This window comes from Pongo pygmaeus, chromosome 12 (assembly GCF_028885625.2).
Source record: "Pongo pygmaeus isolate AG05252 chromosome 12, NHGRI_mPonPyg2-v2.0_pri, whole genome shotgun sequence".
Lineage (NCBI taxonomy): Eukaryota > Metazoa > Chordata > Mammalia > Primates > Hominidae > Pongo > Pongo pygmaeus.
Window position 1 is genome coordinate 111,295,010 of NC_072385.2, and position 288,358 is coordinate 111,583,367.

The following is a 288,358-nucleotide window of genomic DNA, read 5'->3' on the forward strand; positions in this document are numbered from 1 at the left end:
GACTCTCATTCACAACTGAATACTTCATTTCCTTCGACCTTGAGAATCAATTTTCTGCAGCCTCAAAATCCTTTTTCCCTCGGTCTTTGGCCTCTACAAAATTCAGCTCTTCAACTCAAGTGCCCACCATCTGGAAAAAAAAATCCTGCTTACATTTCTCCACCTCATCAGCTCTCCATATGGCTTCAAAACTCAGTTAAAAACACATCTCCTTCTTCTGTGCTAAAGATCTCTTGATTTTCACCTCTCCTTGAGTTATAATTTATTTTTATCTCAACGTCTGCTAACCTTGAAGACCGTCTTTTAAAAAGAATTTAACTCTTGGTTGGTAGTATAGGCTTTGAGATTGATCCTAAGGAATAAAATGCTAATCATGTTGAAGAAAGACAAACTCTGTCCTTTGCAGGTTAACTGCATCTGTGCAGACCTGTTTGTCTTCATCTTTTACCCAAAACATCACATCTTTATATCCTTGGTCAGTATAAGATCTTCTAGAATCATCCTGGTATACACACTGGCTTTATGATGATGACATACAATTTTTTTTTCCTTGCCTTCTTTTCATGGGAGACTTTTCCAGAAAAGGATCTCTACTCAGTGTCCTAAGAAGGGTGAGGCATAGTGTAATTGTAAAGAAAATTGAAATATATTGCAAATTTTGTATGAAATGTGAAGGCCATGAAATATTTCAGCAAAAAAAAAAAGATTTGAGGCCTAGAAGGCAAAAAATATGAGAAAAAGATGTAGGCAGCAATGATGCATGAAATGTTTGAAACCACAGAGGAAGTGCCTGACAAGATAGGTAGGAACAAGGTGAACAACATATCAAAGACTGGGAAGGAACAGCTGTTGAGAAAAGACAAGAGATGAAGAGAAGGAGTTTGAGAAGGTGTTTAATTTACTCATCTGGGTAACACCCTAAGGGAAAAGATCACAAAATTTATTTGAAAATACACTGTCTTTATGGGCTAATACTACCATCATGGAAATAAGTTGGTGGAATTACTTATAGAATTTTCTTCTCTCTGAGTGTTAAGTTTTTTTTCACCATGATATTGATCAGGAACCCCTAAGAAATTGAACTAAAGCCAATGGTATCATAATCATTTTGGGAGTGCATATTCTCTGGACCATTGCTATTGAAATATTTTACTGGAGATTTCCATTCTTAAGGGCTCAGAGGGAAAGAAAATGCTACCAGCATAGACCCCGGTGGTGTTCTTTCTGAACCAGGTGGAAGGGGGATGGTGAGTTCTGAGGTAACTCGCATTTATAGTGAAATCCTATTGTGCCAGGCTGCCGGAAGCCCTTCATTTTAGAGAATCTTTGTGTTCTGCCTATTCTAGCTTCTGTTGCTGCTGCTTCCAAATTTCTCTTAACCTGCTTTCTGGTGTTTTCCCTAACAGATGCAGGTTTGTGGTGGGAGGTGGAGCTGCGTCATCCACAGAGGTAGATGCCTGATTGACTCTAACACACTGTGGAGCTCTCCTATTCCCACCACTTAGCCTTCCAGCCTCATGTGGGAAGACTCTCCTCACTCTGTGGAGTCTTCTGTCAAGAATTAAATTGTCTCACCTTCTTTACAAGGAAAGAACGAGGAGAGGCAGTACTGATTCTAGCCAGGGCCAGAGCCTTAGCAGCCAGCATGAGAGGGGATCTTGAGGCCCAGCTTAAGCCCCTGCTGTGTCAACTGGTTCCTATAGCACCTACATTTATTCTCCAGGGGGACTGACTGCCTCAAAAATCCATAGTAGTGTTCTGATTTTGAATGCTAAAATCCTTTGACCTGTGGCTCTGTTTAATTTTTTTTTCTATTTCATTTAAATCAAAACTGACAGGAAAAAGAGCAGACTAAAAGAGTTATTTCCCTTTGCTGCTTAATGGGATATGAAGCCTCAGCTTATGACTGAAAATAAAACTTTCCACTTGGGTAAACATAATTCTCTCTCTCTCTCTTTTATTATTTCTTTCCCAGAAATAATCCCATTCATTTACAAGGATAGAGTAATTTAGTATAAAATAATTCCCCTTCAACATCTTTTGTTGTAATTACTTGGCTATCTCCTTAGTTCTCTTCTTTTGTGAGTTGTGGACCATCCAGAGTCTGAGCTGGCAATACAGACTGTCCTGGAGACCAGAGGCCAAAGGGATGAGCACAGATCCTTGTAATGCCCCATGAGGCCACAGACCATTAATTGAGAGTCTATAATGATTGAGACCCTTGCTCAATCATTCCTTACAGTTGGCATCAGACCCAAAGATGGAGAGACTCTTGGACAGTTCCTTCCAAGCCAGGGGAATTCATGCTTTTTTGTTGGGGAAGGTTAGCAGTGCATCTCTGATGTTCAGTGACAGTGATGTACATATCCAAGTGGATCTATTGGCTGGTCCAGTGAGGAGCAAATACAATCAATGCTGCTGTAAGGGAACTTCCCATGCAGATAACTTTTTGGAAATTTTTATCTCAAGCTCACTGCTTCCCCACTCTCACTCCCATCATGTGCACCAGCTTTTCCTTAAGTACTAAGGAGAGGAGGCAGAGAATTTATCATTTAAATTTATCTTCAGATCCCTCATGGGGTTCAATTAGTCTTGTTCTTTGTCATTCTTAACACTCACTAAGCCACAGTTTTTCTTTTGAGAGCTTATTTTGCATATATTAATGTGCATTAAAATGTAACAAATAGGAATGGAACTGAAAAACACTGTGTATTTATAGGTATATCAAGATTTCATTTCTTTTTTGTAGAAGAAACTCAAGTTTTCTACAGCTTGTTTAATACTGAAACGTAATGACTCTACCTAGTACTATTACTGGGAAAGTAATGGTAGGCTCTGCCAAGGAAGAAGCTGGACCCCAGGGCATTGGAAAGAGAACAGCTAACCAGACTTTAATATAGAAAAATAGATAAATAGGGTGATAATTCAATCAGAAGGCAATGTACCTATCATGCAATAGGGGAAAGCACAGCTGGAGGATTTGAAAGTGATTTGGAAGAGAAAACTTCTTATTAAATTAGAGACAAAGAATCAAGTTAGGTGTTGGTAGTGGAGTAAAACTTGGTTGTGAGGTCCTGGAAAAAGAGCTGCCAGCTCTTTTGCTGTAAATCAGAATATTTCAGAGAGCCCAGTTTTTCTCACAAGTTTGCTTTAGGTAAAATCCAAGTCAGCACCCTTCTGAATCACAAGGAGATGTGTAGTTCCTGATTTACTTGGTAACCATATCTCTGGGAATTGGCTCTGAGGCTGTCACTGCAATCAAGTGAAATTCATTAGCCGATGTTGGATTTTAGTATAACCTGACAGGCATGTGATATCACCAAACAACCAGCTTAGGAAAGCAACTTTGGAAATAGACATAGTTTGCATTAAGTTTATACCAGCATAGGCTAAGAAAATTAGGGGATAAATGTTAGTGAGATACTTCAATCTTTGTCTGGAGGCCAAGTTAGGGTCTGTGACAGAAATCCTAAACATTGTATTATGTGCGTGGTACCAACTGATTTCTTGGCCTTTCATTTTAGGTCAAATAAGCATTTATTCTGTGCTCATGTTTTAGGAGGATCCAAAAGTGAGCTGGGCCCAGATTTTTTCTTCAGAGAGCTTACAGAGTAGATATGGGGAAAGAGCCCATTGTAAAAGTACAAACTTTAATTCAGGGAGACAAGGATCTGTATCATTGACAGGCAGACACAAAATGCTATGAGAATTTAGAAGAGTGAGATGTCACCTTTTTAGTGCTGAGAAAAGGTCAGACTCTTCAGCGGCATTGTGTGTGTTCCATACTCTTTGTAGATATGAAAGTATAGATTTTCCAGGAGTTGTTTTTTAAAGAGTTTAAAGGAGAGTTTTCTATTTTGTTAACATTTGTCCTATTTTTCTAGCGTCTTCAAAAGCACTGGGTTCACCTTTTTCTGCCTCTAGAGCACCCTATTCATCTTCCATTGCTGATCACTGGAGGGCTGTCTGTGTGGCAATGGGTAGCCCTTGTCCCTACGGAGATGAAGAAAAATGGAATCAGGCTCTTGGATTCCCAATCCTTAGTCCGTCAGTGGCTGGTAAAGCAGAACCTGGCTCAGTTTTCATTATCCCAAGATTTATGCTCCATGTAGGAGAGCTTTGGCAATAGTGGAAAGAGATTCATTTGCTGGCCTATGTTTAATAAGAAATATGGTGGCCGGCCGGGCACGGTGGCTCACGCCTGTAATCCCAGCACTTTGGGAGGCCAAGGCGGGCGATCACGAGGTCAAGAGATTGAGACCATCCTGGCTAACACAGTGAAACCCCGTCTCTACTAAAAATACAAAAAAATTAGCCGGGCAAGGTGGCGGGAGCCTGTGGTCCCAGCTACTTGAGAGGCTGAGGCAGGAGAATGGTGTGAACCCGGGAGGCGGAGGTTGCAGTGAGCTGAGATTGCAGCACTGCACTCCAGCCTGGGCAACAGAGCGAGACTCCATCTTAAAAAAAGAAATAAAAAGAAATGTGGTGGCCTTGGAAATCAATTCACAGCTGCGTCCTTTACCCATAATAGTGAAACTAGACTCCATTAGGTTTCTCTAAATAGTTACCGCACTGTTTCTGGCACTCACATTTCTATTTTTATGGCCCTTCTTGATTTAGACTTTTTGCACACACATTACATTTTCTGATAGCATGATGTATGTCCAAATTATTAGTTTCTTTCATAATTTCAGGATCCAAGAAGGGGCTCAATTATGTTTTGGAAGAGAGAGGTAGAAAATGAATGAATATAGACTTTTATTCATGGGTATTTCTAGATCCATAATACCTTGAATCTTTGTTCAAAACCATTTTGGCAATTGAGGCCACATCTATTCAATTCTTTGAGACTCAATTTTCTCCTCCACAAAGCAGATAATGATTGAGACTTTAGACTTAAAGATGTTCTCCAAATGCCCAGAACTGACATTTTAAGATTTTTAAAGTCTCTCTGAATGTTTAAGTGACTGTTGAAATATAGATCATTTTCCCACATACTGGAAAAGGATTGTATAAGGTGGCTATCTTCCAACTGGTATGAGTGTTTACTTGGACATATATAAAAACTGTCCAGGACTGTGAGAGTATATACATCTTTAAGAAAATCAATTTTCAGATTCAAATGTCCTCTTTCCTAAAATCAATTCTTGAAAAAGTTCTTTTGCACTGCCATTCTTCTTTCCCACCTCCTTTTCACAAATTTCTGCCTTCTAGTTAATAAAGAAAGATCAATTTCTCACCTATCATGACTCCCACTGTGGTTCATTGCCTTGGGAGGTAAACACTTCTGAGGCACCAAACAAAAGGCCAAAGGAAAATGTCTTGCTTCAGAGAGAAGTCCCGTAGAAGCAAAGTGAGAATATTTGGCCCTGTTTCATCTAGGTGACATATTCTTGACAGTGCTCTGTGTTTTTTCTACCTGTCAATCTATATTTGGATTAGAATTTGGGAGAGAGATACTTGTCATGAAGTCATTTATTAACAAGTTTATTTGAACTGAAAAATTGAAGTAGGCATTTTCTGACAAAAAATAATAATAATTCTTATTTGACGGATTGAGTAGATGCCAAAATTGGTTTGCGAATTAACTTATATAGAAGATTGTGTGTACAAATTGAGTGAGATAATTCTTCAGCTCCAAAGTTTTGAGAAGTAGCACATATTTAAAGCACAGTCAGAATATATACTAGACAGAAATTATATTCTTTGCAACTATGCATTCTTACGATGAAAAAATTTGGATGTCCACTTAAAACTGTGGAAAATAGTGTATATGTTTTCTAAAACTCTAGTAGAGTATACAGAAACAAAAGTCTGAAAATCACTGAATGAACGTAAGTTCATTAACATTAATTCTGTTTCCCTTTTGTAGGTAATCAGAAGCATGTGGCCAACGCATGGTCCATATGTATTTCCCTAGTCACCCCTTATTACAGCAAACTTCAGAATAAATCCTCTGAGAATTAGATTATACCATCAGCCACTGATGGTTACACTGGCAGCTGAACACTTCTGCCATTCGCATGTTACAAACCACTGTTAGCATCACAATCACCTTACATTTAATGTGCCTTACTTATCATGTAATGGCCCTGTGTTCTATACATTGTCATCTGTAATCTTAACCGCAGCTTCTTGAGGCATATAGGATATTCTTTTATTGGCACATGAATTGGGGACCATTAAGTACACATTTTCTTCTACTTTATACACCTCTCACATGGCAGACACAGAATTTTAATGCAAGAGATTTCAACATAAAGCTTAACCTTTTAGACTATGCATCCTGCAAAAATGAGCTACACTTACCCTAAATGTTTTAAAATGGTTTTTAAAAGTCAAAATTTTGTAGGATCTTCACAAAATTGATCATATTTTAATGTAATTTTATCTGAAAATTACAGTCATTTTTGAGGGATACTATAGTGAGATTTTAATAACAAAATCAAAACATGATATTTCATGTTACCTAAAATAAGAAGGAAAATATTTATGTTCTGTTAGATAGTAACTAAACAATTTAATGTTTTAGGGTAAAATTAATGCTGATTTTCCTTCAGAAATTCTTATAAATAAAAATGTCACAGTCAACTAGGAAATTACAAAGAAAATTTCTACACTGAGTACATGGTATGATTTCTTAATCTTGAGGTCACTTTTCTAATTTTGTGGAAAATAAATATTCTGTGAATAAATTGTCCAAAAACAATTCTTATACTTTCATGATGATGAGATAATACAATGATAAATATTTCATTATTTATTGAGCAATTACTATGTGCCAATCACTCTGTTGGTTGTTATATATATATATTATTTAATTTGAAACTCATGAGCTATCAGTGAGATAGGTATTATCTGCTTCTTACAGATGATGAAAATTAAACTTGTAAAGGTTAAATAACTTACAAATCACACAGTAGATGATGAAGTTTAGTAACAACATAGGCTGTTTAACTGTAAAAGGCTCTGTATTAAAATATTGTTGGAGATTAAAAAATTTTCTTTCATTGAATCACATTTATTCTTTTTTATTTTTTTAGATGGAGTCTTGCTCTGTTGCCCAGGCTGGAGTGCAATGGCTTGATCTCTGCTCACTGCAACTGCTGCCTTCCAGGTTCAAGAAATTCTTCTGCCTCAGCCTCCGAGTAGCTGGGATTACAGGTGCATGCCACCATGCCCTGCTAATTTTTTTACTTTTAGTAGAGATGGGGTTTCACCCTGTTGGCCAGGTTGGTCTCAAACTCCTGACCTCAGGTGATCTGCCTGCCTCGGCCTCCCAAAGTGGTGAGATTACAGGTGTGAGCCACCATGCTCGGCCACATTTGTTCTTTTATATTATTCTATCTGGGCTAGTAAGGTTATATGGACATGAAAACTTAGAAAGTATAACAGAATCAGAATACAGTCCAGAATTGAGCAACCTGAAAGGAGTAACTTAGTTCAGTTATGCAGTAACAATGGATTGTTTTATAAGGCATTTATTTTTCTGTATTAATTTATGTTTTCACAATCATAGTGGCGATGTGACAGTGTGATCAGAGGTTTGGGGCCAAGGAGGATGCTGGTGAGGAAAGCTTAGGGCTCACATGTGAGGTCCTTCCATGTTAAGAAGCTAATGAATACATTGCATCACTGCATATCTCCTTATTCTAATTCTTTTTTTTTTTTTTTTTTTTGAGACAGAGTCTCACTCTGTCACCTGGCTGGAGTGCAATGGCGTGATCTCAGCTCTCTGCAACCTTCGCCTCCCGGGTTCAAGCAATTCTCCCTGCCTCAGCCTCCCAAGTAGCTGGGATTACAGGTGCCTGCCACCACACCCAGCTAATTTTTGCATTTTGTAGTAGAGACCAGGTTTCACCATTTTGGCCAGGCTGGTCTTGAACTCCTGACCTCAGGTGATCCACCCATCTTGGCCTCCCAAAGTGCTGGAATTACAGGTGTGAGCCACTGCACCCAGGCTCCTTATTCTAATTCTACCATTTCTTAGCTAGACATGATTTTGGCAAATAATTTCTTGCAGCATCTGTTTCCTCATCTGCAAAGTGAGGATGATATCTCCTTATATGGGTACTCTTATGACCATGAAGATAATTCGAAGTGTTTAGCATAACCTCTAGCATCTGGTAGGTTGCACAACACATGTTAACTACTGTCATTATCATTGTTATTTTCATCATTGTTCTCATTTGACTTGAAGTGCTCTCTGTGTAATAGATGCCACAGACACAACTTAGAAATCTATGACTATTTTGTAAAATTTTCAAATAATCTGGAGATCCTACCTCTTCCCTGGGGACTTGATCGTATTTTGCAGTTAGCTGTGCTGTGTGATCTACCTTTTGTTATCTTCACAGGCGCTGCTTTGTTAAAGGAAGGCATTGAAAGCATGGATGACTTCATGGAGCAGATTGTTAAATACTCTCTGGAATGGTTATTTAAATATCTCATTTCTTTGCACATTTCTTCCTGAAAATGTTTCTTGAAAGAGACTCAAGGCAGGAGTTAGGATTTTTATAAGAATTTCTGATATAAGTGGACAATAGTAACTGAGAGTGTGAGAAATAGCAGTGACTCTCTAATGGGTCTTATTTCTGATCTTTGCTTTATAGCTAGCAGGGAAGACAGGAGTTTGAGAATCATGAGAAAAGGAGAACTAGTGGGGGCAGTGTCATTCATACAATAGGGCACAGGGCAGACAAGCAAGCAAAACATCTTTCCATTCATGCTGTGGAAGTGGCTAATTTTTGCTTTTTTTTTTTTTTTTTTTGGAGACGGAGTCTTACTCTGTCGCCCAGGCTGGAGTGCAATGGTATCATCTCCACTCCCTGCAACTTCCTCCTCCCAGGCTCAAGTGGTTCTCCTGCCTCAGCCTCCCAAGTAGCTGGGACTACAGGCGCCCACCACCATGCCTGGCTAATTTTTGTATTTTTAGTAGAGACGGGGTTTCACTATGTTGACCAGGGCTGGTCTTGAACTCCTGACCTCGTGATCTGCCCGCCTTGGCCTCCCAAAGTGCTGGGATTACAGGCGTGAGCCATCGTGCCTGGCTGGAAGTGGCTACTTTTTCAGAACAAAAAGTTAGCGTGTGGGGAGCCAAGTACTGTAAGGAAGCATTGCTCTCTAAAGTGAAGAGCTGTGAGCCGCCTGGAGAAAGCTGTAGTCTCTTCAGATCCTCAAAGAAGGTGGGAGTGTGTGTGGGAAGGGTTGGGGGGATTCGATTTAGGCCACAGACACTGATAACTTTATTAAATATTGATTTTTGAAAAAATATATATATTCACTAAACCATGAGCCAGAGAAGATCAGAGTTAGTGATAAAAATAATTATTAGTAGTATTTCAGTTTTATTGCAAACAAAATAAGTTGGTATAATCTATGTGTAGAACCATCTATAAAAATAACTATCATCTCCATTCCACTTGGAAAGTGGGAGCCACTCTTTCTTTCATGACAACCAGGAGGTCCACTTCAAAGTGGTAATATTTGTTTCTTTTGTGGCTTCAGGAGCCAGCAAAGCCAGGATTTCTGGTCATCTCACAGACTTTCAAAGACTATTAACCCAGGCTCAAAAACAGGGCTGCAGAATTTGTGGCAAGCAGGGCCTGGGAAAATATTCTGTGCGGTGAACAAGGGGAGGAGAGGGCCACTTGAACAAAGCCCAAGGGTAAGCAGTGTCCTTGCTAATTCTGCATAGCGTTTATTTGATATCAGTGGTGTTTCTAACTCCAGGGAGCCTGAGAGCCTTCAGCATCAGTCACCTCTGTTTTTAGAGTAATAACTACTGATTCATTTAATAAGTGTCTCCTAAACTAAAGGATGCAAATGTAGGGAAGGTCTGCTTCTACTTAGAGGACATCAACTTTGGAAGTAGGTATCTTGAGAATTATAAACTTCTTGTCACCACAAGTATTCAGGCAGGGACTAGACAAGCATTTATCAGAGCATACGCTGTGGGTGGGGCATTGAATGTAGTCAGGCACCCCCAAAGCATTCAGCATTCTATGATTCTTCCACAGGCCCAAGTCTCTGATACTCTGTCCTTCTAAGAAGGTAATGATAGCAATACTCTTGTTGATTATGATAATGACTTGTGTTGATTATTCATTGTTTCTCATTTCAATGAATGACAGATCTGATGAGATGCATTCAAGATAATGAGTAAATGGTGCCTTTTACTGAAATGGAAAGTAGACTAGGAACTGTGAGAAATGTTCTTCAATCCAAGCACATAACCCTTTCCACAACTCTAAGAGATTGATGTTATCTCCATTTTACAGATAAGAAAACCAAGCCTCAGAATTAAGACTTGGTTTCTGCCCTTGAATATTTCAGAGTGAGAAAAGAAGCCATATACACAGTTACTGAAAAATGTAAGTAGAGCCTGCTGACACATGGCAATGTGGGAGCTGTTATAAGACATTCCATATCATGAGCACGCCAAGTGTGCATGAGCCCGAGACCTGGCTGGGCGCTGAGAAGGTCTATGGTAGAGGCCGGAACACATTACTTAAGAGGATGGTCTATTTGGTCAAATAAGTGGAAGGTTTATACTTACTTTAAAATAAAATCTTTTAAAAAATGAATGTGCTGGCTGGAATTTTACTGTGGCGTCAATAACTTTCCATGCAAGAGCTATCAAATTGGCTGTGTACTCTGGTTAAATATCCTTCCCATTTTATTTGGCTTTAAACCTGAGTTACAGGAGAAACAAATCACTGTAAGTAGGAATACCCAAATTAAATGGGAGTTCAGTTTTGAGTCTACCTGCTTCAGTGTTCTTAAGCCACATGTTTTAAAATTCCCTTAGATTATGTTGGTGGGATTGTAAGTAAATCCACATAAAGAAAATAGATAATTCTCCTACCTTTCTGGACTCCTTGCTAAACTGTTCTGTGAGAAATTAGATACTGACTAAACTTTGCAATCAATTGAAACTTGTCTAGGCACACACATCTATAGATGTGTATAGAGACAGGCTTGTTTTGGCTTTTGAAGAGAGAATGTGAATTATGAGTTGGAAGATGTGAATTTTGGTGGGAGCTTTGTCACCGTGACCTTCTGCTTACCCTCAATGCTCTCATCTGTGAAATGAGGCCTTTATACAAGACATTATGACTGACTCACCCTAACAAGGATTCTTTAATGTTGTGTTTTTCAAGATAGAAAAGGAGTAGAGGAAACTGAACATCAACCCTGAGTACAATCCATCCTCTCTCACCACTTTATGGAACAATTTTGGAGGTCATGTCAAGTATTCGTTTAAAGAAGGAATGATTATATTGCAAATTAAACCAAATAAACAGTCACTGGCATCTTCAAGGAGAAGGAAGTTTAGATAACCTCAATTAAAAACAAATCACTATGAATTACTTTTTCTGCTTCTTGCACTTCATATAAATGCATCCTATTCTATGTGGTTTTTTTTTTTTTTTTTTTGGCCTGGCTTCTTTTGCTCAACTAAATGTCTTTGAGGTTTATCCATATTGTTGCATGTATCTGCAATTAAAATTTTGCACTTTGCTATACCTTAATTTAAAAAATGGAATAAAAACATTACTTAAAAAGGAATAAACAAATCAATATTATCTTTAAAATCATCACCTCCTGGGGTCTTGGTGCGGGCTGAAATTAGAAAAAATGTATATTACGGGATAGGAGAAATTGGCTGGGAAAACATTTTTTCTATATCAGCAGATCACCATTCTCTATGTTGGACCCCTCCTTTCACATAATCAGAAGTGAAGTAAAAGCTATTTTGGTTTTATAATATATTAGTTTTCCCCATTGGATCCCACTTAGTACGATGTTAAATACCCAGGACTTATGCAATGTAAATTTGGCACTTCTAACCAGCAATAGCCAGGCAAGAGTGTGGATGTGCTTTTTCTAGCATGGGCAGGGGAATGTGGCTGGCCACAAGGCTGAGGTCCAAACTCCAGGCCTGGCATTTCAAGCTGTTTAGAGTCAGTCCTTGATTCGGACTAATGCGCTCTCATTCCTTTCTGATTCTTTCTGATTCTGGGTGGCTTGCAAAGAAGCCGGACAGCTTGTCATCACAGCACCCCAGAGCTAAATCTAAAGTGTAGGTTTTCCAGAGTGGTAATTCATTCAAGTCAGCTAACATTTATATAGTGGCTATTGCCTACCTATCTGTTTTCAAGTGTGATATTTTTAAAATCTTTATTCTTTGCTCTCCTATTCCCTATCATCACCGCTGATATGAGCATCACTTAATATATCATAGACTTGGAGATATAGCAGTCTTCTTTGTGAAAAGTGACAGTATCTTTCAACTTTCACCTTATACCTGACAGTCTCTTTTCCTGGGATATCTTCACTCATTCATTCACTCACTTATTCACTCAAACAAATCTTCTCTTCTTGGGGATGAGGATACATCAAGAAATAAAAGTACAAAATTCCCTGCCCTCTTTCCATGTTGCTACCCGTTGTTCAAGACTTGGCTTAACTCCCGCCTCCTTCAGGAATGCTTCCCCCTTCTAAGCTTCTGCAAGCCTGACTTTCTGCACTGTCCTCAGATACTGCTTGCTTACATCTGCTTTATGACTCTTCCTATAAGAGCTTCAAGTATTAGCTAATTCTTTGTAAGGTGATATTTCAGTTTCTCAGCGGCATCATCAACTCTAAAGGATCATACATTATATATTGGTGGACTCCTAAGTGTACCCGTCACAGTACCTTGTGTGGAGTAGGTGTCAAGTGGACAAGGGAATGAACATTTTCTCTCCAGCGATTGTAGGAAGTAATGGACTCTAATGTGCAGATGTACCCTGGATTTCAGGCCGAGCTCCAACATCTCTTAAAATGTAAGGATTATTATAATGTAATTCCCTTTATAGCAGTCCATCAATTTGAACCTGAAGATGCCTCAGCATGTACCTCAGGGCTTGGCATATTTCTAGCACTCAAAAAATATTATTTTACTTTAACATAAAGGTGCCATGGGTGTTTCATATGTAAAGAACCGAGAGTGTGCTGAAGGACCTCTGAAGTGCTGATAGGCTCTGGTGTGCAGGGGTGGGGAAGGATGAGGAGGTGGTAGGGCTTCCTTAGTGGAGTGGGAGCACTCAAACTGACAATAGAGTATGTTGGGGTGCCTAAGATTGTTCCGTCTGGAGAAATGGCACAAGCATGAACTATCCTTGATCTTATTCCTGGTCTCAGTGCTTTTTTCCCCTAAATGCAACCCCCAAAGGAAGACTACACTTTGACAACAATACCATGTACACCTGCTCTCTGGGTAGTATGTTTAGCATCAGAGCATTGAGAAGTGCTCATGAAATGTAGAAATGGCCTTGGCTCCCGAGTTCTACCCAATCTTCCCTCAGTCAACAAGCCCTGAATGAATTGCATGCCCTCATCTTTCTACTTAGAGGAGGTCAACTTTGGAAGGGGCTCCTTCAGGAGTGTGAGCTTCTACTGAGAGCAAATCGGCCAGCAGAGGCTATACAAGCACCTCTCAGGGGGCGCGCTATGGGTGGGGAACTGAGTTAGGTCAGACACCTTTCATTCTGTGATTCTTCAATGTGCATGCATTTTCTCTGGATGTTGTGTGAGAAGAACTCTATTGCCAGGGGGAAGGAAGGCAAGAAGGAAGGGGCTGCAGGTGGTCTTCTCAAACCCCATCAATGCACAGTGGGAAGCCTGGGCTGAGCCCTCCGAGGATAACAAGTGCACCCAAGTGCAACACCAACGTGCAGCCTTGAGTATTTCTACTTAACGCTTTCATCTCCATTTTTGTTTCTCACAAAGTGAATTCAAGCTGCCTGCCACCTACATATCCCACAGGCTTCTGTGAGGTTGAATGTGTTAATGGTTGTAAAGTGCTTTGACCTTCTCTCATGAAAAGTACTTTGAGAGTACAGAATATTATTATCATTTCATGGACATCTTGCAGTTCCCAGTGGTTAGTTTCATTCTTCCTTTTAATCTTGAATGCATTAAAATGGCTAAATAAAAAGTATTTTGAGTAAATAAAGATACCCATGATTTTTAAAAGTTCTTTATTATATATTTTGATATGCATCATCACCTTCTTCTGACTTTCCACAAAAACTGCTATGGCTAAACAGCTCTGTAATGATATTGCTACTTGGCTATAATTTAGAATGCTATAAAGATTATTTAGCACAAATAAGTATTTCCAGTTAAAATTTAGCAACTCCTTTCAAATAGATTTACATTAAATCTTAGACTGAATTTTAGAAACATTGAGCGAAGCAAAAATAAAATGTAGCTCATGTTCTCATAAAATATCTGTTCCTCCACTGGCTCTTTACCCTCTGTTTTTCTTTATGGCAGATTGCCTCTACAGTTAGAAGCAACCTACCTTCCCTTTGCTTTCCTTTCCTTTCATTTGTTTCCAACTCTTACCTCCCTCCTTACATCTCTTCTTTCTTTCCTTCAAAAAAAAAAAGATACGCTGAAGAAAGCACTTCCCTGGTGTCTGGTATATTGTTAATTTTGGATAAAGATTTAATGTTCCTGTTGTTGTTGCTGTTGTCATATACCAGGCATTGTTTAAGCTCTTGAAAGGACAAAAGGCAGTGAGTTCCTACACTTAAGTATTACATAAGATAGATAAATAGAAACACAGACATATAAGTATATAAATAACAGCATAATGTTTTAGTACTGACATAGAGAATATTTAAAAAGGTTGTGGGACCTACTAATTTCTTAACAAACCATAACAATTAACTGTCACCCACCTGGAATAAAATCTCAATTTTTTTCCCACATTCTTTCTTTGTGACGTTAGACAAGTTGATAATCTTTTTGTGCTTCCATTTTCCTTCTGTAAAATGGGAATAATAGTGCCTTCCTCGTATGGTTGTTTTAAGTCTTAAATGAGCTAATGTATGAAAATAGGCTTATGCCTGGAATGCAAGCCTTAAGCATGGATCAACAAACAAAACAATAAACTCAATGTTCATTACATTCCAGATATTTATTGGGAATAGAAAATAATCTGACACACACACAAACACACACACATACCCCTTCACTTAAACTTTTCAAGTAATCATTCAATTTTTCTTTGTGTTTTACAGTTAAACTTCTTGAATGGGTCTTTACATCATCTTTCCCAGTTCTTCCTTTAACCCTCTAGTCCTAATTTTTCATTTTATGTCCTTGGGCACAGTATTTAATCAAAGTAGTTGGATCTTTTTGAATTCTGGTAGTCGTACAGTGCAAAGATCCCAGGCATGTGTAAGCAATGGTGATTGAAGACTGATGAAAGGACGCCTGCTGTTGGCTGCTTCCCATTTATTTCATTTTACTAGGAAAATGAAATGTCCCATTCTCACTTCAATCCATTCTATTTGCTCTTTCATTCCCACCACTGTACTTAACAATGTCACTGACTACCTTTATCTTGCCAAATCCAGTGTTCAATCGGCAGCCTCCTCCTATTTCAACCCTGTGCCCTCAGTCATCTTGGAAGGCCATATTTTAGGTTAGACAGAGGTTTCTTTTTGATATCTTCTCCTACCCCATCATGTGCCCTACTTGGGTTCATTTCCCACCTTTTGCTGGAAGTTGTTCTTCTTTCTTCTGTTGCTAGTGCTTTTACTACAAACTGCTAGTCACACAGGAAGATCTCCAGGGTACCTATTTATATTGATTTAGTTTATTGATATTTTCAGGGGCAGTTGGAATTTCAAAGTAAAGTCCAGAGAGAGTCTGTAACAAAGGCGATGCAATCATAACGCTAAAATTTCAGGCTCTGAATTAGGCATCAGGAGAAATTTCTCAGCGTGGAGGCTCTCCTGTGTTCTTTAAATCAGACCCCATGAAAATTCAGTCTCACTCACTTCTGACCAACCTGGATGAAGATTTGTCACCACTTAGAGTTTACTTCTTCAGATTGAATAAGACGGGAAATTCAAGGCTAGCCAGAAAATAACATGCATAAGAGGTGATAGGAGAAGAACAGGAATAATTGCTTACAGCTATATCTCAGTATTTCTTTCTGACCTTTTGTTCTTGATCTCTTCTCCTAAATGTCAAATTCTTTTTGAAAAGCCTTAAGCATGGATCAGCAAACGGTGTGTGGTCAGTAAACTCTTATCAGTTTAAGAAAACATCATGAATAATGAGAGATTTTGAAGTAAGGAAACCCTTAGCATGGGCTTAAATATTGTCCAGGAAGGAATGAACTTACAACTGAATTTATTCTTAAGTAACTGATAGGGACAAAATAAAATGTTTTAAAAATAGCATATATAATATTAAAATATCTGAATCAATCAAAGTTGCATAGCTTGATGAGCAAGATATGTACGTGTGCCTGCATGATGCTAAGTTTTCTGGAGCAGTTTACACTAACAGTCACCATGAGTAGTACCAGGTTTCCCTAGATGAGATGTAGAACTCATAGATACAAATCTGTGGCTGCAATAGTCAAAGCTCACTGCATATCCACTGTGACATGTTAAAACAGCACTTTAAATTCTGGCATATTCTGAAAAGGAAATTATGGTGAGATGGTGCTACTGCCAATTATCTGAACACAACTGACAGTCAAAGCAACCAAGTATGAAGTCAAGTTTGTGATTCCCCTTAGATTGCCAAGTTTTTTTTTTTTTTTTTCGCCAGGGGGTTGAGATCCTAATCAGATTTTCTTGATTCCGAAATTCAGCCTGGGCAAAACTGATTTTCCTTTATAAGTTGGTCACCAAATGGCCACGTGGCCTGTTGTACACTACACAACAGTTGGCTTTGTTTCTAAGACCTGCTAACATAAAGGAGACAAAGAATATTGATGAATGATCTAACACACAGTTGTAAAGATTTGAGGCTCATATGCACCGAAGGAGGCTAAGTTAGATTCCTCAGATATACTTTTCTCCCTTTACACCCAACCCAATGTCTTGGATATTCCATTGACTCAAGTGCTGCGAGGATCACATTTTCTGGGATTTCGTTTGCACTTGCCACCCCTTCTGCCAAGAATTCATCTTGTAAAATCAGGCATGGAGAGAACTTTACTTTTTGGGGTGTCATATCAACCCATCAGCAAATCCTGTTAGCTATACCTGTAAAACAGATGCAGAATTTTACCACCTTTGACCACCTCTGTCACTCCCACTTGTGCCCAGACCATCATCATTTTCGCTTGGCATATTACAACAGCTTCCTCAACTGATCTTCCTCTTATATGCTTACTTCCTTGAAATCCTTTCTCTAGAAAACATCCAGAGTGGTCTTCCTGAAACTTAAGTTACAAGTTATTACTGTTTACGGCCGGGCGCGGTGGCTCACGCCTGTAATCCCAGCACTTTGGGAGGCCGAGGTGGGCGGATCACGAGGTCAGGAGATCGAGACCATCCTGGCTAACACGATGAAACCCCGTCTCTACTAAAAATACAAAAAGTTAGCCGGGCGTGGTTGCGGGTGCCTGTAGTCCCAGCTACTCGGGAGGCTGAGGCAGGAGAATGGCGTGAACCCGGGAGGCGGAGCTTGCAGTGAGCCGAGATCGCGCCACTGCACTCCGTCCGGCCCGGGCAACAGAGCGAAACTCCGTCTCAAAAAAAAAAAAAAAAAAAAGAAAGAAATTATTACTGTTTACTAGAAGTCTTTTAATGGTTTCAGATTAAATGAGTCAGGTTTAATGAGTCAGATTAGAAGGCAGGGTCCTTAGCAGCAGTAGAACCAGCCACAGTGTCCCGTGTAAACCAGCTACCTGCCAGCTCACCCCTATACCCACACAGGTTTCCTTCTGATTTCTCAAACTTCCAGGCACATTCCAGCCTTGGGGCTTAATTTGCACTTTCTGTTCCTCCAGGCTGGGATCATTTTCTCTGAGTTATCTACACGGCTGCTCCCTCATTTCCTGCAGATCTCTGTTTAAATATCACCTTCCCAGAGAGACTTGTGATGACCAGCCTGTATCTGGCGACATCCACAACATGTACACTATCTTTCTCTTCAGCCTGCTTCGTTTCCCTTCTTAGCATTAATCCTTGCCCAGCATGTTGTTCATTTTCCTTTATTATCTGTCTCCCCTCTCTGGAATTGGGCTTCATAAGTACAGGAGAGGCTTATGGGCTCCATAAGTACTTTTACCATTGTGTCTACTATTGTATCCACTTACCTAGAAATAACCTCTAATGTCATTAAATATAATCAGGGCATTACCTACACCATTATTTCAAAACCCTTCTTATCAGATGAGGCTGTGGTCTAAACAAGTAAAGTGATTTTTCTGTTGTCACACAACAAGTCATGTTTGGAAGAACTCGAATCCTTTTTCCTTTGCTATCCTGTTCCTAGACTCAAATCCTGGGATCATGTGTCTGTGGTCTCTTTGCATCAGGGGTAAGAGAGAGGCAGCTCTTCTATACTTAAGCATTCAATTTTTTTTTCTTTTTTTGAGACGGACTCTCGCTCTGTCACCCAAGTACAATCTTGGCTCACTGCAACCTCTGACTCCCGGGTTCGAGTGATTCTCCTGCCTCAGCCTCCTGAGTAGCTGGGATTACAGGTGCGTGCACCACGCCCGGCTAGTTTTTGTATTTTTAGTAGAGACGAGGTTTCACCACGTTGGTCGGCTGGTCTCGAACCCCTGACCTTGTGATCCGCCCGCCTTGGCCTCCCAAACTGCTGAGATTACAGGTGTGAGCTACTGCACCTGGCCTCAGGCATTCAATTTTTAAGAAACGAAACAGGATGACATATACTTTCTTTGCTATGGATCATTCCCTAGGGCCTCTACTTTCTTCATTCTCTATTTTATCCTAATTTCTCTCCTTTCTTTGGTTGTTCTGGGCACCACTTAATTCATTTATGATTTGTTCAAATTGCACATACAATTTTGAGTCCTGGGCATTTATAGACTTCAGCATAACAATGTTATTGAATACCTACTATGTGCTACATGCCCATTCTCTTCAGCTGCCTCAGCAGAGTTTGAATTAACAATTGCATTGGTAGAAACACATATTTCTATACTGAAACTTTTTCTTCCTGCCAAAGCCAAATGTTAAATGCATTTATTCTCAGCTGAAGTTCTAGAAAGCAAAATTGCATGGTTTGAGAGTGAAAAAATCAAAGTATCATTTTAGGATATGTCAGGTACAATTCTAAATCTGTGTGCAAGGGTTAGAGATTTGCTAAGTGCAGACCCAGGCTGGTATTAAAATTAGCATGCCTGTAGAATACTGAGGCGTAGGCAAGGTCGATGTGGCTGTACCTCAGAGGGCTGCATAGGTATACAGCCTTTTTTACTGACTTTGTATTTATCTGGATACTTAGCCAGGCTTTGTTGGTGCAAGTTTACCTATTAGCTTTGCTTCCTCTCTCCATCCATAAGCACAATGTGAGTGTGAATTCACCAGGTGCTATTCACTTCCTGGTCTTGCAGAGCTGATTTGATTCTCATAATACACACAAAAAATCAGAAGTTAACTATTTTCATAATTCACATCCAAGCAAACCCTGGCATAAGACATAATTCTCTTTACATTTTTTCATTCACTTGGTGATCACCTGACTCAGTAATTGTTTACCCTTGTACTGAAATTCTTAGAGAAGCCATCCTTAAGGCATTTTGTTTCAAGACACAAATAACCATCATAGAAAGCTACCAAGCTTCTGGTGGTCTTACCTCAGTTGCAGCTGAAACTCTTACAGCATCTTCACAGATATGATGCCTTTTTGTGCAAAAGTGAAAAAAATCAGCATAAAAGCAATCTTTTATTATGGTTTCAAAGGAGTAGATTTTCAGTATCTCAGAAATGTATGAAATAGAAACAGATGAAAGGAGACACAATCAGAAAGGGAATATCCTCATGATTAATCAAAGACAAATAATTCCATCATTGAAAGATGACTCAGTATTTAATGTTTTCCTTTGCTCTTTAACACCAAAATTCTATAAAACTTTGAATTCGCAATATTGGAAATAAAAAGATAGGAAATTTTTTACTCTAAAATTTTTTGACGAAGTGAAATTCCGTACTTAAAAGCATAGAATAATCGCTTTATGTTGCCTCTCAGATGAAAGCCTGAATTCCTGGGCCTGGCCTCAGAAGCCCTGGTTGCTGGAGTTTCCTGACCTTATCACCTTAAATTCTTAACAGGAATCATCTAGTTTCTCCCTCCATCCTCATCTAGTTTCTCCCTCCATCCTCATCTAGTTTCTTCCTCCATCCTCATCTAGTTTCTCCCTCCATCCTCATCTAGTTTCTCCCTCCATCCTCATCTAGTTTCTCCCTCCATCCTCATCTAGTTTCTCCCTCCATCTTAAACACTCTCTTTGTACCTCTCTCTTGAGCATCTTAATCTTCAAGAACCTATTAAAGTAATAAACTACTGTTAGCCACTTAATGCTTGGATGCAGAAATTTAGTCCCTATCTTCAAGAAGCCTTCACTCCTTGCCCCAGCTAGGGTTTGCTTCTCCCTTTCATAAGCTCTAGTAGCACCCACCAAGCCCCCGAGCTCTCTTATTCAGCCCACTGCAGCATTACAGGCTATTTTGAAGTGGTAATAGATCCTAAACTCCCCAAGAACTCCAAACATAGCTTACGTGTCTCTTATATTCCCCAGAGTGCTCAAGAAAATATGAAGCACATGGTTTAGTCAATGTTTGGTGACTTGATAATTTCAGGAAGAAATCAACATTGGTTTTGAAAAAGGACACGTTCTCATGTTTAGGCATGACTAGGTGAGGTTAAGGTAATTACCACTGGCAAGAGCTTTCTTAATGAAAATGTCAAGTGGCCTGGAGACCACTGTACTTCACACTCAGCATCTCTCAAGTGGCATTCCTCACCCACAATTAGCACTTGTATTTTGGATACTTCTTTAACATCCGTAAAAATCCTAAAATATTTTCTTTATATAGAGTACTCAAAAACACCTGCAGTGAGTTGCAACAGTTGGAACCTACAATCCCAGTGTATGAGAGTATCAGGCAAAGCATTTTCCAGAAAATAAGTAATTGAGTTGCTTAAAATAGACCTTTCTATGCCATCATTATGAAACAATACTTTTGTTTAATACTTTACAGTATACAATGCACCTCACATTTCTTATTTTGTTCTTGTTTGCTTTATATTATTTTATCTCAACTTAATCTTTATACCTAGATTTTCATCCATTATCAAATAAGAAGAAACTGAGGCTTACAAGTTGTGGTGGTGCTGAGCTATCTAAGATGAATAGAAAATATCTGTGACAGAAATTTAATTAAGGTTGCATATTCTTCTTCCTACCATGGCAGTTTCCACTCCCATAATTCTGTAATACAAATCCTGGAGGGCTTTATTGCTTATAAAAGAGAGCAAAGCTGAGAATATTCCCTTAAACAACTTTTCTCAGAAAGTTCAGCTCCATATGAGAGCAACATTTGCAGTCTTTGTTTAGTATATGATTCCCTTTTAAAATATATCACTGCACCCTATGTGCCATGCACCCACACATGAGATGAGCAGTGTCTTTTTTTGCTGAGTGAGTAACTGAGATTAAGGTAAACTAGGGAAGTGTACTGAGGCAGGGTTCTATAAACTTCTGGCCAGTAAATTTCTCTTCATAAAAAAACCTGTTTCAAAAACCTGGAGCAAAAGTCTATTCTCTTTTGCATTACGGGGATGATATTACTTTATGTTCTTCAGCAGGTTATTAATCTAGGGTGACAGCTCAGTTGAAATGTGTTTATTTTTCAGAGTAATCTCGAACCTCTCTTAGAGAGTGTTGTTTTAACATTGTTAACAATCTGAAAGCTTATTAATCTTGTCAAGCATCAATCTTCTCTTTGATAGATGGGTGGGGTATTCATTGCTTTTCATGCTACAGTCTCCAGTGAGGCATCTTTCCAGATATACATACCTGTCTGTGGCTCCTTTCCTTAAACCTGGGCTGTGACCTGCTTTAATGAACAAATGTGGCAAAAATGATGGTATGCCTGTTTCATGCTGAAGCCTTAAGACCTGGAAACTGCCACCTTGGGGTTCTGGGGGAATCCAGCTTCCATATTAGCAATTCAAGTACCCTGAGACCACTATATGGTGAGCGGCCCCACCTAGCCATGTGGAGCAGCTGTGGAGAACTGAGGCCCCTGCCAGCCAGCCCAGCTGAGTTCCCAGGTGATAGTTAGCATCAATTTGCTGGCCGCATGTGTGAGGTCATCTGAGCAGTGGAGTCTTCAAATTCCACCAAGACACTCTAGCTGATGCCCCATGAAACAGACACAGACTATCCTTGCTGAACTCCACCCAGATTGCAGAAATGTAAGAAACTGAAAAAAATTATTGCTTATGAGCCAATAAGTTTTTTGAGATAGTTTATTGTGTAGCAATATATAACGAAAGCAACAGATAAACAGCAAGAGTCATCCAAATAAACAGAATAGATAAACCTGCTGAAAAAAAAAAAAAGAATTAAAAACAAAAGCTGTTGTCATTCATTCTACTGGATTCCTGGCCCATTCCACCTGTCTGGCCCCTTATGCCTCTCTCTACATCTTCTCCTTTGTTTCTCTTCACAACTCCCCAGCCACGTGCACTATTTCCTCTTTCCCTGACGTCATCAGCACTTCTGGTCACACAGAACAAGGTATATACTATCAAAACACAAGAAAACAATACCAAAACAGCAGCATCAAAAAATGAGTGGAAAGTTTTTATATACTAATGGGCAGGATAAACAATTTTGAATTAATTCCATTAATTGTTGCCAGCATTTAAAGAACAAGATTTGTTTTTTATTTTATTGACTGCTTTTTGTCATCCTGCTAATTAGTCTTATCTGAAGCCACCATATTTTAAATGAAACCCATTTGATCTGTCTTTACTATCTACACCAGCAGTGGCTCTAGTTCTATAGCTCATGTTCTTGAAAGGAATTTAAAATCTGTATTAATTAATGAAGTTGGCACCTAAAGTCATAAAGCAGGACATTTTTTAGCTTTTCTCTGCCACAGTTTATTTTGCTTTCTAATGTTTTTCTTTAGCTACTGAACAAACTTTCTAGTTTATAAAAATTTATTACCATGAACTCTAACCAAGTGGCTTGCAACTTCATAGATTTATAGTAAAATTAACAAGAAAATGTTCAAGAACATAACAACCTAAGGTTTACTATTACGGTTGTTACTAAGTGTTTATTAATCAAAGTTTTAGGTGTTTCATAAGAATATGAATAGTGATAGTGATTAAATTTATTTTTTAGGAAAATATTTTCTTTCTTTAGTGACATTTTGTCTTTCTACCTTTCTCTAAATAACCAAAATCAATTAGTAGTACATTTTATCATGTTTATAGTTTTGTACTTAATAAACATATCTGCAAGAGACACCAGTTTAAATATTCTGTTATATATGTTGTTCATATATGTATTTGTATTTTTTGTATATGTGTGTATGTGTTTTTTACATATATATATTTTTTCCCTCCATTTACACTTGTCTCAGCTTAAGAAAAAAATTCAGTCTGGCATGACGAGAAGCCAACCTCAACTGAACACAATAAATTGTGTTTATTTTTATGAACTAACAATTATATCTTCTAGTCTTTCTCAGACTCAGTTTTCTTGTCTACAAAATGAGATAATAATTCCTAAGCCCTTGTAGTTCTTGTGACCATTTCATCAGACCACAGGTGTGAAAGTGCTTAGCACAGACATCTGATGTAGAATAACCACTTAGAAAATATTTATTAAAACTCACTCTGAATAGTTCGAATACTTGTATTTATTGAGTTAATGAGTAGGATGCTCACTAGTACATATCTGTACTACTGCAAGCATTTGGTAGTTCTGTTGGTTCCTGGGTAATTACATTGCACTTTACTTCTGTGTATCATCTGGATAATAAAATAATCTCTTCAGATGCATGAGCAAGTTATCTGAACACACTGAAAGTGGTAAGAATGTATAGAGGAGGTTTCATACCAAGCCTAGCTCCCCGATAGGGTGAATTATTCAGATGATGGATGCAATTATTTACATACTGTAACAAAAAGTGGGTGATTATTTATCCATTCTGGGCAACAGAAATGTAAAGTTGACTCAGACACATGATATTTTTCCTAGGAGATCTCAGAATCTACCTAGGGAGACAAACACACACCCAACTGACTGTGATCTATGTTACAATAAGATAATGGTTAAATGTAAAGAGAAGAAGATCTGAGAATCACAAAGAGATAGTAACTGATTCTTAGGAGACCTACAAAGGCTTCACGGAAGAGGGAGACTATGAACAGAGACTTCAGAGGTGAAATAATTTGGATGAACTTTCAGGGAATTGGTACCAGTCTATCCCGCTCTGTTGTAGGCATTTTAGATTGTCCTCCAGACCTACACTCCATCCTTCTCCAATCTGCTCTGTGATGAGGGTTTCTGGCCAAAAGAGACCGTCTCAACTGGCTCCCTTGCCCTCTGGCTCCAGGTTGGTTTTAACCCATGGGGGCGCTGTCGGTCGACAGGAGAGAGGGAGAAGAGTGAGGTTAGGAATACTTGTCCTCCTGGTTTCCTCCCTGCAGTGCTGCAGTGGGCTGATTGCACCCTCAAATTTAGTCTCAGGTCTCCAGTTCTGCTGAGCAGACTCTACTTCTGGATTTCAGCTACTTATCCCTCCCCTGTAGCCCTTCAGTTCTGGGATACTTGCATTATCACTTGTCATTTCTCAATACCTGGCATACACCTTTATAAACAGACCCTTCATTACACTTTACTCAGGTTATCATAATTTTATTGTTCTATTTCCTGCTGAGTCCCTAACTGGATATACTTGATTTTACAAAACTTTGTGGGCTTTTACTCAAGAAAAGATGGCTGCTCGATTTCCCAAGATGCCAGCCATTTTCATCTCTCTATTTTGATCTTGCTGCCTCTCTGTCAGGAGCACCTGGCCATTCTACTCATTATTCAAGACTCTTAGTTTGAAATCTCATCTTTAGATCACTGTCATGGGGTCAGTTTCCTTTCTTTGACTCTACATAACATCATTCACATATACTAGTCATGGTCTTTGCCACAATAGAATATGAGTATATCTACTTTTCTCTCCCATTGAAATGAGACTTCCTCGAGGGTAGAAATCACATTTCTTACATCTTCAAGAATAGTCATTCACATGGTTGTTATAATACAACTTATTACACTGGTCAAATTTAGTGGACTGATTTAGTGTTTTATCAAGTAATCAATAATAATATTAGTTTTCTTTTGTTCGCTTGATTAATTTAAAACTATCTTTGACTTGATCTGTGGAAGTCCAGGTTAGAAGACTGATTCCTTAATACCTGGGTGATGAAATAATCTGCATAAGATACCCCCATGACACGTTTACCTATATAACAAACTTTCACATGTACCCCAAAATTAAAATAAAAGTTAAATAAAATAAAATAATCAAAAAGAAGCCTTATTCCTTTAGATGAAAACTTTGTTGTGGGTTAAACTAGTTTGGTGTTTCCTAAGTCTTTTTAGTTCAGTGATGCAAATTTCGTAAGAAAGAACATGTTTAATTATTTGTTCTGTGATTCATCAGATACCTCTGTTTTACTTTATAGTCCTTCTTCCTTTGACAACCTGATGTTGTTAACATGCAGTATTTTTTTCTGCCAGGATTCACATGACAGATGGATGTCACTCACATGCATAACCTATTTTATCATCTGTAACATAGGTAAATGTATGCGGCTTCTGCAAAATTCCATACTTCCTCCTACTCAACAAATTATGTCACTAAACTGAAAAAGAGTGACAGCATAGGGCTAGACTAGATTGAGCCTTGTTTTAATTCGTTCTATGAAAAAAATCACAAGATTTATTACTATAGCTAGTTTTTTGTTTTGTTTTTTAAAAATTACTTGGGAATGTAACATAACCACACAAATGTATAAGATCTTTCTAGTTTCTTAGAAATTGGCTTTTTAACTACCCACATATAAAGTCATGAAAAGAGATACAATGCAAGCCAATTCTGCTTTTTCATAACAGATATGACTAAGCAGGATATTAAAAAGAAGTTTCAAAGTATGTCTCTTTTCTTAATTTCCCATACCTTGCTCTCCTTTACTGAGTCCAATGAAGGAAAAATTAAGAAGAAAGACTAAATATTTTGAGTTAAAAGCATTAACCTATTCAAATAATTAATAATTATTGGCTCCAAGACCTTCTTGGATTCTACTTCAGAATTACCCCCGAAATGTCACCAGCATCATTCCTTGTTCTGTCTCTATCTCTGTTTTGGATTTTAAGAGAGTCAAGTGACATGGCTTCTAAGACCAGGATCTTTTGTAGTAAAACCACAGGTGAAAATGTCATCAATTTCTTGTTGCCTTGTTTTCAGGAGCAAACTAATTTGATGTTATTTCTTCTTCGATTTTTCCAGGAAATCACATTCAATTCTCAACTGTCCTGTTTTTGAAGAAAGATAAGACTTTGGTTTTGATTGAATTTTCCTTGAGATCAGTTATTGCCAAGTCCAGTTTATTAGAGAACTAACGTGGCATCAGTTCTGAATTCTCTGAGGTCATACTCAAGTTCATCTTTGAATTAAAGAATTTTTTTTTTAAGTGTGAATCCCAAGTTATACTTGTTTCCTATGCAAGGGGAGAGAGAATAAGTAAGTGGTAAAATGGGAAGATTATTCTTCCAGTTTGGTATTTCGTGCCATTTCCTTAAATTTGCACAGATGTTGATGCAAAATGTGTACTTGTTAAGCTTACTGTTCTGTTCATTTGTTTTTGTCATGGACATGTTACAAAATTCTCAAGTTTTATTTAGAATAAATATTTGTGGAGCTCTTAGAAGGAAATGTTTTTCTCCTTTGAGACTTGAAAGATGAGTCGAGAAGGAAGTGTGGTTAGGTACCAAACTAAGAAGGCGATGTATGGCTGCTCGCCTTTAGTGCCTAACAGTGCAATGGATGGCAATTTTATGTGCTTGCTCTTGTTGGAGAGAAATCTATGTCCAGAGATGCTGGAAAAAGTGGAGCTACATGTGCTCAACTTATACCACAGGTGAGTTTGCTATTGTACACCTCTGTGAATAATGCAGCTTTGTAGGCCGCACACCTGTGCAAATGAGACAACTCTTTTCATGGCAAACCTAAGAAGATGGGAAAATTCGTGTCTGAGTTTTGGTTGACCAGTTTTTCCATGATTTCCCAAAATGTATAGCATGTACATTTCCTAAAATTTTCAACGTTTAGAAGTCTCAAACTTTGGAAACGCTTTCTTTTTCTGTTACCTCTCCCAACCATGCAAATGATCAGGATCTTAAGGGGAGAAGTCATAATCAAAATCATATGCAGAAAGCTGAAAGAACAAAATAAACCATTTTAATGTCAAATTTCTGCTCAGAAATCTTTAATTTTATCTACTGGTTTGGTTGCATTAGTTCTAAAATTCTTCATGTGGCAATTGAGGCCCACCACAATCTGAATTTGTCACCTCATTGCAGTTGTATCTCCGATATCACCCCCATAGACACCAAGCAATTCTGCCTGGTGTGGTCTTGACTATCACCATACATACAATGCTTACCCCTGACTTTGTATCTTTTTTTGGGATCTGTCCTTACTAAAAGTTTTAATTTTCTTGTATTTCCAACAGCTATATAGCTTTCTACTCCAGCTAAGAAATTCTGTCATGTGAGGAGCTCTCCTTGGTCATCTTAAGATCCATTTTTTTTTTAACTTTTCTGAGCTTCTACAGAATTTATTTTTATTTATTTATTTATTTATTTATTTTCGAGATGGAGGCTCACTTTATCACCCAGGCTGGAGTGCAGTGGTGTAATCTCAGCCTACTGCAACCTCCGTCTTCTGGGTTCAAGTGATTCTCTTGCTTCCGCCTCCCCAGTATCTGTGATCACAGGCATGCACCACCACGCCCAGCTAATTTTTGTATTATTATTTTTTTTTTTTAGTGGAGACGGGGTTTAACCATGTTGGCCAGACTTTCTTGAACTCCTGACATCAGGTGATCCACCCTCCTTGGCCTCCCAAAATGTTGGGATTACAGGCGTGAGCCACTGTGCCCAGCCAGAATTTATTTTCAGTGTAGATTTTTTTTGTTCCAAACAAGTCATTGTTGCTTTGTGAGTATGCTTCTCTTCTCTCCTACCAAATGCTGATTATTTCCTCTTCTGCCTCCTGAGTGGGTGACTTTGTTGAGGGTAGGGACAATAGCTCCTGTATTTCTTTTCCCAGACTCCAAGAGATAGATCCCTATGAGTACTGGCTGGGCTTCTTCTGCACCTCCTCTCCAAGGTCCTCCTGAAAGGACTTGGGCCTTCCCCAATTCTGGTGCCTTTAGTCTGTGAGTCTCCAGAAGGCATGGCCTGTGTTTCTTCCTCTTCAGTTTCTCTCACTTTGAACTATCTATAGTCCAATTTAGGCCTTCTGCTCTTCTGTGTGTTTACCTCATGAAGCCATCCATGACTACATTAGGTCTCCTTGGTCCCTGTTCCTAAAACCCTACAGCATTTGAGTTTAAATCATGTACAACCAGGGAGCCGATTGTGTCAGCACAAATGGCAGGTATGTGTGTGTGTGTTTGTGGGGGGTAGGGGATGTTGTTGAGGTACAGATGCCATCTGGTAAACCTCTTCTATTAAGAAGTAGAAGGACTGCAGCTGCCCAGTCAATGCTTACAGATGATTCAATATGGAATGATAATTCTGCTTTACTATCTTCTGTCTCCTTCTTCCTGCAGGTTGTTCCCAGCTATTCAATAATTCAACTTTTACTTTTTTTTGGCGAATGTCTCTGAGCCACTTCTTACCTGTCTCCTTCTTTAGTTTTCTATGTCCTGAAAGTCATGTTTCAACCTTAGCATTTTATACCTTGTGCATGCTATCTGATCATGTTTTTACATCCTATCATTCTTCTTGTTTGGCCTGGAATCTCACACCATCACCCCATGTTCAGTACATTTAAGTGGAACTTTGTGATTACCTCTCCTGCCCTTTTTAGCCCCTTGTCCTAATACCTTAAATACTAATCCTCAGACTTGACTTCAGTCTATGTTGGTGACTTATTAGATTTTTCTTTTAGCTTTCCTCCAGGGGACATCAATTTCCAACCACCACAAGCACAGGTGCAACTTCTGCTCTTATAATTCCCACCCACACTCCTAACTACACTCTATCTCCTGATAATACCATATTAAGTCACTAATGGCTAGAGTTTGAAAGATTGAATGTTAAAAGCATAATTAGAGACTTAAGGGAAACAAATTGTACCCATAAAATTTAGAATTAATTTCAGGAAAATAGGGCAATTGAAGCACCTTGTGCTATTTGAAATGACTTCTAAATGAGCGACTGTGCCTGAAATCAGCCCCCTCTTAACTTCCTCTGCTTCCTTCTTATTTCCTTCTAAGAATAAGTGCAGGTTGGTGGGGGTAAGTTTGGTAAACAGCAATGCGTATTGCTTGTCAGAATATCAACCACAAAGAGCTCACCTCAAAGTTAAGCTTTCTCTCTGTAATGGAAATAGAAAATGGGAGGAGGTGTGTGGGTGAGACCAATTATTGACCTTGGGCGAGCTCGAGAAATTGTAAGACCAGAACCTGGGCATTCAAAGAGGTAGTTACTTCTGAGCCCAGGTTAATCCCATCAGTCAATAATTTCTCATTTCTTATATCCAACACTGACTAACAGTACTATCCCAATTCATACATAGTATGTTACATACCTTCAGTTCCCTGGTGCCCAAGTTCCCCTGCCCAAACAATATTGCCTTATGACAATGCTGGGCAGCTTCATTCACCAGTCCAAACCCATCCATTCTTCTAGGCATATTACCGCTTCTCCTTACACAGTCAAAAAGCCCTCTTTGACTACCACAGCCCTCACCTGTCTCTCTGATAGTTCTATGCCACGCAAAGACTGAAAAAAAAAATAGTAGCAGCTCCGTGACAGGGACTGTCTGCTATCTGCATGAGCACAAAGGAGAATAACATATGACTCCATATATATAGTCTAGTGTAACAGGCAGCAGAGAGATACCTGTGATTAGGATGCTATAGGATCAAGACAGAGATATTGACGGGCCCTGTGCCTTATTTTCCTAGTTCTGTGTTTACAGACAGGTCATTTCTCTGATCCTCAGCTTTTCCATCCTTAAAACGATGAAATTAACAATTATTTTATAGGGTGGCTTAATATGTTAAATGGGATAATGAATGTAAAATGCATGGTAAAGGTCTGACCTATAGGGGATGTGAAATAACTGTTTTCTAGTTGGCATTCAGGCTGAAAATGGTTAAAGAGACTCTAATTACATGTTTGTTACAATTTAGGGCTGTCAGCAAATTCGGGTTGGCCTCACCTGTCACCCAATGTTTATTATTCTCAAGGGGGTGAGAATGAACATTATGATGGATTAGGGCATCTTCAACCTTAGTCTTGGAAACCCATGACTATGGACAGCAGCCGGGATTTTTGTTGTTGTTGTTAGAAACATAAGGAGAGCAAACCCATGGGGTCTGATTTACGTCAGGTTGTTGAGGTTGGGTTGGCAGTGAACATCTAGAAAATGTGAATAAAAACAATGCAGGCTCAGAGAACTAGAGAGTTCTCTGAAAGATTAACTATACAAATTTCTACTCTGGGGAACTTAGTAGAGAATATTTTTCCAAAATATCTTATTCCCTGTGGTCCTCAGTTGTTTCTTTTTTGGTGAAGCAAAAAGGAGGGAACAAAGAAAATCTAAAAAATCCAAATTGAAATACAGATTTAAAACAAGCGAAAGGAAGCCCTCACATAGCTTCTCTCACTGGGCTATGGAGTCATTCTGTGAATTGTGCATGAATTTTAATAAAACCTGTGTCTGTCTTTTGTAAGAAATAAAAAAACTATTTCTTTTGCTTGACACCTTCTTTTGGGAGGCAAGTCTGGTAGGCAAAATCTCATTCAACATCCTCTTAGATTGCTCTGAGAAACCTAGGAGCTTAGGGACTCCTGTTCCTTTTGCTTGAAAGTAAAAATGACTTAACATCTAGGCACACAGAGAGCTAAAAAGAGCTTTGTCAAATGAGGCAGCCCAACGGCGGCTCATGGACTGTAATCCTGAAAGCTCAGGTCACTACCACCTTGTCTATGGAGAAAGTCCTCAGCAGGCATATGGAATGTATTCTCTTCTTACATCTCCCGGAGGCCCTTAGCAGGTCTTTTGAAATTTATATTTGATCAAATTTAGGACCAGCATCAGTGGGTCATAAAACCAGAGCAAGCCAAAGCTGGGAGGTCATGACACTAGCTCTTGTCTTTCCCCTGTCTCCACAGAGCAGGAAAGAAACCCAGAGGGATGAGGTGATAGGCGGGATGGCTTTGCTAATTTCAGGCTTAACCTAAGGTACAAACATGGGCTCTGGACTCTCAGTCCAGTGCTCCACCTACTAAAATGAGCTGCCACAACAAACACTGAGCAGTGCAGGAACTGTCAGAGATGAGAGGAAATTGTGCTTGTCACAACGTATTGCCTCCCTCTCCATTTGGTAAAATGGCGGTAAGTGGGTAATGATATCAAAACTACCACAGATATTGCCTATGTTGTTCTCAACTACAAGAAGCACACTGAACATTTATAATGAGCAAATGTAATAAGACAGTGTATTGAGTTAAGTAAGGGAGAAAATATGTAAAGGAATATGCCCTTTTCCCTTAATATCTCCAGAGCAGATGAGGAAATGTACCTTTGACTCTTATGCCAGGGGTCAATGACATGTACTCAATTTTAAATTCTGTAAGGGAATGATTAGGCACCACAATCTCTAAGTGTTCATGAAGAAGGTGGGGGAAAGGATGCTACGGATATAAAGAGCAGGCTTTGAAAGGGAATCTGGGGAGGCTTCTCAGAGGAAATGGCATTTTCAGGTGGAATATGCATACAGACAGTACTTTGGTTGGTAAATATGGAGAGGGGATGATGATAATTACATCCAGAAAGAGAGTAATGGCATTTGTTGAGGGGAACATCTAGAAGAGAGAAGAGGGGATTGTGACTCAGAATAGTAGAATAGGGGGTTGATCAATACAACTGATATCCTGATGAAGTGAGATGAAGTCCAGGTGGGGGCTGGGTTGTAGGAGATGCATTTTTCTTCTTTATTTACTACCAGGAAATAAAATTCTAAGCCCTCAGAATAGAGGAGTGACACAGATAAGATCTTGATTTCAGAAAGATTCCATTCTTAACGGGAGCACATTATGACTTTCGTGAGCCGTAGGCACTCTTGCTTTTATAAGCTACTTCTTCCATAAAAAATATATACTTAAATTTATATTTTATGACTGCATTAGTATAAATATGAATATATTAATATTATACCTTAAAACATTTTCTTTAACCTGAAAGTTCATTTTAAAAAATTCTGATTTCAAAGAAAATTAAACCATTCCATGGGCCCCTAAAGGTATTGTGAACCCTAAGTGCCCCACCTATGGCCTAATGGATAAGTTGGCCTTGACTCTAAAAGCAATGTTTAAAATGCTTTAAAGGGCAAGTATGGAAACAGAGACCAGGGAAGAACTTTAGTTAATGGTTTAGGTGAGAGTTAAATTTAACAGTCACAAGTTGTAATGTATGCAAAAACAAAGAGGGAGAAAATGTTCTGAATTGATGTTTCACATAAATCACAAAGAAAATCTAAATTTAATAAATAAAAACAACAAATATATTCATTGATTTTAATCACTGTGAGGCTAAGAAATATCTCCGAAAGAGCTGTATATTATTATCCAAATTAATTTGAACTTTTGTGGTTTATACTATACTGAAGATTGTTCATTATAGAAGAATTCAATACTTTTCTGGTTTTCCTGCTCAGACCTCTACTACTTATAAGTATGCCCGTGTGAGCACACAACCTTTTTCATTTTTCAATTACTGGGTTATTCTAAGCTGCACCTACATCAAGGTCATGTATTTGACCTTCCAAGGTGCTTTATCTGATTTCTTGGGGGATTCAGGACTCTTATCTAAGACTGTTATTTCTTCTAATGGCTAGTAAAATCCCTTGTCTGTCTCTGAAGGAAGCTTTCTCCTGAGTCAGTTTGGCTTCTTTCTTGCTCCCTTGTAGAATTTATGACTTTGTGCAAAACCTCCCCACAGACCCTGGGCTCCGCAGCTTTCCTGGTGGTGATGTCTTGGCAGCATGACAGTGGGCTCACGTTCTCCGGGGAGATGCGTCCCTTTCCCACCATCAGAGGCATATCTTCTGTCTGCAAATCTTCTTAGGGTTTGACTGTGCGCCCTCACATGAAGCAATTCACTGCTGCCCTCTGCAGCTGTTTCACTCAGCTTCTCACCTACAGGGTTAAAGATCCCCAGTCATACAAAAAATTTTAATAAACCCAGATTTCTAAATAACATTTAGCTCCATGCTGGGGAGCTTATCAGTTCACATTAATAAGTTCTCTGTCCTCACAAAAGTTGGTTGTATTGAGAGAAGAAACCCATCCAAAGATATTAAAATGACAGGAGGAGGCAGTATGCGTGAGGAGGGTGGTTGTTTCCAGGAGCAGAGACCCGAAGGCCTGGGGAGGTCCTGGGAAGTTCTGTAGAAGGAATCTGGGGTGGGAATTTAGCTGTAACATTGAGCATGCACATTCCAAAATTTGTTTCAATGCAGAAAGAAATATTAGAATTTATATTTATGTATCTTATCCTTTTAAAATATTCTAAAATATACATTTTTCATAATAGCCTAGCAGATGGTAATGCTAGTATATAAATTAGAAATGAATAAATATGTATATCCTTGGAATACCTGCTGAATTCCTTTTACTAGTAGACAGGACAATTAACTAGGTGGTAAGACTTCTGATTTAGGTGCTTATCGATCATTACCCTTTTGACTTCCTGTTTCCCTAGTCCTAATGCAGTAACCATCTATTTCAGGCAAAGGAATTTCCTCATTGTCCCTTGGAAACACTATGATTTTTCCACTTCAGCAATGTTGGCTTTGTGGATCTTCAGATATTTTGAAAATCCCACCACTTCCCCTCCATCTCTCCAAAGATGAGCAGATTTCAGAGCCCAGTTCAGGTTCCTTCATCCATGCTGCACTCTGTGGACACTCTAACCCAAACTGTTTCCCCTCTGTGGGCACTTAGCCAAGAATTTGTAGCCAGTCAACCAACAGCGCATATGTTGATAGCTTTGTCCTAAGGTGGTGCTGTGCATGCATCTCTGACTGTCACTGCAACTTGGTTCTAAGCTCCCGGAGGCAAGGTCTGTGTCTTTCATTTCCCTGGAATCCCCTTCTGTGGTGGTTACTGGGGTAAGCCTTGGTGGGAACTGGGGATGACCATGATGTCTAGTTCACTGAGCTTTTGTGAACTCTAGTAAGTTACTTGTTCACAAGTGTTTGGTAAATCACTGAGGAATGTACTCCCATGAGGGTAGGTGTCCCATACAGATGAAGACAGAAAGGATGGATGCTTGGGTGGGTTGCAGAAACATAGCATAGTAGAAAGACCATAGCGTTACATAGCTTTAATATCAAAAGAGCCAGGCACAAATTCCAGTGCTGTGATTCATAAATTCTGGGTAAGTCTCCTAAATCCTCTCAGTCTTCTTCTTCATTTGTAAACAGAAGTAGATCCAGGATGCAATATGGATTAGGAATCATATAAGTAAATCCTACAATAGGCATTCTGTGTATGGTAGGTGTGTTCATAACCTCCTGGGCACACATTGGGAACTCACTAAGTTCTGTTTCTAAACCAGAGAGGGGCTCCATATACTCATACACCAGTCGCTTATCGTTTCAGGGCCTCACATAGGCTCCCTGGTTGGCATTATCTGTCTGGCCATGCCCACTTAGTTTTTAAAGGATTTATAGGCCTTGCACTTACAGACTGAGATTTGGCTTTTAATTCTGCTCCAGCAGAAGCCCCACAAAGGTCCCTGACACATCCCCCTCAACTCAGACCCCTCCTCACCTATTACCTAGGGGTCTTCCTTTTGTTACCTGACTTTGCTGACTAAAACAGTTAATGAAGAGGAAGCCTCAGATCCTTGTGTCACTGGTCTTTGTTTTTGTATTTTGTTCTGTTTTACTTCCTTTTTTGCACCTGAAAACAGGCAGCGTGCCTAGGTTTTCTCCAGGCATCGTGGAATGAGCAGATTTAATTGCTGCTGAAGGGCTGGTACAAAAGGTTATCCTACAATGTGAGATCTTATTTGGCACTGAACTTTGAAGCTGAGAATTATGGATTGTGGAACAAGATACAACCGTCTGCTGCTGTCCCAGAGCCGAGAATATAGAATTTAGAGGAAACTGGGTTAGAGCTGATGGGACCTCTCAGGGAGGTCAGGAAGAAACTAACTAGCCATCCATAAAGCTGTCGGAGCAGTTATTTGAAGGAAAAGGCCGAGGCTTCTCTTCCATGTTTCTAAAAACTTCAAATAAAAATAGACAATTCTGCATTGACATAGATATGAAATGGGCAGCAATCGAGGGCATCAAACTCAGAAATAAAACTAAGGTAACCTGTCATTGCTTTGAGGGAAAACTGTGAAATTGGTAGCCACAGCCCAGGCTGAGAGATGGTGAACGAGGAGATAATTTTTCTTTCAGTCTTATCTAAAGCCACAAGAAAAATGGGAAAACCAGAGAGTTGAGGAAGGGGAGGGGTCCTCACACCACTGATACAATTGCAGGGCAAAGCTGGGAGCTGTGTCCATCACTGCTTCAGTTGGACCTTGATGAGGCTGAGCTGGGATGTCTGCTTACATTGGAGAATTTTACCTCCCATGTTCCCTTGCTAACTGTCAGGCTGTCTGGCATTTTGTAACATGATGTCTGGAAGCCTAGGCTGCATCCTGATAAAACTGGAAGGTGTGCATATAGGACCTCCTCTCTGCCATCCCTTGAGTGTGTGTTATTATGTAATCCTCTGTTCTTTTTGGACATTTAATCTATTTAATATTCCTGCAAGTCTCTATTGCATGCGAGGAAAGCTATTAATTATCTAGCTTACTGCAAGCGAGCAGAGGTTAGTACCCCTAAGGGTCTTTGCCCTGCATGGAGTAGTGATAGAGCAAAGGAATTGAACTAGACCCTCTGACACCTACTTGAGTCCTGCAACTTGCTGGCCGTTTGACCTTGGGAAAGCTCCTCAAGGACAAGAAGTTATTCTCTCTTCTCCAGCTATCACCTATTTCTACTGTCATGCTCCAGCTGGGACTATCAGGCTTACCCCAGGTCCTTAGTCTAGTTTCCAAGTACATTTCATGGCAGGAATCTCCCTCTCCATAAATTAGCGCACAACATCTTTGGACGGGCCTGAATACTACAGAGGCTTCCCTGCTGGTAGAGTGAAAAGTTTGCAAATCTGCTGATTCATCAAGCCCATACAAGGGGTTACTGCTACTATACATCAAATCGTAACATTTTCTTGGAGGCTCATTTTTAACAAAAACATATCCATTTGGCTACAAGGATGACCTTTTCTGCCTCCTTACCACCCCATGCTGGAAGTCTTCATTTCCTGATGCCTGCTGCTAATATAGGACACATGTTGAAATGTTTATGCTAATTAGGCTTTGATTGGATCTCAGAAACAAGTTAAAATGACAAGTTTTATTGCATTGATGAATTAATTAATGAAATGAAATCATTGTTATGCTGTTTGAAACCAGTCCTCTGATTTTTGCAGGAGGCAGGCAGATTTTCTACTCTAAAAATCTAGTCGTTTTATGAGAAAGGAGTGCAGAATTTACATGTTGTTCTCAGGTGGGAGTACTGTGGGAATAAAGAAGGATCATCCTTTTGATGAACAAGTGAGTAGCGATGGTGGATGATGAGAACAGGCATTCATTCATGTAAATGTGCAAACAAATGGAAAGGAGATATTAATAGAACAGGTGATGGAGAAGAATCAGTGGTCGGTGTCTGTGACACTGATAAATTGCAGTCTCCCCACATGAACCATCTTCAGAAATTCAGCTTTTCCGTGAAGTCTCAGTGTGTTCTGGATAGCATGCTGATAGGGTCAGTCATCATTCATAATGGGTCAAAGCCCTTTAGGAACCACACTTTAAAAAAACTTAAAAATTAATATGTTTGTGTGAGAAGGCAAATTTATATTCTCAAGAAAGTAAACATGAAATAGACTAGCTGTCCAGGAAATGAGTCCTTTCATTTGAGTTGTTTGACCATAGCAAGTTTATCCTGTGATGAGCAATGGATGTATTGACACTCAGAGGTACCTGGTTAATTCAACAGTCTCAGACTTCAGAGCATCCCAAATAGGGCAGGGGGCTTTCCCACAATCACACAATCAGCTCATGATGAAATGAGACTAATCACATATTTCCTCATTTAGTTTAGAATTTTTTTGTTGCTTTGACTGTGTGAAATGATGAATAATAATAGTGTCAAAAAATTCAAAGAAATGAAAGCCCAAAGAGAATAAATGACTTTCTGGAGACCACCCAGCAAGTTGTGAGACAGACACCCACCTGTCTCACAAGACACCCGCCAAAGCTGTTGATAAGCAAATTCAGACTGTGTTGCTCTTGGCCTCTCTAATCTCTGAGTTAACATTTAAAATAAGATTCTGTGGTTTGAATGTCCTTTCCAAAGCTTATGTTAAAATGGAATTGCTATTGTGATGGTATGGAGAGGTGGGACCTTTAAAAATTAATAAATCATGAGGGCAGAGCTTTCATGAATGGACTAAATGGCATTATCTTGGGAGTCAGTCAGTTATCCTGGGGTGAGTTCAGGCCAGTTTTCTTTCTCTGTCTTGAGTGTGTGCTTCCTCACCTCACGATGCCCTTCCACCATGTTGTGCACAGGGAAAGGGCTCTCATCAGATGTGGTCCCTCAATCTTGGACTTTCCAGCATTTAGAATCATAAGCCAAATGCATCTCTTTTTTATAAATTATCCAGTCTGTGGTATTCTGTTATAGCAGTAGAAAATGGACTAAGACATAGGACTTTTAAAATAGATGTCTCCAACACAGGACAACATGTATGCATGTTCACAAGTCACGCATTTCACTGAAGTCAGTTAGCCTCAAGAAACAAACCTTTGTCATCCATGATTACCATTAAGATAGACCTTGTATAAGTCTGTATTCCTGATGTTGCAAGTCTTGATAATGCAAAAGTCTTGAGTAGATTTATTAATTGTTCTTTATTCACATGAAAAATAACCAGAGTTTAATATAGTTTAATTCTAATAAGCATATCATTTGAGCCAAACATAATGTAAGTCATTATTTTGGCACTGGTGAAAACACAAAGAAGAGTAAATTTTGCACCTTGTCTTCTATGGATGGACTATATATTTATGAAAATAGATGTGTAAAACAAGGTAACTTTGATACAAAGAAGACTGAAATCTGCTGTCTAGGAGAGGTACATACAGTAGACGCTGGAGTTTCTAATTAGGAATGATGTGATGGGCCTGAATTATCTGAAAACCTTCATGAAACAACTAGTATCTCTGAAAAGCTTCAAGAACTAGTGAGATTTTTGATTGGAGAAAAGGCACCCATTCTAAGCCACAGAAATAGCACAGGAAAGGACTTATGTGCATGAAAAGGAAAGGCATGCTTGGGTGAAGAACAAAGAACTAGGTAAGACTGTTTGCAAGATACACACACACTCATGCATGCACACACATACATCATGTACATTTATATTTTCTGAATTAACTTCATAATCTTCTTAAATTGCCAAGATATACATATGGAGCTCAGATAAGGACAAATTTCTTGTGCAATGAGCAATTATTATTTAGGATTAAAAATGAGCTCAGCTTGTTTTTATTTAGTGGATTGGTTGCTTTTTTGCCCCCAGATAACACAGTTATAGCCTGTGGCTGCAACACAGTGGTGGTGCATGTGAGAAAGACTCACGTTGCTTCTACAGTACATCCTCAGGTACCCATGCTATCTTCATTATATTAAAGGAATGGATAAATTTAGCAGGAATCTATAATTTAAATGACTGGCAATTTGCTAACTATTTAAGTGCATTTGGCAGAAAACATATTTGTTTTCTGGCTTCAAACTGCAATAGAGTCTTTGTAATTCACACCAGATTTGGAGCCTGTTCAGAAACACTTAGTTAAATTAATGAGATATTACCTACATCTGTTTTTCAATAGCTTCAGTCATGCCACCCAGTGGAAAATTTTTTTATTTTGTAGACTCTGTTAGATCAAAACCCATCTCAAGGACACACTTGTCTAATTGGTAAGATTGGCACAAGATTTCTTCAAGCAATTTCATTTGAGAACTCTACACAATGCATACTTGTTATATTTATTTAAGTTGGGGTCATATACTTAGCTGATAGGTGCCAGTATTTTGTATGCTTATTGACATTATACTTATCCCCTTCATAGTTAGTTTACCTTGCACTCTTTTCTTTTATACATAAACTAGGAATGGAAGCTCAGCAGATATTGGCTAAATGTGGTATTATGCTAATGAGAACAGTCATGATTAGTGCCCGAAAGAACTGGTCTTTCATTGTTACAGAGTAAATGTTTAATGTGTCTTGTTCACAGCATTGCAGAATACTCCCTTCTAAGCAGGTTAGTAATTGCATCACATCCAGCTACATTTTTAGACCTCAGGTAATGAAAGGTTTGCTTCTTAAATCAGCCTTTAATGTGAAACACTTACAGCTGTAACAATATTCTACTCAGTATTTTTATATGTAAATATTCTCCTCACAAAATTCAGAAAAAAAGTAAATAGAATGATATAATACGGAAATATAATATCGGTTTTGTGACAGTCATCTTTCAGCATAGAACATTCTTCTCGTATTAGAAAGAAAGACATGCTGACAGTAAAGAGGACATTTTAGATTAGGTTTCCCTTTTCCAGAATGGCCTATACAATAATTTGTGAAATTAAAGGATACTTTTTTTTTTTTTTACTCGCAATAGAAAAGCAACTCTAAGTTTGAGATATTATTGTTGGTTCTAAGAATAAGTATCATTTTCTTTTCACTGATATCTACAATATTAAAAAAAAGGATTTTCTTTCTTGAAAGCCCTTTGATGCCAAGAATGGAAAATTACGTCTTGTATCCAGGAAGATAATGTTTTATTTCATTAAAATGAAAAGGAAAATACGAGAAGAGGGTTTCAGTGTAATTCTTTAAGGGACAAAGTAAAAGATTCATGCAGGAAAAGTAAAATCCTGGATCTGCCATTTTTCACTCTTCAAATCCTGTGAAAGGTTTTGGCCCTTTTGGGTATTCATGGAGACATCCTGGGGTTCATGCAGAGTTCAAGACCTGTACCCTGTGAGCTGCATTTTCAGCCTTAAGTCTGTTGGCTGCCTCAAGAGGGGACTGAAAGAAAGGAATGTATCCCATTCAGCACAGATTCTTCCAGGTATAACAGGAAATAGGGGCACAGCAACCCATCACAGTTAATGAGAGAATGACTTCTGCTAGGTCCCGAAGGAGTAGCAAGAAGCAGGCTGGGCTTGCACTGGGCATGGAGATCTTTGATTCAAGATTGGGTAAAAGACAGTCATTTTCCACTCAAGTTTTTCACCCTCCACCTCCTAGTTCCATAGCAGGCTTTTCACTTTAAGTTTAGTGCAACAAAGCAGGAAGAATTTTGTAATCATTAGGAAGAAATTTTGAGTTGAGCTTTTATCGTATTTTCTTTTGCTCTTAAAACCAAAATTGTACCCATCTTGTCAATTCCAAGGAGGAAGACAACTAATCCTTCTAACAGAATCATCAGGATTTCTTAAGCATAAAAATGAATAAAAGAGGGGGAAAAGGATTTCTGCATGAAAGTTAATTTTATAATATTGCAGCATAAATTGTGACCTGGCAGTTCCCTCTGCAGTTTAATAGAACTGGCAGCAGGCACCACGACTTAAGCAGACTCTGTATAATGAGAAGCAAAGACAAATCGGTGTGAAGGACAGGGAGAAGGACATTACTGCTTCCCTCCTGGAAGATTAAAAATAGTAAAATATTGCAATCAGAATTTATCTAAAGGGAGATACTATCTGAGAAAGAAAGAAAGAAAAAAGAAAAAACCCATGATTTTAAGAGACAGCCATAGCACAGTGTATCATGAGCAGAGCCAGAGAGCCTGGTGCTGGCGTTTGAAAGAAGTCAGGTGGCCTGTGAGGGTTGACCAGTTCTCCTTCTAAAGACCTGGTGGCAGGTAATTGTTTACATTATGATTTTGAAGTGGAACAATTTTCTAAAGCATAATTAGAGTGAAATGAACATGTTACTCCTTTCGCACTATTAAATGCAGGCAAGAGACATGGGTCTACTAAATAAATGAGAGAATTTATTGTTAGAACACAAGAGCCAGCCTCGGCTGACAATCAGACAGGTGACTTTCTCAAAGGGTGCCATCCAGAGGAGGTGGACAGGCGCTGTCCAGGTTTGCGTGGCTGAATGTGTAATGGGCCTGCTCTGAGCTCTGTATCCACAGGAGCAATATCAGAGCAATTTCCAAAATTACACAGGGCACGCAGCTTCTAAATCTCCTAGCAGAACAGCCATATTATCCTGAGGACTTGCAATAACAGGAATTATATGCAATTTTCTGATAATGACTCCATTAATGTGAGTCACTGCTGACAATACAATTTGTTAAACATTGCTGGATTCCTAAATCTTACAGTCTATCACTCTGAAATCCATCATTAGCACCACTACCATCATCACGATGATCGTCAGCATCACCGTCATTGTTGTCACCTTCATGGCCTTCATCATCATCATCTGAATAGCTAGGGACCTACTTGAGTTCACCAATATTACCTTTTCTTGATTTCACTAACATTTCAAAGGAAAAAAAAAAACATGTCTTTATCTGTTCAAGTATGCTTTGTAGTCGATGTGTTTGATTCCTTCTCTGGGAAACTAGGACCTCAAATTAATTAAATTTAGGCCAGGTATAGCTTAGCTTTAAATTGCCTTTTATATCTACAGAAACTGCCTTGGCAATTAGGTGTTCAAATGAGTGCCTGTAAATATCCATTATTGTACATTCTAATATACCTGGACATAGAATAGAACCTACAGCTCATGGTCTGTCTGATTTACTAATTGGGAGCAGCAACTGCACCTTGTGTTTTGAACCTGAATTAATTAACCAAAACAGATTAAATTGTCTTTGAGGTATTCAAGGGAGTGACACCAAAGGCAGAATTGAATGAGGAAAGGACTATTTAACTTTTTTTAATCACAAAGGTCAGCTTTTTTAATGTAGCAGATCATTAGAAAGTCTTCAAAGGTGGAAGGAAACTAGCAAAACAATCTTAGCTTCCCACAGGAATATGTAACCTGCTTTTCCTTAGACCAGCTTTCCTTTTGGTGATAAGAGATTTTCCCAGGACACATACCTTTGCCTAAAGAATTACATTTACCTACCAGACTTGCTCAATCAACAGAATTTTTTGTTCTGTACATGAAACTAACTTCTGAGATTTTCCTCCTCATTATCCCTGAAGCCACCACTGTGTCCTGATTCTTGCACATTCTTGAATTACTGCACTTGCAGCCTAAGCAGCCGCACGGCCTCTACTTCCTCCTTCCATCTCAAGGTGAAGAGTAAACCAGACTAACACATCTAAAGTATTTTCACCTCATTATCTTCATGCTCAAGAAGATTCCATAGCTTTCTTATTGCCTAGTGAACACAATTATAACCTCTTTCCCTAGATTCTAGCGATGGTTGGACACTGGATTCCAAGTCACACAGTTCCAATAGGTCCCATCCCACAATACTCCCTTCCATGGGGACATGGATGTGTTTGCAGTGCTCAGATTAGACCAGGCCCTGCCCACCTGGTCACTGCTGATCTCTACCTCTGTCTCCCCATGTCCAGCTATCCCCCAACAATTAAAACACACATAGAGACGGAGATAAAAGAGGGAGGGACAGGGGAAGGAAGCAGACAAGCTGTTTCTTCCTCTGGAGTTGTTTTCTGCTTTTTTATTTTAATCACCAGATTGCCTCCCGATCAATAACTCAATGAGAGAGGGTTAGCTCCTCACAGAAATGTATTCAGAAACTTAAGTTATTATAAAATTGGGTCTTCAAATTTTTTTTTCGGAGAATCAGTTTGAGAAATGGCCTTTTAAAAATTATCTCTGGGTATTTTATAAAATTCCGTAGGAGACACTATCCACTATGTTCTTCAATATCACTGATATTTTTTTTAAAAAATCTGTCATAATGAATTGCCTAATTTTTTAAAGTCTTTTTTAATGACACTGTATTTTATTATTTAATATATTAAATTTGCTTTTTGCTTCAACGGCCAGTTTTTAACCCCCCCTTTTTTTTTTTTTTTTGAGATGAAGTCTCACTCTGTTTCCCAGGCTGGAGTGCGGTGGCACGATCTCGGTCACTGCAACCTTCACTTGCCAGGTTCAAGCGATTCTCCTGCCTCAGCCTCCCGAGTAGCTGGGACTACAGGTGCGTGCCACCACGTCTGGCTAATTTTTTGTATTTTTAGTAGAGACGGAGTTTCATGGTGTTAGTCAGGCTGGTCTTGATTCCCTGACCTCGTGATCTGCCCGCCTCAGCCTCCAAAAGTGCTGGGATTACAGGCGTGAGCTACCGCGGCTGGCCCAGTTTAGCCCAAATTTTATTCTTGTTTCCAGGAATTTCTGTTAACTCAGTTTTTGAAACGATTATCTTGGAAACCCAACTCACTTCTTTCATTACTAGGTCTCCCTGTTATGCTCTTGTTTTAACATTTTGCATTATGCTTGCACCTCTGTAGCCATTTTTAGTCCTTTTTTGACATCTCTATGATGAATCTATGTGATAACAACAAAAAATCCTCTTGCTAAAGTTATTGTTGTTTTTTTTTCTTTGTGACTGCAGGGCAATTTGGTTGTGATTATTTCTCTTGAAGAACCTAGATAAGGCTTACTGAAAAACAGTTAAAACAGTAGGGGCTTCTTCATAGTAAGAAGCGCTCGGGTCCCCCAGCCCTCCTACCTCCTAAGGACTTTGCCTCCTTAGTTGTCCCTCTTTCTCCTGCATCAACAGCCTTTCTCCAGTCTTTCTTGAATCTCTTCCAGCAGCACACAATCGAGCATTAATATTTACCCATTCCCCCAATAAAAAGCAAATAAAACACTCCTGCTAGACATTGGCCCCCGTTCAGCTACTGCCCAATTTCTCTCAATTTCCTTTCACGGCCTTATTGGCTCTGGGTCCTGTTCTTCATTCCCAGCACTATCAACACACCCACTTTTGACTTCCCCCACATCACTGGTGAAATGGTCACACTAATGACTTCCATATTAATGAAGTTCTTCCCTATGTCCATCTTATTCAACATCTCAGCATTTGGTCTCCTCTTGAAATATGCATTTTTCTTGCTTCTTCTGACAAAAGCCTCTTCTGGTTTCCCTGCAAACTCACTACACTGTCCCTATGAGCCACTTCTGTGGGCTCCTCCTGCTTTGTCTCCCAATGTGAGGTTTCTTGGATTTCAGTCCTGGATGCTCTTATCTTCACTCCCTATACCCTCTACTCAAATCATTTAAATAATTACCATATATGTATTTACCATTTATGCTGGTAAGTTTCAAATTTGTATCTTCATATTAGACTATTAGTCTGAGGTTTCAACACACAAATTTAACTACTTTCTATTTATTTATTATTTTTTAATTTTTATGGGTATATGAGATATTTTGATACAGGCATACAATGCATAATTATTACATCAGAGTAAATGGGGTAACCATCACCTCAGGCATCTACCATTTATTTGTGTTAGGAACATTTCAATTTACTCTTATAGCTATTTTTAAACATACAATAAATTTTTGTTGACTGTAATTACTCTGTGGTGCTATCAAATACTAGATTTTATTCAGTCTATCTAACTATATTTTTGTACCCATTAATCATCTCTTAACTTCCTTTAGATTCTTTCCTCCTAGTTGTGTCATAGATATCTCAAAGTCAGCCTATCCACAATAAATAAACCCACTGGTTACTGAACCTCTCAGTGGTGATATCTCTTACCATGTTATTCATTTCAACAAACAGTGCCCACTTTCAACCAGATACTCCAGTCATCAGGCTAGGAGTCTGGATTGGTCCCTTCTTTTCCCTCCCCAACCACATTCCATCAATAAATCCTATTAATTACCTTTAAAATACATCTTGAATCTGCTTACTGTTGTGTATGTTAAATGCCAGTTGTTTAACATTAGCACATGATGCAGGTCATTTATCTTTTCTTCTCTGCAGCCAACTGCACACTCAGTCATCTCTTGGATGGAATAGAACCAGTCTCCTATTTTCTTTCATTTTTATTTTAAATTCTGAGGTACATGCACAGGATGTGCAGGTTTGTTACATAGATAAATGTGTGTCATGGTGGTTTGCTGCACTTATCAACCCATCACCTAGATATTAAGCCCAGCATGCATTAGCTGTTTATCCTGATGCTCTCCCCACACCACCCCTGACAAGCCCCAGTGTGTGTTTTTCCCCTCCTTGTGTCCATGTGTTCTCATTGTTCAGTTCCCACTTATAAGAACATGTGGTGTTTGGTTTTCTGTCCCTGCATTAGTTTGCTGAGAATAATGGCTTCCAGCTCCATACATGTCTCTGCAAAGGATATGATCTCATTCTTTATTATGGTTGCATAGTATCCCATGGTGCATATGTATCACATTTTCTTTATCCAGTGATGGGCATTTGGGTTGATTCCATGTCTTTGCTATTGTGAATAGTGCTGCAATGAACATATACGAGCATGTATCTTTAGAGTAGCATGATTTATATCCCTTTGGGTATATACACGGTAAATGGGATTGCTGGGTCAAATGGTATTTCTGGGTGTAGGTCTTTGAGGAATCACCACACTGTCTTGCACAATGGTTGAACTAATTTACATTTCCACCAACAGTGTAAAAGCATTCCTATTTCTTCGCTGCCTTGCCAGCGTCTGTTGTTTCTCGACTTTTTAATAATCACCATTCTGACTGGCATGAGATAGTATCTCATTGTGATTTTGATTCACACGTCTCTAATGCTCAGTGATGTTGACTTTTTTTTAATGTTTCCTGACCTCATAAATGTCTTCTTTTGAGAAGTGTCTGCTCATGTCTTGCCCACTTTTTAATGGGGTTGTTTTTTTTCTTGCAAATTTGTTTAAGTTCCTTTTAGACTGTGGATATTAGACCTTTGTCAGATGGCTAGATTGCAATTTTTTTTCCATTCTTTAGATTATCTGTTCGCTCTGATCATAGTTTCTTTTGCTTGCAGAGGCTCTTTAGTTTAATTAGATCCCATTTGTCAATTTTTACTTTTGTTGCAGTTGTTTTTGACATCTTCATTATAAAATTGTCACCTACGCCTAGGTCCTGAATGGTATTGGCTAGATTTTCTTTAGGGTTTTTATAGTTTTGGGTTTTATATTTAAATCTTGAATCCATCTTGAGTTAATTTTTGTATAAGGTACAAGAAAGGGTTCCAGTTTTAATTTTCTGTGTCTAGCTGGCCAGTTCTCCTAGCATCAGTTTTTAAATAGGGAACACTTCCCCCATTGCTTGTTTTTGTCAGATTTGTCAAAGATCAGATGGTTGTAGATGTGCCGTTTTATCTCTGACTTCTCTATTCTGTTCCATTGGTTGATGTGTCTGTTTTTATACCAGCACCATACTGTTTTGGTTACTATAGTTTGAAGTCAGGTAACATGATACCTCCAGCTTAGGATTGTCCTGGCTATACGTGCTCTTTTTTGGTTCCATATGAATTTTAAAATAGTTTTTTCTAGTTCTGTGAAGAATGTCCATGGTTGTTTAATGGGAATAGCATTGAATCTGTAAACTACTTTGGGCAGTATAGCCATTTTCACGATATTGATTCTTCCTACTCATGAGCATGGAATGTTTTTTCATTTGTTTGTGTCCTCTATTATTTCCTTGAGCAGTGGTTTGTAGTTCTCCTTGAAGAGGTCCTTCATTTTCCTTGTTAGCTGTATTCCTAGGTATTTTATTCTCTTTGTAGCAATTGTGAATGGGAGTTCATTAGTGATTTGGCTCTCTGCTTGTCTGTTGGTGGTGTTTAGGAATGCTTGTGATTTTTTCACATTGATTTTGTATCCTGAGACTTTGATGAAGTTGCTTATCAGCTTAAGAACCTTTTGGGCTGAGACGATGGGATTTTCTACATATAGGATCATGTCATCTGCAAACAAAGACAATTTGACTTCCTATTTGAATACCTTTTATTTCTTTCTCTTGCCTGATTTCCCTGGCCAGAACTTCCAATACTATATTGAATAGGAGTGGTAAGAGAAGCATTTTTGTCTTGGGCCACTTTTCAAGGGGAATGCTTCCAGGTTTTGCCCATTCAGTATGATATTAGCTGTGGGTTTGTTATAAATGGCTCTTAAAATTTTGAGATATGTTCCTTCAATACCTAGTTTATTGAGAGTTTTTAACAAGAAAAAGTGTTAAATATTATCAAAGACTTTTTCTGCATCTATTGAGATAATCATGTGGTTTTCATCTTTAGTTCCATTTATGAATTGTGTTTATTGATTTGCATATGTTGATCCGGCTTTTGAGATGAAGCTGACTTGATCATGGTGGATAAGAATTTTGATGTGCTGCTGGATTCAGTGTGCCAGTATTTTGCATTAAGATTCATCAGGGATATTGGCCTGAAGTTTTCTTTTTTTGTCGTATATCTGCCAGGTTTTGGTACCAGGATGATGCTGGCCTCATAAAATGAGCTAGGAGGAAGTCTCCTCTTTTCAGTTGTCTGGAATAGCTTCAAAAGTAATGGTACCACCGCCTCTTTGTACCTCTGGTAGAATTCAGCTATAAATCTATCTGGTCTTGGGCTTTTTTTTGGTTGGTAGTCTATTTATTATTGCCTCTATTTCAGGGATATTGGTCTATTCAGGGATTCAACTTTCTGGTTCAGTCTTGGGAGCGTGTATGTGTCCAGAAATTCATCAACTTTGTCTAGATTTCCTAGTGAATTTGCATAGAGGTGTGTACTGTATTATTTGATGGTTGTTTGTATTTCTGTGGGGTCAGTGGTGATATCCCCTTTATCGTTTCTTATTGTGTCTATTTTATTTTTCTCTCCTTTCTTCTTTATTAGTCTAGCTAGCAGTCTATTTTTATTAATTTTTTCAAAAAACCAGCTCCTGGATTTGTTGATTTTTTTGAAGGGTTTTTCGTGTCTCTATCTCCTTCAGTTCCACTCTGATCTTAGTTATTTCTTGTTTTCTGCTAGCTTTGGAGTTTGTTTGCTCCTGGTTCTCTAGTTCTTTTAGTTGTGATGGTAGGATGTTGATTTGAGATCTTTCTAGCTTTTTGGTGTTGGCATTTAGTGCTATAAATTTCCCTCTTAGCACTGCTTTAGCTGCAGTCCAGAAATTCTGGTACATTGTCTCTTTGTTCTCAGTTTCAAAGAACTTCCTGCATTCTGCCTTAATTTTATTATTTACCCAGGAGTCATTCAGGAGCAGGTTGTTTAATTTCTGTGTAGTTGTGTGGTTTCGAGTGAGTTTCTTAATCTTCAGTTCTAATTTGTTTATATTGTGGCCTGAGAGACTGTTCGTTATGATTTCAGTTCTTTCGTGTTTGCTGAGAGTGTTTTGTTTCCAATTATGTGATCAGTTTTAGAGTAAGTGCCATGTGGCACCAAGAAGAATGTATATTCTGTTGCATTTGGTGAAGAGTTCCGTAGATGTCTATTAGGTTCACTTGATCCAGAGCTGAGTTCAAGCCCTAATTATCTTTGTTAATTTTCTGTCTTGATGATCTGTCTAATACTGACATGCGGTGTTAAAGTCTCCCACTATTATTGTGTGGGAGTCTAAGTCTCTTTGTAGATCTCTAAGAACTTTTTTTATGAATCTGGGTGGTCCTGTATTGGAGCATATTGATGCATATATATTTAGGATAGTTAGCTCTTCTTGATGAATTGAACCCTTTACCATTATGTAATGCCCTTCTTTGTCTTTTTTAATCTTTGTTGGTTTAAAGTCTGTTTTGTCAGAAACAAGGATTGCAACACCTGCTTTATTTTGCTTTCCATTTCCTTGGTAAATTTTCCTTCATCCTTTTATTTTGAGCCTGTGTGTCTTTGCACATGAGATGGGTCTCTTGAATACAGGACATTGGGTCTTGACTATCCAGCTTGCCATTCTGGGGCTTTTAACTGGGGCATTTAGCCCATCTGCATTTAAGATTAATATTGTTATGTATGAATTTGATCATGTCATCATGATACTAGCTGGTTATTTTGCAAATTTGTTAATGTAGTTACTTCATCGTGTCATTGGTCTGTGTACTACAGTGTGTTTTGCAGTTGCTGGTAATGGTTTTTCCTTTCCATATTTAGGGTTTCTTTCAGGAGCTCTTGCAAGGCAGGCCTGGTGGTGATGAATTCACTCAGTATCTGCTTGTCTGTAAAGGATTTTATTTCTCTTTCACTTATGAAGCTTAGTTTGGCCGGATATAAAATTCTGGTTTGGAAATTCTTTAAGAATGTTGAATATTGGTCTCCAATCACTTTCAGGTTGTAGGGTTTCCACTGACGGGGCTGCTATTAGTCTGATGGGCTTCCCTTTGTCGGTGACCTGGCCTTTCTCTCTGACTGCTCTTAACATTTTTTCCTTCATTTCGACTTTGGAGAATTTGATGATTATGGGTCAGGGGTTGATCTTCTCATGGAGTGTCTTACTGGGGTTCTCTGAATTTCCTGAATTTGAATGTTGGCCTGTCTTGCTAGGTTGAGGAAGTTCTTCTGGATGATATCCTGAAGTATGTTTTCCAACTTGGTTCCATTCTCCCCATTTCTTTCAGATACCCCAATCAGTCATAGGTTCAGCCTTTTTACATAATCCTATAGTTCTCAGAGGTTTTATTTATTCCTATTCATTCTTTTTTCTCTAATCTTGTCTGCCTGTCTTATTTCAGCAAAGTAGTCTTCAAGCTCTGAGACTCTTCCCTCTGCTTGGTCTATTTGGCTATTGACACTTATAGTGGCATTGTGAAGTTCTCATGTTGTGTTTTTCAGGTCTATCAGGTCATTTATGTTTCTCTCTAAATTGGTTATTCTGGTTAACAGCTCTTGTAATGTTTTATCATGGTTCTTAGCTTCCTTGCATTGGGTTAGAACATATTCCTTTAGCTCAGTGAAGATTGCTATTACACCCCTTCTGAAGCTTACTTCTATCAGTTCATCCATCTCAGCCTCAGTCCAGTTCTGTACCCTTGCTGGAAAAGTGTTCAATCATTTGAAGAAGAGGTACTCTGGCTTTTTGAGTTTTCAGCATTTTTCCATTGATTCTTTCTCATCTTCATAAGCTTGTCTACCTTCAATCTTTGAGGCTGCTGAACTTTGGATGGGGTTTTTATGGGGTCTTTTTGTTGTTGTTGTTGCTTTCTGTTTGTTTTTCTTTTAAAAATAAAAACCTCAGGCCCTTCTTCCATAAGACTGCTGCAGTTTGCTGGGGGTCCACTCCAGACCCTATTCCCCAGGATCCCTGCCACACATGGAGGTGTCACCAGTGGAGGCTGCAGAACAGCAAAGGTGGCTGTCCGCTCCATCCTCTGGGAGCTCCATCCTGGGGGGACCAACCTGATGCCCAGTCTACTGTTTTCTAACCACAATTGTTGCTCCCCACTTCCATTGTTTTTTTTTATAGAAATCTGTGTTTGGCTTCTTAAAAAATAAATAATATGCCTCTATATCTGTCTGAAATTCTGTAGTGGTTGACTACTGTACCTAAAATAAAACAAAACACTTTTCTGTACCCTACAAGATAATGATCTGACCCATAGCTTCAGCTTCAACCTCAGGTAACACCAATACTCATCTTGCTCTCTCTTCTCCTAATAGCTAGAAATTCATTCTTTCAGTGTTTAAAATATATCTTACTTTTTCTTATTTGAAGTTTTAAAAAATTATTTGCAAATCTTATGTAATTTGCATTTAGTCTTACTCCTTATACTGTTCACACAATGGATCTTTCTTACCCTTTAGATTCACCTTAAATGTTACTTCATCCAGAATGCCTTCCGTGATTGTCCTATGTAAAATGCAATTCCACTCTTTATTTCTAGCCACAGTCTCTTTTTTCTCTCTTTAATGCCACATTTTTAATGTGTATTATTTTTGGCTTTTCTGTGTTTTATCTGTCTCCCTGAATTTAATGTGAACTCCAAGAGGGCAGAGACATTGTGTAGCTTGTACCTCCTTGATTGCACAAATTTTCTATTAATAGCATTAAGTAAATGGATGAATAAACTACATAAATAAATTAAAAAATGGGCTGGGCGTGGTGGCTCATGCCTGTAATCCCAGCACTTTGGGAGGCCGAGGTGGGCAGATCACCTGAGGTCGGGAGTTTGAGAGCAGCCTGACCAACATGGAGAAACCCCGTCTTTACTAAAAATGCAAAATTAACTGGGTATGGTGGTGCATGCCTGCAATCCCAGCTACTCAGGAGGCTGTGGCAGGAGAATTGCTTGAACCCGGGATGCAGAGGTTACAGTGAGCCAAGATCCCACCATTGTACTCCAGTCTGGTCAACAAGAGTGAAACTCTGCCTCAAAAAAAAAAAAATTAAAAAATTAATAAATGAAGTTTCTTCATCATTATATTGCTACTCCCACTTCTACATTTCACTTTCCTGAGGGAATCCATGTTTAAGACTTGGCTATGTGTCTTTGCCTATATTTTCACTTGAGTCATTAGTTTAATAGAAATGCTTTCATGCAATGTTTGACTCCCCCTTTCCACTAATCCATGTCTTATTTATCATTCAATAATTACTTCCATTTCCAACTCTCCCTGAAGACATTTTGATTTGCCCCAGCCCATTTGCATCTTTCTTGTCTTTGAATTTTCATCCCTTGATAATTATACCACCTATAGTCTCACTGAACAAATTACAGCTGGCTACTGATCACCTATGTGCACACAGTCCTGTGTGAGCAATTTGATTATGTTATTTTTATGGCTTCCTCAAAAATGCTAAGATATATTCCATATTTTACACAACAAGAATGCCCATACACAGCTGGTAGTAACATAGAAACAGGATCAGCACTTTGAAAAACAGTTTGGTAGTTTTTTTTAGAAGTTAAACATATACCCATCACGTAATCCAGCCATTCTGCAACTAGTTATTTACCCAAAAGATATGAAAATATACATCAACACAAGGATTTGATGTGAATTTTCGTAGCATCTTTACTTATAATAACCCCAAACTGGAAATAATTCAAATGGCCATCAATAGATTTACTACCTTAGTTCATTTGGGCCGCTATAAAAAAATGATCTTAGACTGGGTAATTTATAAATGATAGAAATTTATTGCTCACATCTCTGGAGGCTGGGAAGTCCAAGATCAAGGCACCACAGATTCAATGCCTATGAGAGCTTTGTCCTGATAGATAGTGCCTTCCTAGTGTCCTCACATGGCAGAAGAGACAAAAAAAAGCTCTCTAGGGCTTCATTTATAAGGCCACTAATCCCAATTATGAGGGCTCTGTTCTTATAAACTAATCACTTTCCAGATGCCCCATGTCCCAACACCACTGCACTAGGGATTAAATTTCAACTTATGGATTTTAGGGGATATATTCAGGCCATACCATTTCATCCCCGCCCTCTCCCCAAAATTCATGTCCTTCTCACCTGAAAAATGCATTAATTCTATCCCAATAGCCCCAAAAGTCTTAACTCATTTCAATAACAACTCAAATGCTTAAAGTCCAATAGTTTCATCTAAATACTGTCTAAATTGAATGTCAGTGAAACTCAAGTTGGTACCCATCTGGAGGCAAATTCTCTTCTAACTCTGTGTCTGTAAAATAAAACAAGTGATGTGTTTCCAAAATACAATGGAGGGACAGGCATAGGATAGACATTCCCACTCCAAAAGGGAGATACAGGAAATAAGAAAGGGTAATGAGTTGCAAGTAAGCCCAAAGCTCAATAGGGGAAAAAACACTCAATCAAAAAGATTGAGAATAATTGTATTTGACTCCATTTTTTACCTGGGCTGGAGGTTGGGCTGCTAAGGCTTCAGGCAACCCCACCCTCATGGGTACAGCCCTTGCTGCAGCTCTTAGGGGTTGGAGTCCAGCACATGTGGCTCTCAGGTACTAAACTTGCATGCCAGTGGCTCCAACAGGCTGGCGTCTCAGGGTAGCCCTAACCCAATGGCTCCATTTATGGATATGCAAAATGAGCTCTATCTAAAAAATGGAACTCTACTCAGCAATAAAAAGGAATAAAATATGAATACACACAGTTACACTGATTCAACTAAAAAATCATGCTAATTAAATGAAGTCTGATGCAAAAAGTAAGTATTGTAAGACTCTATTAAAATTCTAGAAAATGAAAATTAATCTATGGTTATTAAAAGTAGAACAGTGGCTGCATGGAACTAGGGGTGGAAAAAATGGTAAATTGAAAAGTGGCCCAAGGAAATTTTGGGTGGTGATGGAAACGTTTTTGTTGTGACATTGGTTTCATTGAGTGTATATTTCACTGGTTTTGTGTTTGTATATATCTGTCAAAACTCATCAAATTTTAACCTATAATAGATGCAGTCTATTCTAAATAAATTATATGTCAATAAATTTGTTCAAAATAAACCCTGAAGCTTTAAGAGTGTGAGTATATTGATTAAGCTTTCATAGCTTCAGAACAGACTTAGAACCACAAATCTTATATTCTTGGCTACTTTAAAGTGCTACATTGAAATTATTGATTATTATATGATATCATGATAATTTTTCATTGACATTTTCCACAACTGGTTGACATAAGAAGATCTAAACTAAACTGCAAACTTTTTCAAATAATGTGAACATGAATCATATTCATATACCAGGAGCAACATACATCATGTCAAATGCATGGTATGTTTGTGTGTGTAGGTGTGTGTAGGTGTGTGTATGCACATTTGATATGGATAAGTTAATTGATTACTTACCTATATACTTGACTAATTTTTTTATGAGTGTGGCTAATTATATTTTTCAAATATGGTTGCAATAATATCTTCCATTCAACCTGTGACCTCTATTAAGACTTGACTTAATTTCCTTCCTCTGTAATCTGGATAGGTTTGCAACAGTTTCAACCAACAGTCCCATGTGATCCAATGGAACTTCCAAGGCTTCATCGTAAGAGACAATGCAGCTTCTTCTTTGTCTCCTGAAATATTCCCACTTGGGGTTTCAGGCTTCCCTGTAAGAAGTTCATCAGCACTGAGGCTGCTGTGCTATGAAGAAGCCAAGCAATAGAGAAAGGCCACATGTAAGCACACTGGTTGGGATTCTCATTATTCGGTTCATCCCAAGCCAGGCACCAATCAGCTGGCAGGTGATTTTAGTCACAGGTGTGAGTCATATCCACCGTTGTGGCTTCCTATCTGATACCCTAGACAATTTGGGCCAGAGATCAACCATTCTCGCTGAGCCCTGTACTAGTTCCTGTCTGTTATTTACTGTATGTTTGTCCTCCCAAGATTCATATGTTGAAATCATATGGAATATGTGTATGTATAGCATTAGGAAGTGGGGCCTTTGGATGGTAATTTTTCATGAGGGTGGAGCCTTCTTGTGAGATTAGTGACCCTATAAGAGAAAAACAAGAGTTTGCCTCCTCCCTCTTGTCTGTGTGTTGTGAAGATGCAATGAGAAGACGACCATCTGCAAACCACGAAGCAGGCCCTCATCAGACACTGAATATACTAGTTCCCTGCTTCCAGAGCTATGAGAAATTAATTTCTGCCATTTAAGCTACTGAGTCTATGGTATTCTGTTATAGCAATCCAAACTAAGACACTGTCCCACCAAATCTGTGACCATAACAAAATAATCAGTTTAAGCTACCAAGTTTATTATTATAAAGTATTACTAACTAGAAGATGAATTTTGTCCCACAAGTGGGGTTCTGCTGTTGTAAAAATCTTAAAGCATATGGTATTTGCTGTAGAACTGGACAGCTGGTATAAGCTGAAAAGCCCTTTAATGTAGGTTATGAAAGTCAGTATGTTAATTAAAACAAAAAGAGATTTGACGAGATTATTCATAGTCTGGAAGGCTTCAGGTAGGCTGGTGGTTAAGACTGTAAAGACAGAGAAGATATTGTTATTAGAGAGTGGAGAATAAAATGACCCTTGCTCTGTAGTAGAAGAAATTTTAGTAACACTGTCATATGTGTTGATGTGAAAAAAATATATTATTTATCTAATTAACTGATGGATTTGGCTAAGAAAAATTTCAGGCAGATTTTGAAAGTACCCTTTGATTTCTTTTATCTGTGTATAAGGAGATATGGTGAGAGAAGAGTGAGAAAAAAGAAAGAAAAAGCTATTTGTATTTTCAAGCAAAGTTTCAGGAAAATATAAAGAAGCCAGGACTTGCTGGGTTCAAAACAAAATTGTTTCTCATTCCCTGTCTCTTTCATTCAGCAAAAAAACTTTTTTCAAAGAAAGAATCCTAGAGAAAAATAAAATCCAGCATACTATCAGAAATACTTCTTAGGATAAAGATGAAGCCAAAGGTGTAACTTTAAAACTGTCTGTGAAAACCTCAGAAAAATTTAAGGAGATGCTTCATCAGCCTTTCAGATAAACAAACAGCCTTCTAAGGATCTTAAGGACATCTCTTGCATAGCCTCTTTGTTAAACGATAGGTTTTTAAGAGATCTTAAAAGCACTGTTATCACAGCAATCTCATGGGAAGCCCAAGGTAAGAGAACAGCTGATCTTTAAGAGAGTTGGGGACATGTCTTTTATTTGATGGATTCATACATTGAAACATAGAACATCCACAGTATTTTTAATGGCATTTTATCAGTTTGGAGCAAAAGAGACAATGACAGTACGAAATGTGAAGTGGACTTTCAAAACACCCTCCTCTCCAACTTTTTACAGGCAGGTAGGATGCAGGGAAGTCTACTTAATTGCAAACACAGGCCATTTCTTATGGAAAAAATAGCTTGACCCAGAGGATAAAACAAGAGTCCTCAGAGGGTGAAACCAAAACTTCAAGATATAGAACCAAGAGTTAGAGCCATATCTTCATGACAGTGAGACTGTACCTGAATCAAGGAACAGACAACCTGTGCCCAGCTGAACTTCAGAACTACTTTGAACAGGTGACTGCTGTGTGCATCCCATGGAGTGCCTGTAGCAATTATCTAGGCTTGTACCACCATTGTATTTTAAGTGGGAAACAGATAAGAATTTTTCTTTCAGTTTACAGTTCTTTAAATTGAGAGATATAATGTTAAAAGTGCCACACCTCAGAAGGCTTATTATATTTTGACCCAATTTAAATGATAAGATCCTGGATTGAGAGTAAATATTGAAATAGGATGAGACTTGGGGTCTTGAAGGAAGGATGTCAAAAATAAACACATCCAGACATTTGTTAAAGTAGTTAAACAATTTTACTCAGTAACTACTGACAGTAGAGGAAAGAGCTGAGTTCCATTCCATTCTGATTTGTGCAAAATTAACTATGTGTTTTGAAGGGATAATGAGGAAATATGGAGAAGGTACAAATGGGAGCTCAGGTAAAAACTGTAGAGGGTTGGTCAGTGTAAATAGGACGTGTGTCTGCTATCTGGCACTCACTGTGCAAATTAGGATTCCATCCTCCCACACAGACTGGGAGACAGAGATCTTATTCTTCTTGACAATTACATTCCAAAGCAATGGATTTCAGGTTCTTTAGAAAGACATTCTGGAGTTGTAGGAGCTATTTATATATATCAAAGAGGCTGAGAAGAGATCCACAAATATAAACCCTTTTAAATAAATGCTCTAAAAAAGGGAGGTCAGGGGCCTTTTGTCAGGTTCTGTCTGGAACAAACTTTAAGTTATGCCTGGGTTGAATTTTCTTGGGCAGACATTGTAATGATGGGCTGGAGTCACCCTAGGAACACAGTACCTTATGTTGCTAGAAGTCACGCAGGTGTTTGGTCATCTCTTAGTCCAGAGGTTTGGATGGTATGTTAGTCCATTCTCACACTGCTATAAGAACATACCTGAGACTGGGTAATTTATAAAGGAAACAATGTTAATTGACTCAGAGTTCCACAAGGCTGAGGAAGCCTCAGGAAACTTACAATCATGACAGAAGGGGAAGCAAACACATTCTTCTTCACATAGCAGGATAAGAAAGAAGTGCAGAGTGAAAGGGGGAACAGCCCCTTATAAAACCATTAGGTCTCATGAGAACTCACTGACTATCATGAGAACAGCACGCAGGAACTGCCCCCAGCATCTAATTACCTCCCATAAAGTCTCTCCAGCAACACATGGGAATTACAATTCAGATTACAATTCAAGATGAGATTTGGGTGGGGACACAGCCAAACCATATCATTTTGCCCCTGGCCCCTCCAAAATCTCATGTTCTTACATTTCAAAACACAATCATGCCCTTTCAACAGTCCCCCAAGTCTTAACTCATTTCAGCATTAACCCAAAAGTCCTAATCCAAAGTCTCATCTGAGACAGGGCAAGTCCATTCCACTTATGAGCTGGTAAAATTAAAAGCAAGTTAGTTATTTCCTAGATATAATGGTAGTACAGGAATTGAGTAAATATACCTATTCCAAATGGGAGAAATTGGTTAATACAGAAGAGCTACAGGCTCCATGAAAGTCCAAAATCCAACAGAGCAGTCAAATCTTAAAGCTCCAAAATGATTTCCATTGACTCCATGTCGTCTCACATCCAGGTCACATGGATACAAGAGGTGGCTTCCATAGCTTTGGGCAGCTCTGCCCTGTGGTTTTGCAGGGTACAGCCCCGCTTCCAGCTGCTTTCATGGGCTGACATTGAATGTCTATGGCTTTTCCAGGTGCATGATGCAAACTTTCAGTGGATCTACCATTCTGGGGTCTGGAGGATGGTGGCCATCTTCTCACAGCTCTACCAGGCAGTGGCCCAGTAGGGACTCTGTGTGAGGGCTCCAACCCCATATTTCCCTTCTGCACTGCCCTAGCAGAGGTTCCAGATGAGGGCTCCACACCTGCAGCAAACTTCTGCCTGGACATCCAGGTGTCTCCATACATCTCCTGAAATCTAGGTGGAGGTTCCCAAACCTCAATTCTGGTCTTCTGTGCACCTACAGACTCATCACCACGTGAAAATTGCCAAGGCTTGGGACTTGCACCCTCTGAAACCATGGCCTGAGGTGTTCTTTGGCCCTTTTAGCTATGGCTGAAGCTGAAGGAGCTGGGACACAGGGCACCAAGTCCTGTGTCTGCACACAGCAGGGGGACCCTGGTTCCAGCCCAGGGAACCATTTTTTCCTCCTAGGCCTCCAGGCCTGTGATGGGAGGGGCTGCCTGGAGCCTGATGTGGGGGGTTGACATTCCCTGGAGACATGTTCTGTATTGTCTTGTTGATTAACATTGGGCTTCTTGTTACTTGTGCAAATTTCTGAAGCAGGCTTGAACCCTGGGAAATGCTCTGGTTCCTCTTGAGTGCTTTGCTGCTTAGAAATATCTTCTGCCAGATGTCCTAAATAATCTCTCTCAAGTTCAAAGTTCCACAGATCTCTAGGGCAGGGGCAAAATACTGTCAGTTTCTTTGCTAAAGCATAGCAAAAACCATCTTTATTCCAGTTCCCAACAAGTTCCTCATCTCCATCTGAGACCACCTCAGCCTGGACTTAATTGTCCATATCACTATCAGCATTTTGGTCAAAGCCATTCAACAAGTCTCTAGGAAGTTCCAAACTTTCCCATATTTTCCTGTCTTCTGAGCCCTCCAAGTCTCTAGGAAGTTCCAAACTTTCCCATATTTTCCTGTCTTCTGAGCCCTCCAAGTCTCTAGGAAGTTCCAAACTTCCTCACATTTTCCTGTCTTCTTCTAAGCCCTCCAAACTGTTCCAACCTCTGCCTGTTACCCAGTTCCAAAGTTGCTTCCATATTTTTGGGTATCCTTATAGAAGTACTCTACTCTCTGTAGTACTGATTTAATGTCTTAGTCCATTCTCGCACTGCTATAAGGACATACCCAAGACTGGGTAATTTATAAAAGCAAGATGTTTAATTGACTCATAGTTCTGCATGGCTGGGGAGGTCTCACTTACAATCATGGTGGAAAGAGAAGCAAACATGTCCTTCTTCACCTGGTGGCAGGAGAGACAAGTTCAGAGCAAAAGGGGAAAAAGCTCCTTATAAAATCATCAGATCTCATGAAAACTCACTCACTATCATGAGAACAGCATGGGAGGACCCCCCCCCCCATGATCTAATCACCTCCCACCAGGTCCCTCCCCCAACATGTGGGGATTACAATTTGGATTACAATTCAAGATGAAATTTGGGTGGGGACACAGCCAAACCATATAAGATGGAGTCATTATGTGTGGAGAGTTTTACAGCTTTCAGAGGGTGAGTATATTTTCCATGTGAAAATAATATAAATAATGTATGGCCAGAGGTCAGACAATGGCAATTTTAAACATAGTCTGTAAATTCTTTGATACTCTACTAACAAGAAAGAGATATAATTGACCTTCTCTTAAATCTGAGTAAACTTGTGACTGAGCAATGGAGTATAGCAGAAGTGATGCTATGGACTTCCATGCCCAGCTCATAATAGTCTTCGTTCACTGAAGACATCACACTTGGCTGTCTAAGCTTCCACATAAGAAGAATATAGCCATAATTTACAGGAGAATGGGGGACAAAATAGATTAAAGACTATAAGATGATTGTTAGGCACCACTAAGGGACCACTTGAGGTACAGGTCACTCAACAAATATTGGTAGAATAAATTAAAGGTGATTGAATAAATGAATTAATGAATGGGGTCACTTCATAGTGGATAATCTTATCTTTGAATTTGAATAGAAGTTCGTTGAGAATAAAAAGAAATTTAAATAATTAATGATAAATTCCTAAATAGCACATTAGTTATGTAATGGCCATTTTAGAAATTTAGGTAATTCTAAAACTATTTAAAATTTTCATACTGAAAAGGAAAAAAGTCATTTTGCTGTGAACAGAAGAGAATGATTTTTGAATCAAGATCATCATCATTCTATAAATATTTGTTTTATGAATGAATAACTCACTTTTATTTAATAGGCACTATGAGTTAAGCCTTGTAAGAAGAGCATTTTCATGCATCATACACCTAAATGATAGATACTATTTAAAAATCTATTACATAATTAAGAAAATGAAGTTAGAAAAAGTGTATTCATTTGTCCAAGAAAAAGGATTAGGGTTTAAGACGGCTTTTAGTAAGACTTAAAAATTGCTTTATTTCTAAACTCTCAGCATTCTGCTTTTTTCTTTTTTTTCTGAGACAGAGTCTCACTCTGTTGCCCAGGCTGGAGTGCAGTGGTGCGATCTCAGATCACTGCAACCTCTACCTCCTGGGTTCAAGCAATTCTTCTGCCTCGGCCTCCTGAGTAGTTAGAATTACAGGTGCATGCCATCAGACCCAGCTAATTTTTTTTTTTTTGTATTTATAGTAGAGATGGGGTTTTACCATGTGGGTCAGGCTGGTCTTGAACTCCTGACCTCATGATCCGCCCACCTTGGCCTCCCAAAGTGCTGGGATTACAGGCGTGAGCCACCGCACTTGGCCAGCATTCTTCTTTTTAAGTATAGCAGTTATTTTAGCAATGGATAAGCTTTACTTTGAAAACTTATATCCTAAAAAGACAGCAACTTGTTTGGAATTCACTTTCCTCAGATAGTTGCACAGCTTACTCCTGCGTCACCTTCAAGCCTGCTGAAATATAACCTTCCCAATGGAATCTTCCTTGAACACTCCATTTTAATTGTACCACTCATTCTTGCATTCTCATTCTCCCTTACCCTCATCTAATTTTTTTTTCCATAGCACCGACCATCTTTTAACATACTATATAATTTACTTACTTGTATTTATTGTGTATCTCACTGCTCTGAAATGTAAAGTGTCCAAAGTCAAACATTTCTCTTTTATTCACGAATGTAAAACGGGACTAGAATAGTGCCTGGCACACAGCAACATGCATGTTGGGTACATATTTACTGAATGATGAATGCATGCATTGACTACAGTGTACGCTTTGACTGTTATGGTGAACAGAAAGACAAAAACCTCATTCATAAAGAATTTTCCCTTCAGCAGGAAAACACTGAGTAGAGGTTTTGCCATAAGTTGCAGTAGGTTAATTCAGCTCAGCCAGCTGTTTCTCCCTACTCTTAGGATTAGTAGTTATTATTTCGTTTATCATCCACTTTGTCTAATGTTCTTGTTTCTGAGGTCTCATTTTTTTACTTTTGTCTACTCCATAATATCTTTAAAAAATATTACATAGTTACATTTAAAAGGAAAATCTCTCAATGAAGACAAAGTATACAATAGGGTTACCTTTTAGGGTTCTTTCTTTCACCCTCTCTGCACTGTTGTCAAAGGCTTCTTGACATCTTGTAACATCTAGTATAATTTAAATCTCCATTTATAGAGCCAGTCCTTGATCTCAGGGCGCTCATCTACCTTCAAGCGCCATCGGAACTTACTGGGCCTATGTTTTATCTTGGAAAGTTTGTCTGTCCTCCCTTCCCCATTATTACTGTTACAATAATTTCTAGTGAGTGGAATTATTTCCAGCTCGCAGCTATCACCCTCAAACAGCAAGAAGCAATGCAATAATATAGAAAATTAGATGTGATTGGCTTACTCCACATATATAAATACTTATTTCCTTTTGAAACAAAATGCTAATATGAACATTTCAGAGTATATCAAGTTAGTAGTATAAGAGAATAGCCACTTGGGAAGATAAAACTGGAGATGGAGATCAGCTAGACTAAAACAGTATTTAATGAACCGCAAGTAATGTTTTCAGTATAAATTATAATCTCAGCTTTTGCAAAACCTTTGAAAATAAAAAAACTGCTAAGAGTGAAGTTGCATTAGGCAAGCAGAATGCCATATGCATTCTGATTCCTTCTCTATCTCTTACACACACACACACACACACACGCAAACACAAAGGCAAACACAGCACACATACACATACAATAACAAGATTACAGAATAAATTTTTTCTTTACTCTTTAGAATTAAAAAAAATGAATCCCTTTAACTGGTCAGGAGAGTGCAGACTGTCAGATAAAGAGATAGTTAACTCAGATCCTGGAAAGTACTTTTGGTTGATGGTACAGTTTAACAATTAGGTATCTTATTCATACTTAATTGTATCATATTTAATTATTGTATTTCTATCTAATTACTTTATTGTTTATCTTACATTTTCTAATTTTGTTTTTTTATTCACTGTGATACTATTTAATAAAAGTGCTGTTATGCACTTTTATTTCTTTTTTTATAATATATACTGCATTTATTTTATACACTTTCAAAATATATGGCTAAAGGTGACTTTACTCACCTTCATTTTCAGATTCCCTTTAGCTTATCTTCTCCAAATACAAATAATAAAGTTTCCTTTATTAACTTATGAAAAACAAAATAAGAAGCAAATAAAAATATCTATAATGTTTGAATGGGACGTGCTCAATTTCTGAAGTATTTCAAACCCAAGATAGTAAATTGAGAGAAATAATGAATCTACTCATAGATCAATAATTTAAAAACTTGAAAAAGAAAAAAGTCCCAATGGCATAACACTTGGTAATATTTAACCACTATTGACAACAAATATTCATTTTTAAAATACAAATATATTACTTCTATAAAGTGACAAAGTTAATCTATGTTAAATTAAGAATCAATTTTGTACTTGTAGGTGAAAATCCTAGGTACTCCTTTTGGAAACAGATACAAAAAAATCATTTCTAGTCTTATCATTCTTATTTAATTATTTAAAAAATTTAAATTGTTAGAATAAGACATGGGAAAACCAATGAGAATAAATATTCAAAGAAGAATTCAAATAATACAATATAGCAAATTAATATAAAAGAATAAGCTAAAATGTATTGGGTCTAGCATAAATTTAGCATATTAGAAGGTTTAAAGATACGTACCTCAAAGCAATAGTTTGCTAGGAAAAGAAATAAGAAAACTGATATTTCATTCACATTAGTAACAAAAATGTAAAATACATAAAAGTAGCTTTAATAAGAGCTGGATGAGAACTCTATACATAAAACTGTAAAATAAAATTGCAAGTAAACCATGATCCAAATTACTGGAGCAGTCATGTTATTTAATGTAAAAATGGAGAATATCTTTGTATTTTGCCTGAAATCCTTTATGAACTTATGAGGCTGAGAACTCTTAAGAATTGCATGTAATTATGATGATCAGTTCCCTAGTTTTTGTTCTGTTTTCTTTAAGACTTTGTATTATTCGCAAGTTAGACACCCACAGTCTTTTCTCCATGACCTGTTTGTCATTTTCCTTTCCTCTTTCTATTGTTTTTCTGCATTTCTTATTGTACATTTTAATAATTTCAACGATTATTTTAATTTTACTTTTGCATATTTTTCATTTGTAAAGATGTATTCATTGCCTTCTCTTGTTTAATGCCAAAGCCCTCCTTTGTTTCTTTAAAATAGATTTCATAGGATCTCTTTTCTTTTTGTATACAGTGTGAAAAATCTTTTCAAGTCAAGTTTAGCTCTGATTGTTCTTGAATTGTTATTCTTTTGTGCTGCAAAATGTTTTCTTGTTTCCAAATTCATTTGAAGTTTGAATTTGCACAGATATCCTTGGTTATATTCTGTTATTTTGTAATGTTTTTGCTTGTTTGCATCAGGTGATGCTGACACTAATATAGTTCAATGTTGGTAGGCTGCTGATATTTTGGAAATCCTTTATTATCTTTGCCAGATTTTCCTAAATCTTATTCTAACCAAGGTAGCAGCTCAGTTGGCAGGGAGTTCAAGCCCACTGCTAAGAACGTCACTCAGGCTAGAGACATAGTACCTACTAATGACAAATTCACCATTAGATTTATCAGGGGATAGTTGGACAATGTAGTGCAAAATGAAGATCCTAGCTAAGAAGTTGGTCATAAATAATTCATTAACTAGATATACTTAAAAAATTTATGCAAGTTAAAATTCAGGAATATTTGAATGATAATAGCAGCAGAGAAAATTCAGTGACAATTGTTTTGTTTAAAAAGATGAAGTCATATAAAAAGGAAAAATAAGAGAGATAGAAAGAATAAGATTAAAACATAAGGTTTAGAGGAGCCTAACAAACTGAGCAGAATGTACAAATAATAGCAAAACAGAAAATCAGTTACCAAATCTGATGAATATAAAAATAGAAATCTCAGATATGAAAAACAAATATGACTTTGAATGCAGGAATGGTACCAGGAGAGTACTAGCATACCAATTAAGAAAACAATGTCTTTCTGGAATGTGATAAAAATGAGATACCTAAACCCAAATCATTTTAAAGAAGAGATAAGAGATTGTGACGCTGCCTTGTGCATTATCACAGCATACTCACAATATAATTTCAAGATAATATTTTTTAAAGAAAATATCCAATAACTAGTGGGTAGTATACAAAAGCCTACCAACAAGGAATCCTAATGAGGACATGACTGTTTAATTTCATCAAAATCATTATCATTTTTGCCCTAATGAATTACTGTACTCAGCCCAGATGGTTCCTGCAAAAATAGAAGGAAACAGATAAAGAGAAACAAAGTAAGCCTACTTTTGTAGAAACCAATTAATGAACAATGTAAATAAGTAAAGTGAGCAAATAGATAAGTTAATAGATATTAAAGCTCTCTAAGCTGCCTGTCATTCAGGTACAATTATAGGGTGTACCATAGTTAGATGATGTTGCCTTCAACTTGTTGTAGTAAAACTTTTTAATATATTTCTTCTCATACCATCATTACCTAAGCTTTCATAGCACCACGACTGATACCATTTTTTGTTTTCTCCAGGATTTTTAATTTTTTAAAATAATCACTTGTTCTTATCTCCATGAGTACCTTCAAGAAATGGCTGAGAGAAGAGAAAGATCCCCTAAAATGGTAATTATGCCCATTTGTCCTTAACCTGTGAAAGTATTTCATTATAATCTGTTTTACTCACTAATAAACTCAATAATAAAATGAGTATAGAAGAAAAATGCCCTTGGGTTGGGTGGTTGCATGCCATCTGGAGAATGCAATGTAGAGGACTAATGTTTTTGTGAAATTTGTACAACGTGGCTATAATGGTATTTCCTTTTCTTTCTGTTCTATGCATATTCGATTATTAAAATCATTCTCAAACCATTTAATAAGTTGGTTGTTACAAGTGACACCAATTCAAAATCCTAGGCATCACTTGAAATAGCGCTGAACAAGTCCTAGCGATGATATAGTGGGCTATACATAAAAGGAAGTTAGATGTCCTAGCTACATGACCTAGGTTCCCTGGTGTCTGATATAGTCTGCGCCATGCATGCATTCAACTCATGCTATGGGACAACTTTTTAAAACCTAAAGGAGAATATGAGCAAGGGTGCAGGCGGGGATTACAATGTGCTGCTGCTCAGGGAAGAAGATTTTTATCAACGTTAACATAGTTTGGGGGGGCACAAAGCCCCATTGCTTTCCAAATATCTCTTCCTCCTTTTTGCTGATGACTTAAATTCCAACATTAAGAGCTTCACTGACTCTTTAATCTTGATTGAACATGATTTGGAATTTTAATTTTGTTTTGAATAGTAGCCTTTGGCTTCCAACACAATTCCAATGGCATTCAATTTCAAACCCATTCCTGATTTTTTTTTTTTTGACTTTACTCCTTTCATTTAGGTACTGTGATTTTTATATTGCTTTTTCTTTTATACATATTTGTTTAGGCTACCATATCATACTTGGGTGGATGATGTTCTCATTTTTTGTATGCTTTTCTTCCTTCTTTTTCCTCACAAAATGGGTCCACTAGACACAAACCTTAATTTTAGTAAATTATTATCAAAAAATAATACACACCCACATACTCATTTTCCAAAACTACTTAATTTAGTGGCATAAGATTAGGTTCAATCATTTTAGGAAATAGTTTCAACATTTATGAGGTTCTGTAACTGTAATTGAACTATCTAATTTTTAGCTTATAATTGGTTTGAAGTTTTTAGCATTTAGTTTCAAAATAACATCGGTTTTGGTAGGCTCTTTGGATTTTATAAATCTTATTATACTGTTGGATTAAAGAGTTTTCAAGTTGGCATATTATGTACTTCCCAGAGTGAGTGGATTCTTTTTTTTTTTTCCTAAAAGGGAAAGGGAAGGACAATTTGAAGGCATTAAGTTCTTAATGGGTGAAAAGGAAGCACATTAAGGAGTGAAGGGGGCATAGAAAACTGAGGTTGAGAAAACTGAGGGAGAGCAAATGGAATGGGCTTCCCATTTATGTAGAACCCCAAGACACCTTAGAATCATCACATCTCAATCTAATTCCCTCTCTTGAAAATTCCTCTACTTCCCTTCTTGGTTTAATCCTCATTATTCTATTTTTTTTTTTTTTTAATTATTGTGGATACATAGTAGTTGCACTCATTTATGGAATTCATGAGATATTTTGAGATAAGCTAACAATGCATAATGGTCAACTTAGGGTAATTGGAATATTCATTGCTTCAAGCATTTACCATTTCTTTGTGTTAGGAACATTTCAATTCTACTCTTTTTGTTATTTTGAGATATACAATAAATTACTTTTAACCATAGTCACTCTGCTTTGCTGCCAAACACTAGATCTTATTCCTTCTATCTAATTGTATGTTTGTACCCATTAACTATACCCTCTTTATCCACCCTCCCTACTTCCCTTCCCAATCTCTGGTAGCCATCATTCTACTCTCTAACTCCATGAGGTCAATTATCCTTTAGCTCCCACATATGAATGAGAACATGTGATATTTGACTTTCTGTGACTGTCCTATTTCACTTAATGTAATATCCTCCAGTTCTATCTATATTGTTGCAAATGAAAAAATTTCAGTTTTATGGCTTAGTAGTATTCTGTGGTGATACACAAAAGACACCATATTTTCTAAATCTATTCATTTGTTGATGGTCACAGGTTGATTCCATGTCTTTGCTATTATGAATAGTGCTGCAGTAAACATGGGAGTACAGATTTTTTTTTGAGGTACTGATTTTTTTTTTTTTGGGTATATACCCAGCAATGAGATTGCTGGATCATATGGTAGATTTATTTTTAGATTTTTTGATGAACCTTCATACTGTTTTCCATAGTGGCTGTACTAATTTACATTTCCACCAATAGAGTATGAGGGTTCCCCTTTTTCTGCATCCTCACCAGCATCCATTATTATGTCTTTTTTATTTTATTTTTTTTTTTTTTGAGACAGGGTCTCGTTCTGTTTCCCAGGCTGGAGTGCAGTGGTGTGATCACAGCTCACTGCAGCCTTGACCTCCTGAGCTCAAGCAATCAATCCACCCATTTCAGCCTTTCGAGTAGCTGAGACTACAAGTGTATGCCGCCATGTCTGGCTAATTAAGAGAATTTTTTCTGTAAAGACAGGGTCTTACTATGTTGTCCAGGCTGATCTCAAACTCCTGGGCTCAAGTGATTCTCCTGCCTCGGCCTCCCAAAGTGCTAAGATTATAGGAGTGAGCCACTGTGCCCAGCCTGTTGCCTCTCTTTATTCTAGCAGATCGGGTTTAAATGTGACATCTTGTATCAAATCTTCCTTGACTCCCCTTTCTCCTCCAAACAGGTCAATCTTTCACCGCATGCATTGGATCTGATTGATTGCAGTACAACATTGTCAGAACTTACTGCCATAGAGATGATGCTGCACTTTATTCAGCTGTGCATGTTTTTACTTCTCTGACTTAAGGAGGATGGGGAAGGAACTAAAACACATTGAGCACTCATTACCTGTCAGGCAATACAATGATGAACATTGCATATTGCTCTTACACAAGCCTTGTGAATTAAGTTAGGGACTTCCATTAGATTTTATACCACCCTGCATTTACTTTATAATCATTTATAAAAATACATTAATTTGGAGATTATTTTCAGTCAATCTTCTCTGCTAAACTCTGGGAGAGCATGCACTGTGTTTTGGTTACCTTCCTAGTGTCCAGCACTAGGGCTAGTACCTAAAAACTAATCAATAAATATCCGTTGAATGAATTAGTGAATCAATAAAAATGTATTTTATGCCTATTTTATAAATGGGGAAACCCAGTCTCAATAAAAGTAAATAATTCAAGGTCACTTAGTGAGTAGGGGCAAACTATGACCAAGCTGACAACTATTGATCCCCATTCCTGTCAAATTTCAACCAGACTTCCTGGCATTCAACAACACAGGCTGAGGGATATACAGGAAGTTCTTGAAACAGAGCAGAATGAAGTCAAATATTTGTCATCCATTTAAGTTACATCAGAAACACATTACTCCATCATTCGCGTTTTTCATTCAGCAAATACTTATGCATATAAATTCCTACTCTTGTTATACTGACTCTGATTCCATCAGCTACCATTGGCCTAGGCATTCAGCATGACCTTGCAATTACAACAGGCATCTCTTTAAACCCCCATGTTTAGAAACCATTGATTTCATCTTGACATTTATTCTCCCGATTTTCCATGAAAGGTAATGTTGATTTTTCTATGTGTTTACCAAAAACTGCATTTCCAGAATTTCCTTAAATGTAGATGTGGTCCTGAGACCAAGTTGTGTAAGATATACATAAAATTGTTACATGAGACTTCTGGGAGGTCCCCTTAGAAGGAGATGATGTGCTGTTCTTTCTCTCTTTGTCTGTACTGCTGTGGATGTGGTCTTGAGCTCTGGTGTCCATCTTGGATCTGAGGACAAATGCCAAAGTCTAGTGCACCACTGGAGTCAGTTTAAGTACATACTGCCAAGTATGCTCATCCCGGATTACTTCTTATCTTCTTTTATTTAAGAGAAAAATCAGTGACATCTTGTGTTGTAAGCATTGTTTTCTGGGACTGCTTTACTTGCAGCCAAATGTAACCCTAACTGATACCCATCCTAAGAGAAATAAAGATACCTAAACATTAGTAAGTCTTCTGGCTTCAGGAGATAGCAAAAGAGAAATCTCGTATGTCTATAAAATAAGCCTTTCAAATGGACAAGTAATTTTAAGGAAAGATTAGCTACAGATATATTCCATAAAATAAAAAAGTCCAAAAAATAAAAATAATATAGTCATAAAAGTTCATCCAAAACAAATTTGAAACATGAAACATTTTCATTTCTATTTAAGATCATTGATTCCATCTTTCAGTGTAGCATAAATTATGCATTATGAAAATTACCTCATAAATAAATATAAAAATAGTTAAGAAAAAACAAATTTAAAAAATCAAACTGAAAGTACAGTATAGGAAATCCTATTAGAGGATTCTAAGGCAATATGGAGTAAAATATTTTTGAAAATGCAAAGGAGAATGTAACCTTTGATTTTAAAGAACAATATCATGTGATTATGAATGTTCTCCTGCATAAAATTAGCATATTGTCTTGAAGGGATCAAGGAGATTAACAGTTGGATTGTATTTATATTTTCCACTCTTACTGCTTCCAGTTCAAAAGACTACGATACTACTGAGCCTGCCCCAGAAGAAATGATCACACCATCACAATTGTCTGCAAAGCAGGCCTCATAAGTTGCATCCTGGGGCAGGCCGAAGCATTTGGGGCAAATTCTGCCATTGCTGTCTTTTGAGGGAAACGTCCATCAGAGCTAAACCATAAATGGTGATATCATAAAGAAACTGCATCTCTTAAATCTGGTTGCCTGCACTGTGAAGATTTCAGAAGCTATGCACCTACTTACCTTTAGCTGCCTCCAGATTCTTAGGTAGGTAAACGTGCTTCTTCCTCAATGTCATCTGACTCTTGTTCATACTTCGTGTCTACTTTAATAGTTCAGAATATATGCAACATCTAACCTTGATGGTTCTCCTTGCCAAATTGTTTTCTTATAGTGTTTTTTTTTCCTGAAAATATTAACTTAGTTGATTGAAAATACATTTATCAAGGGCCTACTGTATCCCAGGTGCTATACTAGGCACTAGTTAGGATCTTTCAGGTCTGTACAGTCTCAGCAACCCTGGGAAGGAATTCAATCTTTGGTCCTGTCTTAAAGAACAGTTTATACAGTGTTCAACACCCTTCTTCTTAATATTTTTTTTGGGGAATTACATTTAAGTAATGAGAGCCTCTGTTGCACCATTGGATAGATGAGAGAATATTTGTCCATGTCCATAACCCTTTCAGGGAATATTCTCATGAAAAAAAAAGAATCAGGAGTGTCTCAGATTATAACAAATGGTGAACTAGGGGAGGGAGAACAGTGGGTAATATTAGGAATAAGATCACCCCATCTGCTTAGGAGACTTCAGAGAAGAGCTACTGAAGCAGAGACTAAAATTAACACCAGATCAGATCACTAGTTATTTGGTCTAATAGTGATTTTCAGTGAAGTACATGATTCTCTAGTCGACTGAGACCAAGAACCTGTGCTTCTATTTCAACAAGAAATGTAAATGTTAAAGTAAGAAAAAAAGATTAAAGATTAAATTTAAAGTCTTCCCAATGAGAAGGGGAAAAAAAGTATTTTTCCACTTTCATGAGTATAATGCTGGCTGCTTATTTTCAAAATGTTAATTTGCTTTTTCATAATATACTTAGTAATTAGTGAACAAAACTATAATGTACTGTGGGTATGATTTAAAGGCTTAAATGACAGACTCTAACTACAATAATTTCAGTTCTGATGTGTTGTTAAATAACAATATATTCTAAATGAGTAAACTTGGAATAACTAAGCCATTGGGGACTATTGGCCACCTGATAATTAAACTTGATCTAACATGGACATCAAAACCAATTATATGTACTAAGCAGAAAGACAGGTCAACTCCTCAGAGAGATGAAATGAACTTAGACAGATGGACAGAATGCAAATCATGCAGGTTTCTTAATGAAGGAGAAATGAAATGCAATTTGAAGCCCTATGAAAAATCTGGATAGCTATTCCTAGAGTACAAATCGCTGAAAAAAAATTAGGTTGAAACTAGATGGATTGCCACATTTCCAACCATCCAACCTCTAGAGAATTTAGATTTTCAAGTCTTTTAGGCAATGAGGTTTAGGACAAAATGGCTTTTGTGGTGTCTTTGTATTAGTTTGCTAGGGAGGCCATAACAAAGTGCCTCATGCTGGGGGGACTTTAGCAACAGAAATTTATTTCCTCACAGCTCTGGAGGGTAAGAGTTCAAGACCAAGTCATCACCAGATTGGTTTCTTCTGAGAGCCTCTCTCCTTAGATTGCATATTGCTGTCTTCTTCTGGTTTTCACATGGCCTTTTCTCTGTGCCTGTGCATCTCTGGTGTCTCTTCCTCTTCTTAGAAGGCCACTATTCATATTGGATTAGGGCCCACCCCAACAGCTTCATTTCACCTTAATTCCTTCTGTAAAGACTCTATCTCCAAACAGTCCTATTTCAAGGTACTAGGGATTAGGCTTCATCACATGAATTTTGGGAGGACACAATTCAGCCCACAGCAATATTTATTGCACAATTTAGACACAATTTAGAGAGCAGAAACATCAAAATACGGAAATGAGTAGAGAGAAAATCAGTTGAGTACCTTACCAGAGGGAGGTTTTGATCTGTTGGTAGGGTGACCAACCATCCCGATTTTCCAGGAACTATCCTGGTTTTAGCACTGAAAGTCTCATATCCTGTCCTCAAACGACAATGGTTGGTCACTCAGTGTCGTGTGCTGGATACTCTACAAGTATAGTTAAACGTAGGAACATGTTTAATGACCCAAGGAATTGTGGTGGTATGATAAACAAATCATTATGTTCTTTAAAATTTTATTAGAAGTGTAAATTATACTCCAGCTAGCAGGCCTCCATATGAGTATGAAGTTGAATCCAGGAAGGTCTCACATCATTGGAAAGTTAACAGATCTACAGTTTGTATAAGAGTGGCACCTTCTTAGTGGCCAGCAAACTTCTCTCGAATGTCCCTCAGTGACAGATTTTATCACTTAAATGTAACTTCTTTTCTGTCTTCTTAGGTTTTATTCAGGGAGAAGAATATTTTTTCCCCAAATTCCAGGACTTATATTTAGGATGATCTTAAGTCCTACTTTTCCTGGGACAGTCTCATTTTACCTATTGTTTCAGAATAATTTTTAGTAAATACTCCTTAAATTCTCCAGAAGTCCCTGTTTGTGAGATAAATTACATGGTCACCCAACTTCTGTTGCTCAAAGTTCTTCTGGCTCCATACACTTCTCTGCTTTTCTCTTCGTGTGACAGAGCAGCTTCTCCACTAGCCATTCACAGGCATAGATTCCTCCAGTCCCTGTGTGATTCCTCTCTTCACTGTCTGATCAGAGCAATGGAGATGGGACTCGCTTATTTTGTTTTAGACCCCCCTACTTGACCAGATCTTGTATTTTGATAACAAAAGAGAAAGTATAATTTTTCCCTCAGCAAAGAATCAGGGCACAGGAGCTTATATATTAGGGAGAAAATTAGAGAGTTTAAAAACAATGCAAATAAATTACATGTGTGTGCAACATACTTTCAGTAATCATGAAATCTCAAGGGATTTCAGGAAACATATAGTTGAATCTTCTCCTTTTGCCAAGGAATAACATGAGGCTTACACAGAGGAAGCAATTTGTCATAGAGTATAACCTAATTTGACCTAGTTAGAAGAAGATTCCTGACCACCAATGAATTTGATATTTCCATTACCCAAGTCAGGTATTTTTACCATATGAGAAGAATATGATTACTGTTTTCTTACAATATCTTTTCTGGGCTTCTTTGTATCTTAAAATAACATATTTGTTTTCCTAAATGCAATTCTATTTGGTGCATCTTAGAAAAAGTATAAAATAGATGTAAGCCAAAGAAATCTAAAAAATTGTAAGTCCACTCCTCAGAAGTGATCACAGAATTATTTTCTTCCATTATGATTCCAGTTTAGTGCATGTAATCATGTGTGTGTGGTATGTGTGTGTAGGCATAAATTTGTCTGTGATACCTATGTCTGTGATACAAATTGAGATTGCTCCATCTTATGATATACATTAACTAGACCGTTAAACCTAAATATATATTATGAACACATTTTAGCCAACCATGATGTTACCACTGAAGATTTAACTGATTTTTTCTTTGTTGTTGTTGCTATTACAAAAAATGTTGCCGGAAGACTCTATGTGATAGTGTTTGTAAATTATTACTTATATCTGTGCTGCTAGTTACCTGAAGTGAAAAATTACTAATCAGAAGTCTGCACATTCTTAGTCCTTTTTAAAATGCTTTGCATATGGCTGCTCAGGAAGGTTGTGCCAATTCACACACCTGCAGCACTATGGAAGCATTTCTGTTTTCCTCCAACCCTTGACAACACTGGCAGTTCTCTTTTTATAGTTTCTGCCAGCTTGATAGAGAAAAATAGTGTATTCTGGTTGTAATTTGCATTCACTTCATTATGATTATACTTGTGCAGTTTTTACATGTTCATAGGCCTTTTGTAAAGTGCCTGTTTCTATTTTTTAACCTTTTCAGTTCTTTTGATTTGTTGTTTATCTTATCATACAGCAATAGATCTTTATAATAACACAATAATGTATTAACATAATCACTGCTTGAGTTGATACGTGTTGTAAATACATTTAATATTTTTCAATCTCATTTTAATGATTTTTTAAACTTGAAGTTTTAAAAGTGTTGCCCTATTATGTCTTATTTTACTTATTTTCTGCACCCTAAATATTATAGAAATACTCATTCTTATATTAGTAATCCATTTTTATTAATTGATTCATTCATTTTTACATTTACATATCCCTCCAGCTAGAAATTGCATGTGAATAAAGTGTGAGGTAGGGATGTTATTTTATTTCTTTTTATAAACAATTAACTGTTTATGTCAATGATAATCATTGAAAAACCCACTATTTTCTATTTGAAATAGCTCGTTACCATATTACTTCCAATACTAAAACACCACAATGCATTTTAATATATGTTGCAACAAATTTCAGTATACTACAGACTTTACTTCTAAAAAATGATGTTGGATATTGTTTCTTCCTCTTTCTTCTTGATGAAGTTTTTAATCACTTTATTATCTCCCAATATTAAATTAAGTAGAGTTTTGAATAAATTTTAACATAATAAGAAAATTTTTGGGGAGAGGTAAAACCATGTCTTTATCTTTAAATAAGAACCTTGTATGACTTTTCATTTTCCCATATATGTGTGTGTGTGAGTGTTCTTTAGTAAGCTTCTGAAGGGTGTATTAATATTATTGTTTAAGCAACTAATATCTTGACATGTCATATAGTGAAACCAACTATTTTTCAGTTGATTATCTCACATTGTATAGGTCAGCAATCATATTATTTAAAATTACTGAAATTTGGTTTTAATTTTTTCTTGTGTTATTTTTCTTTCCACTCCCCTGGAAAATTTATACCATTATAGAATAATAATAGTGATAGGAAGCACTCCTTATAACAGACTTTAATATATATGAAGGCCTCTTGCGATATTTGTTGCTGATATCAGATATATATATATATTTTTCATGTTAATTACTTTGTTTTTAATTTTACTTAAAGCATTTTTTTAAGTTTACAAGTGAATTTCAATTTTTATCAAACACCCTTTAGTGTTCTTCAAGATAATATTGTAGTTCTTAGTCTATCACTTAGAGTAATAAAATGTATTAGACTTTTTTAACTTTGTGTCCTTTCTTGCTCAGAATAAATTTTGCACAATTATAGATTATAATCCCTGAACTTTTATTTATAAAATTTTACATATGTTACGTTTATATACATCTATGTTAATAAATTAGGTTGTTTCATAAACACACACACACATTGTCAAGTTTTTACAACTTCTAAAATCAGTCAGGATATTTTCCCAAAACCTAGGTTCTTTATTTATTATCTGCAATTATCTTTTTCTCGGATGATTGGTAGAACATGCTTATGATATCAATCAAGTCAGTATCTATTTGACTGGTAGTTCTTGAACATGTTTTTCCATTTCAGGAAGGGTAGGCTGACGTACTTACATGGCTTAATACAATAAACATGTAATCATCATTCAAGCCACTATCTAATATAGCATGTTGGGATGGAAGGATTTTGTTTCACTCAGGCATTCCCAGTTCCACCTTCCTTTCATTTTGTGGATTAGTCCTCCTGTAGGCCTTGCACAGGTGAAAATCCTGGCTGTATCTACTTAATTTGACAGGCAACGGGGAGCTTTTGAATATTTGTGTGGCGAAGGCTGGAGGTCACAGATGTATGATATACTTAGTAAGTGCTGGGAGAAGAAAGGAGATCTATCAGGAGGGAACAAGGGAAGGAGGAAACAGATCTACTCCACTACGCTAGCACACAGAGGAGGATGGAGAATGGTGAGTGTGAGGTCACTATGGGCTACGCTGTAAGTGATGTACAGCCTTTCTGCTCATATATATTTGTGTCATCAGAAAGAAGAGGAAACCAGATATTTCTATACCCCGATAGTCTCTGGCAAATGAATTAATTTTAATCATTTATTTTTTTGTTATGAAATTGGGTAATTCTTTAAAGTTTTTATAGTTATTAGCAGATAGTTATACAGATTTTTTTATTTGCTAGTCTCCATCTATGGTTAAAGCATTTCCTTGCCTTCTTCAGTCTCATCTTTCCTTTCTGCCTGCTTTTCTTCTTCCCTTTTCTGTTTCCTTCTTCCCTTGTTCCCTCCTTTCTGATAGATCTCCTTTCTTTCTTCTCCCAACACTTACTAAGTATATCATAGGTCCGTGACTTCAAAGAGCCATAAAGACTGTCTTATTACTTGTGCCTACCCACTGTCTAGCACTGTGCCCTTCTCAATTTAGGCACTCACTAAATCACCAAATTGGACTTAAATTGAATCAGCTATTTCCCCGGTTGCTCTAATAGCCTCCAAATTGTTTACTCAGCCTCCAGTAATATACCCAATATCCAACACACACTGCCAGATTCATTTTCCTGCAACACAACCCAGACAACCTCCAGCATTCTGCACACAAATATTCAAGAGCTCCCCATTGCCTGTCAGATTAAGTAAGTGCAGCCAGGATCTTCACCTGTGCAAGGCCTCTCTATTCTCAGGTGCTAGATCTTATTTCTCATCACTCATGCATACTTGCTTTGTGTTTTAACTACTCGCAAGTCCCATTATAATACTTTATATATGTGTTGTTTTTCAAAATTCACGATATGCTTTCCTCTTCCTTCAGGAAATGGCTCCAACTGAAAAGCCCTTGTATTGCTCATTCTGCCTTCCATTGGCTTGCTTGTTCTTTAACAGCTTGCTATATTCTCTCTTCTACCCTCAACTCCATGGACCATTTCTCTTCTTTCTCTCACAATCACGTGTGGCACATTGGAGAAAACTCTAATCACGGAGGAAATTTCTACTAATATCAGCCGTGCCTCTGATTACTCAAAGAAGAAACACATTTTGGCAGTGTTCTCTACTATTTATCTGTCTTTTAAATGTTGAGAATAAGCCTAAAGACCAAACAAAAGCATCTATTTGGGGAATCCTAGTCTGAGACAAGCTGATGGAGAGATGATTTTGCCAAACCCAAGAACATAGCTGGGTCCTCTGAAGAGGTACTAAAAATAAAAGCATAGGCTTTCATAATACTTTCTGGGGCATCTGCCTCTTAATTCCAAATGAAAAAGGAAAGAGTTTAAATCAACTTTTTGATAAAGCATGTCTACATAACCCACACACACACAAAATTATGGTGAGAAAGGCTACATGGCCATACGGCTCCTGACTAAATTAAATGGTAATGTCCATTTCTATTTAAAAAAGGTTTATATTTTATTTATACTTGATATTTCAGTAGATCTAACATAATTTCCAATTTAGATATGGAAAAATGAAAGTGTGCAGAAATTACAGCTTAATGCCTGGGGTAAGAAGAGAAGAAATTCACCTTTTTACAATTCAATCAAATGGAGAATAGGAGCAGTTAATAATTGTAGAATATGAATAATCAGATAAGACATTTTCTAGTGAAAACTCATAAATTTTATTTTTGGAGTACATTAAAATTCAGTTAAATTTTAAAATCACAGCATATCTTGAGCCACAGTGAATAGTTGCTGTATCTATAGAAATCTATTTTAGAAATATGCAAGTACAAATTATAGAATGTCAGCATGCAATTTGATTTTATGTGCTTTTCCACTAATATAAATAATGAAGCATGCTGAGAGCATTCAGATACATTCAGCTGAGTATAATTAAAATACTGAGGTATAACATGTTAAAAAAAAGAAACAAATTAAGTACTAAAATGAAGTAGGTAGAAATACCAGCAATTCAAAGCGATAACTATGCTGTGATTACAGTATTGTGAATAGACTAAATCTAATATTTTGGCTTAAAATGAAATCAGTGATAGCTGGAAAGTTAATAGAAGCAATGCCTTTATATTTTCTGCAAATAATGGAAAGGTTTCATTTCAGGAACACACATTTTTTTTGCCATCTCTGGAAATAAGTCTCCATGGTATTCTGAATAAGCATTCTCACCCAAATGGAACAAACTCTCTGATGAAATTGGCCACTGGGGCCTACAACAAATAATTAAAATGGGATTTGGGAATCAGTTGATTTTTTACGTCCAACACTCCCTATTGGTTTAGTTGAATGAGGGCAAATCGGCTTCTTCAGACCATGTGAAAAACACAATTGAACTTCCTGCTGGTCACCACTAATTACACAGTGATTGTGACTGCCCACTCCAGGCTGAAGGCAAATTTCCCTTTAGGTTTTGTTGCTGAGGCCCTCCAAAGTACCAACTATTCATTCATGCTTGCCAGGGCTGATTTGGAATAAGAGATACTGGTATTCTGATAACAAAGAGCATTTGAATAACTGTGTTCCATTCTGTCCCATGAAGCACTAACTTTAGCCCTACTATGTTATAAATGGGGTCCCTAGGTTTTTATAGAACCTACATTGTGCTCCAACCTCAAGTTTCAACTGGGGCTTCTAGTAGTTACTTGGGATTTATGAGAACCGATATCTTATGAGATGAGTAAGAAAAGGTGACTTCATTCTATAACTACCAACAAAATACTAAATATTTATAGTTTGGGGAAGAAGAGATTGGAGCAGGTGAAGAGATAAGAGCAGAATCTATTCTCCACCAACTTCAAATCTGGGGCTAGAATTCCAAAGTTAGATTTAGAATCGGAGTAGTAATATACAAGTAAATACAAGAACTCTTTTCGTTGTTTGACCTTGCTGGGTCTACTTATTCTTGGATCCACAGTTTTTCTCTTTTTTGAGCAATTCTTCATTTTGTGAATCATATCCTTACATAAACCCCTGAGAAAAGGTGAATGAGAAGCAACTTTCCTTAGTCTTTGCACATGTCTCCTGTTGGGACAAAAGCAATGCCTTACCTTCTTTATCTATAAACATTAATTGAACTTGTCTATCGACAGGTGTTCAACTACCACTTGTATTAAACTTCTTGAGCATGTTCATCCTTACTCTTAGAATATTCATTTCTGTGATTTATATACAAAACAATGAAAGAATGATAGAAAACATGATTTACCAAATTGCCAAACTGTGCAACCCTTTGCAAAATTCTTAATATCTCTGAGCCTTAGTTTTCTTATCCGTGAATAGTAATAGCAATAGGTAATCTAGAAAGTTGTGGTGATGCCAGGCGCGGTGGCTCATGCCTGTAATCCTAGCACTTTGGGAGGCTGAGGCTGGCAGATTGCCTGAGCTCAGGAGTTGAAGACCAGCCTGGGGAACACAGTGAAACCCTGTCTCTACTAAAATACAAAATAAATTAGCTGGGCATGGCAGCGTGTGCCTGTAGTCCAAGCTACTGGGGAGGCTGAAGCAGGAGAATTGCTTGAACTGGGAGGCGGAGGTTGCAGACAGCCCAGATCATGCCACTGCACTCCAGCCTGGGTGACAGAGTGAGACTCCATTTCTAAAAAAAAAAAAAAAAAAGAAAGTTGCGGTGATAGCTGTACAAAATGCAAGTTCAGCACGTACTGTACCATAGTGCCTTGTGCAGAGTAGGTAAGTAGGTGTCACTAAGTGTTGGTGTTACATTATTGTAATTTGGAATTACTGGGAGGGGACATCAAATTTTCATTAACAGCATAAACTTTTTCTACCCTGTTCTCATATATAGGTTATTTTGCTTAAGTGAAAGCTGTGCTCTTTTGTTTTTTATTTTTATTTTTTGAAATAGGGTTTCCCTCTGTTGCACAGGCTGGAGTGGGGTAGCATGATCATGGCTCACTGCAGCCTCAACCTTCCAGACTCAAGTGATCCTCCCACCTCAGCTTCCCGTGTAGCTGGGACTACAGGAATGCACCACCATGCCTGGCTAATTTTTCTATTTTTTTGTAGAGGTGAGATCTCACTGTTGCCTAGGCTGGTCTCAAATTCCTAGACTCAAGTGATCCTCCTGCTTTGGCCTCTTAAAATATTGGGATTACAGGATTAAGCCACCATGTCCAGCAGTGAATGATTTTTTAAATTTTTTGAATATCTATTAAGTTTGAAATTTAAAACAAAGTTTTTTCTCATTTAAAGAAAATGGAGAACAGTGAATACTGAGAAGTTTTGAAATATTCATGTTTAATTTTGTTTACCCATTGCTTCCCAAACATATTTGACAAAGAAACACTTTGTGTGTATAACACCTATTAACAAACTGCATATGGGATATTAAACAAAATGACACATCACACAGAATTATTATAGTTCTCATGTAATAGCAGCTTGTAATGAATGGATGAATTTGTACATGAAAGAATGATGCTTTTCTTACCTTCATACTAGGTTATAGATGTGGAATGTCTCTTCTACATTCCAGCCATCCAAATCTTACCTCGTTTCTTTCCCAGATTAAGTGCTATACATTTGCAATTATAGCAAATAATTTTTCTGAATTACAGAATATACTACTGGTTGTCGGTCATTTGGCATTTGGTTCTATTCAGTCTTGTTTTGTTCTATAATTGCCTTGTGTGTGAGTCATTAGGGCAGCTCCAAGGAGTAGAAGAGTGTGTTTGTCATTGATTTTATACCATTCTAACAAAACCTGGCATAGAACTGGGAGAAATACACTATAGTGGATTTGTACCTTTTAATCTTATTCTTCTGTAAGTACTGTGTGTTTTTTTTTTTTTAGCATCCAGGGATTTATTGCCCAAAATGATCCTCAAGACCTCTCACATCAGCAGAAGAACAAAATGGTGAGTGAAGTTACCCAATTTCTGCAGAACGCATAAACATCCTGAATGTAGGTCACACTCATTGCTTGATGTGCTGTGCATGTCATGTTCCAACAAAGCAGCTGCCACGAGTAGCCAAACTCCCGGAAAGCAGCACAAACCCAAAAAGAGCAGCCATTTGGAAACACATTTTCATTGACAATTTGGGGAAGTTGGGCATTCACTTAAGAAAAAGCCATAATTCTGTAAGAAATGAGCAATTTATGCATATTATAATCAAATTTATTTTTATATCCAGCTACTCCTACATGTGGGATAATTCAGTCTGGGAAATCATGCTAATTAGTTAGAAATCCATTACATTGTAAGTCTTGTAGCAGATGCAAATGCTGTTTCAAGTATTCTTACAACCATAATGCATGTGCTTTTATTAGAATGCATTCCCAGTGGTGGGCAGTTTGTTGGTGAACCAGGCTCTAAAGTTCATTTGAGGGAAAACACTTTTACAAACACCATTGATGGCATTTTAAATGCATTTTTTATGTATTTTGCTTTAAACTATGGAGAGAATTCCACCTGTCAGAAGACTGGTCAGAGCAGCAAATTTTTCAAGGCAAAATAATAATGATGGTAGTGATAGTGCTGGATTCTAGTGGTCAATGAGATGCATCTTTGCTGAACTCAACATCTGGGCATGCCCTTTGCAGATCGTGTGGAAGAGTAACGAGCTCAGAGTAGGACTGGAAAGACTGAGATTCAGAGACAGTGTCTCTGCTTGTGGATCACCCTGGCCATGTCACAAGCCTGTTAGATGTTGTGCTCTCTCCACTATAACCACAAATATCAGAACTCTCTCTGTCTTCATCAAAGAGCTGTTGCAAATTTAGACTAAGATGGATATGTAGTTTCTTATTTAAACAGACAGTATTTGGGGATTGTTGAAAATATTCTAACCCTGTTAAAAAGAAAAGCATGGTTCGAATCATGTAACCTCTATTAAAGATTTCATATACTGCACATTAATAGTATTTCAAAATAAGTAGTAAACCACAAGATCTAATTGAGGAGCTCTACTGATAAGAGAACTACCTTATAAAAGATTCTGTGATGAGTTAGGGCTTTGAGGTCTAGGAACTAATGGCTAGAAAAGTGAATTTGGCAAAATTTGTATTTTAGCTCCATATTTAAAAAAGAGAAATGAATATATACACCAGTCTTTTTCCATTCATAACAAAAACAACAAATGTCCCTGCACAGTTACCTGCTCTTCCTATATGCCCATCCTTGGTGAATGCTACCTCTAAAACCTATAATAATCTGTAAGCCAGAAACCTAGGTTGATCTTTGGTCTCTCCATTTACCTTCCTGTCTAGTCCACCAAATACCCAATTAATTCTATATCCTAAGCATCTTTAAAACCTACTCCCTCTCCTTTTCCCTCTGCCTTATACTTTATGAGGCCATGGTGTTATTTCCTCAAGAACTTTACCCAACAGATTTCTACACATCCTGGGCTTTCTCCCTTCTATCTACTCTTCTAAAATCCAGTATCAGGTTTATAAAGTGCAATTTTATTGTAAATTGTTACTTTTAAAATTGAAATATTTAAATGAGTTCAAGGAGCCTCCAGATAAGTCCCTTGTGAATGACCCCTGTTTGCTTTTCCTTCTGACACAGGCTCTAGGCAGACTGAGAGTGGCTTTTCCTGAGTTCACAAATGCCCCGTGCTCTCTCTCACTTCAAGGATTTTGTATAACTTCATTCTGATTAAAGTGATTTCAACCCTCTCTACCAGGTCAACTTCTTCTTTCCTTTAGTTTTCAGCCAAGATGTCTATTACTCTGGGCAGCATGTGCCTTTCTCACCAATACTTGATTGACCCATGCTTCTAATTTGCCCCAATATGACCCTTTGTATTCTCTGATCACATATCACACTTCTCTGTATACTGGTCTTGGTTTTGTAAGAAACTGGGGGTACTTTTAAAAAGATTGACTCTTCCCTACCCTTTGTTTTTTCCCTCAGAGATTGGCAGGAGTAGATATTTGATTTTCTTGAATAATATTTATTTTATTATATAAAGATGAATGAATCATGAAAAAGATCTTAATAAATAACAACTTTAAATCCTTTTTAGAATAGTTCTTCAGCCTGACCAGGAAGCTCAGTGATGTCAATGGAAATATTCAAAATAGTCTTAACAACACAGGTTCTTTGGCAAACATTGTGAATTCACTTTTGCAGTAAGAAAGACCAGAGCTGAAATCTCTGCTCAGGTGTTACTTTGTGTTGTTAATTGTTTCTGATCTATGGAAACAAGGTGAGAGAGCAGGAAAGAAATCCCTCACCGCCCCTCCTTGCCCTGCAAATATATCCACCGCTATATTCCAAACAAACAAACATGACCACTTACAATGCATTCCTTGAATTGAACCTTCTAAGGGTAATCAGTTAATTCTAGGATTTTAATAATAAAACAATCACAAAGATTTAAAGTATTAAAAGTGTTCTTCTGATCCAATTGAGGCATGTACAGTAAGTAATCATTCCTTTCCATCTTCATAATCTTTGACCTTTGAGAAAACATGTAATCTGAACATTACAAAGAACTACTCCTGTAGGAGTTAATTAAGCCTTTCAAAGCCCATTAGAGATAAGTATTTGCAGACGTGTGTCTTGGTTTTACTGTTGAGTCTTGAAAGCTTGTACACTCTTGCTGTCAGACGCTCAGAATAGGTTTTGGCTTCATTGAGGAAAACAAAACAAAACAAATGAAAACATTGTCACCAGGGTATAGCCACATTTATTTGGTTAATTTAGGCCAACTGTAGGTGACATTTTGTTTCTTTCAGTTAATTCAATCAAGAAGAATTGTGGGTGAATATAGCTGGTGACCCATGACATGCACAGTGTAAATGGTGCATGTGATTACAGATCAGAGACCATTTCTTGCTTGGGAAACAGTAGATATCGGAGCCCACCAGTTAAGATTCCAGTTAAGATAGGTAACCTTATGTATGAGAGTTAACTATTCTGTTTTATGACTGCAGTAAAGGGGTATTCAACTGCCCAGAATATTCTTTTATTTGCTAATAGATTCTAAAAACCCTCTACTTTAGGAGAGAAAAGAGATAGCCTTGCTTTGATGCATACCATAGGCTGGAACCTATGACTCAAATGACTCCACTCATGGCACTACTGTTGGTTTTTCCCAAGAACAACCTTTGGTATGGCAAGAAGTTCAGAGGCATGAGGTTACCTTTGAGAAATATAAGAAAGAGGGGAAAGGAGTCAGAAAGGAGATTGTGATAACTAACTGCTGTGCTAGTGACCTTGTGATGGCATTTCTTCATCTCGTGGAATATGGAATCTAACTGCCAACATCTTTTGAGGTTGCATATAAAATGACCAGCACTTAGGTGTCTTAAGTTTACCTAGTTCTGAGCTAGGTGCAGAGAGGCAAATGAAAACGAACACACAACACACAGGACTTCATATCTGTGAGACTTGCCATGTCTTTGAATGCATGCTACTCTTGAGAAATACGACACTATTGAAAGACTGAAAAATATGTTATCTGTTTGCCTATTTGTTTATTTGACATTTATTCATTGAGAACCTTCTAAGTGGAAAGCACTGTACAGGCATCTAATATAGAGGGTGGACACAAGATTGTGTGGTTTAGGAAAATACATACCAAAGGGAGTGGGATTTGGGCAGCTTCAGGTAGAACTGTTGGTTGAGGAAAGCAAGACATGAATAAGAGACAAGTTTACATGTAAAATATAAGCTTTTAAATTCTTCCCATGGGCCACTTGGGTTGGAAAGACTTGAAGAATGAGTATGAGAGGAGAGGTCACTTTTTCCAGCTAAACAAGTATTTTTTATTCCCTGAAATTACACAGAGGTTTTTAATTCTTTATTTTGATAATTATTGGGTAGTTAGTTGTTTTATTCAAACATTCATTTACTCAAGTATTGACTCTTTTATTTTTCCATCGTGTTTTCATCATGGAAAGATGAAGAGCTTTGAAACATGCCTTTGAAATATGCTTTGCCTCCGAGTTGTAAAAGCATGGACAAGTTATTTAAATCCGCAACATCTTAGTTGATTCCTCTGAAAATGGAAAGAAGAATAATACCCATTTTCAGGGTTTGTGAGCATTAAATGAACTAGTGCCTTGTTTAAAACACAATGATGTTCTTGATGCATAATTGCGGCTCTAAAAATTATGGGAATATCTGAATCTTACCATCAAAGGCACTGTAATCTACTTGGGACAACAAGATGTTTACATAAAAACGTGGGAATTGAATGATAGGGCTGGAGAATGACAGGCTTATTATTAAAAGTGATGATTGCAGATGATCAGTGCAATGTTATCAGTGAGAAACTGGTCTTTGTCAAGAAAATGGGGGCAAAAAAAGGCAGGGAAACCTGTACAATCTGTGGCCATAAAGACAGATTTTAGAGTCTTTGAATGGAAGGGAGCTCATTCGTTTTCATCTTGGCTTTTCTTTTCTTTTGTCCTTGATCCTAAGGCTTGAACTTTAAGTAGTTTCAACTTAGTTCAAAGTTCATAAACATTTCTTTTCCCACCCAGTATATGCCACCTCTTGGCCTAGTGCAGATGGCTTGAGCCAGAGGATGGCCGTTGAACGTATTTATCAGGCTTTTAATAACAAACATGCCCCTTCATGAAGATGCCAACATCTGAAAGAAAAATTTAAAAAAATTTTAAAAAATTTACAAAAAATGCCAAGAGATTACAGACAAGGGTGTTCTCAGCCTGTGGCTGCTTTAAAGCTCAATATACAAACAGAATATTATAAATCATTTTTCTCTCTTTTTTTCGTTGTCCTCCTCCTTTGTTCTCTCTTTTCCTTCTCTCCTTTCAATTCTTCCTTTTCAGCAAAGACATATTTTTCCTAAAGTCTAAGTAACATTTCCAAAGGTAAAACGTTTGTATCAGATTTATGTTCCACACTGTTGAGCACATATTAAACAAAGCCCAATATATAAACATATTAATTCATGAACCAAGCCAATTAATATGAATCATTTGCATAGAAGAAATATTGTTGTATTTGTCAAGGAGACTTCATAAGATTTCTTTTAATTGGAATTTTCCCCAGCACATGTAAAATGTGAGTTCCTTTTCAGTAATTTCTATATTTTTTTTAGGAAGACATCTGTTTTGTAAAAGAAGACACACCTGCAAGTCCAATTTCAAATGTCAATGTAGTAAACACGAATTACTGAGGAAAAGAAAATATATCCTAAATTATTATATTCCAGTCTTTCATTTTTGTTATCAGAGGGATTTGAAATAAAGTGCCTTACCTCCAATATCATTTCAGAAGTCACCTTTCTATTATTTTGACATGCAGGACAGTTTCCCAGGTTTCAGCTTATGGGTAAATGATTCAATGTGACTTGTCTCCATCACAATTGAACATTATCATAAAACTATTATTCAAATGTCCTGAACAAAGATTTCTAATCTTCAACAAAAGACATACAGTTAACTACCATTTTTGACATCTTAAAGAATTAATCAAGATTTTTCTAAGTGCCAAAAGATGCAGAGGTGGAATGGTTTTTAAAGTTTCTTTTTCAGTCAGTGAAGTAAATTGCTGACTTTTCTCTTTTAACTTCCAAGAAAATTTGCAAACTGAACAGATAGTACGTGCCTTAAAGTCTAAAGACTTATCTTGGAATATGAAATGGTTGCAAGAAAAAAAAAAGTAATTACTTCATGTAGATAACTCCATCGAATAATCCTAGGTGGTTGATCTGGAGTTATGCTAAGATAGGAGAATCGGGCTCTGTTAGGGAAATTATAAAATGAATTTAAAAAGGAATAATAAGAAAGGCTATTTTAGAGTTTAAAAATAATGAATTTGATCTGAACATAAAGTTTTGGATGTTAAAACTTGAACCCTTGAGGGATGGATAAAGTCAATTCAAATCTGCCTATGATGGAGTAATCTTGGATAAAAATGGTAGAGGAATCAGATTTTTCTTTTGGGACAGGCAGTCCAGCATCTGTTAAATGTCGTGGCAGTATTTCATTTTCTTTGACCTCTGGGGCTTCACAATTGCTGTTTTTGATGCCAGAAATACTCTTCTTTCTCCTCTTCTCATAACTAACTCTGCCTCGTCTCAGCTGTCTGTTTGAATGCCTAGTAACAGATTTCTGCCACCTTCCACTTCCAACCATGACTACCTTAGGGTCTACATGATGTGCCTAAGAACATCTTGTATTTCTCTTTCTCAGCAGTTTGTTCACTTATCTAAAAACTTATTTTTAATTAATATCATTGTATCAGATATCTATTCTTACTGTGGACAAGGGCTGTGTTTGTCAGGTACATTGGCATGAACTTAGCATGTGACACAATGAAAGTAGCTCACAGAGACATATACAATTTTGCTCTTTGACCAATTAGAAGAAATTAAAAATTTAATTAGTTTTAATAATGAGCCTGTTATTCTCCAGCCCTGTCATTCAATTCCCATGTTTTTAACTAATCGTCTTGTTGTCCAAAGTAGATTACAGTACCTTTGATGGTGGGATTCAGATATTCCCACAATTAAAACTAATTGAAACTAATTAAAAATTAGTTGAGTAAATCACACACATATACTTTCACGTTTATTTGCAGAACATATATTTCAAGGTTCAGCCTCTGACCAGTCTCACTGGGACATACTGACAATAGCAGCCAATCAGCTGTCACAGAAAAAGCATATTCAAACATCAAGGCCATAGCTAAGGAAGCCAGGCTTTGCGGTTAAAAAGTAAAATTAACTGGACTCACATCAAAACTTCATTCCACCCACCAGTGAGTTGATCAAGTAAAGAGGAGCTTGTTCCAGGCCTGCTGATATCATGGAGGAGGCTGCTCCATCTGAGCTCCTCTGCCTCGGGAAGGCCACGTACCACTCACACAGTCATGGAAGGAGCACTTGAGCACCTGCTCTGGGGTAAAACTTTCCTTTCTCAGCCTTTGGGTTGTCCTTTGCTATGTGTGAGGCTGAATTTTAAAGTTACACTCAGATATAAAAACTAAGGCGAAAAAGAACTGACTTTCCCAGGGTCCCAGCATCAGAAATGTGCTCAGCTGCCTCTCTTGAGACCCGGTTGCCCACCTACCCCAACATACTCAAGGTCGGCTCTGCTGGTGACTCAGATATAATGTGCTCTAAATAGCAGCATAATTTGGGGATCACATTCTCCTCATAGTGTTGTCCACCTTTACTCTTTAAAAATATATATATATAAAATTTTAAAAAATCATCAACCCATAATGGCAGAATTTCTTTTGTTGTTAGAATATTGCTTTCTTTGCTATAGTTTTTGACAAAAGAACCACAGTTCTCCTTTGATCCATCTTTGATTTTGATCTGCTTTGGAAAAGTGATTGTTTTACTTAATAGTTTACTTTTATTACTTTATTAATGAATTTAAGCTTTCCCTTCCTCAGACTCCTTTAAGCTAAGCTACCAACCTCGCATGTTGAGAATGACTCATTTTTGAAAGTAAAAATAAATGCATGGATCCATTTCAAAAATGATTCCAGAAGAATGTCATGCTTTTCTATTGTTTCAAATGCCATTTAACTTCTGTGACTTTGCATAGTGAACTCTTTAAGGCTGTTTCTTTTTCTGAAGTTGATGAAATTATTAGTTAATTAATCTAGTGACAATTTATGCAAATAAAATTAAATTCCTAAATGTGAAACATAAAAGCTAATATTAATAAAAAAGTAGAAGAATGGGTCTTTGTATGAACAAAATGAAAAAGATCTAAAACACACACAAATTATATATACATCAAAATTAAAGAAGCCTCATCAACAAATTGTAGCAGAGGAAAATTAACACAAGGATGACAACTGAATGGTGGCATTTGCAAAGTATAAAATTGGGAAGATATTATTATCTAGAAAAGGCAAAGGACAACACTAAGTAAGCCAAAAAAGGTAAAATCTCCTGTGGAAAAATTGAGCAAATAATATGAAAGGAAATTCAAAGAGAGGAACATCCAAATGACTAATAAAAACATGAGACAATGCTCAACTTTTTAGTAACCACAGAAAAGTAATTAAAACATTGAAACACCCCTTTGCATACTTCCAGATGGTAAAAGTCAAAAGCCTCAAAACATTAAGGGCATAAGATAGTGTGGCAACCTCCATGCACTACTGGTAAGAGTATGAACTGGTATAGCCATTCTAGTAGGGCTTATTGAAATTGAATATGTGCATCTGGGGGCCCAGCAGGACTTCACAGAAAATCTTAGATCCATAGCAAGACACTTTGAAGTAAAGGACTGAAAACATGATTATTGGTATATAAAATGTGTACTATGCATGGTCCAGAATATGTTTTAATCCCAAGGATCATATTTACATAAACTAGTGTGGATAGCTCCCAAGCATACAGAAATTAATGAAAAAAAAAAAAAAGCTGAAAAACAGCACGAAAATTACAGCACAATGCCATTTATATTAATTTTGAAAACCACACACGTTACTACATATATTTTAGTGTTTTAATTTTTTAAATAATATACAGAAATTTATAGAGAACAAGATAATATTCATTTATCCTTCTCTGACATAAAATTAATATTTTATACTAATTCTTTCAGATGAGTTTTCAAGTTAAGGAATATCAGATTTATATTTTCCAAGGAAATATCTATATCTAAACATATGGAAGGCAGGCATGAAGACATAATCCATATACTTGGAGAGAGGCATATGGCATAATGAACTTGGTGAGGGAACATGAAAACACAATAGATACAGTGACTTTATTTGGACTGATAATTATTGTTGGAGTAATCAGACCCAACACCAGGTCGTAGGGGCAACAAAGTCCAGTGGAGTCAAAGGATTGAGAAAAAGACAGTTTGAGAAGTAAAGTGGGACCAGGGGGCCATCACTAGTGTACGGAGGCTGCGAAGTCCCAGAGCTCTAGAAGCCCAGACTATTTATTGGTGATCAAACAAAGAAACAAATGGTGAGAATGTGGGGGTTGAAAGGACGCATTGCATTAAGTACATGATTTACATCTGCGACGGTTTAGCATATGCTCTGCTACTTGAGATAATGGGGAGCAGGTTCTTTTAACTCAAGATACGATCTGTCCTGGGAGAGCAAGGAGCAAGGAGCCAGCAAATCTATTCCAGAGCCAGGAGCCCTGGATTCTATCCAAGCCACGAGGGATTTTATGCCCTGGGCTTAGATTACGGTGTGTCGGGGTAGCCTTCCACCTTTTGGCACAGAGCTTGGTGTTTCAAAGGTCACAAGGGATTTTAGATACTGGACCCCGGACATGTTCCAAGACTCTTTTACATTATGTCAGACATGCAAGCCCTGCCTCTGCTTCTCCCAACACACAGCTTTTCTCCCAACAATTATAGTGTATTATTGACTAATGAATATGAATAGTTCAATTGTATGTACCTGAGGTTCAGAAAGATGAGCAAACAACATAGAAATAAAAGCCGTGTGTATGTTGGTGTGTGTATGTGTGTGCAAGCCCATTGGTGGCTTTTTTTTGTTCTTGTTTTTGTTTTTGCTTCAGGTCATTTCCATGCCTATGTAAATCTTTTCTGAAGTTTCTGTGAGTTTTCTCTTCCCTTCCAACTTGTGAGGCTTGGAATCAGACCCTTCATTCAGTATCTAGAAAAGCATGGCCTGGAACTCACTTCCTCCCCACCAGCTTAATATTCTGATTACAATCCTGCCTGCCTTTCCAAGGTTGGTTCACAGTTGTTTCCTGAAATGTTATCTCATCACTCCAGTTGAAAGCAACATTTTCAACCTGGATCTTTTTCATTCCTGATTTCATCTTCTTGGCCTTTCTCATTCAGACACCTTTCCCTTTCTTATCATCTCCTTTATTCTCTGCTATGTTAGCTCTAACCTTGCTCTTCTGTAATTCACGATTATATTGCTCTTAAGACCAAAGGGCCTTTCACTATTTCAAGAGCATCGCATTTACTCCTGATGGAAATGTGAGTTCCTTACTGTATCCTATCTCCCTCTCCTTTTCCTTTCCACAAACATGCAGGCTTTTCTTTTAAATAATCAGAGACCTCTCCTGAAAGGCCAGACCAGCTTTAACAAGGTAGAGGAAGGTATTTTCCATGTTGGGACAGTAAGCTCCAGGAAGGGAATGAAGCTTGAACTGGCTGTGGGAGATGATCTAATGTTTGCTAAGACATTGCCGCACAGAAAAGGGGAGATCATTCTAGTGATTTTTTTTTTTGAGGTGGAATTTTGCTCTTGTCACCTAGGCTGGAGGGCAATGGTGTAATCTGGGCTCACTGCAATGTCTGCCTCCCAGGTTCAAGTGATTCTTCTGCCTCAGACTCCTGAGTAGCTGGGAGTACAAATGTGCACCACCATGCCCAGCTAATTTTTGTATCTTTACTAGAGACCGGGTTTCACTGCATTAGCCAGGCTGGTTTCGAACTCCTGACCTCAGGTGATCCACCTGTCTTGGCCTCCCAAAGGGTTAGGATTATAGGTGTGAGCCACTGTGCCCAGCCTAGTGAAATTTTTAGAAATGGAATTAGTAAGTTAAAGGCAATTAATACATTCAAGCCTTTTTAAAATAGATATTGACAGATGACTTCTCAGTAGGGTTTATAAGTAATTTATACTCTCATTTATGTTAATATAAATGTGCCTCTTTCATCTTCCACCAACTGGCATTGCTTCTGTGTATTAAATTTAAGTAATTTCTAATTTGTTAGATTAAAAAGTGTGTATTATTATTATACTATTTTTAATTTATTTGATTCCTCATGGGGGTGAACATCTTTCTTTCCATGTGTTTGTTAAAGTGTTCTATTCCTATTTTGAGGAATTCGGTTTTTTGTCCATTGCTCATTTATTTACTGGTGTCTTTATATATTTATATAAAGAATTTAGCACTTTATTGCATCTGGAGTGTGTTCTGAGAAATAGACTAATAGCAGGATTCATATTTTTTAAAATTCCATTTCTATTACCCTAGCTCTTTTTATTGTTCTTATCCTTCTACTCTAATTGGAGATGACATATTTATTGCATAATAACTTATTTTATATATCCTTAGATTGGCTTATCACTTGCATATAACATAATTTCTTTTGCTGATAGGCAAAGGACTCCTTTTTTGATAGAGTTTATTTAAAGGTAATAATGGAAAATATCAAATCTGGAAATATCTTAAAACTGGTTTATATTTTTCAAAATTGTGTTCTATTTCTGTCTCCTTAGTTTTTCATGCACTGTAAGTAACTGAAGAAGTATTCTGCTTATTGATTTTATATCTTGGCAGAAAACTTTAATATATTTCAGAAGAAAGTACAGGAAAATAGATAAGTTATGACCACCCTCATCTTGTGTTAAAGAGTGTATTAACCAGATTCACATATGTGTTTGAATTTTAAGTGTTAATGAACAGAACTGGGTTTTCTACGTAAGGATGCTTCACACTTATGTTCATTTATTAATTAATTCATTCACTAATTTCACAAATGTTACTTGCCAGGGCTTGTAGTGTTTATAAGATATTTAATGGTTAATATATTCTCTTCTCTTCTCCATTTTGGGTTTGTTTTTTGTTGATTGGTGTACCAGTAAATTGGATCTAAAAGGAAATACAGATTAATTCAATGTAATGAAACATATTTAAATAAATGTGCATAGACATGTAACTACCTTGGGAAGCAAGGTGACCATTCCAAAATGCATAAAGAGATTTCCAACGTGTACATACCTCAGGACCACAAGCAGTAATTGTCAGTGAACAGTGCAGGATTGAGAAGGTGACCCAGGACTAAAAAGGGGCAAATGCCATTTTCATATTCATTTAAAAGGAGAAGCAGATGAGCTTTATGCCAACTCATGGCATTATTTTATTTTATTTATTTATTTTTAATTTTACTATAAGTTCTAGGGTACATGTGCACAACGTGCAGGTTTGTTAGATATGTATACATGTGCCATGTTGGTGTGCTGTACCCGTTAACTCATCAGCTATATTAGGTATATCTCCTAATGTTATCCCTCCCCCCGCCACCAACCTCCCAGCAGGCCCCAGTGTGTGATATTACCTACCGTGTGTCCATGTGTTCTCATTGTTCAATTCCCACCTATGAGTGAGAACATGTGGTGTTTGGTTTTCTGTCCTTGCGATAGTTTGCTCAGAATGATGGTTTCCAGCTTCATCCATGTCTCTATAAAGGACGTGAACTCATCCTTTTTTATGGCTGCATAGTATTCCATGGCATATATGTGCCACATTTTCTTAATCCAGTCTATCATTGATGGACATCTGGGTTGGTTCCAAGTCTTTGCTATTGTGAATAGTGCCACAGTAAACATATATGTGCATGTGTCTTTACAGCAGCATGATTTATAATCCTTTGGGTATATGCCCAGTAAAGGGATGGCTGGGTCAAATGGTATTTCTAGTCCTAGATCCTTGAGGAATTGCCACACTGTCTTCTACAATGGTTGAACTAGTTTACAGTCCCACCAACAGTGTAAAAGTGTTTCTATTTCTCCACATCCTCTCCAGCACCTGTTGTTTCCTGACTTTTTAATGATCGCCATTCTAACTGGTGTGAGATGGTATCTCACTGTGGTTTTGATTTGCATTTCTCTGATGGCCAGTGATGATGAGCATTTTTTCATGTGTCTGTTGGCTGCATAAATATCTTCCTTTCAGAAGTGTCTGTTCATATCCTTCGCCCACTTTTTGATGGGGATGTTTGATTTTTTCTTGTAAATTTGTTTAAGTTCTTTGTAGATTCTGGATATTAGCCCTTTGTCAGATGGGTAGATTGTAAAAATTTTCTCCCATTCTGTAGGTTGCCTGTTCACTCTGATGGTAGTTTCTTTTGCTATGCAGAAGCTCTTTAGTTAAATTAGATCCCATTTGTCAATTTTGGCTTTTGTTGCCATTGCTTTTGGTGTTTTAGTCATGAAGTCCTTGCCCAACTTATGGCATTATTTTAAAACTGTAGAAGACAATGGCCTTTGAGCCCCTAGAATAGAAAAAATACTTCCAGAAGCCAAAATGGGCTAAGCAGCAGTCATGTCCAAATTGAAGTATTTTTTTTCCCTTTTTAACTTAATGCTAAGGCTTGTAATTCAAGAAAACGCAACAGACATAACACAAGTATTTTCATTTCTTTGTAGATTAAGTGTAGAGACATTGTGTGGCTACAAAGAAAAAAGTAAATTATTAGCTGGTAAAATGTATGTTTGAAATGAGCTTAGAAAATTATGAACTAGAGAGATTGCTAAAGGCCAGCAGGATGCTGTTGAATACTTTTTTCCATTTTAGCATTTTTATCAGTAATTTGAGTGGCAATACTAACTTGAAAGGTAACAGACTTTCCAAATTGTCGGATGATATTGTGTAAATCATCATCAGTTTTGTTCATTATTTAATTATTTATTTTAAAAATCCTAAGTGGAATGAAAAGAACCAAATGTAATGATGTGATATTACTAAGAATATATGAAAATAAAAATTTAGATTTGAAAAATCTAATTCTATGAATATGGGATGGGGGAGGCATGATTTATTAGTTATCCATCACTGTATAACAAATTTAGTCTAAAACTAGCAGCTTAAAACATGAAGATTTATATTCTCACACAGTTTCTGAGAGTAGAGTAGTTTGGTGGTTCTGCTTTCTAAAGTTATATTCAAGGCTTAACGGGGGCTAAAGATGTTGATGCTCAGATGACTCATTCACATGGCTCTTGGTGATGAGAGGCCCTGTTTCTCATTGTTTTGGCTTTTCTATTAAGATGGTATGTCCTCATGACATAGCAGCTGACTTCTGCTATGTCAAGAGGGAGCATAGCAGATATCACTTATAACCCAGCCTCAGAAGTGATAAGCTTTCACTTGTGTTGTGTTCTACGTCACATAGACCAACCCAGTCATCATGCAATGTAGCAGGAAGCTACAGGATGGCTTGAAGCCAGAAGGGATCCTTGGGCCTGCATTGGAGCCTGGCCACCACACATGACTTGCTGTAGTTCTGTAAAAATGGTTTGGGGATTTTTTTGGGTTTTGTTTTTGGTTTGTAAACAGTGTAAATTATTGGTATGATGTAGCTGCCACGAAAGTTTATGTGATATAAACTTTTCACAGCCATATCATGGCTGTGTCCCCACCCAACTCTCATCTTGAATTGTAGCTCCTATATTTCCCATGTGTTGTGGGAGGGACCCCGTGGGAGGTAATTGAATCATGGGGGCAGGTCTTCATGTGCTATTCTCGTGATAGTGAATAATTCTCATGAGATCTGATGGTTTTATAAAGGGGAGTTCCCCTGCACAAGTTCTCTTGTCTGCTGCCAAGTAAGATGTGCCTTTTACCTTCTGCCATGATTGTGAGGCCTCCCCAGCTATGTGGAACTGTGCTCTTTTTCTTTATAAATCACCCAGTCTCAGGTATGTCTTTGTCAGCAGTGTGACAACAGACTAAAACAGGTGGCATCAAATATACACATGCACACACACACAAACATACACACACATATTATCCACTGTGTACTAGTAAAATTATAGATGTGATGAAAAATGTATGAGACATGTATATATATTATATATATGAATATATTCATAAGGAAAAAGTTAGGGAAATTTAAAAGTACAAAATATAAAATGGAGGATCGGCCTTGTATTCTTAGCCTGCATAAAAGATCCTGTACAAGAGATTCAAAAGGCAATAATCAAAGAACCATGATGTGAAAAAGGGAGTAGACTTGCTTTGTGTCTTTACAACGGGTGGGGATGTTCATCAATACGAAGAACACATTGGAAAGAAAACATACACTAAATGAGGGAAAACTTGTGTAAAAAAATGGAAAACTACTGAATTCTTTATCACTGCTTCTCCTTATGGAAAAATAGGGTAGCACTTGGTTAAGATATCAATAAGTATGTTTGAGAGGGATTTGAGCATTGAATGGATTATTCATTCCTTTAGTCATTATTTCAGAAGAGAGTAAATGATCATCTACTCACTATACACTGAGAGTTGTTTTTAAGGTCTGGATTGAGAGGTTGGTGAATGAGCAGGCAAGATCCTGTTCTTACCAGGTTTTTCTCTGATTGTGAAAAATATACAATAAACAGGTAAACTAATGCAAAAATAAGTTTACTTCACTGAAATAAAGCAAGCTAAGATAACAGAGTGTGATAAGGCATTTGTGGACAAGTCATGTAAGCTAGTGGTCAGGGAAGACTCCTCTAGGGAAATGAACATTAACACATTTATGCTGGAGGTTGAAATTTTTTGTTTGTGAAAAATCAGACCTTGGCGATGACTTTGAGCAGTAGGATATAAATAACTCCCACAAGTTTAGTGTTCCAATAGTGGAACACTAGGCATAAATGGGTTAAACCAAAGATCTGAATGGTGGAAGAATCCAGCTATGTCATAATGCAGAGAAAGAGAATTTCAGGCAGAAGGAACCATAAATGTAAGGCCCATTGGTTGGCTTAAGGGTAGTGTGTTCTATCTGCAAAAGTCGACCTCCCTTATTTGATCATCACAAGTGATGGGGGAGGGTGGGAGGACTCCAAGAATAAAAGGTAACATCAGCTGGAAAATCTATCACTTGTAGATAATGGTAACGAGCTTAAATTTTATATTAGTATATTCTAAGAAATATGTAGGTTTCAACATATTCTGCTTTGCACTTTATAAAATCATTTTGTTTGCTTTGTGGATTAAAAAAGGCTGTACTAAGGGAAACAATTAGGTGAAAGTAGGAAAAAGAATAAAAGACTATTTAATTGCTCTAGTTTGGGAGAAAAGAGATGCTGTCAAATTATTTGTTGACACATCTTCTGGAACAGATTTTGACTGGTTCCTGGGAATACAGAGACAGAAAAATAAAACTCATACTTAAAAAAATTATTCTAGGCTTTTTTCTCTGTTACATGGTTGTATTGCATAATGGTGAAGTTTGGGCTTCTCACGAATCTACCTCCCAAACAGTGAATATGGTACCTCATAGGTGGTTTTTCCACCCTCACACCCTATCCTCTCTCCCTCCTTTTAGAGTCTTCAATGTTTATTACTTCCATCTTCATGTGCATATGTACCCATTTCTTAAAGAACTGAAAATAGAAGAATCATTTGACCTAGAAATCCTACTATTGGCTACCCACCCAAAGGAAAATGAAAAATTTCATCAAAAAGACACCTGTCCTTTTATGTTTATCACAGCACTATTTATAAGAGCAAAGTCATAAACTCAATCTAAGTGTCCATCAATAATTAATTGGTTAAAGAAAATGTGACATTTATATTCACCATGGAATACTATGTAGCCATAAAAAAATAATGAAATCATGTCTTCACAGCAACATGGTTGGAGCTGGGGTTCATTATCCTGAGTGAAATAACTCATACTTTTATAAACCACTCTGCCTATAGAGAGGGTTAGGCATGCACAGCTGTGAGACAACTCTGGTGGTTGATGGTGAGATGGAGAAAATGTTGACAGAGCAGAACAAAGACTGAGTAAGCAACAAGGTACCATACAGAATTCATTGGCCTGAAAGCTGTATAGATAACCTTTGAGCTCCTTTTCAAATATGAGATTCTGTGATTCTACTAAAGCTTTCAAAAGACTTCCATTTGGTTCTGAGTTTGACAGCTTAGGGTTGTGAGACCTACCTTTCTTCCACATGGCCATGAAGAATGGGGAATTGGATATATTTTTGGATGCTGGAGGAACAATGATTTATCTTCCCCTCACCCAGGTGTCCTGATGGTTAAGCTCTGATCCTGAATGAGGCCACTGTAGGACAACTTAGGGTGAGGTACATTATATAGTGTCTCTTTTTCAGAAGCCAAGTCTAAGGCTAGTACTCTGTGTTACTGATCAATTCCTTTAATTCCTTTGGGTTCACTTTTTCTTATCTGAAAAACAAATAATAACCTGTTCAAATCTAATGCTGGTTCTACTCATGTCACAAAGGTGTTGAGATGACAGAAATTATCATCACTGCAGACAAACTTTGAAACCTAATTGAAATCTGTAGAAAAGTGAATAGTTATTTGAGAGATCAGACGCAGGAACAGCCATCTGAGAGACCTTGTTTCTACTTAATGCTCACTTAGAATAAGCTGGACTTCTAGCTGGATATCACGTTTGGTTGGCCACACACACTGACCTTTCTGTATAGTGACTTTTTTTTTCCACTGCCCTGAGACAAGCATAAGTCTCCCTGAGGGAGTGAGAAAGGGAAATGGAGCATGAAGACAGAGTTAGTCTTTTTAGCACAGATCTCCAGGATTTCATATTTGCAAAGAGGTCGAAGTCATTTATGTTAATTTCCTTCCCATGCCTGTGATGGGTGTGCACTGCTACCCTCATTTATAGATCAGAAAACCAAAGATAGTAAAATCAAGTAACTTGCACTTGGTTTCACAGCAAATGAATCACAAAGCTGGGGAAAGGATCCTGGGTCAGACTGTGGTTTTAAAACCTGGGACCAGCAGCATCTGAGAAAGTAGACGCAATATTCTCTCACTTAATCACCTGTGAGTGGTTTTGACAATATAAGGCTTTCTAGCCCTCGAATAGACTTTATTATGAAATAAATCTATTCTTTTTCTTTCTTAGGGTTGGATTTTTCCCATTTTATACTCAGATTGTCAAGTATACAGCCTGACTTTTTTATGCAACTACACTGATGATATTAGGTCCTATTTAACTCATGAAGCAACATATTAGGCAATAACTATGAGTCTGAGGCAAGTCTCATGAAATTGTAGGGGCAGAAATCAGCTGATAGATTGACGTTTCACAGAGACCAAGGATAATAAAACACTGATTTTAAGAATGCGTGGATAACACTGTTTCCCAAACTATGTTCCATAGAACCTAAATCTGTGCTAATAAAAGACAAAATACAGAAGTTTTTAAAAAATAAGATGGGCATTTCTAATCAAATAAATTTGACCTTTACTACAGGTCTTCTGGATGCTTTTAAAATGATAATTCCTTACAATATTGCACACTACATTCCATTCTTAAAGATGGGATATCTGTAAGAATGGCATATAGTGTGCAATATTTCTCAAACTTATTTGGAAATGAATATTTTTCTTTTTTTTTCTTTGACTGACACAAAACAAGACTATGTTTCATAGATCAGTTGGGAAATACTGAAATGTAATTTTTCCCGTCTTGACTCCTTAAATAATTTTGTTAGTATTGATCTCAATTTTTGCTTACAGAGTTGGATTTCCAGCTTCCCCCAGAAAAGACATCTCTCGCTATGTTAATCTGTACATCATTCCTCTATTTTCCAACTCCAAGCTCTAATTCATGGATGAGTGGGTAGTTTCCACCCACCCTTTCCTGGTGCCTGCTTGCTCAAGCCTATTTTGACTTTGTTTTTCTCTTTCTCTTGCTTAAGTGATACGTATAATGTAGTTTTCTCAGAGGGCATGTTGTTGCATATCTGAAGAGGCTCTGTCATGCAGAATTTCACATTTACGTAGGAATTGAATGCATATACCAAAATGGTGATCACATAAAGTGACTTGTCTTACATGTCCTACTTGAGGCACAGAGAAGGGAGGCAGGACGTTCAGAGGAAGTAGGAAACTTGCAGTCAGAAATCAGGGACCAGTTCTCAAAAAGAGTCTTTAACCATAACGTTAGTTTAGAAAAAGATAAAATGGCGTTTAGACAGATACATGCCAGGTGAGAGGGAGGAATATGGCCAAAATTGTTCAATTCCTCTTTGGGAGAAGAAACTGGAAGTTGTGCTGATGACACTAGAGCCTTGTGCCTGACTGCATTATCTTCTGACTCCTGGAGCCCAAAATGTTAGTGGAAAAAATAAGGGTGCCCAGTCAAGGTGGCTACATGGAGTCTTCTGTGCTCTGCCATAGATTATCACGGGAAGAACTCAAACCATATAAAACAGGAAGTCTGGAAAGCTGAGTCCAAATTGTTAAAACTCCTTGGGGCCCCCTGGAATTCTACGTTGAACTGAGAGTTTTAGTAAATTTTCCCAAAGTTAAAACAAAATGTCTCAAAAGCTTTCAAATTATACCTGAAATCTCAGAAGTGCCAAAATTGTCTTAAGAGAATCTTCTGTTATGAACACCAACTCTTTCATGATTCCCTAATCCTGCTTTCCTTAAAGCAATTGAATAAAGAATGGGAAATGTATTTTCCAAATGTGAATATATCTGAATAGTAAATGTGAATATTTTTGAAATGTGAATAGTAAACTATGTAGAGATGAGGTCTCCTTAAAGCTCTGCACACAGTATGGGAAAAAAGCAGCTCAGGAGCTAGGGGGCTGAGCAGAAAAGAGTGAATGCAGCTGGCCTGAGACTGCCTCTCCTTAGAAAGGCCTTCTTACAAGGTCCATCTTTGACTGACTTGTGTCTGGGAACTTGACTGGTAAATAGTTGCTCACACTGATATTAAACATTTCCTGAATGGTCAGAGTGGCTCACTGTGCAGAAACTGTACAAACAATTTCTTTATATTGTATACCTGCTTTGTTTCTGTGCACCTGGCATTTTTAAATATGCTATGCAGAAGGTGTCTATGTGAACACCCCGCAGTATAAAGCTTGGACACTGAGTCTGTAATGTACTTCCTTGATAGACAACACTTCTTTTGTGTTGCCACAGCTCATTGCTGGTGAATTAAGTCCTGTGTGACTTCCACTGGCATAGACTGTTTGAAGCTAGTGCTTTCAGCACAAGTGTCTTTTCCCATTGCTGTGCTTGCTTCATATATGATATAGTTTGGCTGTGTCCCCATCCAAATCTCATCTTGAATTGTAACTCCCACAATTCCCAAGTGTCATGGGAGGAACCTGGTGGGAGGTGATTGAATTACAGGAGCGGGTCTTTCCTGTGCTGTTCTTGTGATAGGTAATAGTAAATGAGTCTCATAAGATCTGATGGTATTAAAAACGGGAGTTTCCCTGTACAAGCTTTTTCATTGCCTACTGCCATCCATGTAAGACATGACTTGCTCCTCTTTGCCTTTCACCTGCCACCATGAATGTGAGACCTCTCCAGCCACATGGAACTATAAGTCCAATAAACTTCTTTCTTTTGTAAATTACCCAGTCTTGGCTATATCTTAATCAGCAGTGTGAAAATGGACTAATACAGTATCCTTTCACTGTAATACATCTTAGCTGTGAGTATAATGATGGTTGAACCCTACAAATCCTTCTAGCAAATTACCAGACCTGGGGGTGGGCTTGGAGATCTCTGGCACAGGGCTCCTCTCTGAATGTCTAGTCCAAGGACAAGACCATTCATGTTCTTCTCTTAAGATCACTTTCCTTTTCCATATGCATATGTTACCTCTTCTGATTTAGCAGAAACCCTAGGCCTGCAAAAATTAGTGTTCTATTTAGACATTTTCTCAAATTTCTAGATTCACCTGTGTTTCTCTCCTTCAATTTCTCCACCCCAACTGCAGCATATATTTTGTCTTTCATTATAGTCTGCAATGGAAGTGAAGAAGTTGTATTGAAAATACATACAAGCACAGAGAGACAGAAATTGAAAAAGATTGTGATATTCTTATATCTTCAGCTCAGTTGGGAGCAAAACATTGTAAAATCTCTTGAGGATGTCTGCTGTCCTCAGATGTAAGTCCAGATTTGTTGATTAGAGAGGTTTGTACCTCAGGGTGCTGAAAATAACTTCTAAACCTTTAGAAGTTTTCAGTGGGTTTGAATGTGAATGATGGAGGTTTGAAGCTGCCCATGGGGTCAGAAAGGCATGCACAGAAAGGAGATGCTTGAGCCATTCTCAAACACGCACACAGGACACACACATTTTAAAGTTCTCACAACCCCAAGTTTTATTTGTAGAGAACAGGGGTTGTGTTGTAGCAAGATTCTAGGTCTCTGTTGTCATTGGTGGTATTGTCTTTGAGCTAGAGACATAGTATGAAGCTAATGTCACCCTTTGTGAAAGGGATGTCCATGTATACAGTGGGGTTTGGAAGGTAAGGCATCAGGAGCAGAGACTTTCCTGAAAGTAGTGACTTGCTGGGAGAGGGATTGTGGTCATACCCCCTATGCTGTCTCTTTGTTCTCTTCCAGCGACATATGGAGTGCTCTCATTCCATCTCAGAGTAGTCTTACTCATCTAGTGTCAGTGTGTCCAATATAGACCCATGACATTTGGGGCAGACGCTGCCCTAACACAAATTATAATTGCAGCCATTTGCTATCACTGGATGAAGCTCATTACCTTATGCAAGTCCATCCAGTTACAAAAAGAAAATATCTTTGACCTTTGTAAAGAGATGAGAATATTTGCTCACAAGTGATCCTCTGTGATCTGTTTAGGAATCTTATCAACAGTTGTGACTGTTATGTGAAATGATATCTGTGGGTGCACAACTGAAACAATAGGAATAATTATTTTTTCTTCTATCAGCTCCTGTAATTAGCAGTTTTCTCCAGAAGGCAGAGAGTATATTAAACTCCACACTGCCCTGGAATTTTAAAAAGCTAAATATGACTTCATTTATACTAAAATCTTTAATTTTCACTGGTGACTAAAACAGAATCAATAGATTTGAGTAACAAGGAAAAAAAGTATTTTCTTTCCAGCTACTGTAATTTCTACTGAGTATAATGGCTTTGAACTTTGCTAGGTAATCAAAAATATTAAATTTGTTTTGTCTAGTTTCTCTTAAGATTTAAATTTCTTGTTTATTTTAAATTTTTATTGTCTAATTATTTGCATAAAATATGAGCTAAGATTAGATATGTTATGCTACAATGTATTTTTCTAAGTTTCTAACAGTTTACTTAGCTTATCTTTAATGCCTCATTACAAATCTCATCAAGACTAATTTATTGGATGTCTTGATGGATTTGTTTTTGTAAATATGATGGATTGTAAAAACATTGGTAGATTTCAGTTATTTCCAATTGTATATAATATTTTAATATTCAAAATTCACATCCTTGCAGTAACCTGGTCATGTAGGAATCTTCCCTCTTATGCAGATGATGATATGGAAATTAATGGGTCTTGGTGGAAGGACCAAGGTTGATTTTTTTTTATCTTTATCACTCCTTTTTTCTTCTTTCTTACTTCCTGCAGCTGATTTAAGCATCCATACCTTGATACCTGTAGGACATAATACAGACAGTAGCCTTTGGAATATGTTGTGTATAGAGCAAACCTAATTTAGTGAGAAGTTTTAGTTCATGACCCCACGTATGATTGATAATTCGTTCAAATGGCCCTTCCATGGAGAGAGTTTAGTCTACTATTTAGTTGGGTTTAGACTAATAAATCAACTTTGCCCCACCAAACTTCTCCCACTTTAAACCTCAGATCACACCTGTGATATAGATGTTTGCCTTTGAGAAAATGGGAAGCTATGGTCTGGTGGGTGCCTCCATTCTATCTGAGAAGGAACATGAGGACATGCAGCACCTCACACAGACTATCCTCACAGGTCTCAGGTGCCTGCAAAGGTTAGCCAAAGAAGTAAGTGTGCAAAACAAGAGCTTCCTGGAAACTGCAATCTTTTTTGACAAATATTACAAGGCAAAGCTAAATAAATCTAAGTCCTGAATAAATCCAATTGTCATTGACTATGGGAATACTAGTTTTGGAGAGATGGCATTTATGATACCTTTACTAAACATTATGAAAACCTTTAAACTTCAAATACAAACTATGACCTTCAAGCAACATCCTACTTCCTTAATAATATGTTTAAATATCAGTTAAATCATTCTGATGGTGAATCTTTAGAAAACTCTATTGTAATAATCAAATAGTCAAGTAATCCTATCCAGGACAAGAAAAAAGATGACAAAGAGAAAGTGGGGAGGGGTAAGGGACAGCAACAAAGGCAGGAAAGAGAACAGATTAAAGAATGAGGGTAGGAGTTAATTGCTATGAATCCTGCATGTTTGTACATCTAAGTCTTTGTGCAAAAGGCTAGAATGTCCTGATGGACGTAGAGTGTGACCATTTGAAACAAGATCATTAAAATGATCACTCACCCAAAATAACACGTTGTGAAAAGCCATATAAATCACCAGCTGCAGTGCTGCCAAATATCTCTGTCTTTGCATTGCTCTTATGGAACCATTTTAAATTAACAATCCCAAAAGGTGAAGATCATGTCTTTATTTAGCCAGCAGATGTTGGATAAACAGTTAGTTGTCCCAGTTTTGTGAGAAGTGCTGTGGAGACAAAATGTATGTATTCAAATCCCTTTTCTTGAAAAGATCATAGGGTAGTTAGGAAACTGACAATTAACTAACAGTTTAAATCCAGCTTCACATAGTATCAGAGGGGAATGGGTATATGAGCAAAGAGGGAGTCGACCAAACTAGCTAACAAAGGTTTCAGGAGGGTCTTGGAGATAAGGATGCCATTAAGAGAAACCTGTGTGCCATGTTACGGGTTAAGAATATTAACCAAAGAGCCTCCAATAACTCTTGACATTAGTCAGAAATGAAATTGGAAAGGACACAGACTAGAGGTTGGGAGACCAGTGAGGAGGTTGTGAGAGGCAATTCAGGAGAATTTTATCTGGGAAAGAATAACTAAGGACCCAGGCCATGTTAGAAACAGTGGGTGTAGGATGCAAAGAAATTATTAAAGAAACACTGAGGAGATTGAATGAATAAAACATTAATGTCTGTATCCTTAGCAACTTACACAGTGCCTGTAATAGGTAGGTGCTCTGAAAATATTAAGTGAAAGAACAAACAAGCCATGTAATACATACGTGAGTATTAACATTATGGTTGTCATTTCTACCAGGCTATCTCCAAATCCTGAGAGTGCAGGCCTGATCTATATTATCACACGCCCAATGACATCATAATGACCCACCTTCCCAACTCTGATTGTAACCCATTAGTCATCCCATGCTCAGTCACGACTGGTAGGTACAAATATTTTTATTGTGGATTCCAAGACTTTCATCACAGCAAATACTTTGCATTTAATTATTTGGGTCAAAAGAAAATATTTTCCATTTAAAATAAGATCATAGATCATTAGCAGGCAATGTGTTTACACTGACAGTCATTCAAAACTTTTTGTCTAATCCCCGAGAAAAGGGTTTGGTAAATGTGGGCCATTAAAAAAAAAAATCTGAGGCCTGGTGCAGTGGCACACATCTGTAGTCCTACCACTTTGGGAGGACGAGGTGGGAGCATCACTTGAGTTTGGGAGTTCGAGACCTGCCTGGGAAACTTAGCAAGACCCCCATCTCTACAAAAAATAGAAAGCAGTGGTCCTGGTGTGGTGGTCCACGACTGTAGTCCCATACACTCAGAAGCCTGAGGCAGAAGGATCGTTTGAGTTCAGGAGCTTGAGGCTATACTGAACCACAATCACACCACTTTACTCCAGCCTGGATAACAGAGTGAGAACTTGTCTCTAACAAAATGAAAATAAAAAATCTGGGTCCATCATTTACTAGCTGTATGATTGTGAGCAATTTATTCAAATCTCTCTGTACCTCAATTCCATCATCTTACAAAACAGGCATAATTATATTTATTTGGCAGTGTTTAGGAGAAAATTAAATTGGTTCTTATATATAAAGTGCTTAGCAAGTGTCTAAAGGGAGTAGGTGTTCAAGAAATTAAAATGTTATTTCATTCAAAGTCACCAACTAGCAGGGATGACAAAGCAATTAGTGGAGCCGTCTTCCTCTCAGTTTTCAAGTCAATTTTCCTATTGGAACCAGGAAACCTCTTAAACTTGCTCACCTACCAGGAAAACATAATGGTGGTTGACAAAGCATTCTTTGGAGGAACCAAGGTTTTTAGCAACCTCAGTAATTATGGTTTCCTTTGCTGCTGACACTTTCCTTGAAAAACAGAGAACTTCCAGGATCAATAAAACATTCTGGACCAGAAGTAATCTTCCAATCATGAAGAATGAGTTCAATGAATGCCACATTTGTCATCCTTCCATTCAGTCATTCAGTGATTGTTTATTGAGCATCTATCTGGTATCAGGCACTGTTCTAGATATCTGTTTTGCATAGGTAATTGAAACACATGCCCTGCCCTCAAATTATTCACAACCTAATAAGAAACACTAAAGCATAAGCAGATGGTTATGTTACAGAGGGGATAGAAATTTGTACAAGAAATAGTAGAAATACAAAGGACCCTGTGATCTATTCTAATAGTGCGTTCATGAACATTTCAATCCATGGGTTATATTTGAGCGTCTAGTGCTCAAATGGATAATAAGAGGGGTAAGTGGCTGATAATAACTATAAGGTTAAGAGATGACTTTGATGTCTATAACATTTGTCACTTTTTGTTTATATCATGCCACCCTCTCTCAAACTTACATAATTATATGGTTCTATACAGAACAACACCCTATAGATTGTCACTCATGCTCATCATTAGGCAGGAGTAACGGCAACAAGGGGTCAAGGTCCCATTCCTAGACTTTTGCATCTGAACCATCCACTTGTTCCCTTACACACACACTGTACACATGCGCTAATAACCTGGGCTTTACAAGCTCCTTTGATCCAACCTTTAAAGAACAATTCATGACTCATTGCTAAGTGAAATTTTTATGTCTTTCTATGGAGTAGATGGGTGCAGATCCTTGAAGAAGATAGACATCAGATGGAGGATGGGAGTACTTTTTGTGCTGCATTATGATGTGGGAGGCAGAAGAGAAAATTCTTTTTTCACTCATGAGATGAGCTGAGCATTTAAGAATAAAAAAAGAGGAAAATGTAGTATGTGGGCTTGAATTCAGTATGTAGATCCCAAATACTGAATGAAAGGGAGGGAAATGTATGCCACAGAGTAAAAGGTGTTATTTTCTCATTGTGAGGAAGTCCTCTCTGTATAGTGCCACAGATAGGGCTTAGGTGGATGATGATGCTGTAGGAAGCTCGATAATCATTCTGCAGAATAAATGGGTTCAGAGCATACTGTGTACAAATAAGAAATGATGAAATGAGCAGAGGAGTTGGAAGCTAGAAACATGGACTTTTTATTTCAATTTTTCACTTCTAATGTCTTTTGGTATAATTTGCCTTTCATTGTAACTAATTTCTTCATAGCCACGTTATCCAATGAAATACTAAGACTCAGTCTAAGAGCCAAGTTTAGTTCATTTGTGTACCTAATTGCTCCTTCCTATTTAGCCCTACTGCTATTACTATAACCCAGCAAGATCTATAATTCAACTTTTGTGGAGTCAGGAATTATTTGACTTGAAGAGTCCAGTTGGACTGCAGAGACTTGTGAACCATAGACAAGTGGGACAGAGGGGGCTTCGGACAGGTGAAAGATCAGGAGAAGAACAAAGAAAGAAAGTGATAAGAAGGGGGAAAATAAGTGAAAGGTGAAAAGAGGATGGCTGAGAGCTGGAGACAGCAGTCCAGGCAGGTGGCAGGCTGCAGGCTGAGCAGCCTACTGAAGGTAGCGGCTGGCCAAGTAGATGGCGCACTGTGTCATGGGAGTGGGATCTAGGGTTAGGTGGAGAGTCCAGGTGGGAAGAACATGGAGAGTCCAGGTGCTTACTGGAAAGTTGTGGCTTATGAATCGAAGATTAAGGGCAGCATTCAGGAACCGTTGCCCAGAAGGGCTGGTAAGAGCTAAGGCAGTTTCTATAGTTAGAATGGTAGGGGTGGGAAATTTCCAGGTGGAGAAGAACTGGGACAGATGGACCCATATTAGTGAAAGTGGAACTGAAAGAGATGAGGAGACCTTGGCCCATAAGTCATAGTAAAAACTTCTCTCCTGGGACTGGGTTTCAAGCCAGAGCCAAAACTACTCCCAGGCTGACTTAGTGCTAGACTGCCCATCTCCTAGAGAGGAAACTCATTAGTTCTCTCAACAAGACAAAATTGGCTCTCAGGCCTAAGATAGTATTCAGCATGCATATGGAAACTAACAGATTCCAATATGTGACCTCCCCCCATGTTAGTCTGTGAGGAAGATATTAGGTGGTTCTCTACATTAAGGTCAGGATACACATTTGGTCAAGATGATGGTAATGATGACCTCAATCCTCTGAAAACAATACCTGGTTCCACCTACACTGAAGAGGACCATGGAGGAAATCTATCAAGGAGGCAGTTTTACATTTTAGCTCTAATTAAGATAATCTCAGCGTGGATCCCAGACACAGACAGATACAAAGAGGCTGGGCTTCCTAGGGCAGTTTGCCACAGAATACTCATTCCACCTTGGGCAATTTATCCGTGTCTAGCCATGAAAGCCAGTTCCACCCTGCCAGCTCTCCACAGACTTCACCATCCTATTAATTGTAGCTGTTTAACCAAAGTTCTCGTCCTTTCTCTTTGCATTATTTCATATTAAAATTCAAAATAGCTTCCTAGTTAAGGTTAGCCTTGAACTAAACCCTAGAATTTTCAGCACTTTACAGTCAGAGGTGTGTTGGTTCTAGCTTACCTGTTTTTCTTACAGTACTTGATTATGTTAATAAAAATATTTTGAGAAGCTTCCCAGGCTGTTTGAGAAACATATAATTGGCTAATATATGTTAGAACTGTATTTGGTGGATATTACATAACCAAGGTGCTTGCCTCTATGGTTCTCTGCTACTTCCTACTTTTCTCTTGCATCAGGGCCAGCAAAGAACAGGAATGGGGGGATCTACTCCCGCCTTCTAGTGTGCATGGAAAAGAGGGCTCTAGCCCTCAGTGGCCCCACTCCATCCTCACCAGCCTCCCAGATGCTTTAGCCTGGGGTATAGACCAGGGCTCTAATTATAACTGCCCTCAACACAAAATGGGACATTGAACAAGCTGGGACCCCTTCCTTAACAAAAGGGCAACACATGGTTCCCGAGAGCCTTTTAAGTTCTATATATAGAAGAAAGGAGGAAAAAGATATTGGGAGGAACAGAATTGATTCAAATAAAATGCTTGTAGTGGACAGGTGATGTAGTTATTTGTGAAGCAAATGTTAGGTCAGGCTTTATTTTAATTTCTATTTATTGAGCATTTAGGCAGTTTCTGTGATATATTCAAATGTATATAATTATATATAATTGTTTTACAGAATCCATATGAATTTGATATTTGTATCCTCAGGTTAGACTTGACCAAATAAAAAGAATGAATGATGGCTTAAGTTTATGTAGAGGGTACAGGGCAGCAACAGGTATCTAAGCCAGGTCTGATTCCAGTGTTGCTCCCTTCTTGACCACTATGACATACCTCCAATGGCTGAGGTATTAAACTGCTTTTTGCTTCTTACTCTGCCTGTAGATTAAAATATGAGACATCATGCCATTATATAGGCAATACCTAGAAATTGTCATGATGGGCCAATAGAAAGGAAACTCAGGAGGACGAGGAGGTAGACAAAAATTGATCTGGTTGGACATTATGATACCCAAAGAGGAATCCAAGAAGCACATTGTTTAGTGAGGTGGTAGTATTTATTATTTAATGAATGAAGCTACTACAGATGGCGTTTTGGGCTTGGCCCATCAATCTGATTATGACATGGCCTTCATCAACAGGTAAGAGTACAGATAGCACAGTCCAATCTCATGAGACAAAGATCATGAGAAGAAGATCAAGTATTGGCTACATAATGCTGATGTTTGCAAAGCTGCAGTCACAGAGAATCTCAATTTCTAAGCATGAAAGCAGCCTGAGCCAACATGATAGATGACAAGTGAAAAGCTGTGAAGAGAGTGTCCCTGGGTTCCTTAGAATTGTACTACCTCAAACTCTTGTTCCCATCAGCTAGTGGGCAGAGGCTGATAATGTAGTGTTTGCCTCTTCCAGTATTGTTAAGGGGACAGAGCCTGTGTGAGTTTTGGCAGCTGATGTCTTTCAAAGAATTAGTCAATTTCATTTAAGCTAATAATCAAATATGTGGGCATAGGGTTGTTCATAGTATTTCTTACTATCTTCTTCAGTGTTTATGGTATCAGTATTGATGGGCTCTCTTTCATTTCTGGTATTAGTTATTTGTACTCGTGAAAAGCAAACAGAGGTCAGAGCTGATGTATTGCTTCACTATTTGAAGGGCTATGATTGTCATGTGTTAAGAAGGTAATGCTGTCATTCTCTATCTTTCAGTAGATAGTACAGACTGGACATAATTGGCAGAGGAAGAAAGAGGAGAAGGAATAGAATCAAACCAGAGAGGTAAGTGATAGTGAAAAATAAGAGACAAAGAGATCTAGAAAGCAGAAGGTGAGTAGCGCTGAGCTCCAACTAGGAAGCATCATCCATAGTCCCAGAACCTCAGGCTAGATTAGAGACGGTGCTATAACCCTAAGTGCCCTAGAGGGCTCCTTAGCTTTCCTTCCTTCCAGGTAATAGAATAAAGCTTTGGTTTTTTTTTCTATGTAGAGCTCTAGTTTTGGTTATATTATCAACTAATTTAGGGAAACACTTGGAGACAGGCATCATGTAGTACTTATAATTCAGACGTTGGAAAGTCCAGCAAAGGCCCAACTTACACTGAATTTCTCAGAAGAGGAATAATTTATTGTAAGATTTTTGTTTAATTTTCAGAGAGGCCTATAAATTTGAGAAATATTTGGTAATAGAATTGTAGAATTGGAAGGGAAATTTACTACAACAGCCGTTTATTTTACAGATAAATTGACCAAGGTCCAGAAGTGTCCAGAAGTACCTATAACTAAATAGTTATAGGTATAAAACTCATGTCTCCAAACCCCAATCTTAGTGTTTTTCTTGTAGCAAACAAGGTTCATCCTCAAATTTGCATTCTTGAACACATGTTTTTGCGTCCGTCAAGTACACATGCATGAATTCTTGCTCAACCATCCAATTATCTAATCTGCTCCCTTTACTCAGGATAAAGACTTGCTGGCAGAGGCTATGAGGGTCTGCTCAATGCTCATGTCAGTCATTGTACAGTAGCTTCAGGTGCCTCAAACTTGCAAGTGACAGTCTCTAATACAGCACCGTTCAAACCCACCAGAGAAATGACACATTAAGGATGCAAACTGGAATGACAACTTGAAATTACAGTTAACATTTAGTGACTATATATGTATATTACAGTAACTCAGCATTTCAAAAGTAGGTATTTATCTGATGTTTCTGTCATGTTAATAAACAATTTTGTCTGAAGGATTCCCATTTACCTTTTCACCAAGCAGTCAATGCAGTGTGTCTTAATTTTGTATGATGCATCTTTAACCTTAATATTTTACTTATCACACAACAAAATTGAAGTATTCTATGACCAGTTAGACCAGCAGTTTAATAAACAAAAAATTGTTCAAATTCAAATTATATAGGTGTTATACGCACACATGTGTATGTATGGCTACAGCACATGTGTGTAATACATATATGTGTGTGTGTGCATATATCTTGTAATGTATTTATTTAGGGAATTTTTATTGAGCATTTTCTATGTGCCAGGCATTGCCGTAGGCACTGGAGATACAGCAGTAAATGAGATTACCACGTCTCTTGTCTCAGGAAGTTACATTCTAAAGAAGAGAGATAGGAAATAATTTTTAAGAAAGAGAAGACAATTTAACACAATTATGTATGCTCTGAAGAAAATTAAAGCTTATCTGAAAGTATAAAAGTTAATAGTTGTAGGCTGGGTGTGGTGGCTCACACCTGTAATCCCAGCACTTTGGGAGGCCGAGGCAGGCAGATCACTAGGTCAGGAGTTCAAGACCAGCCTGGTCAATATGGTGAAACCCTGTCTCTACTAAAAATACAAAAATTAGCTGGGTGTGGTGGTGTGCTCCTGTAATCCCAGCTACACGGGAGGCTGAGGCGGGAGAATCACTTGAACCCAGGAGGCGAGGCAGAGGCTGCAGTAAGCTGAGACTGTGCCACTGCACTCCAGCTTGGGTGACAGAGCGAGACTCAGTCTCAAAAAAAAAAAAGAGAAAGAAATGAAAGTTAATAGTTGTAGAAGAAAGACTCTTCTAGTAAGTCACACCTGAATGTATATTTCTCAATGCATTGTTGAGCTAAAAGAAAAGTTAAAAAGGTGTTTTAGAGCTTATGAAATATAAGAAAGTCCAAATCAGGAGAAAGCAAGAATCAATATTGCTTGAGGAAATTCTATTTATTCTTGATGACCTAACACATGGAAAGTTGGAGCAACTATGTGGATCTAGGTGGACTGAGGGCCAGCTTTCTCAGAAGACTGAAAGAAAGCATAAATGCACCCTACAGTGGGAAATGTGTGGACTGGTACCCCTGTTGGCACTGTGTCTAAATAATAATTATTGTAAAAAAAAAAATCTAATGAGAATTCCAACTCATAAGACTTCTCTCGAGTTCTGAGGCTTATATTTCATACTTTCTGTGCTTCCCAACCCCCTTCCCACCAAAAATATAATTTAAACTGGTTCTGAATTGCTAGTACTTTAGGCATTAGTCAAAGGCAAATGATTATCCTCTCTGGAATAACATATTTTAAACATAGATCTCATGTCAACAAATATTCACAGCTGGAGCACCAAGAAACATGTATTCACAATACAAAGTTATTAAACAAGTCATAAAATTAACAATCATGAGCAACAGATGACAGAAATAACAAATTACAGAGATTAATTATGAGATCAGATATGATCAGTATATTTTATATTTTTGAATAAATAAAAGAGACTATTAAAGTATAATGACAGATACTATTAAAATCAACAGGGATATATTTGCAAAAGAACTAGTTAAAATGGCAAGACACAGTGATTGAAATGATTAATTCAACAGACAGATTAAACATTCAATGAGATGTAGCTGAAGAGGGAATTAGCCAACTGGATGACAGATCTGACAATATAAAATGACAATGGAATGCTGCACAGAGAGGTGAGAAAACAGAAAATTGGAGAGAGAAAGCAGAAAATTGAGAGAGTTAAAATGCAGAAGACTAAGTGGGCAATTTCTAACTATGTTGTAATGATTAGGGTACAGACCAAAGTACTGTGATTAAGAGACCCTAAAATACAGTGGTTTATATAAAACAGAGTTTCTATCTTTCTTCCACAATAGTCTAGAAAAAAATGGTTTTTAAGTGGTAGGAAACCTCTGCCATTCTTGATATATGTTTTCTAATGTTACTTAAATATTACTCTCTCTTACCAATAAGAATACGTGGAAATGAGAAGTTCCTTACAGTACTGTCACTCACACTAATGACCAGAACTCATAACTCAGCTGCATGAACACAATTAGCCACACTTTCAATCTCAACAATTGCACATCAAATTTCCCTCATGCTTCCAATCGCTATGTCTTCCACTACCAGCTGCAGAAAACTCTGGTTTTAAAGGGGTTTATAGGACTATATTACACTTATTCAGATAATCTCCTTATCTTATATTCAACTATGCCATATAGTGTAACATTATCATGGGAGAGCTATCTCATCATATTCACAAGTTCTGGAGATTAGGACATGGAGCCTTGGAAGCCAATTTTCAAAATCTGCCTACCACATAAAGTAAGCACAAACTTAAGAAGGAGATAATTTCAAAAAATAATAGTAGTAAATTACTGAAGAATAAAACAAAGATATAATGGAGAGACTATCAAAAAAGATTAAGTGTGTCCATTGAAAAGACAAAATAGACAATTCAATTTTCCTTATAAACTAGAGAGAAAACCCCAAATAAACAATATTAGGCATAAAAAATGAGCCATAACTACAGAGAAGCACAGGTTAAAGTAATGAAATGCTAGTACATTCAGAGCATATATGTAGGAAATACATTTCTAGATAAATATAAGGAGCAAAAATAGATTTAAGAAATAAAAGGCATTAATGGCTTTAAACTCATTAAGGAAAATTGCATTAAATCTTTCTCCGAAGAAAATAGCATTCATTTTATAGGTCAACTCAACCAAACATTTATGAAACACATAATCCCAATCTGACATCCTCACAAGATTGTAACCTGTTACCTAAAGACAGTTGAACTTGGTTAAGTTAAGGGGTTGGGCAAACAGGTGGAACTGTGGTTGGAGTTGGGGGAGATAAGTGGGTGCATGTTTATGCAAGGAGGTTGAGGACATTGTGTGCCTCTGATCTTTAGGAGAAGTGACCTTGTGCTCTCTGGTCACTCACTATTTTATATGAATATTAAAAGATCCTTGAAGGGGAACAAACAACAGGTGCCAAAAGGTACAGATAGTGCAGTCCATCCACCTTTATATCTTGGTTGTCGTGGAAGTTTGAGCTGATTTAATATAAGAGGCCTCAGACCAAAGGTTTTCTGAATTTGTTTTTATGTTTTGTTAATTTTCTTATATCTTTATTTTTGTTCTTGTGATACTAATTATAACCCAGCTAATCTCTTCAATTTTCTTCTACCTTAGCAGTTTGTATGTGTCCTTGTTCCTCTTTTATTCAGTTCAAGATCCCCATAATTATGGAGTCACAATTTTTTATAGGTTCTATGAATAACTAAATCCAGGTAGAAACCAATATCGAATGTATAGGATTTAGTTTATTCTTGTTAAGTGAATTATGACTATTGAATGCTAACTGATATCCTAAAATAGTTCATTAGCTACTATTCCTTCATCTCATACATCTGTACCTCTTCCTGTCACCAAGCGCTCAGTTTGTATTGATGAGCAGCTTCTCCACTGACAAAGAGACTGACTTTATTGCATGGCACTGAAGAAAGAAAATATGACTTGTGGATTAAAGATCCAATTTAATTCTCACTTCTTATGAAATAAATAAACAAATTATACATCTTTCCAAGATTCTGAGGCATCTATAATCGAGCCAAATTGGAAGCTAGAGGTATGTTAGGTTATGATACTAGTTGCTAGACTGTGGTCAACAGGCAAGACTAGACATAATCTGTACAACATTGGAAGACACTAAGATCCCAAAAAGGGTCATCTTGAAAACTACATCCCTAAAGTAAAGCCTGCAATTGAGAATTAGTAGACATAGCCAAGATACTAGGAGGCATGAATATAGTGGGGGTGTAGAGCAAAGTTCAATTCTTTCTTGCCCAGGACTGTTTGAAGCATAGATTCTCCTTGACTTATGATGGGGTTACATTTCAATAAACCTATTGTAAGGTGAAAATATCTTAAGTCAAAAATGCATTGAATACAGATAACCTACTAAACAGCATAGCTCAGCCCAGCCTAGCTTAAATATGCTCAGAACAATACATTGGCCCATAGTTGGCCTGTTTTATAAATTTTATAATTTTTATAAATCTTATAAATTTTATAATTTATAAAATTATCTAACACAAAGCCTGTTTTATAACAAAGTGCTGAATATCTCATGTATCTTATTGAATGCTGGACTGATAATGAAAAACAGAATGGCTGTATCAGTTGTTTACCCTCATGAACGTGTGGCTGACTGGGAGCTGTGGCTCGCTGCCAGTGTCCTGCATGGAGACAGCAAAAGAGAGAGAGGGAGAATAGCACCCCATCATAGCATAGCATCCCTGGAAAGGATCAAAATTCAAAGTATGGTTTCTATTGAATATGTATCACTTTTGTACCATCATAAAGTCAAAAAATAAGTTGAAAAATAACGTCAGAGACCATTTGTATGTCATGCACTCAAGCTCTGAAGAATTTTCTGTCTACAGAAGCTTGAAGATATCAACTGGATTCTGAAAGTAAACAATTTTTGGAACTGGATTATTTTTTATAGTCCTCCTTGCTCGGTTATTCTGTGATATATAGATGACTTTTACTAAAAATCTAGAAGCACCTGGATAAGCACATTGCAAATCCTGATCACTTATAAAGAGAACTTTCTGTATGAGTTTGTGAAGAGAGAGTTCCATTTTGTTAGAGAAAATCAATCTTCCCTAATGAGCACTGAAAAATCTTATTAATGTTACCTTCAAAATTCCACTTTGGCTCAACATTCTGGGGATTATGAGGCAGGAATCTTTTTTTTTATTTATTTATTTATTTATTTATTTATGTTTTTTTTGCCTCCTCTATGCATGACCCTGAGTCAGTTTCTTTAGCATTTTTCTCTAAACTTCGGTTTTTTTCCTGTGTAGAGAATATGTTAACTCTCTTTCACAGCTGGTTCATATAAATTAAATTAATTATTAAATGTATGTCTAGTAAAGTTCCTGGCAAGTTATAAATGTTACTTAAATATTATTTTTATTGTCAGTAGTAGTATTCCCAGTAATAGTCATTTTATAGATATATTTTATTAATTAATTAGCAAATATTTACTGATGCTTGGGAAGACACTGAAGTAGATGCTGAGATGGCAGCAGAAAATTTTTGCACAAGATCTGTGTCTCGGTTACTTTGTAATCTGACTGGAAAGAGAAATCACATAGGCACATGCGAGCAGAGCTGCAGGCTATAGGAGCCAAAAGAGGAGCTCAGAAAGTCAAGTTTAATCTATTTCAACGATATTAGATGACAGGGCTGGAGAGACGTCCCTGAAGACTGGGTCTCAGATGAGGTAGGTCCTGGGGTGTGGAGTTAACTCACCGGTGAGGCTTTTGTTTGATTGTGTTTTTAGGAGAAAAGGCATATGAATTTATTTAACGTGTATGCACAAGAACCTTCAGAATGAAGACCCAACCCCCATCCCCTCATAGGGTACGGAAGCCTATGTACCATCTTGAGGTTACAGAAAGAATGAGGTTTCAGAGAATGACCCAGAATGGGTTATGATGACAAATCAGGTCATAGAAGCGAGAAAAGAGGAGGTTTTACTAGGCAAGGTGGTGTTGTTACATAGTTGAAACTTCACAGGTAGCAGCCCTCAGAGAAAAAGGTGGTCAATGTTTCTTTTCAGATCTTTAGAGGAGTCAGCCTCTCTGTTAATCTTTCCTAGATCCAGACAAGGCCAGGCCTGGCTGCATTAGTGCAGATTATTTATTTATTTATTTATTTTATTATACTTTAAGTTTTAGGGTACATGTGCACAACATGCAGGTTAGTTACATATGTATACATGTGCCATGTTGGTGTGCTGCACCCAGTAACTCGTCATTTAACATTAGGTATATCTCCTAATGCTATCTCTCCCCCATCCCCCCACCCCACAACAGTCCCTGGTGTGTGATGTTCCCCTTCCTGTGTCCATGTGTTCTCATTGTTCAATTCCCACCTATGAGTGAGAACATGTGGCGTTTGGTTTTTTGTCCTTGCGATAGTTTGCTAAGAATGATGGTTTCCAGCTTCATCCATGTCCCTACAAAGGACATGAACTCATCATTTTTTATGGCTGCACAGTATTCCATGGTGTATATGTGCCACATTTTCTTAATCCAGTCTATCATTGTTGGACATCTGGGTTGGTTCCAAGTCTTTGCTATTGTGAATAGTGCTGCAATAAACATACGTGTGCATGTGTCTTTATAGCAGCATGATTTATAATCCTTTGGGTATATACCCAGTAATGGGATGGCTGGATCAAGTGGTATTTCTAGTTCCAGATCCCTGAGAAATCTCCACACCGACTTCCACAATGGTTGAACTAGTTTACAGTCCCACCAACAGTGTAAAAGTGTTCCTATTTCTCCACATCCTCTCCAGCACCTGTTGTTTCCTGACTTTTTAATGATCGCCATTCTAACTGGTGTGAGATGGTATCTCATTGTGGTTTTGATTTGCATTTCTCTGATGGCCAGCGATGATGAGCATTTTTCCATGTGTCTTTTGGCTGCATAAATGTCTTCTTTTGAGAAGTGTCTGTTCATATCCTTCGCCCACTTTTTGATGGGATTGTTTGTTTTTTTCTTGTAAATTTGTTTGAGTTCATTGTAGATTCTGGATATTAGCCCTTTGTCAGATGAGTAGGTTGCGAAAATTTTCTCCCATTCTGTAGGCTGCCTGTTCACTCTGATGGTAGTTTCTTTTGCTGTGCAGAAGCTCTTTAGTTGAATTAGATCCCATTTGTCAATTTTGGCTTTTGTTGCCATTGCTTTTGGTGTTTTAGACATGAAGTCCTTGCCCATGCCTATATCCTGAATGGTATTGACTAGGTTTTCTTCTAGGGTTTTTATGGTTTCAGGTCCAACATTTAAGCCTTTAATCCATCTTGAATTAATTTTTGTATAAGGTGTAAGGAAGGGATCCAGTTTCAGCTTTCTACATATGGCTAGCCAGTTTTCCCAGCACCATTTGTTAAATAGGGGATCGTTTCCCCATTTCTTGTTTTTGTCAGGTTTGTCAAAGATCAGATGGTTGTAGATATGTGGCATTATTTCTGAGAGCTCTGTTCTGTTCCATTGATCTATATCTCTGTTTTGGTACCAGTACCATGCTGTTTTGGTTACTGTAGCCTTGTAGTATAGTTTGAAGTCAGGTAGCGTGATGCCTCCAGCTTTGTTCTTTTGGCTTAGGATTGTCTTGGCAATGCGGGCTCTTTTTTGGTTCCATATGAACTTTAAAGTAGTTTTTTCCAATTCTGTGAAGAAAGTCATTTGTAGCTTGATGGGGATGGCATTGAATGTATAAATTACCTTGGGCAGTATGGCCATTTTCATGATATTGATTCTTCCTATCCATGAGCATGGAATGTTCTTCCATTTGTTTGTATCCTCTTTTATTTCATTGAGCAGTGGTTTGTGGTTCTCCTTGAAGAGGTCCTTCACATCTCTTGTAAGTTGGATTCCTAGGTATTTTATTCTCTTTGAAGCAATTGTGAATGGGAGTTCACTCATGATTTGGCTCTCTGTTTGTCTGTTATTGGTGGATAAGAATGCTTGTGATTCTTGCACATTGATTTTGTATCCTGAGACTTTGCTGAAGTTGCCTATCAGCTTAAGAAGATTTTGGGCTGAGACGATGGGGTTTTCTAGATATACAATCACGTCATCTGCAAACAGGGACAATTTGACTTCCTCTTTTCCTAATTGAATACCCTTTATTTCCTTCTCCTGCCTGATTTTTTTAATGTTTATTTAAAGTTTAGGGGTACATGTGAAGGTTTGTTACATAGGTAAACACGTGTCATGGGAGTTTGTTGTACATGTTATTTCATCACCCAGGTATTAAGCCCAGTACCCAGTCGTTAACCTTTTCTGCTCCTCTCCCTCCTCCTACCCTCCCCCCTCAAGCAGACCCCAGTGTCTGTTGTTTCCTTCTTGGTGTTCATAAGTTCATTTAGCTCCCATTTATAAGTGAGAACATGCAGTATTTGGCTATTACCCTTAGCAAACTAATGCAAGAGGCTGTTTGCTAAGGGACCTTATGCATGTGGGTGGAGAGTGTGGGGACACACATGGCAACACCTCTAATCATGGATCTCTGTGTTCATTAATTAAGATTAATTTAGCAGACACCCTGCTTTGTAAACTGTATTATTTCCCGTGGCATAATAAGAAATATATGAGGATCTTTTTCCCTGATTGCTGTCACACATCTCCTAAAGTCCTTGGAATCTCCACAGGATGAGTGTCTTTTGTATGCTAATGATGTGATTGGTGTCTTGGGGCTCCAGACAGCTTTAGAATGGCAACTGCTCACCAGGAAGGTCAAGGCATGACTAGAAGTTGGAATTTTCAGCCTCAAGCAGTGACCCCTGGGGAGGGGAGAGAGTCTAAAGGTTGAGACCAATCACCAATGGCCAATAATTTAATCAATTGTGCCTATGCAATGAGACCTGCATAAAAACCCTAAACAGTGGGGTTTGGAGAGCTTCTGAGTTGTTGGGAGTGCAGCATGCCCAGAGTGATCGTGGGAGTTCTGCACACACTCTCCCCCAATACATTGCATTGTGTATCTCTTTTATTTGGCTATTCCTGAGATGTATCCTTTACAATAAATAACGAAGTATTTTCCTGACTTCTATGAACTGTCCTAGAAAAGTAGCAAAACTTAAAAGGGGATAATGAAAACCCTTGAATTTATATCCAGTCAGTCAGAAGTACAGGTGACAGCCTGGCAGTTAGGACTGGTGTCTAAAGTGGGCATGGTCTTGTGGGACTGAGCTCTTAACTCATGGGCTCTGATGCTAACTCTAGGTAGATAGTGTCAGAACAGAATTGAATTGTAGGATATCTAGTTGGTGTCTAGAGAGCTGGAGAATTTGTTGTTGGTGTCAGAAAGCAGTGCAGACTATGCTCATTAATTTGGCAGACACCTGCTTTATAAGTTGTATTATATCCCTAGTGTAAAGGAAGTTCACAGCAGTAACTCCCAATAAAGGTGTGTCTTTGTGTGATTTTAACCACTACTGGAGACAGACACACTCACTGAAGGTTGGGTTACAGGATCTGTGCAGCTGGTAACAAAGCTGTTCAAAGGAATCCAGAGCAAGTTTCAGGGAGGAGAACCCAGGCTGGAGTGAGAGGGAAGCTGGAAGTGGCAACAACGTTAATGACTTCATTCTATGGAATGCACCCAGTCAGGAATCTGAACTATCTCCTCCTCTTGGGATCACATTTTACCTGCCAAAGGGCTTCAGGCTAATGCTTGTGGATAAGTCTCAAGAGACAGACCGTGTTATGGGGTCAGTGATGTTTGCAAGTGGCCCCTACATGCTGGCCTGGCTGCATGAATGTGAAGATGGATGGCTTTTCTGACCTAGACCACACCTACTTCATGACCTGGAAAGCTGGAGGCGACATCCTGAATTGTTAGGAAAACATTACATATTACATATATACATGTTTTCCTGAGCTTTGTCAGTAGCTTTGCAACATCTGAAAGAGGGGAGAGATTTTCATGCTTGCAGAGGGATAGGAGGAGATGAGGAGGGAGGGGAGAGAGCCAGAAACCAGAAAGAGAGAAGGAGGAGATCAGTGGGAGGGAGTGCATTTGTTCCAAAAGCAATTTACTCAGCCAGTCATTTCCAGTATTCTCTGGCTATTACTAAGGTAGAGAAAGAAATACGATGCTGGACAAGAACTGTCTCTCTTCCTCAGCCAAAATTCCTGCTGACAGACTCTGCCCACGGACCATTTTTCTTCCATGATGGTCTGCACGATGCCAGTTGCAGGAGGTGACCACGGGGCTGAGTGCAGGAGCAGTGGAGATGGGCAGAGAATCCTGACCCTTCCCTAAAACCCCCATTGTCTTCTGCACTTGCAGGAGTTATTGACTGGCAAGGGCAAGAGAGGGACACCCCATCAGACTGTGATGCGAGTTTGATAAGAGGCAGGTATGCCCAGGGAATGGCCAGGGTCCACAGCCACTCTCTCACCGAGCTTTGTGAAATATTATTAGTAGTGGTGTTTTGTTTGTTCAGGCCCCATTCTCTGAGGATTCCAAATGCTATACAAACATATTTAAAGTTAACATCCTGCCTTTGCTCATAAATTCTCTCAGGCCCATGTTTTGTAGCATGTAGCAGGTGAATATGGGGCTGTTCTTTGTTCGTTTGTTTTGTTTTATAAAAACAAATGTGGAATCAGAATTTGGGGATATCCAGGCAGTCCATGTGTCATTGGCTGAGCAAGAGTCTTCTCTAATGCCAAAATTTTATATGCCTATTTTACACAGTAGCTTCTCCATGACCCAACTTTCCAAGTTACAAAGAAATGCATTATGTCCTCTATTCTGTTTCAATTTGGAGTTCTTAGTCAAAATGTTCTCTTTCTTATTTTCCTGACAACCCGCAAACTTGTGTCTGTGTTATATTGGCCTATGCATATAATTTAAAAACAATAACAAGAAAGAAGGAAAGAAGAAAAAAAGGAAAGAAAGAGAAAGAGGGAGGGAGTGCGGCAGAAAGGAAAGGAAAGGAAGAAAACTTTGGTCTTCTCTTATTCTCAGTCATTTTAGAGGCTAAAGTGAGGGAGCTAAAAATACTATTTTCTAGAGTAGCATGGGTAGTATGCGAACAAAGAGAAAGAGTACAAGTGTGAAATGTGACTTGTGTTACATCACTTTTGAATGCCATTAGCAAGTTCTGGGTGGCAAGAATGTTTGAGAGTAATACTCTTTAAATCACGCTCCATGAATACTATTTCCACAGGAAGTGGTAGTTGGGCTATGGAAGTCAGGGACTGATGAATAGATACTTTACTTCCACTTTAATAGTCAATATTCTACTTTAATATTTTAATAATGAGCTTGTGCATACTACTTATGTCTAAAAAACGTTCAGTTACTTGAAGCATAAAATAAACATTTAGCAATTACTCTTTTTAGAACAATTACTAGTATTTTATAAAAAGTAATAACAGTAGCTCTCGTAAGAGTTTATTAGCAGTGTCTGGCACAGAATAGCTGTTTAACAAATATTCACTGAATGAATGTGTGTATATGTGTATGACTGTCTGCTCACCCAGACATGTTCACTAAACAATAACTCAAAACACTTTTACACTTGTAATCCAGAGAACACTATAATTCAACCTAAGTTGGCTCTTTCAGACATGGTCTCATACCAACCAGATGAAGCTATTTTACCACAGGAGACTTTGCTAGAAGTTTTGTTTTTTAATGATCATCTCTGTGTTTGTTTTTAAGCCAGCCAGTAGTGTTGTAATCAGACTTTGTTTTATAGATTTTTGCTCTTAAAAATCTACTCACTATTTCTGTATCCCTTGAAAGCTGACAGCAGAACTGGCAAAATGTCAAGAATGATTCACAAAAATGCCAATACAGGATATTCTTCAACAGAAGGAATACATCTTTGGAAGATTCCCTGTCTGGGTTAATTAGTGTTCTTTCTGAATCTTTCACAGAAATATCTTAGAGCTGCCTTTATTAGTGGTTTTATCTATAGTATAGAAGACCTAACCAGGCTTTTAGTTTGGCCTTAATACAGTGATATCTTCTCTGACAATCCCTGTCCTTTGATTAAAGAGGGGTTTCAAGAACACTCATCATTAGCTATTGTTATAAGAAATCAGCTCCTCAGCATGGGGTTTAGTCTTTGAAACTTTTTTTTTCCAGTCCAGAAATATGGATGGCATTGAAAGAAATGCCTGGTGATTACCTGGAGTCAGATGGAGCATCAGCCCAGAATTCCACAAGAGGAATTCATGGGTGTTGGTTTTTCTCACTCTGCACTGCTCCCCAGAAGTTCTCTACATGAAAGGATTCATTTATTCAGAATCAACTCTCTTCCCTGTCAAAATGCATTAGCCGGAACCCTGAAGGTTGAGTGAGGCTGACAGACTCTAGACCCCCTTCTGAAGCTGCTGATCTTCTTTCCCCTTTACCTGCCCCCATCCTGGATTCTTGGATGTGGACGATGGGGGAGGTAATATGGGGAGAATTTTATATCTTGAGGGGTACTTCTTATTCTGCAATTGTATACTGTGTTTAAAGTCATTTCATCTAGGCAGGGGTGAACTATAAATAGCTTCTCCATATCTTTCTGTTCTCTTCTCCTTGCCCTGAGAGACACAAGTCATAATTACTTTCTAAACAATAGTCTCTGGATTTATTAAATTTCTCTTTTAATACTTCCAGATCATATTTTTGTAACACTTTTTATTCATAGCATATTCTCAAACATTTCATTTGATATAGCCAGGTAAGGTGGGGAGGAAAAGTAGCTTCTAAAAATGTGTTTCCATTTTGTTTTGGGAAATCTGAGGTTAGAGAGGTGAAGGGGTTTAAAAAGTCCAACAGTAGCAGAAAAGACAGAACCACAGTTTACTGATACTAACTTTTGTTATGTACCATCTCTGATAAAAACTCACATCTCTTAAATTCTGTTAACAGACAATCGTGCCTTTACCCCTGAGTTATTTGCTACGTATTTCACCGCACCTCAAAGGAGGCATGATGGAACTAGAGAATATACAAGGTCAGCAAGGCAGGATTAAGCTGCTGGGTCACAGAATGAACGGGATGAAAAGATGCAAGATTTTCATACAGGATTTAAGTTTTTATCATCATAAAATGTTTGGAAAAAATAGCCAAATCATTAATTTGATTAATAATTTAATTTGAACATTTGTTGAGTGTGTATATATATACACACACACCTACACTCACACACACACACACATATACACACACATATATATATATTTATTTATTTATATGATTAGTCCAGGAACAATATTATGTGCTTAGAATACCAAGATGATATACAGTCTCTTTGGGAGAAACACACTTAAACAAACATGGAAAAATTATACCCAAAGGTCTTCTGGTTCAAGATGGCAATTTAAGCCTTATGCATTTAATTCCCCTCCCTTACAAATTTATGTTTGCACAAATATATATGCAGAGCTATACATATATACGTAGATATATGGGTGTCAAATAATGTGTGTGTGTGTATCACACCAAAATACATATTAGGAGAATTTGCATCAGCATAGATAAGAAAAGAATCAGTATAAAATGTCTTGTTTACAGTATGAAATTGCAGGCTAGACTAACTCAAGATCCAGTAACTAAGAAGCCATACTATAAAGGGGGTAAATGTATAATCTCATAGCTTGAAGGGAGGGAAAAATTGGGATAAATAAATAAATCTGTCATACATAGCCAACCATAACTTGGAAAGACACTTGTTATATTCCTGAAATTATTCATAAGGTTAGAATTTTATCTCATCCACTTCAGCCATTTCCTATTCTTACCTGTCACCTTTATTTTTGTCTACATGGAGTTCCATCTACTTCACCTTTGATGGACTTAATCATAGGGCTTGTAGCTGATGGACAGTGTCCTAGTTTCAAGGATGGGCTTTGCGATGTATTCTGTGTTTCGGCTTACCATCTTGTGCTCCTGCGATCCATCAAGAGGAGTACATGGCTCAGGTGTCTGTTGCCTGCAAAAGAAAAAATGGTTGGAACAATGCTAATCTGACCTGCAGCCAAGCCCATCCTATCCTAGTAAAGCCATACCTGACTCACAGAAGCAAGGAAAATAAGTAGTTGCTGTTGTAATCTATTCAGATCTTGAGATTGTTTGTCACACAAAATGATTATGGTAATAATTGATGGATACACCATGACATAGGGTGCACACTATTTAAAGTAGGACTTTACTGAAAAGGGTTTGTTGATAAGTGTCTTAGTCCATTTGGGCTGCTACCACAAAATACCGTATAGCTTATATAAAAGTAGCTTACAAACAACAGAAATTTCTCACAATTCTGAAGGCTGGAGGGTCCATGATCAGGGCACTGGCAAATTCAGTATCTGGTGAGACTCTGCTTTCTGATTTATAGATGGCATCCTCTCACTGTGTCCCCATATGATAAAAGGGAAAAGGCAGCACTCTGGGCCTACTTTATAAGGTCATAATCCCATTTATGAAGGTTGCACCCTCATGATCTAATCACCTCCCAGAAGCCCTGCCTTCTAATAGACTCGCATTGGTGACTAGGCTTCAGCATATTAATTTGGGGGTGGTGGCACACACATTCAAACCATGGCACACACATTCAAACCATAGCAATGAGCAAAGTCATTTCAATCAGGAAGAAGAGGCAGTAGCCCAGCTAACTTCAGTGTTACAACCAACTTGAGAGAGTAAAAACAAAGAAACAACTATCTTGTAAATAGCAGCAAGGTTTGTTACATTATGTTCCTCTTTCCAGTTGCTGTAAACCAAGTGATATGCCAACCAGGCAGTAGGGTCCATCAGTGCAGGCAGCAGGAGCTGGAGGAGAAGGGGTGGGGCATTGGGGTCAAGTTTGATTGTTTAGAAATGTAATTGGAGCAGACAGTGGACAGAGGCACATAGAGCCTGCCCTGTGGGTGTGCCTGGTTTTGGAGGAGGCCTTCCTGTAAGAGTCTCGCAACATGGACACTTGCATTGCCCAATAAACAATAACTGAGGCCCTGGTAAATGTTGGCTGCTACAACAGATGCAAGCGACAAACATCCACAAACAGAGAAATAAACCCATGTCAGAAGAATCAAACCTTCCCACTGCATGAATGCCTGTAACTTTAGCTCCCTTCCTACTCCTCACTTACAAGGACTGGTATCATTATCTGGCAACATAAAAGTACAGGAAATAGAACAGAGTAGACAGGCCAATGTCAGTGGCTTGTTGAGAAAATGTCCCCATTTTATTTGGCATTAGTCGTGAAACTGTCTATGGTCAAAGAGCCCCAGAGTAAGAGTCCAAGCCTGGGACTCTCAAGGATTTTCCTGGTGTCCATGCTGAAGTCATTCAAATTGTGAGATTTGGACTCTCTTGATTGCCCAGGTCTTACCCATTTCTCCAATTCTGCCATGAGTGTTTTGGAGATCTGGGGGATTGCCTTCCCATGCGTTGAATCATAGGCTAGTAATTTTTCAATCTAGTAATCCAAGACCTATAATAAATCTTGGAAAAACACCCTCACAATATTGAATATGTGAATGGCATCCTTCCCTGTTTGGTAACACTGATGCAGTTTTTTAAAGTGTATATGTTTTTACATAACACTGTGAATATAAATGGAAATTTACTATGGTGTAGTTAAATATATAAGCTCTGTTTACCATCTTGAATGGAAGCTTGGAGGCATTTCCAAAATCTCACGGACAAAACTGACAATGGAATATATATGGGAGTGATTTGGAGGTTCTGTTTTGTTTGGGAGGCTAAGAGATGAAATTATATAAAGAAAGCACATATAGAAAGAACTAACAAAATTCTATGTAGTCTTAACATTTAGGGGCTAAATAATGGAAATAACTCTACATGAAGAAACTTAGAAAGAATTTTTTTTTTTCAAAATTATAAGGAGAAAATTCAAGATATTGCACAGTCCTGGGAACCACGAAAAGAGATAATTGAGAAAATTAGTGGGTGATGCAAAGTGACAAATACTGTTGGAAAATGGGTGTGATGCAGGTTAAACTGGCCGTTGGATTGGAAGGTTGTGTGGTCCTGGAAGATCAGTATCAGACAGGAGCCTGGGCCAGACTGCAGTGTTAAGAAATGAATGAGAAAAGAGAGGATAGGATAAAGTCAAACACATTTTCAGGAATCCAGTTAGCTGGCCATCATTCTGCTGTATTCTAATTGTCTGTTTACTTGACTCTCCTTCCCAAGGGGTGGTAAGCTGTTGAGGACAGACACTATGTTTTTAATCTGTATAACCAGCATCTAACACAGAGTCTGGCACATGGTAAACATTCACAAACTGTTCCTGAATGAATGAATTACCAACCCTGGTGGCTGGTAAGTGCCATGTTGATAGACATTCATCTCACCTTTAGCAAAGAAGCTGGGAAAAGCATGATACTCCCCAGGAAGGGTTCTCCAAAAGCCGTAGCGAAACTCTTTTTTTGTGCAACCCGGAATAGACACATTGCTGAAGCTACAGTCTGCAGAAACTGCAAGGGTAATTTTAGGTCATCGGGATGTCATTTCCCTAAATGGAATAACTAGTCTCTTGCTGGTTGAAAATCAAGTGTATTCTTGTCAGAGAACTTTCGGTGCAGATACTGGAGAAGGCCTTGCTGGTTTGAACTAAAGCTTTCAGCCCTCATTCTATAAGCATTGGTTTTGGAACCACATTTAAAATGAAAAATGCTATTTAAAAATATCTGAACTAAATAGTCCATTAAGTTCATCGTTTTGTCGTCTTACCATCTTCTCTCAAAAGCAAGTGCTGGGCTGCGTTTCTCTAAGTGGCTTTTACAGTGACATAACACAGAAAAGCTGATTGTCTCTTCTTGAAAGGGTATGATCTTCCCATCTCAGAATAGGTCACTTTTTAGAAAGCATTGTTCCAATCCAGCTAATTTCAGTCTGATCATTTTCTTCTGTTCAATCTTCTAAAAAAGCATCCACTTTGCAACTCTGAATTCCATTCTGATTTTTTATACCTCATCTCTCATAAAGGATTCTTTTCTCTTTTTCCCACAGATACTAGTGTAGTCATATATCTAGATACATTCATTTGAATATATGTGTGTGTGTAAATATATAAAACAATAATTTTTTACACATGCAGATATTTTACCATTAAGAAGATTATAGGAAATAAATGAATTAATTCATTTGGCCACAAAGAGTGAGAATGCTGTCCAAGTGTCCTGCTCCCTCAAAGGCAAATGGGTTCAGTCTTCACCTCCTATCTTCTTTCCTATTTAGAATGAACAGACCATAAAGATATTAACATCTCTCATTAAGTTTTCTTCTAGGTCTGGCAAATGTGCTAAAATCCACTGGGTTTCAGTCTGACATGAGGGTCCACCCTGATATTATGGAAATAACCTCAGTCACAGAGAAGTACTTAAACTGATAATGCCTTTAGGATTAAAACTAAAGCATTTTTCTCTCTTTCCCTCTTTCCTCATCCTCATACTTTCCAACCTCTATTCCATCCAAGTGTTTAAGTATTTGTTCTATTATATGGAATCAAAATTATCACCAAGATATCTTTTACTATCTAGCTTACCACCTTTTCCTCTACGATGATTCCTTAACTATTATATTCATAGGGATCTCTTTTGACTTTAAAATCAACCAGCTCTTATTTTTCCTTACCTCTGTATTCTTCATATATTACCTTGACATTTTGTAATAGTGTATGGCTGTATTCTGATCTTTTTAGGCTCAGGGATATTGATTTTTTCAGCTCTGCTTCTCCTTCAATCCTAGGCAACACCTACACATAGTAGGTATTCAATAAGCACGTCTGTTTGTTCAATGACTAGGTCAGCTTTTAAAACCTTAGTTTTAAATGTCTGATGGTGGTTTTCGATTTTGTCTAACCTTCTGTGAAATGCCTCTCCTAGGCAAACAGTGTGGGCTGATCCCTTAGGACCTTTCTCAAGAGCAGATTTGTATTATTTCAAAATGGCAGACAACATTTGGTTGCAATGTTGGTAATCATTAAGATAAGACATAACTACTTATCTGAAAGTATCAAAAAAAATCACAAGTATTTGTGGAATAATTAATGATTTCTGAAAACATTTGATTCATTTTGTTGCACAAAGCAACCATTTACAGTGTGTAAGCCAAGTGTTACTCCATGGTAGAGAAAAGTGAAATGTCTTTATCTGCTGAATATCACAAAACCAGCAAATAGCAAACTAAAACAGGAAAACAAGTTTCTTGGCTCCAAGATAAGTGAAGTTTCATTTGTTGTTTGCTTGCTTTCCTTCACCAAGGTTTTCTCCTACATGTTTAAAAAAGTTCCTGTGCTCTTTCATTTGCTTCCCTAAAACTTCAGGGAATTTCCATTGTTCTTATTTAGTTTTGTTCCCTAATGTGGTGTGTCTCTGTCTTCTGTGGCTATATACATGGTTCTCTCAGAGTGAATGTTTCTTTTTTTTTTCTTTTAGCAAATTTGTAGCATGGTATTTTAAACACAGTCCTTCAAATAAAAATTTAAAAGGTTGGCATGTTAGGGCTGACCTTTACACAGAGTGAATCCGGCTTGACATTTCCCATGCTTGAAGATGAGACTTCTCCGTGATTGTTTCCTCTCCCCACCCTCCCTGCCTTAATTATTCTTGATCTCTTCCACTAAAACTTTGCTTAAGTGAACTCCGTTGTACCTTACCAGAGATCTCCCAGAAGAGCAGGTCAAAAGCAATTACCATAGCAAAGTCATTGGCTTTTTCTTAGCACAATCAAGGCTTCTAGGAAGGGTACTTTCCCTGCCCTTCTGTGTCAGGTTGGTACATAAAGGGTCTACTGCAGAGTACAGCACATCACCTTATACAACATGTGCTCCACAAACAGTGTCATCGTTGCAGCTGAGTCCTTAAATTCTCCTCGTGGAAGGAAGACACTAAGCATCAAAGCAGGATGAGGTATAGCTCTGTACTGCATTGAATAGTGCTCGCCCCTCACCCAATGTATGTGTATTTAGAACATCAGAAAGTGACCCTATTTGGAAATAGGGTCTTTGCAGATATAACTGGTTAAGGTAAGATGAGGACAGACTGGATAGGATGGGCCCTAAATCCAATATGCCTGGTATTCTTATAAGAGAAAGAGAGGGCTTAGAAAGATACAGACACAGAGGGAAGTTGGCCATGTGAAGATGGAAGCAGAAATTGGAGTTATGTTATGTAGTTGTAAGCAAGTAATGCCAGGCATTGCCAGCAATACCAGAAACTAAGAGAAAGGCATGGAACAGATCCTTCTGTAGACCCTTCAGAGAAAGCCTGGCTCTGTGGATACCTTGATCTCGGTCTTCTAACTTCCAGGAAGAAGAGAGAATGAATTTATGTTGTTTTAAGATGTCTAGGTTTCAGAATTTTGTTATGCCAAACGGAATAAATAGAAGATTCTACTTTTGAAAGACTTGTGCCTTCTTAGAGAGGATAGCATATCTACAGGACCTAGTGCTGGGCAATAGCTGCCCTGGTAGTTTAAGAGTGGCTTAGACAATTTGGAAAAGTGAGTCCTCAGTGAATACCATGGTCAGCATAGTTACTATAGGAAGGTATGTGTTGAGATTGGCTTTGCATGTTAAGCGGAACAGAGTAAATTATAAAGAATGGAGAGGAGATACATTCCAGGGAGATGACTTGTTTGCTTCATACTGAATTTGGGGAAGAGGGTGGGGACTGTGGAGGGCCTTATACTAAGAAAAGGTGCAGGTTTTAAAACTGTACCATTTAGACGGTGGGGGTGGGGAAGCATTGAAGACTTCTAAACTTTAAGGAGGGGCATCTTTCATCCTTTCACTGATTATTGATAAGGTTACTTTTCCATCCATTTCTCATATATTAAAAATGATAGGCAAGTCTGTATTGCTTAGAGGCAGGAAAAAGAAGCCCAAGCTTTGATTTTCCTGACACTTTATTTTGAATGAATCACTGTCAGTTCTGGTTAGCCAGCTCTAATTTGACACAATCAATGAGATACAGTCATGTGTTGCTTAACGATGGGGATATGTTCTGAGAAATGCATCATTAGGCGATTACATTGTTGTGTGAACATCGCAGAGTGTACTTACACAGACTTAGATGCCGTAGCTTACTACATACCTAGGATGCAGGAGACAGTTTTGCTCCTAGGCTAAAAACCTGTACGGCATGTTTCTGTACTAAATACTGTAGGCAATTACAACACGATGGTAAGTATTTGTGTATCTAAACATAGAAATGATACAATACAAATATAGTATAAAAGATAAAAAATGGTACACCTGTATAGGGTGGAAATTTCTCTGGGAGAGTTAGTGAGTGGTGAGTGAATATGAAGGCCTAGGACATTACTGTACACTATACACTATCACTTTATAAACATTATAGACATAAGGCACACTACATTTATAAGAACTTTTCAATAATAAATTAACTTTAGCTTGCTGTAACTTTATAATCTTTTAACTTTTTAAAAAAATTTGACTCTTTTGTAATAACATTTAGCTTAAAACACAAACACATTGTGCAGCTGTACAAAAATATTTTTTAAGCTTTTTTCTATTTTTAAAATGCCTATTTTTTTAACTTTTTAAAATTTTTGTTAAAAACTCAAACACAACACACATTAGCCTTGGCCTACACGGAGTCAGGATTATCAATATCACTGTCTTCCACCTCCATATCTTGTCCACTGAAAGTTCTTCAAGGGGCCATAACACATATGGAGCTGTCATCTCCTCAGGTAATTATGCCTTCTTCTGGAGTACCTCCTAAAGGAACTGCCTGAGGCTATTTTACACCTAACTATTTTTTTTTTTAATAAAGAGACTCAGTACACTATAAAGTAAATACATAAGCCAGTAAAACAGTCATTTCTTAACATTATCAAGTATTATGTACCGTACGTAATTCTATGTGCTATGTTTCTATATGGCTAGCGGTACAGTAGGTTTGTTTACACCAGAAAACCACAAACATGTAATACATTGTATTATGACCTCATGATGGCTACTATATCACCAAGTGATAAGAATTTTTCAGTTCCATTATAATCTTATGGTATTACCATCATATACGTAGTCCGTCATTGACCACAATGTTAACAGGCAGTGCCTGACTGTACTAGGAACCTGTGAAACTGTTTCTCTGAGCCTGGCGTGTCATGGAATGGCCACTCAGAGATATTATGCTGTCTTTTTTCACTAGAGGGCTGCTTTCCTGGGAGGCTGTTCTAGGAGAGCCTTCTTAACAGGCTAGGCACTTGAGTTCTGCACACCATCTTGCAGGAATCGAGGCACGTCCTGCACACTTGAGCTCTGCAGCCTTTTATCCTTTCTCGCAAAAAGTGAGCCAAGCTCAAACAAAGCTTTCTCCCACACTTGGATACTGTGGCAGTTGTTTTTCTCCAACCATCAGCAGTATTGCTTTGTTGACAATAGAGTAAATTCTAATGACAGTGATATCTGGATAGGAGAGGCTTCACTTATGAGCTGCGACCACTCCAGCGCCATTCATGTCAGGAATACTTGAGTAGGCCACAGGGGAATTGGTGGGAAAAGGAATGAAAGATGAGATGCCATAATGGAGTTTGTTTTTCATACCTCAATTTTGATATTAAATTGATATATTTGCCATTGATAACCAGGTATTTAAAAGGTCCAGGAGTTTTCTTCCCTTATAAAACTTTATTTTGTATTCAAAAAGTGCACTGTATTATTGAAAGGTTCAGGAGTGAGTACACTAAATAAAATAATAACATGCACAATGTCTGGCCCATAGCAGGGGCTCAATATGTATGAAATAAATAAAGTTATGAATAAAGTGACACACAAGTTTCTAATTTTTGCAAATATTTCTGGCCATAGATATTTTCTAAGTGGATTTTAAAGTACGTACTTTTATAATTTTGTTTTGCTAAATAAGATAGGAGTGTGCTTAATTTTGAGCACAAAGTTGAAGATTAATATTGAAGTGAGTGAGATCTAATTTCTTCTGTCAATTAGTTCAAAACCTGATGGCTATGTAGGGTCAAATAAATTAAAAGTTAATATATAAAATGATTCATAATAGACTGTTATATCTGAGAAACAATCTGGGGGCCAAGGACAGAAATGAGTAAACACCATTTCTTACCTGGGGAACTCCCAAACAGACTTTTACTAGAGAAGGACAAATAAAAGGACAAATCACACTAAGATACATCATACTTTATGATAAAAAAAGGCTAGCATGGCAAGTGGGCCCAGGTAAGGGAGCTCCTAGCTCTTTCAGAATTATACACAGAGATTCTGATAGAAGTCACCAGACAAGTATCTACTTATGCAACTGGTGCTCAAAATGGAAAAAAGCAGAGAGGTCGCTAGCATGGGGACTAACATCAGGGGCCAGAGAAGAAACAAGTGTGATGTAATGATGCTGAGGTTCTAGAGTTTGGGGCTGGGGATCTTTAATTGGCAGAAGTGAAATTAACCCTGCAGTATGACCTATGTGATATCAGCTGTGTGGATAGGAGGCGAGTAGAGCTTCTAGTAAGCGTAATCCTTAGATATGGTTTAAAATGTCCCAAGGACATTCTTAGCTCCAAACACCATTTGTGCTTCATTAACCTATGTTTACTTTCTAGATTGCACCTGTTGACACCCCCCAGCCTATGTTTACAGGAAGATTCTCACATCCTCCTTTTCTGGTGAAAACTTAATAAACAAGATGGTAGTGTTTCTGTTTTGGTACAGAGGAGAAACGAGAATTAATTATCAGGGAAAATTTTCTTTGGAAAGCAGAAGCTCTATAGTAGAGAAAAGGGAGGTTGTTTTGACTGTGAATGTCTCAGAAAGAAAGTTGTGGTAGCGTGTGATTACTTCAGGGATGTAGCCTCCAGGGTTGGAAGGTAGTGATCAGTTGAATGCAGCTTTAGAGTGCCACAAAAATACCCTCTGTGCCTCCAAGCTTGGCTTTGCAAACCTTTCACCAACTTCCCTTCAAGAACTTCCCAAGTCCTTTAATCTCTATTGTGAACTTGATCTTTATTTTCATGTGTTAGATAAAGTGATGTTAGTTCCCCTTTAAGACAATATGATGTGTCCTTCATTGTGGAACTAGACGAAGAGATTACAATTCTATATTGAGAGGCATAATCTTTGCTTAAAAAGGAAAAAGCAGTGGTAGATCAAAATAAATTATCAGTAGGTATATAAAAAGGAGTTAAGTTACAGCAAACTCACCACATGCTTTTGTAGAAACAAGCAATGTTAAAAAGTTTTATAATGTGATGCTTTTGTCTGGTGTGAAAAATAGTGTGTTGTGTCTTTATACACAAGAAGAGAGTGCAGTTGTGTGTATGGGCCCCTGATAGCTTTGAGAATGAGAGCACTGTGCTTTCAAAACACCTCAAGGCAAATAGACAAGCAATACCTAAGCAAATACTGTGCTTCAGTTTCCCAAATTTCCACTCGGGTTCTTTTCATTCCTCTTCTCTCACCTTCGAGATGTTTCTAGGGTAACTTCAATCTCAATCTCACAGACCTTTGCAAATCAGAGTCATTTTGGGAAATTTCTGGGGAGAATAGAAAGGAGCCAGTACTGTGTTCTGGTACTGCCTGCACAGAGGTGAGCAGGGAGCCAGGACTGCACTGGGAGAGAGGACTGTAGGTAGCACTGCGTGGGGTAGGGCTATAGTCAAGATTAAGGACAGCCTGGCTGTGAAGTCAGACCCTCCATCTGGCTTCTCTCTGGGCAGAGGATCTTCTGGGGACTTGGATGGGGAAAGCTATCCACCATAGCTCTCCATCCCTCCCTCACCTTTATAGGGTTCCCAGTAGGTCTATGGGTCCCCTTTAAAGTTACACTACTCCCTAGGCACCCTCAGAAAGCATCTCCCTAGACACCAAATAGAACACAATTTTTTCCTGGGATGACCCTGTCTGACATTTTCTGGCCTGGATTATTGAGGTTAGGACCCCAATGACCCCTCTAAGTTTGGCTTTAGGGATCAGTGTATGCAGCTCTTTATCTTTCCCTAGTGTATTCCATGAGCACATCTAAAAGTCTCCCTTTTCAAGTGGTACATCAATATTAAAGTATGGAATGTTTTCCTAATGGCTGCATATACTAATTTTTAAAAATTCATTTTATAAACTCTTTTAAATGCACTTTCATGTATAGAAGCAGACTTTAGATGTCTCCAAGTGACTTTCAGTTTTTCAGGTTGTCCCTTGACCTTTTAAAGAGATGCATTTTTTAAAAAATCCCTTTTTCTATCATCTGAAAATAGAACTAGCAGGGAGAGAGGGAAGATTTTGTAAGCATCAGAAAAAGTAAATGCAAAGAAATTTCTTTGTTGTTCTGTACGTCAGAATAATAGGGCATTATTATTTCCCTGAGCGTAGAGGAGAACTGAATCTGAGAACTTTTGTTGCCCCAGGCAACAATGCTTATGGAGGTCAAGATATGGTTTCTGAGGCTTCTGAAATTACTTTTAAAAAACACCTCCTATTCCCCATTAGGTGTAGAGCTGCAAAATATCAACAAGGGGCCTTGCTTTCTCTTTGAATAAGCTTTTCTACTTCTTTATCAGTTTCAGGAATGGATACCTCAGCTAGGCTCTGAGCACCAAGAAAGAGATCTGCCATAGCTTTCCATCCCTCCTCCAACTTTACATTTCTAATCCCAACAGGGTGCTCAGGATTATTTATTAAATAATACATAATTTTTCAGTGATTAAATGAATGAAACAATTCTGGAGACACATAGCAACTATAGAAAAGACAAATACATAGGGAGCCCAGGAAAGTGAAAAACACAAATAGGGCTAGAGAGAAGGTGTTAGTCTTATGAAAACAGAAATTGTGATCAAGCCATAGAGAGTCCACTCTATTCATTTCCCAAGAAGTTTCCTAAATTCCAGAATTATTTCAAACACCTTGTAAGAGAAGGCATTTCTCCTAGAATAATAAGATGTTTTGTTTGTGTTTGTGTGTGCACATGCCAAAACTTACTTAGTTGAAAATTTTTCAGAGTCTGATAAAGGAAAATTGCTACACTTTGGTCCCTTTTTATATCTTTTTTTCTGGGGGTATTATTTTTTATACTTGGTGATTATGACATCTTCCTATTTGTCATCAAGAAAGTAATTATCTCTGTTTAACATGTAATCTGATCATTAATAAGAGTGTTAATGAAACTCAGTGGCTTATTGAGCTTTGGCACTGAATTTAAAGTTGTTCATCATTCCTAAAGCTAAGCATGGAGTGAGTCCAGATACCTCCAGATGTAGCCATGGATTTATATCTACAAGGAGTCATCAAATCAATTTTTGTTAATGGCAAAATAAAGAATTCCGTTTGGTAGGCTGTAGACGTAAACATATCATCCATCATTGACTTCATGATTTGGCCAGTCTTGAAGCTTTTTAAAATAGTTTTTTCTAGCAAATTTTTTATTTAAGCCACCATCACAGAAGGGTGATTGAGCAAATACATTTACCTGTATTATCTCTTTTTCATTACAACAGCAGCCACAGCGGGTATGTGTTATTATCTCCATTTTAAAGAGGTGAAGACTAAAGAGATAAAACAGTATGGTCAAGATCACAGTGCTTATAGATGGCAAGCCTCTTTCTCTTTAGTTTTCTTTAACAATTTTTTTTCTCTTTTCCTCTTCCCTTCCTCTCTCAATCTTTCTTATTTCATCTCTGCTCTCTTCATTTTCACTCATCTTTGTCTCTCTCTGACTCACTGTCTCTCACATTTCTTAATCTCTTCCTCCTCTTTCTCTCCTTCTGTACTACTTTCTTATTTCAGTCTCCTCTCTGTAACTCTCACTTATTTCCCTCTCTCTTTCCCACCTCATCCCTTATTTAAAAAAAATATATATATAGCTGTAATGAGAACAGGAGGGATCTCACTCCTCTCTGCCTCATTCAATGGTTAAAAGAGAAGTGGACTTTGGCTTTTTCTTAAAAACTTCTACATCTACTCTTGTAGAGAAGAGGCCTCAGGTTTAGGTGATGGGAATACCATCATATTTTAATGTGAATCACTTGCTGTAAATGCCCATAACCATGACCTTCTTCTTGGCTTTCCATTTCCCAAGCAGTGTCCTTTCAGGCCATGCCATGGAGAGGTTTAGTTCTGGCATGAATAGTGACCCAAGTTTAGGAATCATAAGAGATTGGAGTAAACTTTGGTTTCCAGGATATTCAGAAGCTGGAGTCAGAAGACTTGCTTTGAGAACTGTCTTACTCACCTCTCTGAGTCTATATTCTTCTTCTGTAACATGGACAAAATGATACCTCTTCTGCCTACTTCACAGGTGTGTCCTGAGGATCAAATTAAATACAGGATATAAAAAAACTTAAAAATGTCCTGCCTTGGAGTGAGGCAATAGCAGTTTCTTAAATAGGACAGAAAAAGCACTAATGATAAAAGTTAAAATGATAAATGAATTGTATTATGATTGACATCTCATTTCATATCATCAAAAGAAGGTGCTAACAGAGAAAAAAGGCAACCCTCAATTGGGAGAAGTTATTCACAATATGCCTATCCAACAAGGGCTCCTATTCAGAAAATGTAAAGAACTCCTACCAATCACACACACACAAAGACAGATGATTCTGTAGGAAAATATGCAAAAACTTGAACTCCTTGAAGGAGGATATCCAAATAGCCAATAAACAAATGAAAAGATGCTTAATTTTAAATCCTTAGGCACTTCACAATAGAGGATGTAAAATGATGAATAAATGTATAAAATTGTGCTCAGTCAGGGAAATGTGAATCAAAATGTAATAATGTGTTTATACTACTACACTATCATCAACATTGCTTTTTTAAAAAAATGACCGTAAACACTGTGTGTTGGTGTGTGTGTAGGACCTTGGGACACTCAGACAGTGATGATGAGGGCTTACATTCTTAAAGCCATTGACTTTAAACTACTGTTGGATGTATGTGCTCCAGTTGAACATACATACACTGTACATCCTATGACTTAGCAATTCCATTTCTGGTATTTTCCTATAAAAATTTATACCTATTCACCAAAAAACCTGCATAACAAGGTACATAGCAGAACTATTAATAATACCATAAAAAATAATTACCCAACTATCCACCAACAGGGAGAAAAAAATGTGGTTTATTTGTACAATGGAATGCTACACAGCAGTGAGAATGAATGAACTACAACTGCATACAATAATATGGTTGACTTTCAAATACAGCATAGACTGAAAGAAACAAGATATGAAAAAATAAATATCCCATTATTTCACTTATATAAAGTTCCCAAAAAGACAAAATTAATTGGTGGTAATAGATGACAGGTTAGTTTTCTATCAACTCCTGGAATAGAGGATAGTGACCGTGAGGCCAGCAGGGGGATTTCAGTGGTTCTAGTAATATTCTCTCTTTTGAGCTAGGGGGTTACTTAGATGAGTGTATTCAAATCCTGAAAATTCAAATAGCTGAACACTTATGATCTGTGTACCGTGCTGTAGATACATTACATCTCAATCCAAAGTTTTTAAACAATGCTGTTCCATAAGATGGGTGGGATTCAGGTACAACAGGGATTTTTTTCTAGTGGGAAGAAATACATATTACTTATCAGAAATTCTATGCATGGGAAAGATAAATTATGACCTGTTTCTAGTCAAGGAAAAAATTCAGGCTAAGAAAAATTCATGTATATTTGAACTCAATGGAGATGAATCAGGAAATTAAAGAAAGTAGAATATTTATGGTATGTTCTTAGATTGAAGTATAAGCAAGGCTGGCTGGAAACTGAAGGAAAGGTTGGTTGGCGTGAGGTTCTGGTGAAAATCTACTTTGAGTTTGTATTGAATTCCGTGTGTAATATATAGAGAGATAGACACAATTAAAGAGTTTCATCAGTTCCCGTCACGGAAGAAGAAACCACAAGACAGAGTAGAAGGATGAAGGACTGAATATGGGTCTGAAATCCAACAAGAAATGAAGGGGAGGGACATGATGGAGTAAATGACAGTTGGTGCAGAGATATAGCCCTTGGACATGAAGCTACTGAAGCCTGTAAATTCCTTTTTATTAAACCAAACTATCATATATTATGACAGAAATTAAACTCAACATCTCTTCTAAGAGTTTTCACAGAACTGGGACTTCATTATTAGTATATATATTTGTCCACATACACCATATATATGAACAGTGAGGAATCTCATCTATTCTCACATTAATATGTGGCAGAACTGTAATTTTTGTTTTTTTTTAAGACTTGTTTAAAAACCTGGCGGTCTTCTCTTCCTTCCCAGCCAAAATGGAGTAGTAGATTGCACTCCATTTATGAACCAGCCATACATTAGCTTGCAGCGTGGGTAGGATTACCATAAATTAAGGCAAAACTACAACACTAAGCAAAAGAACAGAATGTGTTTGGCAATGGGCTATCCTTGACTTTGTAATCATTTGTTTTAATTCTAATCTGCACACTCCAGTAATCCGCCAGCCAAAGAGGCTTGTGAATTAGCAAGGTTTTGCTGTTTATAAAACACTTGCATAAATATATGTGGAGACTATGTTTGCACCCAGGGTGTGCATTTTTGTGTGCAGATGCATCTGTGTGGGACTGGGCACAGTTCTGGATGTCTTGGGGACAATCCAGAGGTTTGTGAACTCACTGCCTAGTCTACTTTATTACAATAAGTGTAAATTTGGAGCAGACAATGACATTGGGGATGTTTTGTAGAACAGGTTACAGTGAGAAGAGGTGACCTGCTTAGAGTCACATGGATATTGGAGATAGGATACAGATTCCTCCTGAAAATAACTGCAAAATGAGTTTGTTTTCAAGTCCATTGAGTAACACTGGCTCTGAAAGTAATCTGAATCAGAAGTCTAAAACTTGAAGACAGGCAATCCCCATCTAGGGTATCCTTAGTGTCACTTCCTTTGTTTGCTTTACTGTGGTGAAATGATGGCCATTGTCCTACTTACCAGAGGCAGTGGGGACTAAAGACTGAAGCAGAGGGAGAATAAAGGAGGCATTTCTGTTGGTCTGTTTTAACTCACAGATCTTGGTATTGGTGGGGTGTGTATATGCCAGTGTACCTCCATGTGACCATGCCTGGTTTTAGGTATACAGAAACTAAGTTTTAAAATTACTAAGTAGCGGACTATATTCTACGAGGTCAAAGTCAGTAAAAGACTCTCCCTCCCACACTTAGTTATGCATGAAATTCTTCTAAAAAGAGGAAAGAGCTTCTTATTCTACATGATGGGGATTAGCAATTGGGTTCCCTAAGAACCCTGGAGTTTGCTGAAGGGGTAAGAAACTGATGTAAGAACACAATCCTAAGAACAGGTCTAAAGACTGAAGAAAGAAGAGAGTATGATGATACTAGGAATAGGGAAAGCATACGAAATGGAAGTAGGGCCCATAAGCTAAGTTTTAGTGATGTAGAGTTTGCTGAGTGTTGGCTCTGTGTGTGTGAATGTTGGGCATGTACACACATGAACACATATTGAATATATAAATTATCAGCACATTTTCTCTGTTGTGAAGTATTTAAGTGCCAAGATATAGGTGGTTCTTGGAAGTACTTGCAGAGCATATGCTGTGCTATTCCACCATCTGTACCAGCCCTTTGGACCAGATTCTGTTGCTTTGCTTTGGGGCAAGAAAGAAGGAAATGAGCAGATTTCTCCCTCATTTGTGGTTCTTCTGCCCTTACCAGCTCATTCCTGTGACTCTACCACCAATGGGTCTCATTCACCCTTCTCCCTGTGGTGCACTTGAAACTTGATCTTTCACAGTGAAGAAATGGCTCTGTTGTCACCTACAAGGGGAAAATTCCATCCTTTCAGACAACACTGCAGAGGCAACTCTGTTCTCAACAACGTGTTTATGCAAACTCTTTTCTAGAACATCATGTCTTTTTCTCTCCCCTAAGGACCTCATGAATACCACTCCCAGCTGCAATTTCCTTCCTAGCCTTGTTGGATAATCTGGCCAAAACTAGATCTGATCAGTGTCTATGTACAACTTATAAAACAAAATCTAAATCCTTTATTTAGCTAGATAAAAATGCTCATCACCAGGTTTTGCCTACCTTGCTGACTCTATGTCTCACTATTATACATCTTCTCTTGTCCCTACCACTAGGATGTATGTGAAGTTACACAAAGTTGTCATGCACTTTGGATACCAAATACATTCTTTCCTTAGCCTGAAAGGATGTAAGGCAGTAGGCATCCCTCCCCAAGCCCCCACCTCACCAAGCTTTCTAACCCTGATGCATTACATATGGCCTTGTGAAACACCATAATCCTTCAAACTTTTCTGGCTGAGTCATGGAAAGAGAGACTTTTCCATTTGTCCTCTAAAAATAAAAAAGGTTTTTTTTTTTTTTTTATGAAAACAGTAAGGGAAAAAATAGAAAGGAAAAAAAGCATGTGACAAAACCTAGAATTTATTAAATTCTACAAAATGGGTTTCTTATTAAAATAACTTGCCCCCAAAGGGCTTAGCTATCCCAGTTTTCTCATTCCAGCCCTGCCTTGGCTGACCCAGGGCATAAATAGATTTCCTGAGACCTTGGCCAGCCTTAAGCTGCTGTCTTGGGAGTCTTTCTCCCACACTCCAAGGGACATTGCTGATTCATAGTGCTTGTTCTGGGAATTTGAAAAGGGCAATCAGAAGTTACACTGCATGATTTTTCATCTCCATGCTCACACAGAGGGCTGTGATAAGGGCATTGAGTAAGATGACCTCCAGGATTCTCCTTCCTTGGTCTTCTCTCCCTGGAATCCTCCCCAGCATCCTAATCTCATTTTTATTTTTTCCACCATGCAGCTGAAACTTGCTTTTCCTGTGTCTTCTAGGTGATACTCGCATGACCAAACTTAGAGTAGAGGAGCCACACTTAGTAATTAATGACTATCTGGGGTCTCTCAATGACGCAGTTTGTCATATGGGAAGAGTGATGAGATGGAAGACTTGAAGCACCACTTGTGGGGTGATAAGATCCATTCTCCTCTTGGCTGCCTCTTGGTTGCCATGGCAACACCATTGCTATAGGGCTCTGTGACTGTGTGAGGGGGTTGCAGGAATAAATTTGTGGCAGCCTTTGGGAGTCAGTCCTGATGCTGAAGGATCTCCCTTCTTCCCGAGTAGCATTTCCTCTGCTCTCATCAGTAAAGGGGGAGAATGTGAAATTGCCCTTTTGAAGACACTGGTTAGCATGCTTCAAAGGCTGTGGTTAATGCTTGCTTATGAAGAGTTGAAAACTAGAAGAGCCAAATAGAAGTTCTCTGCTGCTGAGGACTGGCATTCATGGCAGTGAAGAGTGAAGTTGGGATTCAGACAGTAAACATCGTAGGAAATTTTGATGCATGGAGACCTCTTCATTCTCTGGAGTGCTGGGTGATGGAGCAGAGCTGGCTCTTTAATTCCTTACTTGTCCTGGGCTGGTGGTTCTCAGGATGGGTTCTGCCTCTTTTTCACTTTTATATATGTATATTAGCTCTACTTCTTATTCCAGTCCACAGGCATGTTCGCCGTATTCCAATTCCAAGCAGGGCCATGGTTTCTGAGCTTGCACTATTTTTTAACCAAATGCATAATTCTGCAGGGACTATAAGGCATGTTGATGTGAACATCTCACTCAGTTATGGGGTCATCTCTGCTTCTTGCTCTCAATTGCTGTATCTACTCTCATCGTGTAGGATGCCTATACTTTAAAATATATTGGTTTATTCACCTTGGTTCCTGTTAGGAAGAGCAGTGTGAAAACTTTCAAAAACATTTTGATAAATACTTTGAAATGGCAGGTGATATCCGATAAGAGGGGCACAAGTAGTGAACTACAGTCATGAAACAGGCTTCTAAGGCGAGCGGTGACAACTACGCGGAGGGTGTTAGTTTCACTCAGTCCTATGAGGTAAGGAGGGAATGCTGGTCAGAATTTACAGAGATGAATTGTTCCACATACAGAAAAGAGGAAAACCAGTAATTCAGAGAAATTCCTGACTGGAGAATAGAAGAACCAGATAGCAATTTAGATGCTAGAAACAAGAATGTATGAGAAATGGAAAGAGAAACTTCCCTTAGCACCAGCGTACAGCCTAGAAGGGATGTTTGATACTGAGACAAGAGTACAGATCATGTAGCAGAGCCCTGCCCAAGACTTCATGGATCTTTGCTACAGAACTCAGAATGTGACTGGTGTAACTGGATTCACTGAGAAGACTGTTGAAGGTTGGAGTTCTACTTCCTGGTTCACAGGGGCAAGGGACAGATGCCATCTCAGGAAGTGAGGAGAAGGTTGGAGTTCTGCTTCCTGGTTCACAGGGGCAGGGGACAGATGCCATCTCAGGAAGTGAGAAGAAGGTTGGAGTTCTGCTTCCTGGTTCACAGGAGCAGGGGACAGATGCCATCTCAGGGAGTGAAGAGCAGACTGTGGCCATGCAGCCAGGGCCAGCACATCTGCTTGCCACATGAGGTTGGAACACAGAAGCTTCCAGGAGAGATAGCCTTCCGTCTCTTCTTTGATTATTTGGTCACTGGTAGTGTGGGGCATGTGCAGCACCATTTCCCTATTTAATGATATCAACAAAGAGGCTGATTTTACTCATCTTAAGGTGTCACAGATAGATATTGTTCAGGATTATTAAAAATGTTACTCTGTAGTTATACAGTAGCTTAAGTGTTATAATCTCACCCAATGCCTCCTTAAGATTAGTCGCATGTTCTCTTATTAATCAATCTCTAGCATGTTATTCAGTCTGCTTTTCATAAACCAAGATGGCAAAAATAAAATTGTAAATCCTCTAAGTCTGTATAATGCAAAGTAGCTCCCTTATATTCTCTCAATTATACTAAGCAGGTCAGAATGTTTTTGCCTATTTTCTAGCTGAGAACATGTTGAGCATATTTTCTGAATAAAAACATCTAATTTTACCAAGTGTTATTTTCTGGTATATTAATCCATTTATATGGAAAATCCCAGACATAAAAATTAATTTATGTATATTTGTTTAACCAGCAAAATATATATACATATATATGTGTGTATATGTATGTATGTGTGTGTATATATATAAAGGATATAAGTGCCTAAACCTAAGATAGAATATAGGGTTGGTTTATCTCCCACACACACGGTTTAACTGCCAGTCTAGTATAGAATTAGATCATTTGTCTCTTGTTCCCTGCCTGTGCACTCAAGAACTATAACTCCTACCTTCTTGTTCACTGTCAGCCCTCCCCTGAAATTTTTATTCCTGGTCTCTTCGATTCTCAATCAGCATTTCTCTGACCTGTATTAGAAAAAGGTGATATGTAGATTCCTCCTTCTGGGAAATGGTATAGATCCCCAATCTCATAAATTAATTTATTACTGTTTGTGGAGTACATATTTGCATTTTAGAGGCTTTGTGGAAATCCCACTGGAGTCAGTTTGCTACTGAGAGAATATAAATCAAAGTTTAGCAGACCACCCAACTTTTGGTGAACAGGTGGTACAGCAACTAAGATGCTTGCTGTAGGCCCCTTCAGGTTTTATTATCATTTTGGAGCTACTTTGCTAACTGGAATTTTTGTATTTACAGACAATACTTTTATCTTTGGGTCCTCCAATTGAATTGGAGATATAGGATCTCAAAATCTCTTAGGGGCCACATACACTCAAATGCCTTGAGAGTCATTTCAAAAATATCTTCTGAAGAGGACAGAGGGTAGTGAAGACCATGAAAAAGGTGGCAAATGAGAGTACACATATCCACATATAAACATTTAAACTTATAAATATGCATTTAAAAAAGAATATACTGTAGTACCATCCAAACAAAGCAAACCTATAGCCATAAGGAGTAAAAGAACCTCCAGTTTAAATGCCTTCAAATATTATCTGGAACTGAAAATTAATTTCAAAGTTGAAAGGGAAAAATCAGAAAGGCCCACAGATGAGTAGCCCAACTTTGATGCTTTAGTCAGCAATGAATCTTGTAGATTGATGTGCAGTGCATTCTGTTGAAGGCTTATCAGCCCACTAAGGCCTGGTGGGAACGTTGAATTATACACTGTGCAGAGCCAGGGATCAGAATAGGCATCAAAAGAAGACATATTTCTTTTCTTCTCTGAAACTGTGTTTGCAGGAAAGACAGGACAAGGAGGGCGATAACACAAGGTCAGAGGACAATCAATTCCTTAGCTAAGTATTTAGGAAAATAGTAATTCAGAGTTTAGCTCAGAATCTTGAACAAATTTTGGCTTGGGGTAAAACATGTTTTCTGTCTGAATAATGTCTTACTAAATTTTGTGTTAAACTTGTCAATGATATAAGTAATTTTGAACTATTGGATTTATTTTTTACATTTAGGTTCACATCTTCAATATGGTACATCAGAGCTTCAACCCAACCACTATCAGATTCCACACTGGGAATAGTTGGGATAAGAGGTTATCAAATAAACAATTAGACTCATAAGGGAAGAGAGAAGGTGTTATTCTAGTGGTGTTGCTTCAGGGGATATGTTTGTTAGTACTTGGCTTCGTTGAAATGTGCGCATTCAATTTGAGAGATCTTGTGAGGCTTTTTAAAGTTTAATTGCTGCAAATCTCTTGTTATCATGGTTTCCTGTGAGATTTACACAGTCCTAAATGCTTTCCAGTTTGAAAATTATTCTTTCCCATATTGTTTTGCCTGAAAAAGTAGGGTGTGCTGAAATATACAAAAGAATAGCATTCCTTCCCAAGAGCAAGGAAAAATGTGTATTAGTTTGCTAGGGCTGTCATCACAAAGTACTATAGACTGGGAGGCTTAAACAACAGAAATTTGTTTTCTCACAATTCTGGAGGCTGGGAGTTTGAGATCTAGGTGTCGGCAGATTTGGTTCCCTCTTTGGCCTCTCTCCTTGGCTTGCAGATGGCTGCCTTCTTTCTGTATCGTCACATAGTGTCTCTTCTGTGAGTGCGCATACTTGGTATATCTCTTTGTATGTCCAAATTTCCTCTTTTTAAAAGGATGTCAGTCAGATTGGATTAGGGCCCACCATAATAGCTTCATTTTAACCTGATCTTCTCTTTAAAGCCCCTACCTATCTCGAAACATAGTCACATTCTGAAGTACTAGGGGTTAGGACTTCAGCATATAAATTGGAGGACAAGGAAAACAACTCAGCCCTAAAAAAGTACAATTGCCTTCATGGTTAGACTGAATGACAGGTGAGGTCTCTTCTAGGTTTCTCCACATAGGATTTTCTGAAGCTAGAACTTGCTTCATTGGTGGTTTCTTAAAAAACAGACGAACATGTATAGAGCTGGTTTCACATCTATCTTTTTGCACTACATAGGCCATATCACACCAGCTTTCCTTGATGAATTGGGCTTGAGACATGACTTCCTGTTTTATGAGCTGTCTCCCTACTCTCACCATCATCCCCAATCACAAACTGTTCTAATTCCTATGTTAGTCAGAAAAGAATATCAAATAGGGATGATAAAACTATAGACTGTTGAGAGGAGAGGCTGCAATGATTTTCCTTAAGGGAACTTTAATATGTTAACACAACTTCATGAGAAATGATGGTTCCAGAACAAAAGCACTGGGGTCAGAGCACAGGATAGAGATATAAGAGACGTTTCTAAGGTAAAATTCTAATATGATGACTTATTAAATATGGCATATAAAAGAGCAAGGCACATAGAATACCTCTGTGGGTTCTTCTTCTATGGATGGTAGAGCCATTTACAAAGATGACTAGCAAAGAAGGGAGTTTACTTTAAAAGTTATCCAAAAGCATATATGTATAACTACGCACTATATATGTATATATATCTATTATATGTGTGTGCGTATATATGCTTGTAACCACAGACACATTTTTAAACTGTGCCAGCTAAGCAGAGCTTCTGCAGTATTTCAAAGAAGCCCAATCACAGAGTTTGACTTCTTTAATGGTTAGCAGACGCATAGCCCAAGGCTAAGGTGCCCTAGAGCTGTCTGTTTTAAATAGATAAATGCAAGAACTTGGCTTGTCCATATAAAAACACGTGGCATTTATATCCTAGGTGAAATAGCATGCACTGTGAGAAAAGGAATCATATGAGTAAGGTTCCAGACACATAGAATTAAAAAATATATGTATTAAATTGCAGGATTATCAAAAATGCAGTTTTTTAGTTTTTTGGTGCAATTTCTTTTTATCCACAGATAATGATCACTGCTCCACAGTAACTAATTGATAATAAATAATGTGTGGAAAAGGGTGTGGAATAAAACATTCATAGGAAACATTCCATTTTGTGATTAAGGGGCATTAGATGCATTAACTGCCTTACTAATGAATGTATTGTTAATTACTTGTTAGCACTTTGGCCAGGCAAATTACTTAGAACACTGCTGACTCTTGTGAGAAGATATGTTGGCAGTAAAAAATGGAAATATCCGGGAACATTTACAGAAACAACAAACTCCTAAGCTCAACTTTATCCAAGATGACATCAATTTTTTTGCTGAATTTTTATGCAAAATCCATCCATATAAGTTGATTGTTAATACACAAATGTGGTAGAAGCCGAAGGATGGGCTTCTTGGTTTGGGTTAGTAAATGGGTTCATTTAAGGGAAAACAAAGTCTTCTGTTGCCACAAAGACACATTCCTGCATGTGAGTTAAACATAGCTGCTAAGCCCAACTTTATGGGAAAGAACTCAAAGGAGAGCTGGAAGTAGAAGAAAACAGCTTTATTGAAGAGGCAGTGTTACCGCAGCTTTGTGACTGCTCTGCCAGAGCCGGGCTACCCCGTAAGCAGAGAGTAGCAGTCACATTTATACCCACTTTTAATAACATGCAGATTAAGGAGTGGTTTATGTAGAAATTTCTAGGGAAGGGGTAGTAAGTAACCTTTGGGTCATTGGGCCATTGTCTTGGAAAGGGGTGGTAACTCCTGGGTGTTGCCATGGCAGTGATAAATTGACATGGCACACTGGTGGTTGTGTCTGATTGGAAAACTGCCTCCTCCTTCATCCCTGTTTAGCTAGTCCTCAGTCTGGTCCAGTGTCCAAGCCCCACCTTTGGAGTCAAGTCCTGTCTCCTGCCTGAATACTATTAAGTTTCATTATCATTAAAACCAAATTGTACCACTCAGGGATACTTTAAATATAAGTGCGAAATGACTTGTTTCTTCCAATACCTCTATAACATTTACATTTAGTTCAAGTGTCTGGGATCAATTTCAATGTTGAAACATGATGAAGCTGAAAATTGCAGACTATGCCTAAACCAGCCCTCATGTAACCAACTCACCAGAATAACATAGTTGGGCACTCCATCTGTAAACATACAGAGTAGTGTCCACGGTGCTCTTGGTCTCATGGACTGCAGGCTCCTCTCCCCTGTTCTGGTGCAAACTGCTCCCACTCTTTGTAATGTCCTTACTATGTCTCAATAAATATGTTTAGGCTGGTTGCCCTTGCCACTGTAATTGCATGGCTCAATGAACTGATATTGGATAAATATCAGTTAAATCACTAAGTCATTAATTGCAAAAAAAGTTTCAGATTGTTTTCTAGGAAGCTGAGGTGCTAAATAATTGTCAAACTCTGGTAAGACAACCAAAAAAGGTAAGGAAAAAGATTGTAAAATTCTAGGATTATGAGCTCTGATGTCCTCTTCATAGTCTTTGCAATCTCCCTCTCATTTAAAGACATCATAAAATGAAATTGTAGACCATGTATCATAAATGTGGCTTTCAGAAGAAAACTTTGTGGAACTCTCATCAGAGAACCTGAGCACAACAAAAAGGCCTGGCTGGGCTTGGTGGCTTATGCCTGTAATCCCAACAGTTTGGGAGGCCAGGGCAGAAGAATCCCTTGAGTCCAGGAGCTTGAGACCAGTATGGGTAACATAGAGAGATCCTGTCTCTACAGAAAAAAAAATTTTAAAAATAGCCAGCATGGTGGTGTGTACCTGTGGTCCCAGGTACTCAGGATGCTGAGGTGGGAGGATCGCTTGAGTCCAGGAGCTTGATGTTGCAATGAGCTGTGACTGTGCCACTGTACTCCAGCCTGGGTGAAACAGTGAGACCCTGTCTTAAAACAAAAATAAAAACAAAGACAGAAAGAAATAACAAAAAAAAAAGGCATTGGCCTTGCATCATAAGCATAGTTAATGAATGCACATTTATATATCTTAAGTGAAAACACAATGTTTAAGCAATAAGTGTTTATTTAAATAACTCTGCTTTACAGCCTTTTAAAATTAATTGGCCGGTTACTGACTTTGAATGCTCTAGATTGGAAGAGTTTCTATTGTATATGGAAAGAGAAAAACAACAGTGTACAAAATATTTACATTATAATCCTACTTTTAAAACTACTCTACATATGCAAGCATGTATATGTATTTTTAGAAAAAAGCGGATGAGAATATTAATATTTAATGTTGGGTGCCATGTTTACTCCTGGCCTTTATTTTCCTTGTTATATTTTTCTATAGTAAAATTTCCTATAATTCTCTCCTATTACATTTATAATGAGATTATCAACCTGTAAATGCTATTTAACGCCCTGTGTTTTCAGCTCTTCTGTCTCAGACTCTATCCTCGTATCTCCCACCAGAGACATTTGACCATTCCTGAGGACAGCATGCTCAGAACCTCCCACAAGGCAACGTTCGCAGCAGGGCTGGTCTGTGCTTCTTCCTGGATCACATCCAGGGGCTTCATTCCTAAGGACCTTTTTAAATGTGTCCTCATTTACAAAGTTTCTTCTTGGTCCCAGGAAAAACTCAGAGATAGGGTCTCTGAGTTTCAAAGACAAAAAACAAAAATTCTCCCTTTGCTTTGTTTTAGTTTGCCACAGTCACCATGGTTTGCTGATAATTGAGGCTATAGGAAATCTAAGCACTTGGAACCCCAGCAACATTTATAAATATTTCAAATTGTTATGGTTTATATCCTTTTTTCCCTTGCAGTCATGTTCTGAAAAAAGGAAAAAAATAAGGGCATTAGTTGAACCTGTTCTCTGAAACTACACGTGTGACTTGTTTTTAATTATGGTTGAATATATTGGGGAAAAAATGACTTCCTGTTTACTTCAGGAAGACTAAACTGATATCAGCTTACAACTGATATCAGCTGTAACTAATGCTGACAACATAGAGGAAGGAAGACAGAACTTTTCCTGTAACTCTAAGAGCAACCCAAGAGGGGTTAACATGGAGACTGTCGCCTTGGGCCTTGCAACTTATGCCATATACAGCACGCTGGGGAGCAGAGCCCAAGAGAGCAGGCAAGATATCCAAAATATTGCCCAGTATGTTCTAAGAATCCACCTGGTTTTGGCACCCAGCAGACATGGCTATTTTCAAAACGCCTTGTCTGATTATGTTTACATCTGAGTTCAGTTTAATGTTAATTGTCCTATAATGTGTTGGCATTTTTCTGCTTTAAGGCACTGGTAACAGAAGACATGTTTCTCCCCCGCACCCACCCCACTGTTTTCCAATATCATCATGTCTTTGTTTCTGATTGCCTTACAATCATAGGGCAGATCTGAGGAAATAAGAAAGTGGTCAGGGGTCAGAGACTCCTCGCAGTCACTTATTCAGTTTTGTACTTCTTAGATTTGTTCACCCTGGCCACAGGGCTTCTGACCCTCTGAGTCTGGTCTTCTATCTGCCATCCATAGGTTGAGTATGAGGATGAAATTAGTACTTACGGATATTGAGTACATAAGTAATTTACATGTGTTTCTTAGAATAAGTCTCACAACAAACGTAAAGACTGTTAATCATTCTCATTTTGATGTAGGTGAGACTTCAGACCAGATTGAAGACTGGTTGAAACAGGGAAGAGGCAGGGAAAGCAGCATCCCTCCATAAAATATGCCCATCAGCACCATGACCGTTTACCATTGCCATGGCAACATCTGGAAGTTAATGCCCCTTTCCATGGCAACACCAAGAAGCTACCAGCCCTTTTCTAGAAATTTCTGAATAACCCACTCCTAAATTTGCATGAAATTGAAAGAGTTTAAATATGACAGTAGTACTGCCCTTGAGCTGCTACTCTGGGCACACTGCCTGTGGGTTCTGCTGCTGCCGCACACTGCCCCTTCAAATTAATAGTTGCTAACACCACCAGCTCACATTTAAATTCTTTCCCAGGTGAAGCCAAGAACGCTCCTGGGCTAAGCCCTAATTTTGGGGCTTGCCTGCCCTGCATCAGTTTCACTATTGAGAAAACTGAGGTTCAATAGGCTTACAATCAAATTGTCTATGATCACAAAACCAAGAAGCATCATACCCGGGGTGTGAACCTAGTTCAGTTTGAAAAGTTCTAAGATGATATTGTTTGTACACTTCATGTGCTGCTGCACTATATGGAACTGTCCCTTTATACATGGCTGGGCTGCTCACCCAGGGTACAGAAAACACAGAAAAATGAACTGTACACACCAACCCTCACCTTGGGATTTCACTCTTCCTTTGTTCTACTCTACTCTCCCTTCTCCATCTTTGACTTTAAGTCTTTACCCTTTATTTTTATTTATTATTTAATTTTTATTTTAGTTTCAGGGGTACACGTACAGGTTTGTTATATAGATAGATTACATGTTGTGGAAGTTTAGCGTACAAATTATTTTGTCACCCAGGTAATATCTATAGTATCCCAATAGGCAGTTTTTTGATCTTCACCCTCCTCCCCCCTCTACCCTCAAGTAGATCCTGGTGTCTGTTGTTACCTTCTTTGTGTGCATATGTACTCAGTGTTTAGCTCCCACTTATAAGTGAGAACATACAGTATTTGGTTTTCTGTTCCTGCATTAGTTAAGGATAATGGCCTCCAGCTCCATTCATCCACATGAGAGCAGAGCACACGGGCTACTTCTAGCCCACCATCTTGACCCAAACCCTCAGGATTTACTCTTCTTGTTTGCAGTGAGATATAAACTCTATTACCTGGCAGTATTTATTTATTTTTTTTAAAAAGTAACCTTAGAGGTATAATTTACATGCAATAAAATATTCATATTGTAACCTCCTCCTCCAACCTCCTGCCCTACCCACAGTGAGCACTAAAATCACAGGGCCTCCGTATGCCATGAATAATGTACCAGAGTGTCCTAATAAAACCCAAGACAGAATCACTGGTTCCAGGAAACATCTTGTGGCCATGGAGCCACGATCCCTCCCCTTGCATGTCCAGGAACTCTCTACCAGGATTCACATATGGCCTTAACATTAACTGTGGCTTTAAACATTTGAGATCCTCACTTATTTCTCCCTTTACCATACAATTTACTTCCAGATGCCAATGATCAAATTGTTGCTTGTTTGAGTATTACACGATTTTTGATTTCTTACTGGCTACCCCTGCCAATCTGGTGACCACCACCAGAACACACAACACATTTCAGTTAGTTTATGACTTCCACCTGTAATAGGGAGAGATGGAGCCGCAGGATTCAGAAACAATAACTTGAAATATAGGAAGAGATAGGTCTTGTGACTAATATCACATTTGGCTATATTTTCAGAAGTGTTATGAATGGTACTATAAGTAAAAATTGCATTTTTATCAGGAGGTTGAAGGGTTTTTTTTTTTATGCCTACAGAAAATGAAGTTGTCAGTTTGAAGTAATATAAACAGTTTGAAGTTGAATGATCTATGCAGCTTTCGCCAATAGCAAATACCCTCTGTAAAGTGTATATTACAATGTAAAATGTAGGATATATTGTCATTTTTATTATAATACAGAAAGAGTGGCAACACACTCTGCTGTGCTCAAAGCTGTTTCAATCTGTCCTAGCAATTGCCAGGTTTCTCTGATCATCTCTCCTTCACTAAAATCCACAGCAAAATAAGATCAGTTCCCACATGGGCATCAGGAATTACAGGACTAGTCTTGGTGATGAGACAAGAATTCGCACCTTGCAGAATCCCCATATGGCCCCAGCACATGGACAAATCTTTGGGGTGTCAAAATGCAAAGGCTGCCTTTCAGATTCTAGGCTATCCTTGTAGCCTTCTTGGGATTCAGTGGGTGTAAAACATACGGAGATTTTAGCCATGATTCCTATGAGTGAATCAGGCCACACTGGAAAAATTATAGGGCATTTCCCAAATTTCTTGTAGAGAACTCTAAATTCAGTGGAGGGGTCTGAGGTGATGCATGGGTTTCTAACTTCTTGCACCAAGGGCAGCACTGTACCCTTGATTCCTGACTTAAATAATCAATAGTATATTTTTAGAAAAAGAAAACATGGGAATCCTTTCCTAAATAATATGTAAAGTTTAATTTATACTCTACTTGTTGAGAGTGGGCTACTTCTCACCTCAAGAAATTGTGAAGCAATCTGAAGCTGTGAACACCAAAATCATTAGTTCTAATTGTTATACTTCATACACAAAAGTGCTAGAGGATCATGCAGCAGGCAGTGATGAATTAAGGCAATGTTGGAATGCGAAATTCCAGCTCTCCCCTGAATCCAAAAAGTATTCATGCTTATGTTTACAGTGTGCTTGTATCTGCATGAAGAATGGCCTTGTTTCAGTAATCCTGACGTCTACAGCTGCAGTTGGGCTGCATCTATTGTCTATCCTGCAATCCTCTCTTGACTGATGCCTTCAATCCCTTTGTCACTGAGACAAGAATGCCACACTAACCTTCTGTTTCAGTATGATAACTGTGTTTCATTCAGAATTCAGTGCAATTATATAAAACCAGTGCTCTATCCACGAGCTTTTTTATTTTATTTTATTTTATTTTTTTGGTGTTGGGGGTTATTAGTAGCTCTGGCTGCCACAATCATTGAATAATCTGTCATCTCAAAATCTCAGCCTCACAATTCTCCTTTTAGGTAATCACTTAGTTGCAAGATATGTTTTTCTTAGATTGTAGAAACTGGGCTTGTGGCTATAGCTGCCCTGTCACCCTCTGTGGAGAATGGACATTCCACATGTGCTGTGCTTCAAAAGTGAGGTCCAAAGAGTGGGGTCTGGGCTTCTGTGCCACAAAAAAATATTCAGAAAAGCAGATGAAGGCAGAGACACCGGAAGCGTAGTAATTAACCATGGACCAGGGGCATTCATGAGTCACCTTGACAGACAGAACCTTGCTGATAACCTGATTACCTCACTCATCTCCTGGAGATAGAAAACTAGAGAATCCATAGGGGATTGGTCCTGTGGGTTCTCCTAGCCAGAGGAAGGTCAGCTTCAAAGACTCTAGTTTGTTAAGGAGAGATCCAAAAGTCATTTAAACCAGAAATGCACAGATAGGAGTGGGATAAGGATTAAAATATTTTAAAGAGGTAAAATTCATTGCCTGAATATAACCATGTAGAATCTCAGAACTTCAGAAGTTTTAAAATAAATGTCCTTGAATTTAGACTTAGTGCATCTTCTTAAAGAAGTTAATTATGTCTGAGAATATTTATCTCATCAAAAACTCTATAGCATTCTTCACAACTTTTAGTTGTTTGTCAGTTATAATAGGAAGGAAATGTTATTGTAACATTCTAGCTAAATTAAAGCACATCTTTTAAATAATTAAGCTTTTTGGAACTTTTAAAATTTATTATTTTCTATTTTAGGTAACCAAGAACATCAAAAGTACTAAATTGGAACTATGAGTGCCAATCTGGAATAGTTTGTTTATTAAAACTGGCTCACTCAGATGTGGTGTGGGAAAGGCAGTTCCACTGGGCTTGGTCTTATGAGTAAGCCTAGGGCTGGTGCAGCTGGACAAGCTAAGAGGCACTTTAAAAGGTGAACTTTGGGGAATGTGGGCTGGAGAAGCAAGCGGTGGGGGGCAAGAGGAAACCTAGCTCTGGAACCTGTCTGGAACGAACAGGATCACCCTGGCCTCTCTGTCTCCTGAAGCTACAGGCTAATCCTGACTTTCCACTTCCCTTCAGTTTGAAAAATGTGTGTGCACCAGAATCCGTGCTAGGTGCTTGGGATACAAGTAAAAATTAAACATGATTTTTCCTTCTTACATTGCTCAGAGCATTGAAGAAAAGGAAAAAACTTATTAGCTAAATTTTCCTTCACTTTATGTTTTCTGAGGCATTATTTAATTTTGAAATATGTTCTCTTTTATTTGCATAGGTAATAGAGCTTACCGGAAAAAGATTTTGTAAAAATCAGAACAATTATTCTTTTCCTCTGCCTCTTGGTTGCAGGTTGGCACACCTTCTATAAGCCAAAGTTGTTGATATTGTGGTGGTGGTGGTTGTTTTGCTTCTACTCCTCCATTAATGGGACAGATCTTCATAATTTTACTGTTCTCTGTCTAGGGAGAAATAAGCCTCCATTTCCAGTGAGGCCTTCTCATTCAGTGATTGAGAGGGAGTGCTGGCTCAAGTGCATGGCCCACAGGCAAATTGCCCATACCTGCCCATCAGTTACCTAGTAGACTCTGCTGTATCAAACAGCAATTCTGCTTATATACAGTGTAATACATAGTAGACAAGATGTGGTCTAGAGGACAGAAGCCACTCTGGATATTTAAAGCAGGAAGAATTTAATTAGGAAGTTAGCTGCTTATAAAACCATTGAGACAGCTGGGAAAGCCAAGGATCAAGGTCAGTTCAAGTAGCTGGCTTTGTTGGAAATTAGGAAATGCAGGAATTATAGGAATTTCTGCACATAATCTCAAAGACCCACAGCACCAGAGTGAGTGACTCACAGGAGCAGGTCTAGAAAGTTTTCTAAACCCCACTTTTTCTTGCTACCCTCTCATCTACAGGCCACTGGAAGAAGAAAATAATGGCTTCTCTTTCTTGTCTTCCTAATTGTATGTAGGCAGCTTTTATTGATAGGATCTAAGTCAGAACTCCAGGAAATCTGAGAAAATTACTTTCTAGGCTTCCAGACCTTGTGAGGTTCAAAAGTAAGTGTGTGTGTGCATGTGTGCGTGTGCGTGTGTGCGTGTGTGTGCGTGTGTGTGCATGTGCGTGTGTGTGCGTGTGCGTGTATGTGTGTGTGTGTGCATGTGGTCACATGCACCTGCCTGAGAGTATGTTTTGTGGGGTTAGGGTTTGGAGATGCTGAGTACCAACAATCTCCAGCATTTAATAATAATAATAATAATAATAATGATAATGATAATAATTATATAAATAGTAACGACTATCATGTATTGAATTTCCCTTTATTCTATTCGCTATGTTAGGGACTTCACATGTATTCTCATAGGTGCTACATAAAAGGGTCACTAGTACCATTCTCATTTTACGGATTAAAAATCTGAATGTTAGAAATATGGAGTAAATTTATCAAAGCCCACCACTGCTAAGTAGTGGTGTTGGCATGCAAATCTAGGTCTATTTTACTTCTATGCATGGATTCTACTTAGAATTAAATCCTACTTCTGCTGTTTGATCAACTGATGGTACAGGGGGATATTTATTTCTCAATAATTAGGTGCTTTCTGTAATTATTCTCTTGCTATAAAGCAGAAATCAAAACTACAACTCAGAAAGTTGATCATTTTCCTAGATCTTCACATTGGACCCTTTCATCTGATCATTTTTGTTCCCTCAAAACTTTATCTGAGCTTTGGTTAGTAAAAATTTCTCCAGGGTTTTGGCAGAGCATTGAGAAATCTCAAGTTTCCACTTTTTTTTTTTTAACTTGCTAACGTTTGTTTGTGTATGTTTTCATAAATATTATATCAGGGCCACAGCTGAGAGGCCGTCACGGATCTTTTCAATAAAATATAACAAGTCTGTTAATAGAGATATGCATTGGGTGCTGAAGAGAAGGAAGGAGCATGCAATATATATCTCTTTTTTGCGCTGACACAGTCTTTAAGAAAATACCCCATACCTTGATGTATTGTTCCAATAACATGGTTACTAGAAGCATGGACAGCACAAAGATGTTTGGTTATAACGAAGCTAGATGTTTGGATATAGGGAATTTGATACTGCCTATGTAATTATGCTTTCTTGATCTGACGCCTACCTAAGCTTAGTTCTTCAAAATTAAGTATGAAAGCATCTTTTCTTTTTGCCTCCTAAGATTGTAGTTAAATAACAAATAAGATGAAATAATCACAAGAGAAGAATTATATTCATCCATAAAAGCTTTAAGAATTACAAAATTTTTCCATATGTGTTATCTCATTTGATTCTTATAACCAGACTAAAAAGTAGATAGATTACATATGATATCCTTATTTTAAAATGAAGATTCTCCAACTCAAAAGGATTAAGAGTGGCATATTGTGTTCAGCGGGGCTTATCTACATGCACCTCCCATGGAGTTGGCATCGTGATAGAATGAGCCTATTGCAAACCCTGTTCTCAAATTCTCACCCTGGGACACATGACTGATCTGCACCATCTGTGAAATAACAATTCAATAAATACTACGGTATGACAAGTTAGACATGCATAGTGTCCGACTGAGTTGTACAGATAGAAAGTGCCAAAAGAGCTTGGAGAAAGCTCTAGGAAAGCCATATAGAAAAACTTTCTCAAGAAAGTTGCTCTGGGGCTCTGGGCCATGGATATGAATTAAGGACATGAGATGTTGGCCAGAAAAATGCCACTGGTGTGGTCCCAAAGCAGGAGAAAAGTAACTTTTGGTACATCTTTCCTATACCCCAGGAATTAGAGTAATCATCTAATACGCTATTTTGCATTTAATCTTCACAAGAGCCCCAGGAGTTAACTAAAATCGTTCCTTTTTTAAAAAAATGAGAAAAATCAAGGACATAAAATTGAAGTTACTATTCTGAAATCACACAATTGTTAGATAACAAGGGAAGATTTTAATGTAGTCTGTCTGACTTGAAGTCCAAACTTGGGTCTTTTCATTGTACCAAACTAACAAAGTAATAACTGTGTTTTACCATTGAGGTTACTCATCTATTCAGTCAGCAAATGTTTATTAAGTACTTCTTATGTTCAATGGGAGACACTTGCCTTTGAGAGCCTCAAATGAATGAGAAGATGCTGAATGCTTATAGCAGGTGGTGATTTAATTCATTTCGTGTCAGTTACAGGATACATCAGTCTATGCCAGCATTCCATTTGGGAATCTCATATTTTAACATAGTACTGGTAGGGTTCACTCAGGGAATTTCCACCAAGAATATTACCCTCGTTTACTCAGAGGCACATGCCACAACGCACCAAAATTTCTAGAACCTTCTGTTCCTCTACAAAATCAAACACATTTTTGCACACATCACAGTTTGAATGTGCTTTTTCCTCTAAGGTAGAGAGTCCCAGATCACAGGGCAGTGTTAGTTGAAATGACTTGGACATGAATTTAAAGTATGAAGTACCATCTGTTTCAAACAGGAAAAAGATAATGGGAGAGACACTTTCGAAGATAGATGGTTATTGGAAAACAACATTTGGTTGAGGAATTACTAAGACAGCACACTCAGGTCATTTATAATCCACCCAGTGTCTGATGACAAAGAGGAGAAAAAAATGGCGTGAAAACTGAGAAATGGTGTTATTTTCCTGCCCCATGAATTTAGCTCAGGAATTAAGGTCTGTTGTATTACATCTAGAATAAACACCACAAGGTATCCATAGATATCATTCATGAGTGATTATCAAATAAGACTAAGAACAATGCAACAGGCTGCCCACTGAGGTCCAGAGCCCCTGTCCTCTGACAGCATGAAATCATTCTTCACAGTGTTAGTTCTGGACTTCAGGCTTGGAGCCTCCACATTTTAGAAGACAGTGTTCCCAATGAGAGGACTTTAGCAGAAGATCAAGTAACTGCAGGTAGCTAGTGCTGTAAGTTATATTGCTATGAGCCGTGTTACCTGCCCACTCCTCCATTTTTGAGCATTTGCACTTCAGCCCTTTTTTGCTGCTGCCTTTTTCAGAATTGTAGAGATGTAAGATGATCTTATTTGCTTGTTTGTTTTTTCCTCTTGAGTTCATCCACTCTGGTATTAAATTATGTGTGTGATTCTCTTTTCTGAATTCCCCAGCATTGGTTGGCTTCTGTTTAAAATACGAGGACCCAAAGTGAAAATGGCACTGCAGATCCAAAACATCGAGCATGCCAAAGGCCTTTTCTTTCTCTCCTTGATTCGATGAGGACTTTTTGTCCACAGCCCAAGTGATTTCTTCTCGCCTGCTCCCGTCTCCTCTTGGCAATGTCTTTATGATAAAATGTCCACTTTCTCCAAACCCTCATGGTCCCTGCTGCTCTGCTTCCCATTAACCATGTGTGTTTCTGCTTGTTTGTCTCCAGATGTATTCGTTAGTATTTTTCCAGTTGAATCTCATCCTGTTATTTCTTGCTTACGTTGGTAACCTCTCCAGGGGCCCATATGCTTCCATAGCTCTTGTGCCAAAATCACAGAGTATCTTAATACAAACCTTCCTTCAACATCTTCACACCAGCCAAAACCACAGGCTCAATAGACTGCCAGCATGATTTATAACCAGCTTTGTCCTAGTGTTAGAGGATGAGCACCAGGTTTGAAATTGAATCATAACCATGTCAGTTCCTAGGTGTGTGACCTTAGGCAAGTCAGTTTCACCCTTGAGCCTCAGTTTCCTCACCTCCATTCTCAGAATGGCAACCACTTTGCACAGTCAGAATATGAGATAATGGCTGGTGAGCACTTTGTGTGTTCCCTGGCAACTGGAGGCACGTTCTGTCTTTTGGGACAGCAGAGAGGACAAGAGACTGTTAGACTCAATAATAAACAGACTCTCTGCCAAACCCAGGCAAGACTAGAACATTAATGAAATGACTGTCTTAAATACATCAAACTGTTAGAGCAAATTAGTGAAAAAAATGGTGGCTACAGGAAACTAGCCTTTGAGGCCATGGCCTCCTCCTGTTTCACTAAGTTTTCTTGCTGCTTGTAGATAGGCTTTCAGCTCCCTGAACACACTATGCATGCTCACACCAGCATTCCTAATGACATTATTTTTCTATAGTATCTCTATCCCTTCCCACATCTTTACCCACCTAGCAAACTTCTCTTCAACCTTCAAGTCTCAAGTCAAGCATCACCTCCTTCAGGAAACTCTCTTAACCTCCCCAGGCTGAATTAAGTACTTATGCTTCTGTGCAAATCTCTTCAACTGCTGCAAACCTCTCAGAGCACAAATAACTTTGCTGTGATTTGTGCTTTCTGTCTATCCCTAGACTTGTTTGTGCACCTCTACAAGGAAAGAACAATATTCCACTTATCTGTGTATTTCAACTTTCCAGAACTATGTTTGGTACACTAAATAAATGCCTGATGAAAACACGTGTGAATCAATGAATAAATGAAAAACATCCCATCAGTTAAATTCAACTTTGGCTAATAGCAAGCCCAGCATGATTTTAATTTTCAGACCTGTCTTAGGAGGATAGATAGAAGAAGTTCTGTTGAAATAACTGAAATGCCTTTCACAATGGCTCTCCACCCTGAACTGCCATTAGAAATGTCATTTTTTATGCCCTCTCCCCACTTCCAGGGACAGAGAAAATCAGACTGTTGTTCATCTGATGCAGTTTTTCTAAATGATTCGTAAGAATGGATCAGAAATCAAGGAGGCCTAGCAGCAAGGCAAGATCTAATTGCTGCAGCCATGTAGAAAAGGGAATCCAGTTAGTGGGAATGAGGAGAAGCTTATAAGCTCTGGGAGGGTAAAGACTGTGTCTTTCATTAATACACACTGTTAAGCTCACTCATTCTTTGAGGTCTTTTAAGTCCTGACCCTTTGGTTGGAATATTCTTTCTCAGATCATCTTAGGGTTAAAAGAGGACTTCTTTGATCATCTTATGTAAAGAAGCACCCTTGTCACACTTTGTAACAGCATCAAAATTCATTTTCTTGTATCATTTATCACTTGATAAACTTATGTTGTTTACTTATCTCTTCTTGCCTTCTGTCTCTTCCCACCATTGTGCCTGCCTGCCTCTTTTTAAGACTCCAGGTCCCATGAGGGTAGAGATGGTTTCCTAATTAATAGGTATTTAGTAAGTATTTGGAAACTGACTGATTCATTGCTTACACTGTAACATTTTCCTTCTTCATTTGCTTATTCAGCTAATAATGATTAAGGACTGGCCGATATTGTAGTAGGGGGATGTGGTAAACTTAAGATAAATTAACTTAGAAGGGTTATAATGGAAAAGGGCCATATTTGTAAAACAGCTGTCTCTGAAATTGAGAAATAGGGCAGCAGCATAAAGTAATGAATAAAATGTACTTATTTTATTGAAGTCCTTATTTTCCTAGAGATGAGGGTACAATAAAGTAAGCACAAGGCTGGCTATGGGCAGACATTTCTACCCAGCCCAATACCTGGTTTGCAGATGAGAGATTGCCTACAATACCAATGTGCCCATTTGTCCTGGCTACCCCTAATCCCTGGGCATATATTTAACCTAAACTGAAGATGAGCTCATGGAGAAGATCCGAAACTCAAGCTCTGATTTCCTAATACTCTTAAACTTACTGATTTCTTAATACTCTTAAACTTATAGGTCTTGGATTATTGTGTAGTGGAAAGCTAATATTCATTTACCATAATTGACAGTTTATTGATGTTTTCAGTTATGTAAATCCAGCATGTAGCCATGGATAAAACAGGAAATTGAGCACTGATCATTTTTCTCAGACCTATTTTCCAGAGACTTTAACCCCTTTGGAGGTGGGAAAAGTGTAAAAGAAATTCTGAAGTCAGTGGCTTGAGTAAGACACAGGATTCTGTCTTAAAATGGAATCTTAAAGCAGGAGGCTATAAATATGAATGAAGAATATAAGAATCAGATTGAATACACTTGAACTTGGATAATGTTCCATTGTAGAGGCTTTTTAAACATCTGAGAGGAGGAATACCCTGGGCTGACAATCAGGTGCTATCCAAATGAGGCCACGTCATGCAGAGCTCTAGCCAAGCAAAGAAAGGGGAGTGAATTCTTCAGTTACATTGCCCATCACCTTTCTCTGCATACTCAGAGTCTGTCTTCAGGGTCCTCCAAGTGTACGTCCTCCAAGTAGACCAAATCTGCAGAACCTCGGCCAAGGTCCTCCCTGTGTTCTTCTAGCTGCTAGTTATTGCCTCTTACTGTACTTTGTCCTCTCTACCCTACACTTCTCTCAGACTTGCCACTGATATTTAATCCCTAACCCAAAAACTTAGGAGGACATTAAACAAGGAATGGAGAAAATAAGCCTTGAGAGAGTGTAAGGGAAAAGACATGACTCGCTTTATGTATAGCTTCCTTCACTCAGCAGATACCCACCAAGTACCTACTCTGTGTTAGGTACTGTGACAGTCTCAAGAGTAGAAAATCTTGAGTCTTGAACTTCAAGACTCAGTCTAGGGAAGTATATAAAATATATTGTCCAACTATAATGAAATGTGATGATATTGGTTTCTAAACTTGTCCCTGAATTAGGTTTATGCAAGATATTTGATATAAATCCAGATCTCTTGGCCTCCCCCAGATATACTGAAAGAGAATCTTCTAGGGTGGGACTCAGAATTCTGCATTAAAAACAAAAACATTCTTTTTTTTTTTTTTTTTTTTTTTTGAGACAGAGTCTCGCTCTGTCTGGAGTTCAGTAGCATGATCTTGGCTCATTGCAACCTCCACCTCCTGGGTTCAAGTGATTCTCCTGCCTCAGCCTCCCGAGTAGCTGGGATAACAGGCGCCTGCCACTGCAAACAAAAACATTCTTTTCCAGGGATTCTGATGACCTGGACCACACATCTTTTCTGGGAAGTACTGCTCTAATAGATGCCTGCGTGGTGTACAGTAATTAAACCAAGAAAGGTGCTTTCTCAGCTTCCTGGTTCCTCAAAGGTCACTCTTTCCAGTGTCTTTCACTATGGGTTTGTAGGTTTCATACCCTCCACACTTACAGAAGTTGTCTTACTTTTATTTGCTATTTTCATCAGCTATCACTAACAGATTGCCTTGGAAGGATGGTTGCTTTTAACTGTATAATACAAGAAAAAAAGATTACGCCATGTATTACATATCTATAGGAAAGTCTCTGACTTTTAGGTACTGTGATTTTAGCTCATGGTTTGAGTTTAATAGCAATGTGCTTTAACACCTGGTCTGTGATATAATTGGAAAGCATTCAAGAGCCTGCTACTTCCTATGCATAATTTTAAAATATAGGTACCATGTGTCATTTAATGGAGGAGAAAGAACCAACTGCAGATTGACCTTGTTTGAACTTTCATTAAAGTGCTCTGCTAAGTTAATTGTCACTAAGAACAACATAACATTTTGTGAAGGACCATTTTCTGGGATCAACCCCAAAGTCCTGATCTCATCTCCTGCTGTTAATTGATGTGGCCAGGACCTTTCTGATGAATATATTGTGTAAAACTGGTGAGGATTATTTTTCTCTGAAACAATGTTTGACTTTCAGATTGAAAGTTGCAACAGGAAGAAGTCAATTATGTTACCTTTTTTTTTCTACCAAGAAACATAAATAGAAAAAGTCAAAATTGCACTTTTGTGAGGCCAGGGGGAAAATGTATAGGTAAAGGGAAAATGACATCAAGTGTTCTGACTCTTACACCCTTACCCCTACCACTACCACTATAATTTGCCCCCAGGTGATCATTTTGAATCTGTGAGTCTGGCTGTATTAGTCCGTTTTCATGCTGCTGATAAAGACATACCCGAGATTGGGCAATTTACAAAAGGAAGAGGTTTAATTGGACTTACAGTTCCACGTGGCTGGGGAAGCCTCACAATCATGGAGGAAGGCAAGGAAGAGCAAGTCACGTCTTATATGGATAGCAGCAAGCAAAGAGAGAATGAACACCAAGAGAAACGGGTTTCCCCTTATCAAACCATTATACCTCGTGAGACTTATTCACTACCATGAGAACAGTACAGGAAAGACTTGCCCCCATAATTCAAACATTTCCCACTGGGTCCTTCCCATAACACATGGGAATTATGGGAGCTACAAGATGAGATTTGGGTAGAGACACAAAGCCAAACCACATCATTCCACCCCTGGCCCCTCTTGAATCTCATATCTTCACATTTCAAAATCAATCATACCTTCCCAAAAGTCCCCCAAAGTCTTAACTCATTTCAGCATTAACTCAAAAGTCCACACTCCAAAGTTTCATCTGAGACAAGGCAACTCCCTTCTATCTATGAGCCTGTAAAATCAAAAGCAAGTTAGTTACTTCCTAGATACAATGGGGGTACAGGCGTTGGGTAAATACATCCATTCCAAATGGGAGAAATTGGCCAGAACAAAAGGGCTGCAGGCCCTACACAAGTCTGAAATCCAGCAGGGCAGTCAAATATTAAAGCTCCAAAATGATCTCCTTTGACTCCATGTCTCGCATCCAGGTCATGTTGATGCAAGAGGTGGGTTCCCATGGTCTTGAGAAGCTCTGCCCCTGTGGCTTTGCAGAGTATAACCTCCCCTCTGGCTGCTTTCATGGGCTGATATTGAGTGTCTATGGCTTTTCCCGGTGCACAGTGCAAGCTCTCAGTGGATCTACCATGCTGGGGGCTGGAAGATGGTAGCCCTCTTCTCACAACTATACTAGGCAGTGCTCCAGTAGGGAATCTATGTGGGGACTCCAACCCCATATTTCCCTTCCACACTGCCCTAGCAAAGGTTCTCCATGAGGGCCCCGCCCTTGCAGCAAACTTCTGCAGTGGCATCCAGGCATTTCCATACATCTTTTGAAATCTAGGTGGAGATTCCCAAACCTCAATTCTTGACTTCTGTGTGCTCGCTCAACACCACATGGAAACTGCCAAGGCTTGAGGCTTGCACCCTCTGAAGCCACAGACTGATCTCTATGTTGGCCCCTTTCAGCCATGGCTACAGTGGCTGGGATGTAGGACATCAAGTCCCTATGCTGCACACAGCACAGGGACACTAGGCCCAGCCCACAAAACCATTTTTTCCTAGGCCTCTGGGCTTGTGATGGGAGGGGCTGCTGTGAAGACCTCTGTCATGCCCTGGAGACATTTCCCCATTGTCTTGGGGATTAACATTCGACTCCTTGTTGCTTACGCAAATATCTGCAGCTAGCTAGAATTTCTCCTTAGAAAATGGGTTTTTTGTTGTTGTTGTTTGTTTTTTTTTGAGATAGAGTCTCGCTCTGTTGCCCAGACTGGAGTTCAGTGGCACAATCTCGGCTTGCTGCAACCTCCACCTTCTGGGTTCAAGTGATCCTCCTGCCTCAGCCTGCCAAGTAGCTGGGACTATAGGCACCTGCCACCATGCCTGGCTAATTTTTTGTATTTTTAGTAGAGACGGGGTTTCACTGGGTTAGCCAGGATGGTCTCCATCTCCTGACCTCGTGATCTGCCTGCCTTGGCCTCCCAAAGTGCTGGGATTACAGGTGTGAGCCACCATGGCCAGGCTGGGTTTTTTTTTTCTATCACATTGTTAGGCTGCAAATTTTCTGAACTTTTATGCTCTGCTTCCCTTTTAAAGCTGAATGCCTTTAATAGCACCCAAGTCACCTCTTGACTGCTTTGGTGCTTAGAAATTTCTTCTGCCAGATACCCTAAATTATCTCTCTGAAGTTCAAAGTTCCACGAATCTCTAGTGCAGGGATAAAACGCCAGCAGTCTCTTTGCTAAAACATAACAAGAGCCACCTTTGCTCCAGTTCCCAACAAGGTCCTCATCTCCATCTGAGACCACCTCAGCATGGACCTTATTGTGCAGATCGCTACCAGGCTTTTGGTCGAAGCTATTCAACAAATCTCTAGGAAGTTCCAAACTTTCCCACATTTTCCTGTCTTCTTTTGAGCCCTCTAAACAGTTCCAACCTCTGCCTGTTTCCCAGTTCCAAAGTTGTTTCCACATTTTCTGGTATCTTTTCAGCAACGCCCCACTGTACTGGTAACAGTTTACCGTATTAGTCCATTTTCATGCTCCTGATAAAAACATACCTGAGACTGGGCAATTTACAAAAGGAAGAGGTTTAATTGGACTTACAATTCCACGTGGCTGGGGAAGCCTCACAATCATGGAGGAAGGTAAGGAAGAGCAAGTTACATCTTACATGGGTGGCAGCAAGCAAAGAGAGAATGGGCGCCAAGCGAAACGGGTTTCCCCTTATCAAATCATCATGTCTCATGAGACTTATTCACTACCATGAGAACAGTACGGGAAAGACCCATCCTCACAATTCAAACATCTTCCACCAGATCCTTCCCACCACACGCAGGAATTATGGGAACTACAAGATGAGATTTGGGTGGGGACATAGAGCCAAACCACATCACCAGCTGTATGGTTATCAGATCATTACTTCAAAGACATCATGCCTACAACTTAAGCTACTATAAGCCTCTTGAGGCAATGTCTATATTTTACTTATTTTTCCTCTATATTGCACAGAGTCATTATCTGCTTAGTATACAGCATCCACTTAATACTCTTACTGATATTGTTGGCTTGGTTATGGTACTGTGATTCAAAACTCTAAACTTTGTAAGATGTCACTCCATAGTTTATAAACTCTACCTTCAGACACTCCTCCTAGCAGCTCCTATAAAGAAGAAGGTAGTTGCCAATAATAATAAAAATAGTTAATACTTGCTGATTGTTTACCAGACATTGAAACTAAGGGTCATGTACCATTAGCCACAGATATTACATGTGAAGAGATTACAGCATAACAGTAAAGTCATTTGTCCAAGCTAAGAAGATTTCAGATGAAAATTGAACTTCAGATATCCCAATCCTAATCATTTTCCCCTTTGAATTGCAGGTAGTGTGTTGTTCATATCCTCCCAAATAATCTCCAAACTCGAACTAAATAGTGTAGTTTTTAGTTCATTAGTTTTATGTATTGAGTTTTCATTAAATATTTTAAATGAACAAAATGTTTAGTGGATAAACCACTGATGTGTATAAAAGAGACAGATAACCTATGATATGTTCGTAAAAGTGCCTTTTCTGGAAACTTGCTCGATTTTATATAACAACATATTACAAAAACTAATATTTTCATTCAGTAATGATGTCATTTATTATAAAAGGCAAAGAAATGCCAATACTTGTGCATATAATAAATTTTATTCATAATTTAGTGTAAACTAAGCAGTGTCTAAGCCACTGGGCTTATACTGAGCTTTCTTTGCTAAATGTCTCTTTGTTGCTGAATACATCAATGCTATAAATTAACTAAGTAGCATATGATAATGCTGTCATGTTTATTTAATGTAAGATAGTATAGATTGCAAGATGCACCATTATTTTATGTACCATTAAGAAATAAAAAAATACCACTACTGACTACATGATGACATGCCAGCATATGAAAGATTAATCTTGGACACATTAAAGTGTGAAAATATGCATCTTAGAATTAACTAAATAGTTATCTCCAATACTCTTGTGATAGTGGTAGTGTTTAATTTGTATCTTACTAAAAAGAGAAATAATTCATCCTCCGTATAGAGTCCTGGTTAAGAAAATGAACTTTAGATTTGGACTTCACGATTTAGGATACTGACTTCACCAATATTAGGCAACTTACTTTCTGTCATGTAGTTTCACCATTTAATACCAAATGACACTGTGAAAATGACATAGGGTAATACACAGAGAATTGTTTGTCACATAATAAGAAACATGCTGGGTGTAAAACAAATGCTAGGTATTTATGTTTTATAATTAGATGTGAAAATATGGAAGAAAGTAGTATTTTGTCCAAATATAGAAAGTGACCACAAATTCTTTGATGTTCCTCTCATCAAAGAAGCTCTTTCTGACAGTGGCTCACACCTGTAATCCCAACACTTTGGGAGGCCCAGGCGGGCAGATCGCTTGAGGTCAGGAGTTCAAGATCAGCCTGGCCAACATGGTGAAACACTGTCTCCACGAAAAATACAAAAATTACCTAGGCATGTGGCACACACCTGTAATCCCCAGCTACTTTGGAGGTTGAGGCAGGAGAATTACTTGAACCCAGGAGGCCGAGGTTGCAGTGAGCCGAGATTGTGCCACTGCACTCCAGCCTGGGTGACAGAGTGAGTGAGACTCTGTTTAAAAAAAAAAAAAAAAAACCTCTTTCTTTCTCCACCCATTGAATATTGACTATTAATTTGGCCTTATGAATTTCTTTGGCCAGAGGGAAACTAGAAAACATGATACAAACAAAAGTTTGAAAAGGTGTTTTGTTTTGTTTTGTTTTCGATAATGAAATAACTGTTGGATAATGAAGGATATATATAGGTATCAACCAGTTGACACAAAGCCAACCATCAGTCACAGTCACAGGGGAGAAACACTATTACATATCAACAACTTACCAAATGCCAGAGATGTGTGTGAGCCCATCCAAGACCAACTAGCCCTCCAAGAACCCATCATCTGAATGCAATTGTATAAATAAAAGAAGCCTAGGAAAGAAGGATTGCCCAACTGAGCCCAGCTCAACTTACTGATCCACATAAGTCAACTCTTAAAGAATTGTTTTCTGTTTTTTTGTTTTGTTTTGTTTTTTGAGACAGGATCCCTTTCTGTCACACAGGCTGGTATGCAGTGGCACAATCACATCTCACTGCAACCTTGACCTCCCAGGCTTAAGCAATCCTCCTACCTCAGCTTCCCTAGTACCTGGAACTACAGGCATGCACCACCATGCCTGGCTAATTTTTGTATTTTTTAATAGAGATGTGGTTTTACTATATTGCCTAGGCTGGACTTTAGTTCCTGGGCCCCCTGACTTAGCCTCCCAAAGTGCTGAGATTACAGGTGTGAGCCACCATGCCCGGCCTAAAGAATTGTTGCTTTAAGCTACCAAATGTTAGGAGAGTTTGTTATGCAGCAAAGCCACTGATACTATGGAGACACACTATTCTCCTGTAGCTGTGCTACAGGAGACGATTTCTTTTTCCCAATATGGAAAAAGTCTTGTCTTTATTAGTCTTTTTAAAAATTATGGTTTAACATGTAAAATTCTAATTTAATTAAATCTATTAAACACCCTCACAAGATCTAAAAGCCTTTCAAACTTCGTGTGTGGCAAAAACAGATTTTAATTCTTTCCGAGTAAGTAGTAAGTTTAAATTTTGAAGGCTTTTAATAGTAAAGAGAGAGGGAAAAAAAAGCAATATGAGACAAGTAGGGAAGCAACATGTTGATACCTTGCAACTTAAATATGTCTTTGACAGCCTGCTTGCTTGGATTTTTTTTTAATAGTAATAACAGGTCATTTAATCCTGGCTACAACAACAACAAAAAATCCATAAAAGAACCTTGACATACTTTGGATTCCTTCTCTTATTCCATCCTGTGCCTTTCCATTCTTGAAATGGTATGGAAAGGTGCATGGTAAAGCCCTTTCTGGCAGATAAATCTGCTGATAGTTTTGCAGACGTGTTTTTCTAGAATATTTAACTCACATCTTCTTCTGTCTTTATGACCAGCACAGTACTGAGCAAAAAGATGGTACTTAACATGCTGCACTAGCTTTGAGAACAACACATTCTCTGGGGATGACCATGCCAGCTGATAAATGATTTTTTCCTACTCTGTACAGTCCAGACTTTCACATATGTACTGAACAAAAAGGAAAACTTCCATATGGCACCAGAGGACTTGACTGGAAATATTAATAATCATTTAATAAAAAACTAATTTGGAGGACTCTGGAAAAACTGCAAGACAGAAAATGAGAAATTATCTCACAATTCTTTTGGCCTTCTCACATTGCCAAATGAAAATTAACAAGGAATTTTCAGACTCATGTTATCATGGTTATTTAATAATGAAAGAAAGATGGATCTGAAAACCTATAGGATTATTCCAAGAAACCTCTTTACTGGTCTATGGGCCATCTCACTACTTGTTTATTTGTTTGTTTTTAATTTCTCACCACTGTAAATAAAGATATGTCTTAATATTTTCCACCAAAAAATAGGTTAGTAATAAGACAGTTTCTGTCATACTTATACCTGTGTTTGTAATGGCATTAAATATTTATACACTCATATATTCTGCTAGTTAGTGAGTTATTCTAGAATATATGCTTCTACCTTTTATCTTTCGTGACTGGCATAATGTTTCAATTATCTGTTGCTACATAACAAAATACCCCCAAATTTAGTAGCTTAAAACAACAACACTTTCTTGTTTCTCATGATTCTGTGAGTTGATAAGCAGTCCTGCACTGAGCTGGGAGCTGAGCTGGGGCTGGGAAGTCCAAGATGGTCTCCTTCATATATCTGTCAGACAGTGTCGGCTGTTGGCTGCACATCAGTTCTCCACATGGTCTACCTCTTCTTCCATTAGCTTAGATAGGCTTCCCTAGTGTATGGAGGCTGGGTTCCAAGAGAGTGAAGCTCAAGCTGCCAAGCCTTTTACAGGTTGGGCCCAGAACTGGCATGGTGTCATGTTCGCTGAATTCCGTTTGTCAAAGTCAGCCTAGATTTGAGTGGAAGTGAAATAGAGTCCACCTCTGGAAGGAAGGAGTGGTCAACCAGTTCTAGGATGGGAAGAAGTGTTGGTGGTCATCTTTGAGGGAATTCATAGTTTTAAAAATATATTCATTGATTGAATGAATGAGTGAGCAGTGGAGAAACCTATTGTCTAGATGGCAACCAGAATTCTGAAGAATAACGTACCAGAAAGAGAATGTATGTATTTCCCTTTACTCCTTTTCAACTTCTCTTTCTTTTTTATTCATTCAGAAATTTTGAATGATGATTAAGCATTTGCCAGAAAGAGATGAAGTGACTGGCGACTGGCATTTCAGACAGAAGGGGAACCCTGTGCAAAGACCTAGAGCAATAAAATTACATGATGGGCATGGGGAACAGTGAGTAATTGAATGTGACTCATAGGTTGGGGCACATACAGAAGACCGGTGAGAGATGAAGCTGAAAATGTTAAAAGGAGGCGCTGGAATGTCATAGAAAGAAAATTGGCATTTGTTCTTTAAGCAATGGAGAGTTGTTGAAGGATTTGAAATACAGTATAATCCTGATGAGGTTTTTTAGTGTATGTGTAACATAGATTATCTGGACTCTAGTGAGGACAGAAGTCTTGTGTGTCTTGTTCATTTCTACATACTCTCTTAAAACTCTAAGACACCTACCATGTGGCCGATTTTTTTTTTAATGTTGAGTGCTTGATTTCTGAATATTCATTCAGATTGTTCACATGTGCCAGACTATTTGGAAAACTAAGTGTGAGGGAGTTCATACAGGGGTTTTTGGAAAATTGGCTGGAATCATAGATGATGGACTACAGCATGCAGACTTTGAAAATCACGATGAAGAAGAAGAGATTAATAGATTAAGAAAGGAATAGATTAATTAAAATATTAATAGAATGTTGAGGAATAGAGGACTGGATTAATGGAATAGATTAATAGACCTTGTCAAGCTGATCCTTTCACCAGGAAAACTGTCTTTGTTGAGATTACATCATCTCATTTATTTTGTCCCAAAAGACATAGTCTGAATACATATTCTTCCCATTCATTTACTTATGTAATTAGATATAATTCGCCTTTATAAACTATTTCAACTACATCATAAATATGTAACTTTACCATTTTATTTGTTCACCTTCTCTGAATTTTGGTCTATTTGGAGTAAAGACACTTATTATGTATTTTGCTTACATCACGTTATGATTGGTGTGGAGGAAATGATACACCTCTTCACATTTAATTTTTCCCATTAGCAAAACACTTTCATGTACATTTCATTATAACATTGGTACCCACAGCAACTATAATAGGTGGGAAGTCTGAATCCCTTTTGCAGAAAAAGAAGGTGAGGTTTTGACAGTTTAAAGAACTTATGCATTTACTCTAATGTCAGGGAAATTACTCCCAATGAGCAATATAAGTGGATCAAACTAAAAGGTGAATTTAATGAAATTTCTAAAAGTCTTGAACTACTTCTGTAAGCTGACATATAGATTCTTTGCTCTGTGACCTTTGGGCAATTTCATATTTCTCAGAAATTGTTTGTTTAATGCTTCAACCTGAACATCTCCTGGAAGATCAAGATCAAGAGCACCAAGAAGTACACATTTCTCCCTAGGATACATCTGATCATAAAAGGCCATAGACCAAGTCCCAAGTCATAAGGAGGCCCTTCTGTAATAAACCTGAGTGGACAGCACTATGCTTCAGCACATACGAAATTCCAGAGATAGGCAACTCTGCCTCTGGACCTGCCTTCAGATCAGCCTTTGGACAGCAGTTGGAGATTTTAGAAGGCCTTACACATGCATTTGGAGTGCACTGTTCTATAGACTGGAAACAAATCCCACCAAGTGTTAAAGAAAATGTAAATGTGACTCAGATTTCTTTATAGACTGTTACTTATGTAAATCAACAGAATGATTATACTTAGGGAATGGGTAGTGATGAAAATAAATTGATGATTTATTTTTTAAAACCTCTCTTCTCAAAAGAGAATGACTTGTAAATGAGAAATGAGGAAAATTCCTGAGTTTTATCAAGAATGTGGGAAAAGAAGAAGGTAAAGTGGGCCTTTCCTCTTACAATTCTTGCCTTCAATCACCTTTCTCATCTTCCCTGAATGTTTCCTTTCACATTTAATATAAGTGTAGTTATTCTTTCTATTTTAATTATAGAGATGTACTCAGGATGCTTTCTAATTTAATGCATTGAGAAACAAATTCATTCTGGAGATACTGCTGGGTAGCACTGGAATGTGTTAATCCCAGGATTAACCTGTCTCTCCTCTCTCTGCCTTTCTATTATCAAGAATTCTATCACCTGTGACTTCATGCTCACATCTCTAAAGGTGTTACTTGGTGGGCTGATCTAGTTGCTTATAGCTATGAGAGCGTAAGCTGCAGAACTCAGTATTACAGTTATGCTGTCACAGTTCTGACCATCTGGATGTTGATTTAAATATTCCCTCCAAGCCTCCACTCCTCTACACACTGGGACTTCTCATCCTGGTTCCCAACTCATGGCAGTGTTACGTGATGTCAGTGTGGGGTGCTGTTCCCCCTCCTCTGGTTTCCACCTGGAGAGATGTTCCCTTTACACTCCCAGCTTCGTGTCCTGCCACTTCATTACTCCTTTCCAAAAGAATTGGAGTGAATGCTGATTAATACTTTGGGTGCAGTGACTTAAGATACTCTCCTTTTTCTCTCAGAATGGATATTCCTGCCTGCAAAGAACTTACGCTCCCCTCTACCCTTGGCCATGTGTGGTGCTGACTTGCAGATGAGTTGCCAATGATGTCCCGCAATGCTTGTAATGCAGTGGGTAATTTACACTGAAGGACATAGTATTAAAGGGTCCACCTAGTTAACAGGCCTAAATCTGCATTCCCCTACCCAGCCTTTGACAGCAATAGATGTGATTTACTCATCTTTGTCTTCCTGAGTCATTTCTCTTTAAATATGATCAAGCTGAGATAGAGAGGTGAGGGTGTGATTCACTAGCCTTAGTTTTTTGCCTATAACTTCTTGTTGGACTTTTCTGAATGCCCCTCCTATAAAATGAGAAGGATCCTGCTATGTTGTGCTCTTTTGCTTTAGTTAGTAAATTCATATACTAATTCTCTTCACATAACTAGAAAAAAAGTACTCTGACTGAGACATGCATGATGGTGCATAACATGACCCTAACTGCCAACAAATGTGAACAAGAGTGTGAAAACTCAGAGGCATGTGATTTATTTGGAACTTCCCTACAGGAGACTATTTTATCTTGGGTGAAAGGAAGCTAGCAGAATAGAGAGTAATACGGTGTTTTTTTGGGTGGGGGTGCTTTTCCCCCTCCTATCAAGAGAATTCTTTTGTTTGAAAACCTACTTTAGGTCCAATAGATAGAATAGATTAAAATGATGCTGCCATAAAGTGGGGATGAAAGGCTTCCTGTGCCACTTTGGTGCCTCCATGATACCCTTAGAATATACATGGCTGCACTTTTGCTTTTTTTCCATTTGTAGAGATGAGATCTCTCTATGTTGCCCAGGATCGCCTTGAACACCTGGGATCAAGCAATCCTCCTGCCTCAGCCTCCCAAAGTGCTGGGATTACAGGTGTGAGTCACGGTGTTCAGCCTGCACTCACTTTTAATGCCACAGAATCACTGCCCTGGAAGTCAAGCCCATGAAGATTTATGTCCATAAACACCTCAATGAACAAAGAGCATTTAAACTGACCAATAATTCATTTTTATCACCTTTTGGAGGCAACCAGACTCTTAAGTCCTTCTGGCTTATAGAATTAAACATAATATTTTAAAAAGTAGAAGGTAGCTCCCTCTCTAAATTCCTAGGGTATCGCATCTCAGCATCCTATTCTTGAATTTTCCACAATGTCTAGAATAGTACACCTGGCTTAAAGCTGACAGTCAATGAATGCTTAATGACTGAATGAGTGAATGAATGAATAGAAAAAGCTGATAGCTGTTTTTGGGAGCAGTGGAGGACAAGAACCAGCCAGACACTATGTAATAAAGAATCTCATTCAGAAAGTTTCTCTATTGACTTTTCAAAGATTAGAAATCTACAGACCTAAAATTACCTTCTCCATCTTTCAAAGGTAAATTTTCACAAAGGGAAACTCCTGTCGGGTGGAATATGACTGTCCCCTGCTGAAAACACCTGTTCCTGACAGATTTGGCTTCTTTACCCTACAAAGGCACTGTGAAGAGACGACCCACAGCCTTTCCAGAAAAAAGTACAAGGAAATAACACTTGTTTCATTTAGGTGACAAGACTGCTTATAAGCTATTTTTCAGGTGTGTCTTAAGTTTCTGATTTCAGCCACGTTTCATCTCTTTTTCTAGAAAATGAATACTGGGGGTTAAAAAAATATTATTGGCCAGGTGCGGTGGCTCATGCCTGAAATCCCAGCACTTTGGGAGGCTGACGTGGGCGGATCACAAGGTCAGGAGATTGAGACCATCCTGGTAACATGGTGAAACCCCATCTCTACTAAAAATACACAGTTAGCTGGGCGTGGCAGCTCATGCTGCCAGCTACTTGGGAGGCTGAAGCAGGAGAATCACTTTAATCCAGGAGGTGGAGGATGCAGTGAGCCGAGATCATGCCACTGCACTCCAGCCTGGTGACAAAGCTAGACTCCGTCTCTCTCTCTCTCTCTATTTATATATTATATATTTATATATAATATATATGTGTATATATATTATATATAAAACATTTATATATGTATATATAATATATAAAACATTTATATATACACATATGTGTGTATATATGTATACACATATACACACATATGTGTATAAAAGTCAATATATATACACATATGTGTATCTATGTATATATACACATATGTGTATCTATGTATATATACACATATGTGTATCTATGTATACACATATGTGTATCTATGTATATATACACATGTGTATCTACGTATATACACACATATGTGTATCTATGTATATATACACATACGTGTATCTGTATGTATACACATATGTGTATCTATGTATACATATGTACATATATGTGTATAGGTATACATATATACACATATATAAATATATATATACCAAAAATTCATTTTTATCACCTTTTGGAGGCAACTTGACTCTTAAGTCCCTTCTGGCTTATAGAATTAAATATAATATTTCAAAAATTAGAAAGTGGCTCACTCTCTAAATTCCTAAGGTATTGCATCTCAGCATCCCATTCTTGAATTTTCTACAATGTCTAGAATATAGAATATTGAAGAATGTATATATAGTCTTTCTATACTGACCCTTATCAACTTACCATCTCCAAACCCTAACTGTTGACTCTTACGGGAAGCCTGCGCAAACAAGGGATTTGTTTCTGTCATTCTCTTATATCTGTGGGTCCCAAAAGTTGCTGAAGTGCCCTTGGGTGCCATGGAAAATTCACATGGGTATCTTGGGATAGTTTAATTGTTTCAGTGAAATGCAACAATGTTTGTTAGACATCCCACAAAATACTCTCAAGGCAGCTCACAGTTTGAGTATTAGATTGAGCAATTTTCCTCTAGGTGATGCCAGCTGGGATTTGGGAGGTTGCTGTAATACAAAGAAAACATGACGTGAAAGTCATGATGGAACAGGACACAAGGGTGGCAGTGCTCAATCTGATTCCAAGGTTTGACTTGTACAGCATGCTCAGGTGCACATCATTTGTGACTAATTGTGGTTACTTAAACATGAGATGAAAGTTGTATGTATTCTTTCCATGTGTGCATATTGTTTTCTTTCAAATGATGACTAAGTTGTTAATAAACACTTGTTAAATTATTTGGACCTAGCTAATTAATTAATTTGGTTTGGAGTCACTGTGTTAATGGTGACAGCCAGACGGGATTCAATTTTTATAGAAGATTCATAGGACCCAAAATGACAGTACTTACAAATCTATGATTTATTGGAGGAAAATGATATAATTTAGAAACAGCATTTAACTAAGAATGTGCATTTGCAGCCAAAGGCTGCCCCACAGTAAAGGGTGTGGAGAGACCAGGCATGAGTGAAACTTTCCACTTGCTTCAGGACCATACTGGATACACTTCCTCTCTTGGATCAGGACCATCTCATCGTGTGCGTGTGCACCTCAGAACCAGGGAGTTCACTATGGAGGCTTGGCCATGGTTTCTTATACCCTGCTTGTTATCTAGGCATATTTGTTGTTACATAAATGGCTCCAATGGTAGGGCCCTCTAGGGGGTTCTTGCTGAAACTAGGGGCAAACCATCATCTTACTGTTTATCAATAAACCATGCTATCAAATTGACACAAACATCCTTGGACCCACTGTTACAAAATAACACTATTAATCAGTGGATGTTATGCCTTTACCAAGGGTCACCCAGTACCCTGAAGGCACATCTCTTACCTCAGCAAAACAATTTAGGCAAATTTCAGATGTGCTGGAATTTACCTCCACAGCATAGACACTGTGTAAAAAGTACCAGGCACTAGAATATCATGATGAGAAAGTTTGGACATCTCTGCCTTGAAACTTGATTTCAATAAATGCATCTGTATGTGTTGTTATGGCAATTAGTGTGCAGTAGAAATGTGTTGAACTCTAGGGCCTTTTATTTGAACAGCTTCCTGAAACTTAACGTTATTTTCCAGATACCTAATCTCGTTGACAATGTTTTCAGCCTCATTTCTGAACAGAATATTCATCTTCAGGACAAGTAACAGCACAACATTTACCTCTTTATGAAAAAAGATGACAAAAGAATGAAAAAAGAAAAAGGATTCTTATAGGAAATCATGTGAATAAAACAGAGAACATAGGACAAATTACTTTTTATCATGTACTAGTCCAGCAAATATGTGTTATATATTTTTTTGTTTTCCTAAGAGTTCTGTTTTTGATCCTCAACTTTTTTCTCATTCAAGCTTTGCCTAGGTTTGCAATCTGCCCCACTGATCTGATTAAACTGCCATGTACATGCTGATGACTCAAACCTGTGTCTCCAACCCAGTTGCCTGCTGGGATCCAGCTTAAGATATACCCAAATTCTTACAGGTCCCCTGTTCACAACGTACCACAGGGTTTTTAAGCTCAACACATCTGTAACTATGTTTATTATTCTCCCCACTCCCCAACTTCAGCTGCAAACCTGCTTCTCTAGCTTATTTTTCTGTTTTGGTTAATGGTATTAACACTTTCTAAGTTATGCAACCTAGAAAATTGGTGATGATGTTCTTCTCTCCTAATTGCCTATATCCCTGTAAGGTCTCTTATATTCATCTCACAGCCAATGCTGCATTTCAGTAATTACTCACTCATCAATTATCATAATTGTCTCTCGAATGCTCATTCTCTCTAGTATTTTCAGTCTCCATTTAAGCCTCCACATTTTTGTAGATCACAGTGAGCATCGTGCTGCAGAGTCAACACTATATTATTTCCTTCAGGTAAAATGGAGTCATGGCTCCCTAATATCAAGCCAAGTGAGTCGTTATTTCCACTCTTCCTCATAGTTCCTAAAGTACTCTGGACTGACTCACATTCTGTTCTTTGTCTGTGTGGCTCCTCCTCCTTTCCTGTCTAGTCGTTAAGTTTAAATTCAGGCTTCATCTCTCCTAGAAGTAAAAGCAGGAATTAAGTCCAAGTAGAGTTCGTGGTCTGGCTCTGTCTCATGAATTGTTAAGCTAGTATTCCCCATGCAACATACACTTACCATCATTCCTAATCAAGGAATAGGAGAGTTGCAGAGAAGTCTTAATAAAGAAAATGTTGATGTTCAGATGTCTAGAATTTAGAGAGTATGTCGCACCAGTGTTTAAGATTGCATTAATTAGAGGGAGAGGCTACAGGTAAAATATAAAGGAGAAAATCCATGCAGGACATTGGGCAAATCATGCAAGCAGTAGTGCTTCAGTCACAGCTGGGCAACTGTAATACAGAGATTGGAAAGAGACATAGAACTCAGTAGGTGTCCCACAGAATGGGGTATGAAGAGTCCACTGCTGTTTAGTGTCCCAGTGGAGTGTGGATTTGGCATGCTGAGCAGGAAAGCAGATGTCCTGTGGAGGGCACGTCTCACCATGTAGGTGAGGAGGAGATTCCTCAATTTATAAACAGTGAACATGAACAGCAAAGCAGGAGCAGAAGGAAAAAAACCAAATACATTAGGAGGATATAAGACACTACCTGGGGACTCTCAGAAACACCAGAGCAGACTTCATGGGGAGCTATTGTATCAGCTGGTTAGGGTGATTAATATGTTGATGTGACCACATTTCTGTTCACAAACTAGTGGGCTTGGAAGTTTCACTTGTTACACGTTCTCATTCGCACTAGAATTTATTTCTTTCTCTGCAGTGCCTCATCTTTTCCCGTTGTCTGCATAGCATATAGAAGCCACATTTCAATAACACTATTTCACTTACATCTTCATATGTCTATCTCCCTGATTAAACTATAAGCTTTTTCAGGGCAGGCACCATGATCATTCCTGTGTTTACACTCACTAAATACAGTGCCAGGAAAAGAATAGCAGTTCATTAACACTAATTAACTAGAACTGAATTCCCTTAGAAACCTTAGAGAGGATTGGATGACTGAAGTATCATTTTCTAATTTGCAACTAAGAGGCAGCTAGCAAGTTTTCTCATAAACAAAGAAGTGATAACTATCAAAGCACTATTAATCAAAATGTGTTCCCTCTCCTACCAGGCTTTACTCATTAGGATGATGAGGGAGGGAATTTATGTAGGAGCATAAATCAAGAATCTTAATGCTGAAGAGAGTTGTATATTGCCAGAATTAGAAAAATGGCCCCTAGTTTAAAGGAAACAACAATTAAAGCTCTCTGTGCATAGAGTTCTTTCCAAGATCACTCAAGCTTTCTGTAACTATGGAAATGTTGAGATAAGTTTTAATATTGAAAAAAGGTGATTTACTTTCACTTTGAAGCATTGTTTGTGTCTTTTGTATCTAATTCCAGAATTATTTAGGCTTTCCTTGTTACCATGTTACCAATGTGTTCCTATAGTATATGTGCATCAGTGATAGATCTAGGAATTGTGTTTGGAAAATAAAAATCAATAAAAATTGTTTTCTTTATATTAATAGTTGTAAATAATAAATATTCTTCTTATTGTCTTAGATTTCACCATATTGCAAAAAGAAACCAGGGTGGTTAGATATGGAGAGTTGGCAGAATCCATCCATGTCTGGGGAAGTAGGTGAGAGTTTTGGTTTTCACTACATACCATGATTGTGTTGTCTAGAGTCGTAAACATAGTACTGCCTTTGGTTTTGCAACTAGAGCTAAAACTTCTACTGGTTGGAATGTCTGTTACTTGAGATAGAAATGATGGTAATCAATAAAGATATGCAGAAAACCTGCTATAGAATACGTACTCTCCAACTGGGCTTCAGTTGTTTTTTTTTTTTTTAGTTGTTCCTCCGTAAGACAGAAGAAAAAGGAGCCTTCCCAGATGCCTTAGGCAGTTTAGAAAATTATCAAAGACTTCTTAGGTAATAGCTTCGAAACTCACTAAGATGTCTTTGTGCTTTCAAATATTCTGCATGGGTGCTCATGTGTTCCGGTCTAGTAATTGTATATGTTTAATATACCCCTTATAGTTTGCTTTTTATGCATTCAACTCATTTAATTATTTTAAAAGTCCTATAAGATAACACTATTGTCATCACCATTTTCCCATGAGGAAACTGAGCCTTAGGGAGTTGACAGAATTTCTCCATACTCATGTAATTAAGTAGCATAGGTAGACCTTGAACCCCATATCCATGAATAACATGGATTAACCACTAATTATATGACAAAAATCTTCATAGAAATATAATTTTTGGGTATGTGAATATGGTAAAGATCAAATTTTTATAATAGGATCAGTTATTATATTTCAAGTCTGTTGATTTTGCTTTAAGCTTGTAAAAAGTCAGACTAATTGAAATCATCAGTGAGAGATGATGGATTCTTTCCCAGATGGATTTGCAACTTTCTGTACTAATTTCCCTAATTCAAATTTTCTACCTAGGTTTCCATCTCTGAGCTAACAAAGATGTAGACTCTTCCTTCCAGGATCTCCAGGTCTAGCAGGAAGAAACCTTTATAAATTCCCAGCTGTGAAAAACCCTGAAAAGTGCTATAATAGAGATATGCATAAAAAGGACATGAGAGGCCCCCCAAGGAGATACTAACTATGACTGAAAAATACCTACTAATTCTACTTGGACTTGACTAGGGGCTGGATGTCAGGTAGAGATAGAAATGCTGAATCTTAGAGGCAAACGGGGAACATAAACAAAGGTGTGAACTTAGCTAGTGGACCCATGCTCAGCATCAGATATGTTTGGTCAAGACTTTGAGTAGGGTATACAGAAAGGGAAGTGAGAGACAAGGCTAGGATTTTACTAGACGCATAACAAGTTGTTAAAGACAAGTTCTCCATTCCATTTAACATGTTCCTGCATTTGTTAATATAAGATTTAATCATCATTATTGAGACAAACATTGATCAGAAGGAAGTACATCCATATTTAAACAAAAAACGTTTTTGATGTGTATTACAGTGACTACATGCCTATTTAAAGGTAATATTCTTAAATGAATGGTCACATCATTAGTGGATATCTAGAACTTGTGATGCATTTTCAAAATTGCTGATAGGTTTTTTTTGGTAAAGAATATAAACTAAATTTTAATGAGTTTTAATTTAAAGTAGTCTAAAATGTGAATGTTTTTCCCTAACGAGGTGAGTTCTAATTATTGTCACTGTAGTTCATATTTGGTAATGGCCAGCATTGCTTTGGATAGTTCATTAAATCATGAAGTGATTGATTTTCTTTTCCTTTTCTACTTTCAAGGGGATTATTTCTACCAAATATAATTGTCCTTTAGTGAACAGTGTTAGTTTGATGTACTGTGAACTTCCTTGGGGATGATCAGCCTCTGTGAATAGTAGCATTAATCTAGTACAGAAACATTAGTGGCTTGTAAGGATTAATTCTATTTTAAGAACCTTTTACGAACCTTGAGTGTACACATGCTCCATAATAACTTGTTTCCAATTTCTCAACTGTCACATCTTTAATTTGGTTATTCACATTGTTTCTTCACAGTTGTTGATTCAAAAATCTGCTATACATTCTTTACATAATATTTTAAACCATTCCTGTTGTTCTGAGAATGAAAAATGGACGGCAGACGTGACACTGATGTTTTAAAGCACATGCATCAAAGATAGAACCAATTTTTTGAGTTTCCTTACTGCTGTAGCAAATACATATTAGTACAGGCTTTCCCTGATTAAATTATGTTTCTTCTATGTTGTCAGCAGAAATTTAGTTTTAAATTTTAAATTCAGATTTCTAAAACAATTATCACTTCACCTGGACATTCCAACAAGTTAATCAGTGGTTGAATTGAAATCATCATCAACTCATCAAGCAACTGCACAGAGAGTATCTGCTAATTTGGTTCAAGTCAATTAATCCCTAGTGGAATGAAGTGGCAGCAGATGGAGATGGAGGGAGTCACTCCTATCCAACTCATCATTGGTCCCAACTCATCAAGAGACCAGTGAGCTTTCTTCCGGGTACTTACAGTGGACTGCAAAAAGGCCATTCCATTTTCCTATTTAGCATGATGAATTATAAGGTTCTCCAGGAAAATATTTGCATTGTGTAATGATCATAGGCAGGAAATGTTTTCCTTTGTATAGGGCTATTCAACAGCACAATTGGTGTGCCTGTCTGTTTCTGGTAGGAGAATTAAAAATAAATAAATAAAAGGGAAGCATAGTCTGATATTATGCTTTGGATTAATTCTAATTGATCCTGGAGAATTTAGAACTTAAATCTGGAAAGGTTAACATATGAAGTAAAGCTCCTTAAAAATAAATGACTTTTCTATTGACTGTTGTGATGGCAATGACATCTCTGGATGTAATAGCCTTTTTATCCAGAAAGATCCTCAAATTGAATGTGGGGATGGAGCAGAGCTTTAGCTCATTATCATTTGTCACATCTCAGATCTTGTGAGTGATGGTTAATATTGTTTGCTGCCACACCCGCGCAGCTCTAAGCACTTAATAGAGTATACGTGTCATTTGGACATAGAAAACATACTTTATAACCTCCCTCTGGTGAATGTTTTCTGGATGAAGACCAACATAGACTAATAGTAACTTGGTAAATTAATGAACCCTTTACTCTTCTTTTGTAATTATTTGTATACTCAAGTAAATCTTAATTCTGGAAGGCTATTGCTTTCACATTAGAAAGCATCCATTGTTTGAAAAATTGAGGGGAATGGGCACGTCAGTGTATCACAGTGGCTGCAGTCAATCATTTACTTTTTCACATGTACAATTAATCAATAATTTTGATTAAGCATACTTCATGTGGATAATGAGAAGTGGAAATTTGAATGATAGAATTCTTTTATGCAAGGTTTACAGCCATCATTCAATGAACCTGATGATTGCTTTTATGTTAGAGGAGGAAAAAAGAGGAATCAAGAATTTAAGCGCCATCAAAATAAGCACTGTGTCATATCTCACCCACCTCCCTGGCTTGCATAGGGCAAAGCCTGCATCAGACACTTGCCAAAATGCTCGTGGATGATTGCGAGGCCAGGGTTGCAAGTCTGGGCTTTCTTGTTCTGTGATCTCATACTTACCATAGTGATGCAGAAGGAGGGCTGTGGATGGCTTGAGGGTATTAATGATCTTGTTTTATTTGATAAACATTTCTTACAAAGCTATGGATTGAGTGTCGGTTGGGGCTAAATGCACAATAGTTAATTTGAAGAAGTACAAATCTTTGGATCAAGCCAGAACAGTGGTATAACTATGTATACTGCTAATTTCTCAGTCTTAATTTTATTGCAGTAGAAGGACATTTTGAAAGTTAACAGACATGATGCAGAATTCTCTAAGTAATTCAATGTTTTTAAAAGGCAAATCTGTTAAAAATCTGATTAATATTCTGCTTTGTAACTTACATAATCCATATTCAATCTCTTAATGAGCTTTTGATTGTCACAATGTTCCCTGTACATACTTGAAGGTGAATTTAAAACAAAAGTAGTGGAAAACAGTAATTAATATCCAAATACTTTCTGTAAAGGTCATTCAATAAATAATCAATATTATATATATATATTTGTGCATTTGCTAAATATACAATGTATGTCTATATATTGATTATTGACAATATGACTACCTTGAAGTAGGATTTAAGGAAAATGATATTACATGAGCTGTTAGTCATAGTTCCCAGGATATTAGTGTAGCTTTAAGGATTGTATGTTTATATATCTCCCAGAATCAGCCTGAGAAATAATAGTGCATTGACTGTGTGCATGTAATTATAAAGTAATATAGTGAGGATTTTCCCTCAAATCCCTAACACATTAACATATCCTTAAATAATATGATTCATCTTTTAGATATATTGCAAGCATGGTTATTGGTCATGACAAAGAAAATCAATAATCCTCTAGTGGACCATTCATAATTTCACCATACAGACTATTATTTAAGAATTAAACACATTATAGGCCTGGCTCAGTGGTTCATGCCTGTAATCCCAGCACTTTGGGAGGCCAAGATGGGCGGATCACGAGGTCAGGAGATCGAGACCATTCTGGCTAACACGATGAAACCCCATCTCTACTAAAAATACAAAAAATTAGCCGGGCGTGGTGGCGGGCACCTGTGGTTCCAGCTACTCAGGAAGCTGAGGCAGGAGAATGGCGTGAACCCGGGAGGCGGAGCTCGCAGTGAGCCGAGATCGTGCCACTGCACTCCAGCCTGGGTGACAGAGCGAGACTCCATCTCAAAAAAAAAAAAAGAAAAAGAAAAAAAAAAGAATTTAACACATTATATTATGATTATATATTTGAATGTTTTTCTTCTTTACTAAACCTTTGTTCTTATCCATTCTATCTTTGAAGACCAACACCATACATATGGTCTTTATATAGTAACAAATATTTATTTAATGGATTAGGATATTATCTGTTTTTCAGAATTTACCTTATTCTTCTGACTACTAATGTAAAGAGAAACAATTAGAACAACAAAGTATTTTATTATTTTAACAGCTAGACCAAAACTACAAAATTTATTTTTGTCTAGCATTCCCCAACATTGAAATGAGAAACATTGAATTCCATCTATTATCTACTAGGGACTGATTTTACAATTACTCATTTAGAAAAAAAAATATGCAGTCAAGATGTATATGTTCTACAAAAGTCACTCTGAGATGGCAGACAGTTAACTTGATTTAAAAAAAAAAGATATGTTCAGACCCCTGTTGTAACACCCCTACCCTAAGATGTAGAACCCAAAAACAACTTTAGGGGGAAAAAGTGTGCTTCTATGAATACAATACGGTGATAGATGCTTCCATATCCAGCCAAGAAAATAAGTTGGGCTTTTTTATTTGCATAGTTGAATGTCATCTTTGTCACCTGCTCATCTTATTGGTCAAAAACACACAGATATCTACAGTTCAGCATCAGATATCAAATTGATCTTTGCTTGATGGTTCTTGGGTTTCTAAATATTTTCCAATATTTATTTATTTATTCTATTTTATTTGGGTTTCTAAATATTTTCCAATATTTATGTATTTATTCTACTTTAAATGTAATTTTATTATAAATGACCTCAAATGATCTTGAAAGTAGCCATAGTATACATTATATCCATACAGTGCTCACTTCTGTTTGTGTGACAAAACATATGCATTTATGGTGATATCTAGCCATGCAAATTTATTGCATAAATAGCTGGCCATGAATTGTTGAGACTTTGAGAAACTTTCCTGGTATAGAAGAGATATACAGTGGATCATGAAACACAGATAGGATTTAGATACATATTTACTTAGCATTTCAGGTGCGATCCATTGGATTCTCTTACTCATGGCCAATTAGAATGGTCTGAATGACTCTTTAGTGGAAATATAATAGAAGGAATAGAAATACAATAGACGGAATTTAAGTTTTTATGGACTGGAATAAATAGCTTATAAAACAGATGTTCTATGGCAGAAAATTTTTCCTTTGAGGCCTTTCTCAGCCTGTGATAATTAATCGAGATGTTTAAAGTATGGCCAAAAAGTGAATTAATCATTACAGGTAGTGTAACCAGAACTTGGAATTACAATCCTCTTTTATTTGTAATTTTTTCATAGCTCCTCTTATATTTGCTAAGACCTTGTCATATGAATAAATGCCATTTTTGACTCTCATATATGTCAATAATCTACCATACATTTTGAATATAATTCATTGAAGGTTATTTATTAAAGAAGGTGGTGTTTATAAATATAGTATATATTTAATTTACTCTGATTCCTGCCTGAGGAGTTATCTTGCTAACTTAATAGCCTTTACTGAATCCCAACAGAAGTGCTAACTCAGTCACTGCCAGGTCTGAATTAATTAGAGTCTATTTTGCATTATCTGTGGTCTATGGATTTATGGTTAGGGAGGAAGCATCTTGCAAAGGACCTTTGAGCAGATGCGTAGAATTATTTGGATCTCAGTAAGACAGGAAATAGCAAAGCTATCCTTCTGTTTACTTTTGTAAAGACTGGACCTTGTCCATGCAATTATATCTATGTATTAGGAAGGAGTACTGAATCCTAACTTCTCATATCAACATGTGGAGGATCTCCAGCTGACTAACACTTTTGGCTTTTCTCTCCATCCCTCATCCCTGCAAGAGAAGAGGGGTGCATTGTCAGAATGATGGTCTGGAAGGAGTTTAGCATGCTCAGCTTATGCCATTCCATTCTCCTCTTTAGCATCTCCCAGCTAAAGATGACACATTATGATCTTTTTTTTTTTTTTATCATTCCTGATAAAGAACTCTTTGGCTTTATTAAGTACTGGATTCTGGCGACATAATTTGGCTTCAGATAAATACATTAGAGTTATGATTGTTGTGTTTTCTATGTGTACTGTGATAGCCCTAAATTCTTTGGACTCCTTAATGCAAGAGGCATATAAGAAACGTGATATTGAACGAAAGCAACTTAGGTGGTCCTGAGGGAACAAACCCTTTCCAATGAGTAACATCCCAGGCTGCAACAACTGAATGCTTAGTTAAGGGATGGAACATACAAGAGGAAGTGGTTCTTTTTCTTAGGTACAGAAATGCCTTCAAATCGATTAATGTACTGTTTTGTCTCATTTTGGAGCCTTCCTGGAAGGATTTTAAACTCTCCACCAGTTGTATCAAAAAGATGTACAAAACCAGGTACTCAGTTCTGGGGGAACATTCTAGTGAAGATGCAAGTAGAGGATACCTCCATCACGGCTTAACAATAGACTTAACGTGTAAGATCAACAGCTAAGTGAATATAAAGCTGAAGTGTTATGAAGGGGTACTTATTGTATACTCTTTATGTTTTCCTTTCATCTAAACTCAGGTTCTTGGCCTACTTTGTTCATGCTAAATCGTTTGGTTGATGTCCTTGGATGTAGTAGCTGAGCATGCTCTGCAAAGGCTAACTTATGTCTCCTCTTTCAGGCTGGTTCACCTGTAGAAGGAGTAAAAGTTAGTTTGTAATAATCCATGCAGTGAGGTGACTCTCTTTGAGGTGGAGACTTGAACTTGTCCCGTTTTGCCAGTCATAGTTGAATCGGTCTGTTTAATATTAGGGCAGTGAGTATTATTAAGCTCTTTTATGGGAGGGTCTAATGCTACATTGTCCAGCTGATTTTACTGTAAATGCAGCTAATGTGTTCATCTCTATTTTTCTGTCTTTTGTGTTTCACAATTGGCTCCAATCTCAGGGAGTGAAGAAAGGGCAATGCTTACTAGATCCTTACAGCCCCAGCCATAAATCATGAGATGAGAAGAATAAAGTTATGCAGGTAGCAATCAACTTTAGTTCATACTATAATGCCTATCTCAAATATGTACATAAACAAATTAAGGAGCCTGCTATATGGTTAAAAAAATTTCAGCCCTTTCCCAATAGTTTCTTTTTAATCCAGTGTAATTAATCCCTGTACAAAGCTTCCATTGAGACAACTGAACAGTTCCATTTTCTTTGATTTAAGTAAAGTTTATCTAAAAAATTCCATCTGAGATAGATAGCAGATTTTGTAGGAAATTATAGTATATTGTATTATTCTTCCCATGTGTTTGCTACCCTTCTCTATTAGATCCTTCACTGAAGGGCCCCTCCCTGCAAGAGGAATATAGTATCACCTTTCACTGATGTCAGGCTTGGTCATGTGACTTGCTTTGGCCAATAGAAGGCCAGCAGAAATAAAGTAGGCTACATCTGAGAAGTTCAAAGAGCCATTCCTTAACCCACCATTGATTCTCTCCCTGTGCCATGAGACTACATGTTTTAGATGCAGGCAGGCTGCTTCTTCAGTCTGGATTCCAACCAACAAAGGTGAAAAATAGGCCTTTGTCCTCATCAGCCACTGAGATTGGGAGTTGTTTGTTACCATGACATAGCCTAACACAGGTGATTAACACAGAATCAACAATGGGCATTCACACACATATTTCCTCTTTTACCATTTATGTCTAAAAAAATTATCCTTAGTATTCTACCCGCCCATTTTGTTCCTTCTTTAAATCTGATTTTCTTCTCATTTGTGCCTTTTTGTTGTTTAGACTTATCAGCCCACTTCCTTTAAAAATGGCTCTACCAGAAATCTGGTCTCATCCAGAGTTAAAAAGAAAAAAAGTCATTTTCCTCAAATTGATTCACTGGGCGGAGTTTATATCCAACTTGTTTTATTTTTGAAAATGTCATGAGAAACTCTTGACATTGAGAATTTTTAAAAATCTTTGCTTATAAACATTCTTTGGTCTCTTAGCATTGTCATACCACAGAAGAGAAGGAGGACGTGTATAAGATTTATATAGCTGACAGAGATTTCTATGTACTGTATGCACTACATTTATATTTTCAGCTTAAATCATTGAGTGATTATTTTCTGAAAGAATTTTGTCTTTCTTGGGGGAGGTTGAAAATCATGTCTACTCGATGATTTATCAAGTGAATAAGTAAGTGAAAATGAACAGACTGGTACTGATTTTTACCATAGGCAGCAAATTATGAATAATGATTCTTCCATGCTTGAACTCTCTTGCAGTGATTCTGCAAATAATTCTAGTTTTCTCAGGTTGTTTCGGCCAAATGGATTTGCATAGTCAGGAGAAGCTAAAAGATAGCAGGATAGGCTTGAAGCCCTGTGTCGGAGGGCACGCTGGAATTTTATTAGAAATATGGGCTTGACTGCCATTAGGTGCCCTTCGTTCATCACTGTCTTATGCTTGTGGCTTCATAAGTGAGGGGAAGACTAGAAAATATTTAGTGTCATGTAGCAAATAAATATTTGGGTTCAAAGAACTTTTAAAATGCATCTTAAAATGTCAAAGGGTTTACTATTCAACTGAAGAGGGTTAAGAAATCTGTGGGATCTATCACTTCCTACCTTTATAGATACCCTTGGTATACATTCTTGGAGAGCAAATTAGTATTCTCATTTTTCCAAGGTATAGCCTTTTTAATATGTTAGATATTACCATATGCCATTTCCTTTGTTCTAGGTCAAAAACAGTTGAAACTTGGCAATTTCATTTTGTTTAAGCAAATAGCTTCAAGTTTGTAATCCAACTGCACTTCATGACAAAATAACTATTTTCAAATGTGTACATCAGATTCAATATGCAGAATGTACATTTGTAAATTTTTAACAACTAATTTTTATTAATATGCCATAAATCATTTATAGGTTGCATATTTTTGTTACTAAATATCATAACTTTTAAATTATGCTTTATTGATATGCCACAATGTATTAAAATATCTTAATATTAAATACATACTTTACTTTCCTAATTTGTTGTCATTGTTGATGGTGGTGGTAGACTGAATTTTGTTTGCTTTAGATTTAGCAGGTTAGAGTGAAATGTTTCATCTTTATAGGTTACAGTAAAATGCCCCGCCCCAAAAGATATTGTGTGCACATATTAAGTGCATTACATAGTTTTCTTTTACCAATATCTCTATGGCCTTATATTATGTCATTTTGCTTTCTGAAAGTACTAATATTCAATGGCATTGCAATTAGTTTATCAATTATCTATAATTGTGCTTGCATTAGATAATTATATTATCTTTATCTTCATATGTTAATACATCTATAACGTTATCTCATTTGCTATAATTTGAATTCTGGTATTTCTAGAGAGATCTAGTGTTTCCAGGTACATTTTTTGCTAATATATTGGGGTAATTTATTCTATTATAGTCCTTAATTTTTTCCGTATCTTGATAATTTTAGCACGGACACATGCAGAGATGTTTAACAAATATGGGGTGGGATGGTGGTAAGGAAAGCCAATGTGTGTGAAGAAGCAAAGGTACTCTGAAAAGAACAACACTGGGAAAAAGGGGGAAATTTGCCAGAGGAGGCTATGTGTTACAGCAGCTCAGAGATGCAGAGATACAGAGAAAGTGTGCAGATGCGTCTGGTCTCTTCTTGTGCCTAAAAGAATCATCTGCCTGTCCCTGCCACTCCTTGAATTTGTATCTTTGAAAGGAAAAAGCTATAATAAAAAGGAAAACAGGCTCAATTCTGCTCTGTGGCCCTCCTCTGAAAGATTCTGCAGTGAGAAGAGACACAGTTCTCTAGAACAAAGGGGTTATTATAGACATCTGAGACTGGCAAGCTGCCCAAGCTGGCAACATATTAAAAAACACATTCTGTCCCCCTGATCCCCCACATCCACACACACACTACGGGATGCTCCAGGGATTCAGGACAGATCAGGGTCTCCACCTGTGCACCTCTAGCTAAACATGGTGGCTCTCAGATTGAAAGAGGTAGCAGGCGGCAATGTGGTCAGGAGTATGTGATGGAAAGGACACTTGTGATCTGGAGGAGGTTAGCAGTGGTACAGGAGGGGACCTGGTATGAGCTGGGCAAAAGCAAAAACAGAGAGAAAAAAGAGGTAGCGGCTGCCATGGAGGCACGATATAGACCCCAGCAAAATTTCTGGCTGCTTCTTGAGCCCTTCAAACTCCCACCTGGGGAGACCTATGGAGCCACAGAAAGGAATATACTGAGGTTCTGGTCTTTCCAGAATATTCTTAGTTATATAATTTATCTATGGCTATATATATGCAACTTATATATAATACATATGCAACATATATATGTAACTTTATATATATATATATGTATTTGTATATAGTCAGTTTCCAAAGAACAATTGTTTTCTGCAATTTAGATCTGTACAGAAATTTCAAACATCTCTTATGTTTTGCCTTCTAGTCTAATAGATTTATGTGTTCTTTTATTCAATTCTTTAAAATAGTTCAAAAAGCATGGTATTTTTCTCTTTTCTTAATAATTTAATTCTAGTGAAACAGAGAAAGTTTAGAAAATGCGTATGTAAAATTTCAAGAATAACGACATGGCTGCCCACATAGTCAAAACTCAGTTTAATAAAAAGAATGTCACCAGGACTTTAGAAATGGTCAGGGTGTCCCTCACCGACAGCATAGTGTTATCTGTCCCCCAGGTGACCACGATTTTGGATTCTGTTTTCATCAGCCTCACACTTTTATTAAAGGTAGTTTATCTTCTATTCATGCACACTTCAAGAACGTGTGGCTTGAATGCTTCTTTGATTTGCCTCTCTGCAGCAATATAATGCTTCAATTGTTCATCCGTGTGGGTACAAGTCACTGTGTAGTCCTAATGTAGTTAACATTTTAACTGCTATAAGAATGTTCTAGAGTTTATCTGTCATTGATGGATATTTGGATATTTCCTTTTTTTGCCTTTGTGAAAAAGGGTGATACGAACATTCTTGTATACATCTCTCACTGCACGTGGTCGGTCATGAGTTTCTCCGTCATGTTTCCCTAGACGTAGAATGGAGCATTCCTTAGTAATGTTAAACCCTTTTCCAAAGTGGTTGTGCCAATGTACAATTGCACCGCAATAAATAGAGTAGTTTGCTAAGGAATTTCTCCAACATCTGGTACTGTTCAAATTTTTAATATTTACCAAACAGGGATGTGAAATGGTAGCTAATTTTTTTTCACATACCATGTTTAAAAATTACACATTTCTCATTGTCAATGAGACACCAACTATTTTCAGACATTTATGACTCATTCTTATTTCCTCTTTTCTTCATTTCTTCTGTGTATGTTTCTATAAAAATATTTGGCTTTTTGTATTGCTTTGAGGTAATCTTTTAATATAAAAGTTTAATAATTTATTATATGATGTGCAAGTATCATTCCAAAGTAAAGCTTGCCTTTTACTCACTGGGTCATAACAGAACTTCATAAATTTGTGATCTTTTCTCTTAGTGTTCACACATTTTGGGTGTTTAAGAAATTCCTTGTTATCATGAGGTCATGAACACATTTATTTTTCTTGTTTCCTAAAAGTTTTATAATGTTGCTTTTTACATTTAAGTTTTTACTCCACTTAAATTATTATTTATAGGGGGTAAAGATAAATTAATTATTTTGTATGGATAACCCACCACTCAAGAAAAATTAGGTAGTCTGTTTTTTTCCTCACTGATCGGGAGGGTCAGCTCAACTATAAATGTTGTTTGCACATGTGCATAAATTTTAAATAGCACAGTTTATAGTAAGTCTTGATACCTGTTAGGGCAAGTCACCCCATTTCTCTTTTAGGAGAACCCTGTTCTTCTTGTATTATCATATAAATTTTAGAAAAAATTTGTCATTTCCATGAACAATTCTGTAGATATTTGGTTTGGAATTTCATTAAAAGTAAAAATAGAAAAACTTTACATTCTCATATTCAGTCTTCTTGTCCTATAGAGGAATATATTTCTTATTTTTTAGGCCTTCTTTAATATCATCAAAAGTATATAATTTTTTTAAAGAATTTGTGCATAGACACATGTAGGCATTATTTCAAGTCTATTATAATTTTTCTTTCTATTAGAAACAGCATTCTTCCCCCTTTCAGTTACTAAAGTTCTCCACTTGCAATTTTCCCTTCATCATCCCTTCCTACAAAATCCCAACCACTGTCTTTACTTCTAGTAACATATGTTAATTTTGAATGTTTTTGAACTTTATAATTTGAATTATCCTGTACACTTTTTGTCTCTGGCTTTTTTGGTTCAAGAGTGATGACAATGATATTGATTATGTTTATATATTATCCAATTCTAGTAATTTATGTATCTATATGGATGAACATGTAGCTGGTCTCCAGCTTTTGATTATTAGGAAAAATTGTGCTATGAACATAGCTATACAAATTTCTGGAGTACATATGTATATATTCGTGCTGGGTATATATGTATAAGTGAAAATGTGATAGCATAGAATATGCGTATGTTCAGCTTTTGCAGATATTGTCAATTTTTCAAAAAGTGGCTAAATAATTAATCCTGATGTAGTAATGTATAAAAGTTTCAGTTGCTTCTTGCTTTTCTCTCGGTATGGATAGGCATTTTGTTTCATTTTATTTTTTGATGGGTGTATAGTTGTGTCATTATGGTTTTAATTTATATCCCTCTCATATTTTATGAGAATGAGCAGCTTTTCATATGTCTTTTGGCCATTTAATATATTCTTTTGTAAAATGCCTGGTTATGTCTTTTATTTTATTTATTTATTTAAACAAAAATTGGATTACAAGTCATTTCCTAATTGATATATATAAGACTTTCATATCTGCCTAAGTCCTCTATCATATGCAATCTAAATATTCTCTTCCACTTTTGATATGCCTTTCACATTATTAATGGTGTCTGTTGATAAACAGAAGTTCTTAATTTTAACACAGTTTCTTCAGCTATTTTCTCTGTACCACTGTCTTCTTATGGAACTTCTATCAGGCATTTATTATAGGTTCTTCTTCTATGCTTTATGTTTGCTATATCTTAGTTTCACTAGGCTGCATCATATATAATTTCATCAAATGTGCTTTCTATTTACCAATTCTTCCTTCAGCTATATCTAATCTATTGCTTACTGGTTATATCAAGTGTTTAGAAATTTTACTTATAGAAGTTCTGTTACTCATTTTCAAATCAATTTGTTCCTTTTTATGATTTCTTTTAGCTCATGAAGTCATTTATAAAAAGTACAACATTTTCATGAGATATATTATCTCTGGTGTTTTTAATATCTGAAGTACATGTTAGATTAATATGGATAACTCTTTTCTGTCTCTTATCATTTTTCTTTTTAAAATTGTAGACAATGAACTGATTTTTTTTCTAAAACTTCATTTGTGGAAAATGTTTGAGAATCAAATAGAAGTTGTTCTCTTCCAGAGAAAATCACTTTTTAGCTTTTCCAAGCACTTAGAGTTACAGGAGAGTTATTTCAATGAAATTCTGCCCTTGAATGTTTTGGATTCAAGGTAATTTGGATTACAAACTCATTGCTTTTTGGACTTGGCTGAATGAAGATGTCCTCCCCTACATCTAGCCTCAAAATCTAGGCATAAAATATGCTTGCTATTTATGTATATGTAGTAGGTTTAGATTTTGTTTACACTTAGACTGAGGGTACACATCAGGAATGCAGGGTTCTGTGAAGTTTTCCTGACAGACTGTCTTGGATGGCCCTAGGCCTCCTCCTCCAACCCAGAAATTTGTGTGGCTCAAGATCTCCAGGAATTTTCAGAAATGCTCTGGATAAAAGCTGTTTTGGGTACAGTTTACCTATGAGTTTCTGGTACTTTGTTTTTGTCTTTGGCCTTTGCAGATATTTACAATTTTTACCTGATCGACAATGTGTTTTTAATAATTGCTTTTCTGTTTTAATCAGTATTATTATTATTTATTATTGCTACAAGAAAGGCCATTCATTGTATCTGGTCTACCATGCAGTTAGAAATAGAAGTCTAGTTATCTTGATAACAAAACCATGTGCACATAAAACTAGATTTTGTGCTTTATTTTTGAGAATAAATGGAATCTTTTGTTCTATCTTATCCCTTCTTTATCCAATTCTTGTACAGGAATATTACTGAGGTTTATTTACTTGTTTTGTTTAACTAAAATTATTTGATCAAATATAGTTTTTAAAAATGGATTCCCTTAGATTTTTTTTAGGGATGAAGTTATGTTAGTCATAGGTAATTTTTTTTTCTAGTTTTCAGTAGATTTTTCATATAGTATCATAATTACTTGTAATGCTAAGTAAATATCTTTGTATTCTATCATTAACTTAAATTTTGGCATTTAAGTACATTAGAAATATTTTTACATACTGACTTAACATTTTTATATTTTGTTTATTTAATTAGAATATTTAATTTTCAACACTTTCTTTTTCTCCCTATTAACTTTTTCCCATGGTCCCTACTTAGAAGGCTATTTCCAGAGCAGACAAATATACACTGATGTTCCTGTAAAATAAAGCAAGTGAGCCAACTAATAGAGCTCCCAATGGCAAAAGCTGAAACAATCTGAGTGACAAATGAAATAGTACTGGATTGCTAGCCAAAATACAAAATAAATATCCATCAGAACATACTGATGTAAATAAATGATTAAATTAATTATTAAATGGAGGAGAAAAGACAAATCTTCTATGGAAAAAATTCTAAATAAGCTATTTAAATATTCCACCTGCAAAGAGGGGGAAAATAACTTCTCTCCCCTTAAATTGTACTTTGCATAGTGACATTCTTCCAAAGAGTATAGTATGGAAAGGGGAAAAGAGAGTAACACTGCAGTAGAGAAAACCAACAAACATGACTTCAGCCAAAAGGTGACCAAGGTCAGCATCAGCAGTCATAAATTATGTTGATAGTTTGTACCCTTGATATAATGTGATGGAAATGACACTTTATCTTGGTTATGTTCCTCCACAAAACCCCTAGTCTCAGTCTAACCATCAGAAATAACATCAGACGACTATCAATAAAGGAAAACCCTATAATGCACCTGAGAAGTACTCCTCAAAACTGTCAGTAATCAAAAACAAGAAAACTGTCAAAAATATGTGGAGAATAAAGAGACATGGCAACTAACTAGTGTGGCGTCCTAAAAGGGATCTTGAAAAAGAAAATAAAAAAAGGATATTAGGAGAAAACTAAGGAAATTTGAATGAACAATGGCCTTGAGTTAATAAAAATTTGTCAACATTGGGAAACTAAATGCCCTATAGACTTCAGTTAATAATATGTCAAAATTGGTTCATTAGTTGTAACAGATGTAAGATACTTCTGTAGGATGTCAATTGTGGGTGTGGGACATATGGGGATTATCTGCACCATCTAAATTTTTCTATAAATTTAAAACTGTTCTAAAAATGAATGTCTATTAAAAATTAATAAAGAAAGCAGGTGAAATGTGTAGAGTTGACGTGTTGAGTAAGTTGCTGTCAATTCAGTTCTGAATATCCCTTAACTCAAATATATTACCATTATCAATGAATGCCTACAAGTTACTTTGGAACTAGTGCATCAAAATGAATGAGCATTGTCCAATTTGTAATACAAGTGAGTATCTCTAAAAAAAGGAGTAAGGTAATTGAAATAATAATTATCCATTATCATTTATTATAGCCTGTTATGGGAGCTAGTGCTCCAACCTAGCAGAAATGTGAACTTTTATAAATATTGAATGATAATTAATCAAAATGAAATACTTTGCTCCAAGATATAAACTTTAGTTCTTTAGAAAATTAATTGAATTTAAAGTAGTATTTTTGTAGGTTTGGGTAAGTATTCATTAATACTGGGGGACATTTACAATTGCAAAACTTTCAGAATATTTAATAGAAATGCAGACTCACAGAGCTGGAAGGGAGTTCATCTCAAGTCTCTCATTTACTCCCTGAAGGAGAGAGATGGTCTGGCCAAGACAGTTGCAGTGTTCATCACAGAACTCAGAATGCATTTTACTTTTCTACTACAGATTAGAATTTGAAGCCAAGACATTTGGGCTTGGGTCCTAAATGTCCTATTCTCATATAGCCCCATCACAGACTGTATGAGAATAAGCAGGTTTTTTAACTTTTATATTTCTAAGTATTCATTTTTTCATGATAAAATGAGGATGAGAATGATGATATAATAACAATTTTCCAAGTAGTTCATAATGCTGATTAAACTTTCTCTGACATTATGTACTGGAAAGACATTTGACTACTCTAAATCAAACATGTTAATATTGTTCTTAGTTTATTAAATGTTATCTACTGTCTCCCACATCTGATTTTCTCATTGTGGATGGATAAATTAGTAACTAAGCCATGAAGCCTAGTCTCAGAATTTGTAGAATTTATTCTGTATATAATCAGGTTTGGATAGCTTCAATACATTTCATTAATTTCTGTGCCTGTCCTCCTCCTTCTTCATCTCCTTCTCCTTCTTTTGTCCGTCCTCCTCCTCCTCCTCCTCTTCCTCCTCCTCTTCCTCCTTTCCTTTTTATTTTGCTCCTCCTCCTCCTCAGCTACCATCAGCTTTTCCTCTTCTTCCTCTTCCTCGGTACTTTAATTTGTCTTATTGGGTTTTATAGTACTGTGAGTAAGAGAGAATATGTCTTTGTAGCATTAGACTGTCCTGATCATTTTTGCTTGTTATAGTTACTCTCTTTTCCAATGTCTTCTGCCATCATACCTTCTTCTGGTTTTCCTTTTACTTCTTTGAGCAGTCCTTAGCAATCTTTTCTTCCTCCTATGACTTAGACAATAATATTACTTTGAGTCTTATGTTGAGTATCCTTATCTTCTCATTACACATATACTTCCTTGATAGCTTCATTTAATTTTTACCATCCCAAATTTAGAATACACCGCAACAAACTTTAACTTTGTATCTCCAGCCCAGATCACTGTCTTGAATTTCAGACTTATAAACTAATTATCTACAGGCATTCCTCCAAGTATATCTAATAGTCATATTAAATCTAAAATATCCAAAGATAGAGTCATGGCCCCATATTCCCTCTAATTTCCATAACCTTCCTCCTAAATTTGAACTCATAATCATCTTTCATACAAATCAGAAATGTTAAAGTTATCTGCAATATTTTCCTCTGTTTACATTCTCATTTCTAATTGTGAAACACATTTCATTGCATTTATTTCCTAATTAATTGTTAAATCTCTCCCCTTTCCATCTCCACTTTCTCTGTTTAGGATAAGGTTTTCATTTTCTCTCCTGTACCTTTACAATAATCTCTTAAGTTAGGTGACTTTGATTTGCTTAATTTCTTTATATATTTTACACTTTTATTGTTTCTAAATGACATGCTATGCCATGTAACTTCTCTGCTTAAAACTAATTCAGTGGTTCCCTGTTTATAATCGATCAGTTAACAACCAAATTTCCTAGATAGTAATCAAGGATCTTCATTATCTGGCCTCTGAGAGTCTTTCCAGCCTCATCTTTCTCCAGTTGCCACATTCTATTATTAATTCCCCAACTGAAAAAGCTTTTTCATAATTGTTTACTTTGCCTAGGATGCCTTACATACAGTTATTCTAAAACGTTAAATAACCAACTCAAATGTTGCTGCTTATAACTCCTTCAAAATGTAGTGGTCCTCACCTAACAGTTTCTTTGTCATGGTAATAAAATTAGATTTTACATATTAATTTCCATCACTAGACTATAATGCACCATAATACACTACAAGGTAGAATAGTCATCTGCTCGTGGGAATTCACTCAACAAAATTAAATTAAAAGTGTAAAGTGGTAGAAGATTCCCTTTGGTGTATATTGCATGAATAGTTCTAACATAATTAATAATATCTAGATCTGTGAAAATTGGTATTTTTATTAATATTAGAGTATGATCAATTGTCATTGCCTGTCAAAAGAGAAGCGAAAGATCAGGTGGTATTTAGTAGGAATCCTTTGTCCAAATTCCCTTCCAATAAAATTATTTTTAAATTTAAGAATAAATGTAAACATTTCATTTTAAAAACATTTATTTAAGTGTAGCTTATACTTTTTTTTTCCTATGATGTCTTTTCAGGAAAACTTCTGGTCACTGGTGTTACACCACAAGAAAGTTGTTAAGGTTGGGTCTGCTAATGAACTCTGTAAACACATTCAGCATCTGGCAGACATTCCAAGGTGAAAGCCAAGCAGATGGCTAATTTAATATAATCTAAGTGACTTTGGATCAGATAAAGCAATTGAATTAACAGCACTTTAACTCCACATATATCAGTTCCCAGCCATTCCTAACATTTCATTCCAATAGGCACGTCTTCAGGAAGAAAATCAGTGCTAATTGAAATCTCATATGGTGATGTTTATATCTGTAAAATGTGTGGTTAAATCGCATATTAAAAACATGTGGGCCTAAATATTAGGATTGGGAAATGGGTTTAATATAGAATAAATCACAATGCCCTTAGAGTTATTTTATGGATTTTAAATCACAAATTGTATTCTATCCATTGCGCCTACTATATTTATCTCAATTTCATTCAGACTCTTTGGATTAGATCTATGGGGATTTATGGTTGATGCACAGTGACTTTCAACTTTCTATCCTGTGGGGTAAGAGTATATATGTGTGTGAATGCACTTTTGAGTATGTATGTGGAGAAAGACCAGTTTTTATTTTGTTATTCGAGAATTTTTATGTTTTCAACAATCTTTGCTTGGCAAAGTATATTTTAATCTTATTTTATAAGGTGAGATACATGTACAACAAGATGTTATAAATAATTGTTCTCAAGCCACTAAACAAATGGCAGAAATAATCCCAGAATTGGTGACTTTTAGCTGTGATGAAAGAGCATGGCTATTAGGGTTAGGAAGACCAGGATTCAAGCGCTGGTTCTATAGCTTACCAGGTATCTAACATTATGTGGTTAGGTTAATTTTTCTAGGTCTCAGGTTTACTATCAGTCTAGGGAAGCTGCTAAACACCAACACTATTGCTATTCAGACATGGGATCTAATTAAACTAAACAGCTTCTGCACAGCAAAAGAAACTATCATCAGAGTGACAGGCAACATACAGAATAGGAGAAAATGTTTGCAATCTATCCATCTGACAAAGGGCTAATATCCAGAATCTACAAGGAATTTAAACAAATCTACAAAAAAACAAAAAACCATCAAAAAGTGGGTAAAGGATATGAACAGACACTTCTCCAAAGAAGGCATTTATGCAGCCACAAACGTATGAAAAAAAGCTCATCATCACTGGTCATTAGAGAAATGGAAATCAAAACCAAAATGAGATACCATCCCATGCCAGTTAGAATGGCGATCATTAAAAAGTCAGGAAACAATAGATGCTGGAGAGGATGTGGAGAAATGGGAATGTTTTTACACTGTTGGTAGGAGTGTAAATTAGTTGAACCATTGTGGAAGACAGTGTGGTGATTCCTCAAGGATCTAGAACCAAAAATATCATTTGACCCAGCAATCCCATTACTGAGTATATACCCAAAGGATTATAAATCATTCTCCTTTAAAGACACATACACGCGTATGTTTATTGCAGCACTATTCACAATTGCAAAGACTTGGAACAAACCCAAATGCCCATCAATGATAGACTGGATGAAGAAAATGTGGCACATATACACCATAGAATACTATGCAGCCATAAAAAAGAATGAGTTCATGTCCTTTGCAGGGACATAGATGAAGCTGGAAACCATCATTCTCAGCAAACTAACACAGGAACAGAAAACCAAACACCGCATGTTCTCACTCATAAGTGGAAGTTGAACAGTGAGAACATATGGACACAGGGAGGGGAACATCACACACCGGCACCTGTTGGGGGGTGGGGGGCAAGGGGAGGGAGAGCATTAGGACAAATACCTAATGCATGCGGGGCTTGAAACCTAGATGACGGGTTGATGGGTGCAGCAAACCACCAAGGCACATGTATACCTATGTAACAAACCTGCACATTCTGCACATGTATCCCAGAACTTAAAGTATAATAATAATAAAAAAGAAGAACATATGATATGGTGCTTACAAATTATGAAACATAGTATGGGTGGCAACTCAATGAGTATAAATAATTATTATCAGTATCTTTTCACCATCATCACCATTAGCATGATAAATGTTATTGTTTCATTGGCTTATTCAATTAGCACTCATTTATTCTTTGCAGGGAACTATGCTAGGCACTAGTAATAAAAAGGTAATTTAAAAGGAAAGAGATAATAAAGTGAAAACACAGGTAGACTTTGAAGCCAAACTGCCAGAGTACCAATTCCAGCATCACCACTTACTAGTTCTGCATCCTTGGACAACACTTAAACTGCTTCTGCTTTAGTCTCCTTCAATATGTAAGATAGAAATAGCCTAGTACCTGCCTCATTGGGTTGTTGCTTTAAGTTGTTAATATATGTCAAGAGCTTTGACCTGCGCTTGAAATACAGTCAGCATTATAGAAGTGCTAGAGAAATACTCGATGTATAAGACCTGAAACTATAAAACTACTGGAAGAAAACAAAGAGGAAAGCTCCATGATATTGGTCTGAGCAATGAATTATTGGATACTACCCCAAAAGTACAGGCCATAAAGGCAGAAATAGACAAATGGGATGATTACATCATATTTAAAAGTTTCTGAAAAGGAAACAACAGAGTGAAAAGACAGCCCACAGCATGTGAGAAAATATTTGCAAACAATGCATCTGATAAGGAATCAATATCCAAATCTATATGGAATTTAATAGCAAAAAACCCCCAAATGACCTGATTAAAAAGTGGGCAAAAAGACCTGAATAGATATTTCAAAAAAAAGGGACATACATATCACCAACAGATACATGAAAAAATGCTCAACATCACTAATTATCAGGGAAATGCAAATTGAAACCACAATATTCCCATCACACCTGTTAGAAGGGCTATTATCAAGATGATGAAAGATAAGTATCAGCAAGATGTGGAGAAAAGGGAGTCCTTGGACACTATTGGTGGGAATGTAAATTAGTATAGATATTACAGAACCATAGTATGGAAGCTCCTCAGAAAATTAAAAATTACCATGTGATTCAGCAATCCCACTGCTGGGTAGAAAGCCAAAGGAACTGAAATTGGTATGTCTAGGAGATACCTGTACTCTCATGTTTATCGCATCATTATTCACAATAGCACAGATATGGAAGCAACCCAAGTGTTCAGGAAAAAGGTGAATAAAAAAAATGTGGTATATATACACAAATGGAATACGATTCAATCTTAAAAATGAGGGAAATTCTGTCATTGTGACAACATGGATGAATCTAGAGGACATTATATTAAATGAAATAAGACAAAGACAAATACTGCGTTATCTTACTTATATGTGGAATCTAAAATAGTCAAACTCAGTAGAAGTAACGAGTGGAGTGGTCATTATCACAGGCTGTGGGGCTGGGGGCAGGTGAACAGGAAAAGGGGAGATGTTGGTCAAAGAGTATAAAGTTCAATTTTATAGGGTCCTTCTAGGTTTAAACATTCTTACCACAAAGAAATGATAAATATGTGAGGTGATGAATATTTTCATTGCTTGATTTAATCATTCTGCAATCGTATAAATATAACAAATCCTACACCATAAAGATATACAATTATTATTTACCAATTAAAAATAATTAAATTTACAAAAACAGAACATAAGCTGCATGAAGATATTTTTGCCATTTTTTACTACTTTTTAAAGGTATTAATATTTATTGAATAAGTGAAAGATAAAATCCTTTCCTTCAAGGAACACACAACCTAGTAAAGAAGTTTATGATCACACAGATTCCAATCAAAGTGTCTTTTTAGTGGATGCTAAATAGAGTTATACTTACACATGGCCCCTGCCCTCTGAGAGGGACTTGTGAGAAGCCAGCCAACATTAATGCAGTATGTGTGATGACTTTGTAATTAATTATTGTGCTGGAGGCACAGTCCTCCTTTTGTGTTTGGTTAACTCAGTGAGCAAATAAACAAATTTGCTTTACAGAGTCTCATGAAACCTAATTGACATCATGATCCTGCCAAGCACTGTGGCACAGGTGAAGCCATTTTGCACTCATGGTTCAATGAGTATAAAAGACATGAAAAGCACACCTCCTTCCACCTTGCACAGACCTTCCGGTTCAGCATGTCTTCTCCTATCATGCAAGTTTCGCATCCAGATTAGCACAAGGATGTATCACAGGGAGATATAGGAGAAGAGGGCCCACAAATATAACTTCAGTTCTCAATTTAAAGGTGATTTTACCCTCTTATGGGACTTTGATATCTGGTGATATGCAGTATTCAACTTCATAGCATGAGACATTTTCCAAGATGAAGATCTTTGAACCATTAAATTACTCTTGCTGGTACACTGACCATGTACACGCACACACACATACGCACACATGAACGATATTAACTAAGTACGTTTCAAGCATAGAGCTAGATAGTCTAGCACAACAGAACTGGGCTGTCCCATAAATCCCACTAGCAGGTAAGTTGTGAGGATGATGACTGTCCACTTTTTCCTGCATATACTAGATCAACAGCTTCTACGCTCACATAGCAGATCATGTACCTTGGAGTACCCAGAGGAACACAGCACAGGTTTCCTTGTCTTGTCCTCCAAGCTCTAGTCTGTGCCTTCAGTCCTGCTCCTACTTCCCCTCCCCACTGGCAGTCCTCCCTTGCTGTGGGGGTCTGTCTGTCTGCAGAGATCTGTCTGCTGAGGTCTCTCTAGTCCTTTTGGGGCCTACCTCATTAGTTTCCTAACTATTTTGCTTTTTTTTTTTTTTTTCTTTTTCGAGACAGTCTCACTCTGTTGCCCAGTCTGGAGTGCAGTGGTACAATCTCAGCTCACTGCAACATCTGCCTCCAGGGTTCAACTGCAGGGTTCAACTCCAGGATTCATCTGCCTCCAGGGTTCACTGCAACTCCTGCCTCAGCCTCCTGAGTGGCTGGGATTACAGGTGTGCACCAGCACGCCCGGCTAATTTTTGTATTTTTAGTAGAGACGGGGTTTCACCCTGTTGGTCAGGCTGGTCTCAAACGCCTGAGCTTGTGATTCCCCTGCCTCAGGCTCTCAAAGTGCTGGATTACAGGCATAAGCCACTGTGCCTGGCCTACTTTCCTAACTTTTAAGGCCCCTTGATTTAATCTGCTTTATTTCTCACTGTTTCTCCAGCTCCACCTTTCTGTCAAATGGAGAATACCCTCCACAAACCCCTCTTTGAAGTGTGAGTCTCAAGCAGAGTGGATGGTCCTCTAAAAGATGCAGTATTTGTGCTTTACTACAGCACCCTCTCTCTCCAAAATTTTGAATTCTAATACCCTCAGGCTCTTGCCACATTTAAAATCTGAATTCTGCCAATTGCGTTTTTTCTATACTTTTCCAGACATGAGTTAAAAACAAGTTTCAAATCTGTTTTCCTCCACAGTAACTCTAGACCTCCTGAAAATCAGATATGTGACAGGACATCTCTGTGATTGTCTCCAGCTAATTCTACTGTGATTATCAACTGGGAGACATAAGTAATTTCAAGGGGCCACCTCTAGCTAACGCCACAGGACAGTGTACAGCAACATGTTGTTGCAACCACAAACAAATGATGATGTAGTGCATCACTGCATGCTAAACTGACTCACAGAAAGCTATTTTTTTTAGAGAAAATGTGGTACACATACACCATGGAATACTATGCAGCCATAAAAGAATGAGATCATGTCCTTTGCAGCAACATGGATGCAGCTAGAGGGCATTATCCTAAGTGAATTAACACAAGAACAGAAAACCAAGCACTGCATGTTCTCACTTGTAAGTGGGAGCTAAATACTGAGCACACATGGACATAACCGTTGGAACAATAGACACTGGAGACTACTGGGGGGGCAGAAGGGAGGTGGGAGTGTATTGCTAAACTACCTAGTGGGTATTATACTCATTAACTGAGTGATAGGATGAGTACACTATACCTCAGCATCACACAATATACCCATGTAATGAGCCTGCACGTGTGCCCGCTGTATCTAAAATAAAAGTTGAAATTTAAAAATAAAAAGAAACAAGGTGGGAAGAGGAATGCAAGGTATTGGGTTTGAACCATTCATATCAGGACCTTGTGTTGAAGTTCAATACACAGACTAGCTCACCCCATTTCCATTCAATCATTTCCTTTCATCAGCATCTCTAACATAAAAGAAGTTTCAATACTATGTATGGACAAATTGTGCAGGCAAATCATGTGACTAAATGTACACATTGAGATCCTACGTAAATCCGCTTCCCTGGGCATGTAGCTGAACATATCTTAAAAACCCCAGAGTTATCTGGTCCCTATTTTCCTCTCTAAGCTAATCTCTCTCGGTTCCAACCACACCAGCCTTCCTTCCTTTGTTCAAACACACAGTGCTGCTCCCCTCTTCCCATAGCCTTAATACATGCTACTCCTTTAACAATATTTTATGGCTATATCACATCTTATAATCAAATACTGTCATAGTAGCAACACATCTAAACTGTTGTACATTTTGCCATTTTACATTTCTCTTTCAGTTACTTGATTGATATTTCTGTCCACCGTAGACTGTGAGATTCCTCAGAGCAGGGATTCTATCTGTTTTTTTCACTATTTGTACCATCAGCCCTGACCCAAGTATCTGGCATATAGTAAGACTTCAATTAATATTTGTTGAATGAATTACTGATGTGGATTTTATCTTCTATTTTTCTTCTTTATTGTTTTAATATTTTTGAGCTTTGGCTCTGTGGCCAGGCACTTTCCTGTCCTAGCACACATATTTTCTTAAGCCGTTCTTTTGCTTAGAGATTTATTTACTGGTTAGTCAAAGCACAATAATTTGAGAAGTTATAATTTTGGAAACTCCGTAATTGGAAAATGAATGGGATCAGAATGAACAAAGAAAATATCAGGTTGTTTTGTTTTTGTTTTTGTTTGTTTGTTTGTTTTTTTGAGACAGAGTCTCGCTCTGTTGCCCAGGCTAGAGTGCAGTGGCATGATCTCTGCTCACTGTAACCTCCACATCTCGGGTTCAAGCAATTCGCCTGCCTCAACCTCTCAAGTAGCTGGGATTACAGGTGTGTACCACCATGCCTGGCTAATTTTTGTATTTTTAGTAGAGACGGGTTTTCACCATGTTGGTCAGGCTGGTCTCGAACTCCTGGCCTCAAGTGATCTGCTCACCTTGGCCTCCCAAAATTCTGGGATTACGGGCATGAACCATCACTCCTGGCCAGGATTAGGGACTTTGAAATAAGGTTTAAAGTAGATCAGCAATGATCAGGAATGAGAATACAGACATGTGGTGAGCAAAGGGAGGTTGTTGGAGAAGGGGAAGAAATCTGCTCAGCCCAGGGGGTTGTGGCCACTGCTAGGTGATGTGCAATGAGGTTACCTTCTAGGCGGAATGGATGTACAGATTTGGGATTGGATAAACTTGTTCTTGGCCCAAAACTTAAAGTAGCTGTCACTATAGCTGGACATGATGAATTAAGTGGAACCTACTCTAAACAGGCTACCCTGCATATTAAACTTCTCAAATGCACTAACAAAGCACTTTTGAAAGAATTGTAACTAGGTCAGCAATACATTTGCTGTATATCACACAAATAATTCTAATGTAATTCATAAATATCTAGGCTTATGGAAATTGATGTTTTCTGTAAATATTGGAGTGTGAACAACTCTCACTGCCAGTCAAAGTAGAATCAAATTTGAGGCTGGTACATATCAAGGGAAATAATGGAGATTCATAGATTACAGGGTGAGAGAGGTCAAGTGCTATATATTATCTGCCATAAACAGAAACTTCAAGACCTATAGCTTTTTTTTTTTTTTTTCATACAGTCAGACACAATCTTCTTTTCCTTTGTACTGTGTTCCTGAAGGCACCTTAGTGAGATTTTCTGGAGTAAATGATTCTATTGGCCTGCTTGAACTTATTTGAAAAGATTCATCCTGAAGTGTCCTCTCAGCTTCTCTTTCAAATCAGTTTTTTGCCTGTCCCTGGCCCTCTTGACTGCCTTGATTAACTTTTCCAGGATTCAATCATCATGATCTCTTTAGGAGATTCAACAATGTTAGTATGGAATCTTCCAAAAATATTTCACAGAAATGTTAACGGTGATAATCAGGATGGTAATATTGCACATGCGCGTGCACACATGTATTTTCCAAAATTTCTAAAGTTAGTAGGTATTGATTTGATAATGTGTCAGTCAATTATTTATTCAGCCAATACTGCTTGAGTGTCCGCTCCATACCGTTCATTCTTCTAGATGCTTCAGATACAGAGGCAACAATGATTAAAATAAAGGGCCAAGGTTTCATTTGGGAAGATGTCAGTAATATTCCTGCAAACCCCTAGCATTACATTTTACACTGTGTCTTCCAGAACCCAAAGAACAGGCTCTGTGGCAGCAGGCTCTGTCCTGAAACATGGGAAAATAGAGGAAAAAACTGAGAGGAGAGAAAGCTCAACTTTCTTTTGTCAATATAAAGTTCTGAGTTTTTATTTTAGAGTGAAGTTAAAATTACTTCTTGAAGGTGAACTAATTTTCTTTTCTACATTTTCGGAGTTTCCCTTTGGGTGAGGCATATAGCGACCTAATTTTCTGCAAGATTTTGTAATCTATAGGGATGAAAATTAAAAGGAGAGATGTGTGCTGAGGAAAGAAAAAAGAGGAAGTAGAAAAGGATAGTGAATCACTAAAGATTTTTGCCTCAGAGAAACAAAAAAATAGCTGTTGACTTCTCAGTGTGTTGATTTTTCATCCAAATGTTTGTTAGGAAGCTGCTGATAGAAAAGTGGGTTGATAAACATATTTGAATTTGCTATCTAAAATTACCTATACATCTAATAGAGCAAGAGTGAGGCTTTTGAAATACTTGATTTAATTAAATATTTATTGACATTGACTGTATGCTTATAGACAAAATACCTATCCTGCCCTTAAAAACAATTCATTTTTTAAAAACATGTGACAGGTAACTAAGGCGTAACATATAGATGTCAGCCACCACTCCCATGGCTTGCCCTAGGCGCCTGTCACTTCAAGAAGCATCGAGAAGAGACCTGGAGTCCCAGCCCAGGACTTCAGAAGGAGCACATGGCAGGAAGAAGGCTGTCAGGGACGATTCTCTCGCTGACCCTACTCCTGATGGACAGCTCTGTGCTTTGAGCTGCCTGACTCAGTAGGAGGTTCGCTGTGGCTTATGCCATAGGCTCTTCCTAGGATTTATCTTGGCTTATCCTAGTCCCTAGGACTGCCCTCCTTCTCACTCACCAACCCACACTCAGTTGTGGAATTCCCTGGAACTGTTCTCTTGACATTGTCCTCATGTGTTTTCTCTCAGAATTTCCAAAAATGCCACTTAACTGATATAGTCTCTGTAATTTGGCATGTGCTGTTTTCTCTGCCTAGAGAGACACCCGCCTTACTCACTGTCTAATTCATGTTTGTGTCTCAGCTAACACATCATTTCCTTTTTCTAAGGCCATGCTAAGCCCTCATTGTCTGTGTACCCATATCCTTGGTACATCTCCTACAAAGCACCAATTGCATTAACTAACCTTGCCCAATGTCGATCCTTCTTGCTGACTTATAAATTCAGTGATGACAAGAAGTTTCTTTATCTACATGTTTGACAAAAAATAATAATGAATTGAATGAATCAAAGGCCTATATTTTCCCCTTGCTCTTGAGTATTCCTTTATCTCTCTGAGAAAGAAAGCAAATGCAAACATCTTGAATCTGCTCCCTACTTGACAGGCAGAAATTCAGATCATGGACCAAAGGCTTGTATTTGCATTCCAGATCAAACTTTGTCACTTTTGGTACCAACTATGTGGTATTTCTTTTTTTTTTTTTTTTCTAAATGAGTTCATCTCCAGTTATATCATGGAAGACAGAAGAGAAATGTGGTTCAGGAAATGGAATTTTGTTTGACATATTCTTCTCCAGAAAAACCACTGCTCTTTAAAGAACATGGGAACTATAGATTTCTGGGGTATAATTTCTGAGGGAAGGAACAAACAAAAAGGGGTGCAGAGAAGATTGAAAATGCGGTTGTCCATTATGCTTGCCTGAGGTAGCCTGGTGAAGCCTCTGCTGCAAGTGATGTCTGGAATGAAAGGAAGCTCTTTGGAGCTCATCAGCAATCTTTTTTTTTTAGATGGAGTCTTGCTTGGTTGCTCAGGCTGGAGTGCAGTGACACTATCTTGGCTCGCTGCAACCTCTGCCTCCCAGGTTCAAGTGATTCTCCTGCCTCAGCCTCAGCCTCCTGAGTAGCTGGGATTACAGGCATGCACTACTATGCTCAGCTAATTTTGTGTTCTTAGTGAAGATGGGGTTTCAACATGTTGGCCAGGCTGGTCTTGAACTCCTGACCTCAGGTGATACACCTACCTCGGCCTCCCAAATCGCTGGGATGACAGGCTTGAGCCCCACCTGTCATTAACCTTTCTTAATTAAAACCGGCCCTTGAATTTTTGATGAAGGCTGCTACCATGGGCTAAAATGATAACTAAAATCCACAGAGGCCTGTAAGAGGACCCAAAACCCAAATCCTGCCCTTTTAGGAGACAAGGGCAGTGAGAAAACACTTCATCAGCAACTCACAGTTAAGCATCTCCAAATTTTCCCCAATTTTTTCCATCTGAGTAATCAGGAGTATAATTGAACACAATGAAGTGTTGAAAGCTTTTTCAATGTAATATAGAAGATTAACTATACAATTATCCCTTATAGAGCTAAAATAACACTGCTCTTGCATCATAATGTCTTACATAAGATTCTTTGAACTTCTCTGAGGCTCTGTAATAGTTTAGTACCCTATCATTATTATCTTGCAGTCCGCCCATTTTTCAGATGGGAAGACAAAAATAAAGAACAATTTATCCTTCATATTGTGACCTCACCTAATTTATCAAGACATATAAAAAAGTCCAATGGACACATATTTACATCATTTTATATAAAATACCACATAACTGTGATGAATATTTTTGCCATACATATCAAAGTGATATTGAACAGAACTGCAAGAGATATAAAATCATATAAATCAGATACAGTAATTTAAAAATATAGCAGGTTGGGGTTATTTATCATAAAGATAAATATGTCCTTTATGACTCATTGCTTTCTGGGTCATTGCTGAGTGACAGCGCAGCATAGTATTGAGTATGTTGCATAATGACCAAGAGTTATCTCATCAGTTTAAGTTCTTTTTATAACCTCAGGTTATAAAAAGTCAGAGAATTGTGTCATACACTTTTTAAAAAATTTTCGAGCTTGGAATTGAAGTATAAAAGGTATTTTGGTTATTTCATCAGTCAATAAACAACATATTCAGTGGTAAAATTCAGGCAGATTTCACTCCGAAGGCTTACATCAGGTGCTGTACCCCGAGAGGCCCATGGCACCTTGCAAATACTTGTTAGACTCTACCATAATTCATTGTACATCTCTTTTCTAACTAAGCTCTCAGCTCTGAAGAAGAAGAATTGAATATTTTTCCATATAACACTACACTTGACACATAGCAGGTATTCAATTAAGTGTTTCTTGGAGGAGGGATATTTACTTGAAATAGTCCTTGCCATTCTGATTGGCTGCCTGGATGAAGGCTAAAAGGCCCTGAACTTTGAGATACTTTAATTCTAGTCAGGCATGAAAACACCATTCTTTTTGTACCAAATGTGGGCATGTTTACAGGTAGATTATTATATTGGTGAAGAATTGATCATTATTCAGAAATTTGCACTATTAAGAAAAATTTTCCAAAACATAGGATTACTGAGTCTTTTTTTTTTTTTTTGAGACGGAGTCTCACTCTGTTGTCCAGACTGGAATGCAGTGGAGTGACCTCCACTTCCCGGATTCAAGTGATTCTCCTGCCTCAGCCTCCCAAGTAACTGTGATTACAGGCGTGCACCACCACAGCCGGCTAATTTTTTGTACTTTTAGTACAGACAGGGCTTCACCATATTGGCCAGCCTAGTCTCGAACTCCTGACCTCAGGTGATCTGCCCGCCTTGGCCTCCCAAAGTGCTGGCATTATAGGCGTGAGCCACTGTGCCCAGCCGGATTACCGATTCTTTTCCATGTCCTCTAAGACATTGTGTAGAAGCCTGGTCAAGGGATTACTTAATTTTCCTGTCTTACTTGACTTGCTATTTACTATTATTCAGGATAATAACCCTTATAACTTTCCAAGGGTAAATGTTAGCTCTCAGAAAATGGATAGCAATATAGATGATTCTCATCAAATAGCAATAGAAATGAATGTTGTGTGCAAGACACAAATAATTTTTGACCAAAGATTATAGTTTTATTGTCCTTTATGAACATTAAGCTATTTTGTACCTGAACTGGAAATCTTCTTTTTCTCGTAACCACTATACATATCTCCAGTACTTTTGGGACCAGCTTTAGTATTTTGGTGGTTTCATCATTAATGAACTAAAAAAACTTTGACATGTGCTCACTTTATATTTGCATATAATTTGTTGTTTTAGCTTTTTGAAAAATATTCTTTGGCAAAGTAAAACTCATATATATTTAATTTGTATAATCATGTTTAAAAGGTATTGAAAAATGCAGAAATAATCCAGATCCCCCAAAATATATTTTTATATTATATTTGATTTTTAAAAAATTGATGTGGAAAACCAAATGTCTCTGTGTGTGAGTAGGGGTTGGGTAGGGGTTAATCTAAAGCGTATAGGTTGAATTTTGCATATAATTGAGTAAAAACAAGATGGGGCAAATGAGGAAAATAAGATTTCAACAGTGAGGACATCAGTGGGAAAGTGATGAATTTGTCAATATGGTGTAACATTAAATAAGAATTCCTGCAGGCCAGGAAACAGGTCAACAAGAAAAGAGTGGGCAGACACTGAGGTGTTGGTGGGAAGCTGACATTGTTGAGACATTCTTCTTTCAGTATCACTGCACATTTTTAAAAAATAATAGCATTACTCTATAGGCATTTTAAAATGAACTATTTGATTCAAGCTCCACCTTAAAATGGGTTATTTGGGGGAAATTAAGGGACCATTAAACAATAGAAATGCTCGTTAAGAGATGACACAATTCAATTTGATTCAATGCAATATCTATATTTATATTCCACTATATACATAATTTATGTATCTACTATAAACCAAACTTTTAAAAGCACATAGCAGATTAAAAAGAAAAAGACATAAGCCTTTCCTCAAAGATATGAAATGTATTAGAAATTCAAAGCATAGCAATATAAAACAGAAAGAAAGTGAGATACCAGAGAAAGAAAGTAGTAATATCAGTGATTCTGGAGAAAGCCAACTATGGGAAATAATTGCTTCTCGGATAACAAAGACAATTACGGCCCATTCCCAAAAACTTCTTTATATTTGCCTTCAGTCATTAGCTTAAAGGTTCTTATTAACAGAGAAGATCACTGAAAGAGAAGAGTAATATTATTTCAAGTGAATCAAGGACTTGATCTGCTCTACAAAGCTCCTGTGTTTTATGGTGCCCTCAACCACATGTACACAGCTTAGTTGAGACCTACCTGTGGGGCAGCTGTGCTGTCTGGATGGCTCAGGTAGGAAGAAGAGGGAAAAACCAATTCTGCACCCAGTTTCTTCTCCTATCCTTTTCTCAGCCCTAGGTAGAATAAAGAGGGAGATAAAATAAGACTGCCTTTGCTGCTTGCTTTTATATCTCTGAAGTTGCTAACATTTTTCTTTATATCTATTTATTGCCAAATAGCCTTAGAACAAAATTTGGTTGAAGGGTATGAAAACAAAAAGTAGTAGAATTCCCTCCAAACTTATTACTAGTCACTTTTAAAGTGCTTTTACAATTTTTTTCCTGTATATCCTTCCAGTGTTTATCTGTATGCAAGCATGCTTTTAGAGAGTTTTATCTGTAGTATTCTTTATTATTCTCATTCATTCCATGATTTTTCATATTCTCCTTATAATTATATGTTAATAATTATTTTATATTGCTGCATAAGATTTAGACTCACTATACCTTACTTAGGTGTTTCTGTAATTTGAGGCATTTATTTAAATATCAGTTTGGTATTTTAAATAATTCTGCTGTAAATATTTTGGTGAATGTCATTCTGTTTTCATCATATCAGTGACTATAAACACTTAATCCTAAAGTAAGTATTTTTAAAGATCTTAACTCCTCTAAAATCAGGAAATGTTTTAAAATCTATGTGTGTATTTAATATGCTTGTTACATATTATTAACAAGATGTATTAAATTGATGGCAGGTCCTAAAACCATTATTAGTTTAGAATATAGAAAATTGTGTATTACCTTAAATTCCTAAAATTGATGAGAATAATAATATGAGGTTGTAAATATAAAAAGTGTTTAATTGTTGAAATATCTACCTCTAAAAAATGAATAGAAGATTGAAAAAAAAACAAAATGAAAAACGTCTTCTGTTTAAATGCTTAGGAGTGCGTACACATACACACATATATTTAACCAAACAAAAATGTTAGTTAAACACAAAATGTATAAATAATAGGCCAAATAGGAAGCCTGTGAGTGGATCTCTCCAGACTCTACCTGTGTCTTTGTCCTCAGTTTCCAACTGTGTGCCCTCACTATGTGAACGTAAAAAAACCTAGCCATAAGCACAACTGCATGCTGGGTCCTCTGAGTCCTAGTGAATCTCTGAAGATTGTCTTCATTTCCTCATTTGGGCAACCTTGATGGAAAAAAATTGGCAAGTACTAGGAGATATTCATACTCTTTTTCTTGGCAACTCAAAGATGTAATTGCATTGGTGAAAATCTTGGGAGGACATGGTAGGGAAAGTTAAAAATGTACTGTTCGGCAGGCAGGTGGGATATATTAAGGAGAATCATCCTAAACCATATGTTCTATAATTATGAAATCAGGAAAAAGAACAAAATAGACACATTTTACAATCAGAAAACGTGTCACAGATTAATTTTGTATCATCCTTTGTGTGCATGCATGCGTATGTGTGTGACATTTCTGATAATGAAATACACAAGACCTATCCAAAACAATTGTCTCTGGGTAGCATGATTGAGTAATGGAGAAACAAGGGAATGGGGTGGGGGAATGGAGGGAGTCTTTTTACCTTGTTACATTTTCTATTGATACATCTTATAGCTACATTATATGTATTTATTTTTGTATGTATTTATATCTATACCTGTTATGGTATTAATATGTATTTAGACCATTTGATACAGCATTTCCACTTTTAAAAACTTATTATTGGGAAACATGAATAAAGATGTATGTACAAAAATTTAACTGGCTGATTATTTATAGTTAGTAAAATTTTGAGAAAAAAACAGAATTGAGCATTACTGGAATGGTTAAATTGTTGCAATACTTCTGTATGATGAAATCCAAAGACACAAAGATGAATGCTCATAACCTGATACTATATAAATAAGGCTAGGCAAGAGAAAGTGAGGGAAGGGAGAAGAGGCTGGGGATAAATAGAAAGAGCAAGAAGACACATGAAGAGATGGAAGGAAAAACATCATATTATTAACAGATTGGCAGTGATAAATACACCTCAGACATGTGGTTACAGATGCTTTTCCTTATTTTCATTACTTTACTCGTTATTGTCAATATTTGATAATGCATACACATATTATTTTCATATGGAAAAATATTAAAGTGTTTTTAAAATCCATATTGTTTATTGCTAGGTGAAGGTATATTATGTGGACATAGCTGTTGACATATAGTGCCAAATTTGTCTTCTAGAAAGGTTGCTTCATAATATACACAGATGTGAATTCTCCTGCTAGCTTTTTGCAACCTGCTTTTCATTGATTTCCATCATCCGTGTTGCTGCTTTAATATATTTATAATTCTCAATCTAAATTTATGCTTCTTTTCTGAGTTGAACATTTTTCTATTTGTTACATTTTATCTTTTCTCAACTGCCTAGTTCTGTCCTATGTCAAAAAGGGTTTTCTTAAAAATAGATTTATTAAATGTGGTACAAATATTTTTTACTTGATTTTTAACCATGATACGTTTGACATAAGTGAAAATTACTGATTGGTGTATAAGATGCACCATTTGGCTGATGGGTATACTAAAAGCCCAGACTTCACTGCTAGGCAGTAGACACATGCAAGAAATCTGTACCTGTACTGATTTCCCTCTTTTTCTATGAAAATCTATAAAAATAACAAAGTAATAAAAAAATCAAAGGGAATGTGTAGGAAGCAATACTTTGCTGTTACTTGGAACTGGGGTGCATAAAAGGAAGTCATGGGGATTAAAAATGGAAAAATAATTTGGGAAATATTGAATAGTAGGCGAAGACATTTGGGTTTGTCAGTATTTAATGGAGAGCCATTGGGGATTTTTGAACAAAGTACTGAAATAGTCAGAATTGAGCTTCACTATACAAGATGAAGAAGTCTTAGAGATCTACTGTACAGCATATTGTCAGTCATTAATAATATTGTATTATAGATTTAAAAAGTTGGTAAAAGGGTAGTTCTTATGTTAAGTGTCACCACAAGTAATAATAAATAAATAAATAAACAGGGCAGGAGAAAACTTTTGGAGATATTGGATAGGTTTATGGCACAGACTGTAAAGTTGGTTTCAGGGGTGTATGCAAATTTCTAAACTCACTAAGATGTATATGTTAAATATGTCCAGCCTTCTGTATGTCAATCATACCTCAATAAAGGTAATATAATTTTAAGAAAAAAATTTTTAAGAAAAGATTTTAAAGGAAAAAAGTTAATTTATTTTAAATTATAAAAATACAAATTTGGACACATCAATATTTTCCTGGATAATTTTAATTGTTATAAAAAAATTAGCATATTCAAAGAACATTAAAATTATGTAATTTATATGTTTCTATATAACTTTCCCTAATTTAGAGAAAATTTCTATGGTTTTTTGTTTACCTTAAAATATTTAAATAATGTGGCCAACAAGCATATAAAAAAATCCTCAACATCACTAATCATTACAGAAATGCAAATCAAAACCACAATGAGATACTATCTCACACCAGTCAGAATGGCTACTATTAAAAAGTAAAAAAAATAACAGATGCTGGCAAGGCTGCAGAGAAAAGGGAATGCTTATACACTGCTGGTGGGAATGTAGATTAGTTTAGTCGCTATGGAAAGCAGTTTACAATTTCTCAAAGAACTCAAAGCAGAATTACCACTGGTCCCAGCAATCCCGTTATTGGTTACATACCCAGAGAAATACAAATCATTCTGCCATAAAGACACATGCATGCATATATTCCTCACAGAACTATTCATAATAGCAAAGATGTGGAATCAGCCTAAATGCCCATCAACAGTGGACTGGACAAAGAAAATGTGTTACATGTACACCAAAGAATAATACACAGCCATAAAAAAGAACAAGATCATGTCCTTTGCAGCAACGTGGATGAAGCTGGAGCAGGCCATTATTATCCTAAGTGAGCTAACACAGGAACAGAAAACCAAACACTGCATGTTCTCACTTATAAGTGGGAGCTAAACGTCGACTACATATGAGCACAAGAAGAGAACAAAAAACACTGCGGCCTACTTGAGAGTGGACGGAGGGAGGAGGTTGAGGATCAGAAAACTACCTATTGGGTACCTATTATATCATTTGAGTCATGAAATAATCTGTACAACAAACCCCCATGATACATAATTTACTCATAAAACAAACCTGCACATGTACCCCTAAACCTAAAATAAAGTTAAAATATGCATATTTAAATACATTCTAATTTGATATGCTAAATATTATTTTTCTATTAGTATAAGTTTACTGCCTTTCTTATGACAGATTTAAATATATATAATTTGTAATCTTTCTGGAAATATTTCGGGAGATATATATATGTGCACGTATGCGTATGTATGTATATGGAAGTAATCATGTATAAACAGAAAAATTACATATATACAAAGAAATTATATTTTATATATGATATGTAACATGTATTTTCTCTGCTACACTGTTAATTACTTTTGTTGTTTTTTACTAGTTTATATTGTATTTATTCACCTAAAGAAATTTGTGCATTAAGGACAAATTAGAAAATAAAGAGAAGAAAAAGGAATTAAGTATCATCCTTAATCTAACAATTCACAGTTATTAGTCACTCTTTTGTACATATCTTCTAGAGTATTTCCTATGCTAATATGTAATCATACTACGTATAATGATTTTTATCTTGTTGTATATTGTTTTGTTTAATAATCTCATGTGATCTTATTTCCACTTTATTATTTTTCTATTACCTTACTTGTAGTTGCTAAATAAAATTCCATGAAAAGATCCGACATGATGATTTAACCAATTCCACATTTTAAATCATACGTTATTTTCAATTTTTTATTATCAATTGTGATCAGATGACTGTTTTGCAAATTAATATTTTCACATATGCTTTTTTCCTTAAGATAAATTTCTAGTTGTAGAGTTGTTTGGTCAAATGTAATGAACATTTTAATAATCTTTGATACAAAACATCATATGGCCTCTCAGAAAGATTCTACCATTTTACCATTTCACCAGCAATGTCTGGTGGGTGGTGGGGGGTTGGCCAGGTACATGTTTTTCTCTATGTTTGTTGATATTAAGCATTAAGATTATATCCTATCCTTTAGGAGAAATAGGTATCTTCTCATTAATTAATTCACATATCTATTATATATAGACTTTTCATACGTTTATTTGATATTTTAGTTTTTCACTTTTAAAGTTTTGAAGTCAGTTATGACAATTGGTCCAGGGATGTTTCTCTTCTACATTTATGATGTTTCTAAAATTAGTTTAAATTTCTTTTAGATGCAAGTATATGAGTAAGTGAGGAATAAAATAGACACCTATCTGGCTAGTCAAATAACAACACTAAACATCTATTTCTTTATTGCATATGTATAATAGACATGTGAAAAGTTAGTTTTATATTTAACTTTGCATTGCTGAAGCATAGTGATTCTTAATTTTATTTCAGCTTATGTTACACAGGTTTAAAGTTGTGTTCTCTGTTTAATTTATCCTGATACTGTTTAGTAGATGTGAAAATGGCTTATTGAAAAGAGAGTTTTAAATTGTTTTTAATTTAGGTTCAGACTTTAAAAAATCCATTCATTTGGTGCTGATTTGCATATTTGACCTCTGTAGCTTTCTATTGTCTCAAGGAACCAATTAAAACATCTTCTTTCTAAGAATTTGTTATTAGTCGACTCTAGTTGAGTTATTGTATAGTAACACCCCAAAGTCTCAGTGGTATTCACATAATAAAGGTTTATTTCTTATCCATGCTGATGTCTACTATAGGTCTTCTGCAGCTCTATTCCATGTTACTGTCATTGGGGGTTCAGTCTGACAGAACAACGTCTAACATCACCAGTCTCCTTGCAGATGAAAAAAGGTGCACGGTAAGTCAAGCGTTGGATTTTAAAGCTTCTTGGATGTGAAACACATTATTCAATTCACAGTTCATTGGACAAAGAAGTTATATGACCAGGGTTGATGTTAAAGAAGCCAGAAAATGTAATCGTCCTCCTAGAAAGGTACAGCAAATATTTTGAACAATAATAGTATCACCACATCTGTTCAAGTAGTTTGCTAATATTGGCTCTAGAATTACAAAGCCGTGCCAGTGGAAGAGTCCCTTATGCGTTAATTAATTTAAGAAATTTGACCCCAATGCAGCCCTAAGTGAATTAAAGTGGGAGTCTGAAAACTTTTTCTGTAAAGAGCCAGATAGTATATGTTTCCTTCTTTGTGGGTCATACAGTCTCTGCTGCAACAATTGCAACTTCTCAAGTCCACTAATATAGCCAGAAAGTGGCCCTAGTTATAACAGAAACAAATAGGCATATCTATGTTCCAATAAATCTTTATTAACAAAACAATCCGTGGACTGGATTTTATCTTGCTGACCATTTGCCAATCTCAGAATAGATTCATTCTTGTCTAGTTAGAGTAGAAATTTGGAATAGCCTGTTGAGATCTGGAGTTTTATCCATTCTCACTGAAAGAAATTGCACTAATGGATACAAACTAAAATTTTGTTTATGGCGGGTCATATTCCACTATAAGGCCAACCGTATTTATTTTAAAGCTGTTAGTTCTGGGAAAGATATTCTGAGAGGCAGAGGTGTCATTCGAAAAATCATTTTCAATGTACTCACCTTCGTAAACAGGCTATAGAAAAAATGCTCTATGACATCTTCTGGGCTGATTGGAGCATGCAGGCAACTGAGAAGGCATTGCAAGGGGTGTGGATTAAGACAAGAATGAGAAATTCTAATTTAATTCTTACAGTTGAATTAAAGGGGGTAGTTACCTGAAAACTGTACTCATTTCATCATGGTCCTGGAAAAAGCACAAAACTATATTGCTACTTATCTTCTAAATGGACATAATCATGATCTAGCCACATGCTATAACCAAAGGATAATTATGCCTGTATCTTTTGAACCTTTCTAGGAGTTCTTGTAGGTAACCACAAACATAGATATGTCTAATAGAGTTGACAAAGTAAAACAATATTATTCTACTGGATTGAGGCTTTCTGAAAATATTTAATAAAATTATATTGCTCCATTTTGTTTTAAGAATGAAAACCTGTGTTTTCTTGCGAAGAATAGGATATATGCAAAGTACTTTCAACTTTCTTCCCCCAAAAAATGCAGACCTAAATACAAAGAAGAAATGTTAATTGATTCATTGAACTTTTGAAGCAACTATTTAACATTTTCAATAAAAAGAAGCCTACCTCTAATCCCAGGCGGCAGCTTTACTAAAGACATACATTATAATTATGCTTCTGTTTTCATTTCCTGCTAATAACAGTGACTAGGAAAGTCTGCTTTCTACATCTGGATTTCAAACCATCATTCAGACAAAGCTTCATTAAACCCACCAAACGCTAAAGGTCACTGTGGTTTTCATATGTTTGTGTTGTAGCAACTAAATGTTGCAAAAATGATCAGCTGCCAGCCAAATTTAGAAACACCAGAAAATAGCAAAAGTAAGATGAGGACATACATGATATGTTTATCCATTCAACAAATAGAAACATAGATCAATACAATATAGCCCTTGCCCTCAAGGAAATCATTCTACATGGATGACTGAAGCTTAAATTGACAATTAGAATATTTCATGTAAATATGAAGTTGATTTCCATTAAATGGCTCGACTGAACTGATCCAGAAAATCATCTTTCTTATTTCAAACACACAGAAATGCCATTTAAAATATAACAAATACACATTAAATATATAGTTGAGCTCAAAATATAAACAAGAAAAAAAAATCTCCAAATAAAGAGGGAAGTTAACGTTGGAGTGTGAGTGGAAGCTGATGCCCAGGGGCTCATGGGCATTATTACTGGCTCAAGCCTTGGACTCTACCACTGTAAGTGAAGGAGACTCTTTGTGCTGAGAATTAGAAATGAATTGCTGCATAAAACCAAGATTCATAAAGTCTGACCCATTTATAAAATTGAAACTATACAAACTCCTAAAACCCAGGAAAAATGGCTCAAAATCTTACAGCCTGTCTGAGGTCATGAGCAGAAAGAGTGACCCAAAAGGAATCATCATCTCAGGCTTTCTTCCCTTCAGTGAAGTCAGAGTTCACAATCCACAATCCACACCCCAAAGTAGTTCAATGAAAAGGTCTATTAGAGTTGACTATTCCTGAAACGACATGCTTACAACCCAGGAAAAACAGAATTTTCACAGAATATAGCTCCTGATGCAGATGAACTTTAAATTTTAAAAATTATAAAGCATGCATGAAGTCAAAAATTGACAGAGAAGAGAGAGAGACAGAGAGAGAGAGAGAAAGCAAGCATATCAAACAGAAGATAACTGGATAATTAATTCAAAAGTGAATTTAAAGTAAGTGGATTTAAAAATGTTTAGATGATAAAAAATAATAAATGTTCTAAGAACAATACAGTATGGTATAGGTAGAGACACTGTTGAAAAACAGCCAAGCACATTTCTAAAAAATAAAACATAAAATGATTGAAATAAAAATAATAAATCCTCTTTGATTTATGATGAAATTTGATATAGTTAAAGAGTGAATATCTTAATTGGAAGACAGAGGGCAGGAAATCAGCTGTGGTCATACAAAACGGTAAGGACATGGGAAAGAGGTTTTAGGAGATATGGAGTAATAGATGAAGTAAGGGTGTTTCAAATGAAAGAAGAGGGAGAATGAGAAGGCAAAATTTAGTACTCAGACATTTCTCATCTTCATGATGAAAGATTCTCCCTGGGGCCTGAAAGCTTAAGGGAATGAATAACTCCTACCTTCTCAGGCCCAGTCCCAAGGCGCAAGGCCACTTGCACCAGCAGCATGTGTCAGCAAGATAGCAGAAGCAGGAAGAGAGCTGGCTGGAAGACATGTACCCCCTGAAGATCAAGAGAGAGGCCGTCCGGGCACCATGTAGCAGTTAGTGTCTGCTACTGAGACACTTCCTGTTTACAAGAGACTATAAAACCCCTGCCCCATCCTCATTTGGTGCTGACACCATTTTAGGCCTCAGCCGGCCTGCACCCAGGCACTTATTAAAACAGCATGTTACTCTACACAGCCTTGTGTTGTTTGTTGGTGTGCTCTCAGGGTTTGAACAGATACAAGAGCCTTGCACATGAAAGTCTGATTTTTTCAGATTGACTGAATCCTCCAAGTCTTAAATAGGGTGAATAGAACACCCACACCTGGTTGAATTATAATAAAGTCACATAACATTAAAAATAAAAAGAATTATGTTTCCTGAAAGAAAACTTATTTACAAAGCAAAAGTAAATGGACCTACAAAAAATACTTTACCAATAATGGCAGGTTCAAGACACTAGGAAAAAGATCCTCATAATAATGAAGAAAAATAACTGATTGTCTAGCATTTCAAATCAAGATAAAAATTAAGAGTCATGGTGAAATAAGGAAATTTCATAGCAAAAATTGAGAGAATTTACTTCTGGCAGTTCTCACTGTAAGAGCTACTAAAAATGTGCTTCAAAAAGAAGTATATTGAATCACAAAAAAAGAATAAGATGAAAGAAACAGTAAATGTGAATATATCAACATAAGCATTGACTGTAAATAATAGTGCTAAGTTAGAAGGTAAAGAAACTATTAGAACTGAAATACCAAGCAATTATAGGGAAGGTGAAATCTGGGGGAGAATGTTCTTAAAGAATTCTAAAGTTCTTGTAAACAAAGGAGGCAAGAAAGGTAGATTAGCTTTTCACTGTTTTGAGTATTTAAGTATTTAAATGTAGCTACAACAATAAAAGAAGCATATGTATATCTTTCAAACAGGTAGAGGAAAAACCAAACAAAAATATAGCCAATTGAGTAAAAGGCAGAAAATAAGAAAGACACAATAAACAGTTATGAATACAAAAATAATAGGATATAAATTGCCCTAAGATACCAGTAATCACAATCAGAGATAGTTACTAAATTATTTGCTATCAATTCTATCAGAAAATGAGATTAGAAAAATAAATCCAGCCACATGCTATTCAAAAGCGCCATCCATACAATAAAACTAACTTTGAAAGATTGTTATAAAATGATGGAAATATAAACATATATACTATTGCATATGTTCAAATATGTTCATTATATTTCTGTTTGAAATAATAAAGTATTGGAAAAAAAGCAATGTATTCAATGGGGGAATTGATAAATATTTACAGACTTTTAAAACTTATATTCTCCTATTATATTTTTATAGTCAATTATTTATGGTACATATGAATGTAATTGCTTTCAGGTATTTATTTTGCAATATTTGCATTCTTTTTTTTTTTTTTTTTTTTTTTTTTGAGACGGAGTCTCACTCTGTCACCCAGGCTGGAGTGCAGTGGCGCGATCTCGGCTCACTGCAAGCTCCACCTCCTGGGTTCACGCCATTCTTCTGCCTCAGCCTCCCGAGTAGCTGGGACTACAGGTGCCTGCCAGCACGCCTGGCTAATTTTTTGTATTTTTAGTAGAGACGTCGTTTCACTGTGTTAGCCAGGATGGTCTTGATCTCCTGACCTCATGATCTGCCCTCCTCAGTCTCCCAAAGTGCTGGGATTACAGGCAGGAGCCACCGTGCCCAGCCTGCATTCTTAAATACTTTGTTAATCATCTAATCTCTATATATTTGTATATTAGCCTCTTCTTTTCATTCAATGGAGAAAAGTAAATTTTATCATGTTGCAATAGCTACACTTCCAGATAAAAACTAAATCATATGATGGGACCTGGTATATCAGTTCTCCTGTGTTAAATGCGAATTCCCTGAGGACTTTACTATTGTATATGATATGATTTGTTAGTATGATTATATTAGTTAATTCTCACACTGCTATAAAGAATGACCCAAGACTGCATAATTTATGAAGAAAAGAGGTTTAATTGGCTCACAGTTCTGCAGGCTGCACAGGAAGCATGATTGGGGAGGCATCAGGAAACTTACAATAATGATGGCAGGGTGAAGAGGAAGCAAGCACATCTTCATGTGGCAGCAGGAAACAGAAACAATGAAGAGCAGAGTGCTACACACCTTTAAACAAATATATCCCGTGAGAACTCACAAACTGTCATAAGAACAGCAAGAAGGAAAACCACCCCCGTGATCCCATCACCTCCACTCCAGTCCCTCTCTCAACATTGGGAATTACAACTGAATATGAGATTTGGGTGGCGACACAGCCAAACTTTATCAATGATATAAATTTTTTTTTAATCATGCTAAGATAGGTTCTTCAATTCTTAGTTTATATAAACTGAGAGAAAACAAAAACTAAGAGTTTTTTTGCTAAGAAATGTAGAATTTTATTAAAATCTGTTATTTCTAGTGAGATGATGATATGGTTTGGCTGTGTCCCCACCCAAATCTCATCTTGAATTGTAGCTCCCATAATTCCCACCTGTTGTGGGGAGGAACCTGGGGGAGATCACTGAATCATGAGGGTGGTTCCCCCATACTGTTTTTGTGGTAGTGAACAGGTCTCATGAGATCTGATGGTTTTTTAAGAGGAAACCCCTTTCACTTGGCTTTCATTCTCTCTTGCCTGTTGCCATGTAAGATGTGCATGATTGTGAGTACTCCCCAGCCACGTGGAAGTGTGAGACTACCAAACCTCTTTTTCTTCATAAATTACCCAGTCTCAGGTATGTCCTTATCAGCAGTGTGAAAAGAGACTAATAGAGATGATCAGATAATTCCTCTGTTTTGCCCTGCTGATAAGTACATTAATACTTGCTTGTTATTAAACATTTTAAAATTTTAGATTAAACCTTAATTGATTATAATGTGCATTATTTTGTTATATTTATTATTCTGTTTGGTATTTTACTTTGAATAATTGGATTTATGTTTTTAAGTGAGATTATTATTTTGCAGTTTTCTTGAAAACTCTGTTTTATCTTTAAAAAAATCCATTATCATTGCCAATTCACCAAAAGTTCAGTTAAGGCAGGAGCCAGATTTGGTTTGTTTATCATTTGCTAAACACATCATTTATGCTTAGCCCTGTGCCTGGTACACAGCAGAAATTCATAAACGTTTGTTGAATAAATACTGCAATCCAACTTTTGTCAATAGCATTCTGTTTAAACTAAGTTTTAAAAAATCATTTTTTCTTGAAAACTAAAATATTATTCTGAAGAGTTAAAGATTTACATATGCTATCATATTAAAAAAATTTAATCAGATTAGCAATAAAAATTTAAAAGTTCAGTTTGTAAATAGAAACATAATGCATTTTTAAAAAAATTTTTTCTAAAGTAAACATGGGATACATGTGCAGAACATGCAGGTTTATTACATAGGTATACATGTGCCATGGTGCTTTGCTGCATCTATTGACCCAACCTCTAATTACCACCCGTCATCCCCCACCCTCCAACAGGCCCTGGTGTGTGTTATTCCCTGCTCTGTGTCCATGTGTTCTCCTTGTTCAACTCCCACTTATGAGTGAGAACATGCAGTGTTTGGTTTTCTGTTCCTATGTTAGTCTGCTGAGGATGATGGCTTCCAGCTTTATCTATGTCCCTGCAAAGGACGTGGTCTTATGCCTTTTAATGGCAGCATAGTATTCCATGGTGTATATGTACCACATATTCTTTATCATTTCTATCACTGATGGGCATTTGGGTTGATTCCCTGTCAACCTGAGACCAAAACTGGGAAAAGACACAACAAAAAAAGAAAATTTCAGGCCAATATCCCTGATGAATATTGAAAAAAATATAGAATACTGGCAAACTAAATCCAGCAGCACATCAAAAAACTTATCCACCATGATCAAGTCAGCTACAACTTTGAGATGCAAGGCTAATTCAACATATGCAAATCACTAAGCATAATCTATCAAATAAACAGAACCAAAGACAAAAACCACATGATTATCTCAATAGATGCAGAAAAGGACTTTGATAAAATTCAACATCCCTTCATGTTAAAAACTCTCAATAAACTAGGTATTGTTGGAACATATCTCAAAATAATAAGAGCTATTTATGACAAACCCACAGCCAATATCATATTGAATGGGCAAAAGCTGGAAGCATTCCCTTTGAAAACCAGCGCAAGACAAGGATGCCCTCTCTCACCACTCCTATTCAACATAGTATTGGAAGTTCTGGCCAGGGCAATCAGGCAAGAGAAAGAAATAAAGGGTATTCAAATAGGAAGAGAGCAAGTCATATTGTCACTGTTTGCAGAAAACATGATTTTATATTTAGAAAACCCCATATCTCAGCCCCAAAGCTGCTTAAACCGATAAGCAACTTCAGTAAAGTCCCAGGATACAAAATTATTTTGCAAAAATCACAAGCATTCCTTTACACCAACAATAGACAAGCATAGAGCCAAATCATGAATGAACTCTCATTCACAATTGCTACAAAGAGAATAAAATGCCTATGAATACAGCTAACAAGGAATGTGAAGGACCTCCTCCAGGAGAACTACAAACCACTCCTCAAGGAAATAAGAGAGGACACAAACAAGTGGAAAAACATTCATCCTCATGGATAGGAAGAATCAATATTGTGAAAATCGTCATACTGTCCAAAGTAATTTATAGATTCAATGCTATTCCCATCAAACTACCACTGACATTCTTCATATTACAAAAAATTTTAAATTTCATATGAATTCAAAAAAGACCCTGCATAGCCAAGACAATCCTAAGCAAAAACAACAAAGCTGGAGGCATCATGCTACCTGACTTCAAACTATACTACAAGGCTACAGCAACCAAAACAGCATGGTACTGGTACCAAAACAGACATATAGACCAATGGAGCAGAACAGAGACCTCAGGAATAACACCACACATCTACAACCATCTGATTTTCAACAAACCTGACAAAAAGAAACAATGGGGAAAGGCTCTCCTATTCAGTAAATGATGCTGGGAAAACTGGTTAGAACTATGCAGAAAACTGAAACTGGACCTCTGTCTTACACCTTATGCAAAAATTAACTCAAGATGGATTAAAGACTTAAATTTAAAACCCCAAACCATAAAAAAACTAGAAGAAAACCTAGGCAATACCATTCAGGACATAGGCCAAAATTGACAAATGAGATCTAATTAAACTAAAAAGCTTCTGCACAGCAAAATAAACTATCATCAGAGCAAATAGGCAACCTATAGAACGGGAGAAAATTTTTGCAATCCACCCATCTGACAAAGATCTAATATCCAGAATTTACAAAGAACTTAAATTTACAAAAAAGAAATCAAAATGAGCAAAATATATGAACAGACACTTCTCAAAAGAAGACATTTACACGGCCAAAAAACATATGAAAAAAAGCTCAACATCACTGATCATCAGAGAAATGCAAATCAAAACCACAATGAGATACCATCTTATGCCAGTCAGAATGGAGATTATTAAAAAGTCAAGAGGCCAGGCGTGGTGGCTCACCTGAAATCCCAGCACTTTGGGAGGCTGAGGTGGGCAGATCACCTGAGGTTGAGAGTTTGAGACCAGCCTGACCAACACAGAGAAACCCCGTCTCTACTAAAAATACAAAAATATCCAGGCTTGGTGGTGCATGCCTGTAATCTCAGCTACTTAGGAGGCTGAGGCAGGAGAATCGCATGAACCTGGGAGGCAGAGGTTTGCAGTGAGCCAAAATTGCACCATCGCACTCCACCCTGGGCAAGAACAGTGAAACTCTGTCTCAAAAAAAAGAAAAAAGGCAGGAAACAATAGATGCTGGCAGGGCTGTGGAGAAATAGGAACACTTTTACACTGTTGGTGGGAATGTCAATTAGTTCAACCATTGTGGAAGACAGTATGGCGATTCCTCAAGGATCTAGAACCAGAAATACCATTTGACCCAGCAATTCCATTGCTGGCTATATACCCAAAATGAATATCAGTCATTCTACTATAAAGACATAGGCACACGTATGTTTATTGCAGCACTGTTAACAAAAATCATTTGTTCTTTGAAGCCTTTGCTTTTCAAGTTCCTTCACCGGCAAGGTAACTGTCAAAGATCTCTTATCCTTAAGAAAACCACACTAAATATTTTATGATATGTGGCTACAAAATGACTCTTAAAAAGATCCACTTTAAATTGATTTTTTAAATAATAAAAATAATGGATGATAAATTAATCTCTTAAATTATTCCTGGTTATGTTTGTTTGCCTTTAGGAATGAAAGGAATTAAATATCTAATCTTTTAAGGACCAAAATTTTATTTCGAGATTCCTACTGTTCCTGAGAAACATTTATAGATAGTAACTATTTTAACTCTCTGCAAATGGTAATAACCTGAGTCAGTATTATACTGGATCATAGGAAATACAAAGAAATAAAATTCTCACCTTTTGTAGGCAATGTAATTTCGTGGCTCCCTGATCTGGCTGGTGTATGGGGGAAGGATGGAGGGAGCAGGGGCAGAGGGTTTCCTCTAAGACAGTCCGGTGAACCTGTATTTCCAGAAGCCCAGGCCATCCTCTTCAAAGAGAATTTTGTTCTGCCCTGGCTGTGTGGAACTATTTACTGGAGAATGTTTGTCGGGACCCTGGCCAGCGTTTATGCTTGGCTAACAACAGCATTGGTGAAGGAGAAGCAAGTGTTGTCTCTGTCCTCACTAGCCCTCCTCGCCATTTTGATATCTTTCTTTAACTCTTGCAGATGTTTTTGCCATTAGGTGAACATTATTTGAACTAGATGACAAAAGTTATTGGATTTCTCTAAACCTTGAGATCTCCAATTGAAAACTGAAAGTGAAAATACCTAACTCAGAAGGTTGCTGTTGTAGCAGAAGTGTTCACTGTTGCAAAGAATGTCCTATGGTGCCTACCATACAGTAGGGTCTAAAAAGTAGTAAGCAGGTATTAGTGTCCTTCAAGTTCTCGTGTTCGTATCTTGCTTGCTTTAAACATTTGTGTCTTTTCATTTTTAAATTATTTTGTTATACATAGTGCAAAAATACATATTTTATGATTATAACAATTCCAGCAAATATTCGTAAATATAAAATAAAACATGTCGGCCTCCTAATCATTTTTTTCCCTCTTACCAAGAGATAACCATTGTTAAAGTGTTAGTGTGCATAGCACATGTCATTTTCAATGATTTTTTATTTTTACATTTGTATATGTATATATGCATATCTGTGGTATCGTAATATCATTTATCATATAATTTATATTGTGACTTAGTTTTCTCTTTGTGATATAATTTTAAATATTTTTTGTTCTTTCTTTTTGATAACTGCATAGAATACCATGATATGAATATATTATAATCAATTTTCCTCTGTCTTTGTGGAATGTTTAAAGTTTCCCCTTTTGATTTTGAATACAATATAGTAAAATTTTCATTCCAAATTAATTACAAAAATTAACAGTTTTACCAGTTGTATATGTGAATGTCCATTTCATTGTATTGCTTACCAATATTTGAAATTATTAATCTTTTTGATTTTGGCTATGCTAGTGGGCAATTTATACTTTTATATTTGTTAGTAAGCTTGAACACATTTAAAGACTGTTTCAATGTCTTTTTCTCTTAATGTGCTATACATTGTGTTCATCTATTTTTCTATTTATTTATTTCTATTTTTTCTATTTCATTGTTTGTATTATTATTTCTGACATGTAAAATCTCTTATGTGAATCTCTTCAATGATTTGGTTGTCAATATAAATATGACATCAATACTTTCTTTTCAGTCTGTACTTCACCACCTTCCTTGTCACACAAACTTTGTTCTTTAAGTGTGTGGGGTTTTCTTACATTTGTTTGTTCATTTTTCCCTTAAATGAAATCTCTCTCTTTGCCTATATGGATTCTGAATTTTGTATTCTCAAGCCCTTCCCCAGTATAAAATACGGCTGATTGATTCCTATTCTATGCTAGCATTTTTTGAGCTTATTTTTTTTTATACCTTTAACTCTCTATTCCAGTTCAATAGCAATTTAAAAAAATCTGACATAAGGCAACTTAATTAATTTGTTTATTCAACAGTTATTTACTAAGGGCATGCTGTGTGTCTTCCATTGTTCTAGGCCCTAATGATACAAGCATGAAACAACAAAAGGTCCCTGCTCTTATAGAGCTTAAATTATAGTTGGGGAAGTGTTCTCACATGGCTATGAAGAAATACCTGAGACTGGGTTATTTATGAAGAAAAGAAGTTTAATTTATTCACAGTTCCACATGGCTGAGGAGGCCTCAGGAAACTTACAATCATGGCACAAGGCACCTCTGGTGCAGCAGGAGAGAATGAGAATCAAGCAAAGGGGGAACCCCCTTATAAAACCATCAGATCATGTGAAAACTCACTCATTATAATGAGAAAAGTATGGGGGAAACCACCCCAATGATTCAATTATCTCCGCTTGGTGCTGCCCTTGACACATAGAAATTACCACAATTCAAAGTGATATTTGGATGGGGACACAGAGCCAAACCATATCATTTCACCCCAGCCCCTCCAAAATCTCACATCCTCACATTTTAAAACACAATGATGCCTTTGCAACAGTTCCCCAAAGACTTAACTCATTCTGCCATTAACCCAAAAGTACAAGTCCAAAGTTTCATCTGAGACAAGGCAAGTCATTTCTCCCTTTGAGTCTGTAAAAATCAAAAACAAGTTAGTTACTTCCTAAATACAATGGGGGTACAGGCATTTGGTAAATACACCCATTCCAAATAGGAAAAATTGGCCAAAACAAAGGGGCAACAGGCCCCACGCAAGTCTGAAGTGCAACAAGGCAGTCATTAAAACTTAAAATTCCGAAATGATCTCCTTTGACTCCACATCTCGCATCTGGGTCATGCTGATGCAAGAAGGGGGCTCCCATGACCTTGTACAGCTCTGCCTCTGTGGCTTTGTGGGTACAGCCCAGCTCCTGGCTGCTTTCACAGGCTGGTGTTGAGTGTCTACAACTTTTCCAGGCACACAATACAAGCCATTTGTGGATCTACCATTCTGGGGTCTGGAGAATGGTGGCCCTCTCCTTACAGCTCCACTAGGTAGTGCACCAGTGGGGACTCTGATCTCACAGTTCTCTTCTCCACTGCCCTAGCATAGGTTTTCCATGAGGGATCCATCCCTGCAGCAAACTTCTGCCTGGACATGCAGCATTTCCATACATTCTCTGAAATCTAAGTGGAGGTTCCCAAATCTCAATTCTTGACTTCTCTGCACCTGCAGGCTCAACACCACATGGAAGCTGTTAAGGCTTGGGGCTTGCACCCTCTGCAGCCATGCCCAAGCTGTACCTTGGCTGCTTTTAGCCATGATTGCAGCAGCTGGGATTCAAGTCCCTAGGCTGCACACAGCAGTGGTCCCTGGGCCTGAGCCAGGAAATCATTTTTTCCTCCTAGGCCTCTGGGCCTGTGATGAGAGGGGCTGCCTTGAGGGTCTCTGACATGCTCTGGAGACATTTTCCCCATTGTCTTAGTCATTAACATTCAGCGCCTTTTCACTTTTGCAAATGCAAATTTCTGCAGCCAGCTTGAATTTCTCCCCCCCAAATCAGTTTTTCTTTTCTATTGCATTGTCAAGCTGCAAATTTTCCATACTTTCTTGGTCTGCTTCCTCTTGAATGCTTTGCCACTTAAAAACGTCTTTCACCAGATACCCTGAATTCTCTCTCTCAACTTCAAAGTTCCACAGATCTCTAGGTCAGGGGCAAAATGCTGCCAGTCTCTTTGCTAAAGCATAGCAAGAATTACCTTTATTCCAGTTCTCCAAACTTCCTCATCTCCATCACAGACTACCTCAGCCTGAATTTAATTGTCCATATTACTATCAGCATTTTGGTCAAAGCCATTCAGCAAGTTTCTAGGAAGTTCCAAATTTTCTCACATCTTCCTTTCTTCTTAGCCCTCCAAGTCTCTAGGAAGTTCCAAACTTTCCTGCATTTTCCTGCCTTCTTCTGGGCCCTCCAAACTGTTTCAACCTTTGCCTCTTTCCCAGTTCCAAAATTGTTTCCACGTTTTTGGGTATCTTTATAGCAGCACCCCACTCTCTGTGGTACCAATTTATGGTATTAGTTTGTTCTCATGCTACTATGAGGAAATATCTGATACTGGGTAATTTATAAAGAAAAGAGGTTTAATTGACTCACAGTTCCGCATGCCTGGTGAGGCCTCAGGAAACTTACATCCAGGCAGAAGGCACCTCTTCACAGGGTGGCAAGAGAGAATGAGAGTCGAACGAATGGGGAAACCCCTTAAAAAACCATCAGATCTCATGAGAGCTCAGTCGTTATCATGAGTACAGCATCGGGGAAACTGTCCTCCGTGATTCACTTATCTCTATCCTGTCCCAACCTTGACACATAGGGATTACTACAATTCAAGGTGAGATTTGTGTGAGAACCCAGAACCAAACCATATCAGAAAGTGAGAAAATAAAAAAAGAATATATGATAAAATATGATATGATATGATGTAGTGAAAAGTGAACTCAAGAAGAATAAATCAGTGATAAGGGTGACTATTTTGGTATGGTTTTCACAGAAGTGCTGTCTTAGGAAGTGACATTTGTGCACAGGTCAGAATGAGATGAATTAGTCAGCCATGATAAGATCTGAAGGAATGACATTGCAGGCACAGCACCTGCAAGGAGGCCAGGAAAGCTGGAGCTGTGTGATGAAGAGGCAGAGTGCTGGAGATGAAACATGGTCTAGAACAGTAGTCAGGAGGCTATCAGAATCAGAATACAAGTACAATTTCAGATTTTGTTCTAAGTGTGGTAAGAAGCTATTAGAGGATTTCGAGCAGGAAATCTAAATGGTCAGATTTGCATCTTAAAAGATAGGGCTGGGTGCTATGGCTCACACCTGTAATCCTAGCACTTTGGGAGGCCGAGACAGGCATATCATTTGAGGTCAGGAGTTCGAGACCAGCCTGGCCAACATGGTGAAACCCCATCTCTACTAAAAAATACAAAAATTAGCCAGGCGTGGTGGTGGGCACCTGTAATACCAGCTACTCCGGAGGCTGAAGCATGAGAATCATTTGAATCTGGGAGGTGGAGGTTGCAGTGAGCTGAGATCATGCCACTGCACTCCAGCCTGGGAGACAGAGCAGGACTCTGTCTCAAAACAAAACAAAACAAAACAAAACAAAACAAAACAAAACAAGATGGTTCTGCTGCTATTGCTGTTGGGAAATGGAGTATGGCGGTAGATGTGTAGAAAAGCAAGTAGATGAGGTTCTTGCATGCTTTCCACAAAAAGATGACCAATTATCTCCAAAACATGTTAAATTGTCTATCTTTTCTTCACTAAGTTAAAGATGTAAAAGTCTATTAGATCTGAACTTCATGGGTACACATCTCCATTTCTTTTGTAAGTTACTCCATAGTTTGAATTGGGTCATGTTTTACCTCATTATTCTTTGCTGTAAACTTCTTTATTGTTGTGCATTTTCTTTTCTTTGTCAGCTGTAGAATCAGCATAAAAAGATAAATTCTAAAATGTACTGGGATTTATTTGCTAATGAGTATGGAAGAAATTGACATATTTACAATATTGTATCTTGCTAATGAGAAGTCTTTATTTAGGTCTTTTATAAATGTCTATATCACTTTTGACAGATACCTAGTTTGCTTCTTGTTAATGTTATTCCTAGGAATGAATAGCTTTCTATAGATTTTGTTAACAGATTTTAATAATCACATTCTTAAAATTGTTACTAATTTCACTGTATAATGTTTTACATTAATTTTGTATTCAGATAATTATATTCTTATATTAGCTCTAACAGTATGTTGGTTGATTCTTTCAAATTTTTTTGTAAATATTTATATTGGCTTCAATTTAGGACTTTTTTGAATCTCAAATTTTCATTTTCAATGTTTGTACCTCCAATTTATTTTCTTATTTTAATGCCTTTTCTAAGACCTTCAATAAAACATTAAATAGGCATTGACATTAAATTGCCTTCATCAGTGGAAATCATGTTTTGCAATTATATTTTTAAGCCATCATTTAGGGAATACTTACTATTTTTTATTTAATATTCATAACTATCCAATGATACTCTACCCTAAGTATAGAGCATCCACATTTCATATGAGGAAACCAAGGTACAGAATAAATATGCAACTTACATGTTGCATAGCATTAACAGAGAGTGGAATCCAGGATTTAGGGAATCTAACTCCAGATTGTATGGGTATGTTGGAAAACCTTTTCAGGATAAGAAAGTTCCTCTTAGTGTACTGAGGATTTTGTCAGATTGAATGTTTCATTTTATCAGTACTCTATGGAGATAATCATATAGTTGTTCACCTTTGATCTTCTAATATACTGAATTAAATTAATAGATTTCCTGATGTTAATCCATTCATGCATTGCATTCCTGGAATACACCCTGCATGGTAATGACACACTTGTATATTTGATTTGCTATTATTTTATCTACAATATTTCATCTAGAGTAATATGTGAAATTAATATATTTTTATTTCATTTAGTAGCTAAGATGAATATTAGGATTATGGTAAGCCTCTGAAATGAAGTAAAGAGATTTCTATGTTTTCTAATAATAAAATAATATTGATCTAAAACAGCTAAATTTTGAGAATATGCTAAAAAGTTTGCGTGTATAACCTCATTGAGTTCTTACAACAGGCCCAACGAAACAATAATATAACTATCCACCTATTAACAAATAACACCTAAGATGTTAAGTAACTTGGAAAGTGTCACACAATTAGGAAATGGCACAATAACAGAGTCTTCGTTCTTGAGTCTAATAATGTTTCTTTATTAATTGAAATGAACTGTTTGCTAGAAATTAACTGGACATAATATTATTGTATGGGTAAATCTACAGCTGCCTTTGCACTTGCTTCTGTGATTTTTGGTCTGTGAAGTTCTTCCATTTTTGGGACAAATTTTCTAATTATATTCCCTAAAGAAATAATAACATTTATATATTTTTTTGATTATTTTTCTTCCTTTAGAGTTTTGATGTCATCAGTGTCTTTATTTCCACTTTATGCTTTCATATAGCAGTTTAGCTGATTAAAGAATTTAAACTCTTAGCACTTTTCTATCTTATTCCTTCAAGCACTGGCACTTACTGTTCTGATGAGAGAGACTGGGGTTAATCTGAATGTTGGTCTTTGAAGATCTATTTTCTCTCCCTTGTAGCTTCTAAATGCTTCTGCTTATCAGTGATTTTTTTTTTTTGCAATTTCAAACAATAGGCCTGTGTCTGTGAGTTGAGGTGGGCTCAAGGGTCCACCACAGGGACCTGTGACGCAGGGGCTTTAACTTATCTATTTCATTCACCCATTTTTTATTCAACAGATATTTATTGAACCTTTGCTATGTTCCAGGTATTGTTCTAGACATGGGATATAAATTAGTGAATACATCAGAGAAAAACCCTGCCCTCATGTAGTTTATAGTCAAATTTGGAAAGTTGGGTGGATGACAAAATAAATTAGTAAATTATAGAGCAGTTTATATAATGACAACTTTATGAGGAAAAAAAAGCAGAAAGGGTAGGGTGGAAACCCACATTTGGAGTGGCAATTTTTGTTGGAGTGGACATTTTAATAAACATGGTTGGGAAAACTTCACGTGGAAGGTAGTATTTGAGAGAGTGAGCAATGTGTATCTATAGGGAGGAAGGTTCCAGGCAGAGACCAGCAAATTATAAAGTTGTGTTATAGGATTGTATCTGGCACATCTGAATACAAGCAAAGAGGTCACCATGGTTGTAGAGGAGTAGACAAGTAGGATACTAGCAGGATATGCAGTCAGAGAGCTATTATAGGTCTGGTGGTGTCAAACTTTCCAGTCCTTTTAAAAGTCTCTAGATTGTAATCTACAAGAAATGGTCAACCACTGGGCTTTGAGTAGGAGAGAGTCTCTTTTTTTGTTTTTTTGAGATACGAACTCATTCTTTCACCCAGGCTGGAGTGTAGTGGCGTGATCTGAGCTCACTGCAACTTCCGCCCCACCCTGCCCCTGTTCAAGCAATTCCCCTGCCTCAGCGTCCCAAGTAGCTGGGACTACAGGCATGCGCCACCACGCCCAGCTAATTTTTGTATTTTTAGTAGAAAAGAGATTTTGTCATGTTGGCCAGGATTGGTAGAAGAGTTTCTTGATTGGGTTTATGTTTCATAAGATCATTCTGATTGTTCTATTGTAAATAATTAATAAAAAGTTAAAAAAAACATGGAGACTAGTTATAAAGCTATTATTTTAGATTAAAGATGATAACAGCCTAAAATAGGTAGTAGCATTTGGAGGCTCTCAGAAGTAGTATGGGTCTTAACATATTTTGAGGTAGGGTCAAGTGAATTTGACCCTAATTTAACCCCTTGTTTCCTCCTTTTCTCTCTTCACCCACATCTAATCCAGATGGATCTAGATGAATTAGATGTGGGTTAAAACAGAAAAGGTAGAAACAAAGAAAATTTTGGCGTCAGCAAATGAAATGATTGAAATGTCATAACAGATCTAGAAAAGACTGAAAAAAGTAAGTTTGAGGGGAAATAACACGAACTCAAGTTTTGACCTGTTACAATTGAGATGCTTGCTAGATCTCCACATGGATGAGGCTGTTGGAAATCTGAGTATGAACTACCGATATAATCCTGAGACTGTTCGGCTCTTACAAAGCATTTAAAGCCAAACAATTGAGGAACTCTCCTAGAGAGAGGCTGAGTATTAACAGACAAGAGAGGAGAGGGGAGGATTACAGAGAAAAAAAAAAAAGACTGAGGCTTGTGGCATGACAACACAACAATGTAAAGATTTTCAGTTTTTCCCACTAACAAGTGAGTCAATATGGAAGGAGGAAAATCAGAAGACTGTGGTACGTGAGATATTATTTGAAAATGTTTCAAAAAAGATTCAAATGCTACTAATATGTAAAAACTAATGGTGGAGTTTCGAGGAAGAAGGTCTAGGGTTTAGCTTAAGAAATAATATAAGAACAGGATTTGAAGGCAGTAAAATAGAAATATAGACAACTTTTCAAGAACTATTGCTGGAAAGGGGAGAAAAAATATGAACTGGTAGCTGGAGGTAGAAATGAAGACAACAGATAAGTATTTTTTTCAATTTTTTAGATGGGAAAAATAAAAAGACAACTTTTATGTACTAGCAGAATAATCCAGTATTGGTTATACAAGGAAGATAAATACAAATTGTTAATGTGATCTTTTTTATTAGTTCTCAAGGAATTAAGAGCTGGTGCAGAAGAGAAAGGATTGATTTTAGCCGAAAGCAGGAAGTTCATCTGTAGTAAGGGGAGAGAAGGCCGCTTGTGTGAGTGCAGATATTGGTACATGCACACGTGGTGACTTGTAAAAGTTCTCCTCTAATTGCTTCAGGTTTTCTATGAACTAGAGAGTAAGAACACTGAGTAAAAGTAAGGATAGTGGAGGAAGCATTGTAGGTTTGCCAAAATGAAAAATAACTAAGATAGCCATCTATAAGATTGGGAGACTTAATAGACTAGATAAATGTATTGTGATTACTATTTATATATAAGGAGTTCTATATATATATATGTGAGTTCCATATATATATATAACTATGTATATATATAACTATATAACTATGTATATATAACTATATATATAACTGTGTATATATATAACTATATATAACTATGTATATATATATAAAACTATATATATATAAGGAGTTCCAATAGTTGAACAAGAAATAGATGAACTTGCCAAAGAAACATGAGATAGAACTTGTATTTACAATAAACACACAATATATATGTAGAGAGATGGCCAATAATCAAATGAAATAATGTTTAACCTCAATCCTAATCTAAGAAAATTAACACACTGGTTGATATTGCTCGAAGCATTTTTTTTCTAGAGAGCAGTTTGTGAGAAGATATAACTAATTTCAACTATATGCCTATTCTTTTACTTGCCTTAAGGAATTTTTCCCTCAAGGAAATAATTGATTATGCTTGAAAATTTTTAATCCTACATTGTTATCTCTATTATTTATGAACATTGGAAAAAAGCAAATGTTGAAAAAAGGAAACTGCCTAAGTAAATTGCTTGTGAAGGCAATTATATTACATTCAACCAGTAAAATGCTGTTAATTGTAGATGAATATCTAATTTAAAAATTTATAATACACATAGATGAGTTCATGATTCTAATCAGGTAGTCTTCTCTTTTAAAAAGTGTATATTTTACATATGCATTTAATTATAAAAATGGGAATTATTGTCCTTGATATTTGTATCAGTTTGCATCCATTTATTAGTTTTCACCCTGACAAAGTTTTTCTTGATCCTTTGTGGTTTTTTGTTCATTTCTGTGGGTTTTGGGCAGAGAGTGGTGATAATTTGTAAACTGATAATTACAGTGTCATCTTTCTGGGCAACTCAGCTCACTGAATGCTTCTGCCTGGATCTGTGACCTGAAATGATTTTCATTTTAGAAAGATTATTCAAGTATCACAAGTGGTATAGTTTGGACAGAGATAAATTGCACACATGAAGACCAACTACGATCCTTTTCAGGAATCTATGAGAGAGGTAATGAGCATCAGGGAAGTAAGCAGTGGGAAGAGAGAATAGGGAACAGGGTGGAGGTTCCAGATGAGATGTATGAAGAGAAGCCTCCTAATATTCAGACAGAAAACCACATACCAAGAGGACCTTCCAGAGAAACCTACAAAGGCAGAAAGGAGCATGAATTAGAACCAATTTCTTCCCTACTAAAAAAGGCAATCTCTGCTTATACAGCAGCTTTACTATTACAATTTTAAAATGATAGGGTTATTTTTGTCCTCAGTTACTCTGTGTTTAATTATACACCACTGTAATGATAGGAAAATAGCAGCTATTTTGAGTGTGCTGTACCTTTTCAGGCTCTGTATCCCCTCTCCATGTGACACTGGAGTTAAAAAGAGGAACACAAAACAGAAGAGGTGCAGGTGGCTGTGTTTATGGCCTTCAGGGAGATATGATTACTTCGCTCAGCTGATTGCTACCTGAAGGAAGTCAGATTACAATTAAGACTGTCAGGTAAAGCACACAATTAAAGTTCATTGCAAATTCTGTCAACAAACTGGTATTAGCTGGGAAATGCACTCTGGCAAACAGTTGTATCCTAGAAAATAGAAATGGAGTGTTTTCTTCTAGAACAGATCTACTTCATCAAATCTGACAACTTTCACGTGGGCTCTGGGTCCTGCACTAGAAAGAGCTTCTCATTTGATTTCAGCAATTGGCACATAATATGCTGGCTGGAGATGAGTTGACTCATTAACTTATTTTGCTTAGTGGAGAAGGTAGAGGTGAGAGAAAACATGCTTAGCTCACCACATTTTGCTGTTTGCCTTCCAGATTTGTTTAAGAGCCAGAAATGTTGCATTCTACTCTGTATACTAAGCAGTAGAATTGTGGTTCTAAGATTGGAAAATTCTTATCACAAATATAGGAAAAAGCCATAGCTCTCCTTTAAAAGTTGGCTTTTAGTCAACCAGATAGTGTGGCACACTCAACCCATGTGTTATTAATCTCTTTAAGCATCTATTTGCATTTATATGCACTGGTAAGAAAGAGTTCCTATAGACAAACAGCAAGTCCTTTTCTGAGACAGAGTCTCAAGGCTGTTGCCCAGCCTGGAGTGCAGTGGCACAATCGTGTCTCAATGCAATCTCTACCTCTCGGGTTCAAGCAATTCTCCTGATTTAGCCTCCTGAGTAGCTGGGATTACAGGCATGCACCACCACACCCAGCTAATTTTTGTATTTTCAGTAGAGATAGGGCTTCACCATATTGGCTAGGCTGGTCTCGAACTCCTGACCTCAGGTGATTGGTCCACCTTGGCCTCCCAAAGTGCTAGGATTACAGACGTGAGCCACCGCACCTGGTTGACAAACAGCAATTCTGCTGTTTCATTTTACTCCACCACTAAATGTATGTATCATTACCTCTTAATAAAGTAGAGTGTTCCCGGGGCCTATTCATACCACAGCCATTACTGCTAATGGGAGTTGAGCACGGGGATGGAGGAGGAACTAAAACTCCTACTCCCAGCCTCCATTCTGCATTTTCCTCACTTAACAATATTTCTCATCTGGTGAGTAATGGAGGTAGTTGAGGTGGGGAACAGCTGTCACACAGGAATTCCACTCCAGGGGAAAGAGTTTGCTTTGCTCAGTAACACCAGGAGCCAACAGTCTGGAGTAGACCACAATCTATCTATACGTGAAACTTCAGACCACCATTAGAATCTCTTGGGAATCACTCAAATTAGAAAAATAAAAAGAGAAACACAAAGTATCCTAAGTTGGGGAGAAGTGTTTTCTGCCAGGGACATTCTCTTCCCTGATTCTTCCTGGCACTTTATTACTCCCTTGGGAAAATTTACCTCTCTGCATGCCCTGCAATGTTAAATAGAGTTAGGATGAAACTCGAAAAGCACATGGTAAGACCTGGAAGAATGGTCGTTTTCTCTCTCCTCCCCTCAGAGTATTTGGTGTCAACCACGCACAAACATTGGGTCCATGCTGCGTTAGTGACACTAGCTCACACCTAGATGGCACCCTCATTCCTGACAAACGCTGTCTTGTCCATGCGATAGTCATATGTAGCCTAAGATGTGTCCAGCTCTTCTATGGACTGCCTGTGGCAGTAACCCAGTATATTTTGTGAAACTCGGAAAGGGTGTTGACCTTCTAGTACAACCTTTCTAGTACATGTTTGTTAGTTATTCATTACATAGAGTGAAGTATGTGAAGGGCAAAAAGGTTAGGTAAATAGCATGATACGTTTTTATCTGTGTACATTCATATAACCACCATCACCTCATTTTAACAAATGTTATTTCCACTTACTTTAGTAAAACCTTCAAGAACACCTCAACTTCCATTTCTTCTTCCTTCAGGATATTCCAATCTGCTGTCTTCTGAGGTGTTTTGGAGTTACATTTCTTCTTTTTACTCAAGATGTCTCAGGCTTTTACCTGGAAGAGAAGCTTGGCTATGGAAACTCAACAAACTCTCCCAAAATAACAAGCATTTGTATGGCAGGGGTGAAGTTCTTGTGAAACATTCAGATATGTAAGAGATGACATCTGATTGCAATTTACTCACAGTAGTAAAGAGGAAAAGGAAATGAAACTAGCATGTGATCAGTGCATATTCTGGGTCAAAGATTGTTCTAGGTGATTTATAAAAGCGTGGCCTTTAATCTCCCAAGCGTTTTCTATGTAAAACCAACCTGTGTAGTCTCTTGTGTCTCCGTTATTTCTATTACCCACTACTAAACACCTTATCAGTGACCATCTGTTCCATAGAGGTTTTCTTATGGGTATTCATTGTCCTGGCCCTATTCTTCTCTATTTTTCTCTCTGTTTCTCTCTCTCTCTCTCTCACACACACACACACACACACACGCACACCCCTTACTCTGAGCATCCTTTCTTGCCTTCTTTTCTTCATTTCTCTGCTCTCTGGTATACCTTGATATCTCAGAGACTAATGAAAGCCCATCTATGGTTGTTTCCTGGTAACACTGGCTCCCAATCTTGGGTGCTTGGCCACCTAGTAAACTGCCTTCTTCAGTCATTTCCCACTGGCACAGAGAGACTCAAAGATTCCAAAAGTGACAGCTCTCCCGTGGAAGGAAGCATGTGCCACTTTAAAATTTGGCCACTGGTAATATCTGAGTCATCTCTCACCCTTTTGGATGCCTAATTTCTTCATTCGATTCCAGAATATTTCTCTCTCTCTCTCTCTCAACCGTTGTAAGCATTCATCATTCCAAGCCAATATCTACGTGAATCTTTTCTATTATTTTAATTGCCATTATCTTTTACATCCTATTCAAAGCAATTTAAAACAATGAAGCAACATCTATTTTAATAGAATCGTTAACATATTTCAGGAGCTTTTCCATTTGATTCTCACCCCACACTGGGATCTAGCCAAGGTGGGCATTATTATCTCCACATCTTCAACTATTGAGGGAAGAGAAGCAATAGGGCTAATTAACCTGTCAGGAGTCACTTCTCCCAACCTGCAATTATCTATATATTTTGTATTTTCTGTGTACTCCACTATAATATCAACTTCAGGAGAAACAGGGCCACTTATGTGAGGTTCAGTGTTTTATTTCTCAGCTTTTATCCCTGATAAATCAATAGCCAGCCAACAACTTGAACTTGGGCCTCAGGTCCAAAATAGTGTCAGGCTGGGTAGTGGGTGTGCTGATTCTGCTCATTGTTGAGGCCTCCACTTGTGTTTCCCTTACTTTGAGTTTATTTCTTATGACCTGCAAGGCCTCCTTTAGTATCCAGTTTTTCCCTAGGTTCTAGCTATCTCTGCTTCTGTAATACTCTTAATTAGGGTTGTTGACACTTTACCTGTCTTGATGCTTAGGGCTTTTGGACATTTCATCTCTTCAATACCCAGATTTTATTCAACTGATTGGCATGACCCAGGGAAGTTAATATTCTGCAGCCTGGACATAGCCCATGAAGCAGAGCCCCTTTTCCTTAATGGTCAGCAGTCAAGCTCCCAGGGCAGGAGAGAGTTCTGAGCACAGCCCTGTATCTTCCTGCCTCCCCTGAGAGAGTTCCTTCTTAGTCCTTTTATCCTGGAGCACCTGCTACATCTCTGCTCCTATTCTTTGAAACATTGTGGGTCTTAATTCCCAGAAGTTGTCAATCCCTTCTCCATATTTAGTCTACATAAAAACAATAATAGAAACAATAACTCCAAGAAATAATAATTCTTGTTTCATTTATTACCTTTGTAGATTATAATGTGACTGTGCAAATAAATAGTCCCAAATCAGTTATTTTATGATAAGCTCTTTAAAAATTGATCATTTTGTTCTTTCTTTCTTCCTCCAGCCTCTCAGTTGGGATTAATCAAGTTAATTGCCATAAGATTAAATTAGTCCATCATGTCAGTAGATTTTTACTTTATTCTAGAATTTCCAATGTTGGAAATTATCAGGCACCTAAGAAACAAATCGCTGCTTTAAACAGCCCCATTGTTTGCATGGGGTCCAGTTAATAGTCCTGTTAGCAAATAGGATAAGAATGATTTTTGGCTTTAGGATAAAAATCAGGCTTCTTACCACAGTGGACTTTTCAGAGCATTGCATACAACTCCAGTTAAAGTCTGATTTGCAACGTGATGCTAAAGTAAGATTCAGTTAAACAGATTTTTGAAGAGAAGTCTTTGAAAGAGCAAAGCACCTGTGGTGACTTTTCAGTGCTCAAAGTCCCCTGTCCTTCCCCTCAGATGGACACTGTCTGACCTCCTGGAGGTGGTTGCCAATGATGGTTTTATTTCAACTGTTGCCTCCTGGACTTGCCAATAAAACCAGATAAAGACATGGTGCTGAAAAAACTAGGAATTCAAAGATTTTAGCAATATGTGCTTTACTTTAAAAAAATAGGTAGAAAAGAAGAAAATTGTGGACATCCAAGTTTAGCTCAGTTTGAGGTTTTCTTTAGGTGTGGGGGCTCTGATTAGTCCATTCATACACTAAATACCTTACGTCTGACTGTACCAGTGCTTTGGATTCATACAGATGTCAGTGTAAATCTTGGTTCTGCTGATGGCTGGCTGTGTAAACTTGTTGGTGCTTCTTACTCTTTCTGAACCCTTCTTTTCCCATCCCTGAATCAGGGATAGTTGTATGCACCTCATAGTCTTGCACCAAAGATTAATTAGAACAATTAGAATAATACAGGTTTGCACAGACTGACATAGAGTAAATGCTGCAGTCAATTTTGTTCTTGTGGATACTACTACATTACTACTTTTCATTTATGTATTACCTTATATATTCAACAAATACTTATTGTCCCAGGTACCTTGCAAGATGCTATGGATATAGACACAAATAATATGCAGTCCCTGCCCTTACTGAGCTCATGATCTGGCAGGAATCACAGATAAGTAAATCCTGCAATTATAGTTCAAAAAGTTAAGTGCCTCAATGGAGGGGAAGACAGATACTTTAACTGTCACATTCCCATCACTTTGTGCTTGCTGCTGGGAGGAAGTTTCTCCTGCATTTAGCACCACACCAGGAGCAGAGAGCGTTGCTTTTCCCTGTGCCTAGTTGGCCTAAAGTGCAGTTGAACCACAGCAGGGGGGCTGACAATGAAGCCTCCACACATATTCTGTTGGGCATAGCACCAGGTTGTTAGTCCAGAGTTCAGGATTTTTCTGTATGTCCTGTTCCTCAGCCAGTTGTAAAGAAGTACAAGCCTGGCCAGGCGCAGTGGCTCACACCTGTAATCCCAGCACTTTGGGAGGCTCAGGTGGGTGGATCATGAGGTCAGGAGTTCAAGACCAGCCTGGCCAATATGGTGAAATCCCATCTCTACTAAAAATACAAAAATTAGCCAGGTATGGTGGCGTGCACCTGTAGTCCCAACTCTCGGGAGGCTGAGGCAGAAGAATCACTTGAACCTGGGAGGCAGAGATTGCAGTGAGCTGAGATTGCGCCACTGCACTCCAGCCTGGGCAACAGAGCGGGACTCTAACTCAAAAAAGAAGAAGAAGCACAAGCCCTTTGTGGAACTTGTATTAACACTCTGCCATCTATCTTGGAGTCTAGAAAAAATTGAAAACCCAGAGCCTTATAAAATGTGTGCAACATTCTTTTATCCCTGCAGTTATATTTGAGCCTAACGATAGCCCCCTTAAGAAGCTGAGGCCCAAAGGGCAGAGTTATTTCCATTAGATGAGATGGCTACAGGGGTGGGACAGAGGCCTCCTGATTCCTGGTCCACAGCTCCTTCTCTCTGATGAGACATCTGTCAGAGCAGCGTTACAGGCAAGGAGGCATCAAATCAGTGTCATAATTTAATAACAACATCTAACTACCAAGTGCCTATTTTAGTAGTAGGTGCTGTTCAAAGCATTCACATAGTATTATCCATTTGAATCTTTAACACCACCAGCACTTACACTCTTTTATTCCTGTGTTACAAATAGATTAATAGTGATATTAAGTAGTTGTGCAAGATCACACACTGGTAGCCAGAAGGGGAAGGATTTGAGCAGTCTGTTTGACTCTCTTAATGCCTCTCCACATAGTCCTTCCTCTGTATCATTTTCTGACGCATCAACCCATGCTCAAATGCTCAAACTTGTGCTGAGCCCTCCAGGGTCAGATGCAGCGATGCGACCCCTGATTGCAGGGTCTAATCATTTCATCTTCAAAGTGGAGGGGAATACTGGCAAAGTCAGAGCACAGATTCATAAAGCTATGGATTATCAGAGTGGGTCTTCAAAAACATCAGCCCTTCTGTTAAAATTAAGACATGGACTAAGATATCTGATTGATGATCTGACTAGGACCTGATTGCTTTTATTCTTTCATGCATTTACTAAATTTATCCTCGAATGTGTCTTGTGAGGCAGGCACTGTCCAATGTCCTGGGAGAGTGACCGAGAGGAACAAACATGCTCTGCCACTGTGAGTAAAGAAGGCTCTTTGAGGTCTTGCATTCCCAAATGCAAGTCATACTAATATGTGGACATTGCCTCTACCATTTATTTTTCCTGAAATGCCCTTCACTTCTTAAAAACACTTATTTATCCTTCGAGGCCCAAGTACAATGTTACTCTATCCCTGCAGCTTTCCTTGCATTTATGGGAAAATTTATTCACCATCATCTCTGTATTCCATAGCACTCTCTAGATACAAATCTTTTAGCATTGCTTTGTAGCGATGCATCCACAGGCCCTCCCTAGATCCTTGGCAGAAATCATATGTTGTCATCATCATATGTGCAATATCCAGAATTGACCCTGAATCATAATAGAGATTGAGTGAATGCGTGAGTTCTGTGTACTTTTCCTACCATGTCATTATTTCTCATTATTCCTTTATTGTCTCCTGTGTCCTATCTGTAGATACCCTGATATCAGGGTCAATGGTTGCCCTTTTGCATTTTTCCTCATTAAAGTAGAACCCAATGCAAGGAACATGACATATATTTCCTGTCCATGAGAGGTAGCTGAGTATGATATGCAATTTTTCAGGGTTAACTTCTCAAACTCTTGGGTCTTTAGAAAGTGGTAGTGGTAGCATGCACCCAGCTGGGTTCACAGCTTGTAACAGCAAAGATCCCAATGGGGCCCCATACTGCAGAGAGGATTCTGAGACCTGTTCTTAAAGACCATATCATCTGTAGTGACTTCCTTATTCCCAGGTAGTACCATACCCTTGGAGGTCTCTTGACACCTGCTCTTACTGTACTATCTCTAGGTGAACTAGTCTTCAAATTCTCAAGGTTTGGTAGGGATGCAATAGTCATTCATTCTTTCTATTCATAGAAGAATAATTCATGGAGTACCTACTAAGTGCCTGGAACTATCCAAACTGTTTGCAATACATCAGTGAACAAAAATAACCCCAAATTCCAGCCCACATAGAGTTTTGCATATCAGTAAAGGAAGAAACAATAATTAATATGTAGAACCAATAAAGATATTTTATAGAAACCTCTATAGATATTTAGAAAATGAGCAGGGTAAAGAAAAAGAGTTCAGGGAGAGATAGCAGGATGGAGGCACTAGTGATTTTAAGTCTAGTGGTAAAGATAGGACTCCTTGTGAAGACAGGGCTTTAGCCATGTGGATTTCTGGGGACGAGTATACCAGGAAGAGAAAATATCCAGGGAAAAGCCTCTAAGATATGAATATACTCACATATATAGTTTTTAAATGATGTAACAGATTTTAATAATGGTGTTCCCTGCCTCTTTCTGTCCCCCTGAGATTCCTCCTACTCTTTGAAATATGAATTAAATTAATAGGTTTGAAATGGTAGGGCCTGTCATGATTGATGTGAAACCCCGCAAGAATGGATACCACAGCCTCTGGCAGAAGGAAGGCTTAGCCCTCATGATGGTTAGAGACTTGAACACATCAGAACTCAAAAACTGTCACAGTTATTAACACATTCCAGCCTCAGGAAAAGAGGTTTCATGCAGAGATCTGTTCAGGCCTGCCTACTTCTCTCTGCTCTGAGCAAAAGCCTTTTAGATCCCGGTGGTAGAAGGGAGTAGAAAGGGCAAAGGGCAATGCCTATGTTGTGGCTGGGTCCCTGAGCCTGACTTATTCCTTTGCATAGCCCATCAGGGAGCCTGATCTTGGTTAGAGGGAATGAGTTTTACAGTTGGAGACAGTACTGCCAGAGTTTAGCCAGAGGATTCAATCACTGTCAAACACTTTCTGCCTGTGTCTACTCTGCATGTCAAGTCTCTGAGTTCTGGTCATAATGTGCAATGAACAGGCACAATCCTCTGCTCACAGTGAGTTTAAATGATACTAGGGAGGTAAGAAACAGTCAAATAAAAAGTCAACAACTGAATTTCTAAGTGAGTGCTTCTAGAAGTCAATGGAGTAAGAAATCAGGGAAAGAGACATCCCATGGATATGAGGCACCAAAGAGGGCTTCTTGGAGGAGGTGAGGTCATGAATTACAAATGGGAGGTATGAGGCTGGTGAAGGAAGACCTTTTCAGGCTGGATCAAGTGACTGACAGAAGAACCTGGATGAGCATCAGGGGCCAGCAAGGGAAGAAACCTTGAAAGAATGTAAAAGCTGCTCGGTGAGGCTCAATAGGTTTTTTGATGCCATTCCATTGCTATCATGGTGTTGGTTGTAACCATAATTCTCATCCACAAAAACAGTGAGGTGTAGTCTGGTGGAGAGAGATTAAACTTTATATTCAGAGGACTGAATTTAGTCCTAGCACCATCAATGCAATGACAACTAGTGCTTAATCATAAACTGGGCTTCAGTCTCTTTGCCTATAAAATTAAAATAACTCACAGAATTTTGAGAATCAGTTTAAATAATTGTCATAGATTCTTTGTGAAGGACAAAACGAGACACATGCCTACTCCTCATCACTGGCACCATCTTGATTATGCTACATGGGTAGGTGTTTCCCAGAAGCTTCTAATCTAAACGTGAGACAGCTGATAACTGTTAAGAACACAAACAAACAAAACGTACACAGGGACAAATATTATCTGCTAGAATGAAGTTATACTAACATGATAACAGCTTATCTGTTCAAACCATAGGAGGGCTTTTTGTACATGACAGAGTTTCTAGGGAGTTGTTTTGTTTTGTTTTGTTATGTTTTCTGCAGCTATACCCCCCAATCTATTATCATGGCTTTGCTTGAGACACTGCTGATAAGCAAATGGGTGTCTGTTGCCCACTTCTGCAAGTCCTATGGAAATCAGGGTATAGATAGGGTGCCCATAAAATTAGCCATTCAAACAGGGCCATTTTGGGGAGTGAAAGGAGATGCTAGTAACCAAGATTGTTCTAGGACCGCAGTCCTGTAATTTGGGCTGCATCTAAAAGCCTTTGAGATCGCTGTACCCTTTTATTGACAAATCGTAGTACATATGTTTATAGGATACAATGTAATGTAATGTTTTGAAATATATAAACAATGTGGAATGATTAAATCAAGCTATCTAGCATATCCATCTCTTTGCTTACTTATCATTTTTTCATGGTGAGACATTTGAAATTTATTCTGCTAGTAATTGTGAAATATGCAATACATTGTTATTGACTCTAGTCACCCTGCTTTGCAAAAGATCTTAAAACTTATTCCTCCTGTTTATATGAAACTTTGTACCCTTTGTACCCTTGGTACCCTCTCTCTCCCACTCCCCTCAATCTCTGGTAAACATCATTCTACTCTCTAATTCTGTGACTTCAAATTTTAGATTTCACATGTAAGTGAGATTATGCAATATTTGTCTTTCTGTCCTGGCATTCTGTTGAATGAATATGTCTTGAAGTGTATTATGGTAGAGATTGCTTTAATCTCAATCCTATGATATTACTTTGAGCTTGAGATCTCTTTAGACAGAAAATTCTTCATGGCTAAAAACCATCAAGACCCTTGTACGGAAGATGTAGATGTAGACAGGAAGAGTTGTCAATGTTGAAACTGTCATTGAACAATCTATTAGTTAAAACTCATTAGGTTTGAATTCTCATGCTAAGAGAAAGCCCTGCTGCTGAAGAGGCACTAATCAAGGTCTGATGAATGACTAAATAAACTCAGTGTCAAGAAAGGAGAAATGAAATACTGTGCAATTTAAAGCCACCTTCACTGCACCTTCTTAATGGGGCTGGGGTTTCTCATCACTGCAAAATGCTAAGACTAGCTAGGGGTACTAGTCAGTTATCAGGGATAATAGTAGAAGGTGAAACTAAGTGTCATGTGAGTCATCCTCCAGACATGAAAATATATGACTTAGGTACTATTTTTATGTTTTGGTCTTTAAAAATTTAAATACAACAAAGTTAGCCTTAACCAAACATTTTGTATTTACAGTAACTTTTCAAATCATCTAATGGCTTATACTTACAACTGCCTCCTCAACCTGGAATGCAACCTCCTAACAATGATAACAGCGTGAGGGTGTGGAAGAAAGGAACATGTTTAGTAAACGCAAAAGATAGATTTAACTTTTCTCTTTTTTTGAGAAGTCTCTGCTTTTTCTAACAAATTATTTTTGGGGATGATAGGGATTTCTAATTTTTTGATATTCCAAATAGCGTATTGCAGATAATTTGTGTATAGATGACAAATATAGAAAAAAATCTACAAAATTATTAAAATTTGATATACTAGATGAGAGGAAAAATGTATTATTTATCTCTTTCTATTTTACCCTTGTTAAATCATACTGTGGTTAACCCCAAAGTCTGAGGACTTGTGTTTATAAAAAGGAAAATCCTAACACAATTATTAGAATGAGAGAGAGAATGGGGAATCATGATATAATGTCTAGATTTTCAAAAATATTCTGCTTCAACCAGCCCGGAACTGAGACTTGGGGTAGTGAGTACTTAGCAGCTTCTCTCCAGGTTTACTAACTTTCATACTTACCATTGTTTCCGTGCTTGCATGCCAACATAATCCACTGTTTTTCTTCCTGCTATACTGGATGGTCATTGAACTTGAAGTTCCTGCCTTATTTGTTAGGAATGAAGTTCACGGCAAAATGTACAAAATCACAACCACATGAAGGCAATATATTTTTATATATTTTTTAAAATAATCGTTTCTGCAGACCTATGTTAATCAAATCTGTAAAAGCCTAGATATTTGGACTCATTGCCAAATTACGAGCATGTTAGTGATTCAAAGTGGAGGCTGCAGTGGTCATACAAGAGCTTGGAGAAGGGAAGAAGGTTCAAGAAGTAGAACAAAAAGGCATTTCCTTTTTATGTGGACGAAGTCTGTCTCATTTTCCCACCCAAAAAGTCACCATCATTCAGAGAAAATTATACCTCATTCCTAAGGATAAAAATTTGGAGGATGAGGACACTCACTTAGAAAAAATATTCAATGGGTGATAGGACTAATATTACAGGTAGACTGAAGTGAATGCCTCTCACAAATAATTTGAGGAATATCATAACACAAAAGACTGAGAAACCAAAACTCACCATGAAACAAAGGAATGCTTTGGGATTAGGGCAAAAGTTGTACAACTGTTTTCGTGGTTATTTGCTAGAAACATTGAAACTGGTTCAGTTTCCCCATAGAACTGATGTTTATGTTCTTTTTAAAAATAAACATAAAAATCGCCCCTCTCAGTCTTAAAGCTTGAAACTTACATTTGTCTTCTCTGAGTTCTTTTCAAAGGAAACTGACCCTCAGGCCTCTCTGATAATATCAAGCCCATTGCATCACTGCTTCTGTACAATGAGACTCTGGATCCCTCACCCCTCATAACTGCCTAATCAATCACCTGCTTCTTTTTTATTTTTTGACACAGAGTCTCGCTCTGTCACCCAGGCTGGAGTGCAGTGGCACAGTCTTGGCTTGCTGCAAACTCTACCTCCCGGGTTCAAGAGATAATCCTGCCTCAGCCTCCCATGTAGCTGGGATTACAGGAACATGCCACCACACCCAACTAATGTTTGTAATTTTAGTAGAGACAGGGTTTCACCACGTTGCCCAGGCTGGTCTCGAACTCCTGACCTCAGGTGATTCACCCTCCTTGGCCTCCCAAAGTGTCACCTGCTTCTTACTGAACAGTCCTGCACATAGCTACATTCCTTCCCTGCTATATAACTCCCTAACTTTGGTCGTGGAGGAGAGAGGGATTTGAGGTTTGGCTCCGGTCTCTCCAGCTGACATCTCCTGAATAAAGCCTTTCTTCCCTGGTGATATTCATTGTCTCAGTGATTGGCTTTTTCTGTGATGAGCAATGGGTCTTAGACTGAACCACTGGTGTTACGGTAACAATATTGTGTGTTATTAAATGCAACACAATTAATGTAGTTCTTCATCTTGGAAAACGACATTGTTTTAATAAAATGACATCCTTTTTATGGCTTCAACATAGCAGTTAAGGCAAAATTATCTATCTTAACAATTACACTAATGATATAGTCAATTGAACAACTTGTCTCCCACTCCATTGGTGGCCTGCTATAGATGTTATGATTTTCTCAACAATGGTGAAGGAGAAACTTCTCAGTCTGCAAAAGAACAAACTATTTGTACTTTCCCAAATCTGCCATTCTGCCAATGTCTCTGAGGTATTCTTTGTTCATGGGCTTTATTTAACTCACTTAGGCCATTTCAGAATTGGCTCAAAAATCAGATCCTCATGATTATCAATGGCCTTTCCAGTCTGATTAGATGGTTTTTTTCTGGGCTCCTATCACATTCACAGATTCCTTTTTCATGGATCTCACCACTCTGCATGCAAACCCTGATTTTATATTTCTGACAGTTCAATTAGAACTGAATGTCTTCAGGAATATGTGTGACTACATCTAAAATTTACACAATAGATACTCAATATGAAGTTAAAAAAATGAACTTGGGGTTACATGAGGCAACCCCCAATCTCCCCTCTAATATGCTACTTCAGGTTTAACTTTAGCAGAATCACTTAAAAACACCTTTGAGTCCATTTCTTAGCACTCAATGTAATCACTTCTGGTTCTATAATGACAACATACCATGATGGGGAAGGACCGAGATTTCTGGAATTAGCTACTTAGATCATAACCTCTTCCCATAATTGAAAAAAATGCAGAAAGTGTTTCCTTTTGCTGCATTCTTTTTTATTCACTATGTTTCTCTTTGACATATTTTCAAATGTCTTTATGGTAACTTTGATAGGCTTTAGGAGAGACAGGAGATACACAGAAGTGGTAAAATAAAAGTTGTTATTTAGGCTTGCTTATTTGAATATATTTTTCTTGGTATGGATGGAAGAATTATCCAGTGAAAGTATTTAGTTTGGTGTTGGTACATACCGTATATGCTCAAAATATATGATCATTATTATTTACAGAGCCCTTCTATCTTGTGTTCACCCTGATTCTGCAGTGGTGTTTCCATTGGATTCTAATGCTTACTTCTAAATTGTGACTTATCCTTGTAACTTGTCTTTTTGCTTTTCATTCTTATTTTATTTTTTACTGATAGATAATAGATGTACACATTTTAGAGATACATATAATATTTTAATATACTAATATAAGTTTTAAAGATCAAATCAGTGTAATTGGGATATCCATCACCTTACATATTTGTTTTACTCTTTATAGTAGAGACATTTTAATTATTCTCTTCTAGCTATTTTGAAATATACAATAGATTATTGTAAATCATAGTCACCCTACTGATCTATCAAATCAAATACTAGGTCTTACCTTCTTCACCAAACTGCTTATTTTCACCCTCTAATCAATCTGTCTCCATTTTTGAAACACTTGACAGAGAGCAAGCAAGCCTTGTCCCTCCTTAATAACTAACCCAGACTCCTAGGACCCCTACCTGGAACCAGTGCACTGGTTCTTGTTTGTTTGTTACTAGATAACATTCTCCCCAAAGCTGGCAATTCAGTATAAAGAAAGATAAAAGCAAATAAATATAAATTAAACCTACAATGAAAACTCTACACAAAACATGTACAAATTATACTAAAAATCCAGAGAAGGTAGTAATTAACCATATGGAAAATTTATCCTAGAAGGGATAATAACTTCTTGAATTGTAGGAAAGTGTCTTCCTACAAGATTCTTCATTGTCTTTCATCTCAGATTCTAGTCTTTTTCTAAATCCTCTCATTGTTTTCTAATATACTGCCTCTTACTGCCCCCTTCTCACCATTATAATCCTTAAACTAGGGCCCGTCTTCATCACCTGCCTAGAGCACAATACTATTCTCCAAATGGGACTGCTCGTTGTTATTATAACGTAGTCCAATACATCCTACACACCTCTGCCAGGTTAAGGAAACTTCAAAACTGTTTTGATCACAGCACCCTATGATAAGAGAAGTAAAATTTCTTTCTAGATCATTAACATAAAAGTTAGAGATTTCTGGTGTGTTTCTAGTATATTTGAAGCTGGAATTCTATCATTTACTGCCAAATATCTATTTCTATATTAACTCATTAATTCATTTATTAAGTTAGTTAGCAGCCACTTAGTCAACATATATTTAATGGTTGGCATCTACTCATGGAACAAGCATTGTAATCAGAACTCAGGCATCTGAGTCCATGGCTGGCTCTTTCTGTCTCTGTATCTCTGTTTCTCTCTTTCCTTTGGTGGATCTGCTTTTTGTCTGTTCTGTCATGCACACTGCCCAAACATATGGCATCCATACCTAGTGTTTCCTGAGAATCTTCTGTCTGTCACAAAGGCAGTAAGAAGGTGGGTGTGGGAAATATAATGAATCAAAAGATTCATTTCTTTATTTTCTTCTAACTGCTGCAGCTTTCATAAAATCCAGCCCCATAGGTTATTGATTTTCACAATAGAAGAAAAACGAGTGGGAGTGGAGAATTATGATGTTATGTCCTAAATGAATTTTTCACGGCAAAAGAAGAACAAAATAACAACTATTCTCTGTCTTGGGCAGTTGGTCAGAAATAAGGTTTGGGGTATGGAATAGGAAAGGCAGGAGTGTATTCATCCTCAGGGGAGAGCAAGCATTGATCTCTTGGGTGATTGCCTTCACTACCTCTGAAGCTGAGAATTAGGTTCAATATGTTAGTGCTAAACATCTAAGTCCTTCAAATCTCCAAGGACATATCCTGCATTCTCTTTCTCTACCTCATTTATGTTTAGGTGAAAACTGACTTAACTTGTTACCTTCCAGCCTTTCTCTTTATTTATACAGAAACCTGGGCCTCAGTAAATTCATGAAAGCTTTGATGAGATGTTTAACTATTATTTCACAAGCAATGTGTTGGAAAGGAAGACAAATAAAGCCAAGTCTCTGCCCCTATAAGGATTTACTTTCTAACTAAGATAGCACTAATAGACCCCTTCTCCTTTTTGCTCATCTCTATGAAGAACATTTATCTCAGTAGCAAGGTGTTGCTGAGAAAAGACATCCATCAGAATCACTTAGAGAGCATTTAAAAATGTGCCTTTTTAGATGCAATTTCAGACCTGTGGTCAGACTCTCCAAGAGTAGGCCCTGGGATTCTGTATTTTAAAAATGGCAGCAGCAACAACAACAAACAGTTCTTGCAATTTATATTAGCTACTAGATACAATACAAAAAGTCATGAATAAGAAGATTGGGACGGTGGTACCAAATTCCATGGAGCAAATTGCTACAGATCAAACATTTAAAACAATATGCTAATCCATGAATCTGGCCCCAAAAAACAGCATAATAAGAGGAAAGATGGGATTGCAGACTTCTGGCAGCTTAGAAATTTCCCTAAAAACATATCTAATAATCTACTGATTAGTGTTATGAGATCTAGGATCAGGGAGGGGGTAAGGAAGAGGTGGAAAATAGTCCTGTGGAAACATAGCTCCATAGCTCTTGGCGGTAGAGGAAAAAGGCATAAGAAGAAAGCATGCCTACTGGATATTTCTATCCTCAAAAATATAACCTATTTGCTTAGAAGAAAATATGGTGAGGAAGTTAGTTGAACACAGAGATTCTGTTAGTTAAAGAACTTCGATTTAAGATACATCAAGCTACTAAATACTGAAAACTGGGGTAATATGTGCTCATGAGGCAAAAGATACATTAGAATTGGCCTGGGGGTGATTGAAACAACAAGGTCAGGTAGAGGCTGAAAATGGCACCAAATTGTTCCCTTTCAGCCTTCTGCACAGGATATGTCAGAAATAACCAGAATTTTTCAAGATGAGAAATTATTGGAAATAAGAGGAAAACTATCAATGAAAAACAGCCATATTGTGGCCAAGTTAACCCCAAAGAAAAAGGAAGAATCATGTCATTTACAAGGTAGTGGGTAGAGTGGGAACCTCAGGTTATAGAGGACAAAAGGATCAAAGGAACAGCTCCTCAGCCTCTGTATCCTTGAGAGTAGAAGGGGAATTCACTTATTCATCAATAAATTTATTCAACTATGCTTAATGGAAAACATATTATGTGCCAGTCACTATTCTAAGATTTGAGAATACGGTCATTCACAATATAGACTAGAGCCCAGCTATCGTAGAGCTGATATTCTAATGGCGGAAAAAAGCCATACAAGAGATAAACAAACAAGAAAAATATGTTATGGAATTAGAATGGCCTGGTTTCAAATCTCAGCTGTGCCACTTACCATCTGTCTTTTTCTTAATCTTGCTGTGACTATTTTCTTCTCCGAAAATTTGAGATAGGAATGCTGACCTTGAAAGGTTGTAATGCGGATAAGAGGAGATCTGTGATGTTGAATATTACATGTGATATAGTAAACATTTTATTAAAATTTGTTGAATGGAAATTTGGTAACACGAAGGATCCAGTTAAAAGGGATAGAATGGAATTAAAAGCACAGTGAAAGAGTTTACTCTTAAAGGAGTAGAAGAATAATTGATACACACAGGCACACATATACGGAGACATACATGATGCATAGATACACATGTTTATACTCATACAAAGATTTTATATATATATATATATACACACACACACACACATATATATGACAGTGATGGATACGTACACACACATGCATGCATAGATAGATAGATAGATACCATAGGGAAGGATGAAAAAATGGGTATAAAATATAGATAAATTGAATTGATGAGTTTGAAATAGAGGAGATAAAGGAGTTGTATTTTTTTCTATAACCTGGAAGGTGACAGGGTAAAGGTTAAAGCATTTGAGGAAAGTGGTGATATTGAAGAGGAAAGTGATAATGTAAAAGAATTCAGAGTGGAGAGTGACCTACATGGGCTTCACATTTGTGGGCTAAGAACCCTGATTTCACCACTGAAAACAGTTCAGTGTTTCAGAGACATCACAACAAGAAGCTATTGAGGATGTATATCTAAACAAGGAGCCCAGTGATGTGCTGAGAAGTAGCATGGTCAGAGAGAAGTCAGAACTTCTGTGGAAATTGTCAGTTTCTTTCAGTAGAAAGTCCTGCACTGGAAGCCAGTTGACAATCACAGAACTATCCAAGTAAGTCACAGAACTTCAGAAAATAATTCTGGGTCACATTAACATGAAGCACATTTTGGGGACCAATACTACTTCTAGCAAATGTTGTCTTTCTTAGCTATGTCAATGTATTCAGTTACCCTTATAATAGAATTTAATTGGAAGTTTTTTTAAAAGGTATATTTGCATATCTCTATTTTATTCATTATATATTGATTTATTATTTAATTTATGACCAACTATGAGAAGAAAAATTTTTATTCTGTTTTCCCAAAATATTATGGTGGCATTATATAGTTCCATTTTTTTGTGCACTATAGGCAAATGAGATGTTTTGAATAAGCCCCTGCAATGGAAATTTCCAGGCCTAAACAAGAGTTGTATTATTAGTAATTAGGAAAAAAGTGGCTATAAAATCTTCCAGATATTTCATGAAGTATCTTTGGAAATCCTAAGGCTGTGAAGTAAGCCAAGGAAAAGCCAATGTTGAGTTAGGATTATGTTTATTTGTGTAACAAATATGACTGAGAATCTATAAATACCACACTTTGTGAAGTATTTGAATGTAGCAATGTATAAAGAAGGTCTCTACCTTAGGTAACTCAGAATTGAGTTGGAATAAATAAGCAACTACATAAGAGTTGTTGTTATTACATAACAATGAACGTTGTAATAAGGGCAGCAGAAAGATATCATAGAAAACAAAGGAGAGAACACAATCCGGGTATCTTGCCTCTAGATAAGGGTCCTTTGACATGTTTTGGTAGAAGAGTATACTCTCCAAGGCATAGTACTCACCCACAGTGGATGGCGATTTCCACCCAGTACATACTGCAGTGTCTCTTGCTATTCTGTATGACAAAGGCCAAGTGCAGAAAGGCTGTTACCCTCCTGCTTACTGGTTTTGTGGATAGGACTTAGCCTATTGTCCAAATAGGCTTTTTTTCCCTCATAATACAGTAATGCAAGATGCTTTATAATTAGTTCTCTAGTGATAAATCTAAGGTTTTCCTAATAGCATCATTAAGAACTTTTTCCATTCAAAGTTTGAGTGTAGAATTGTTGGTTTCCCATATGTATCATTTTCTGAGTCTGCTAATTTCCTTACTTATAAGCCTTATTCTCTTTTTAATTTTCAGGTCATAATATAAGGGTAATCCATGTGGTTATCACCAGTGATGCACAAGGATGTAATTGGGAATAATCAGTGATATGAATATTAACTAGACGTGAATTCACTCTACAGAATTCTAGGTATCAGTAGATGACCCATCACGTCAACACTGCAAACCCCTTAGCCACTCCCACAAGAGAGAACCCAATCCAGAGGCGCTTCTTCATTGCACCTTTGGGAGGTCTTCCTGTGGATCCTAGTTTCCTTAGAGAGTTATGCTACATTTTAAGAATAATTACCTTAAAATTCCAGGAAAGAGACTTATCAATTTGAAAATGTATGTCCCAGAAGGTGGCTAATAATTGTGTGTATAATTAAAAGAGAAGTTCCAAGTCACAACTGGATTCTTCCTAAACCTTAGCTCTTAATAGCACATGCTGTTGCACAATGATGGCTCACACCATGAAATTTGTCTAACAAATGACACCCAGGACTATTGCTTTCTTTCTTTTTTCTTTTTTTTTTTTCAACTTCACATGGAAGTCTTGCCTTCCTGCCTTCCTTCGTCTATGAAGTACATCTCTCTGTATCTACCAGTGTTCAGTGCGTGAACAGAGTGTAAGAAAGCCCCATCCATGTGTTCAGATGTTGAGCCTCCTAAATTATCCCTAGAAAACTGCTAATCAAGAAAAACTAAATGTATTAAGATTTACTGCATTAAGGGAAAACACCATCTTTTTTTAGACCTTAATAAGTAATTTATTTTTAGAAGGGTCAATTGACTGAGTTAATTTGCTCAGCCTTAGTAATAATGTGTTATGATTTAAGACTTGGTGTCTTTTTAAAAGAATAAATTTTATTGTATATATTTAGGAATACAACATGATGTTATGGAATACATGCAGATAGTAAAAAGGTTATTATAATAAAGCAATTTAACATATTCATCATCTCACAGTTACCCATTTTTTTTGTTTGTTTCTGTGGCTAGAGCAGCTAAAATCTACTCATTTAGTATGGACCCCATCTGTAGTAAAATTTTATAACCCATAGCCCTCCTGATGTGTATTAGGTCTCTAGACTTGTTCATCTTACATATCTGCTGCTTTCTATCCTCTGACCTGTATCTCCTCATTTCCTACCCAACCCCCACCCTATCCTGTAACCACAGTTTTCTATCTCTGTATATCTGAATTTTTTTCAGATTTCACATTTAAGTGAAATCATGCAATTTTCTTTCTGTGTCTGGTTTACTCCACTAAGCATAATATCATCCAGGCTCATCCATGATATGGCAAATGGCAAGATCTTATATTTTTTAGGGCTGTATAATATTCTATTGCTATCTATCTATCTATCTATCTATCTATCTATCTATATCGGTAAAACAGTTTATACATGTAGATAGGCATTGAGGAAGTCTCCACATCTTGCCTATTGTGAATAATGCTGCAATAAACATGGGAGTGCATATGTCTTTACAAGGTGGTGATTTAATTTCCTTTGGGTATATGCTCAGAACAGAAGAGGAATTGCTGAGTCACATGGTAGGGAACACCATCTTGATTGAGTCCCAGCAATACCTGCAATGGGGATATCAGAATTTGAATATCTGTAGGGCTTAGGGGTCTGTGTTCAAGTGGTTTAAGGCAGATATTTTTCTCATGAACTAGTTGAGAAGGGAAGTCAAGAAAATCCTTGACTTGGGTTGGACATACTTCACCAGTTCAGAAGGAAACAAGATCTTTCAGAAAAGAGTGGCAAAACACCAGTGTAACTTTAGTGAGGACTTAGAGAATAGATAGAATGTGTTTAATGGAGAGGGTGGAGTACAGCAGCTTGAGTTCATAGCTTCAGGAAAGGTATGGAGGTTAAAATACTGCTGACACACTCATGCACTTCTAAGGTGATTTATCTGTATTAAGCATAGATTAAATTTGGGAAACTATGTTAAATGAGAATGAGTCATTGACAAATAATATAATAGAAGGTCTCAAATTCTAAATAAGTTAGTTTGAATTGGTGAGGCTGGCAATGAGTACTTGCAAATTTATGTCACTTGAAATTTGTCTCACTTAGGAAGCTGAGTCTAGAATAATGGAGATGACTGGGAAAGTCCAAGGGAAAAATCTGCACCAGGTCTAAAATAACTATAGCAACTACTGACAAGTTCAGAGGATAAGAGTAATATGATATGAATAGTATTTTGGAAGTTGATTAATGTGACAGAAGGAATTAATGAGTCAATACTTACAAGGTGTTTAAAAGAGTACTTGGCACACAGCATGAATAAAAACAATAACAATAATAGTAATAGTAATTTATTTTTGGAAGAGGCACAGGTATGGTGCTGGGAGAACAGTTCGTAGGCCATTCATTGCATTAATGTGGATATAAATTACTGATGCTTGCTGTAGGCATTAGGCAATAGAGGAAAGTCAACTAAGCACCAAGACAAGATAAATCAGCAAGACAAAGAATACATTGCACCATGAGAAAAACACGGTGCAACATATTCTTTGCCCACCACAACATTTACTGTTAGCCACAGACCTTGCTACTCAATACAGGACCTAGCAGCAACAGGGACCTCACCTGTGAGCTTGTTAAACATGCAGAATCTCAGGACCCACTCACACCTGCAAAATCAGAATCTGCATCTTAATAATTTCTAGGTGATTCTTTGGTTAATGAAAGATGTCCTTTCAAATTCAAATGTAGCCTGGAAAAAAATATTTTTCTTCATAGAAAGTTGATTGGTTTCATTTATTTGAGATATTGGATACATAGTGCCCTAACCCTTGACATTTCCTAAGCAATTTTAGAAAAGATAATCTCACACCTCTCTTCCTTTCTATTAATAAGAGCATTTAAAAACACTAATTGCAAGTCTAATATTCTTCAAAATCTAAACTTCCTGTATTTATTTTCTCACTTATATACATACATATATATGTATGTATATATATATGTATGTTTATATATGTGTGTGTATGTGTGTGTGTGTGTATATATATATGTGTGTGTATATATATATATAGTTTTTTGTTTTTTTTTTTTTGAGACAGAGTCTCGCTTTGTTGCCAGGCTGGAGTGCAGTGGTGCAATCTCGGCTCACTGCAACCTCCGCCTCCTGGATTCAAGTGATTCCTCAACATCCCAAGTAGCTGGGACCACAGGCGTGCGCCACCACACCTAGCTATTTTTTTCTTTTTTGTAGTTTTAGTAGAGCCAGGGTTTCACCACGTTGACCAGGATGGTCTAGATCTCTTGACCTCATGATCCGCCTGCCTCAGCCTCCCAAAGTGCTGGGATTACAGGCGTGAGCCACTGCACCTGGCCTATTCAATATATTTTTAAACTATTCAGAATAGTTTCCCGACAGGTAATCTGTTCAACACATTTTTACTTTCAGGACTTTTTGAGAATTTGATAAAAATCTATAAAATTCCTTCACAGAAAAATGCACATAATCATATGCTAGCAATTTTTTTCACACAACTTATTTCTGCATTGGAAATATATTTCCTTCACATATATGGGCCATAAGAATTTTCACAAATATTGTGCTTCTCATTTTTCATGCAAAAATAAATGCCTTCTTCCTCAAATAGTGCGAATAAACCCAAGCTGTACAAAATAAACAGAATATAACCCATTCTGTGCTTTAGAAGTAAATTTCAATGAGATGTCAACTTTGACATCCGGCTGATACTGACTTTTTATTTTGATACCAACAAATACTGAAAGCTCTGACTCACAAAGATGAGGATAAGCAAAGAGTATCAGAGTTCTCATGGCTCACACTGCAGATAGAAGTAGGCTTTCTTCAAGACATAAGAAAATTCCTTAAAATCCTTCAGGTTGAATTCATGTGCCAGTATTTTCTTTCTTTGTCCTCAAGCCAACTAGGTAACTTTGGCAAGGTCTATACCATTGATGTTACCTATATTTATTACCTCTGTATTACCTGGATACATTATTACAATGTATTACCTGGATTTATTACCTCTGTAAATCTATCTAAATTTTGAAATTATTTAACAGAATGTAACCTCTGAAAGTTGTTTTTAGACATAGCTGATTTCTGATCGCAGAGTGATTAAAGAAAAAAAAAAAGAAAAAGACTTCTCTACCCTTACCTATAGCCAACAAAAGTACTTCCTCAAATATTTGAAATCTTATAGCCTCTCCTTCCAGAGTGGAAACATAACTTCTGTAAGAAAGATCATAGTTTTGTTTTATGTTTTTATATTTTGCTTCCTTCCCTACTTCACTGCTGTGGCCATTACAATGATTTCCAAGTTGCATACTGAAATTTTTGCTTTACTCACAGGGTCAAGTAGGCCTTAAGAGATGGATTTTTTTTTTCTCTCTCTCTCCTTCAGAGAGAGAGAGAGAGAGAGGGAGAGAGAGAAAGGCAAATGTGCTTGAAACTCATTAAAATGTTTTCAGAATTTTCCTGGTAAGCCAAATGATATCTGTACAGTAATAATATTCACATTCGACTCTAATTTCTTGAAAGTTATCTTAAATAATGATGATTTAAGGTCTGAGGCCCATAAAGAGAATGGTTTATGTGGCAATAAGCCAAGATTTGTGTAAATCAAACTATGTGGCTCTAGAAAATAATGAATAACAATAAATTTTCTTCACCAAAGCACCGAAATCATGTTTTACACATAAATTATTGCATTTTCTGAAAATAGGTGGCCATCTAGTGTATCTACAGTGTCACATGGTATCCAGCAGGCTGCCAGGGGGGTCAGGAAATGCCCCTTCTTGCTTGACTCAGAGATAAAGTCCTTAAGTACTTGTGAGAATCTACCTCTCCCTACCTCTGTCTCCTCTCATTTCCCTCAATTTCAAACTTCATCATATCACATCATTGTAGAAGAGGCTTTTCATGCTATTTTGTTTGGTTTCCTTTGGCTGTGAGATTTAAATAAATTGCCTAAAATTTACTTTGAGGTGGTAATGGGCCTTGTCAAGGTCATGGAAGAAGCACACTAGAGCAACTTAGTAAAACAACAGAAAGAACAGGGAAGGTCACATGGTAGAGGGCTGCAGATAAAATAATTCTGCCCATTTGTATTCTTGGGTATCCTCATAGTAATAGTAGCTGCTGCAATATTACTTCTCCATGGAGTAATAAGACTTTATATTCAACAGTTTTCCTTGTCCAAGAAACCTCTTACTCAATGTCAGTCATTGTTAATCTCCAAAGCAGTTCACTAAATAGAAAATCATCCATGATTTATTGAGTCTATTTTGTTTATTTTATTGTGTGACTTCTAAATGATTATCCATTGTCAGATGCTGTGCTAAGCATTGAACACACATTATCTCATTTAATACTTAAAATGATTCTTAATGTAGGGACTATTATTATTGTGAATTTCATAAATGAAGAAAATGCAGTTCTGAAAAATTAAGTAATGTGCAGTCTGAAGCAGGATTTTGTTCTAGATTTATTTCACTTTATAATCATTGTTATCTGCTATACCTCCCATGGAAAATCTATATGCATACATCAGACCAAAACCAGGACCTAGCTACCTGTACCAGAAAATCCTGTGGTTATATTCAATATAAAATATTTTTCAGGCCGGGCGCTGTGGCTCACGCCTATAATTCCAGCACTTTGGGAGGCCGAGGCAGGCGGATCATGAGGTCAAGAGATCGAGACCATCCTGGCCAACCAACATGGTGAAATCCCGTCTCTACTAAAAATATAAAAATTAGCTGGGCATAGTGGCGTATGCCTGTAGTCCCAGCTACTCGAGAAGCTGAGGCAGAGGAATTGCTTGAACCTGGGAGTTGGAGGCTGCAGTGAGCCGAGATTGTGCCACTGCACTCTAGCCCGGGTGACAGAGCGAGACTCCGTCTCAAAAAAAAAAAAAAAAAAAAATATGTATATATATATATCAACAAAAGTAATATCATTACTCTAAAATATCTGGTGTCTATAAGATTTCTTCAGACTATTTAAGTATCATTTAAAACCCCAATGAACATACAGCCATTCATGCTATAGTTGCCCATATGAAAAATAGCTAGACCGTATATCATTGCCTGTGATTTAAAATATCTGTGTTTGTAATTTCCAGCCTAGAATTTACATTATTTGTGTTTTCTATACACAGTATTTTATTATGAATGATTCAGAGTAGTTCAAGAAAAAAACAAGAAAAAGACTTCTCTACTCTTGCCTATAGTCAATGGAAGTGCTTCCTCAAATATTTGAAATTATATAGAGTCTTTCCTTCCAGAGTGGAAACGTAACTTGTCGAAGAAAGATCATAGTTTTGCATATTTTTATATTTTGCTTCCTGCCCTGCTTCACTGCTGTAGCCATTATAATGATTCCTTCCTCTTGGTTGACAGTCACAGAAGCCTCTCATTGGGCCTTACTTTCAGCTGCTCTAGAGATAAGTGGCATTTTTTTCGGGCCTCCAAAACACTTGAACATCATGAATGCCACACAGTTTATATTTTAGGTGAGACCACCCTAAACACATCCTCCAAATATGATGCCAACTTATCCAGCTTTTTTGGTCTGAAACAATATTAGATGAAAAATAATAACTTTATGTGCATAGTTACTAAGTACTCTTTAGATATGTAAAATCAGCAGTTTTAAAAAACAACATTCACCATCCTGCACTCTGCATAAAACCATCCAGGTTCTGTGTCAGCCTCAGCTCTGTATGACAGATTAGCCAAATAATGCCCTATTCCTCTTCAACAGGCAGAAATCAGATAGTTGGATAGGAATTTTAGATAATGATTCTATTAATACAGAGGCAAATTTACCTCCCTACCTAGAGCATAAATATTTCATTAAGAAATCATGTCTTCTGTAAAATTGAGATAATCCAGAAAAAATTTGTCTGGAAGAGGCATCCTTCTGTATTTAGTTATAAACATGCCCAATAAGGAGACTCAGGTAATATGATTTTCGTGGAGTACACATTTGACATGTCTATTTTCTCACCCAAATCACAGAAACTTGCCTTGATGAAGGAAGGGTATTTTTTTTTTCTAAAGGGTTTTTCTATCAAAATTCTTTTACCATTTTCTAATTTTTCATTGCTTCAATAAGTTCCTCATGCCCTCCTAGGGAAAATCCAGCCAAGCTTGTTAGTTGACGTCAGAGACTTCAATACAAATCCTCCTTTTGTCCACAGAAGACATAGTGGACCTGGGGCACCAGAGCTAGGTCCACGCATTCAATCTGTTTACCAAAGATGGTCATTATTCTGTAATTCTCTCTGCTGATTTTGTGTGGGAACAAAGCCTTTTGGCTTCGTGATGCTAATGAGCTTAGGGCATTTCTCTTGTTTCAGGTCCAAGGCAGGGATTTTTCTTATTTTCCTTTCCTGTCGCTTCAGGTGAGCTAATCAGCTCTGAACAGCCATTGCTTTTGGAGCCTGTGAGTTTCCAGCTTCTCTCCTTAGTGTTTCCATCTTTAGCCAGGTCCCTTTTTTCTCAACTCATTTATGGCTCATATATCCTCTGTATTTGGCCTTCCATGTGGATGCCTGATCGCTTTCCTCCTGGAAACCACTCTGTGGGGATTTCTCTTTGTTTTCGGAACATGACTTTTAATTACACTTGGATTATTTAGCCATCAGCTGCTATCAAAGCCTGAGTTAGTGCCATCTAACGGCATTAGAGCAGGGGGTGGCTACTGGCCAGAAGGGCAGTCTTTGCTCCTCAGTCTGGAATGGGCCATCTGTAAGAGCAGGGGCTGTGGAGAGGATCTCTCCTACACCTGATCCCACTCTGCCCATAGCATATGTCTCTCCACCCCCAACACACGCTGTGCTTGGCAACGACAGACTTTAAAATATTTAAATGGTTTTATTTTGTTTCCTCCCTTCACTATACTACCTCCATTTTTAAACATTTTAGAGAAATGCCAACATGTGATTTTAAATGGCAAATTTATGATAGGTTTTTGGTGAATGGGGAAACTGCTGTGTTTTATTAATTGTTTTATTCATGCTATTCATTGATACCTAGATGTGATGTGGCCTTAAAGTAAATCTCTCAAGTAGTCTTTGTGATTTTACTGAGTATTTTCACTGGAGTCTTGTCTCAATCATCCTAAAATTTTTTTTGAATTTTTGTGTACTTCTGAGAGTTCTTATATCCTAGCACATTAGCTTGATAACAATAGATATTTAAAAGATATTTGTTAGCTGGTCAATGATCAAGCTTATTGAGGGCAACACATGAAACAGAATGACTCTAATAAACTCACTTGTAAAATATACGGTCACGGTCTTCAGAAAATATTTCTTTTAAAAATTAATGTTGTACCTTATCAATATTTCAATACATTTTTCACTTCAGTTTTTATTTGGTAAAACTCAAGACTGGCCTATTCCTTAGTACAGAATTACAAAGGAAATTATCAAACTATCAAAACCTGCCATTTCACGATTACATGTAGCTTTCAGAATTATAGTCTAAATATATTTTTAGTTGACAAGACGTAGTTTGTTTTCCTTTGAAATACCTCTGTGTCACTTAGAACCAGGTCTTAATGCATTACTTATTTTATGGAAACATTTATTTCTAGTTACTATTACAATAAATTGTATACGAAGAGGAAAATGTATGTAAATGTGGCTAGATTTTTAAAAAGTCCTTTCAGAATGTATTTTGTAAATGTAACATAAGTTCTTACTCAGTTAATTATATAAGATGAGAATTTATTTCTCTAATATTTCAAAAGATACCAGGGCCCCTTAGGAAATCCATATTCACCAAATAAAAGCAGTACCATGTCACAATCCTGGAATAGATAGCACATATAACAAGCAGAAGTAAAGGCAAACACATTTCTTTGATTTCCCTGTGGGCTGGAGACACTTCTGGTCATGGTATTTAAAAGGAGCAACCCAGTGGAAAATGTTTTTCTTGCAAAACTCAAATATCTAATACTAACATTTACCTGGACCTGGATTCACCTTTGCAAGCAACAACTGACTGAGCTTATAAACGTGAAAGTTGCCAAACAGATGCAATGTGATTTCTGCCTGCCCACCCCTTCCCTCTGTGTCTCTCTCGGTAGTCTATGTCAAGATCTTTTGTTATATGGAAACTAACGTGCCAGAGAAGCCAAAATGATTGTCTACCTTAGTGCTAATATTTTGGCTAGAATAGAAAAGAGTCCTGCAATTAAATAGACAAGTATCAGTTTCGTCACTGGAAACATACAAATAAAAACTCTCTTGCACTCTTGTCATTATAACCCTATTATGTGCCAGGCTGGCCTTCTTCGCTAGCTCATTCTGCAAACTGGTATTGAGTGCCCACCAGATACCAGGAACTGATGAGAGAGAAGTGGACACAATGTATTCTCTCCTCTCAAGGTTTTCATTGTCGGAGGATAAACACAAATATTTTTGAAATGTTATGGAAATGAATAAATAGCAGTAGGTTTAGAGAATAAAGGAAATTCAGTGAAACCGGCTGTCAGTATCAATCAGAACTAATTTTCTAATCATTACCAAGGGAAAACCATGCTCATTTTAATTTCAAATGATAAGAAGGAATAAGTCCTGTGCAGTTTGTTTATATGGAGTGGGAGAGGGGAAGGTCAAAGACAAAGAGAAGATCAGGAGCAAAGACGCAAAACCTAAAAACCATGCTCTGTATTTAGCAACAAGCAAGAATATTGTTGTTGCTGGAACCTAAACTATAAAACAAGTGCTGAGAGATGTCACTAGATAGATAGGGCTGGTAATGAAGAGCTTCGTAAACCACTATAAACATCACCCTGACGGTGATTTCGAGTAAATAAAGGCCTTCAGTGAGGGTAACGACCAATCAGACTTGTGTTTTAGGAATAATTCTTCAGTGGTTACACAGAAAGTGGTTTGGCTGATGCAAAAAGATCAGAGGAGGTAAGACCCTTTAGGAGGCAGTTGTCAGAATCCAGGCATAACGAAGATGGTAGGTGTAAAAGAGAGAAAAACTGGAGATGAAGAGATAAAATGGAAAGCTTCTTTGGAAGAAAACCAACAGAAAATAATGTACTTTCATAAGGGCATTTATCAAAGGAGATGGCAGAATGAAGTTTGAGCTCCAGGTTTGAATCATGAGGTCTGAATAGATTTTAGTGATAAAGATTCAATGTGTTTGTTAAAGTTAAGTGCCTCATTTTTATATCTCTGTCCAAATATTAATAACCGGTATGTAGCAGATGAAGTATTTTATTAAAAGGTGAAACTTGGGCTAGGACTTAAGGGATGAAAATTGTGTTAATTCATGAAGACCAGAAAGTGACCAGCATAGTTAGACCCAGTTAGCTGGAGATTGGGATCCATGTGCGGTCATGGCGAGAGAGTACAGGAATGGTGACATTGAATAAAAACCCATAGAAAGGCAACTGGTTTTTACTCTAAAGATAAGAAAGTGTTTGTTATGTATGTTTTCATGTTTTTTTCCTAATAACAAGGGGAAAACTTTGGAAGAGAAGTACTTTAGGGAAACCGATCTTGTGTAATGTCTAGGAGAGACTGGAGGGATAGGAGACTAGAGGGAGGGAGTTCAGTGAGAAGGCTATTATCAAGTCATAAAAACATAAGACAAGGGATGATTGGGCTTAAATGTAGGGGTTGCAATTGAAATAGAAATGACTGGTAGAGAGAGCTAGCAGGAGAACTTGTGTTTATTGGTTTAGTGGTTAAAATGGAACAATTTATTTGTGTTTGGCAGGGGTGAAGGAATTGTGATTTCTTCTATATCATTCAAACTGTACTTTGGTGGTGCTATGGAGGGTTAGCATTTCCACAAGGCCCAAAGGTGAACCAAATGTAGACTGCATTCCAATACCAGAAGCACCAATTGCTCCCTGGCAGGAATGATTGGCTACCCAGGCTTGCAGGATTCTTGAAAACTCCTAATCCAGAAGATTCAATTGTGGTTAAAACGCCTTTCTATACCAGTTTTATGTTTTTACTCAATTTGTTTTACTTGTGAAAATGATAGTATAATACCAATAATGGGGCTTTTAAAAAGAAAAGCAACTCTTCCCAAACTTTACTTTATAAGAAGTACTATTATTTATGTTTTCTTTCAGTTTTTTTTTTGTTCACATACATATTTTTTAAGTTCTATACCTATTTTACTACAAATTCTCTTTCTACTTTCTCATTTATAGATGCATCCTACAAGGTTTCATATTGCTGCAGTCATTAAATTACCATTCTGATTGTCTGCATATCATTCAATATATCAATATCATAATATTCATAGCCATTCTCTCATTGATAAATATTTTAGTTGCACACTAAAATGCCTGCATGATAGACAGTGTAATAGCAGGCATCTTTATATGCATATAGTCCTTTCTTTTAGAACATCTATTCAATAGAAATAAAATGCAAGGCACAAATATGAGCCACATACCTCATGTTAAATTTCCTTTAATATCCTACTGTTAATAGCCACATTAAAAAAGTAAAAAGAGGCTGAGCGTGGTGGCTCACACCTGTAATCCCAGCACTTTGGGAGGCTGAGGAGGGAAGATCACCTGAGGTCAGAAGTTCAAGACCAGCCTGGCCAACATGATGAAACCCCATCTCTACAAAAATACAAAAATTAGCCAGGCATGATGGCGGGTGCTTTTAATCCCAGCCACTTGGGATTATCCCCCAGGTGGGAGAATTGCTTGAACCTGGGAGGCAGAGGTTGCAGTGAGCTGAGATTGCGCCATTGCACTCCAGCCTGAGTGGCAGAGTGAGACTCCAACTCAAATGAAAAAAAAAATAAAAAGTAAAAAGAGAGAGGCAAAGTTAATTCTTATGACATATTTTATATAGTCTAATATATTCAAAATGTTTATTTCCACTGTGATCAAAGTAAAAATCATTAACGATATATTTCACATTTTTTATATTGTCTTTAAAATTCGATATTTACACTAATAGCACATGTCAACGTAGGCTAATCACATTTCATGTGCTCTATGTGGCTTGTGGCTACCACGCTGGACAACAGTTTTGGTGTATTTCCTGAAGAGAAGTACATAGTCATGGGATTACTAGTTTAAAAGTTGAACAATTTCAAGACTTTTGCTTTCATATTTATTAATTTTTCCAAATAAGTCAATAACCTTAAGCTGCATTTTTAAAGCTAATTAATTAAATACTTATTATGTATTGATCCTGAGCCACATGCCACAGAGAATTCTCATAAAACAAAATTTTGCCACCGTAATCCAATATTGAGTGGCAAGGAAGATTGAGATGCAATTACCTTACTTTAGAATCAAACTCAACTTAGCTTTATATCATCAAAGTAAGTAAATTTACTAATTTTAAAAGTCACATAAATAAACAGAAAGGTTTAAAAATACATCCCTAGTTGTTTAAATTACTTTTATATGAACTCATCTTCATAATTAATTTACAGTAAATACCACATAACCATAATTTTTAAAATAAAAGAAAACTGGGTCTATACAAACATAATCAGAGAAAAATTGTTCAGTGTGCCCAATCCAGATAATTCCATCCCACCCCAAACAAAACACATGCCTTTCTCCTGCCCTTACAGATGACTGATGTCTATAATTCCCTCACCAGCAAATATCGCTTTACTCAGGTAGATATATTCAAGCTTCACATATCTGGGTCTGTTCCACTCCGCAGGGGTGAATTGCGAATTCTATCATAGCAGCTTCCGCTTGAATTTTTGGCTGTAATTGTTCACATTCTTGCAGTACTTATGCTACGAGGCCAACAGCATCAACAAAAAGAAGCATTTGCAGTTTCTCTCCATCTACTGGGAAGCCTCCTTCCTAATCAATTCTCCTCAGCAAATGCTCCAGGACAGTGGAAAATTCCTTGGGTGAGAGATAATACCACCCAAGAGAAAATGCATTTATAATTGATGTGGTAAAAAGCTGTCAGAGAGACATGGGTTTTCTCAACCATTTTTGTAAACACTGTTAGCAGCCCTGCCTACAACAGCAGAAGTCTACAATCTCTCTACCTCTGGGCAGAAAATTGTATGCAGCAAGAAAAAGCCTGTGTACCAGATCTTGTGGTTATGTTTACTGAAGTCTCTCAAAACTGAACAATCAATGTAGACACTCTTGGCTTATGTCTACCTAACCATAATTTTTTATTAAATGTCATTTAATAAAGTGCTTGATTTACTGCTGAGCACATTGCTAAGGATGAGGGAAAGAAGATGGAAAGAATATGAGAGGAGTTCTATCAAAAATTGAGGTTGCTTACTCTTAAATGGTCTTAGAAGTCATCAGGGAAAGGAAAAGATTTCCCTACAGACTCAGGTTATAAAAGATTTCAGAGACTAGTGCATTGCAAAAAGCCAAGTATATCCTGCAACTGGCAGAGTTTGGTAGAACTAACACATTTAATTATTTTAGCTTTCAGGTGTGAAGATTGCAACTATATACAAGGAATAATACTTTATTCTTACCTCGCTTGTGGTTGTTTTCAGGCAACTATGAAATATTCATTTTATTGCATTTGCATAATCTCAAAAGTCAGGCAAAATGACATGTGTACTGCAGAACTGGGAAAAAGCTTAAGTAGAATTCACGGTGGTTTTAATCTTTCCCAGGACATCAGATTTGGAATGATTGTGTTCTTCTACATCTGTGATTATAATAATAATTAATACACACACACCACACAATATTTAAGGTCATTCTTGATTGTGAATCCTGGTTCTGTGCTCATGTTTTGATTTTAAGAAAATGATTTAATAAGTTGATCCTCCACTGCCTACCTGATAAATGGGGCTAATTTTAAATACTTTTCAAAGCTGTGGAGAAATTTAACAATGATATGCAGGTGGATAAAGTTCTTCACCTAGAGTAGGCATTTAATACACAGTGACATTAAAACAAAATTGTCTTGTCGGTGAATTGCAGGAAGAATCATTGCAACTGATTTGCAGCAGTTCATTGTAATTTAACTGTAGAATTTGAGGGACTTATTGTAGGATTTCAATGGAATGTCTCATCAGCCACCTTGAGCAACTTTATGGGAGTTTCCTTTCGAAAGTCCCTTTCTAGATTAAAATTCAAGCTCACTATTGGTTTTAGTTCGAACTAAGGACTGGTTGAGCCTTTGACATGTCCAGTTGGGATTTTGACTTTCAGCTCTAGCTCTCTATTACTCACTTGTCTCTTGTTTTTAATTCTGTTCTCTGCTTAATTATTCTTAAATTTGTTCTATCTCTCCCGTTTAAATGCAAAACAGGTAGCAGTAGAACCCAGAAGATTTTAAGAAAACCACTGCCCAAAGGGAAACTTTCCTTTTTCATGGTTAACTCTGCCCACGTTTCTTTCTAAAATAGATCTGATGATCTTTCTCTCCTGGCAAAGGAAGATGCCATTACTTTACTTTTGACTTCAGCTGGCAAGGAGAAATTGGAGGCCTATCTCAGAGTTGAAAGACAGTTGTTTGGCTACATTTGGAGACACACAGAGTCAGAGACAACATAGTGTACTGATAAGAGAACACATTGTGGAACCACACAGCCAGGATCTGAATGCTACTCTATGACTCACTAATTGTATAATCTTAAGCAAGGAACTTAATATTGTTGTGCCTCAGTTTCCTGACTTGTAACGTTTGGGGTTCAGACAGTCAGACGGTATACTAAAAAGGGGCAATGTAAGAGATTTTAGTAAAAGGAACATTCACAAAGTTGTGAGCAGGCTTAAGAAAAACTAATAACGAATAGTAAAGTACTTTGACAATAAAAACATCTTAGCCTGCCTAGGCCTAAAGAGGCGAGGGGAGAGGGTGGTGAATAGAATCTCAGGAGAGTTGTAACTGTAGGAGTGGGCTAGCTATGGAATTGAGGACTTTGGTGGAGAAAAGTATGTATTGTCAAAGTGCAGCTGGCAGAAAGGCAGCTAATGAAGTAAAATATTGACTTGTGTCTCCTCCCACCCTCCATATACTGTTGGTGTCTCCTACAGGCTGAACTCAATGACAAGTCACAGAACCAAAAAGACTGGTTGATGAGGGCAGGCTGCGGGGCGCTGAAGCAGGTGAAGAATAGGGGAGATGGAAATATTCAGCACAGTACTAGTACCTGCCTAATGGAGTTCTTTATGAAAATTCAATGAGTTAATATTTTTAAAGCACTAGGAATTATACCTAGTGTATAGTAAACATTATATGAAGCTTTTTTTTTTTTACAGAAGTTGTTTACTATTACAATAATGATCATCTCCATAAGTTATCCGACTCAGAGACAGCTCAAGATTCTACAAGAACTTGATTGTCTTACCTTTAGAAGGGTTTAGGATATCTGTAATGAGATTTAGAAATAAGAAACTAGAGTTTCTTATTTAAGAAACTGAGATATCAGGATGTGTCACTAGACCTTAGGAAGAAATAGGGTGCTTGTTAGGTTAAACATTTCAGCCAGGACTACATAGGCTATTTTAGCTTGATTACTCTCTCTTTAATAGAGAATACTCACCTTAACAGATAAAACTACAGTCTAGATGGGTGGAAGAAGAATAGAACAGGCATATAGAAATTGCCAGGCTTGTCTCCTCAGGATAAAAGGAGAGCAGGATCTTAGTGGAGGAGATTGGTCAACCTTAATTAACATGCTGTCACCGAGAGGTATGAGAGTAACTCATGTCTGTATGAATGAATGAGTTTTAGTTAGGCATGTAGTTTTATTCAGGCAATATTCTATGTGTGTCAGATGTACATCAATACCTCAGACACAGTCCCAGACTTTCATATGTCCTTATTTTGGTGGGTAACAAACAAAGACAGAAAACTAACCACGCAAGGCAGGAATAGTAAGGCAGACATGCTCCAAATTAGTGCTAATGATAAGAAGTGCTACAGGATTTTGACAGCTTGAGTATCTATTCAGAGCAATGAAGTTGAAGAAAGACTTCATAGAAGACACAAATTTGGGCAGGGCCTTGGGTTGAAGATGGTTTCTACAGGCAGAAAAGAGATGGGAAGGAAATTTATGATGATGGTGGAGTTGGCAGGTAGAGGGCAATAATTTGTGAAGTCTGGAAAATATGTACAAAGGACCATATACTCCCCTGTACAAGGAAATTAAACTAGCCTGAGAAAAACACTTTAAAAAAAGACACAAACTAGGTCTGCAATGGTAACACTGACCCAGAAATGGTAAGATTTTGATCCCAAGGCCAAGGATTGTATCATTTCCTATTTTCTATTCAGCTAAAGACATAGCTTGAACAGTTGATTTCCATTTTGGCTTTCAGATATGGATCCAAACTCATTATTTCTGGACTACCTATATTTGAATCAATGACTAGCACAGAGAAATCCATGCATGCTAACTGGCTTCTATATGCCATGTATTTTCTGATTTTTTGTTTGGAATTTATTGATCCCTCTCAACTTTCTATCTACTCCCTGATAGACAAAGAAGTCAATGTAACTATATTAGAATTGATCTTGTCTTCAAAAAGCTGACCTCGAGCCAATACTAATGGATTAGGGATATAGAGCCGAGGCTGGACATGAGTGCCTGTCAGTCCTGCATTGGGAATGACATTGTTTGGAGTGATGAAGTGCAAGGCGAGAGAAGGCTGCAATCTTATAGTCAATCCACTCAGTTAATACCCACTGCACTTAGAGCCCAGGAAGTCAATAAGCAGGGGTGAGTGCTCATGCCTTGCTTTTCTCTTTGTGGGAGTTGAAACTATCCCAATTAATAATACGAAACAGCAAAGCAAAACCTTCCAGTGCCCTTTTTTTTGTTTTTTTCTACCTGTGAAGGATTATTACAGACTTGCACTGTTACTGCGCTTAGAAGTTATAGGAGATAGAATAATTCCTAATGAGATTAGATACTACAGTTACAGGAATTCTCACAAAACAAAAAGCCCAAGAGAAAAATGAGGGGAGAAAAAAAGCAGGCACCACAAAATAGAAAACCTGAATGGGATATGAAAATAGGAAAAGATGCTTAATGTCATTAACACCAGGAGAATTGCAAGTTAACTTATATTTGTGTTACCATTTCACACCCACAAAATGAATAAAATTAAAGTCTGAAAGTACCAAGTGCTGGCAAGGTTTTGAAGTGATGAAAACCATCATAAACCGCCAGAGGACTGTAAACTATTACAGCAGTTTTGAAAAGCAGTGTGTCGTTACCAAACAGTTGAAGATGGGTGAATTCTGTGGCCTTTCAATTTAATTTATATGTATAAACCCCAGAGAAAGTAGTACATGTGTATCAGAAGCTATGTACAAAAAAGCACATAGCAACATATAGATATATATATATTTATATATATAAAATAATATGTATTTTATATATAATATATATTATATATTTTATATGTATATAAATATAATTTATATACATATATAATATATATATTTTATATATCGTATATAATATATTTTATATATCGTATATAATATATTTTATATATCGTATATAATATATTTTATATATCGTATATAATATATTTTATATATCGTATATAATATATTTTATATATCGTATATAATATATTTTATATATCGTATATAATATATTTTATATATCGTATATAATATATTTTATATATCGTATATAATATATTTTATATATCGTATATAATATATTTTGTATATCGTATATAATATATTTTGTATATCGTATATAATATATTTTGTATATCGTATATAATATATTTTGTATATCGTATATAATATATTTTGTATATCGTATATAATATATTTTGTATATCGTATATAATATATTTTGTATATCATATATATAATATATTTTGTATATCATATATATAATATATTTTGTATATCATATATATAATATATTTTGTATATTATAGATATAATACATATTATATATATTATATACTTTATATATTATATATTATATATATTTTATATATTATATATAATATATATTTTATATATTATATATAATATATATTTTATATATTATATATAATATATATTTTATATATTATATATAATATATATTTTATATATTATATATAATATATATTTTATATATTATATATAATACATATTTTATATATTATATATAATATATATTTTATATATATAATATATAGTTTATATATTATATATAATATATAGTTTATATATTATATATAATATATAGTTTATATTTTATATATAATATATAGTTTATATAATATATAATATATTTTATATATAATATATAATATATTTTATATATTATATATAAAATATATTTTATATAATATATAATATATTATATATAATATATAATATATTATATATAATATATATAATATATTATATATTATATATAATATATTATATATATTATATATTATATATAAAATATATTATATATAATATATTTTATATATTATATATAATATATATAATATATTATATATAATATATAATATATTTTATATATTATATATAATATATAATATATTATATATAATATATATAATATATTTTATATATTATATATAATATATTTTATATATTATATATAATATATTTTATATATTATATATAATATATTTTATATATTATATATAATATATTTTATATATTATATATAATATATTTTATATATTATATATAATATATTTTATATATTATATATACTTTTTTGCAGGGCAAAGTACTAGAAGCAACTGAAAATTTTAGTAATAAAATTGATATAAAAAGTACATAGCAACATATATATATATTTTTTGCAGGGCAAAGTACTAGAAACAACTGAACATTTTAGTAATAAAATTGATATATAAATATTGCTACATTCATATACCACAATAAATATTATATATATTGAAGTTTAATGGGCTATAACTATATGAATCAAAACAAATTAATCTCAAAAATACCACGTCCGTTGAAAAAGTAAGTCATAAGTCAACTTATGCATTTTCATTTAAGTAAAATTATAGTAAACCAAACTAAACAATAACATTGTTTTGGGGATAGTTAACATGTGATAAAACTATTTTTGAAAAACAATGGAATGATCAATACAAAAATCAAAGGAGGAGGGATACATTCAGAAATAAGCACACTTGGAATATCTTAGATGCTGCTGAGGTTATATTCCTAAAGTTGGAAGAAAGGTAAATGGTGTTTATTTTTTAATTTTATTCATTTATTTATTTTGAGACAGAGTTTCACTCTTTTGCCCAGGCTGGAGTGAAGTGGAGCGATCTTGGCTCACTGCAACCTCCGCCTCCCAGGTTCAAGCGATTCTCCTGCCTCAGCCTCCTGAGTAGCTGGGACTACAGGCACCCACCACCACGCCTGGCTAATTTGTGTATTTTTAGTAGAGACAGGGTTTCCCATGTTGGCCAGGCTGGTCTTGAACTCCTGACCTCAGGTGATCTGCCCGCCTCAGCTTCCCAAAGTACTGGGATTACAGGTATGTGCTACCATGCCCGGCCAATGGTGTTTATTTTTACATTAAAATGTGAATGCATTCTTTCTCTCTCACGTAATGTACATATATATATATATATATATATATACACCCATATAAATATATGTCTATGTACCTATATAATGCATATATAAATACATATATACTCACTTTTCTGTTTGATAGATTTAATAATAAAATAAATTTAAAAGAATACCTCCAATATTCTTTACTGTAATTGAAGAGTAGTCGATTTGGGTGGGGTTTTTATCTAATTGATGAGATACACTTGCACTTATTGCAGTGCAATAAATTGTCCAGTTTCCACAACGGAACAAATCAGAAAACAAGTTCTGCCTTCAGTTATCTTCCCACTTCTCTTTATCACATCAAATCTTCCTGGACTTTCCATTCTCACCATCTCTTGAACTCACTGCATCCAGACTTTGTACTCAGTTTTCTACTGACATTTTTTCCACTTAGACCCGTGACTCCCATTTAAAGACTGGGTCATTATTTCTCAGTCTTCTCTTATTTGACATATCAGTTGTAGTTGGTGCAATTTGTCACATCATCCTTCTTGAAGCATTTCACCTGGCCTCTGGGACACCTCTCACCAATTCTTTTAATTTTATGGTCCATATTTGCAGTCTCCTTGGCTGATTTCTCCTCAATTTTGCAACCTGTTAATTTTGAAATGGCCTGGGTTTGGCCATGTAATTGCTTCTCTATCTATACTTACTTTAGATGTCTTCTCAACCAATTGCATTGTTTTAAATTAGCATCTTCACGCTGAAGTCTCTTAAATGTTTCTATCTACCCAAGATCTTTAGGCACCTGCAGATTTATAATCAAGTGCCTACTCAGTATGTCCACTTGGATGTCTTACAGGTATATATGAAAAGCAATGGAATGACCGACACAAAAATCAAAGAAAGAGGAATACATTCAGAAATGAGCACACTTGGAGTATTTTCTCCAAGATACTTACCATTTTCATAGCAAGCAACCAATTTCCTCCACATCCGCTTTGATCTCTCCCTTCAGGGTTCCCAACCAAATATGATGCTCGACCTGTTTGAACTAAAAATTTTAGTATCAATTTTTATTTCTTTTTCTCCGTCCCTCAGCATCAATCCATTCTGTTGGTCTTAACTTCAAAATCTATTCCCAAACTTAGCACTTTCACCATATCCATAGCTGCCACCACAGTTCAAGCTTCCACAACCTCCTACCTAAATTATGGCAGTAATCTGTGATTTCTCTACTTTCATACTTGCCTTCTTCAGTTTATTTTTCAAAGAAAGGCTTGAATGAACTATCTGAAAAGAATCAAGTAAGTCTTCTACATACAACTTTTCTAGTACTTCCCACCATATACACATTCAAATTCCAGGTCCTAACATGAATTCAGTGACCCATATTTGGGCTTCTGGGTAACTCATCCACCACTCTCTACCTCCTCACTCTGCTTCAGCTTCATTGGCTTTTTATCTCTTCTGTTGAGCAAGCATGATCCTATGAAGACACTTGTACTTGCTAATGCTTCTGCCTATAATAAGCTTTCCCCAGGTATTTTCAGGGCCACCTTCCCCTCTTCGTTCTGGTTTCTTCCTAAATGTTATACAGGCCTATTTAGACCACCTTATTTAAGAAAATGCCTCTAACTCCATCCTCCTATTCTGCTTAATTTTTCCTTAAGGAAATTACCATTCCTTGATATGACATTAAATGCCACATTTTTATTGTTTCTTATTATTTTTGTCTCCTAGAATATAAGCTCCATGCGAAGAGTGTTTTTGTTCATTGCTGTGTGTCCAATACCTAAAACAGTAATTACTATATGATAGTCACCCAATAACTATTTACTGAATGAATGAATCTATAGATAAAGTGAATATGTAGCTTAAAATGTGGTTCCCAACATTTAATATTATTTTTACTCTCAGCTTTTGTTCGGGGAGGCTCATCATTTGCTTAGGATTTCTAGCGAAATTTATGTATATTTTTGATAAATATGATTTGATAACTCTCTAGATAAACAATTCTAATAAATTAACATTTACATCCTGTTTTCCATTGTTGAAATCATACTTTTCTTTTGTTTATTCTCTAAATTTCTTGTATTTTTTAATGCAAGCCAAGTTAATGATTGCAATTTAGCAGGTACAGATTGAATAATTTCTGATTTTTCACTTGCCACTTAATTAGTTATTCAGTCCTAGCTCATGGCCACTATAAAAGTGTGATATGCATAGCAAAATGTAGAGTGAGCTTGGGAGCCACAGCAACCCATATATATCTCCCTAGATTACACATCATGCCGGCCTTTTTAACCTCAATTAACTTGATGACTAATGATTTGATAGGAGGTAGATGTAAACTATTTTTCCAATTAGTTTCTCTGACAGTTTCATTCTAAATGAATTAAAATCTTGTTGAAGTTATGGCAAGTCATGCCCATTGCAGACTCCTCCAGAGTCTTTATTCTCTTACAGAGATGCAGTAAAAATGATTCAACAAAGTTGTCACCAGGTAAAGCATATTGTCGACAAGCTTATTTGATAAGAACTATTGAAACACTAAATATTACAACAAATTACAAACGTTTAGTTAAAATCACACTTGACTGACCAGCAACCTCTGGGTAAAGCATCAATTCTAATATGCCTGAGACTCATCTTCCTTTCATTCACTTGCTGCCGCCAGTGGTTGGGGCTGCTTGATGCTGTGTATGATGACTAAATCTCTCCTCCTTAATTCTTTCTTTTTTATTTTTATGTTAAATCTCAATAGTTTTGGGGGAACAGTTGGTATTTGGTTACATGGATAATTTCTTTAGTGGCAGTTTCTGAGATTTTGGTGCACCCATCACCCAAGCAGTGTACACTCCACCCAATGTGTAGTCTTTTATCCTTCACCCACCTCCCACCCTTCTCCTTGAATCCCCAAAGTCCATTATATTATTCTTAGGCCTTTACAACCTCATAGCTTAGCTCCCACTTATAAGTGAGAACATACGATATTTGGTTTTCCATTCCTGAGTTACTTCACTTAGAATAATGATCTCCCACGCCATCCAGGTTGCTGTGAATGCCATTATTTTTGTTCTTTTTTATGGCTGAGTAGTATTCCATGGTATATATAGCACATTTTCTTTATCCATTCATTGGTTGATGGACATTTAGGCTGGTTCCATGTTTTCACAATGCAATTGTGAATTGTGCTACTATAAATGTGTGTGTAAGTGTCTTTTTCATATAATGACTGCAAACTATGCATCTGACAAAAGACTAATATCTTCCTTAATTCTTTTTATTCTTCTTTGTATCCTGGTGTGAGGATGCTCCACAATCTCACTAAATGACTCTTGAAAATTTTGCTCTTCTCTCTTTCACAGACCCTCTGTTCCCACTTATGTGATTCCACTGTCTTCTTAATAAGCATTTTTCAGCCTCACTGTAGAGCTCTCACTAATGATATCTCCAAGTGATCTGTCTACATCTCCCCTCCCCTCCCCATCCTCTGTCTTTGTTTACATATCAATCTGGTTCCTTTCTAAATGTTACACAGGCCTTCTTTGACCACCTTATTTATCACAATGACTCCATAACTCTCTACCCTCTCACTCTGCTTAATTTTTCTTCAAGGAGCCTACCATTCCTTGACATGACATTAAATGCCTTCTTTTTTGTTTGTTTGTTTGTTTCTTATTATTTGTGTCTCCTAGAATATATATTGCTATGTATTCACGTATATATATATATATATATATACACACTAGGAGACACAAATAATAAGAAACACACAACGACAACATATATATATATATATGTATTTCAAGGTCTTCTTCATTGAGGCCTCCTCCATAGAGCATTGTTTGCTTGCTTCTTCATCAAAAGAAAAGAATTTCTCTGAAATTTCAGAGCATATTTTTATGTGAGCATCCTATATTTGACAGTTGATCAAGAATAATGTTGCTTTGTCATGTGAATTTTCTTTATGCACAGATGTGTGTGCATTCTTGTGTGTATACATTCCAGTAAGATATTTGAAGTTCCTTATTAGTAGGGGCTATCTTTTAATTCCACCAAGTACTCATGTGATTCATTGTCATAGGTTTATGAATATTTTTCTTCTTTACAACATTAAGTGGCTGCTGTTTGCATTTAACTTCTAAGGTGAGATGTTTCAAGTTTGTTGTTTCCCTTTACTTTTGGGGTTTTGGGGGGGGCTGAGAAGAGGCTATGTTCTTTGTTGCATATGGCTCAGTCTGACTTGAATACATCTAGGGTGAGATTCTATTAACTTGGGAAGCTCTCAGTTGCCTTTGTGACAGCAGAAGATGGCTGTCACCACTCTCGTCATTTTTTGCTTGTCTGACAAAATATTTACAGGACAAAAGCAGGAAGCCTGGCTTGATCAGCCACTTAGAGGTCTTAAAAGATAAAACATCAAAAAAAGCAACAGGAAGAATGGAATCAATGAATTATCCATTAAGATGGAGAAGCTGCTAACAATCCATCCCTGATGGAAGCCCCCAAAATACGTCGACCTCCTTCACATCTCAACACTCTGGATTTACAAAGCATTTCTCCAGGATCTCAAATTCCCTCACAGCATCCCTATGAGTAAGAAAAAGCAGATATGGTCCCAATTTGTATATTACCTCTATCAAACAGTGCTTTCTGTCTCAAAAATCTCTTTTCCCATCAGAAACTGGGCTTTTTCCCCTTTTGCCACCTTTCCTTGGGAAGTCCTGCGAGCCCACTGTGGCTTCTGAAAGTTGTCCCTGTTTGGCTCACCTCTCAGACCCTCTCCTGCTGTGTGCTTCTTTTCAGCACCAAATAAGTGTCAGACAATTAGAGATGGGACTGGAGATGTGTAAATTGTACTGTCGCCTCAACAAATTAGTAGTTTTGTGATAATACACTGTCCTTGTAACATGGTTAGAGTTACCACAGTTACCTGCTCCTATTTGTGCTAAAAATCCATGGGTAAGATTGATGAAGATCTGCGTGGTGATTCATTCTCCTTCTTGACATTCTTCGCACACCCCTCCTTTTCCCAGAACTGAGACATTAGCCAGGCTCTGAGAGCTGAACAAAGCCTCCACTTGTGACCCCAGTGCGTGCTGACGCCTTTCTTATTGTCACAGCCTGGAAGATGTTGTGCTGTTTGTGTTGAACAGGTACAGGAAAAAATAAAATAAATAAAAGGGTATGATGCAGGGAAAGGAATAAACTTCGCACACCTCCCAGTCCAGCCTTCTTTTGTCAATGGCCAAGCACTTAATGAGAACTGTTCTTGAGTTCAAAAATCTCAGTTACTGCTTTAACTTAGAAGCTTATAAATATTAAATGAGGATAATCCTGGTGTTTGTCTTTCTCTAATAAATGGATATGGCAATGATTCCTCCATAGAGTTGCTCTTTGAGGCCTTGGCACTTTCAAGTCCTAACTTTCCATAGGAAGAATGTATTCATTTCTGAAAGGTCCATCTTCCCATTGATGGATAGGCTACCTACTCACTTGTCTCAGTACCACTCTGGCTATGTTTCTAAGGAACAAGAAGACAGAAGTGGAACTTCAATTTGCTGTTGAAAGTCCCAGTCAAACCACACATAGTAGCCTGCTGCTATAGTTTAGCAATGAGGCAGTCTTATGAGTGGGATTGGTCACAGTGCCATCAACAAATATTTATCTGGGTATGATTTCCTATACTTTTGTGATAATGGTTACCATAATTATAATAATAATAAATAATAAATTATAATAAATCTACCACAAACTGACTTTTCCACAATTCCTACAGAGAATGAAAGGTTTGAGAATAGCCAAGGGAATTTTCAGTAAGCAGGGTGAGTGAATCTTGCCCTTTTAAATATTAAGATATTATGTAATTTATTAATTAAAACACTATGGTAATAATGTAAGGGCAACCAATACATAAGCAGAAAGAAAAAGAGAGTTAAGAGGTTGATCCAGGCATTTATAGGGAAATGGTATATGACTTATATAAGGATGTGGGGAAGCAAAGAGACTAGGAACTGACCAAGTAGATCTGAGAAGAAAGCCTCCATCCCACATGCCCAATTTTAAACGAATAGAAGACATTCAAATTAATGAAAAGATATTTCTAGTGCCAGAAATGAAGAAGAAATTTAAATCCATGAAGATCAGACATTGGCACCAAGAGGACTATAGGTTCATACTTAAGGATGTCTGCCTATGTTGGTGTGGATGTCAAAGCTGCAGGCACTGTATGAAGGAAGAAGTGGGAACAAGGCTTACTGTATAAATTATAGCCCTTTTGATACTGTAGCATAAAGAAACATTGCCCATTGAGATTTGAACACACCGTAAAAGTAAGTCACATGGCCTAGGCCAAGAGTGGAAAATAAGTTACTTGTGTTAAAACAAATGTACTTTTTCTCCAGGATTCAAAACTTGAAAGGACAAGTATAGGATTTACTTTGGAATCCTATTCTCAAGTAAGATATCTTCTACCAAGAAAAGCTCATGAGAAAAAATTAGAAACATATGAGAAATACCATTGGTTTGGGCAAAAAGTAATAGATTCAATAAATAGGAGAATTTACAAGCAAACACCAGAGCTAAAGAAACAACAATAAAGAGAAAATGGAAATGTATGTTTCTAATTTTCAATGAGATAAAGAAAATAGAGCCTATTAACCAATAAAAGAGGATATTAGGAGCAAAATATTCAACCAATAACAAATATAGCCATTGAAATGAAAATAAATAAGAGATAAAATCTGAAGCATTCACAAAATTGAATAAAAGTGAGACCCAAAAATCCATACAAAGGATAAACAAAACCAAAATCTGGTTCTTTGAAAGGATAAACAAGACTGATAGACTGCTAGCTAGGTTAACAAAAAACAGAGAATATCCAAATATCTGCAATCACAAATGACAAAAGTGAAGTTACAACTGATCCCACAGAAATAAAGATCCTCAGGGTTTATTATGAACACCTATGTGCATGCAGACTAGAACATCTAAAGGAAATGGATAAATTCCTGGAAACACTCAACCTTTCAAGACTGAATCAAAAAGAAATAAAAACCCTGAACAGACCAATCGAGTTCTGAAGTTGAATCATTAATAGAAAACCTACCAACCAAAAAGAGCCTCATACTGGATGGATTCACAGCTGAATTCTACCAGCTCTACAGGGAAGATCTGGTATGTATTCTACTGAAACTATTTCCAGAAACTGAGGAGAAGGGACTCCTTTTCAACTCACCCTATGAAGCCAGCATCACTCTGATACAAAAATCAGGAAAAAACACAAGAAGAAAGCTACAAGCCAATATCCCTGATGAACATAGATGCAAAAATTATTGACAAAAATACTAGCAAACCAAATCCAGCAGGACATCAAAAAGTTAATTCACCATGATCAAGTGGGCGTTATTCCTGGGATGTGGGATTGGTTCAACATATGCAAATCAACAAATGTGATTCACCACATAAACAGAATTAAAAACAAAAACCATATGATCATCTCAACAGACACAAAAAACTCTTTCAATAAAATAAAAAAAAAAGACTCTTCATGATAAAAACCCTCAACAAACCAGGCATTGAAGGAACATACCTCAAAATAATGAGAGCCATCTATGATAAACCCACAGCCAATATCATACTGAATGGGCAAAAGCTAGAAGCATTCCCCATGAGAACTGGAGGGAGACAAGCATGCTAACTCTCCCCACCCCTATTCAGCATAGCACTGGAAGTCCTAGCCAGAGCAATCAGGCAAGAGAAAGAAATAAAAGGCATTCAAATCGTAAAAGAAAAAGTCAAATTATCTCTCTTCATTGATAATATTATTTTATACCTAGAAAAATCTAAAGACTCAGCCAAAGGGCTTCTAGAATTTTTAAATGACTTCAGTAAAGTTTCAGAATACAAAATCAATGTACAAAAATTAGTAGTATTTCTGTACACCAATAATGTTTAAGCTGAGAGACAAATCAAGAATGCAATTCCATTTACAATAGCCAGAAAAAAAAATACCAAGGAATACATCTAACCAAGGAGGTGAAAGATCTCTACAAGGACATCTACAAAACACTGCTGAAAGAAATCATAGATGACACAAACAAATGGAAAAACAAGCCATGCTCATGGATTGAAAGAATCAATATTGTTAAAATGACCATACGCCCAAAGCAGTATACAGATTCAATGCTATTTCTATCAAACTACCAACATCACTTTTCACTGAAATAGAAAAAACTATTCTAAAATTCACAGGAAACAAAAATGAGCCTGAATAATAGCTAAAGTCATCCTAACCAAAAAGAACAAAGCCAAAGGCATCACATTACTGAACTTCAAACTATACTAAAAGGCTTCAGTCTGATACAAATATAGACACATAGACCAATGGAACAGGATAGAAAACCCGTAAATGAAGCCACAAACCTACAACCATTTGATCTTCAATAAAGTTGACAAAAACAAGAAATGGGGAAGGGACTCCATTTTCCATAAACAGTAGTGGGATAACTGGCTAGCCATGAGCAAGAGAATAAAACTGGACCACCACCTTTCATCATATATAAAAATTAACTCACGATGGATTAAAGACTTAAATGTAAGATCTAAAACTATAACAATCCTAGAAGAAATCCTAAGAAACACCATTCTGGACATCAGCCTTGGAAATTCATGACTAAGTCCTCAAAAGCAATGACAACAAAACATTGACAAGTGGGACCTAATTAAAGTAAAGAGCTTCTGCACAGCAAAAGAAACTATCAACAGATTTAACAGACAACCTACAGAATGGAGAAAATATTCACAAACTGTGCATCCAACAAAGGTCTAATATCCAGAATCTATAAGGAATTGAAACAATTCAACAAGCAAAAAACAACCCTATTAAAAAGTGGGTAAAGGACATGGACAGACTTTTTCCTCCTCTCTGCTCCTCTCCTCTCCTCCCCTCCTCTCCTCTCCTCTCCTCTCCTCTCCTCTCCTCTCCTCTCCCCTCCCCTCCCCTCCCCTCCCCTCCCCTCCTCTCCTCTCCTCTCCTCTTTTCTTTTCTTTTCTTTAACGGAGTCTCTCTCTGTGGCCAGGCTGGAGTGCAATGGCATGATCTTGGCTCACGGCAACCTCCGACTCCCTGGTTCAAGCCATTCTCCTGCCTCAGCCTCCTGAGTAGCTGGGATTACAGGCACTCACCACCATGCCCAGCTAATTTTTGTATTTTTAGTAGAGATGGGGTTTCACCACGTTGGCAGGGATGTTCTCAATCTCCTGACCTTGTGATCTGCCCCCCTAGGCCTCCCAAAGTGCTGGAATTATGGGCGTTAGCCACCGCTCCCAGCCATAGACACTTTACAAAAGAAGGCATACATGCAGCCAACAGACATATTAAAAAATGTTCAGCATCACTAATTGTCACAGAAATGCAAATAAAACCAACCACAATGAGATATCATCTCACATCAGTTAGAATGGCTATTATTAAAAAGTCAAAAAATAACCGATGCAGGTGTGGTTGCAGAGAAAAGGGAACGCTTATACACTGCTGGTGGGAATGTGAACTAGTTCAGCCATTGGAGAAAGCAGTTTGGTAATTTCTCAAGAACTCAAAGCAGAATTACCATTCAACTCAGCAATTCCATAATTGGGTATACTCCCAAAGAAATATAAATCATTTTACCATAGAGACACATGCGCACATATGTTCATCGCAGCACTATTTACAATAAGAAAGATATGGAATCCATCTAGAAGCCTTTCAATAATGGACTGGGTAAAGAATATGTGGTACATATATGCCATAAAATAGTATGCAGCCATAATAAACAAAATCATGTCATTTGCAGCAACATGGATGCAGCTGGAGGTCATTATCCTAAGTGAATTAACACAGGAACAGAAAATCAAATACTGCATATTCTCACTTAGAAGTGAGAGCTAGGCATTTATGTCCATGTGGACAGAAAGATGGGAACAATAGACCTGGGACTACTAGAGGGGAAACGGTTGAAAAACTATCTGTTGGGTACCATGCTCACTACCTGGGTGCAGGATACCCATGTTACAAACCTATACATTTACCCCCCAAGCCTACAATAAATGTTGAAATTTTAAAAAAGTTAAATTTAAAAAAGAAGAAAAGAAATAACAGCTCAATATGAGTTAAATGGAAATATAGCACAGCTAAAGAAAAAGTTAGTGAACTAGATCATAGATCTGAATCATCATCAAGAATGTAGCCTAAAATATAAAGAGACAGAAGAAATAAAAAAGAAGTTAGGAGAGAGAAGATATCTAGGAAGATCCAAAACACTCCTTATAGTTCAAAAACATGAGGTAAATGAGAACTGGGAAGAAGAAATATTTTAAAAGATAACGGCATAAAAATTTCCTTCTTTAAAAAATAGCAAATCAGTGAGGTAAAGATAAACTAATAAATGATGCAGGAATAAAAAGGTCACACATCACATCCAGCATGGACACATTGTATGCAACTGTGAAAATAACCTGAAACGAGCCTAATGATGAATTATTAGAACACTAAGTTTAATTAATAAAATGTAACAGAGTCTCACAGTACTTTAGAGCATTTGAAATAAATAAATTTTATCCCTTCTTTCCTTTCTTCTTTATTTTTTTCCTGCTTCTTTTCCCTTCCTTTCCCTTCCCTTTTCTTCTTTCTTTCCTTCCTCTTTTCTCTCTTTCTTTCTCCCTTTTTCTCTCTCTTTCTCTTCTGGAGAAATTTAGAATTCATACTTTTAAGAAAAAAGTGAGTTATAAAACAATACATACAATATGATACTAAGTATGTATATTTAAAGCACATTTTGAAAGCCCTCGATATGTAATTCACGGTGTGTATATGTGCCTGTGTGTAGCCATGGGGATGGTGATGAGGGTGGGTTGATGAGTAAGTGACAGTGCTTAGGTAGGTGAAAGATTTGGTGGGAAACCAGCAAGCACCTATGCAGTTTTCCTTCAGCTGCTTCTACTGTTCAAGCCATTATTGTTTTCCTAATTTTAGGCAAAGATGAGAATCATTGGTCTGATGCTCTTCAATTGCTCACTGTCATTTACTTTGTTCACGGAAGCAATGCAAGAAAAGTCTGATGAAAGTTTGATGAAAGAATACTTGCCTGAATTGTTGGTAAATAGAGGCCAGCATAGCTGAGGGGAAAAGTTCTTGTTGCTAGCATGACTAGGGAGGAGAGAATGAAGAAGTGAGCAAATGTATCCCCTCAGGGATATATGAGGCAAAATGCCCAGTGTTCTAGAGTCCAATTTCACCATCTTTCTCAACTTTAGCGAAACCATTCATTTTCCTCTTAAATAAGAACCATTGTCATTTTCTGTGTTGCAGGATAACTAACTAACAGGGACAAAGAGCTGTTGAAATGTTAAGTGTCATTACCCCGGTGACTCATTTTTTAGAGTAGCTTTGGAATGTGATTGGCAAAGTTTGTGAGTCACAGTGGGGAAAGTTTCTAGTGTTAAAACTCTAGATTTCTAACCATGCTGAACTCAGAGTGTAGAGCACCAATTAAAATTTCAGGATGCTAAGTTTGAAGCTCAACTTTTCAGAACACATTAAGCTACCTGTGGAGTAGTGCGAAATCTAGAAAGTGCACCTTCAAATCTGCTGTTACCAAAACTCATGAAAAATCTTCAGTTCTAATCATTTAGTAAACAGCTTCCTATTCCTTGTGCTGTTTCTCAGGAGGTGTGGTGTAAATTGTTTGGCCATAAGAAAGGAAATTTAAACACTGATCTTCTACTATTAAGTATTAACTAAGGAAGTTAGCATTTATTTATTTCATGATATTTAGTGTTAACTATAGAAGATGAAAGTCAATGGTTTTTAACCTTCAAGAAATCAATGTTACTTGTACAGAAGAAACTATTTCACCTAAAACAGAAAAGGACAATAGAGGTTTAGTTTAATCAAGTGTTAACTTTTGAGATACTGGCAAAAAATGATGCCCTAGTTTTGATATATAAAAAAGATCTCAGAGCAGGCTTGACAGAGATGAAAAGTGCCTAAGATGTGGGTAAGTAGATTAAAAGACATAGTACATTTCAAAAGGAGGAGCCCATGAAAGAATCTCATAAAAAGTAAAATTTCATTTTCTCTTTATTTTCTTCATTTTCTCCATTCATGTTATTTTAGGTCCTGCAGAGAATATGTAGTTTGACCATAAATGCTGTTGAAAAATCATATAGTTAATGCTATAGTTTTCTAAATGTAGAAATGGCTTCAGGCTGGATCTAATTGAGCAGTCACTGTAAAACATACTAAACCACAGAGAACTTGTACAGACAAGGATTTTTAAAATGTATTTGTATGATCTTTTTGGAGTAGAAGGCATTAACAACTTAATATGGCTTTTTTTTTCTGAAATCAACAGAAATACAGGCAGTTGGATTAGAGGATTAATGGCGCCCTCATTGCCTGAACTGTTTTTTTTTTTAATATTCTTTTAGATAGCATATTGTCCATAAGGATTTCTGATTATCTTCTCTGTTATGCTTAGCAAGAACTTTGGAGGACTACGAAATTGGACTCAGTAGGTGTTAAAAAAAAGTTTATTAAATGCTGATGAGAATTTATCTAATTCTGGAGATTTTCCAGTTCTAAGGAAATTGCTTTATTTGCAGTATCTTCATTCCCTTGTTAACTGATTGTGTTTGTATATTTCAAGTATGTGTCACTTGATAGGAAAAAAATATGTACTAGAAAGACAAGTTATGACAAAAAATTGTTGCTGCCTTTCTCTGTTGCTGTATGACTCCTTTATTTGTATGTATGCTCTCTACCAGAGGACTACACTCCTTGATAGGTCTTTGGAATAGTCATTAACACCTTCATGTGGGGGCGAGATACACGGGCATCCTGTGGGGAGGATAACGAGTTTGGGATTGTGTTGCAGGGATTGCATTCCAGCTTCCAATTTTTTTCTATACGTCACTCATATGCAAGTAATTCTTGAGCAAACCATTCCCCATCTGTTCGGATCTTGTTATAACAAACTCAGCCATGACAGATTATGGTACGTAAAACAAAATAAACTTTGCTCAGCTGGATGTACAAAGTAAGGCCAGAAAGGATACACAGGGCCCTCTGGCTACAGAAAGCTGCAACCAGGGGAGGAGCATTTTCTATGGGAAGTGTGAAAGATATGGAAAGGGAAGGAAACATAGGGCTGCCTCTTTGATAAACCACTTCTCCTGCCTGCTGAATAATGTAAACAGGCAAATTAGAGCTTTGTCCTGAGCTGCATGTCCTCAGGTACAGCCCTCTGCTGTCTCATCTCATAAATGTCTGCACAAAACCCAAGATCCTCACAGAGTAGAATACAGGCTAGACAATGTGGCTGCCATCACTAGACGTGGCATAAAGAAAAATCCCATCATTG

The 288,358-nt window shown here is 37.2% G+C and overlaps 2 long non-coding RNA genes across 3 annotated transcripts; one reads left to right on the forward strand and one right to left on the reverse strand.

The window, feature by feature from the left end:
- The first annotated feature begins 95,825 nt into the window (after nucleotides 1-95,825).
- On the forward strand, nucleotides 95,826-219,439 carry LOC129030696 (uncharacterized). 2 transcript variants are annotated; one of them, XR_008500732.1, is made up of 4 exons: nucleotides 95,826-95,956; nucleotides 104,140-104,263; nucleotides 109,433-109,501; nucleotides 216,753-219,439. It is a non-coding gene; the product is annotated as an uncharacterized LOC129030696 (long non-coding RNA). The 2 variants fall into 2 exon arrangements; XR_008500733.1 differs by having other exon boundaries at nucleotides 95,828-95,918.
- On the reverse strand, nucleotides 102,269-104,183 carry LOC129030694 (uncharacterized). Its single transcript, XR_008500727.1, has 3 exons — nucleotides 104,105-104,183; nucleotides 103,371-103,553; nucleotides 102,269-102,480 (listed from the first exon to the last, which is right to left on the reverse strand). It is a non-coding gene; the product is annotated as an uncharacterized LOC129030694 (long non-coding RNA).
- Nucleotides 219,440-288,358: the final 68,919 nt, after the last annotated feature.